The sequence below is a fragment of the Drosophila sulfurigaster genome, chromosome 2R (genome assembly GCF_023558435.1).
Source record: "Drosophila sulfurigaster albostrigata strain 15112-1811.04 chromosome 2R, ASM2355843v2, whole genome shotgun sequence".
In the NCBI taxonomy this organism is placed as follows: domain Eukaryota; kingdom Metazoa; phylum Arthropoda; class Insecta; order Diptera; family Drosophilidae; genus Drosophila; species Drosophila sulfurigaster.
The window spans coordinates 19,878,361-20,155,250 of record NC_084882.1 but is presented as its reverse complement, the minus strand read 5'-3'; the positions used below and the strand labels follow the sequence as shown (position 1 = coordinate 20,155,250).

At 38.6% G+C, this 276,890-nt stretch overlaps 44 protein-coding genes and 2 long non-coding RNA genes across 70 annotated transcripts; 22 read left to right on the top strand and 24 right to left on the bottom strand.

The window, feature by feature from the left end:
* Positions 1 to 1,350: 1,350 nt before the first annotated feature.
* Positions 1,351 to 2,719, top strand: LOC133836586 (uncharacterized). The gene is made up of 2 exons (XM_062267163.1): positions 1,351 to 2,433; positions 2,494 to 2,719. Exons 1-2 carry the CDS (start codon positions 1,392 to 1,394, stop codon positions 2,697 to 2,699), a joined length of 1,248 nt encoding a protein of 415 aa, XP_062123147.1. The 5' UTR covers positions 1,351 to 1,391; the 3' UTR covers positions 2,700 to 2,719.
* A 1,808-nt stretch (positions 2,720 to 4,527) lies between these two features.
* On the top strand, positions 4,528 to 5,950 carry LOC133836585 (uncharacterized). The gene is made up of 2 exons (XM_062267162.1): positions 4,528 to 5,621; positions 5,691 to 5,950. The coding sequence occupies exons 1-2, from the start codon at positions 4,541 to 4,543 to the stop codon at positions 5,894 to 5,896; spliced, it is 1,287 nt and encodes a 428-aa protein (XP_062123146.1). The 5' UTR covers positions 4,528 to 4,540; the 3' UTR covers positions 5,897 to 5,950.
* Positions 5,951 to 9,095: 3,145 nt separating this feature from the next.
* LOC133836587 (uncharacterized) lies at positions 9,096 to 9,872 on the bottom strand. 4 transcript variants are annotated; one of them, XM_062267165.1, is made up of 3 exons: positions 9,758 to 9,872; positions 9,251 to 9,699; positions 9,096 to 9,149 (listed from the first exon to the last, which is right to left on the bottom strand). In XM_062267165.1, the coding sequence occupies exons 2-3, from the start codon at positions 9,556 to 9,558 to the stop codon at positions 9,143 to 9,145; spliced, it is 315 nt and encodes a 104-aa protein (XP_062123149.1). In that variant the 5' UTR covers positions 9,559 to 9,699; positions 9,758 to 9,872; the 3' UTR covers positions 9,096 to 9,142. The 4 variants fall into 4 exon arrangements, with proteins under 4 accessions (XP_062123149.1, XP_062123150.1, XP_062123151.1 ...); XM_062267166.1 differs by having other exon boundaries at positions 9,251 to 9,645; positions 9,715 to 9,869; XM_062267167.1 differs by having other exon boundaries at positions 9,746 to 9,868.
* Positions 9,873 to 11,095: 1,223 nt separating this feature from the next.
* LOC133837767 (uncharacterized) lies at positions 11,096 to 12,628 on the top strand. Its single transcript, XM_062268627.1, is given in 3 exon segments — positions 11,096 to 11,220; positions 11,222 to 12,203; positions 12,273 to 12,628. Coding segments are annotated over 3 exon segments (1,290 nt in total). The 5' UTR covers positions 11,096 to 11,118; the 3' UTR covers positions 12,479 to 12,628.
* A 984-nt stretch (positions 12,629 to 13,612) lies between these two features.
* On the bottom strand, positions 13,613 to 15,163 carry LOC133837894 (uncharacterized). The gene is made up of 2 exons (XM_062268808.1): positions 13,996 to 15,163; positions 13,613 to 13,925 (listed from the first exon to the last, which is right to left on the bottom strand). Exons 1-2 carry the CDS (start codon positions 15,047 to 15,049, stop codon positions 13,729 to 13,731), a joined length of 1,251 nt encoding a protein of 416 aa, XP_062124792.1. The 5' UTR covers positions 15,050 to 15,163; the 3' UTR covers positions 13,613 to 13,728.
* Positions 15,164 to 17,169: 2,006 nt separating this feature from the next.
* LOC133836732 (serine-rich adhesin for platelets) lies at positions 17,170 to 23,678 on the top strand. Its single transcript, XM_062267322.1, is given in 11 exon segments — positions 17,170 to 17,322; positions 18,584 to 18,716; positions 18,790 to 18,953; positions 19,271 to 19,831; positions 19,943 to 20,214; positions 20,216 to 20,887; positions 20,946 to 21,150; positions 21,222 to 21,577; positions 21,880 to 21,899; positions 21,958 to 22,115; positions 22,175 to 23,678. Coding segments are annotated over 10 exon segments (3,660 nt in total). The 5' UTR covers positions 17,170 to 17,322; positions 18,584 to 18,589; the 3' UTR covers positions 23,300 to 23,678.
* Positions 23,679 to 24,383: 705 nt separating this feature from the next.
* On the bottom strand, positions 24,384 to 27,490 carry LOC133835494 (uncharacterized). Its single transcript, XM_062265449.1, is given in 4 exon segments — positions 24,384 to 24,438; positions 25,975 to 26,151; positions 26,215 to 26,840; positions 26,842 to 27,490. Coding segments are annotated over 4 exon segments (1,254 nt in total). The 5' UTR covers positions 27,273 to 27,490; the 3' UTR covers positions 24,384 to 24,418.
* A 233-nt stretch (positions 27,491 to 27,723) lies between these two features.
* On the bottom strand, positions 27,724 to 29,721 carry LOC133835493 (serine/threonine-protein kinase RIO2). The gene is made up of 4 exons (XM_062265448.1): positions 29,412 to 29,721; positions 28,975 to 29,353; positions 28,726 to 28,917; positions 27,724 to 28,670 (listed from the first exon to the last, which is right to left on the bottom strand). The coding sequence occupies exons 1-4, from the start codon at positions 29,617 to 29,619 to the stop codon at positions 27,812 to 27,814; spliced, it is 1,638 nt and encodes a 545-aa protein (XP_062121432.1). The 5' UTR covers positions 29,620 to 29,721; the 3' UTR covers positions 27,724 to 27,811.
* Positions 29,722 to 29,843: 122 nt separating this feature from the next.
* On the top strand, positions 29,844 to 40,226 carry LOC133835496 (phosphatidylinositol transfer protein beta isoform). 4 transcript variants are annotated; one of them, XM_062265453.1, is made up of 9 exons: positions 29,844 to 29,990; positions 30,404 to 30,456; positions 37,800 to 37,830; positions 37,919 to 38,030; positions 38,120 to 38,271; positions 39,091 to 39,171; positions 39,393 to 39,502; positions 39,598 to 39,777; positions 39,847 to 40,226. In XM_062265453.1, exons 2-9 carry the CDS (start codon positions 30,440 to 30,442, stop codon positions 39,983 to 39,985), a joined length of 822 nt encoding a protein of 273 aa, XP_062121437.1. In that variant the 5' UTR covers positions 29,844 to 29,990; positions 30,404 to 30,439; the 3' UTR covers positions 39,986 to 40,226. The 4 variants fall into 4 exon arrangements, with proteins under 4 accessions (XP_062121437.1, XP_062121436.1, XP_062121439.1 ...); XM_062265452.1 differs by having other exon boundaries at positions 29,853 to 30,033; XM_062265455.1 differs by lacking the exon at positions 39,091 to 39,171 and adding an exon at positions 38,748 to 38,825 and having other exon boundaries at positions 29,856 to 30,033.
* Positions 40,227 to 42,796: 2,570 nt separating this feature from the next.
* On the bottom strand, positions 42,797 to 46,796 carry LOC133835495 (cryptochrome-1). Its single transcript, XM_062265450.1, has 4 exons — positions 46,491 to 46,796; positions 44,978 to 45,321; positions 43,997 to 44,916; positions 42,797 to 43,119 (listed from the first exon to the last, which is right to left on the bottom strand). The coding sequence occupies exons 1-4, from the start codon at positions 46,630 to 46,632 to the stop codon at positions 42,906 to 42,908; spliced, it is 1,620 nt and encodes a 539-aa protein (XP_062121434.1). The 5' UTR covers positions 46,633 to 46,796; the 3' UTR covers positions 42,797 to 42,905.
* Positions 46,797 to 63,697: 16,901 nt separating this feature from the next.
* On the top strand, positions 63,698 to 64,150 carry LOC133838792 (larval/pupal cuticle protein H1C-like). The gene has a single exon (XM_062270019.1). The coding sequence runs from the start codon at positions 63,746 to 63,748 to the stop codon at positions 64,061 to 64,063; it is 318 nt and encodes a 105-aa protein (XP_062126003.1). The 5' UTR covers positions 63,698 to 63,745; the 3' UTR covers positions 64,064 to 64,150.
* Positions 64,151 to 67,025: 2,875 nt separating this feature from the next.
* Positions 67,026 to 91,786, bottom strand: LOC133836215 (45 kDa calcium-binding protein). The gene is given in 5 exon segments (XM_062266582.1): positions 67,026 to 67,499; positions 67,554 to 68,238; positions 75,671 to 76,122; positions 76,124 to 76,792; positions 91,632 to 91,786. Coding segments are annotated over 4 exon segments (1,311 nt in total). The 5' UTR covers positions 76,223 to 76,792; positions 91,632 to 91,786; the 3' UTR covers positions 67,026 to 67,424.
* A 903-nt stretch (positions 91,787 to 92,689) lies between these two features.
* On the top strand, positions 92,690 to 110,249 carry LOC133836212 (biotin--protein ligase). Of its 2 annotated transcripts, none has more exons than XM_062266572.1 (12): positions 92,690 to 93,189; positions 93,272 to 93,624; positions 100,192 to 100,348; positions 100,441 to 101,348; positions 101,408 to 101,559; positions 102,378 to 102,534; positions 102,593 to 102,796; positions 102,852 to 103,037; positions 103,561 to 103,710; positions 103,777 to 103,920; positions 109,215 to 109,546; positions 109,605 to 110,249. In XM_062266572.1, the coding sequence occupies exons 1-12, from the start codon at positions 93,048 to 93,050 to the stop codon at positions 109,780 to 109,782; spliced, it is 3,063 nt and encodes a 1,020-aa protein (XP_062122556.1). In that variant the 5' UTR covers positions 92,690 to 93,047; the 3' UTR covers positions 109,783 to 110,249. The 2 variants fall into 2 exon arrangements, with proteins under 2 accessions (XP_062122556.1, XP_062122557.1); XM_062266573.1 differs by having other exon boundaries at positions 102,396 to 102,534; positions 109,605 to 110,248.
* LOC133836219 (mitogen-activated protein kinase kinase kinase 7-like) lies at positions 94,200 to 95,390 on the bottom strand. Its single transcript, XM_062266586.1, has 5 exons — positions 95,240 to 95,390; positions 94,865 to 95,176; positions 94,632 to 94,808; positions 94,434 to 94,572; positions 94,200 to 94,378 (listed from the first exon to the last, which is right to left on the bottom strand). The coding sequence occupies exons 1-5, from the start codon at positions 95,276 to 95,278 to the stop codon at positions 94,215 to 94,217; spliced, it is 831 nt and encodes a 276-aa protein (XP_062122570.1). The 5' UTR covers positions 95,279 to 95,390; the 3' UTR covers positions 94,200 to 94,214.
* On the bottom strand, positions 96,651 to 97,915 carry LOC133836221 (mitogen-activated protein kinase kinase kinase 7-like). The gene is made up of 5 exons (XM_062266587.1): positions 97,681 to 97,915; positions 97,309 to 97,617; positions 97,074 to 97,250; positions 96,883 to 97,018; positions 96,651 to 96,829 (listed from the first exon to the last, which is right to left on the bottom strand). Exons 1-5 carry the CDS (start codon positions 97,717 to 97,719, stop codon positions 96,666 to 96,668), a joined length of 825 nt encoding a protein of 274 aa, XP_062122571.1. The 5' UTR covers positions 97,720 to 97,915; the 3' UTR covers positions 96,651 to 96,665.
* Positions 98,858 to 100,047, bottom strand: LOC133836218 (mitogen-activated protein kinase kinase kinase 7-like). Its single transcript, XM_062266585.1, has 5 exons — positions 99,946 to 100,047; positions 99,550 to 99,888; positions 99,288 to 99,464; positions 99,094 to 99,232; positions 98,858 to 99,040 (listed from the first exon to the last, which is right to left on the bottom strand). The coding sequence occupies exons 1-5, from the start codon at positions 99,994 to 99,996 to the stop codon at positions 98,895 to 98,897; spliced, it is 852 nt and encodes a 283-aa protein (XP_062122569.1). The 5' UTR covers positions 99,997 to 100,047; the 3' UTR covers positions 98,858 to 98,894.
* LOC133836211 (kinase suppressor of Ras 2) lies at positions 104,883 to 108,869 on the bottom strand. The gene has a single exon (XM_062266571.1). The coding sequence runs from the start codon at positions 108,540 to 108,542 to the stop codon at positions 105,339 to 105,341; it is 3,204 nt and encodes a 1,067-aa protein (XP_062122555.1). The 5' UTR covers positions 108,543 to 108,869; the 3' UTR covers positions 104,883 to 105,338.
* Positions 110,250 to 110,307: 58 nt separating the features above from the next.
* On the top strand, positions 110,308 to 114,246 carry LOC133836214 (SURP and G-patch domain-containing protein 1). Of its 7 annotated transcripts, none has more exons than XM_062266577.1 (7): positions 110,308 to 111,032; positions 111,104 to 111,768; positions 112,001 to 112,118; positions 112,653 to 113,146; positions 113,382 to 113,940; positions 113,999 to 114,128; positions 114,191 to 114,246. In XM_062266577.1, exons 1-7 carry the CDS (start codon positions 110,452 to 110,454, stop codon positions 114,215 to 114,217), a joined length of 2,574 nt encoding a protein of 857 aa, XP_062122561.1. In that variant the 5' UTR covers positions 110,308 to 110,451; the 3' UTR covers positions 114,218 to 114,246. The 7 variants fall into 7 exon arrangements, with proteins under 7 accessions (XP_062122561.1, XP_062122559.1, XP_062122560.1 ...); XM_062266575.1 differs by having other exon boundaries at positions 111,992 to 112,118; XM_062266576.1 differs by having other exon boundaries at positions 111,101 to 111,768.
* Positions 114,247 to 114,347: 101 nt separating this feature from the next.
* Positions 114,348 to 128,390, bottom strand: LOC133836210 (bumetanide-sensitive sodium-(potassium)-chloride cotransporter). Its single transcript, XM_062266570.1, has 10 exons — positions 127,372 to 128,390; positions 123,666 to 123,759; positions 117,569 to 117,956; positions 117,269 to 117,502; positions 116,157 to 117,208; positions 115,856 to 116,097; positions 115,362 to 115,804; positions 115,185 to 115,296; positions 114,849 to 115,122; positions 114,348 to 114,788 (listed from the first exon to the last, which is right to left on the bottom strand). The coding sequence occupies exons 1-10, from the start codon at positions 127,683 to 127,685 to the stop codon at positions 114,672 to 114,674; spliced, it is 3,270 nt and encodes a 1,089-aa protein (XP_062122554.1). The 5' UTR covers positions 127,686 to 128,390; the 3' UTR covers positions 114,348 to 114,671.
* A 7,325-nt stretch (positions 128,391 to 135,715) lies between these two features.
* On the bottom strand, positions 135,716 to 149,750 carry LOC133835552 (glutamate [NMDA] receptor subunit 1). Its single transcript, XM_062265541.1, has 15 exons — positions 149,650 to 149,750; positions 143,352 to 143,624; positions 143,147 to 143,269; positions 142,052 to 142,276; positions 141,771 to 141,973; positions 140,750 to 140,920; positions 140,572 to 140,672; positions 140,352 to 140,512; positions 140,074 to 140,290; positions 139,814 to 140,009; positions 139,510 to 139,722; positions 138,223 to 138,651; positions 137,636 to 137,808; positions 137,319 to 137,575; positions 135,716 to 137,255 (listed from the first exon to the last, which is right to left on the bottom strand). The coding sequence occupies exons 2-15, from the start codon at positions 143,517 to 143,519 to the stop codon at positions 136,938 to 136,940; spliced, it is 2,955 nt and encodes a 984-aa protein (XP_062121525.1). The 5' UTR covers positions 143,520 to 143,624; positions 149,650 to 149,750; the 3' UTR covers positions 135,716 to 136,937.
* Positions 143,863 to 167,494, top strand: LOC133835551 (inositol 1,4,5-trisphosphate receptor). Of its 7 annotated transcripts, XM_062265539.1 has the most exons (22): positions 143,863 to 144,054; positions 144,645 to 144,847; positions 155,390 to 155,748; positions 156,599 to 156,669; positions 156,733 to 156,848; positions 156,911 to 157,691; positions 157,755 to 158,968; positions 159,023 to 159,198; positions 159,257 to 159,412; positions 159,472 to 159,625; positions 159,689 to 159,833; positions 159,915 to 159,941; positions 160,003 to 160,667; positions 161,720 to 161,975; positions 162,039 to 162,262; positions 162,327 to 165,122; positions 165,187 to 165,379; positions 165,445 to 165,567; positions 165,893 to 166,065; positions 166,132 to 166,296; positions 166,354 to 166,761; positions 166,823 to 167,494. In XM_062265539.1, the coding sequence occupies exons 3-22, from the start codon at positions 155,648 to 155,650 to the stop codon at positions 167,387 to 167,389; spliced, it is 8,511 nt and encodes a 2,836-aa protein (XP_062121523.1). In that variant the 5' UTR covers positions 143,863 to 144,054; positions 144,645 to 144,847; positions 155,390 to 155,647; the 3' UTR covers positions 167,390 to 167,494. The 7 variants fall into 7 exon arrangements, with proteins under 7 accessions (XP_062121523.1, XP_062121517.1, XP_062121519.1 ...); XM_062265533.1 differs by having other exon boundaries at positions 161,720 to 162,262; XM_062265535.1 differs by having other exon boundaries at positions 143,863 to 144,089; positions 144,717 to 144,847; positions 161,720 to 162,262.
* Positions 167,495 to 169,184: 1,690 nt separating this feature from the next.
* Positions 169,185 to 178,481, bottom strand: LOC133838925 (uncharacterized). 3 transcript variants are annotated; one of them, XM_062270179.1, is made up of 13 exons: positions 178,346 to 178,481; positions 177,085 to 177,433; positions 176,808 to 177,015; positions 176,088 to 176,159; positions 174,982 to 175,303; positions 173,705 to 174,914; positions 173,282 to 173,641; positions 172,762 to 173,219; positions 172,603 to 172,701; positions 172,221 to 172,531; positions 171,882 to 172,164; positions 171,658 to 171,822; positions 169,185 to 171,598 (listed from the first exon to the last, which is right to left on the bottom strand). In XM_062270179.1, exons 2-13 carry the CDS (start codon positions 177,311 to 177,313, stop codon positions 171,392 to 171,394), a joined length of 3,924 nt encoding a protein of 1,307 aa, XP_062126163.1. In that variant the 5' UTR covers positions 177,314 to 177,433; positions 178,346 to 178,481; the 3' UTR covers positions 169,185 to 171,391. The 3 variants fall into 3 exon arrangements, with proteins under 3 accessions (XP_062126163.1, XP_062126166.1, XP_062126165.1); XM_062270182.1 differs by lacking the exon at positions 176,088 to 176,159; XM_062270181.1 differs by lacking the exon at positions 178,346 to 178,481 and having other exon boundaries at positions 177,085 to 177,446.
* A 209-nt stretch (positions 178,482 to 178,690) lies between these two features.
* On the bottom strand, positions 178,691 to 181,360 carry LOC133838926 (nuclear pore complex protein Nup93-1). The gene is made up of 4 exons (XM_062270183.1): positions 181,136 to 181,360; positions 180,897 to 181,080; positions 179,444 to 180,831; positions 178,691 to 179,381 (listed from the first exon to the last, which is right to left on the bottom strand). Exons 1-4 carry the CDS (start codon positions 181,291 to 181,293, stop codon positions 178,718 to 178,720), a joined length of 2,394 nt encoding a protein of 797 aa, XP_062126167.1. The 5' UTR covers positions 181,294 to 181,360; the 3' UTR covers positions 178,691 to 178,717.
* Positions 181,361 to 181,954: 594 nt separating this feature from the next.
* On the bottom strand, positions 181,955 to 183,641 carry LOC133838918 (GTP-binding protein Rheb homolog). The gene is made up of 5 exons (XM_062270174.1): positions 183,339 to 183,641; positions 183,042 to 183,113; positions 182,630 to 182,837; positions 182,442 to 182,571; positions 181,955 to 182,380 (listed from the first exon to the last, which is right to left on the bottom strand). The coding sequence occupies exons 1-5, from the start codon at positions 183,385 to 183,387 to the stop codon at positions 182,291 to 182,293; spliced, it is 549 nt and encodes a 182-aa protein (XP_062126158.1). The 5' UTR covers positions 183,388 to 183,641; the 3' UTR covers positions 181,955 to 182,290.
* Positions 183,642 to 184,011: 370 nt separating this feature from the next.
* On the top strand, positions 184,012 to 184,923 carry LOC133838915 (RNA-binding protein 42). Its single transcript, XM_062270171.1, has one exon. The coding sequence runs from the start codon at positions 184,012 to 184,014 to the stop codon at positions 184,921 to 184,923; it is 912 nt and encodes a 303-aa protein (XP_062126155.1).
* On the bottom strand, positions 184,613 to 188,333 carry LOC133838911 (phospholipid phosphatase 5). Of its 3 annotated transcripts, none has more exons than XM_062270166.1 (4): positions 188,226 to 188,333; positions 186,692 to 186,981; positions 186,204 to 186,622; positions 184,613 to 186,140 (listed from the first exon to the last, which is right to left on the bottom strand). In XM_062270166.1, exons 1-4 carry the CDS (start codon positions 188,265 to 188,267, stop codon positions 185,749 to 185,751), a joined length of 1,143 nt encoding a protein of 380 aa, XP_062126150.1. In that variant the 5' UTR covers positions 188,268 to 188,333; the 3' UTR covers positions 184,613 to 185,748. The 3 variants fall into 3 exon arrangements, with proteins under 3 accessions (XP_062126150.1, XP_062126149.1, XP_062126151.1); XM_062270165.1 differs by lacking the exon at positions 188,226 to 188,333 and adding an exon at positions 187,836 to 188,163; XM_062270167.1 differs by lacking the exon at positions 188,226 to 188,333 and adding an exon at positions 187,089 to 187,188.
* A 427-nt stretch (positions 188,334 to 188,760) lies between these two features.
* On the top strand, positions 188,761 to 189,940 carry LOC133838919 (uncharacterized). The gene has a single exon (XM_062270175.1). It carries the CDS (start codon positions 188,837 to 188,839, stop codon positions 189,317 to 189,319), a length of 483 nt encoding a protein of 160 aa, XP_062126159.1. The 5' UTR covers positions 188,761 to 188,836; the 3' UTR covers positions 189,320 to 189,940.
* LOC133838906 (phosphatidylinositol 4-kinase type 2-alpha) lies at positions 189,841 to 195,782 on the top strand. 2 transcript variants are annotated; one of them, XM_062270159.1, is made up of 7 exons: positions 189,841 to 190,327; positions 190,387 to 191,194; positions 193,423 to 193,541; positions 193,773 to 193,906; positions 193,970 to 195,001; positions 195,067 to 195,135; positions 195,201 to 195,782. In XM_062270159.1, the coding sequence occupies exons 1-7, from the start codon at positions 190,139 to 190,141 to the stop codon at positions 195,202 to 195,204; spliced, it is 2,355 nt and encodes a 784-aa protein (XP_062126143.1). In that variant the 5' UTR covers positions 189,841 to 190,138; the 3' UTR covers positions 195,205 to 195,782. The 2 variants fall into 2 exon arrangements, with proteins under 2 accessions (XP_062126143.1, XP_062126144.1); XM_062270160.1 differs by lacking the exons at positions 189,841 to 190,327; positions 190,387 to 191,194 and adding an exon at positions 192,321 to 192,857.
* LOC133838908 (DNA cross-link repair 1A protein) lies at positions 195,415 to 198,273 on the bottom strand. Its single transcript, XM_062270162.1, has 3 exons — positions 197,183 to 198,273; positions 196,671 to 197,124; positions 195,415 to 196,603 (listed from the first exon to the last, which is right to left on the bottom strand). Exons 1-3 carry the CDS (start codon positions 198,205 to 198,207, stop codon positions 196,109 to 196,111), a joined length of 1,974 nt encoding a protein of 657 aa, XP_062126146.1. The 5' UTR covers positions 198,208 to 198,273; the 3' UTR covers positions 195,415 to 196,108.
* A 155-nt stretch (positions 198,274 to 198,428) lies between these two features.
* LOC133838916 (protein-L-isoaspartate(D-aspartate) O-methyltransferase) lies at positions 198,429 to 199,677 on the bottom strand. Its single transcript, XM_062270172.1, has 4 exons — positions 199,427 to 199,677; positions 199,226 to 199,362; positions 198,759 to 199,163; positions 198,429 to 198,705 (listed from the first exon to the last, which is right to left on the bottom strand). Exons 1-4 carry the CDS (start codon positions 199,479 to 199,481, stop codon positions 198,622 to 198,624), a joined length of 681 nt encoding a protein of 226 aa, XP_062126156.1. The 5' UTR covers positions 199,482 to 199,677; the 3' UTR covers positions 198,429 to 198,621.
* A 202-nt stretch (positions 199,678 to 199,879) lies between these two features.
* On the top strand, positions 199,880 to 212,044 carry LOC133838909 (pneumococcal serine-rich repeat protein). Its single transcript, XM_062270163.1, has 4 exons — positions 199,880 to 200,441; positions 209,349 to 210,805; positions 210,870 to 211,133; positions 211,195 to 212,044. The coding sequence occupies exons 2-4, from the start codon at positions 209,354 to 209,356 to the stop codon at positions 211,321 to 211,323; spliced, it is 1,845 nt and encodes a 614-aa protein (XP_062126147.1). The 5' UTR covers positions 199,880 to 200,441; positions 209,349 to 209,353; the 3' UTR covers positions 211,324 to 212,044.
* Positions 212,045 to 212,064: 20 nt separating this feature from the next.
* On the top strand, positions 212,065 to 213,408 carry LOC133838914 (uncharacterized). The gene has a single exon (XM_062270170.1). It carries the CDS (start codon positions 212,392 to 212,394, stop codon positions 213,388 to 213,390), a length of 999 nt encoding a protein of 332 aa, XP_062126154.1. The 5' UTR covers positions 212,065 to 212,391; the 3' UTR covers positions 213,391 to 213,408.
* Positions 213,409 to 213,543: 135 nt separating this feature from the next.
* On the top strand, positions 213,544 to 216,078 carry LOC133838910 (stabilizer of axonemal microtubules 1). The gene is made up of 4 exons (XM_062270164.1): positions 213,544 to 213,742; positions 213,810 to 214,808; positions 214,859 to 215,321; positions 215,707 to 216,078. Exons 2-4 carry the CDS (start codon positions 213,846 to 213,848, stop codon positions 215,763 to 215,765), a joined length of 1,485 nt encoding a protein of 494 aa, XP_062126148.1. The 5' UTR covers positions 213,544 to 213,742; positions 213,810 to 213,845; the 3' UTR covers positions 215,766 to 216,078.
* On the bottom strand, positions 215,834 to 219,002 carry LOC133838905 (WD repeat-containing protein 3). Its single transcript, XM_062270158.1, has 2 exons — positions 218,757 to 219,002; positions 215,834 to 218,700 (listed from the first exon to the last, which is right to left on the bottom strand). Exons 1-2 carry the CDS (start codon positions 218,912 to 218,914, stop codon positions 216,081 to 216,083), a joined length of 2,778 nt encoding a protein of 925 aa, XP_062126142.1. The 5' UTR covers positions 218,915 to 219,002; the 3' UTR covers positions 215,834 to 216,080.
* An 81-nt stretch (positions 219,003 to 219,083) lies between these two features.
* Positions 219,084 to 220,066, top strand: LOC133838923 (uncharacterized). The gene is made up of 2 exons (XM_062270178.1): positions 219,084 to 219,237; positions 219,295 to 220,066. The coding sequence occupies exons 1-2, from the start codon at positions 219,219 to 219,221 to the stop codon at positions 219,579 to 219,581; spliced, it is 306 nt and encodes a 101-aa protein (XP_062126162.1). The 5' UTR covers positions 219,084 to 219,218; the 3' UTR covers positions 219,582 to 220,066.
* Positions 220,067 to 220,104: 38 nt separating this feature from the next.
* On the bottom strand, positions 220,105 to 229,443 carry LOC133838920 (eukaryotic translation initiation factor 1A, X-chromosomal). The gene is made up of 3 exons (XM_062270176.1): positions 229,289 to 229,443; positions 228,926 to 229,223; positions 220,105 to 220,937 (listed from the first exon to the last, which is right to left on the bottom strand). Exons 2-3 carry the CDS (start codon positions 229,127 to 229,129, stop codon positions 220,695 to 220,697), a joined length of 447 nt encoding a protein of 148 aa, XP_062126160.1. The 5' UTR covers positions 229,130 to 229,223; positions 229,289 to 229,443; the 3' UTR covers positions 220,105 to 220,694.
* On the top strand, positions 224,002 to 225,516 carry LOC133837537 (venom peptide isomerase heavy chain). Its single transcript, XM_062268333.1, has one exon. It carries the CDS (start codon positions 224,080 to 224,082, stop codon positions 225,349 to 225,351), a length of 1,272 nt encoding a protein of 423 aa, XP_062124317.1. The 5' UTR covers positions 224,002 to 224,079; the 3' UTR covers positions 225,352 to 225,516.
* Positions 229,444 to 229,624: 181 nt separating the features above from the next.
* LOC133838922 (peptidyl-prolyl cis-trans isomerase NIMA-interacting 4) lies at positions 229,625 to 230,215 on the top strand. The gene is made up of 2 exons (XM_062270177.1): positions 229,625 to 229,782; positions 229,837 to 230,215. Exons 1-2 carry the CDS (start codon positions 229,707 to 229,709, stop codon positions 230,151 to 230,153), a joined length of 393 nt encoding a protein of 130 aa, XP_062126161.1. The 5' UTR covers positions 229,625 to 229,706; the 3' UTR covers positions 230,154 to 230,215.
* LOC133838907 (probable glutamine--tRNA ligase) lies at positions 230,161 to 232,641 on the bottom strand. Its single transcript, XM_062270161.1, has one exon. The coding sequence runs from the start codon at positions 232,561 to 232,563 to the stop codon at positions 230,239 to 230,241; it is 2,325 nt and encodes a 774-aa protein (XP_062126145.1). The 5' UTR covers positions 232,564 to 232,641; the 3' UTR covers positions 230,161 to 230,238.
* Positions 232,642 to 232,899: 258 nt separating this feature from the next.
* On the bottom strand, positions 232,900 to 234,911 carry LOC133838917 (sodium/potassium-transporting ATPase subunit beta-like). The gene is made up of 2 exons (XM_062270173.1): positions 233,656 to 234,911; positions 232,900 to 233,561 (listed from the first exon to the last, which is right to left on the bottom strand). The coding sequence occupies exons 1-2, from the start codon at positions 233,681 to 233,683 to the stop codon at positions 232,987 to 232,989; spliced, it is 603 nt and encodes a 200-aa protein (XP_062126157.1). The 5' UTR covers positions 233,684 to 234,911; the 3' UTR covers positions 232,900 to 232,986.
* Positions 234,912 to 235,032: 121 nt separating this feature from the next.
* Positions 235,033 to 236,714, top strand: LOC133838913 (uncharacterized). Its single transcript, XM_062270168.1, is given in 4 exon segments — positions 235,033 to 235,255; positions 235,322 to 235,931; positions 235,933 to 236,055; positions 236,119 to 236,714. Coding segments are annotated over 4 exon segments (1,134 nt in total). The 5' UTR covers positions 235,033 to 235,097; the 3' UTR covers positions 236,362 to 236,714.
* Positions 236,715 to 236,739: 25 nt separating this feature from the next.
* On the bottom strand, positions 236,740 to 256,128 carry LOC133838904 (protein unc-79 homolog). The gene is given in 29 exon segments (XM_062270156.1): positions 236,740 to 237,672; positions 237,732 to 237,910; positions 237,968 to 238,680; positions 238,743 to 238,897; positions 238,952 to 239,130; positions 239,186 to 240,442; positions 240,996 to 241,088; positions 241,145 to 241,790; positions 241,849 to 242,116; positions 243,386 to 244,095; positions 244,097 to 244,286; positions 244,800 to 245,533; positions 245,587 to 245,735; positions 246,358 to 246,672; positions 248,197 to 248,259; positions 248,727 to 248,806; positions 249,908 to 249,964; positions 251,035 to 251,179; positions 251,232 to 251,333; positions 251,813 to 252,084; positions 252,143 to 252,805; positions 252,866 to 253,561; positions 254,125 to 254,310; positions 254,371 to 254,460; positions 254,519 to 254,689; positions 255,290 to 255,451; positions 255,516 to 255,635; positions 255,707 to 255,815; positions 256,020 to 256,128. Coding segments are annotated over 28 exon segments (9,276 nt in total). The 5' UTR covers positions 255,762 to 255,815; positions 256,020 to 256,128; the 3' UTR covers positions 236,740 to 236,846.
* Positions 242,116 to 243,387, top strand: LOC133838924 (uncharacterized). Its single transcript, XR_009894024.1, has 3 exons — positions 242,116 to 242,878; positions 242,970 to 243,204; positions 243,274 to 243,387. It is a non-coding gene; the product is annotated as an uncharacterized LOC133838924 (long non-coding RNA).
* Positions 256,129 to 257,611: 1,483 nt separating the features above from the next.
* Positions 257,612 to 258,731, bottom strand: LOC133837789 (uncharacterized). Its single transcript, XM_062268662.1, has 2 exons — positions 258,383 to 258,731; positions 257,612 to 258,331 (listed from the first exon to the last, which is right to left on the bottom strand). Exons 1-2 carry the CDS (start codon positions 258,636 to 258,638, stop codon positions 257,859 to 257,861), a joined length of 729 nt encoding a protein of 242 aa, XP_062124646.1. The 5' UTR covers positions 258,639 to 258,731; the 3' UTR covers positions 257,612 to 257,858.
* Positions 258,732 to 259,433: 702 nt separating this feature from the next.
* LOC133837732 (uncharacterized) lies at positions 259,434 to 267,112 on the top strand. Its single transcript, XR_009893856.1, has 2 exons — positions 259,434 to 259,555; positions 266,881 to 267,112. It is a non-coding gene; the product is annotated as an uncharacterized LOC133837732 (long non-coding RNA).
* A 4,157-nt stretch (positions 267,113 to 271,269) lies between these two features.
* Positions 271,270 to 275,081, top strand: LOC133838660 (uncharacterized). The gene is made up of 6 exons (XM_062269829.1): positions 271,270 to 272,237; positions 272,334 to 272,488; positions 273,086 to 273,194; positions 273,260 to 273,483; positions 273,544 to 273,661; positions 273,719 to 275,081. The coding sequence occupies exons 1-6, from the start codon at positions 271,400 to 271,402 to the stop codon at positions 273,967 to 273,969; spliced, it is 1,695 nt and encodes a 564-aa protein (XP_062125813.1). The 5' UTR covers positions 271,270 to 271,399; the 3' UTR covers positions 273,970 to 275,081.
* Positions 275,082 to 276,890: the final 1,809 nt, after the last annotated feature.

The window sequence follows — 276,890 nt, the reverse complement described above, 5'->3', positions numbered from 1 at the left end:
AATTTATGCCCGCATAACATATGTCTATAGAAATGCAGATTAACTGTTTCCACAGCTGTAAACATAAGAGAGCGTGTCTACAGATTATCACTTTTATTAGTTCTCCCGCTTTCAGCTCGTACAGTTGACGTGTCCGTTTTTTGCTACTGCCTAATTGGGGCGGTATACTATACAAACGTAGCTTTTAATAGATATCGCTTAGTGTTAGTAGTAAGACTGATAAAATAGTTTACACTAGCAAACACGAGATTGTATTTCCTTCACACTGTGGAAACTCTAATGTAAACGTCAACGTTTTCATTGCTAATTTTTTACATTCGCATGGTAACCAAAAGTGAGTTAACAATCCTTTGTCGTTTACTCGATTTTATTTATAATTGAAAGAATAATTTTTATTTACAGTTAGATTCTTTTAAATTTAAAAAATACTGTTTCATGATTTCTATTCTTTTCATGGTTTCTTTTATCTCAATTATTTCTCGATACTATAAAATTAATTGAACATTGGATCAATAGATGTAATCAGTAAATAAATATTTATTTTCAATATTTCTATAAAAATAATTTTTATGTTTTATTATTTTTAATATTGAATTATAACAATAATTAGTTTATAATTTTTGTTTTAAGAATAAATTATCAGTATAAGAATAAGTATAAAATTAAAAACAAATAGCCATAAATAAATTTAATTGTCTTAAAGTACTCATAAATAAAATAAAATTTATAAACATTCTGTAAATGTTGAAACAATTCTTAAAAGCGTCTGGGCAAACATCCTAATTTACTAGACTTGTACTTGTATTCTTATCGTCTTTAATCTTAGGAGAAAATGCGTCATTTGAATACAAAGTCGCAGCTTATAGTATGGATCAGCCGTAAGCGTGTGACAACTGTCAGTATATAATTTATATTGGTTGTACCGGAGCGTGATACACTTCTTAACAAAATTTGAACTTAATCTGTACTACCAAATGAACTGAGAAAAGAAAAAGAAATATCGCAAAAAAACATGTGTGTTGCATAGTTAATTGTACAGTGTGAAATCGACTCAAAGTCTGCTGTTCCCAGCTTTAAATCACGCTAGATGACAGCTGGACTTATTAACTTTTCCATGCGACAGTTATCAGCCATTTGTCTGGCACACGTCATTTCTCGCCTCCGGCGTGAGACCTGTTGCCACACGGCATTAAGCAGCAAGTAAATATCATATAGCGGATAAGGCAATTAGTAGTTAAAGTGCATATTATATATATGCGGGGGATTGTGGGAATCTGCGATGCATTATAGAGCAATGTTCACCTTCACCCAATGCGACGGCTAGTATAAAAGCCGTTGCAGCTCTTGAGATTGCATTAGAATCGTCAAACTTTCTAAAATAACGGTACAAGATGGCAGCAGCACCTGAATGGCTGACTCACGATTACATTGAGCATGCGCTAAGTTCATATTATAAAGATAGCAATTTGCGTATCGTGAAATTGGAAGTGAATCCCGCACTGGGACCCGGAGAGAATTATGGCGGTGTTTTGACCAGAGCTCGAGTGCAATTTACTCTCTCACAAGAACCTGAAGCAATTTTGAAGCAGAATCTAATTGTTAAAACCGCCATTGAAGATGACGAACTGACCAAGGAACTAATGGAACCCTACGATATATTTAATCGGGAAATGACGCTCTATGAGGAAGTCTTGCCCAAGCTCACAGAACTCCTCAAGGAAACCGATGCATTTGAACCACTTTTTCCCACTGCTGTATTTGTAGATCGCGAACGCTCAGCTATTATCTTTGAAGATCTATCGGTAGCTAAATATGTTATGGCGGACCGTGTAAAGCGTTTGGATAAAGAACACGTCCATCTGATACTGCGAAAGTTGGCGAAAATGCATGCCACTTCAGCGGTTTTCAATGAACGCAACGCTGGCCGCCTAGAAACTTATGATCGAGGATTCTTCAATCGCTACACAAATGCTTACAGCGGATACTTTGTCGGTGGTCTTTTGGCAGCCGCTCGATGGATGACCCAGGAACCAGAGTGTGCTCCATACGCCCAGAAGCTGTTTGAGTTGGCTCCGCACTATATGGACATTGGACGGGAATGTTTTGAACCTATAAGTGATTCTGTGAATGTTCTGGCACATGGCGATGTTTGGACCAATAATGTGATGGTCAAATATGATGCAGCAACTGGACGTCCAGAGGATATATTGCTAATTGATTTTCAGTATTCTTTTTGGGGTTCACCCACGATTGATTTGCATCACTTCTTCAACACATCGCTAAGAGAGCCATTGCGTCGGGAGGAACAGGGTGATCTCTTTAGTTTCTATCATAGAATATTCACAAATACCCTCAGGCAACTGAATTACAAAGCCCATCCAATTCCCAGCTTACATGAATTTCAAATGCAGGCCGAGCAGAAACGCTTCTTTGGTAAGTCATCCTTATAATCCTGATGGACATACATAGAATTCATTATTATTTGTTTTCTAGCCATGCACTCGGCAGTTGTTGTTCAACCCGTGATGATTAGCGAGGATTCCACAGATGCATGTTTCAATGCTCTAATGAATGATGATGAGCGCGGCATTCGCTTTAAGAATCGTCTCTACAAAAATCCCATAGTTCAACAGAATCTCAAAGCTCTGATGCCCATGTTTGACCGCAAAGGCTTATTAGAGGTTAATCAATGTTGCTAGTTAATAAACAATTATAAGAATCATATTTAATTAATTATTGAATTTCAATAAAATGTAATGAGCCAACAAATTTTTTGGTACAAATACAGATAAACTATTTACGTACCACGAACTTTCAAATAGTCTCTTTACTTTAGTATACTTTTAGGCAAAAACTACAAAAATGAAATCACAATTTTGAGCTTTATATACCCTAAAAAATTTGTAAAGAGATGGTTGGATTTAATCGACTTGATAAAAACCCTATGAAACTTTGCAAGGAGAAGGATATATTGAATCGACTTGATAAAAATTAAAATCAAAATGGTTAAATCTACATTTATTGTTTATACAAAATAAAAAGTTAATTGTAAGTATTACGTTTTATAAAAATATACACAATAGGCAATCAATATTATTTTTAAACTGTTAGAATAGTAAAAAAATATTTGAATCTTGCAAACCAAAATTATATCGTTTAAGTTGTGCTTCTCTGTGGTTTGATCCAAAGATCTAACCATACTTAATTTCAAAATTTTTAAATAATAAATAATAAATAATTAAACATGATCTTCTCTAAACAAAATTTGTTAATGTTTTTAAGCTTGTAGATAAATATAAAATTTTGAAATATAAATAAACATATTTTGACATATTTATATGTAGATAGAAATTTGTATTCTACCTGAAATAATGGTAAAAATGATTTCTTCTTTCAATTATGAAGCAATAAAAACGAAAAAGGAAGTAATTTTTAATAAATTTTGTAAATTTAATTACACTTCATATGACGCCACTGATAAGAACGCCGTAATCAACAACTTAGCCAGCTGTGTGTTTCTTTGTGTATCTGTTTGGATAGGAAATCTAAGTGGCGTAGTATTTTAGTGCTTTCTGCTCTTATCACCGTTGTGATAACTTACACAAGAAAACGAGTTTGAAATCATTTAAAAAGCGACACGTCATGCAATGATAAAGGATTGAGATTTTAAAGGCTTTTGCTCTCAACCAAAAGATCTTTCGCGTATAAAGCGTTAAGCCATAGAAATGGTAAATTATACACATTTATATCGCGCCACAAGCAGAAAACGTGACTTATCTATGAAGGAGATATTCAACATAACCTAGAAAAAAATTAAAACGTCATCATTCATTTGATAAGCTTGAAAGCGTGCAAAATTTGACGGTAGACTATCTGGTTGATAAGGTGGGAAATACTTACATATACTAAACTAACAAGTGAGACTAACTTTATAAAGACGGGACGTTATTTGTTTATGGTTTATGGTTTTATTATGCAAATAGCTTGACGAGTTTATTAGTTGTCAAGCAGATGAAACAAATGTAAATTTTATATGATTTATAAAGAGCACCCGTGATCTGCAATAAAAAAAAACTAGCATTTTATTTTAATCATAACTACTATCTCATATAGTTAGGAATAGTAGTTGTTTTTCTTCTACGATGACTGAGCAGAATACTTGATTATATAGTATATGCATATATGCAATGTGTAAAAAATAGAAAATGAAAATTCACAGACACTTTTATACTATACTTTTATGTGCGAGAGGATTTGCGAAAGTTTTACAGTTAGAAAGAAACTTGTAAATAAACAAAGTTTTTTTTCACAATTTCTAGACCTTTCTTTTTAGAAACGAAATACTTTAACCGAATATCTTATCTTGTAATGAGTAAATATAATTTGCGAATATTGTGACTAATATCGTTGAAGATTATTTCCAATCTAAAAGAACATATTCGTTACGTAGTTACGTATACGACTAGATGGACGAGGACCACTTGTCGTTCTTATAAAAAGCGACTGCTGTTTGGGTTGTTGATACAGAAACATCACAGACATGGGCGAATCACGTAACGGTAACGGCAACGGCAACGACGCTGACAATTACCATCCTGCTCCACAGTGGCTTACTGTTCCCTATGTTGAGAACATTCTGCGTCGCTACAAAAAGGACGACGATCTCAATATCACCGATCTAAGCATTAAGCCAGCGACGGCCAAGGGTGAAAATTATGCTAGTGTTATGACTAGAATCAAAGTGGATTATGTGTGCAGTGGTTCCAATGCATCAGAAAGTGAAAACTTCATTGTAAAGACTACATATGAGAATGATCCCTTCATTTCGGGCATATTTGCCAGCTATCAGGCGAGCACCACCGAGATGGTCATGTATGATAAGATTCTGCCGCAGTTGAGTGCACTGTTGGATGGAACAGATAAATCGGAAAAACTATTCGCAAAGACGATTTACGTGGATTACGAGCATTCGGCTATCATCTTTGAGGATCTAGCAATCTGTAAATATGCTATTGGGGATCGTCTAATTGGCTACGACTTGGAATTCACAAAGCTGGCGTTGAGGAAGCTGGCCAAGATGCATGCTGCTGCTGCCGTGTTCAACGAACGTCAACCAGGTTTGCTGACCAAACTTGATCATGGCATTTTCAATCGCCATTCGCGAGGATTCGCGCCGATGTTTGAAAACTTTTTTGTTGAGGCCGTTGCCTTTGCTGCTGAGTGTCCAGAGCTTGGAAATCTTTATGCCGACAAACTGAAGCGTCTGAAGAATTTGGTTATGGAATACACCGAACGTGTCTACGATCCTAAGGATGATGAATTCAATACCTTAACGCACGGCGATCTGTGGGTCAACAACATAATGTTGAGACCAAAAACCGAAAACAGGGATCTGGACATGTTGCTCATTGACTTTCAATACTCGGCCTGGGGTTCACCAGCCATAGATCTTCATTACTTCTTTTCCAGTTCACTGCAGCCAGAGCTGCATAAACACATAAATGCTTTGATTGAATACTATCATAGTGTTCTTGTCGATACGTTGTGGGCATTTGACTTCACTGGCTATATACCCACGCTTCGTCAGATGTGGTTGCAATTGGAAAAGGGCAAATTCATGGGTGAGTACTTTAATTGAAGGTTTAAAACTGTCCAAGTCAACAATAAACAATTTAAATCCTCGATTACAGCCGTTACTTCTACACTTACCTGCCAGGCAATAATGATCAACGATCAGACTGCCGACGCCGATTTTAATGCCTTGATGTTGGACAATGAAAGAAGTCGAAACTTTAGAAAAGTGGCCTACAACAACAAGAGACTTCGGGAGAACCTTAAGTATTGGCTGCCCATTTACAACCAGTGTGGTCTGCTGGATGTCCAAGAATGGGAATAGTACTAAATTCTATTATTCTACTAAGTGACCCGGAACTTTGTTTCGCCCTTATGACAATAAATAAGCAGATTGTATTTTTTTTGTATTATTTCATGCATTATTATTTCTGTATTTTAGTACATAGGTTGCTCTTCACCTAAGTACCTTATGATAGACGACATTTTTTGTTTTATTATCAGACGCAAAAAACAAACAACGCAGATGATCTTCCAACCCGTGAACATGCCACGTACTCGTATAATTGACCATGGGAAAAACATGAATGTTCTAGATTTAAACCACAAACTTTTAAGGATTGGCCTTGTGATTTGTTGATAGTCATGGCAAATGCAAGACGTATCGGAAATTTAATTCTTTTAAATTCAAACGGCATATCGGTTGGGATTATCGGGATCCTCGGAATAAGAACTTCCTCACCTTTAAATTTTCCTATCATTATCGTAGCGTAAATTACATTGTTCATCAATTTTCTAACCACCAAACGCGTACCGTTTTGGTTGGTTTAGATTTCGAAGCATGATTACTACGGAGCCAACCTTTAGGCGTAAATTGTGCGGTGGTAAGCCAGGCACATCCAAAGAGTTTAAAAATTCAATTGGATAGTTGGTGGCTTCATCTTCATTTGTGACGCAGTCAATAGATTTGAATGATGGTGAATCTGTCCTTGTATCTACAAAATAAAAACCAGACAGTATTAACTGGGTTATAAATACTTTTTTCGGTGGGAGAGTAGAGTTCAGAATTAACAAATATTTTTGAGTGGGATAAATAAATTCTCGAGTGGCAGATTCGATCGTCTTGCTCGCGGCATTGCTGACTGTAGATAAATGTATAAATACATAGTATCATACATAAATATATGGTACGTTACGCTCACAGCCTACTTACTGTTATTCATTACTATAAGTGTAGCCATTTCGGTGGAGTATAATTCGCGCTTTCGAACGGGATAAAAAGTATCCTATGTCCGTTTCCTGGCTCTAAACTACCTCCCTACCAATTTTCACTCAAATCTGTTCTGCCGTTCTTGATTTATAAGTGGTCTAACATAACACGACTTTCTTTTATATATATAGATTATATATTATATTATATACATATTATTTTAATCATGGGATTAGCAAAACATATTTATATACAATAACTAGATTAATCATTTATTTTGAATATAAAACATTGAAACAAGCCTAAATATAGTATTACAGCACAGCTTTTAGTTTCTAGAATCTATTCATATTATTATTATTGTACATGGTTAGAGTCTTACTGGTTCTTTTAATTCCTTTACGTCAATTTTTTTGTAAAATTTATAAAAGATAGTGAATAATAATAATGTTTTATATTTTTGGACTTCATAATAAAGAAAAAAATAAAATAAATGAAAAGATACCAGCTCTTGGCTGTAAACTGATTTCATAATAATGTGAAAGACTTTTTTTGAGTATAAAATAATCTTAATAAAAAAACAAGTAAGAAAGTTACAGTAGAGTGTACTCGAGATACCCGCTACCAATTTTTAATAAGGGCAAAATATTGCGGTATTATTTTCAAAATATACCGAAAATACTAAAAAATACTAAAAATATGTCAAATGGTATGTTTGGTATATCGATATAGTACACAATTCAAAATATACCATAGACGGCACAATGTGCCAGATTGTCGGCCAAAGCAACTAAGACCCCTAGTAAGTAGGCGTTTTTGCCCATACAAAAGTATTTCTTTAATAACTTCTACAATTTTTATCTGATCGCAACCAAATTTTCAGGAATCATAACTAGTAGTTATATATACCAAAATTCGGTTGTTATTCGATTTTTTTGATTTACGGGGGCGGAAGTGGGCGTGGCAAAAATTTGAAACAGTCTCTGAGATCTAGGTGTTCATACGGACAGACACACAGACGGACTGACGGACATGGCTATATCGTCTAAGCTGTTGACGCTGATCAAGAATATATATACTTTATAGGGCCGGAGATGCCTCGTTCTACCTGTTACATACATTTCCTGCCGGCACAAAGTTATAATACCCTTCTACCCTATGGGTAGCGGGTATAAATACAAGAAAGTAGAGAGTTCAATGTTGAAAAGCTCAAACTCAGAACAAATATTTAAATATAACACATTTTAAAAAAAAAAAATACATTTTGAGTGCAATCATAAAAAGTGAAAACCAAATTTGGTAGCTTTATTTCTTATAATCTCAGAGATCAAGATTGGTGCTAAAAAAAATTGTATGTATGTATGTATATACTTTATGGAAGCGTGTCTGAAACATATATGTATACTTCTACTCTATATATGAGGCACAAACTGGAATTAGGAGAGGTAAAAACCAAACTGAAAAATTTATAAGAAGAAAAGCGATAAGCTTTCCGTTTATGTACACATGAAAACTTAAATGTTATTATTTTTAACTTAACTAGTTAATTGTCTACCATCTGATAGCCAGGCTATATAAAAACTAAATCTCTGTGCAAAGATATTTCGTAATAGGTTTCTGAGTAAGTACAGAGTTCTTTAACCGATGGTAGTGATACTTAACATAGATAAAAAAAGTTTTGGCACCACCTGCATTTTGAGAAAACTTTAATATGAAAACAGTTTTCATTATACAATATAAACACTCGCAAAGTAACAACAAATTAAGAAAAATATGATGTTCTAAATTACTTTTATTAGCACTTTTTATTTAATTTTATATTTTATATCACTTGGCATTACAGTTTGGATAGATACATTTTCGTAAACTTTTATTTAAAGTTATTATAATGAATATGTCATCACTGAAAACATATTAGCTATAAACTGAATTACATTTCATCGAGCAAGCCGCTTTTGTAGAAAAAAGGCAACAGCTTCCTCACTTTCTGTCGCATGACATCAGTTTTATGGAGTGCAACTTGAACTTCATTTCCACTGTGCAACATTGCAGGCAAGAATCAAAATGATGAAAACATAGCTGCATACAAATTAAAATAGGAATATGTCAATTAAAATCCAAAACACCTCATCATCAGCTGATTATATGTCTCTGACAATAAAAGTATCTTGCTTGGAACTACAACTGGAAGTCAAATAAAGTTGGAATTGCACCCTTATAATTTAGCTTCTGGTTTTCCCTGTGCATTGTTCTTGAACATCATAGTCGTCGTCCAGAGATCACCGTGGCACAAAATCACAAAATCACCCCTTGAGTTTCTCAGCATAGCGATCATGCAACTCCTTATCATCCTCCAAGGATCTAATTAAACCTCTCACCATATTCTGCATCACTGGCTTATATCCTCTGGTGTGGTTATTAAAAAAGCAACGGTCGTACTTCTCCTTGGGTCACCCAACTCCTGCTTCACTTTTGCAGCCAACTTGGAAAGCACCTCCTGGTACATATCCATTTCTCGCACATAGATGCCGTAGGGAGTAGATGCGCAGCTGGATCCTTGTGGCTCGCTGATTTGCCAGATCCTTGTCCTTAAACTCTACATTAATGCGCGTCATCACGCTGGCGTAGTTCTTCCCGTTAGCAGTCCCTGGAGTCACCTGTAATTCCATCAGTTGCAGTTTGGCATCCTTAAAGTACACGCGCAGCTTCTGTTCGACGTAATCGTGAGTAAGCCAGACGGGCGCCACATGAAACTCGTTAACAATTGGCTCAGGCATTGTGTGGTTTCTAATCTTACGATTCACAGATTCACCTTAACGTATAGAATTCTAATTTACGTTTGCGCCGCATCCACATTTTATCATCTTATATACAGTTATGGGACTGTGATAAGACGAAAGATGGAACCACGTCTATGACTATATAAAACTTACGTCTTTTATTTGGATTTAGCGTCTCTATTACCCATATAGATACCCTCAAATAATCTGTCCGGAGGGGTCGCCAGCTTTCGACGTGAACGCATGTCTACATTTTTTTATTTTGAATTTGAAATCATTTAAAAAGCGACACTTCATGCAATGATAAAGGATTGAGATTGTAAAGTCTTTTGCTCTCAACCAAAAGATCTTTCAGGAATAAAGCGTTAAGCCATAGAAATGGTAAATTATACCATTATATATAAATTATACCATTATACCTCCATAAATATGGAGGAGATATTCAACATAACCTAGGATAAAGTTAAGACGTCATCATTCATTTGATAAGCTTGAAAGCGTGCAAAATTTGACGAGAGACTATCTGGTTGATAAGGTGGGAAATACTTATGCTAAACTAACAAGTGAGACTAACTTAACACACGAATAAATAAAGGCGGGACGTTAATTGTTTATGGTTTATGGTTTTATTATGCAAATAGCTTGACGAGTTTATTAGTTGTCAAGCAGATGAAACAAATGTAAATTTTATATGATTTATAAAGAGCACGCGTGATCTGCTACAAAAAAAACTAGCGTTTTATTTTAATCATAACTACTATCTCATATAGTTAGGGATAGTAGTTGTTTTTGTTCTCCGATGACTGAGCAGAATACTTAATTATATAGTATATGCATATGTGCAATGTATAAAAAAAGAAAATGAAAATTCTCAGACACTTTTATACTATACTTTTATGTGCGAGAGGATTTGCGAAAGTTTCACAGTTAGAAAGAAACTTGTAAATAGACAAATTCTTTTTCACAATTTCTAGACCTTTCTGTTTGAAAACGAAATACTTTAACAAAATATCAATAATTTAAATTTCATAGGTAACCATATCTTATCTTGTAATGAGTAAACATAGTCTGAGAATTGAAGATTATTTCCAATCTAAAAGAACATGGAAAACTAAAATGGTCGAATTATATATTTCACACTTGAACTTTACTATAACCAGACATCTTTTCATCTAACTACTATATAATAATTCATAAATTAACGTGTAAGTAATACAAAGTAACTAAAATAAGATAAATAACTAAAATATTCCGATACAATTATTTTAAATGAACAATCTCGTTAAGCTCTGAATATGCCGCTTTTTCATCTAGACCATTGAATAACTTTCTGTGCGACCCTCGCATAAAGCACGCTTCATAGGGATTAAACGAAATATGAGCGTTTTGTTCGGGAGACAAAGGTACGACAATTGTCTTAATCTAGCTATTTTACTGCGATAATAAAGCGAAATATTCGTTACGTAGTTACGTATACGACTAGATGGACGAGGATCACTTGTCGTTCTTATAAATAGCGACTGCTGTTTGGGTTGTTGATACAGAAACATCACAGACATGGGCGAATCACGTAACGGTAACGGCAACGGCAACGACGCTGACAATTACCATCCTGCTCCACAGTGGCTAACTGTTTCCTATGTGGAGAACATTCTGCGTCGCTACAAAAAAGGACGACGATCTCAATATCACCGATCTAAGCATTAAGCCAGCGACGGCCAAGGGTGAAAATTATGCCAGTGTTATGACTAGAATCAAAGTGGATTATGTGCGCAGTGGTTCCAATGCATCGGAAAGTGAAAACTTCATTGTAAAGACAACATATGAGAATGATCCCTTCATTTCGGGCATATTTGCCAGCTATCAGGCGAGCACCACCGAGATGGTCATGTATGATAAGATTCTGCCGCAGTTGAGTGCACTGTTGGATGGAACAGATAAATCGGAAAAACTATTTGCAAAGACGCTTTACGTGGATTACGAGCATTCGGCCATCATCTTTGAGGATTTAGCAATCTGTAAATATGCTATTGGGGATCGTCTAATTGGCTACGACTTGGAATTCACAAAGCTGGCTTTGAGGAAGCTGGCCAAGATGCATGCTGCTGCTGCCGTGTTCAACGATCGTCAACCAGGTTTGCTGACCAAACTCGATCATGGCATTTTCAATCGCCATTCGCGAGGATTCGCGCCGATGTTTGAAAACTTTTTTGGTGAGGCCGCAGCCTTTGCTGCTGAGTGTCCAGAGCTTGGCAATGTTTATGCCGATAAACTGAAGCGTCTGAAGAAATTGGTTATGGAATACACTGAACGTGTCTACGACCCTAAGGATGATGAATTCAATACCTTAACGCACGGCGATCTGTGGGTCAACAACATAATGTTGAGACCAAAAACCGAAAACAGGGATCTGGACATGTTGCTCATTGACTTCCAATTCTCGGCCTGGGGCTCACCAGCCATAGATCTTCATTACTTCTTTTCCACTTCACTGCAGCCAGAGCTGCGAATTAAACACACAAATGCTTTGATTGAATACTATCATAGTGTTCTAGTGGATACGTTGCGGGCATTTGACTTTACTGGCTATATACCCACGCTTCGTCAGATGTGGTTACAATTGGAAAAGGGCAAATTCATGGGTGAGTACTTTAATCCAAGCTTCGAAACTGTTTAAGTCAATAATTAATAATTAAACTCCTCTATTGCAGCCGTGACTTCTACACTTACCTGCCAGGCTATAATGATCAACGATCAGACTGCCGACGCCGATTTTAATGCCTTGATGTTGGACAATGAAAGAAGTCGCAACTTTAAGAAAGTGGCCTACAACAACAAGAAACTTCGTGAGAACCTTAAGCATTGGCTGCCTATTTTTAACCAGTGTGGTCTGCTCGATGTCCAAGAATGGGAATAGTACTTAGTTCTATTATTTTATTATAACCGCCATATCTACATATTATTTTTTTAATCCTGGGATTAGCAAAACATATTTGTATACAATAACTAGATTAATCATTTATTTTGCATATAAAACATTGAAACAAATCTAAATACCGAAAAACAATATGGATCAATTTATTATCGTATTAATCCGGGTGGATACAGCATAGCATATAGATTCTAGAATCTATTCCAAATATATTATATACTTAACTGACTTGAAACCGTAATATGTTAGTTATGAATAATAATAATCTTTTATATTCTTGGACTTTCGAAGGAATATAAATGAAAAGATACCAGATCTTGGCTGTAGACTGATTTCATAATAATGTGAAAGATTTTTCTTCACTTTTTGAGTATTAAATAATCTTAATAACAAAAAATACAAGAGAGTCGAGATTTCAATGTTGAAACTCATAACAAATGGTTAAAGTATAACGGATATATTTTTTAATTTTATTGGATCGTGGTAAAATTAAAAAAATATATATTTTTTTTTTTGCGTGCAATCATAAAAAGTAAGAGACAAATTTGGTAGCTCTAACGCTTATAATCTCAAAGATTTAGATTCCACTCGGCTGTTGATGCTAATAAAAAATGTACATATGTATATACTTTATGGAAGCGTGCCACGTGCTGTCTGTAACATTTATCATACATATGTATGTCCTCTTCGCAGAAAGTTATAAAATCCTTCTACACTATCTATAAGCCACAAACTGGAGTAAAAACCAAACTGACAAATGTATAAGAGGAAAAGCGATAAGCTTTCCGTTTATGTACACATAAAAAACATAAATATTATTATTTTTAACTTAATTTGTTAATTGCCTACCATCTGATAATAAAGCCAGGCTATATAAAAAGTAAATCTTTGTGCAAAGAGATTTCGTAATAGATTTCTGAGTAAGTACAAAGTTCATTAGCCTACTTAACATATGTAGATAAAAAAGATTCGGCGACAGCTGCATTTTGAGAAATCTTTAACTTGAAAACAGTTTTAATCATACAATATAAAATGTGTACAGTCGCAAAGTAACAACAAATTAAAAAAAACTATGTTGTTCTAAATTACTTTTATTAGCACTTTTTTATTTAATTTTATATTTTATATCACTTGGCATTATAGTTTGGATAGATACATTTTTGTAAACTTTTATTAAAAGTTATTATAATTAATATATCATCTTTAAACTGGGAACATATTAGCTATAAACTGAATTACATTTCATCGAGCAAACCCCTTTTGTCGAAAAAAGGCAACAGCTTCCTCACTTTCGGTCGCATGACGTCAGCTTTATGGAGTGCAACTCGAACTTCAGCATCCTTCTCTGCAAAAGATGACGCTCTTTGAATTGAGAACTCTTCATTTCCACTGTGCAACATTGCAGGCAAGAAGCAAAATGATGAAAAGATAGCTGCAAACAAACAATATGTCAATTAAAATCCGAAATACATCATTATCAGCTAATTATATGTGTGTCTCACAATAGAAGTATCTTGCTTGGAACTGCAACTGGAAGTCAAATAGAGTCGGAATTGCACCCTTATAATTGAGCTTATTCAAGGCCTCCACAAGTTTTCCATAATAAAACTGCACCATTTCGATGTGGCAAATACCATCTTGCAAGGATGTGCTAAATAAATACTGAAGGTCGATTGCCGGAGAGTTGTAAACACTAAACTGGAAATCAATGAAGATCACATTTTCTGGTTTTCCCTGTGCATTGTTCTTGAACATCATATTTGTTGTCCAGAGATCACCGTGGCACAAAGTCACAAAATCACCCTTCTTTGGTATCATTGTCCTTTCGCCATAGTCCATAATATGCTCGACGACTCCCTTGAGTTTCTCAGCATAGCGATCATGCAACTCCTTATCATCCTCCAAGGATCTAATTAAAGCTTTCACCATATTCTGCATCACTGGCTTATATCCTCTGGTGTGGTTATTAAAGAAGCAACGGTCATACTTCTCAGCAAAGATTCCCGGTTGCCTTTCATTAAGCACCGCGGACGCGGCATGGAATTCAGCAAGCTTCTCTAACACTAGCTGCATGTGCTCGCGATCCAATTGCTTGATGCGATCTGCCACAAAGTACTTTTCCAATGACATATCCTCAAATATGATTGAATCGCGGTCGCGATCCACATTCACTGTGGCTGCAAAGAGCTTCCTTGGGTCACCCAACTCCTGCTTCACGATTGCAGCCAACTTGGGAAGCACCTCCTGGTACATATCCATTTCTCGCACATAGATGCCGTAGGGACCGAGTAGATGTGCAGCTGGATCCTTGTCAGCAAATGTGGTCTTTACCAGAAATGTGGCTCGCTGAATTGCCTGATCCTTGTCCTTAAACTCTACATTGATGCGCGTCATCACGCTGGCGTAGTTCTCCCCATTAGCAGTGCCTGGAGTCACCTGTAATTCCGTCAGTTGCAGTTTGGCATCCTTAAAGTACACGCGCAGCTTCTGTTCGACGTAATCACGAGTAAGCCAGACGGGCGCCACATGAAACTCGTTAACAATTGGCTCAGGCATTGTGTGGTTTCTAATCTTACGATTCACAGATTCACCTTAACGTATAGAATTCTAATTTACGTTTGCGCCGCATCCACATTTTCTCATCTTATATACAGTTATGGGACTGTGATAAGACGACAGATGGAACCACGTCTATGACTATATAAAACTTACGTCTTTTATTTAGATTTAGCGTCTCTATTACCCATATACATAGATGTTTGTAGCATTCTGCCTCGTCATCGCCGCGCCTCAATTAATCTGTCCGGAGGGGTCGCCAGCTTTCGACGTGAACGTGCATGTCTAGATTTTTTTATTATGTATTCCAAACAAAGTCCCACATTGTTTGCGAAGCATATACAACGTGGATACAGATTACTGCATAACAGAACTCACATGCATCTTAAAATTCTAGAATAAACTTTTATATTCTATTATTCTAGTTATTTATAAAGCTTATAGTTTAGTCGGCAAAATTAATTTAACCAATTGAATGGGTTATTTGCATATATGATACATATAATACAGTTGTCAGGGCACATGTTTCAGTCTACGTAGGGTAGGTTATATCACTAGACAATTTATCAATATAAAAAAAAATAACCGAAAAAATTTAATAAATAGCTGTACTAATTCCTTAACATTTGTTGAAGTATTTGAGAATTCAAGACTATATCTTCTATTATTCGGCAAATAAAAATTTGGTTAGAGAAACATTTATTAAAATATATGTACATTGCAGTCGTACATGTAACATTTCGACTAGTATATTCAAAATCATTACATATGTAAGTAATACCGAAGTTAACAATGTAAAACACAAATTCCTGAGACCATAAATGTATTTCACCACACAATAAAGAAAATACTAAAAGAGTCACTAACAAAATAATAGCAAAAAAAAGAAAGAAAACGATAAGTTTTACGTTTAAGTAAACAACAGTTTTATTTATTCAAATATTATTAAATTTGTATTGTTTGCCTAGCCAATAACTTAATATCGGGCAATAAACCCCGCACATTTAGCTACTTAATCCTTGTGCAAATATATTTCGTAAGAATCTCTTGAATGAGTAAAAGATTCTATTGTTATTCTTCGTGTCTCGTTTGACGGTGTAAGATAGTCAGACCTGTATAGCTAACACACACTCGTAATTTATAAAGTATAGCGTATATTTTCTTAGATATCTTAAGTAAACTTCTCTGAGACTCAAGAGACTGATTTCATCAATTTGGTGCCATTCTATTTAAGAAGTCTTAAGAAGTTTTTTGGTGATGCCGCTGCGTTTGCTGCTGAGTGTCCAGAGCTTGGCAATGTTTATGCCGATAAAGCTTCATTACTTCTTTTCCTCTTCACTGCAGCCAGAGCTGCGAATTAAACACACAAATGCATTGCTTGAATACTATCATAGTGTTGGGAAGAGTACTAAGTTATATTTTTCTACTATAACCGTCATATGTACATCATAGTTTTTATACCTGCTATCCATAGGGTAGAAGGGTATTATAAATCTGAGCCTCCAGGAAATGTGTGTAACAGGCAGAAGGACGCATATCCGACCCTATAAAGTATATATATTCTTGATCAGAGTCAATAGTCGCGATGATATAGCCATGTCCGTCTGAATGAACACTTCGATCTGAGAGATAGAGATATCTTTTTTTTTCAGCACTTGTTATGTTTGCACTCTCTATATAGTCCCTGAGATCTAGGTGTTCATACGACATACAGACAGGCATATCTATATCGTCTCGCCTGTTGACGCTGAGCAAGACTATATACACACATATGTACTGTATGGGGTCGGAGATGCTACCTTCTGTGGATAGCGGGCATACAAATTCTCATATGCAATGCGATAAGAAAATCATACACTAAGCAGTCAAAAAATCATTGAACTATTTTAAAAACTTCTTAGAGAGTTTTAAGATAAATACTTTATTTTGACACCAAAGAGCAGACAAATTTAAACGTTTCACATTTTTGAAAGGTTGCGCTTTGATAAATTATCGATTGCAATAACAGCCGCTTAACAGTCCTAATGTTGAGAACAGCATAACATAAACAGATGACGTGCCATTTTGAGTATAACATTTACCACTGCTGCCATTATGTGTGGTATATTCAATAATTCAATACTACTCACTACTCCCGGTCACACTGGACGGTGAATTTTCATTATTAGATGCGCCGCAGGTGAACCGAGCGTGGTTTTCGCGTTTGTTTTAAAGTTACGCGTTTTCATTGTGAAAAGTGAATATTTGTGCGAATTTTGTTTGCTTTATTTACGGTTAGTGTACGCTAATGTAATTGTATAGTTAAGAAATAGGTTGTATGTCTACTGTGAATTGTTAGCTCGTGCAATTAAAATTGTGAAGACGCTGTAGCGTCAGTCGCATACACACGAAAAATTTGCATATGTGAATACGCACACACAGACACCACGCGTAATTTGCAAAAGCGCCGCCGACCATAATTCCTAGCCCATTATTTGTCCTACATAAATATAATCAAGCTGTAAATTATATTATAAAAAAACGTGTGCGCATACGAAAAATTACAAAAACTCTCGTTCAGTTGTTGAAATTTTGGTAGCTATAGAAAATTACCGGTAAGCCGGCTCACACAAACACAAACAAACAGAATGCAGACACATGTTTAAAGTGTGAATTGCACTGGCAACAACAATTTTTGGCGTAAAATTAACTCTCGACTTGAAATTATGTACATGTGAACGAAGTATGAACTCAAACAAAAACAAACGTTAACCTGTAAATAAATTGTTTTGTTGGTTTTTTTTTTGTTATTGATAATTTGTAGGACCATTTTAATTATAATGTTGTGCGTTCACAATTAAGAATCGACAAAGCTTTGATTTGATTCGCGGAAACTTTGCTGATTGCAATTTCACCACCTAAGCTTCACCTTGACTTCATCGAAAATCGGTGTTTGAGTGCTTGTTTCTTTATGATGTCCGGTAAAAAATAAATACCATTTGCATAGAAAAGAAGACGAAGAAGAACGAATAAAGTGGTACAACAGTGATGGCTGTTGTTTTTTTGTCGATAGTCAAAAGTTTGGTTCTCTTACCTACTGCTTCTTTCTACTTTATCGTAAGCATCAACGGCAATTCCGTTTTGCAAGGCTTTTAAGTCTTTTTGCGTGATATGTTCTCGCTGTTTGGTCTGCTGGGTAAAAACTTAAGCATCTGCGTGTGTATTATTTACATGCACTTTTGTTGCGGCTTCCCTCAACTGTTAAAATTAACTGAATCATTTTGTTTTAATTCTGTTGAATATTAAAATAGTTGTGTTATTGTTGTTAGACATATATTTGGCTAAATTAGTTATTTTTATCTAAACAAGCGACTTCTGGAAAAATCTCTCACTATTTTTGGTCTGGGTATTATTTGGTCAAACTAATTTCGCTGCCTCCGTTCTATGAAATAGATCAATAGATGTTAAAAAAAAAGAAGTTAAAAATTTTGAATTATAAGACAATCATTTTTAATAATTATTAAATGTTACAAAACATGTTTTTTTTTTCATCAGGTGAGCATGATGAGCTTGCCATGTGACTCAATTGACGCGGGCAGCGATAGCCAAATGTCCAGCAATGATTCAACTTCGTTTGAGGATAATCGTTTAAACTATACCAGTGAATCGGACTCTACAAAATCAGATGGTAAGTCCAAATGTTTATATTTATATTCGAATTAACAATTAAAATCAAGCCAATTCGCTTCCCCCCTCAATAGCTTCATGTGCTGCTCGAACTCGCGGCAGATCGAAACGGAAGCGCACCAAGTCAAAGATGCGTAGCAATTCAAAGGATATGGCACTCGCTGGATTCACTGGCAGCTATCCAAAGATGTTGATCACAAACAGCAACGAAAGCAACTCGGATGCCGATGATGATCCGGTAAGTTTTTGTCAAAGCGCCTCAGTTACTTTAACTACACTTAACACTCAAAACATCTTTAACACTTCTACTACTGCATTCCTGCCACAGCACTTATATTATTTAATAATACCATATAACATGCTTCACAAACATTTAATTGGATTAATCTGATTTTGATGACGCGGCTTGCTTGCGTGTGCCTGCTTCTTTATTTTTTTCTGCAAACATTTGCCATGTATTCTTCTGTATTTGTATTTCTATTCTGTGTCTCTCTCTCTCTCCCATGTTCTTTTTTCACGTACATTTATATATGTATATATATATTGTATGCGTAGCAGCTGCCCGCTGATCTAAAAGCCATCTGTGCCACAGGCCTCAGCGTATTTCCCAGAGAGGAACTGCAGTCGCAGCCGCCATCAGAGTCCGAGTCGCCACAAACTTTGGGGCGGCAACGACGATGGCGGCGTCGGAATTCGTCGTCGTCTTCTTCTTGCTCCGCTTCTAGTACGTCGTCGTCCAATTTAGTCAATAAAACGTTAGCGAACTCCACGAGCCCAGCAGCAGCAACGACGACGACGATGTCGACAATCGCAGCAGGAGCAGACACAACAGCAGCAACCACAACAACAATCACATGTACAAATACGTTAAATTCGACTATCGACTATCCTAAGCCAACCAACGACAACAACAGCGTCGATAACAAGGACGATCACAAGGACAATAGTAGTTTGTCAAACGTTGTCGATAGTCTAGCATCAGAAGAGCAACATCAAGAGCAACCAGCCACATCATTTGAACTGAAACCTCAACCAGAAACACCATCTCATCCTCCAGAGCCTGAACCAGAGCCACAATCTGAATCTTCAGAACCACAAACTGAATTGCCTAACAAGGTGGAAACTAGGGATTTAGTTAACCACTTATTACACCAACTAATCTATTTCTATGTTTTTTTCTTTCCCACTCCTCGGTCTCCCTATCTCTCTCTCTCTTGGCTTTGACAGAAGCGCAAGAAATATGACAACGATGCTGCTGGCGAAGTTTCTTTGCTGCATCCCCAGTTACCAACGCAGGAGGAAACCTCAAATGGCTCTTTGACAAATAACGATACTAGCTCGCGTAAACGAAGCTTCAACGGGCAAGTGAATGAGAATATGCGCATGCGCTCCAAATCGATGTACCACTCTAACAACGACATCGATATCGGGCTACGTAATGCACGCGCTCGCAGCGTTGGCACCGTAAACGAAGAGAATCTAGCTCCCCCTTCAGATTAAGGATAACAGCCGCTCGACTCCAACTGACGTTACAAACGATACTGGAAATTCGATCGTGCGTCGTCGTTCGATTGCGGCCAACAAGCTGCCGTCTACTGATAACTATTATAAGCTGCCCTTTAAATACGGTTGGAAGCGTGAGCTGGTGATGCGCAGCGGCAATAGTTCGCAGTCGGCGTCTCGTCAGCGTGCCGATGTCGTCTTCATATCACCAGCCGGCAAAAAGATGCGATCTCGCGATGACATTATACCGCTGCTGAGCGGCGAACTGACCATCGATCATTTCTGCTTCCAGCGCGCGCTGCAGAACGCTGGCGAGGAGTTTGAGACAATGCGCACCGCTCAGCCGGCGGTGGAGCATCGCAAATCGATGGCAGCTGCCAAGCAGTTGCGCGAGGAGCAGCAGCAGCAACTCAAGTCTCAGCCGAAGCAATCTCAGTCCCATCCGAAGACGCCAGCAGTAGTCAAGGAAGTGCCACAGACCCCTCCAGCCGAGCTGGTGTCTGGCAAGCGTATACCCAAGCCAAAGGCCCCCAAGGGCGCCAGTCCCCCGCCACAGGGCTGGACCCCGACTATGGCCGTCAAGGGCAATGCGCGCGTCTTGGCTGCTAGCAACAGCAACGATGGCGGTGGCACCGGCTCCCCAGGCAGCCACACTGCACGCAAGCGCAGGTAAGCATTTAATCAATTAATTTTGCTAATCAATTGCGAAACATTCTCCCTTCGTCAGCAGCAATCAACACACAAAGTCAAAGCAGTCAAAGGCTGCGGAATCAAAGACACAAATGTTCCATCAGCAGGGTGGCGTATTTCCGCCTAAGCAACTGGTTGACAACACCATGGTCTGTGCTGTTTGTATGTCGAGCATCAAGGATAAAAAGCAGGCCTTTGCAATGGGCGCATCGAATGGCAAGACCGACAAATACGTTTGCACGGTAAGCGCGACACATTTCTTACCAATTTTAAGCAACAAATTCTTAAGTATTATCTACACCCCACGATATAGAGTTGCATTAGGCCCGGATCGTCACTGGCACACGCCAACAAAAAGGAGATGGATAAGGAGAAAGAGAAGGAAAAGGAACCTATAGATGAGAATGTTAATGCCAACAACTTAGGCACAAATGATTCAAGCTATCAAAACTCATTCAGCTACAAAGAAGCGCTAATGGAGCTGAGTGGCAATAGCAGCAGCAGCTTGGCTGAAATTGCAGAGATTACAACACCTTGCGCATTGCCGCCGGAGCAGCTGTTCAACGAGTCGCCCGTAAAAGTCACACCGAAGCCACAGGAAATTGTTGTCATCAATGGTCGCAAGGCTGTCGCTGTTTATGGACCGCCTCAGCGTGCCCAGTTGCAAGTGTGAGTCCTGAGTGTCGAACTAAAGGGAAAAATCATCATCAACGCAATCCTGCTGCTGCTCTGATCAGTTCGGTTCAGTTTCAGTCTTTGTTTATTTACAATATATTCCTTAATTGTTGAAAAACAAGTGTCGGTTAGCGAAGATTTTACAAACTAGTTTAGTTGCTGATCTTCCAATAACACAAAGAAATAATTGTTGGACCCAATGAAATGCTAACAACTTGCGGATGTAATCAAAAGTTAAAACTTTAAAAGCAAAACGATGCTGTCAGCTTAGATAAGTTGAAGTTTCAATTGAACAGAAGACTGTTACTTACAAGTTGTATATAAAGTTATAAGTTTTTCATATTTTCAATTATTTTTATTTTTGATTGTTACAGCATTGCACGTGAATCAAACTTGGTCAACTTGGAAAAGTTTTATGGCACGCACTTTTCTAATGGAAAAAAATAATATTGAAAGCATTGTCCAATCCGTGTCTTTGGGGAACATTAACTGCCAGGTGCTGTTGGCTGTGATGAAGACACTGGACTTCCATGTAAGTTTGACGACCACACAAGAAGTAATGACAGTAGCCTAATTGAAATTTGCTTACAGGATCGCGTGCGCATGTCGAATGTGTGCAATACTTGGGCCATGATTGGTCGCGATCGCAACGTTTGGCGCACAGTCATGTTGCGCGACACTCATGTGACCAACTGGACGCTCTGCTTGCGTGACATGGTACGCTATCGCACCCGTGAACTGGATATGATGGGCGTCAAGATGGACAACCCCAAATTGCGCATGGAGGGCGATTTGCGTAGCTTGAAATCATTGCGTGTGCTTCGAACGGATGCCACAGACGCCGAGTTTATTCAGCTGATACTGAGGCGTTTGTCGCGTCTCGTCGAGCTGCGCGCTACTTGCACCAGCCGCAGCCTGAACTTGTCCCACGTTGACAAGATGTCGGAGCTGCGAGTGCTGCGCATTCGCATGACCGAGCCGAAGGCCAGCATCGTTTCCCTGGCGCCCATGCAGTCATTGAACAAATTGCGTGAGCTAAGCTTGCGCGGCGTCAACAACATGAGCCAACTGGACTTGCTCCATCTAAAGGGATTGCGGCAATTGGAGACCCTTTTACTGGGCTCCTGTCGTGGCATGAAAACGCGAACCTTTGGCGAAGAGGTGCTGCCTAACCTGAAGCGTCTGCGTCATTTGCGAGTCGAGAATAACGGAAATCGTTCGTTTATCATCAACGAGATTATGGGTGGCCTGGCCGCTGGTGGCACTGTGCAGCGTTTGGAGCTGATCAACGTTAATGTGGATAAAGACTTCAGTAGCCAGCTCACCAATTGCAAATCCGTTAAGGAGCTGCTCTTGATGCCCAATTTCATTCAGAATACCGCCTACATGGTGCACTACATCATGCAGGCCATTAATGATAACAGCGAGCAGCTGATGGTTTTCCGATTGGGTCTCAGCTTTGAGCTGCTCAGTGCGACTCGCGCCTTGGCCATGAATCCGGAGAAAGACTGCATCCCAGTGGTACTACCGATACCAGGCGTGCCGGTGAACGACAAGCTGAATAACTCGGCGGAGCCAATTGCCTATTTGCCGGTCGATCGCCTCGAATCGATACTGCACCACATGATGCCGCAGGCCTGGCTGACAGTTGCAAAGGTGCCGCAAAGCGAAATAACAAACCTTAAGTTCCTGTCGGCCCCAGTTAACGTACACTAGTTAGTTTGTAAATAACAGTAGTTTAGTAATAAGATTAAGATCATCATTTTCGTGTGAGCGAGAAACGAACCAATAGCGACCATGCGTGAATTGATCGCGACTCCTCCCACCTACGGTTATTCTTTGAGAGAATATAGACTGAATGAATCGTCTTTTAATTTCGTTATTACATCATCATATGAAACTACAAAAAAACCCCAGATCAACCATTTAAAGATACCGATAGCAGCCACCATATAAGAAACTTCTCAAGTTGCCACATGCTTAACACCATAACCATAAATTATGCTACACACACCTGAAAAAAAAACTACACAGCAAATATTTTTAGTTTTCTAATTACAAAGTTCTGTAACACTTATACATATATTTTAATTATATTTATAAAATATAAACATAATATTGCGTTTTCTTCGGACATTCCATGAACTCTTCTTATCAATTTTAATTTCTAAGCTGTCGAATCGCTTCTAGAGATCTTTGCAAAGGAGGCACACTTTATTCAGATTTAATGGATGTAGATTTTTGTCGATGACTTGAAGCTGCCGTGAAAGGCTGAAAAAGACAAACACCAGGCGAACAGAAATCAGCAGCAAACAAATATTCTTTTAATTAATTAAACAAATATTAATTTTAATTAGAGGCTCATATGTTATATTAATCAAAGCTACGTATTCAAATTTTATGATAGAATCCCGCTCGCGGTTCTCATTCACTGTGGCTGCAAACAGTCGCCCAACTACTACTTCTCTACATTTTCTCATCTTATTTACAGTTAGGGTGATAAGACGACAGATGGAACCACGTCTATGACTATATAAAACCTACGTCATTTATTTAGATTTAACGCCTCTATTACCCATATAGATGTTTGTTGCATTCTGCCTCGTCATCGTCGCGCACAATTAATCTGCCCGGAAGGGTCGAAAGCTTTACACGTGAACGTGCATGTCTAGATTTTTTTATTAGGTATTCCAAACAAGGTCTTTCATTCTTCAAATTGCTGACATTTTTTTTTCCAGCCTTAAGAATCCTTATCCTATAGATGCATTTGAACATCAGATTATATTTAAACTATCAATTTTTTTGAATTTTTCTTTATTTACAAATATTTTTAATCTAAATGTCATCTAATAAGCCTAAACGATCAAAAATTTGCAAAAACCTCTTAATTTTCTGTCTTGTTTTATGCAAGGAAACACGTACAGTATCATCTTATTTTAAAGGAGAAATGCCCCTTTGTATGGAGAGCTCTTCCTTTCCGAGGTGCATAATGCATGGGAGGAATCCAGGGCTGCAAAAATAGCTGCAAAGTAAAAAACATATATGTATGTATTAAAGATCTCAATTGAAAAAAGAACGAGCTTGGAACTGTAGCTGAGATTCGGTATGTGACCCTTGAAATTGAGATTCTTCAAAGCCTGAACAAGTGAGTTACAGTCACTAAACGGAAAGTCTATGAAGATTACATTGTCTGGTCTTCTTGATCATAATTGTGAAACATTATATTCGATGTCCAAGGCCAGAGCTACAATTTGTTTTTTTTTGTTATTCCTTCAAGCGTATCATGCGAAATTTCAAAATCAAAGCAAAGCAAAGCAACTACAACGCAGGCAAAGATTACAACATAATACAACTCGGAAGCATCTAAAAGCTCTAGAATATACCTTTAAATTTCATCATTATAGTAAATTATAAGACAAATAATTTAGATTACACTACTAATTTAACTAATTGAACTGGTTGTTTTAATAAATACTTTATCAAATGTGATCGAATATTTTTAGGGTTGCGAATTTTGGTTACTTCCCTATGCGATTAGAATTAAGATTAATTTATGTTTTATAGGCAAATTGTTATAACTATGTAAAAAATGATTGCTTTTTTATATATGTACTTTCAATTAAGTATGCAAAGTTCACTAGACCAGACCACCACGAAATATACAAACTTCAGTGAAAATAAAAAGAAAAAACCAACAAAATGATAGCAAGGAAAGCGATCAGTGTTACTTTTAAGTAGACAACAGATTTTTTTATTCGAATATTATTACATTTGTATTATTAGCATGGCCAGTAAGCTAATAGTATACGCACATTTAACGACTTAATACTTGTGTAAACATATTTCATAACCATTTCCTGAATAAACAACCATTCAATTTTATTTTTTTCAAGATAAAAGACTCTAACATATTGTTATATTTTATGTCTTGTTTCGGATGTGTAAGATCTACATATATTACCAACACACAGTCGGAAGCCATAAAGTATAGTGCATATTTTATTGTGTTTTATATCTCAAGTGCTTCTTTCAGACTCATGAGACTCTTATCTTATCGATGGATTTAAATATCGGTGTATCTAGGGGAAATACAGTAAATTGCGGACACCTTCATTTTATGCGACTCTTAATTTTGTGTAATTTTCCGTAAATATTTAACTGTTTTAGGCGGACACCCTGTTGAACGGACGCAGAAATGTTATTTAGCGAATGCTTGCAGCCCAAATCCGTGCAAATTTTGTCATTGCCACTACCCATAGTTTATAAAAATTTAATTTTGTTTTGTATATTTTTAAAGAACATTAACCTTATATTATTATTATTATTATATTATTATATTTCACAATATACTTTATTCATTTAAAAATAAATTTACATATCATCCAACAAACCCAAGCGATCAAAAATTGGCAAAAACCTCTTAATTTTCTGTCGCATGATTTCGGTTTTATAAAGAGAAATTCGCACCGCTTCAGCTTCTTTTGAGGGACAAACTGCTCTTCTTATGGAAAACTCGTCTTTTCCCATATGCAACATGCAAGGTTGAAAAGCAAAGGCTGCAAAAATACCTGCAAAAAGTAAACAATGTATTACAAAATTGGTTATCAATTGAAATAAGATCGGATACGTACCATAAAAAGAGCGAGCTTGGAACTGTAGCTGAAAGTCAAAAAGACTTGGTATGTGGCCCTTGAAGTTGAGATTCTTCAAAGCCTGAACAAGTTTTGTATAATAGAATTGAACCATTTCGGTATGGCAAAGATCGTCTTGGAAAGATGTGCAGAAAAAGTAATGTAAATCTATAGCCGGTGAGTTCCAGACACTAAACTGAAAATCTATTAATAACACATTGTCAGGTCTTCCTTGTGCGTTGTTATGGAACATCATATTCGCTGTCCAAAGATCACCATGGCACAAGGTCAAAAAATCGTCCTGCTTTGGTTCCATTAGTCTTTCGCAATATTCCATAATATGTTCAGCGACTCTTTTGAGCTTTTCTCCATAGCGTGGATACAGCTCCTCATCATCTCTAAGGGATAGTTTCAAAGCTTTTATCATATTCTCCATCATGGGCTGATATCCTCGGGTGTGTTTATTGAAGAAGCATCGTTCGTATTTATCCGCAAATATGCCGGGTTGCCTTTGGTTAAGCACCGTGGAAGCTGCGTGGAATAAGGCCAGTTTTTCCAATGCCAATTGAGCGTGCTCGCGATCCAATTGCTTTATACGATCAGCCACAAAAAAGTTTTCCAAAGGAGAGATCCTGAAATATGATCGAGTTACGCTCTCGATCCACATTCATTGTACCTGCAAACAACTGCTGGTAATGATCGCCGAGGCTCTGCTTCAGAATATCTGACATCTTGGGCAGCACTTCTTCATACATGTTCATTTCTCTGACATAAATGCCGTAGGGCTCCAGCAAATAAGCCGTCGGATCCATGTCAGCAAATGTAGTCTTCACCAGGTATGTATCCTTCGTGTTCTTCACAGTTTTGTCCATGTATTTCACATTTATGCGCGTCATCACACTTGAATAATTTTCTCCATTCGCTGTGGCTGGCTGAATCTGCAGCTCCTGCAGCTGTAGAGTCTTATCCTTGAGATGCAATCGCAGTTTCTGTTCGACATAATCATGTGTAAGCCAAACGGGCGCCACATGGAATTCGTTAACAACTTGCTTGGGCATTTTGTATTGTTTTATTGCCGGCTCTTGAACTTGATATCAACAGGTGTTGCTTACGAGTGTTCTTGTATATCCGGATGCGTTTGCTTTTATATTAAGATTTCCTTTGACGATAATCAGACTCTATTGGGCCACGTCTTTTATTTGCATAATGTTTATTGCCGTTGAGAAGCTTATAGAGATGATATTGTATTTGTAAGAATTGTGGTGCTTTGTGATTACCGCTCCCCAATAAATCTATCTCGAGGGGACTCTCTCTGTGCTTATAAGCTAGTTTGCTTTTAGTCCCGTGCTTGCGCAACGTGAACAACGTTTTAATCAAACTTGACTTGCAAATTTGAAAAAAATCTTCTGTTGAACTACATATAAGAAATTATATCAAGTAAGTATCTATTTCACCATTATTTTCAAGATTACGAAATCATTATTAGCAGTTGCAAGTAAAAGTCTGACCTTAGTAAATCATATATGTAAATATTTTAATAGATTTGTATCGATGATTATATACATAAGAGTTTATCGAAGCGACAAATCAAAATGAATTAAAAATCCCAGCCCGCGTATTCCTTGACCACATCTTTGTTCTCCTTACGATGACGATGCACAGCACTTGCTTCTCCCTTGGCAACACAGCGCTTGCGATGGTCGCGCCTCTCCCTTATATCCATGTTACGGCGTATGCGATCCGTGATCACTGAGGGAGCTATTGTGCTGGCTGTGGTGGAGTAGGAACGCTGACTACGCGCATCGTTAAGCATCTGTTCGACCATTTTGAGGCGATACATGCGAGAATTGGGATCGAGACCGGCCAGTTCAGGCATGTCATCTGTCTCCAAGTCATTGGAACTGATGGAATGCGCATCTTCAACTGCTTCTGTTGTTGTTTCCGCTAGAGTCGGCACTGCTTCTATGGGTTTCTCGATGACTTCTTCGATTGGGGCGATAGTTTCGATGTCTTTTGGTGCTGCAGCTAAGGTCTGATCAGAGACTTCGGGACCTACACTCAGATTACCCAAGTACTGTGTACACGATTCAATGTAACGCCTAATAGCATCATCCGATTTCTGTGTAACTTTCGTCTCACTGTACGAGACTTCATTCTCCAACTGTCTCCGATACTCGTCAATTTCGGCAGCAGCAGGCACCAAAGTTGGTGGTTCATCATCACCAGCTTGTTCCTCGTTTTCCTCCTCGTCCGGGTGTTCGTCGAGTTCAACCATGCCGTATTCCTGCAGCAGCTCTTGCTCCATTTCCTTGGTGAAACCATAGCCAGTGCAATGTACCTCAGCGTCCAGGTCATCCTCACGAACCAAGTCACTGAACTTGGGATAATCCTCGCTTTCGTACCCAAACTTGCGACGGAACATTTCACGAACACAGTTCACGTCACGCTCAAAGAAGCTATAAACGATTGAACCATATAACAAAAAATAAAGACTTTTTTATCTTCACTTACAATTTAGCATTCTCGTGAGAAGTGGACATCATCTGTGGGAAATCAATGAGAATAGGTTTGCCTTCGTCGGTGACCATCAAATTGAATTCATTGAAATCCCCGTGAATAACTCCTGAATTGCCTAGACGCACAATGAGATTCATGAGGTCATCATAAACCTGCGGGGCATCCAGCAGCTCATGTACTTGTGTCCTAAAAATACAACAAATTAATTTAAACGTGAATTGTTTTGCATTGCAATTCACTCACATTGGCCAGCCTTTGACTAGATCCATAAGCACACAGTGGCGATTGAAATCAATGGGCTTGGGCACGGGAAAGCCACGATCATACAGCGCCGACATGTAGGCAAACTCACGAGTCGCCGAGATGCGCGACAAATACAACCAGGATGCCTTATGTCTGCGTCCATGATAATCCCGTTTTGACTTTACATTGCGGAAGCAAGTGCGACCTAAACGATGCAATTTAAGGCAAATGGGCGTACCATCCTCGTCAGCAACCACATAGATGTTCGATTCCTTGCCAATGCCGATCTGGTTACCAAAAGAACTCACAGATCCACGCAGCGTCAAGGATTTTAGTGCAAGATAATCGTAGCCTGTGTTCGTCAAGCGATAACCGTCATCTACAAAATAGTTACTCAACATTAGCAAGAGAACTTAGGTCTTTCGAAGTAAACTTACATCTCTTGCCTCTCTCGTAGGATAAGAGTTTGTGCTTGCACAACTCCTTGAGCAACTTGTGGACTCCACCTGTCTTGAGGTTCGCAATGGCAGCGGCCAATGGACCGGGCACCAGTTCGTGATTCTTCATGCCCATTTCGATAGCTGTCAGCACACGAAAGTCCTCTCTGGTCAGGTAGCGCAACACCGTAACATTTAATTTTCCCATAATTATTGTTTATCTTTTTGTTAATCAAATGCGTACATTTATGTTTTGCGTGCTACACGTGCAAGTATTTCGATTAAACGTAACAATGGAATTTTATCGATTGTAGTTACAAAAAATGTTGTCGCTGCCAGTGTGACCGCTGGTAGTAAAGTAATGCAAAATACCAGAAATTCTATTGATAATTTCAAATGGTGTTTGCTCACAACACTATTGTTGTCTGTGTTCACCTTGATTTTGTATAGTTTGGTCACATTGCGTCTCGTCGTCGTGTACAAAAATCAATTACTATTACTGCTGAAACTGAATATATACGCAAAGCGTTTTCGCGAGTAAACAAAAACGGCAGTCAACTACAATTAGCAATAGAAGTTGTACGTGTACAAATTATAGTTGGCGCAAGAAGTATTTGTTTGTGTGAGTGTCTGTCATTTGAGAGCGGGTGTGTGTGTGCCATTGTGTGCGTAAGTGACTCGTGCTTTTTGCCGACATGCAACAAAACGAAAAAACTGCTTAAAAAAGTGGGCAGTTAACATCACACACAAAATTATATTCCATCAATAAAAGAAGTGTGGGAAAACCTATTGCTTTACCCACTTGTCAGTCATTGGAAAATCGTCGCATTTTCAGTGCATTCTCCTCCGTGATCGCGTGTGAGAAGGTTGCATTCAAGTGCAACACATTAAAATTCAAAAAAATCTAAACCAAAATTTCCCCTTTCTCCCTCTCTTATTCTCAATCTATCTCTTTTGGTGTGGTGCTGCCTGCCGCCTGACAAACAAAACAGTAAATCAACGTAGCAATACATTTGGAAGGAAACAAAATGCAGATCAAGGAATTGTAAGTATTTTTGTTTTATTAAATTGTCAATTTTATTTGTGTGTGTTGCCAACTGTGGTGCATAACGTGGACAAGCCGCTGATTGTGACAAATCGATTTTACGCTCATTTATTCTCAGACGCTGCGCTCTCGTGCTGCTCTCACTCACTCGCTTTCGCTCTCTTTCGTACTCGTTATCGTTTTGCTTTAAAGTCGCGTTGCCAACTGATTTGCAAATTGCTTCAATTTATTAACTTTCTTTTTTTCATATTCATATTATTATTATTGTCATGGTCGATGCAATAACTCTAGTTCTTATCAGCGCACAATAGAGGGCGCCTCATTCATTTAGCTCTCTTTTTGCGCTTTTGTTGTTGTTGATATGACTCCACAGATGACGTAACGCGAGTACCACCAAATCCTAATCTAATATATTCAAAGTTATTTACGTCTTTATTAAGGAAAAACACTTCCGGAATCCATAAATAAATTCAAGAAAGAAAGAATAAAAATAAACAACTTTCATTTGCATGCGTCGCCAAAAATCGTTGAAAGAGCGCCTCTGCCACGTTACCGATATTTGGTGTCTTTGTTGTTTGTGTTTCGCTGTTGGCTGAAAGGAGAGTGCAAAGTTTATGTTTTTTGTTGTTGGCATGACTCATCTGTCTGACAGCTGTCCTCTCTCTGCCTATTTTTTTTTCGCCTTTTGACACTCTCTTTGGCTCTCTTGCTGTCTCTCTCGCACTCTCCTGTCATTTCTGACTACACCGTTTTTTCATGCTAGTTTTGCGCGCCGGTTTTCCAGCTGCGTTATCAGCAGCTACATTTAATCAAACAAGTTGGCAATACATTTGATAACGGCAATCGTCGCGACTCACGACGAAGTGTGTTTTTACTACCTACTAGCAGTGCATGCATTCGTGCGTGCCTGCGAGTGTATGCGTGCTTTTTATACTGTCTCTTTCACACCTTATTGTTGCCTGCCAATTGAGCAATTCGCTTGCCAAGGGCTATTTCAGGCATTAACTTTTACGATTTTAATGCTCAATTACTTTGTTGACTTTGCTTATTATTAACTTGAGCTTGCGATCGAAAGGAATATTGCAATATTTCGAATTTTTCTTCATACACTTTGTTCCTACGGCAATATTTTGCATTTCTCTCATCCATTTCGATAAATGAGTTTATCGATAAAAATGTATATCACCTGTCTGATGTGTTGACGCATCAATTGGACATGATTTCATTTTGTCATTTGCATGTTGTTCACGTTAGCCGTGTCTCCGGCCATCTCCCTGTGCCTTGACATTTTCCATTTATGAGCGGAAATTGCCAAAAATAAACTGTTTAATTTTTAATTGATTTGACTTTGTGCGACAATTGAAGGACACATAGCACAGCTCTGATAAACAGAGCAGAAATACAGATGTGCAAAGAGAAGCACAGATAGCATCTTCTTCGGTACTCAATCAATTCGGCAATTGTCTGACAATATTGCGATGTCAGCTCGATATTTGTAATGTTCATCATTTCCATAAATATTTTCCATTAATTATAATTTGTATGCTTTCCGATTGATTGATAAATTATGCAGGAATTTAAAATAAATTATACATTGTATTAGCATTTATTATTTCAACTTCACTAAAAGCATTCTCAACTCAAATCTAGCTTATTTAGATTTTTCAATGTTTTAAATATATAAGACTGACAAATTGGAAAATCTGTACTCTTTCTTTCTAAAAAGGGTTGAATGGTTCACTTCAATTACTGGTTAATTATAATTTCGGTTAATTTCGAACTTCGAAGTTTCCAGCTTCGTTAATTATAGTTTTTAATAGATCCTTCTACAGTTGTTTTCAATATTTTCTAAGCAGAAGCTTTTACGGTAATAACTGCTAATAAATCAAAGTAAAACTGCCATAAATGGCTGTCGATACTTGCTTAATTTACGTGAGCTCTGAGCTCAATACAAAGAAATCCAATTAGAGTTAAGTTATCCAATGGCTGTAGCTGTAATTCAGTACGCTCAGCCAATGTTTACATAACACGAAATTATAGTGAAATGTCGAAAACGGTAGAAAACAAACAATTACTGCGAAAGAAAGGTAAATGAAATGAAATCGCAAGTGGAGAAAGAACCTAAACAAATTTAGAAAACCACAAAACGCGACCAACAATAAATAGCTGTCGTCAATGAAAAGCTGTGGTCATGAGTCAAGTGAGGGGTCGAAAAAGATGCGGGCAAGGAGGAGAATGCGGAGTAAGCGATATATTGTTTGCCATTTTGTTTTTTCTTCTTTTTTTTGTATTTGTTATCGCGCTGTGAATGAAAAACTGTCAACAGCCAACAGAAAAGTTGGAGCAAACAAATTTTAAACACACATCAGAAATTAATTACTGGCCAACGCAAGTGGCGAGCTGTCGCTTAAATTAAACAATAATATATTCATGATTGTTGTTGTTGCAATGTGTTGTGTTGTGTTTTCCGTTATTTGTTTTATGTCATTGCCAATGGGCATTGAAATGTTTATGCGTTCCGCAGTAGGCGCACTTTTTTGCTTCATTTAACAATAGCGTTGAAATTTTTATAATTTCCACACCAGCGAATCAACAGCAAGAAAAACAATCACCAGCATGATATGAATACATTTGCACTACTACAAAAAAATATATATATTCCATATCATGCATATGTTTGTTTGTAGTTTTAAATTGTATGTTGTATAAATAATTGCGGCTGAGCTAAACAAATATTTTGATTGCAATAGAGTTTTTCATGCAACCATTTGGCATTAGTTAATAGTTGACTATATTCTTTAAAGGGTTGGCATAGGCTGCGATAGTACATTGATTGGGGTCGTTAGTAAACATGATATGATAATTATATATATTATAGATATTCAATTGAATAAGTTGAAAGGTATAGCCATCTTTTTTTGTAAATTTTATTTGGTGGCATTTAGTAATAATAAACTTAGCTTACTTCGCTTTTATAGATTTTTGTGAATTCTATAGCTTAATAGTTTTACCTCTATCAAATTATTTGGTTACTATTTTGATGAACTTACAAGTTATTTTTTAGTCGCTTTGAACTGCTAAGTTTACGAGTTACTTTACGATATAGACAAATATGTTTAGTATTTAATTGCGTGAGGTCAACGTTGATTGCTTTAAGTACGCAAAAGATCAAACAAGTTTTGGGAAGCGATTAACAAAACCACATTGTAGCTAGGCAATGCACTTACTTAATGTGCTGATCTCGCTTTAATTGTTGTGACTATTATAGTACTTATATTAAGCTAGTGTCATTGCGCCACGTGAACAGCAACTTTTCAAATAGAACTTTGAACGATCGCTAAACTGATAGGAAATTGCACCTGTATCATTTAAGTCATCGAATCGGCTTCAAATTCAATCTAAGCAAACAAACAAGAGCGATCTAATACTACTTTTCATTGTGTTTGTTGGTCGCGTGAAAGTTGTTAAACTTTAATATGACTATCTGGTAGTATCTGTCTATGAATCGACTCCTTAGTTCCCCAATTTATATTCAATTTCCTAATCTTTTCGATGGCGCATTTGTTCATTTTCCTAATCAGATTTACAGACACCGATACATATTGTATAATGTGTGAGTCGTTGTTGCGATAAGATAAGAAAACTAACGGCATTTTTTTTTAGCAGCTTTGTTCAACGAGACACTTACAAATAGAGCTTGAAAAATATTTGTACAAAATATATACAGTAGAATGTTTTTTAGGTTTACTATTGCAACGAGAGAAGTCTGCGAAGATATCGAATTTAAGAAGAGGAAACATGACAACAACAATTTTGAACAATTTATCTAAGTAAAATGAATATAAAACAAAACAAATGATTCTAATGTAATGTAACAACTTAAAGCTGACATTTTTGCAACTATTTTTTTTCTATTCCATTATATGTTAGAACCTTAATGTAAGTTGAATGACAGTTTCTAATCTATTCCATAGACCGATAATTATCATATATGGCACCATATAGCCTATATAGATTATGTATCTGATAGTAAATAATATGGTTTGATGATGCCATAAAACAAGTCGAAAATATCAACTTCAATGGTGAAATTGTAACTATTTGCACATTGAAATTGCAGGGTATGAGGCAATCAATGCCAATAATGACTCTTTCCTGTTCATATCTTGTTTTGTGGGGTGGCCTTCACAAATACTATTTGGCCAATCTGTAGAGCTCATTCAAGTGGAATCCACGCCCACAATTCGACCACAGCAGAGGCAGCAGAAGAGCCTTGGCCAAGCTTGTCTCATCTGGCCAACACACACACACAAATACACACTTAACCGCATATTCACTTTCCATTTTCAATTATGACAACAAAGACAATGCCATTCCCCTTCTATGTGTGTGTGTGTGTGTGTTTGGATCTCTGTACTCAATGGATTGCCCTTGTGTCCCGGGAAGAGGAAGAGTGTGTGGACTTTTGCTCGGGTCGCTCATTAAGAGTACTTCAATATTTTGTTGTTTTATTTTCGTGACTCTTTTGACTTTTCCCCCCCGCCCCTGCCCTTTCACATTGCTCTTGCTGCCGTTTCCCCATGACAACTCAAGCACATCGTGGCAATTTTCAAAGTGCCTCCCACTTGTCTTGTTTCGTTTTCTAAGCCAACTTTCCGACCGTATCTGCACTTCAATACTTCCCCTCGCTTTTCTGCATAATTTTTGTTTTTATACTTTTCTATACTGTATTTTAGCTTGTTCTTCTTAGTCAGCGTTACGCGCTGTAGCAGACACATTTCGTTTGATCTGTCGCCATTTGATTTTTGACCTAGTTAGTTTGAACCCTGCTCCAAAAAAAAAAGTTATTTACTTATCTTATTTGCCGCAGTCATTTATCTCGACTGTGTTGTTGCTTTGTTTGTTCGCTTGCTTGCTCTATTTGTTAATGTTTGTGTAGCGAGAGAGGGGAACACACTTTGCGAGCAATTTACTTTATCAGAAACTTTTGTAATTTGAATTGATTCAACGGCAGCTGATTAAACTGGCAAGCAAAGCGGAAAATGCTCACTTTAAGTTTATATTTCAATTTATTTAAATAGGCACAAAAGTTTGCAAAGAAAACGAATTTAAGTAAAATAGCTTTTTGCTTTTAAGCATATTAAAATAAATTGTATCGTTTAAATTCATTTAAATTCCAACGCTTCCTTTGAGATAAACTTTCTGCTATTCAATTGTGTTTTCCTTTAAGGAATATCTTGCAAATTCAATTTTCAGCAGCATCAACACAGCGCAAATAAATTAAGCCCCTTGATAATCGACCCCAGCTGACGCATTTAATCTTCTAATCCATTCCAAACCATGCTCAAAGGTTGAGGATTAACTGTTTTGCACACCAAATTAAGTGTTAATAAGTCAATTTACTTGGCACACAGTTTTGTGAATAAATTGCCCAGTTGTTGCCACGCCCACTCACTACAAAGATGAGCAGACTAAGCAACTGTGCGTTGATGTTGCTGTGGCTGTTGCTGTTGCTTTCCGAGGTGTTAAGTTGGCTGAACTTTAACCTTTATTAAGTTGCAGTTGTCGAGTCAACTTTTTTGAGGCCGACAAATGGTCTGTGGCAGCAGAAGCAGAAGCAGAAGCAACAGCGGCAGAGACATGGATAGAGATGGCAACATAGGTTAAGTGAGTCGAAGTCCGTGAGTCCCTGAGTCCAATAAGACAGGGCCACGCCCACAAGGTTCCGTGTGGCATTAGGCAGGCAATTAGCAACACGTCATTAAACGTGTCAACAATGGCAAAAGGTTAATTGCCACTGAAAGTCGCCTCTAAAACGGCAGCAGCCACAGTCAGAGGTGCCACAGCCACATCCCCAGCTAACAGGCTGGAAAATCTCATTGTTCTTAATTCTCTCATATTGTTGCACGCTGCTCTCTGTTCTCTGTTCTCTGCGTGCCTCAGCTTGATAATGACAACAGCAACGACAAAAAAAATGTCAACGCGACGACAGCTCATATAACTTGGCTAAATGAGAAACTTAACTACCTCTGTTTTATGGGCCAAGTTTTGCACCTTGGGCAAGTTTACGGCTGCACCAAAATGCTTACGTCACGACCAAAAGGCGCCACCACTTTCTTGCCAATTTCTCATTTCCTCTCCAGACACGAAAAAAATACTGCAACGAGCAAAAAAGATGTCCGATACTTGTTTTACGCAGACCTTGAAAAATATTATTTGTATACCCGACGCCCATTAAGATATTATAACTTTGTTCCGATAGGAAACGTATTTAACAGGCAAAAAGACCCCATAAAATTCTTCGTCAGCGTCAACATGTTGTTTCAAAATTTTGCTACGAATCGAAAAACAAGCGTAATTTTTCAGCTCGAATTTTGGTATACACAATAATAACTAGTATTTATGTCTCCGGATAAAAATTGTATAAGTTATTTAATCGCAATCGGGTCTTAGCTTTTTTGGTATCTGATGTTCTGGTATATTTTGACCTCTATGGTATTTTTCGAATGTAGTACTTCATCAATATACCAAATACAACTTTCGGTATATTTTATTATTTTTGGGGTTTAACATATGAAATATTTTAAGAATAATACCGCACTGTTTTGCTTTTATTGAAAATGGGTAGCGGGTAATTCACAGACGAACACACTCGACTGCAGCTTTCTTGTTTTAGTTTTGAAAGCAGTTACGTTTGTTTAACATTTAACGTTTTGCATAACTCAAAAGTAAACCAAACTTGAATTTTTTGATTTTGACCTTAATAAAATGTGTGTATTTAGTTTCTCTGTAGTACAATACAATATTTATTGTTGCATATCTCTATAGTTCCTGAAATATTTTTGAGTATTTTAAATCTTGCAATATATAATTCATCAACTTTTGAGAGAGTATACAAACGTGGTTAGGCCTTTGCAAATGTTTTGTAATTTCGTATTTACAGTAGTTGACTTATTCAATTTGTGGTCCCTGGGCCATGCCACAAGAACCGCAACAAAGTGAAGCCAGTGCGAATAAGTTTCAAGGCCGTCGCAATTATGTTGTGCCAGGGACCAGAACCGTCTCTCCCTCTCTTTTGCCTTTGCAGTCTCTGCTGTGTACTGTGTGCTGTGTGAACTCACACACACATCCATAAACTCGCTTATTCGAACTTTAAAGTGTAGCATACTTTTAGGTTGTTTTTGGAAATGAATTTTTGCGCAGACCAACAAAAGTTTTGAAGCGCGCGCACGCAGTCTACATTTAATTAAAAATTGAAGCACATATTAAAATTAATTAATTAAAAATACCTTTTATATTTGTTTAACATGTATCCTCGTTTTTTTGTTTGTGTCTCATTTCAGCCGCGTGACTTTACCATTAACCGTGGATGAGGTAAGAGAGAGATTGCATACTTAATGCCTTTTATGCGTTTAATGATTATTTCAATGTTTTTTTTTTCATTCTTCTGCCCTGTTTACAGTATCAAGTAGCACAATTATTCTCAGTGGCAGAGGCGTCAAAGGAGAACACGGGAGGTGGCGAGGGCATTGAGGTATTAAAAAATGAACCCTTCGAAAATTATCCATTGTTGGGTAAGCAGCTATTTTTAAGCAAACGGCACTTTCCACTTTTATTTTGCTGTCTCATTGTTTTTCTCTGTTTTTCCCCATTTCATTCTCAGGCGGCAAATACAATTCCGGTCAGTATACATATAAGATCTACCATCTGCAATCAAAAGTTCCAGCGTACATAAGACTATTGGCGCCCAAGGGCTCATTGGAGATACATGAGGAGGCATGGAATGCTTATCCTTATTGTCGAACGATTATTACGGTAAATATATATACACTCATACATACGAGATATGCATATGCGGGGCAAAAAAGTTCCATTTGTGAACCAGCGAGGAAAACAACGTAAACATCTCTTGATATTATCTGTATAAAACTGAAGAGTCTTAACTGCACAAAAGGGTTAAAGGACTCGCAATCCGCTTACTGCAAATTGATTTCTTTTCAATCGATGTTGAGGGCCTTACACAGCGAATTCCCCCTTTGTGATGATGAAACGTGAGCATTCACAGAATGTATGAAACTGTTAAGTAAATGCAGTTGAAACATGATTGGGAAATTGTTAAAACTTCAATATAACCTTTGAAATTTGTACATTTTATTTGAGCAACAAGTATTTAAAATTTGGCACTCAACACAAGGCTTTTAATTTAAGAGATTAAATTGTAATTGAATAAGGGATACATTTAATCAAAAAATGTTTATTTAATCTTATGGACTTGATACACACTCTTTTAGAATCCCAAATTCATGAAAGAGGCATTCAAAATAATCATCGACACGTTGCACGTCGGAGATGCGGGAGACTCAGAAAATGTAAGTGAATTTTATAAACAGTATTTAACTAATTTGTGTTTTTCGTATTTCTCTATTTCTTCCATTACTTACACGATTATAAACAATAACGAAATCTGTTCAAAATCTAACCAACAAAAAAAAAAAATTAAATTGTCTCGTTCGTTCATTTATATTGCAAATTCGTTTTTGGTTGTGGAAATTTTAAATTGAACATTTGCAACATTTTTGGGTGCGTTTCCTTTTTGGGTATTTTTGTTCATAATTTTGACTGTATCACTGTTAGAATCCTGGCTATATGAATCAGAACTTTGTAATTTATTGTGATTCGCATCATTTTGCAAACGATCTTGGCGATTTGCCTAATGTGAGTTATTCGAAATTAATTATGATTTTTACACACTTTTGCGTACTTTATTCATTTATCAGATCGTTATATCGCTTATAGGTTGTGTGTAAACTATGCTAATCGAACCTTTAATTAGTTAATTTAGCTTTAATGTTGCTTTAATTGTGCTGCTTAACATCTGCCACACATAATATTGGTTTCTAAAATGGCGATTCTGTCTTCAATCCATCTACTTTCAGGTTCATGAACTGACGCCCGATAAGCTGAAAGTGCGCGAAGTTGTTCACATCGACATTGCCAATGATCCGATTCTGCCCGCTGACTATAAGCCCGAAGAGGATCCAACCACGTAAGTTAAGCATATACATATAATTTAAATTATTAAAATATTTTTTTGATTATATCATATATAACAAAAATGTAATGCTATCTTTCTCTTCACAGCTACCAATCGAAGAAAACTGGTCGTGGTCCTTTAGTGGGCGCTGATTGGCGAAAACGCGTTGATCCTGTGATGACCTGCTATAAGCTGGTCACGTGTGAGTTCAAATGGTTTGGTCTGCAGACAAGAGTAGAGAATTTCATACAAAAGTCCGAGCGACGTCTCTTCACAAACTTCCATCGGTGAGATAAATGTTATATAATTGTAGTCGGGCATACTTTTATTAAACTTGATATTTTCTTCTACTACAGCCAAGTTTTCTGTTCAACTGATCGCTGGTTCGGTCTAACAATGGAGGACATTCGCGCCATTGAGGAAAAGGTCAAGGATGAGCTTGACAAGGCGCGTCTGGTGGGCGAGGTGCGGGGCATGCGTGCGGATGGTGATTAAATTTAGTAGACAATTAACAAAGCCAGATATGTAAATGTAAAAAAAACACACAAGAAAAACAAAATGCAATGAAATGGTAAAAAGAGCATAAATAAATTTAAAAAGGAAAACTTAACTAAAATGCGATTGGAAAAAAGGAAACGAATACGATAAAATAATTGCCGACAAGAGAAGGAAGAACAACAAAAACACCAAGTGTATAACAACAACAAACAAAAAAAATAAAAAAAACAACAGCAAAGCTTAGATCTAGAGTAGCTCCCAAGCACATCAACACATCAACAGCAACAAGGCAAGATCAGCAGCATCAAGAACACCAATCAACATAACCAATCAACAACAGTGCCCTTTGGTTAAGTTTTATTTTGTACGGAAAATGTAATCAGGATATACACAACAACACACAATCCATTTAATCCCCTTACTACATTATTACAAACAAAAAGTCACACTTTAGCATTAATATTTAAAAGTTGTTGCCTCGAATTCAATTTGTATTATTGATATGATTTGTTTAAGTTGCAACTGTAAATGAAATAAACTTAATGACAGCAAATGTAAAAAGTTTAATAGCAACAATGCAACACAAAATGTTGCCTGACAAAACACACACACAAACGAGTCAAATGAAATGAATAAAAAGTGCATCGAAGCCAAGTAAAACCAATAAAAACAAAAGTCGATATCAACTTGTCTGATATACAACACACACACATATATATATAAAACCCACACCACCACCAAACAAAGCCACAAAACATGTAGTGGAACGATCTGCATATGTAAATCGTGCAACGAAGTTGTCAGATTTCTTGATATATTTACATTGGAAAGAGTTTGTGAGCGAGTCTTGCATTCGTTTAGCCATGCGGCGAAGTCGAGTTCGAGATGCGAATTCATGAATTATGTAGAACCGTAAGACTAAAGGGGGGTTGTTACTTTATTTCCGGTATTATGCCATGAAGCATATCAATTCTTCAAGCTGATAAACTCTTCCTCACCTCCCCTTAAACACTGCAACCTCTGCCCATTTGATTTGAAGGTGATCTCTTTGTCTTTGTAGAGTAGATGAGCAAACAAAAACATGAATATACAATATATACTGCCAGAATTGATAGCATTGACGAAATTTGATCAGAGCACACACATCTTATATACATAGATATATGGGCACCACCTCTAGTACCAAATCCGAATGTTTCAAACACTTGCCGCTATTTTCTGCTCAAAGTATTAACTTTATCTATCTATAAAACGTCCATTTTAAAGTAAAACCTAACGAACGGCTTTTAACAGACACAGACATAATACTTATGATATAATAATAATAATATAAACAATGAATATAAAGCACAGCATGGAATCCAGTATAAGGGAATAAATAGTAACTATATGAAATACGAAATACACTCACAAAAGTGAATTTAATTGAACCTCATAAGCTTAAAGCATGGATTTTCCATATGTAACTTCATGAACACACAGTTAGGACAAAAACGCACTGGCAGCAAGATAAAAATTTACATAATGCTGGGGAAAGTATTGCATATTTAATGGGGCGAATGCTTTTATTTTTATAGGCAAAATCTGAGCCGGGTTTTTTCGTTGTAGCCAAAACACGAACACTCACACTCGCACATCTACACACCTATACACAGCGTATACATATATGCATATGTAGAGGAGATATACACATGTAAGCCATGCATGGCCTCACTGTAGATACTTATGTATGTGTGTTTGTACATAATACATAGAAAAGAAAAGAATACAGAAAAAGAGAAAAATATAGGGAAAATCCTTGAATATATGTTACAAATACGTTATGAGATGATATTCAAATAGTTGTAAAAAGAGTATATTGTTATTTGCTGTGAGTTCCCGTTCAATTTCGTTGGTTGGTTGAATATTTTATTCAGCAATTGTACCGTAATACCATATATACTAAATAAGTATATAGGAAATTTACATACATATTTATATATATATATATATTACACTATGCAAATCGTTTTCCCCCGAACAAATGCGCTCTAAATGTTTATTCGAATTTATTCGTATTTCGAAATCTGTATATTCTGCGTATTCCTTGCAAAGAAAAATTCAATAATTATACTTCTCCACTTCTATATGTGTAGAAATTTTTCCTCATCCTTAAGGATTCTTTGTGAGGAACTTATTAGCTTCGGCCTTGTCGGGGATAACTTTTCTGTTTTCCTTACTAATTTGTAACAACTGTCGAGGGACTCAAGTTTCAACAATAAATCTTTATAGGTCCCATTAAACAAGCCCATAAGCTAATCCCATAATATTGGCCTTGGTATAACGAAATTTATTGCACTCATTCTACAAGTAAAATGCAAACAAAAAAGAAACCAAAGGATTATATTCGAAATACAATTTTAGGCATTAACATAAAATATACACAAGTCAAAGAACGGAAAACAAAACAAAACACGAACTAGAGAATTATAAATAAATGGAAAATAAACTTTCAAATTAAGAATGAATCTAATTAATTATATATAATTAAATTGAAAACTTTCAACTTAATTCGCGTTCAATTTTTCTCAAACAACAAAAAAAACCAAACACACAATGAATTCATTTTAATTAATGATGTTAATTTGATAATGTAATAAAAATGATAATAATAATTATATATAAATCACTTTAAAATAAGCCAACAACAAAACAAAAGAAAGTAATGTATGCATGGGTTATATAAGCTGTTAAAAACATTGAAAATACAAATTGTATTGTAGCAAATATTTTAATTAAAAAATTACAAATTAAAAACAGAATAAAGCATTATTAATGATACTTGAATAGTGATTACTTTTTATTATATCGATACTGAGGAAATTAAAACAGATACATATTAATATGAGAAACATTTTACAAAACAACAACACTCAGCTCAGTCGACCAACCAAAAAAACTGACGCACTTCCTCCTCATTCGAAGGACGACAATGTGGCTGTGGAGTTATCAGTGAATTGCGCAGCGAATTCATGGCAAGCGTATTCCGTTTGCCAGCCACTGCAAGATCAAGTATACGCTCCGGATAATGCACGCCGATGAGGCACTCGTAGCGCTCCTGTTGCTCGGCAGACATGCGCCAGGGCTCATGGCTGAAATAAGTTAAATGAAATGAAGGTAAGAGAGTATAAAAGAATATATTGTATATGAAATACTAAAGCTGTCAAAGTAATTTATTTAAATTTTTAATACTTAGATAAATCTACTTCAAATTAATGGAATTTTTATGGAATAGAAGTATTGATCATTTAAGTTATATTTAAATAAATAGAAGAGTGAGGCGACTTGCCAGGCAATTGGTTCATCTTAATGTGGAACTACATAAGTTCTAACTCAAGACTGTTCAAATTATTATGCAATGGAAATTAAATACGGATGCTCAAATAGGATAGCCTAGATTTCCTTTAAGAAAAAATCTTTTAAGCAATGGAAATTAAATGTGGTTGCACAAATTTATGTATAGCTTAAATAATAAACAGAAGAGAGCTACAGCTGCTCATGTTGTTTCATTAAAATAATTTTCTATAGAAAAGATAAACATATTAAATTGTGAACCGCATTTCTAAAATAACAGCTTTCTTCCATATAAAAAATGGTTTTGTGCTCTGATATTGTTTAATAGTACATCTATTTGATTTCAACAAGAGGATCTACCACTTCTTTCTGAATACAGCTATTCAAAGTTCTACAGTTACAAATGTTTGATTTAAAGTAATAGCAATTTTAAATTGGATACTTGAATCTCAAAAGGAGATTCTAATATTCAAAATAGTTGTGTATATTCTGCCATCACAAATGTGAACAGTTAAAAGTTATTAACATAATATAAAGTTTTGGTAGTTTTAAATTGAGTATTCGCAGCTTAAAAACATTCTCTAATAATTAAAATAATGCAGTCTTTTCTGCTATCGAAATCAAAGTTCTTCAGCTAAAAAATTCGTAATATTAAGTATACGCATTTGAACTCACATGAACTCCTTGGGCACATTCTGCAGCTCCGGAACATACTGCTTGATGTAGATGCCCTCGGGATCCAGGCGCTTGGCCAATGCAACCGGACAGGTGACCAGCGAGGAATCAAGCAAGCGTTCAAACGCCGAACTCGATACCCACATCCAATTGCCAGCACAAACAGACCAATCGGCATCCAGCAGATACTTGAGGAAATGCTGCACACCGTACTCCCAGTTTTGCCAAAGGCCGCCGCGTGTTAGGAATGTGGCAACAGTGTTGCGCAGTGTGTGATGCAGCCAACCCTCAGCAAGTAGTTGCCTCATGGCGCCATCGATGAGAGGAAATCCAGTTTGTCCCAGACGCCAACGCTGCAGCTGCTCATCGTTGGGCTTAGCCCATGGAATGTTCAGGCAAATCTCGTTGCCTTCCATGCGGTCGTAATTCGGATTATTCACCGACATCGTATAGAAATATTCACGCCAGATGAGCTGTCCGGTAATGTGAGCGCCGCCTGTCATTTGCACGCCGCGCACACAGGCACGAAGCTGCACATTCTTGAAGAGATCGTGCACACTCCAATAGAATCGGCGTACCGAGAGGCAGCCAAAACGCAGATGAGCGCTCATCGATCTGGGCGTATCCAGAATATTGGGCATTGCCTGATTGGGCAGATAAAAGCCACGTTCGAAGGCATGTTGTTCAATCTTCAGACGCTCGCCCAACAGTTCTAATGCTTGGCTTTCTCCGCCGATCCAATTGATCTTGGATAAGTAGCCCATATTGTCGCTGTATATGTTGAAATGCTCCGGCGTAGGCAGCTGCTCAAAACAACCCAAATCTCGGCGCAACTCTGGCGACAACTGCACAAAGCTCACACCTCCAAAATGCGGATCATGCACTGGCCGCGGCGGCAAACCAATAATTTGCACAGTGTGCTATAACAGAAATTTGTGTATAAGTAATTTGTAGTGTTGAACGATGCCAAGATTAGCTCACCAGGAACATTTGATAAGTCAGTGGTGCAATACCTCCATTCGTATCGATCACTGTGCGTGGATCCCACAGCGTGTGCGACACCTTCTCCACATACTCGATGCCCAACTCGTTGCATAGATTCTTGGTGGCATCATCGCGCTCATTCCAAATGGGTTCGCAATCCTGCTCCACGCAGATCTTGTGCAGACGCACCTGCTCATTGAGTCGCCGAAAGATCTCCACTGGATTTCCCTCAAAAATGAACAGACAGCCTCGTCCTTCAGTCTCCGATTGCAGCTGCTGGTCGATGTCCTGCAGCGAGTCCAGCAAAAATCGCATGCGATTGAAGCCCACGCTCTTGGTGCCTAAGAAAAATAAAGCAATTTGTTGAATTTCAATCATACAAGTGCAAATAAAACAAAACAGATCAAAAATTGATATTGAATCTCTGAGACTATAAGCGATAGAGCTACATATAATTTTTTTTCGACAGCATGTGTTATTTTTGCACGCAGATTTTTCAAATTTATCTAAAATTTTTTCACATCCACTTCCGCCCCCCGAAAATGGAAAAAAAGAATATCAAGCGTAATTCCGAAACTAGAGACGATTTTCGAGCATACTCGGCTGTATCTTTCTTGCTTGTTTTATAAATGAAATATGTTTTTGATTATGCATATGAAAAGAAAGTTAGAAATGCGGAATATCAAATATGAAAATGAATTGTTATCAAAATATAATACAAAATTTGCATATGGAATAAACTAACTTCTAGGCTTGAACATTCATTAAAAAAGATTTCATATTAATATTATTAAGTATTTAAATAAACTAATAAATTTTTCATTATACTAAATATAAAGTAATTATATACGGTATTGCTTTACAATTTTAAAACTCAGCTTTGTTTTGTGCACATGATTATTGATAATCGCAAATAATTACAAGTACAATATAACGAATAACAATTACCGTTGGAATTATCTTGGCGATCAAAGTGAACTCAAAACACCTTTTTTGCAAATACTGTACTTATAAATATTTATATATATTAAAAACGATTTACATGTGTGCCGGCAATGCACTGTACATAGATATTCATAAGTATCTATATATGTATCTTATCAGGCAGAGTCTCTCTGAGCAGCAAATTGCATTCGATTCAATCGCTTGTAAGCGAAGTCTCTCACAGTCTCGCTCTCTCGCTTGCTCTCACAAATTGGATTAGAACGCATTGCTGTATTGCACCTAGGTCTGAGAACGAATACGAATACGAATACAAACGAGTACTCACAGCACTCACTCATTATATTTGCAGTACCCGCTGCCGTTCGTCGCTGTCTGCCCCGCGAGTCATGCAAAACAGTGCATGAGAAGCGTAAAATGATATGGCCAACTAAATATTTGGTAACAAAAAGTCGCTGAATTGCGCTATTAGCTCACAGTTAGCCGATGATAAATGTAATCGAAGATGCGGGAGGAAAACATTAAACAGAAGATAAACATAGTTGTAAAGCATTATTAGTTTATTTACCAGCACTCTCGCCATCGAATATGAATATGGGTATTAATGCAACGCCATGATCTTTGTCCGCCAATGCGGATAATAAAGCTGGATTATCGTGGAGACGCAGTCCATGGCGAAACCACATCACATTTGCGCTACGCAAGGCCATTTTTTTTAATTCCAGATGATTTGTTTTGCTAAATTTATTTACGAGTTCAACAAATTGATCAATTGCTCGTATTATCAATTGCAGTAAAACTAGTTTCTTGTTTTTATTCCGAACACGCGACGCGCTCGCGTCAACGCTCAATTGCCGACTGCGACTGCGAATGTGACTGCGACTGCAGCTCACTTGGTACTTGGATTCGTTTCGGGGCTTTTATGCCTTTGACGTGTTCTCATCGCCCCGTCGAGTGCGTCAATACAAAGCTGAGCGCGTGTGCCCGTCTCTCTTCGAGTGTGTGTGTGTGTGTGTGTGTGTATATATGTGTGTGTGTGTGTGCGAGTGCCAATGGCAGCGGGAAACTCTTAACACACGGCTCGTTGCATTCTGAGCACTGCACTACGCTCAGCCAAACAGCGCGACGCTGAGCAGCGTTTCCCTGTTCGCCCCCGCTGCTGATAGTGAGTGCTACGACAAGCCGACAACCCCAGAAGGAGAACGGAGACTCGCGCAGCCACAAACTGTTGCTGCTTATTACGTCGCTTATATTTGTTTGCAGCGGGCATATTCACAACGTCATGCAGTTTGCAATGTCAGTAAAAATATATGAATTTAGTTTTTTGAATAATACAAAAGATTGTGAAAAGTAGTTGCACAATAAATTTAATGTTTTGGAGATTAAAATAGTCAAAATGGTTAATCTTCATTCATATTTAACGGAAGTACAGTGAAAGGTTAGGAAAGTTCTCATTAAAAATTGGAAGGTCATGTAGAAAGGTTCTTACTACTAATAATTCCTACTACTCCCATTGAATTACTATAAATACAAATTTTTATCATTTTACTAATACTGCTATAGAACATTATTTAGTTATGCTAGCTGTTAATATGGTAATGCAATATATATGCTTATTATTATACTATGTTGCAATATAGTAACATTCAATAAAACTCCTAAAAAAAAAAAAATAAATTTTGAAAATATTAATTTGTACTGTCATTTTAATTATTGTAATGAAATATTTTACTTTTCTACATTTTTCATAGCCTACTATTACCCTATTTAACTATTTCTACCATAATGAAGCTAATATTAATGATTCATTATACGTATACGTAATTCCCTGGTGGATAAACCCAAGCATAGCATACTTTTCAGCGCAGTCCAGTGCAATTTTGAGGTTATGTCTGAATATTTTTTGGTTTCTAAGCAAAGCATTATAAGTACTTTGAGTCTTAAGGCGACAATATAGGGAGAAGATGTTTCGAAATTTAATAATAATCAATATTTTTATTCTATTCAATTTATTTTGTTCTTGTATCATTCTTTCATTAGGAAATTAAATCAAAATAAATAATATCAAATAATGAATTTATTACTATTTTTACAATATGGGCTGTAAAACAAATTTTCACTAATGTTTGTTATAGTTAGTAAAAATATAGAAGATCTTCTAGCTACAATGGCACCTGCCTAAGTTTTTGTAGTGCAATGTAGAGTATTTATCAGGCGTTGTAGTTAACGTGGAATTGATTCTTATTCGTTTGGTAGTTCAACATGTGGTGGAATTGACAGTTCATTAGTATTGGCAATTGTAAACCTAATCTGTCAGGCGACTTTATACCCTCAAACAACACCCCCGCAAAATCCCCATACACACATCCACATACACACCCACGCATCCACACACACACACACATTGTCTATTGTATTTGAATGTTGGGATATGTGTATGTGTGTGTGTGAATCGACGCGTGTTTTCGCATGGAAAACTGCAGTTTTGCATGTTGCCCGGGCAACGGTGTGTGACGCAACGGTAGCGTGAGGGGTCAACATGGTGCAAGCATTTACCGTTAGTGGCAGAGTACAACGACGCACGTGAGACACGTGTCCACCTATACACAAACATAACAGCAACAACAACTACTACAACAACAACATCTACAACAGTAGCAAAGAGAAATGATTGCAAAAGCAAACAACACAACAAAAAAAACTTCACAATTTTCAATTGATGAAGAGCAAAAGGGAGAAAGAAGGGGAAATGGGAAGCAGATAAGAAGTGAAGGAAAAGCACAATACAGGAAGCAGACCGTTGCCAGAGAAATATTCTGACGACTTGCTCTGGCTTCAATAGAGCTAATTTCGAAGTGCAGATTGAAGCAATGTTGATGACAGCAATGACAGGAATGCTGAAAATTCTTCAACGAACATAATAATAACAAAGCTCTACAGGCTTATTACGCATAGTTAAAATGGATGAATCATTAAAAGAAATGTGGATAATACTTATGGAAGCGAATTGTTCAAAGGCGAGAGATGAGGTTGACGAGATAGTGAATTCTGTCTAAATAAAATAGAAAATTTAAAACTTAAATGTACAATATTATTAACCATTAAACTATTTGAATAGAAGGAAATTTTTAAATTGAAATTTAGCAATTCAATTAGAAAATTATAAATAAATCAATGTTTTAAAAAGTTTCTTTATTCGAGAAGTACTCAAACGCTGAACGTCTATACAACAAATTATAGCATTGTTTCTCTCGCTAATACTTCATTTTTGGGAAGGGTCTACACACTAAAATAATGATATTTATCATTACAAAACATAGATGTAATTTAATACGAAAATTAAGTTTGCACTTTCCGAATTTAGACTAAATTGAAAATTAAATTTTCTATGTAATGAATTAATAAATGTTTTAAACTATTTTATGTTCGTGAAGTATTCAATTGCTGCCTGATTGTTTGGCAAGCTGTAGCACTGTTGCAGCCCATTAAAAACTGCTTTTCAACCACTGTGCTGCCTTAACGGTCGCAACTCAGCTGAGCCGTGTCCCCGGTGTTCTTTCTGTTCCTTGGCTCTGCTAACAGTTGCTTCTTTCATTCTTTCGTTCAACACGTCACCAAGGACTTGACGGGCTTGGTTGCTTTGTGCAATCAACACACTCACACACCCACACACACCCACACACACACCCACACACACACACAACGACTGCCAGAGCAGGTGTGTTGCCTGGTTGCAGTTGTCGTTGGCTTGTGTGGAGGATGCCTCCTTGCTAAACATCATTCCCAGCGATGTTCCATGTTCGTGACACCAAGGCGAATTGTGAATTGTGCAGCTTGTTAAAGCAGATTGTATAAGAAAATTCTTTATATAAATTTTGCCCCCATCCTCTTCATCATTTTCATTTCTTTTGTGAATTGTTTATGCTCAGTTGTGTGCGCAATCTTGCATTAGATAACGCTACGAATATTACATGAAATATGAAAAAAGGGATTATACTCGTACTCATTGTAGATACGAACTCTTAATCGTTAGTGCCCAACTGTTAGCAATTTGCCAAACAATCCCTCACAGATTTGCCCGTGCATAAGCAACTGAGCAGACAATCAATCAAAATTCTTCCACAGCAGCCAATACAAAAATGGTTCACAAATCAACAAGAGGGATTTCTTCTATTGGCCCCAACTCTGAATTTTATATTGATTACAAATATTTCGATTACTTAGTTCTTTTCGCCACTAGATGATTGCCGAAATTAAGCATAGTATTCGCTTATTAATTTAGAAAATTTCGATCAACTAACACATATTAAAGCTCAACAATAAATAATAATTATATCATGAATATTTAATGTGGCAGTATTAAATTAAATGAAATAAATTGCGACTAGAATTTCGTGAACTGAATTTATTTATTTATTTAATAAGTTTATATTGCTATGTTATATGATTTAATTGTATGCAATTTTAATAACGAGATATGCGCTGTTTGTGTGTCTTTTTTAGATAATTTCATCAGAGTGTTGATGGTTGGTAATTGTTAGTGTTCCGTTTGCCATTAATATATTTTAAATTTTGCATTAAATGATGCTACGAACATATTAACGATATTCAACAAATTTGTTTTATTTCAAAGTTTGTTGGTGTAACTTTTTTTTTAATCATTAAACTTTCAATAAATATCGCAAGTAGCAATGATAGGTTTTTGTAAAATAAAAAATATGTATGTTTTTTGACTTTAATAAAAATATTCCGTTAGAATTTGAGCAGAAATATTTATGAGTACTTTCGAATGGCTTGAAATATAATTTCTAGACAGATATTTTTTTGGGAAATAATTGTTTTTAATGTAGAACATGTACATTTGCAATTTTCATCGAAATATTCGTTATTACTCAAAAACCAATAATATAGCTTTAAATATTAGATATATATTTGGATTATTAATTTATTTAGACATAAGAAATGTAAAGGCTTTTACTAAATTTTTTGCAATGACATAAAAACAATATTTATTTTATTTAAAAATAATATTTCGATTAATAATTTATTTTTGTACACTATATTAATTTATGAGCATTTTATGTGAGGTAAATATAATATTGAAAGAAAATAAATATGAGATATTGTGAACTAATATGTTTATTATATATTTTCAATTTTATCCATTGGAATTCATTGCCTATAATGACTATTGGTAATAATCAAATGGTTTGAGCCACGTCGCAAACAATTTTCTTTGTGCACTTTGAGCCTAGTTATTACTTATTTTAATGTACAATATTGCCATAGTTGCTCATCTTGCTCTCTGTTAGTTTCAGTTGTTAAAAGCTAGTCCGACTGTGGCCTTAGAACTATTATTTGTTTGCTTAATAGTTGCTTTGCCATGCAGCATAAGGCGATTATCAGCAAGGCAGCAAAAGCAATAACAAATTGGACCGAAAAAGAGATAGAGATAGAAGAGGCTCAAGCTCTGCAATCAAAATAAGCCAGTGAGCTGTAGCAAGTAGCAAGTGGCAAGTGGAAAGTAGCAAATCCTTTGACTTAATCGCCTTGAAGCTCATATACGTACAACCAAGTTTACTCGGAGCGCAATGCAATTGCTATTTGTTCAAGCAAGTCATGACATTTAAGCAACACACACACACACACACACACACATAAACATATTACACACAGATAGGCAAATATATGTATATGGTTATTATTCTTTTTAAATGTCTGCAATGTTTTTGTTTCCCTATTTTTCTGTTGAATCGACTCCGTTGGCATTGTTGACTTTACTAATACAACTTAAACAATCACATATCGTACATGTGCGTATGTATGTATGTATGTATGTATGGCTGTGTATATGTATATATTTATATCAATCATACGCACCGTTGAACATTTGTTGGATACTTGGAACAATATTTAATGTTATTGTGCTCTTGTTATAAGGGTTACACATACGCATAACACACTTATACCCTTGGCGTGGGCATAATAACTTTATTATGCAGCTGAAATCAATACTCGATCCCCGTTGACAGTGCTCGCTTAAATCAATTTTGTCAATTGGCTTCATTGGCATTCACTCGTTATAGCCATTAAGTGTAAAGGTTCGCAATCATCTGCACTTAATTGCACACTTCATACGCATTTTTACATGCAGCGACTGCATTTAATTATGAATTGAAATTGCATTTTGAAAATATACTTATGACATCATACACTCTCCATAGACTGGGATATTTTGGAATAATGATGGTGAATCAATAAAGAGGCTTCATTATTGCAATTAAATTTATGCACTACTAAAAATACACAATGACACATTTAGGAATAGAAATATATAAATCATATATACATATATTTTTAAAAACTATATCAGTTAAAGAATTATTATTGATTTTTAAAAGCATTTCGTATTATTTGTGTTTCCCACATGCTGCATATAAGTTTGATATTTCAATCAAAAAAAATAATTATTATTGTTATTATTGAGTTTAAAAGTATAACTAAAAAATGATTCCTATTTCTGGCTATGACATACAATTGCAATTGAAATGTTATTGAGATGTCAAAAATAATCCACATGACATACAATCAGAAATGGAATTTCAATTGAGTGATTGACAGACATAGAGCATAATCAATTTATGGGTTAAGTAGGGCAAACTAAATAATTAATTAGATTAATTGCATTATTTGCCGCAGATGCAGCATATTATTGCCACTTGATTTCTGCCCACTCTTAGAGTATTTAAATATAGTTTCAATTGCTTAAGAATGCCGCACTCACTTTTGCAAAATCCAAGTTATTCTTGTTGGGTTATTGTGTACTTTAAGGCAATTGCTGTGTCCATAAACAAACAGACACAGTGTGTGTGTGCATGTTTGTTCTTGTTGGCTTATGGCTGTCAGCAGCAGGCGCCACAGGAGCATACCTGCAGGCATATGGACAGCAACAGACACAGCAACAGACACAGACACAGACATAGACGACCTTAGTCCCTTTTTGGATGGTTGTGCTCTGTTCTTGATGGCACAGTGGGACATCAACCGCATGTTAAGCCAATCGAGTTAATTCGTAGTTCGTTTTCAAACTGTAAATATTGTTTCATGTCTGATTGATCGCACAGCGCATCCCCTCAACACCCTTTCAACCTCCGTCCACATGCGTGCCGACAAATTAATTCGCATAAATATTTATGTAAAGCAGCTGCTGAGCACGTCCTTTGAAGTCAACTGGGCCAAGCCCGAAACTACAACTCAGCCTCAGCCTCACTCTGAATCTGAGTCGAAGGCTGAGGCTGAGCCTCAACCTCAGCAGCAGCAACAGCAGTAGCATCAACAGCAACCTCAACACCGCCTGATGTGGCAGCCTGCTGTGCGTCGTCCACTGCCCAAGCGAACGTAATTCAATGAGGCCTGAAAGTAGGTCGCCAAAAGGTGATAAGGTGGTTGGGTTGCTATTCGAGGAGGCTTGGGGTTGGGCAGGTGAAACAACTGCGAACGTGGAATATTATTGAACTGAGTGGAGTACGAGTCGTAAGCCAATTAGACTGTGATTGAAAGGCAGCAGTAGGAAGTCAATGAGCTTGGGTCAATTATACGAAAGTACGAGTACGACGAAGAGCTGGCTAATTGCTGTGGGATTCTGTGGCAACCAAACTGCAATTGCAGATAATAAAGAGCGAAGGATTTAAAACTTTAACTTTAACTTTAACTGAAATTTATCAGTGCGAAAGCAATTGCGTAAACGTTTACGAAAGTCGTGCACAAAGCATAATCGAAAAGCAAACTGCTCGCAAGAGAGCAAACGCTCACTATACAAACAACCTAAGTACGCCAAAGTGTGAGTCGGGCACAACAGGCAACAAATATTTGTCCTCACCTAGCTGCGTTTGTGTTTGATAAACTCATGTCCTTGCACACACACACACACTCACACACATATACTCGAATACATGCGTTGTTGTAGGCGGCAACAGCAGCGATATTTCTTCAGTTATTCTGACTTATTAAAGGCGTGCCTCTGTGGTTTCTGCTGTTCTCGCAACATTTCTCCCCCTAAGCTTCATTTTGGTAATAGCTTTCAAGGATGCCACATACTTATAACAAGTACATTCAGTACTCAACCTAAAAGGATCTCTTGTGTGTACTGCAAAACCCAAAAAAAAAGACAATACAATTTATAAAAATAACATTTTGCTAGCATTTCTTTAAAATCAAATATTTGTATTTTCGAATTGTAAGGCTTAAAGACATGATCCTTTTTATTTATTTACAAAGGCAACTGCTTACTTCAGCCAAAGGATTCTGTATATTTTGGCCAGCTGCTTAAGCTCTTAGTGGCTTTAGATTGGGCATGGGAAAGTGCAACACCAAACAGCAGCCAAACTGCTCAGCTATAAAGTATGTATAAAGTTCACGACATAATGCCAACAACAAGGGACAGAAATGATGAAAGCTCTGCCAAAGCCAAGGCTTTACCTTTTTTTTATGGTTATAACAATAAGAGCACGCATGCCCTTTTAGAGGGTATTGTTCCGTTGTTGAGCTGAATTGAGTGGCTGAGAGTTCTATTTTACAGGCAACTTAGCTTTATAAAATGAATTAAACATTAAAGTTTAGCGTTCAAAGAAATTTGGAACAAAAAATAATATTAATTTAATTAACAACAAGTCTGAAATGAATGCAATCTAAGAGTATTTATCATTCGCCTAGACTGCTCGTAAATTCCTCTGCTATTTGCCTAAAGAATTAAGCCACATTGTGTAAAACATTTTATGACCCGTCAAGTAATTTGGACAAACATTTGGCTTTCATTTCAGATTTTTTCTGCTAAATTTGGATGTGTGTGTGTGGACTCTCTCTTTTTTTAGGTTGGTTGGCTGGCAAGTTAAGGACCTGCTTTGCAAAATGCCTGATATATGGATGCCATAAATCGTTGGCGCCAGTTATTATTAGTGCAAAGCTTTTTCTGGCCAGGTTTTTATTAGCATACGAAATGGAAAATGTCAGCATCAGAGAAACCCATATTGTCTGCTCTCTTTCTCTCTCTCTCTTTCTCTGGTTGCGTCTCAAATTAACCAGTTAACAACAAAATTAATCATATTCTATAATGAGATAAAGTTCCAAGGGAGATTTATGTGCCAGATGAGCGCATTGGGGACACGTTTAATGAATGCGCCATGCGAATGTGTCTGGCAGCTGGAACAAACAAAAATTAATCACTTTTCATGAATTGCTGTTGTTGTTGTTGTCAGTCTGTGAATAATATAATATATAGCATATAGCTTTCAGCTATGTACGCTGACAGTCAGGTACATATTTCCTTGATTAAAAACGCTTTCAGTCGGCGACATCCTCAGGCATCGTTTGTTCCCCGGGCATTCATAAAACTGAATTATGTGCCTAAAACTTTCTTTGCATTGTCATCGCCTGTGCACGAATAAGTTTCATTTTCATTTTCATTTCGATTTTCATCAAATTCAAGCTTCATTTCCGTTTCTTTTTACCAATGCAGTGCTGCAATGCTGAGCTCAAATAATTGTTTTGACCTGAACACAAACTCAACTAATTTTTCTTTTTCTTTCGCCAACAAATTTAACTTTTGTGCCATTCACAAAGTCCTTCCTATCGTAGTTTATGTTGCAGTTCGTGTTTTTTTTTTTTTTTTTTTGCAAAAGCACGTCTCTCCAAATGTCAGGTAAAATTTAGGGCACACAATGCCAAAAAGTGAAATCGATATTTGGAAAATGCTCGAGTTGGCTGGCAAAAAACAAAAATGTGGAAATAAAATAAGTTGATAGTCAAAAAATTGCCTCTCCTTTACTTCATTAAATATTCAGCACTGTTCCAAGTTCCGATTTCAAGCGAAAATTGACTTGAAATCTTTACTATATTTCATCTATTTAAGATGCAACCCAAGTGTAATATTTCATAAACTTTTCTTCGAACTTCGTACTCGTAAGTGCTCAGTCTCTGCTTCTGTGAACTAAATCATTTGGCAACCTTTTGGATCATAGATTGCGAACTTTAACAAAGCAGACGCATAATTTTGGGACCGTCATCAAAGAGTTGCTTAAATGGCCTACAATTTGATTATTTATCACTTCATAAAAATTCATTCAAAACTCCATATGAGAGACTGCGTTTTGAAGTCCCCATTTTGCAATCTAACAAAGTGCTGTATTATATGGATATAAAAATGTGCTTAAGCAACGTTGACAGCCCCGCATTGTGCAGCAATTGGTGGCAAGGCGCCAGGCATCCAAAGCGAGAAAGAGAGCGAGGAAAGAAGCGTTGCTGCAATCCCGGGCTTCGGGCGACTTAAAGACAACTTAATCTTTATGCTCAGATCAGGATTGAAAAATGGCTTGATGTGGTGTTAAAAAAGATTTGAACGCATTAAATGCTGTCGTTTATCTCGCAGCTCGTTATCAACACACACTCGTCTCGCCTGTATCCGCTGGCCTACACTTCAGTTGCCACTTTCTTTTTTTTGTAGGAGGAGGAGGAGGAGGAGACGGGCAAGTGTGTGTTGCATGAGTGTGGCTACAAAGGGCGCTGGTGTTGCCTGCGGTGCTGTTTGCTTAATACGCTTCAACTTCTTTGCCCATAAGCCAAAACGCAGACGCACCAACACACACACACACACATACTAATACGAGCACCCATATGGAGGCAACGTCGGCATGTCAAAGGCACGTGCAGTGCAGTATAAACAATTTCACACACACTCACACACAACCAATATAGAGGCAGAGCCGTGTGCTTTATGTGTGTGGACGCTGGACTAACCGGCGGCATTTCATTTTCCGTATACACACATTTCTTTGCCCAATGGTCCTGCTTCGTGTATACAAAATATATGTTTTTCTTTTTTTTTTGCTTTCTATAAAATCCGTCGCAAGGGGCACTACTAAAACACACACGCACACACTCATGCACAAACAATGGCACATAGAGCAAAGCACCACATCGCAGCATACGCGGCGTATACACATTCTCAAAAACTATCGATGGCGAATTTACGCGCTGTCGTTGCTGGCTTTGTTGTCGTTATTGTTGTAGTTGTTGTTGTTGTTGCTGCTGCTGCTGTGGTTGCTTTTGCTGTTGTCGCATTAGTTCTTGCATTCGCACCCAGGCTTATTGCATGTTTCGATACTCTCTAAATAAAAGGCAAAACAAAATGGCATATTTATTTTAAATAAGAAAATTGAAAAAAAAAGTAAACAATACAAATAAATATTAATAAATATATAATTAGAAATAAACAAATAATTAGAATTAATTTTTACACATTTGTAATTAGAAAATTTGCATAGGATATACTCAACGTTGCGTATACTTAATAGTTTTGCGTTCACACATTTTTTGCCCTTGCTTTGGGCGATCTATCGCATATTTCACTACATTTTCATTTTAGCGCGTTCTCAATACTCTCACATGGGACACACACACATACACAATGGCGCATTTCCTGCTTCCGCTTGTAGCAGAGTCGCCATGGCCCAACAACAACAGCGTCAACAACATTAACATGGGGTCAGGGGGCAGTTCGGGGAAATTTGCATAAATTTTTCGTACTTTTCGCACAGAAGGCAAATTGCATTTTCAGCACAACACGTACTCCATTCAACTTCCACACCTACACCAATACACACACACACACTCACATATTGTCGTAGTTTTTGCTACTCTTCATGTAAAGGTAGGCCGCATGTCCTTGCCTGCTGTTGCTCCTGCTCCTGCTCCTCCTGCTGCTGCTGCCAGTGTGTTGATGCTTTCGTGGCCGCCTCATACTCCAGCTGACAGTTTGAGCATGTGTGTGTGTGTGTATATTCTTGTGTGTGTTGGTTTAAGGCATGCAAATGTTACGAAAATTGCTTTTTTACTTTTCATGTATGTGAATGAGTTCGCACACACTCTCGCAAACACACACAGACACACACTGTTATTCACACACGCCGGTGAGTAAAGTTCGAGCTGCGACCTCCTGTAGCTCAAATCGAGAACGACAACGAGAACGAGAACGAGGACCTGGACAGACACACACAAAGTTAGTTAAGTGTTTGCCTTCAAGTTGTTACTACCAAATTACCTTTTATTGTCATTTGGGTGCAGGTTGCCACACAATGGCAACAAATGTGATAAAGGAATACAAAAAAAAAAGTATATAACATACAATAATAAAAATCATAAACTTTGGGGATTTGTGCAAAAAAATGAACAGCGAAATGTGCGAATTATTCATTTCAAATATCACAACAAGTTTTTGTGCACCAATTTCACATTGAAATTGTTTTGCAAGTTTTTCCTATTGTATTGTAAAAATTTGATGAAGCAAAAAAAGAATTGGCGATGCAAGCAATTTTCAACTTTTAATGGATTATCAATTAAACAATAATATTTCAATTTCTGGACTAGCTTAACTGTGTATTTTAATAAAAGGCGATGGCGAAAAATAAAATAAATCTCTTCGCAAAATAAACCAAATGAAAATACAAATTGTGGGTGTTATAAATTGTAGATTGGAAAATAAATAAATTAAAAAAATACAAAAATGTATTACAAGTGCAAATCGTATTAAAATGAATTTGTTATGATATATATTTAAAATGAAATTAAATTAATGTTTTTGTCAAAAAAACTGAAAAATTATTTATAAAAATGTATTTCAATTTGAAATTATGCTAACATGAATGTATTAAGACATATTCACAATAAAACTAGTTAAAGGTAACATACATGTAAACAAAAACAAAACAAAAAGCCTATTTAAAAAATTCGAAAATTTTTATATATTTATATAAAATAAATTTAATAAGCAAACTATGTAGTAGAATATAAAAATGTTAATGAATTTTAATTATAAATTTTAAATAAAATTTAACAAATATGTATTTATATTCAAAATTAAATAGATATTAGCATACCCATAAACATATATAAAATACTTGATGTGTTTCTAAAGCATAAATAAATAATTAGATAAATACGTAAACAATATAACTTGTTTCACTTAGTTGTCATTTTAAGTAAATTCTATTAATTGCATTTAATATTGTGATTTCATTCCCAGCTCAGCAATCACGAAACTTTTCAAATAATTCGAAACTGACCAAGCGAAAGCCGCAAACATTTCATTCTCAGCCATTGTGCCAAATTGTTGTCGACTATCTTATTCGGTTGGCCTCATGTCCTTGGCCCCCTTCCTCGCTCTTGTTAAATGATGTGTTGTTAGCCAATTTAACCGAAATCCTTTATGGTTATACATTGTTATACGACCGAAAGAATTTGGAAATGATTTATTTTGTATAACTTTAAATTTGAATTTAAATTTGAACACATTTAATTGCTTTCAGGCATGTCCTTTTTTTCCGTCTGGCACTGTAACGTCCTTAACTTCTGGCGGTTTACTTTTGAGTGTGTGTTTTGGTGTTTTTCTGGTTTTGTTTTTCTCTTATCCTACTGCTTCTCGACCTCCACCTCCGTTGACGACTTTCTATTTGGTTGTGCTGCTCTTGTTCTTGATCCTGCTGTGTCTGTGTGTGTGTGTTCTCAGTTATGCATGCAAAATGTTAAATGCAATGTCAGGCGCCGAAAACGTGCTCAAATCATATTCCGCATACCAAATAATAGAGTTCTCTAATGGCTGGATTTTAAAATGCATGAGTATCCACCCCCTCGACCACCCCCTCTTGATACCTCTGCCACCCACAAGCACAGTGCGAGTGAGTGAATGAATGTGTTGCTTCATGTGTTTGTTTTTGTTTATTTTTGCATACCCTGTAGCCAACAAAAAAAACAATTCTTGATTGCCAGCAACTACAATTGTTATTTGCACAAAGAAAAAGTGTTGAATTTGTTGTGTGTATATAACAAAATGTAATTACTTGAATTTTAAATTGTCACAAGCTAATGAGAGGACATCAAGGGGTATCTGTTAGCCTCATGACTTCTAACTAGACATTCTCGGTTGTTTTGTTTTCATTTTGTGAACTGTTGAAGTTTATTTTCCGAGATTTTAATATGTATGAGTTGAAGATGAAGCATTTATGGCAAAGACAAACTAACACACACTCACATACACACACAAACAGAAACAGACTAATACACACACGAACGAACAGAGTCACAGATAGCATTTGTCTATGTGTCTAGCATATTTATGCTGGCTTCTTTTTGGTCCTCTTCCTCTCCCTCCATCTCTCTCTCTTTCTCGCTCTGGTTTTCGTGGTTCCTTGGCCAGAGCTCTTCAATAATTTTCTAACTTACGGAGCGCCTCACTCCGTCCTTCATACCATTTGCCCAGCTCGGCAAAAATTCCGGTTTGACTAATGTAACTTACGTGTAGAACATTTTCTACTACTACCAGACTCTCTTTCATGTCCACGTTCCAAGCACCGACCTCCGACCCCCGACTTCGCCTGCCCTGAGTACTAATAATGCAAAACATTTGTATGGCAAAAATGTACGAAGAGTAGCGAGAGGCCAGGGACTTCATTTTATATCGCTCACATATTGAAGGTACTGTGCGCTCTTCTCCTTTTTTGCGGCTCGTTAAGTTCGCCTGATGCCATTTGTTTTATGTAACCAACTCAATTTATGAATACCCCAAAGAAATAAACCGAAATCGTTATAGAAATATCAAATAATGACAGACACAAAACGCTAATTCAAAAGAAGTACTCATATGGAAGAAGGACTCTTTGCTTTCTTGGGAATTACGTTTAGCCTTATGTTCAACTCTTGATGTAGTACGTTCGTTTTAATTTAATTAGCAACATCATACGGAACATCAAAAACATTAGCAATTCTTTTTTGAAAGTAAATCAGTATATCGTGCAACCTAACATATGCTATACAAATAAACACAATTGGGCTTGAATTTAAAATACTGCAAACGTAAATGTAAAATCTCTTGAGCATTGAGGCTTTTGGGCAGACTGACAGACAAACCGCAAAGGTCGCAATATAATTATTGCATTTGATATCACATTTCAGGTATAAAAATAAAGAGCATAGAAATACTTACAACAAAAAATTAGCATTTAAACTAATACTAATTAATGCTAGTTATACTTTTAAATTTGCGTAATAATAGCAAATATAATATCATATAATGCCAAATAATTTGTATTAATAATTACTAATAAAACAAATATAAATAGCCTTAAATTTCTATGAATTGGATTAAAAAATTTATATCTCAATAATATAAATATTAAAGCAATAATAAATAATTCCAATTGTACTTTTAATTCTTCAAAATCCCAAATAATATTCCTAATTGCTGGGCTTAATTTCACATTTTTAAAATTAAAATCATAAACATGTGGTATGTGAATTAACTTATAGAATTTATATAAACCGTAATAAAAATAATAATAATTATACTTTCAATGCTTCTAATATTCAACCTAATATTTGTAATCACTCAGATTAATTTAAGCCAAACCATTTCAATGAAAGTCATAAACAATAGCATATCTCAAATATATAAGAATTTTAGCAATACTAAACAGTCTTAATTGTACTTTTAATTAAGTACTTAATAGCTAACAATTTAAATGGCTCAGATTAATTTCAAAATTGTATCTGATGCCAAACCATTTAAATTAAACAAAAGGTATAAGCATTAAATGACAATGAATTGAGTTCTAGAAATGATATCTAAATAAATAATTAAAAATAAATAATAATAATGATAATAAATAATTGCAATTGTACTTTTAATTGTTCAAATGACAAACAAACATTTATTATTGCTGGAATTATTTTCGAAAATGCACTTAATATCAAACCTTTAAAATTATACTCATCAAAATATAGTAAATGAATTTAATTAAAGAATTTATGTCTAATAATATTTTCAATTCATCAATTCATGCTAGAATTTATGTCTTTTATATATAAGAATTTCAGCAATGCAGAAGGAGCACAAATATAATAGCTATCAATGTATGCACGGCATATTTGAACAGTGATTTGAGAGACACGGTCTATATGAAGCAACCGCAAGGGTTTGAAGACGACAACCAGGCTGGAAAGGTTTTATTGCTCAAGAAGGCGCTATATGGATTGAAGCAATCAGGAAGAGAATGGAACTCGATGCTAGATGGAGTTTTGCGTAAACTTAATAGCCTTTTCCATGCGACAATGAGCATAATTGCTGAGATTAATTTCTGAATTGTATCTAATGGCAAACCATTTAAATTGAATTAAAGGTATAAGCATTAAATGACAATCAATTGAGTTCTAGAAATTTATCTCATTTGTATAATATTTTCAATGAGAATAAATAATTTCAATTGTTAGAAGCGGGACATCAAGTGGCATGCGGTAATGACCAATGTCAGCAAGTTGATTTGAGGTCATATCAGTCAACAATTGGAGAGTTAATGTGGTTAGCTCTTACGACCAGACCTGATATTTTGCATTCAGTTGCAAAATTGGCTCAGCGGAATAAGGATCCGCATGTGGAGCATCTAACAGGAGTGAAGCATGTGTTGCGGTATTTAGCTTCAACGTCGGAGTTTCAGCTACACTACAGCAAGTGTGGAAATGCGTTTGAAGGCTATGTCGATTCGGATTGGGGCGGCGACCAGAGTGACCGGAAGTCATATACGGGCTATGTGTATTTTCTTGGAGGTGGTCCGATATCCTGGAAATCGGAGAAGCAACGGAGTGTAGCGCTTAGCAGCACAGAAGCTGAGTACATGGCGTTATCAACAGCATGCAAAGAGGCGATTGTTATGCGCAGACTTATAGTCGAAATTGGTTGCGGCGTAGAGGACACCCCAACAGTAGTTCACACTGACAATTTAAGTGCGCAACAACTGGCAAAGAATCCTGTGCATCACTCGAGGGCAAAACATATTGATATAAGATATCATTTTGCACGAGAAGTAGTAAGTGAGGGACAAATAGTTTTTGATATGGTCGCAGACATATTAACGAAGAAACATATGCATTTCATAAATTTGTTAAAATTGAAGTAATATTTGTAAATATGCTTACATTAGGAAATATTCATATGAATATCGATAAATAAAATAAGCAGTGCATTAACATTAACATCTGCACTGCACATAATTATGTTAACTAACATTTAATATACACAGTTGCGAATAATTTAAAACAGAACGACGTGTTTTATTTTGTAGACTTTCTTGCCGAACCAACTCGGTTCAACAGTTTCAACTCTGTAAATATTCCCGCTAATTTTTGTAGCTACCCAGATTTATTTTAGACATTCATCTAATGCCGAACCATTTAAATTGAATTGAATGATCAATGATATATTAGAATTTAAGCAATAATAAATTGTATAATAGTACTTTTAATTATGTGTAATAATAGCTAACAATTTATAATTGCTCTGATTAATTTCAGAACTTAATATAATGCCAGAACATTGGAATTAAAGTCATAAACAAATGGCATTTGCTTTCCAATTATATGAATTGCTCTTCGCAAAAGGCTAATTACGAACTGCTGATAACGTAATTAAAGTGGATAATGAGCAACTGTTTGCTGACAGGCACAAAACACCCAAAAGCACAATTAACACTAGAGTTGACAGCATCCGCATAGAGCAAGAGATACGCATATCGTACTGAATTCTACTGCGGAGCATTACAAAGCACAAATTGAATATTGTCATTGTGTTCTAATTTGACGCTTTTGCTCATGTATCGCATAGTTTAAGCCGCAAAACGGGTTCACGGCGATGCATTGGGACTGTCGGTTGGCTATAAAAAGCCACTGCTGATTGCCAACTAGCATCAGTCAACAAACAAAACCCAGCAAACCAACGAAACCAATATGAAATTCCTCATCTGTTTGGCGCTTTGCATTGCCGTCGCCCAAGCTGGCTTATTGGCTGCCCCCGTGGCCACCTATTCAGCCGTGGCTCCAGTTACCAGCTACTCGGCTGTGGCACCAGTTGCCACCTATTCGGCTGTGGCCCCTGTTTCCACCTACTCGGCTCTGTCTCCACTTAGATCCTACTCCACCTATACTGCTCCAGTCTACAGGTCGTATGCTGCCACCGTTGCCGCTGCTCCTGCCGCCGTCTACTCCGCACCGTTGACCACTGCGTATGCTGGCACAGCTGTTGTTAGTCCCTTCCTGAAGAAGTAGAGCACGATAATACATTGAAGATGTGACCATTGGAATAATTGCGAAATAAAATGAATATATGAACGTGCACAAACTAATTGCGGTCTTCTTCTTTCAGCAACAGGCTTCTGCCTGCACAATTTATAGGGTAATAGATAAGAGCATACGCAATAATTTGGGGGGGCAGTATCCAACATAAGGTAACAGTTGTATATGGGCTACTAAATTCTAAAAGTGGCCAAAGAGAGGACACAAGTTTATGTGTGAGCTTGTGGGAAATGTCGCTAGGGATCTATTAAATTAAGATGGTTCAAATGGTAAAGAGTTGTTTATAGCTGATCTGTCAACATAGCAAGTGATACTCCAAATTGTAGTTATATAAAAGAGGGAATATAACATTAAATTGGTGTTGGTTATTTTATTAAAAATCTTTAAGCGAAATAACATACCTATTAAATGAGTTATATATTAAAAATTGTGAGGAAAGAATTTTAGTTGGATAGTTTTTTTAGAACTGCAGCAATATTAAATAGTAGATACAATATTACATTTGTGACAAAGTAAATTAGTTATATTTAAAACATTCAAAGGAACGAATAAAATGTATTTTTACGTATTTTTAGAGATGTATAGCAAAATTGAATTGGGAATGTATTCAGAAGATAATTTTATTTATTGATAATATTTATTATTATTATTATTTTTTTATCATATTTTTGAGGTGTTTTCTTTGAGTTTAAATTGGAATTATAATTTTACACAGGCGACTAAATGAACTGGTTTCTGTAGTTATACCTCATAAAGCAAAATAAAATTTTTTTTATTTGTGCTTAAACCATCTCTTTAATAGCACTAGTTGGCGACCATCAATTGAGCGAAATAAAATCTATTCACAAATTTAAGCTACGAAGATATTTGGTGTTCAGTATAAGTTTGTTTCGTTTGCAAAAACTTTTATTTTAATGCTTATACTTGATTTTTATTATTATTTATACTTACACTTATTTCTCTATTACTTTTCACAACTTCTACAGGGTATATTGAGTTTCCTGCTGACTTTATTATCTTAGCAGTCGAAATGTTGCTGTTGTCGTCTCCGTTTCCGTTTCCGCTGAGCTAAACAAACAACTGGTCTACAGTTACACACGCAGATAAGCACACACACATAGACACGTGTAAACACACATGCACTTAATACAAGCTAATGTCGAACTCTCTGTTTGTCCGAGTGTTTGTGTTCTCTGGTGTGGTCATGTTCTGGTCATATCCTGTTCATGTTATTCCTTGCGTTTTACGTGCTCATTATCTGAAGCTTCCGAATAATTAGATTCAATTACGCATTCGTCTGTCTATTGCTATATTGCCGACTATTGTCGACATCCCTTTTGTTGAGTTCCCTCTTTTCCAACAAAAAGCCTATTTTCTACTTAACTGAGAGTTTATCCGGCTGGAAGATGCTCTCTAGCTGCTGAAATCGTTTATTCACACTTCTATCATTTCTTTAAAATCATTTTTGTCGGGTCCGCTCAACCGATGGAAATTCGATGAGGCGATTAAAGAAGTATTAACACCCATCAGTAAGTCAATTGCCTGTTAAATTCTCAAGGATATTCATCAAGCTTTGGCAGGCTCTCTCATAGTCCACCAGGCGTGGTTGCCATGAGCATTGAAGGCGACAGCGGAGGGAGCGGAGTGGGGACAGGTTTTCTTTGCCATTTCGTTGGCCATGCTCAAGTGCCACTTATTTATCATTTGTCTCCTCTTATTTATCTTTCTGCACAACAGCAAGAGGAGCAACAACAAATTGAACATGGGATTATGTTTAATGACGTCGATTTGTCTGCTGAGCGGAAAAACAGGACGGAATAAGAGGCTTAAAGACGTTGCCAAATTAATTTCTTAACATGGATAGCACAGCATCTAATGGATGTCATATAAGAAAAACAAGTACTTATGACATCCTTAAAACGTGCTTGAGTCCGCTCGACTAACAGATACCCAGGGGAGGGCGGTCTCAAGGCAAACGAAATCAGTGCCCAGGCGATAGACGATTGCTCTTATGCGCATAAATCAGTAAGGACATGACCAAATTAGAGCTAATTTTGGTAACATGGTTGGCTTAAGTATTTAATAGTGTTTGCAGTTCAGGTATTCTCAGAATATTATCGCATATTCAGCATTGTTATTGCAAACATGCCATAATGCAATCGTATATCAAATATCCCGTTGGATGTGCTTTTACTGTGCGTGTTTTAAGTAAATCTCATAAATAATAATAACTGAGTAATAAATCATACAGAAGAACTCCACACAGGAACAAAAAACCTGCTAAAATCAAGAATAACATCTTGAATCATAATTGTATGATGTAAAAATTGAACCAAAAATTTATTTCAGAATTTACCTTAATTTCTAAAATCAAAAACGAAATTCTATAAAAAATCCTAGATGGCAAATTCTTGAAATTCAAGATAATATTTTTGTTTCAAGAATGGAATAAACTCAAAGTTGAAGATTAAATTTTCAATTTAGATTCTGCCAAATTTTCTTTTTATAACAGCAAGAACATCAGAAACAAGGTAGAAATTTTAAAGGAAGGGAATTACAACATTCGCATTTCAAGATTTACAATTCATCGTATTAAAAAACAAGACAAAATATCTTGAATTCGAAAACTTTTCGAAAGAAGATTTTTCATTGATTGATATCATGATTGGAAAACTAAATCCTGTTTTAAGATTTCTGAATCTTAAATTCTTAATTCGGGATTATTTTTAAAGATTGAAAACTTCTTAAAGATGTGCAATCTACTTTTCAATATAAATTTTTTCACTATGTGCAATAATTAATAACCAACAAAAAGTCTTTCAATAGTCAGTAAATTACCAAACTGAAATGACTACCATAAATTAATCATGGCAATTTCAATTCAATTTTCCACTCCCACTAAAGAAAACAACATTTAATTACATAAAATTACGTATATTATTGTGTAATTTTTTTGTTATTTTGTATTTTGTATAATTTGGAGTATTCGGTTTCCAATTGCTTTGCATTCTTAAGTAAAACTGTTAATTAAGATCACACATTAAATGAATTGCCTCTTGCACTTAATGGTTACGTAGTACAAAGTTCTAACAAAATTATACCTAAATATTATATTATTATTATTGTTATCCATTAGTAATGTGTGTGTATTTTATTTTTGTTATTATTAAACATTACGTGCAACAACTTACAAATTAATATCACTATAAATGCACAAAGATTATATAGTTTTTTCTTTTTACTGATAGATGTGAGCTGGGATGGTTCTAGATTGAACTGGGAGGGACGGTTGCAGATGATGTGAAGTGTGTAAAATCGGGATTGATTATTCTAATTAGAACTCAGTGTGAAAACTATTCGCCGTGTCGATCATCTTGGACTGCAAAAATATTTCCGCATTGTCAGTCATCTGTAAAGATTCTATTAGATATATTCTTTTATTTTTATTTTAAAGTAAACTCACCTCTTTGAGTGTCAACAATTCGTCCTTGTTCTCATCACACAAGCTGAACAAAGTGGCCGCCTCTTGGAGGGCATATCGTGGTGTCTTGGGATTCACATAGTTTAACAGTTCACCACGATCGGCTTTGCCATCGTGATTCTTATCGATGATGCGCTTGAATTCCTCGCGCCGCTCGACTAATGTTTTCGAGATTAACGACTTGCGCAGCAGATCCTCATCATCATCCACATTCAGATCGGAGAACTCCTCTAGGGTCAGCTGATCATCCCCATCCTGATCGAATTGACGCAACAAATCATCCACCAACTCCAACAGATTGGCAACACTCGATTCGGGATGCCTAAAGCTCAGATACTCATCGATGGTCAGCGTAAAGAGATCGGTTCTCGCCGCCTCAGACCAACGTGCCTTATCCCTCATCATATCCTCGCGTGCCTTGCGATTGAGTGAGGTGTGCCTGATCTCATCGTGCTCATCGATGTCGGCCTCTGTCATGCCATGCTCGCGCAGAAAGAATCGATGATACTCATCCCAAGTGATCAGTCCATCAGCTGGAGCAATATCCACACGTCGAAACTCTCGAGCATTGTTCATGATGGCGATGTCTATATGTTCCACAATCCGGCGATTTATGTACTGGCCCAGCTCCTGGATGGTTAGACGACCATCATGATTTCGATCAGCACTGCAAATAAATAACGACATAGGCCTCAAATTAATAATTACCAAAGTTAAATCTTCTGTTTGCATAAGATCTAAGTTGTGCCTGCAGATTTTAATTTAAATATTTAAACTTTTAATTTCAAACTAAACTTCAACAAACCAAACTATGCATAGAGCAGCCGTCAACTAAGCTTATGATTTTCTTAAGTTTTCCATGTGCATATAATTAAAATACCCTACACAAAAATGTATTTAGAAATGGGGTCGCAGGTATCACATTTGTTTTAGTTTCTTTTAATTAAGCGGATGATTCACTTAGAAAAGTTAGTGTAGAAGAATCTTTTGAAATTGCCTTCTAAAAATGATTGGTCTTAAAAATGTGAAAGATTTGATAACTGCATATAAAAAATAAATATTTAAATAAATTATTTTCCTAATTAAGACAACAAAATGCATTATAGATTATTTATCTCCAAATTATGCATTTAAATATTTTCGATTAATTGAGAGAATTTCCTAAGCATTACAAGCATAAATCCAAGTCAAGAAATTGTACTTTTTTTAAGTGCAGCTCTGACTTGAATTGCAATAAAGAAATACAAATTCTTATCGAAGTTGATAATTCGATTTTTGTCGTGGAAAGAAGAAATATCTTAATCGTTACTCATAAAATATCCTTGTCAAGAAATGTTACTTGTCTTCATTTCATCAAACTAATTCTTACAAACATAAATTTCTTAGTGAAAAGAACAAATATCTGATTTCCCATATTTCCCAGCAAAGAAATTATAATTTTCCTTATTGCAGCAAAGCAAAAATTTGTTTTTATAGTAAAACGAATTGCTTTTCTCTTTTCTTGAGGTAAGCTCATAAGTTTATTAAAACATCGCTGGCATAAGGGGAATTCCATATTAGAAACTCAGAGATCTGGCGATAAAGGATACGAAACCGATTTAAAGGTTCGCAGTTGTCGCCAAAGCATTAAACGGCAATTAACTGACCGAAAAATGTTGTGATAATTGCGTGTGATGAAATTAATAGCCATCATTTGTGGCTTTTGCATTTAAATTTCATTTTAATAATGTGGCAAAGGCCGCTTTTCTCTCGCTATATTCCTGTGTGTCTGTGTGTGTGTGTGTGCAGTGGCAATACGAAGCCCATTTGGGGGCAATTAAATTGTATCTGGAATTGCCATGGCAACATCGCGACACCGACTATTGTTATAAATTTTAATTGTGCGTTTCTCTGGCGAAGCGCAGCTATCATCACACGCGGCACATTAACGTCCTGTTGGGGGCATTCCAATTAGGACAGTTCTGCTGTTGCTGTTGCTGTTGCTGTGGCTGTTGCTGTTCCTGTTGCTGATGGTGCCTCTCTCCTGCTATGGTACATAGTATAACCCTTACGCTGCTGCCACCCATGCTTTTGGTTTCTACATTGATTTAGCACTGCGCAAAAGTGCCACACTTCCGCTTCCGCTGGCTCACCCAGTTGCATGCCACAAACTAACGCGAAACTTGCGCACACAACACGCAACGCATCGCAACGCAACGTAACGCAACGCAGAGCAAAAACTTCATTCGCACTCACAAGTTTCTCTAGAATGGAAAAGTTGCGAATAAGAAAGACTAAACAAGTCTTGCCACTATGAAAACTAGCAGCGGAAACTATATCATTAGTTGTGAGATGACTTTTGATACGTGTGCAAAGTTTTGGTCGAGAAGCTGATTAATTAATATCACCGAGAAGACAATACACCGCAGGGTCCATAAGCCAAATGAACTAAAGCTACCGCAATATGCATTCTCTTTTCACCTACAAAACTTTCTTCTTTCACTTCAGCTGCTTTTTGCGATCTTTGCCGAAAATGATTAACAAAGTGAGTACGAAGATGAAAAACTATTCTTCACGCCTTCACACTCTGCCTTCCATTCAAATATGCATTATTTGCTTCTCCTTGCTTAATATGCTACAGTGACTCAAAAGGAAAATGTACTCTCCATATTTCTTATGTATATTGTCTCTAAGTGCTCAAATAAAGCTGCTTTAAAAAGCTGCTTATCTATTCTCTTTTCCACAGCTTATTTAAAAGTCACTTAACATAAGATGTTTGGCTTTAGTATCGGATTACGAAAAAGCTGCAGCAATAGAAGTCAAATTAACGAAGACATTTTCGATGTCATAAATCAAAAGCGAAACAAGTTGAAGTTCATTATATTCAAAATATTCTAAGTGATATTCTCAAATTATTAAACTTATTACCCGCAATTTTGCTACAATTTGCTATTCACATCGATATTCAAAATTAAGTTTCCAATTCAATTTGTTCAATCCATAAGTTACTTAGGATATTTTCAATTTTCATTATCATCATCACAGACTTTGCCTTGGCATCGAGGCAAGACTGTCATGTTGAGAGCTCTGCTTGCATTTGATTTTATTGCATTGCTAAAAGGATATCAAGGACTATTTGCATGCACAACTTTGACACAAATGGCAAGCAGTCGTCGTCGTCTAAGACAAACCCAAGCAAGGATTCCATTTCACAAAATCTTCTTCGATGTCTCATAAAAGAAAACCAAGCAACAAAAAAAAAAAATAACAGAATATCCACAACTAGCAATTCGGAAAGGAAAAACCACAAGGCTTATGCAAAATGCACTTTTGTCTAGTAACGAAACCCGTCGTGCTCAGAAGTCTGAGGTCTCTTTGCCCCACAACTCTGTCGTCCTTTGGCAAACAAATAAAGGGAAAAAAATGCAAAAATGTGCAAAACGCAGACGACAAATGAAGAACTTTTCAGCCAAAAACTGTGCGTAGAAGATGTGAGAGTGCGCAAAAAAAAATCTTCTACACTTTACTCCTTCATTTTCGTTTTTTGTCGTTGGCTTATTTGTTTTTATATTTTTTATTCTGGCGAGGATTTGTTCGCTTGGGGAAGCTTTGAGGTCAGCGAAACTCAAACTCCAACTGCGACATGGCGAGACCGCAAAATGGAAGTGGAGTTTAATGCCAAAAAAAGAAGGAAATTTCGGGGAAAACAAACAAAAGTTTTGCGGAAGGAATCCAAGTTGAAATCGCTTTAGTTGCCAGTTTATTTATTCAAGTTCTAATGCCTCAACTATATGCTAATGAAACCACTGTGCCCACGCACACACACACACACACACACACACACACACTCAAAGGGAAATACCACACACATTCAGCCACATATTCCCCCAGCTGCCATTTGTTGATTATTTCTTTGGTTTGCTTCACCTACCTTGCCCTCCCTCTTCTGGCTTCTGGCACTTTTAATAGCTGACACCTGTTTGGGGCAATCTTATAGCTGTCATCTTTCGGGCCCAGCCCAGCTCTGCCCACCTGCTGAGACTTTCTACCTCATATTATTCAACTGTCCTTAGCAACACCTCGACGCTTTTCCTGCCACTAAGTCACTCGCATTGTACTCCGAATGACTGTAGTAAGTTTATGCTCCCCCCAGGGCAACTAACAGTTAAACACTTAGTTTAACATTAAGTTCTTAAGTTTATGCGAATTCTGCTAGAAAAGTCACCTTGTATGGTTTTGAGCGAATAATTTAAATGAGCTTAAATTAGTGTCAAGACGAAATTTGTTAATTATATGTGTGATTCTAAAATTTGTATATAAAAAATCGCTACCTAAATTCATTTTGAATTACAGTTTTAAATTTAATTTATTAAATTGAAATTTGTTTCCTTTTAAAGCGAAAATAAATAAATTGTATTTGTTATTTCAGATATAAAAAATGTAACTACTTTACTTTTGCTAGTTTACATTTTCAATACTTCTAATAAATTAAAAAAATTTCTTATGAAACGATAAATATAGTTATTATATTTTTTATTTAAAGTACTTAAATTACAGAACATGCTCTCAGGAATGACTGACGCACATATAAAATATGCTTTTTATATTAGTGTTTAAATGAATGTTAAATATATGTCTTGTTTTAAATGTATAAAAAAAGTCTACTTTAATTTAGTTTCATACTCAATTAAAAATTTCAACATTTCATAGATCTTAAGCAAAATAATTAAATCGAATTCATATTCTTATTTAAACAAAAATTAATTCAATTTATAATAAATTTCATATTCGCTGTAAAATTAAACAGAAATTTATAAATCATATTTGTTGTACTAAATATAAAAGAAATAATTCGGACTCTTAAAACTGACTTAAGAGTAATTAAAAGAGGGATTATTCTATTAATCATTCAATTAAATTTTTGTTGCTTAAAATTAAATTCATTAAATTCAAACTCACATTTACTAAGCTTCAATTATCAACATCTATGAAATGAATTTAAAATGTAATTTAGATGAAAATGAAATAATTATAATTGTTATTTTAAATATACAACACACCACCACTTTAATTCAATTTCAAGCTAATAAACTGGTCGACTTAAATTAAATTAATTCCTCGGCTTTAAAAGTTTTACCCAATCTAGAGTGTTTATTCAATTAGAAAGTCCCCCGAAAATTTGCTAATTTCTTTGTCTACCAACCCAAGCACTTGAACTTCCTGCAACTTAATCAAATGCGGAACTATTTCAACATTTCAAAGCATAAACGTTTAGAATACTTCAGCAGATTTCTGACGCGCAAATCTTAAGCTTTAATATGAATTCCTTAGATATGTGCAAATGTTTGTAATAGTACAATTTGAGAGCGTCTTGAGTTTATGGCAAGAGGGTCCTTTGTGTTTATTTGCTTGAATACACATAATTACCCCCAAGTGTGCAGCTGTAATCGTTATAGAAAGCACTTGTGTCGTCCATAGCAATTACTTTCCGACTAGTTGTACTTTCAGTATTTGGTGTGTTGCCTCTCCAATTGCGTAATTAGCTGACAAGTGTTGGCTCTTGTCGAGTGCTGGTCAATATAGGTAAAACCCATAAAGTGCAAAAGCATTTGAACTTCCGATGCAATCGAGCAATATAAATGCCTTAAATTCCTTGCGCACACTAAAACAAACTTGAAACTTGTGAAATCTGGCAAGTGATTTGCAAATTTACGGCTAAGTTCGTCGCAGACAGCAATCAAAATCAGCATCCAAATCGAAATCAAAATCGAAAATAAACTTTGCCTCAGATGTGGAGCAATCTTCACTGCAATGCAATTTCACATACAATTTCTTTTTCTCATTTTGGGCAGAAAACTTTTGGCATTTTCCACTTATAAATGGCAGGCTGGGGACACGACCAAAAGTAAGAATTTATTCCACACAAAAATATATTCTATATAGTAGAAGTGAAGACTGGGAAGAGAAATTGTAATTTTAATGTGTAGAGCACAAAACTAATCAACTTTGATATATTAAATTTCGAACTTTAACATTGTAAATATGCATTGATGTTGAAAATGGGTTGCAATCTATATTTGTATTGTATTTTATTTGCAGAGTTTTATTGTAAAATTGCCATCGACACATATGCATTTATGTTGGCCTTATCTATTCAATAAATATTAAAATAGTTTTGAAACTGATTCAAGTGGGAATGTCCTTGATGGGAGGCAACACAGGATGCGCATAAGTAAACAACGTTATTTACATGGCGTTTACCTAATCAAAATTAATGATAGTTCAATACTAATTCGAGCACAAAATGGAAACATGAAAATTAAATGAATTTAAAGGCCTGCAACGTTATATGTGTGTATGTTGTGTATGTTGTGTGCATGCATTTTGGTTGTGTTAATATTTGATTGAGGATTAAATATAAAACACAAATCGCACAGATGGCAAAGCCTTTGGCGAACCCACAGCGCTTGACAGCTGTTAGGGGAATTTCCATGTTGTTATTTCGAATTTTCCTTTTGGTGCTTTCAAAATAAAAATGTCATATACAATTTTACGGCATTTTTGGCATTTACTTATCGGGCAATTAAATTTAATTGATATCCATAAAGCCGATTGAAATTTTAATTGACCAACATAACGTGAAATAACCAAATATAATTCTTGGCAAAAAGCATCAAAACAGTAAAACAAATAAATTTATTTTAGTCTCACCCTCAGCCTCAGCCTCAGCCTCATACGCAATGCCGCCCGCCTGTCGTACAATTTGACAGAATTGTCAAGCTGCTTGCAGCTTTTGCTTCGAGCTTTGATACCTGTCAATGCCAGGTTTATTTTTAGATAAACATATTAATAAATTGACTAAAGGTCAAGTTGCACAAAATGCCATTATTGAAATTTCCCCAAGCCTATGCACAATTTGCTGTCAGTCTCTTTTATGTTTGCTTGCGTGTGTGTGCGTATGTGTGTGTATGCATGTGTGTGTCAGATTTGTTCAATTTAATTTGAAACAATTTTATGGCTTTAAGCTGGCTTTAGACAATTTTTGGACGAAATGTATCTTGGCTAACTGGGGATTATTTGGTATTAAAAATAAAGTTGCTCTACATCTCTTTGAAATGCAAAGGCAATTTATTGAACAAATTAGCAAACAATATTTTAAAAGTATTTATTGAAATTAAAATTGTTTTGCATTTTATATTTTCATAGAAGATATTTTACGAAGAATTTTGGAATACCAAAAACAAACTCTGAAGGCTTCTCAAAATGAAACTTTTTTAACAATGACAATGTCACATATATTTTAATAATTGCCAATCAAAATTCATATAGAAAATGACAGTTACAATTATCTAAAATATAATTTTAAATGCATTTATTAATATTAAGTAGCATAATTATCCATCGTTAGACTGTTAAACCGAAGGCTCGCATTACTCATGCGACTATTGGCACATTACTCATACGCCTTGTTGCAGAAATCGTAGACGCTGCTAAGAACCGTCATAAATTTTCACGGGTCAGTTACAGCAGATACATGATAAATGTGCTGCGCAAGGATTTCAAGCGTAAATCTTTAGCTGAGATTTTAAAGTTTTGCTCTTAAGCAAAACTGATAACGGAAAACCATTTTTGGGGCTGTCAACACGTTTTCGCTTTAATCAATAATTATGATGGGCATTCGGCGTGTGCCGGGCCCGGTAATCCGATTAGCCGACGGCCAATGGGAAGCAAATCAAAATCAGTCGAAATAACAAATTGGATTCGTGAGGTCCCAAAAGCACCTTTGCGAACATCGATCAAATGTACAACAAGAAGAAGACAACTCAATGGCTGCCATAAATTTCACAATTTGTCGTACACACAATTATGCTACGCACTGTGTTTGGCTTCTATGCTGTAACTCTCGCTTCTTCTCCATCTATCTTTCACTTCTCCCCCCCCCACTGAAGAGAGCAGCGTGAACAATGGCCGCAGGCAGCAATGAGCAGGGAGCAAGGAGCAGGCAGCAACAATGAAGCTGGCGCCAAACTAGCGCCAAATTATCAAGCGTACACCCAGCTAGCGGAAGCTAGGGTGACCAGACCTGCCATAGAGCAGGCCATAACTCAGCCGCAACTTACCGTTTGAAAGCTTTAGCAAGTATTTGCTTCTCGTTCACATTGCTGGTCGTTATTATAACTGTTTCGGGCTGTGGTCGTTGCTGTGACTTGGGTTTGCTGCCGCCGCCTCCGTCTTTTCCTCCATCTCTGCTGCCACCCACCTCATTAGCAGACATCGGTTGCACTTTTTGCCTCTGCTCCGTCTGCTTCGTCTGAGCATTGCCCAAATCCAAATTGTTCAGCTTCAGCTTTTGCCGTTGCTGTTGCTTTTGCTGTGGTTGCTCCAGTTCCTGCTGGTCGCGACTATTGGGCGTAGACTTGGCCAGCACTGGGGCCTGGTCAACTGTGCTCAGCTCCTGTTGTTGCTCCCCTTGCTGCTGCTGTTGTTGCTGCTGTTGTTGTTGTTGTTGTTGCTGCTGCTGCTGCTGCTGCAGCTTGTGGCTGGTGCTGTGCAATATGAGGCCAATGAAAAAACATATAAAACAAAATGGCGCACAGTGTCGAGCAGCGCAGCCAGCGGAAGCTTTTGCTCAGCTTGTTAACGAAAGTCATTTTGTGGCCGGCAGCGAGCATTGGATTTGGTATTGGGCCCTCGCACACCCCTCCTTGCACCTCCTCCTTCGACTTCGTCGTCGTCGTCTTCTCTGTCTCCTCTCTGATACAACTCACGTTGCGTGTAATTTGAAGAAATTTCTGTTGCCAGCCGTTTCCGTTCGCTTATCCTGTACTTTGACTCTTTCTCTTTCTCTCACTCTCTCGCTCTCCTCACGTCTCACATCTGATTCGCAAGCGATTTGTTGTAGCTGTTGTTGTTCTTCTTGTTGTTGTAATTGTACATTAATTGACTTTTATGTCTGTATATGGGCGAGCCTGTGTCTGTGAATGTGTGTGCAGTCAACGTCGCTTTTTGCTTCCCTCAACGCTGCCACGCCCATACGCCCACAAATTTCAGTTGTTACGAACTGTTGCCTCCTTCAGCTCTCCCCGCCTCTATTTCGCCGGCTGTTGCAATTGCTTGTTAACCTCTAATACCAATTTGATGCTCTCGCTCTCTTCCATGCCGCACACTCCATTTCCTGGCATTTGCTTTTAACGCAATTTTACATGATTGTTACACGCGTTTCCATTATGCATTCCGGCCAACTGCAATGGGGAACAGAGAAAATTTAAGGTGATGATTTTCGTTTTTTTGAATTTCAAGATAACAATATTTTTCCAGAGAATCGAACTTTGTTCTACTTGATTAAACACAAAGCAAACATTTTGTTATATCTTACTTTGCGATAAATAAATAAATAAATAAAATAATTTTATAAAAATTGAGTAAATTTATTCTTTTTTGTAAATTTATAATATTTTGAAGAGTGTAGAAAGTCGCGTCTAAGCTAACCGCAACATTGTTTACACGACAACTAACATGTTACGTCAGTTAAAAATTGTTAAAGTTATTTAAGAAACAATTGTGTATGGTGAAAATGGCTGTTACAGTTAGATCATCGTTATAATAGTATATACTACATATTTATTTTAAATTTTTTTCAATGTTAATTTGGTACTTGGTAACTTGGAGCATACTTGACTGTAGCATTCTTACTTGGAACATAATTTTAGTGAAATTCAAATATTGAATTAAATGTCAATCTGTCGGTAATGAGGTAAAATAAATTAATAGTAAATAACGCAACTATGCATATCAAATGGATTTTAGATAGTTTTCATTTATGGAACGTTTATAAAATCGTTATAAATCAGTTTAATGGCATACAATGTTGGCTCCGTTTATCCTCTTACTATTATCAGGTGACATTATGCCAGCAATCTCACATTGTTTACTAATATTAAATGTGAGATATTGGATATTGGATATTATTTAATAAAACTGTAAAGTTTCACAACATCACGTTTTACTCTACTTGGTACCTAATTCGCTAAAGTTTATTTAACTCATGTTAACTGCAATTTAAATACAATTTCTCTAGCCTTAATTATCTTTTAATTATTACCGTTTAGTTCTACTCGAAACTAAAAACCCATTTCAAAACCAAAACACTGAAATGAATTACATTTTATCATTTTCGAAAGCATTTAACATCCGAACGAGTTATGAGCAGTTAATTGCATATAGTCGATATTGTTGATTGCGACTTGAAAACGAATTGTAAACGAATCAGTTTTATTACATTTTTGCTAGACTAACAATGTCGGTTCCATTCATACTTTTAGTATTATTCGGAGGCTTTCAATCAGGCATATCGCAACGTTTTACAAACGTTAAGTGTGAGGTATATGATCCATCTTATTGTGCTTACGAGAAATGTGATCTCAATTTACTTGGACGCGGAATTGTGGCTTTGAATATTCATGCGAAACTCCTAAAAGGACCTTTTAATAATGCTAAGGTTTCTATATTACCGTACAATATAATAAAATTTCATTAAATTATTTTTAAAATATAGGTAAATCTGAGTTTATTACGAAAATTCAATGGATTTCGACCGTTTATGTTTAACACAACTTTAGATTTTTGCAAATTTATGCGAGATAAACAGAAATTATCATTCATTAAAATCATTCACGATGGTATCGCCCCATCATCTAATCTAAATCACACCTGTCCTTATGCAGTAAGCCAAACATGTTATAATATGAATGCAATTGTAATTTAATAAATTTTAATTTCAGCATGACATTATTGTTCGAGATTTGGTATTTAAAGAAGAGTTTTTCAAATTCCTACCGCTACCATCTGGCGAATACCAACTTCAAATAATGCCAGCGACCGACAACCATTGGAAAACGAAAATATCTGTCAACATTTTGCTTGTGCGAGATTTAATAGCATCCTAAAACATCCAAAGACTATTTTTAACATTTGGGAAATTTTTTTGGTACATGGCAATGAGCTAAGTAATCTGAATTACGCATAATCCATAGTCTATATATTCAAGTAATTTTATATCATTATATCATCAATGATATTTGATAATACATTCTGTATGCACTGAAATCTTCACATCAAATAAATATATATCTGGGTAAATGGTGACTAATTAGATACGTTTAATATTTTTAAAATATTCTGCTGGCAATTTACCTAATCTATTGTACATTTTTACATGATAAACTTAGCGAATTTAAACATATATTTGAAATATGTATTTTTAAATTTTCGGCCAGTCGACTTTGAAGTGTTGTGTTGGCCAAACTATGGGCACAGTATTTGTATTTTTAATGCTATTGGCTGGATAAATGGCTATCTCTATCTCACGTTTTACAAACATAGAGTGTGAAGTATTGGACTCATCTTTTGTACATTTTAAGCAATGCAATCTTATGGTGCTAGGACGTGGAAATGTTGGATTAAATATGCATGCTGCAGTACAGAAATCTCCTGTAGATGTCTAACTAATCGTATAGTTCCATATATTTCCAGATCAATCTCATTTTATTTAAAAAATTCAGTGGTTTCCGTTTTTAGAAAGGAGAAATGTTCAATTGTCATTCATTGCTCGATTCATTGCTCGAAAATTCCAATATGAATCATTTATGTCCCTATCATGTAAAAAATGTTATTTAATTATTGATGAATTGCAGCATAATTTGATTGTGAATAATTGGATGTTCAAGGACAAATTTTTCAAGTTCTTGCCATTTCCCAATGGCGAGTATAAGTTTCGGTTTAAAGTGTCTTCGAATTATACTGGTAGGATGTTTAAGTCGCGTTGTATGTTTTCGTTGAACGTACCACGGTGCCCCGGTCTGGTTCTCGACATATATGTATTTCAACAAGAAGATGCTTAGAAATTTGATATTGCCTTAAAATTATTATTATATTAGTAAAAAGGTGAAGGAAAGTTAATGTAAGCAGTATGAATAATTGCTTTTTATTAGTAAAACAAAAAGGCTAGAAACAGCTAATAACTTTAATAAAGAGCTCTTTATAATTAGATTTGGAATCTAGGCCCTGGATCAATGTTTCCTTTCCTTATAATTGCATTGCAGTAAATTAAAGCTGATGCTGCACAAACTCATTAGTTTATTAAGGAACTTTCATCTTTAGTTATCCATTAGAGCTTTCAATTACTTTTGTGGCCCTTAACCTACTAATTGGTCCCCAACTGTTTGCTCATTGTAATGCCGCAAGGCTCATCCATTAAGAGACCAAAAGGCGAATTAAAAAAGAGCATAAATTCCTTGTCTTGCCTCTGCCTGTCTTTACTTTTACTTGCGAGATTTGTTTTGCGAAATGACGGGGCCAAGGGACAGTCATTAAACAGGGCCACAATAATGACTGGCATTACGACGAGCACTAAAAATCAGTCGTAAAACGGATGAGATGAGATGCGTTGTTAATTTCGAAGGCTATAAGGCATAAAAAGCCTAACACAAAAATTTAGTTACTCTTGGCTGAAAATTCACTGCTTACTGATGTTACATAAATAATGAACTTTCGCTAAAGAGGTACTTTATCGTAAATACTAAAAATCTATCTTGCTTATTGTCTGGCTCGAGCTCAACCTTAAAGAGTGGTTGCGTATTTATTATGTATTAAATACTGACAACAAGTTGAATATTGAGCAGCTGAATCTTTGAGCATCTTAAAGTGTATGCCACCAAAATTTGTGATAATATTCTCTTATTATACTCGCTACTCATAGGCGTCTGAGATTTTGAATCGGTTAGAAGTGTAAATACACGGGTTATCTAACAGGTAAAATGAGGATCCATATTCCAGCCGGCTTAATAGGTTCATTGTTTTTGTTCTTTTTTTCGGGAAGCCATAAAGTACATTCTTCATCAGTACCAATTAACAAAGTATATAGATATACGAAATACAGCTTTAGGTCAGAATTTTAGTATTTTTGCGACATATTAATTTTGTATATCCGGTTTTGACTCATTGTAATCGAGATTGATTAATTAGAGTTTTAATATGATTTATATTAATTAAAATCAATCAATATAAACATTAGCGATTTCATCGCAGACTTTTCGCGATATTGTAGTAGTACTGCACTTATGTGAATTGTTTTTCGGAGCACAATAAATACACGTCTGCATGCGACGACGGTTACCATAAATTATTATTATATTAGTAAAAATGTGAAGGAAAGTTTGTAAGCAGTATGAATAATTGCTTTTTATTAGTAAAACAAAAAGGCTAGAGACACCTAATAACTTTAATAAAAAGCTCTTTATATTTAGATTTGGAATCTAGGCCCTGGATCAATGAATCCTTTCCTCATAATTGCATTGCAGTAAATTAAAGCTGATGCTGCACAAACTCATTAGTTCTTAGAGCTTTCAATTACTTTTGTGGCCCTTAACCTACTAATTGGTCCCCAACTGTTTGCTCATTGTAATGCCGCAAGGCTCATCCATTAAGAGACCAAAAGGCGAATTAAAAAGAGCATAAATTCCTTGTCTTGCCTCTGCCTGTCTTTACTTTTACTTGCAAGATTTGTTTTGCGAAATGACGGGGCCAAGGGACAGTCATTAAACAGGGCCACAATAATGACTGGCATTACGACGAGCACTAAAATCAGTCGTAAAACTCGAAGGCTATAAGGCTTAGTTACTCTTGGGCAAAAATACTGATGCTACATAAATAATGAACTTTCGCTAAAGAGGTACTTTATCGTAAATACTAAAAAAATACCTATCTTGTGCGTATTTATTATGTATTAAATACTGACAACAAGTTGAATATTGAGCAGCTGAATCTTTGAGAATCTTAAAGTGCTATCAAAATTTGTGATAATATTATACTCGCTACTCATAGAGTAGAAGTGTAAATACTTATTTAACTTGTTTTTATGCCATACTTCAAAATTTGCAGCGCATCCTTTCGATGCTACAAATCTAAATAATGCTTTTGACAGCTAGAGCTCTGCTTCTTAGTACCTAACAAGAATGAGGCTGCCTTATTGTCAATATGTCAACAAAATTTCATTTGAATATTATAATAAACTCCACAAACTGCAGCTGCGACAGCGAGTTTTACAGCCAAGTTTATTCGACTGTGTCGATGAAATCATTTAAATGCATAATAAGCAGTGAATTCTAGGACAATATTTGCCAATCAATTGTTACAGCTTTCGCACTCGCAAGAGTAAGAATTCATTCACAGTTCAACTTATGCAATATTTACACTCGACCAAAACACGCAATGCATTCATTCACTTTCGATTTCATTAGCCTCTCCATCCACTTCAGCCGCCACTCGCCACTCGCCACTGGCAATCAACGTGTATTGACTCAGTTTTCAGTTGACTAACTGACTCAATATATGTTTTTTGATTGTGTTGCTTTACTATGTAGTATTTACAGTTATTGTGCTCAAAAATGTTGCTGTTGCTGTTGTGTTGTTGTCTCGCTCTTTTAGCGCCTTTGTTGCGCGCCGTTTACTTTTGTTTTCGTTTCGCCTCGGTTCGGTTCGTTTGTCGTTTCGTCTGTCGCTGTCGCTGTGGCTTGTTGTTGTTGTTGTTGTTGTTGTCTTTTATGGCTTTAAGCAAACCAGTTGAACATCTTTTTCAGTCATCTTTACTCTGTGCATGCATATGTATTTGTATGCTTGTGTGTTTTTACGAGTATGCTGAAAAGCTCTCACACTCCAAGATGGTCAAAAGCTCTCACTCTCCCAGCCAAAAGACTATGTCGCAGCTGTTTACTGTTTGCCATTTGTTGCTGTCTCGCTACTGTTTCTATTACGTGTATTTTTTTGTTTTCATCTTTTTTATGAACTGTTCATGTTGCTTTTGTTTTACTGTGTGAACTTTCGCTGCTTATTAGTTGCCAAGTGTTGTAATGAAACAGCTAACAGATGACAGGCAGGCAAATGAAAAAAACAAAAATAAAAATGCAGAAAAAGTTGGCAATAAATTTTTAATATCATTTATGTGCAGTTGAGAACGTTAAAGCCCTCAAAGTACGCAGCAGCACGAAGTATAAAAAGATTCTTAATGAATTTACTTCATATCGCAAAAATCTAATCCAATTAGCAAGTTTATAAGCCCGTCGCCCCCTCCGGGAACGAGCAAAGTGGATTTTCTGTCTGCTCGAGTTGCTGCTCATTAAAAGTGTCCCTGACAAAATGTTACACTGATTCATTTCGCGCAGCTCCCATCCCCGTTCCCCCTTCCGCCTACCCCCTAAATCGCCCTTCACACTTGCCACCCCACAGTTTGCTGTCCAGATAGTGTCAATTTCAATAAAAATTGATGATGAAGCAAAGTGCATGAAGCAAAAAATGCGTTAAACTTTATTGCACAACTTTGTAACGAGAACGGCAAGAAAGTGTGTGAGGAGGGGCAGAGGAGGAACTGAAGGGAAATGTGATGAGGAACGCCTGCAGCAACATCGATAAGCGCGCAGCTTGGCCAACTTTAAAGATTTGATTTGCAAAGCTCTCGTCGTTTGCGTCGTCGTCGTCATCGTCGTCTATGTATCTTTATGCGGCTGGACATGAATGGATAAAGTTACTATTACATAGTAGAATCCTGCTCTTCGGCTCTTTGGCAAATGGATGACTGGATGAATGGCTGCCATGGCGTTGATGATGAAATGAAATGTTTGCTTTCCTCTTGATAGATCTCCCACATTCTCACAACCCTTGCTCACACTCGAAGCCAGCCACTAAGCAAAGAGCAATCGAGAATAACGGCAAGATGCTCTTTTTTATTATTGTAGAAAACTTCAATCCCTATGTAAATCACTTCAAACAAAAACGAAAGCTCTTGTAGCTAATAAATGCTCAGCTGCACAAGCAGAGCTAGTTGAATGCAAAAGCGCATAAGTACTATGAGTATGTGAAGTGCCACAGTGCGTATGATTTTTCTAGGTGGAGTATTAAGTATACGCACGCACAGAACGAGCCAATGATTAACGCTTACAAAGCAAAAGCAAACAAGGGAATAATTTCATTACACATACAACAACATTTGTAGTGTCAAAAGTTAATGCAAAAATGAAGTAAGCTATGATTATGCGTTTTTCACAAATAAAATAACAAAGATAAAAATTATTTCGCTGTTCAATAATGCAACAAAAGGTTTGCGATATTTCAATGCTCATTTCGTTTATTAATTTTTTAATTACTGCACATTTTCAATTATGTAATTGGTTTGTACATTTTTGTATATAAATTATTTTAGAACTTATTACTTAAATAAATAATAAATATTAAACTTTTCGAAATGTGTTTTATAATAAACATTATTTTGGATAGAAATTTCCTTTTCTTTTGTGTCTTTTTTTTTAAATACTTTTCGCAATTTTCTCTTGCATTATTTATTACTTTAATTACCCAATGAACACATAAAAAAGATAAGGCAATAAAAGAGAAAATTGCTGAAAATTCAAAAGAAAAATTTGTATTTTGCGCCATGACAGGATAAAAACAATTTCATGTTTACGCCCAACTGCTTGATTATGACAGACAGATGAGAATAAGAGGGAATGTGCGAATGTGTAAGGAAGAGGCAGATGATGGACATACATTGCTGATAATTTTAATTAAACTTTTTTAATTGACTTGAAGGGTCTAAAAATGCCGGAAAACCCAAATATCAATTAAACATAATTTCCCTTTTCTGTTCCAAATTTGGATTCCCGACAGTTTGGTATGCCGAAGGATTGGCTGGAATTTAATATTCCAGGCAGAAATTCTCAATCAAATTCCATATTACTATTATGTCGGTTATGTTTTAAATTGAATTTTTCCCATAAACGAATTCCTGGCTTGATGCTCGAATAGTATGTGTGCGTATTCGATTATTTCTCCTTTTTTGCTCTACGAATTTGCCTTAATCGCTTTGCCTGTTTCATTCGACTTTTGAGCTGACCACTGGACCAACTCTATGGGAGGCCATGAGCCTGATGTGTGCAAACTGCACTCAATCAGTTCAGCTCAAAGCAAACAAGCTACAGCATGACCAGCAACAACAACAGCAATAACAACAGGGGCAATAACGGTATACCTCTCGCTCTCACTCTCACTCTCGCTCTCTTTATAAATAGAGCAAATGCTGAGAATGAGATGCAACCAAAAAATGCTGGCAAATAAGTTGATTTGTTTGTTGTTTGTGCATATAGAATGAAAATGCTGAAAAAGCGCAATGCAAATACCACGCTGATGATGAGTGAATGAAATAGAGAGAGATAGAGAGAGAGAGAGAGAGAGAGAATGCGAGTGAGTGATAGAGATAGAGACGTAATAGACTGAAGAATGCAGCAGGCAGTCAACAGTGCTGCCTAGAATCAACAGCGTAAGGGCATTTAAAAAAAAAACAACGCTTGTTTGTCTAACGGCGCTCACATGACGTATACGCAACGTGCAACATATCAGAAGCTACAGCACAATTACCATGCAAGCAGCAGCAGCAGCAGCAGGTGGCATGTGGCAGGCAGCATTGCAGCGAGGGTATGAGAATGACAAGCTCACACACAAACACACGCTGCCACACAGCCATGGCCAAGTTGTACGCATGCTGCGGATAGGACCACACGAGTTGGTCCTTAAAATAGAAGCATGGCAAATGCACAACAAAACTTTGCGTGCACTTCAAGTATACAAACACCTACACACACGCATTCACCTACACCCACGCACATTCGCGTGCATATAAACAAAGGATGGAGATCACTAGACGGCTGAACTATATTTAAATACCCTGTAAAACAGTGTGGATAAAAAAAGCTATAAAATATTAAGTATACGAACATCAATTTGCAATAATTTAGAGGGCAGCAAAATAAAAAAAATATTTCGACTATAACTTTAAACTAAAAATTCTAAGTAAATATTCTGATTAGTTTTTGTATTGTAAACAAAAGTTAAAGAATATTAAGTATACGTCTAAAAATTTGAAGAATCGTGAAATAAATTAGAAATACACAAAGTTGGACTTATTTATATTTTAATATTAATTTTATTTTGAACTTCTAACTTTTTTTAGTGTATTTATGTTACGATTTTAGAGAAAGTTATATACAATATAAAAAAAAACATTATTTTTTTAACATCTTTTTTCTTTCTTTTATTTTAAGTTAGAGCACTCGTAATTATATTGTAAGTTGTGCTATCAAATTCGAAAATATTAAAATTTGAATATTGAGGAGTTTTTTGACCTACGCTATACAGCTCTGGAGGACTACTAGCAATTCAAATGTTGAGATACTTTAGCGTTACCAATCAAAAACTTTGCGACAAATTGTTAATGCACCATTTTACGTATCTAATGCAAATATTCACAAAGATCATCCATAAAAGAAAATATAAATAAATTTAGTAAGAATACATCGATAGATTCCACAACACTCCCCGATAGATAAATCTAACCAACTGAAAAGATGTTATATATAAAAGCAGTACTCCTTGGAAAACTTCCAATTCTGTTAATTTAATATTAACTATACAATATACTTATTGTTTAAAAAGACAGATTTAAGTAGAAGGAAAGAGAAAATCAACACGAAAACGACAAAAAATGTCAAGTTAGATTTCATTTTTATTTTCATCCGCCAAACAACAATCTTCCCCCTCTGTTGCAAGTGTCGCAAAGGGTATTCAAACTTTGAAACCTCACGCAAATTAGAACCCTTCGCTACATCAACTAATGACACCCCCGAACAACAATGTGCATGGCCACCCTACACTTCACCACACGCCATGACCACCCCACACATCATACCCCTCTGTGCGGAGCTCAAGTGCTGGGTATTAATACACACCAGCTGAGGTGCCATGGAAATGCAGCTGAGTGCAAGCAATGCTGCAGGTTAGACATTTGCACTTGTCACCCCGCTTTATTGTAGTTGCTGTTGCCGTTGACGCCACCGCTGTTGCTGCTGCTGTTGCTGCTGCTGTTGCTGCTGCTGTTGCTGCTGCTGTTGCTGCTGCTGTTGCTGCTGTTGCTGCTGCTGTTGCCTGTCATGGCAACGTGGCAGCCCCTTCTGGTTGTAGTGCTGCCATTTTTTATATCATTTACACGTTGAATATTGTGTACGTTGTGCAGTCGACACATTTCACACTGGAGCTGCACGAGGGGGAAAAACTGCGAGTGAAAGAATAAAAAAGGGTAGCGAATGTGAGGCATGTTGATGGCAACGTTTAGGGGCAACTATTTGCACGTTGCACGACCACAAAATGAAAATGAACATAAAAATAAAAATAAAATTACTAGAAATTGAAATGTAAGCACTACGGTATTAATATTGATTCACCTTAGAGACTTTTCTTAGGGGAGAGTTTCAAATCTACAGCTTAAAATTCAACATGCAGTTTATCTGCAAGACTACAAAAATAGATTTACAGATTTAGCACCAAGAATATAATTTAATGTGCTCTTCAAAGTGAAACTGAGATGTGCGAGGAATCCATTCCCGGTTTTATTGATTACATATTAAATATTTACCATTTGATTTATTTATGGAATAAACACTCTACACAATTTCCTTCATATAGTAGTTTGCAGTCGAATTCTGACATTGATGTATTGCAGCAGCTAAAGTTGCAGCCCCCAAAATCTAACATCTTAACAGGCCCAAAGCAAGTTGTAGTCTCGACTTTCCCTACACACAAATCAATCATTCTGACACTTTAGCGAAATGTAATACAAATTTGAGGCGGAGTGAATTAAAAATTCAGCAATAATAGTTGGAAAATTTGATCGTTATTTCTGTAGGATTTAAATGCATAAATAAACAACAAAAATGTATTTATTTATATAGTGTATCATAGCTTAATTTTCTTTTTATTAAGCTGCCGTTTTATTATCTTGATGCCTGTTCATTGTCAATATAATAACAGGTAAACAAATTGCCATCTAAAAATATAAATAATGAAATTTTTCCATTAACATATATATGAATTATCGTGCCAAATGAACGTTGAACAATTGCGGCATATGCGGCGTATGCGCAACATGCTGGTCAAATGATTGTACAATTAGGCGTATGATTAATATTGATCGAAATGTTTTTGTGGCCAACATCAACTGGCAATTAGAAATGCATTTGCATCTACCCCTAAACATAAAACCTTTCATTCATGTTGCACGTTGCACGTTGCAATTATAATTTAACCCGCAGCAGCTGCTTTCCACTCTGCTCTTATCCTCTCCCCTTGCTAGGCTGCAACCATTGCAAACATATTGTACAACATGCCGCAGTTTACACTATGATTATGTTACTTGCCCAAATGTTGATTGCGATTGCACAAAAGACTAAAAAAATGCACATGATTGGTTAAAACTTCCCTCTCCCTCTCTCTCTCTCTCTCTATCTATCTCTCTCTCTCTCTCTCTGTCTGTTTTAGGCTTTCTTTGCCCCATCTCGTTCTCTGTCTCTCTCCGTCTCTCTCGATGTGCCTCTCGGTGGCAATCATGGCAATTGAATGCATGATTTAGAGCCCAGCAAAATGCCGAACATGAAACTCAATACGGAACTGCAACTAGAGCTGGCTTCGTGTCGTGTTTCTTTGACCAGACACAGAAGCCAAGGTATTGAGTTTTATAATCAAATATTGGCATTAGAAAAGTTAACATATTTCCAAATAAACTACAATTTTAAATTGAAGTTTTTTTAATTAAACAAAACAATTTTATTTGCCATTTAATTTATGTTTAAATGTCAGATTAGAAATTCCAAAAAAAATTTTTGTTTCTACCAATTTCAATTCAATTTCAATTTCGGTATGTTCTGTATAGTTATTTGGCATTTTTTAAGAATAACACTAAATTTTGTTGCTTTTATTGAAACAGTACTCTCAACTGTAGTTTACTTTCGTGGTATTATATAATTTAAATGACAATTTTCCAATTAAAAAAATTAATATCTTGAAATGAAACCTTCACAAAATATATAAACCAATTTAATTTGTTCTATAATTTACATTTAAATGGCAAATATGAAATTCGAGTTTTAAAGATTTCAATAAACAAATTTACTTCATTTAAAAAAGACTTTTAATAAACACAAATTAAATAAATTAAAAATTTAAATCAATACCAATATTAACCCAGTTTTATTTGTTATGCAATTCATGCGTTGTTTATGTTTAAATTACAAGTATTAAAGTGCAACTTGATTTTCGCTTTATAGGTCGACAGGTTGTTTGGTACAATTTAATTTTTTTTAATATATATGCGTCATACTTTTGTAAATTTTATGTTTTTCTATTTTGTAAATAAGTATTTTCGTATCTTAAAACAATTGGTTGCATATTGTGTACACCTGACACGCGTCCATCACCAGAACTGAAACTGAAACTGAAACAGAGACTTAAAAACTTAAACCTGATCACGATTGTCGTTTTGCCAGTTTTTGTTTATTCGCAACGGCATAAAAAGTGAAAGTGCACACTTGGGGCGAGCATACAATATAGTATGAGTGTGTGTGCTTGTTTATGCATGTATATGTCTGTTTGTGTGTGTGTGTGTGTGTGTGTGTGTGGACCGGCATTTAAACGTAACAGATACTTGAGCTCTGACAGACACACCATGGAAATGTCAGGCCGACTGTGGGGCAAGTCAAGCCTCGTGTTGTGCATGGAACAACATTGCCAGACCTTCATGAATGAATGACTGTAACTACAACAGCACACACATACACAAACGCACACACATATGTGTGTACACAGATGTGTGTGTTTTGTGTCTAACAATGGAGCATGCAGCAGTGCAACAAAATGCATGAATAAGCAACAACTCAATTTGAATAAAGCAACAGCAGCGACGCCTGCAGAAGTCAGCCGGGTATTTTATGAGGCATTTGTAGAACTTTTGGCAAAACATAACCCGACATACAATACACTCTTACAATTCTCTCTCTCTCTCTCTCTCTCTCACTCTCACTCGCACTGATTCATAAATAACTATAAATCTACGAATAAACAAATACGTGAGTGTTTCGAGTGTTTTTCCAAGCAGAAACAAATGATTCTACATAACAAAACAATACTGTATCCATTGCTCCCTAGAGCAACAATAAATAATCAAAACTGCATAGTGGCCTCGAGCGTGTTCGACTTTGAGACACCCTGTCAACGAATGAGCAAATTCAATGAACTAAAACACATTTTAGACATTTGAGACTTGAGGCAACATTTTCATTTCGAATTCCATTATTTTCAAAATAGAAATAAATAGTAAACCAGATAAACTGTTTTTTTTTTTTTGTCATTTTAAGTTACAGGGTATTTCAATCAAAATATTAAATCTTGTGTACTGCTTGACCACGTTATTTCATTGGCTCGCGGCTCAAGCTTCAATTTAAGTGCAAAGCATATTCAAAGTTCACAATATAAAGGAAAAAAAGAAAACAAAGCCATTTTTATTAATTTCTTATTATATTTACTTTACTCACAATAAACAAGAAATGTAATCTAAATTCGATTATGCTTCTGTTCGTCTAGTCTGAATTTATTATGTAATGCGTCTAGGCTTTTTTTGTAATATCGCGTACCCCCGAATCACAAATACGAACTGAAGTTGCCGTCATTTAATTATCGTCAACGTCATCGCGAATACAATGAATGAATACAATTGAATGCGTCATTGCGAGTAAAAGGACGATAAAGGGAGTGCTCGACTTAATCGTTGCCTATCTTTGGGGTAAACGAACTTTGTGCACTAAAAGCACGCAAACTAGAATCACTTTATTTTCAAAGTACATAATTAAAAGTTCTAAAAAGTTCTAATTTATTAGGTATGTATCTCTACTTTATTTTATTTCAACATTACTAAATTTTTTATTTTAAATATTATATATAAATAATAAAAATAATAATACACTAATATATCAAACTCGAACGCATCTTGAACAATATATCGGACGTATTTAATAAAATTGCTGACAATATTGTATCTTTTAATATAAGTTAAAAGTTAACACATATAATGGATTGTTCATTTTAAATAGTAAATTTTATTAGAAAGGTATTGAGGGTATTAAATTTTCGATGGGCCGAAAATTAATTTTCTTTTCAATTTTATTGCTTTTGTTATTAACTTATGAAATGGATTTTCGCGATGATTCGAGTATTTGCAGAACAAACAAATGCAAATGAAAGAGCGAAAGCACTTAGAGCAGAGCTTGGCTGAGAGATCGGGGGCAATATAATATAGCTCACATACAAACGTACATTTATTTATACATACATACATATATTTAGCCGTAAAAACTGGCTAGTTTAAAACAAACTAAATATTGGCAGACACAAAGGAAATTCACAGACTCACACACAGTATTAGTTGGTTGATTCGTCGAAAGGGTGGCGGGTCAGTGGGAGGGGGAATGGCGACTGGATTGCAACAGAAATGACAAACGTACTTTTGATAGACTTGTTGACGACAAGCTCTGGCACTTGGCAGCTGTCAGTTACAGCCAAAGAGGACGACGTCTGGCGTTTGTATTAGTGTGTGTGTGTGTGTGTGTGTGTGTGTGTGTGTAAGTGACTGGTAGTGTGTGCGTGTTGGCGCCTGCTTGTTAGCATGACTATGTGCGCATTAGTGTGAGAGTGTACGTGTCTCCGTGTGTGTGTGTAGTTCATGTGCGAGCAACGGACCAAGGCACGGACACAATTTCGTTACAATTTTTGTTGCGTATTTTTGGTGTGTGCTTTTTTGTTGTTGTGTGTGGAGCATTAATATATAATGGCGAAAATCAATACACATGATTTCTGGCCAATTGCCGCAAACATTTCATGCACAATAATCGTATATTTTGTGGTTCAATCTTGGTAATTGCAATTACATGTTTGTTGCAATTAATTTGTTATGTTTATTATGGCCCAATGCGCGCATTTTGTGGCCAACACAGAAAAACAACAACAACAACATTATTAACACCCATGCACACACACACAAATAAGAATGAATTACCACAGCAACGGCAACAACAACTACAACACAATATATTTACTAGCACAGTAAAAAGAATAACAGCAACAACAACATTGTTACTGTCTGCATATTGCACTCACTTTATTTTGGTTTGTTTTGCTTTTTTACGCGCGCGTTGAACGGGGAAAACGATGACGAAATTTTAACGTGTTTTTTGCTTCATTCACTTGCCCGACTCACAGCGCGACCGTCGACAACACGTCTTACATGCAGCTGCGACGTTGACGTACTAACTGCTCTGCGATTTGGCCACAGTGTTTTGGCCAATTCAAGCCGAAGTTGAGGCAAGCCGAAATGGGCCGAATGACGGCATTCAAAACGAGACATCAACCGTGCCTAATAAGTGTAAGAGAAAAAGAGAGAGGCAATATGAATTGCTAGTTGCTTAAGCTTAGCAAAACTTGTTTTCTATTGTTGCAAACGAATATTTCAATATATTCCCATGGCTGAGCTAATAACTGATTACAAATAAACACTACTACAGCTAAGCTACCAAAATGAAATCCCTAAGCTTAATCGTTTAATTGAAAACGTATTTACTCATCAAAGGCAACATTCAAAATTTATTAGATTTGAAAACGTGAGTGTACAGTTTAGCTTTTGAGAGCTGTAGATGCTCAAACTGAAACGATAGCATGACGATAGCTGCTAGTATTTTTTGGTATTTTTACCTTTAAGCTTAAAAAAGCACACAGCATAATTATTGTAATCTTCGGAAGATATTTCAATTATTTTTTTAATCGTAATCCAATAGCAAGATTTTGAAAATGTTATTTTATTATTTATATTGATAATGTGCTTTTAAGCACCCGCCATTATTATGATAACTTTCGCTGTGAATGACAATTTTTTTGATGGAGAACATACAAGTATCGAATATTTTTTGCAAATTACAAGTAGCAGTTGCTAGAAAATTTAAATATATTCGTTAATATAATACCCCAAAAATAATTTTAAAAACATCAAAATTTTTTAAAAGCTCGCCGGCTGAGTTTCCGTATGTTCTACAAGCAACAACAATGTTGTAAACAAAGTGGTGTGTAAGCTCTTGGCCAACGCTAACCTAACAGCTGTTTTTTATTACGTATCACTGTGAATGACTTGCATTCTTATCAAAACACCCTCTTCTACAGTTGATAAGCTTTTACACGGGGAGCAAAGCGAAGCGTCGCGTCGTCTCATCGAATGTGCGTGTAAAAGTAATCAACAATAAATGTCATGACATAGCGAAATGAGAAAAGTGTGTCAAACAGTTGTTGGTTGGTTGGCAAGGAAGCAAGCGCTCCAGCAGTGATAAATGCAAATTCAATTTTGCACAACACACAAAAATTACGACACGGCAAATTGATTTTATATAGTGCCCGAGAACTTGTCGTGCGTATTTTCAGTGTGCATATCTCGTCTCTCATGTGCGTGTGTGTGTAATGGCCACAACAACAATAATAGCAAATTAAAACTGCCGTGTTGCCGCTTATTGTTTCTTTTAAGTTGCAAATATGTTGACACTATATTACGTGAGCGCCACTTTGGTGCAGTCCTGGCGAATCCAAAGAGCATGCAACAAAATTGCAGAGCAGTTGGCGCAATCATCGAGCATTGCGTTCTACACGCTTCAAACTGGCAACGATGATGGGTTCGGTGAGTAGGAAGAACACACATACATACACATAAATGTACAATTTTATTGAAGCAACAAATAATACTTTGTGTATGTGTGCAGATCCAACATTTGCCAGCTCGGAACTATGCGGTAATCGTAATGCGGCCAAGGTCACGGATATATTGTGGTTGCATGGCAACCAACGCGGTTGCTGTCTGCGTCCCTTGCAAGCGGTGCAAATTACGCCATGGATTAGCTTCCCCAACGCGCCCAGTCTGCTGCCCTTTGCCCACGCCTCAGACACCGCAACGCCAACTACCACGCCTACAGATGCTCAACAGCAGCAACAGCCATTGCCCCGCATCACACTATCGCCCGATAAGTCGCAGCATTTGCATCTCCTCGTTGAATCGCAGATCGAAGTGCAGCGGGATGCCGGCAGTCTACAAACTACAAACACCAAAGCGGTTCGGGTAAGTCGATCAATGTTTTTTGGGTTTGCCAACTTTGGCGTGATTTCTGTAGAATTCGTGGAATGAAATAATTTGGGTTCAGTCGGGTCAACACAGGTTTTGTCTAAGTAGCGACTTATCAGCGCTTCCGCGTGTGTTTACCGGCTTATTTCGGCTTAAAGGGTATATAGATTCAGTGGCAATTAAAATTATTTGTGAGAAGCTTTTATTTTACTCTCGCTAATTCGACATCTTGCATTCTTTTCAAAAATACAATCCAGAAATTGATATTTACATAACAAAAAAAGTTTTTGTTCAATAACCATAGATAACAAAAAATTAATAGTGCGGAAAAAGATTTGCTAACTTTTTGCAACATGCTCTTTTTTCATAATAGTATTTACATATTTTAGCAAATGCTATCAATTGAAAAATAGGTTTTACTTTTATGTTTATCATTTGTAAAGATACATATATTATATTGATCAAATTATATCTAAAAATACCCATTGGGTTACAAATAATAATAATTATAAATGTATTTATTTTGAAATTGCGAATAATTCTACAATGTGTTGAATAAAAGATGGGTGCCACTATATAGACTCTGTTTATACACGATATAACATGTTTTTTTTGTGATTTTTTATAATACAAACCACTTTCTTCATAGTCAGACGTCTCTCAGGCTCATGTTGCCAGCACATTTTAAATATTGGTTTTAAGTTGTCCGTGTCCTCATGTTCCTCTATATCGCTGATCTTCGGACGTGCACCTGCGGGCATATACAATTAATACAGAAGTGCTATATATTTTTAAATTTTGATTACCTTTGCAAACCTTATTGAGTAGGGCCAGTTCATTTATGTTCTCATAATTGTAAAAGGGCTTCTTTCTTGCCAGTACTTCCCACAAAACTATACCAAAGCTAAAAACATCGCACTTTTCCGTATATTTCCCATTATTTTCCTAGAATAATACATACATATAAACGAAATAATAATTTTGATCATATATTAAAAACTTACGCAAACTTCAGGTGCCATATAACCACAAGTTCCAGTCAATTCTGTATTAATTGTTGTGATTTCTTTCACTGTGCCAAAGTCACATATTTTCAATGTACGATATTGGTTGAAAAGCAACAGGTTTTTTGTCTTAAGATCCCTATGGAATGTTTTTTCTTCATGCAAATACTCCATTCCCTATAAAGAGTACGAAACTAAGGTAATCGCTGGCATGAAGGTAAAAAAAAACTCACCTCGGCGCATTGAAGCATCCAATCTATCTTAAGGTCATTAGGAATGTGGTATTGAGTTTGATGCAAATACTTATACAGCGATCCACATTCTGCATACTCCAAAACTATGCATATTTTATTTTCAGGATCTTTAGAAAAGCCGTATAATTTGACAATATTTGTATGTTCCAAATCTTTCAGATTTTGGATTTCTCTTTGGACTTTCATTTCTTCTTCTTCTTCTGAAGGGATTCTTATTTTTTTCACAGCAATTTTTAACCCTTTAGAATTCCAAATTGCCTCGAACACATCACCAAAGGTACCACCATCAATCTATTGTGTAAAATCGAATAACATTAAGTGATTAATTTATTTGCAATGCCTATTTACTCTTACCATCTCCAAACAAGTTATATCAGCATAGCTTATCTCCATAATTGTGTTCAGTGTTTCCCTCTCTTATCTCTGTGCTATTTCGATTCTGCCACTTTTAATTTAGAATTTAATTTTTACGCTCTCTTTCTTTTATTGAACAATAGCCTTTTTCCACTGCACCCAGTTTTTTTTACGTTTCGAACCTACTTTTTTTCTTATGGGTTTTACATTGGCCAATGTGACTGTACACTTATGAGCTCTTAGAGAATGTAGAACATATGTATGTATCATAGAACAATCAGAGTGACCAACACGAGGGAAAAAGCTAGATCAGTGTGACTGCGCGTGCGACACTGTCAGCTGGTTTGAGCGGTCACACCTGCCATTCATCTGGCATCAACAATTTCTATTCCAAGTTGTTTCGATAATTTTACGTCCGACAATAAAAAGTTTGTCATTCACAATGAAATTTTAAAGTGATAATGGCGGGATTGCTAAAACGTAAAGTTTATTGTGTAGGGTTCACGTCTCTCTGAAACGTAAGCCGTTGTATAATGAAATATGTTTAATTGAAACAGATATAGATAATCAGTAATCAAATTACAAATTGTTCTTGTTCCTAATTTCCACTTTTAAAGAAAATTCGTAACTGATAAATATTTCTCGCTGACATGGTCGTCGTTAAAGTATGAATCCATAATATAACAAGTAAGAAAGCTACAGTCGAGTGTACTCGACTGTGAGATACCCGCTACCCATTTTAAATAAAAGCAATATATTTTGCGGTATTATTCTCAAAATATACCAAATATACTCCAAAAATACTAAAAATATACCAAATGGTATATGTGGTATATCGGTGTAGTACCGCATTCAAAATATTAGATACAGAAAACAATGGTGTTATAGGAAAATAATTTATTATACATTTATTAAAACTTATTTTTAATTTTAATTGAAATTAGTTTAACTACAAAATAATACTATTAAGAACTGTGGTGAAATAGATCCAAAAAAAAAATTAAGTAATCTTTGAACCGTACGAAATTCGCTTGTTGGTGAATGTTCGGCTAGTAGAGTTTTCACTGTAATCGTTAACTAGTTCCGCGTTTAACGGAAGTGTAAGCTATAAAGCACAAGGCATTGAATGAATTGCAGTTTGATAACAGCTTATCTTTAAAATGTTATTTAGCCATTTGAATTGATAAGCAATGCGAGTGTATACTATAGATGTTTAACTTTATTCATAGAGCACATACATATGTCTCAACACGATTTAATCGACACAAAATTAAATTAAAATGTTTGTTGGCGATACTGAAATTAATATATTAAAAATTATATCTACGCATTGGGTAGATAATAATTAACAATGTATTTATTTTGAAATTGCGAATAATTCTACAATGTGTTGAATAAAAGATGGGTGCCACTATATAGACTCTGTTTATACACGATATAACATGTTTTTTTTGTGATTGTTTATAAGATAAACCACTCTCTTCATAGTCAGACGTCTCTCAGGCTGAGGTTCCCAGCACATTTTAATTATTGGTTTTAAGTTGTCCGTGTCCTCATGTTCCTCTATATCGCTCATATCCGGACGTACACCTGCGGGAATATACAATTAATACAGAAGTGCTATGTTTTTAAATTTTGATTACCTTTAGAAACCATATTCATTAGGACCAGTCTAGGACGGCTCTCATAATGTTCAAAGGGTTTCTTTTGCGCCAGTACTTCCCAGAAAACAATACCAAAGCTATAAACATCGCACTTTTCCGTATATCTCCTCGATTCCTGGAATAATATATATCAACTAAGTAATAATTTTGATCATATATTGAAAACTTACGCCAACTTCAGGTGCCATATAACCAGCTGTTCCAATCGAGTCTGTATTAGTTGTTGTGATTTGTTTCACAGTGCCAAAGTCACATATTTTCAATCTACGATATTGGTCGAAAAGCAACAGGTTTTTTGTTTTAAGATCCCTATGGAATGTGTTTTTTCCATGCAAATAATCCATTCCCTATAAAGAGTACGAAACTAAAGTAATCGCTGGCATGAAGGTAAAAAAAAAAACTCACCTCGGCGCATTGAAGCATCCAATCTATCTTAAGGTCATTGGGAATGTGGTATTGAGTTTGATGCAAATACTTATACAGCGATCCACATTCTGCATACTCCAAAACTATACATATTTTATTTTCAGGATCTTTAGAAAAGCCGTATAATTTGACAATATTTGTATGTTCCAAAGCTTTCAGATTTTGGATTTCTCTTTGGACTTTCATTTCTTCTTCTTCTGAAGGGATTTTTATTTTTTTCACAGCAATTTTTAACCCTTTAGAATTCCAAATTGCCTTGAACACATCACCAAAGGCACCACCATCAATCTATTGTGTAAAATCGAATAACATTAAGTTATTAATTTATTTGCAATGCCTATTTACTCTTACCATCTCCAAACAAGTTATATCAGCATAGCTTATCTCCATAATTGTGTTCAGTGTTTCCCTCTCTTATCTCTGTGCTATTTCGATTATGTCACTTTTAATTTAGAATTTAATTTTTACGCTCTCTTTCTTTTATTGAACAATAGCCTTTTTCCACTGCACTCAGTTTTTTTACGTTTCGAACCGACTTTTTTTCTTATGGGTTTTTACATTGGCCAATGTGACTGTGCACTTATGAGCTCTTAGAGAATGTAGAACATTTATATCATAGAACATTCAGAGTGACCAACACGAGGGAAAAAGCTAAATCAGTGTGACTGCGCGTGTTACACTGTCAGCTGGTTTGAGTGGTCACACCTGCCATTCATCTGGCATCATCAATTTCTATTCCAAGTTGTTTCGATAATTTTACGTCCGACAATAAAAAGTTTGTCATTCACAATGAAATTTTAAAGTGATAATGGCGGGATTGCTAAAACGTAAAGTTTATTGTGTCGGGTTCACGTCTCTCTGAAACGTAAGCCGTTGTATAATGAAATATGTTTATTTTTAAAGAAAATTCTTAACGGATAGTTATTTCTCGCTGACATGGTCGTCGTTAAAGTATGAATCCATAATAGAACAAGAAGGAAAGCTACAGTCGAGTGTACTCGACTGTGAGATACCCGCTACCCATTTTAAATAAAAGCAATATATTTTGCGGTATTATTCTCAAAATATACCAAATATACTGCAAAAATACTAAAAATATACCAAATGGTATATGTGGTATATCGGTGTAGTACCGCATTCAAAATATTAGATACAGAAAACAATGGTGTTATAGGAAATTAATTTATTATACATTTATTAAAACTTATTTTTATTTTTAATTGAAATTAGTTTAACTACAAAATAATACTATTATAAGCAATAAGGACTGTGGTGAAATAGATCCAACAAAAAATTAAGTAATCTTTGAACCGTACGAAATTCGCTTGTTGGTGAATGTTCGGCTAGTAGAGTTTTCACTGTAATCGTTAAACTAGTTCCGCGTTTAACGGAAGTGTAAGCTATAAAGCACAAGGCATTGAATGAATTGCAGTTTGATAACAGCTTATCTTTAAAATGTTTTTTAGCCATTTGAATTGATAAGCAACGCGAGTGTCTTCTATAGATGTTTAGCTTTATTCATAGAGCACATACATATGTCTCAACACGATTTAATCAACACAAAATTAAATTAAAATGTTTGTTAAGCCATTGGCGATACTTCGCATAGATGGTCGCATATCGGCTTTAGTGTTCCAGCACAATTCAATTAATTTAATTAGGTAATTGAAATCTTTATTTAACTTCATATCTTGTATATTGGGACGTTTACCTAGAGCGATGAAAAAATAAGTAATACTGCACATAAGTATTTTTTTGTTTTACCTTGGAGAAGGTTTTTCTGAATGGATATTGGATCCTTAATTTCAGAATCATAGAACGGTTTTTTCCTAGACATTACTTCCCAGAAAACAATGCCATAGCTAAAAACATCACATATTTCGGTGTATTTTCTGCTTGCATCCTTTGAAAATAAATTATGTACTAAATCATAATCTTATCTAGAATAAAGCACTTACTGCAACTTCTGGAGCCATATAACCATAAGTACCAGTTCCGGTTGTATTATTGGTTCTGATTTGTTTCACTGTCCCGAAATCACATAGCTTTAATGTACAATAATTGTGGTAAAGCAACATGTTTTGCGGCTTGAGATCACGATGAAATGTTTTATTTTGATGCAAGTACTCCAAAGCCTGGAATGAACGTTATTCGAATTATTTCAGTACGAATTATACGAGTTATATCAGTAATACAAATTTAATAATATTAAGTATTTACCCTGGCACATTGGACCATCCAATTTAGCTTGTGAACAACAGTGACTTTTTTCTTTTTTGTAACATGTAAAAAATAGTGAAGTGATCCGCAGTCTGCATGCTCCAGAAGTAGACAAATTCTGTTGTTCCCATCCTTAGATACTCCATATAATTGTACAATATTCGTATGGTAGAACTTTTGTAGATTGCTAATTTCCCTGCGAAGATCATCTTTGCATTTCTTTTTCTCGGACTCTGATACTTGACTATTGTTTCGAATTATCTTCACCGCAATACATTTTTCCCGGCCTTGAGTTTGCCATTTCGCTTCGTAGACATCTCCATAGGAACCGCTACCAATCTGTGAATATATCATAATTGATGAATTATTTATATTTTTATTTTATATTTTTCTAACCAAATTGTTTAGTTGTATATCTTGGAAGTGCGCGGTTATTTCAACGGGCATTGTTTACAGTTGATCGAATGAAACAGACTAAAAGTTATCATCCACTATTACCTTTATGTAGTTGCATTTCTTATCAGAATTAGTAATGGCATTTCCGAATTTACAGACTGATAAGCCTCGAATGAGTGCATCGAAGTTAACCCTCTATGATCAAATTGATTTCCATTTAATCGAATATATTTTCTCTCTTTACAGCTTGAAGATTACGGTAAGCTAATAGCATGGAAAATTGACTCCCACCTGGCGGTGCTCATCGAAACGGATGTTGAGCATTTCACCAAACTATTGATAATGACATTTTTACAAAACAATTTATGCATAAATGATAACTTGCCACTGATGCGGATTGAGTGTAAGCCCGTAGCTGATTAGTTGTCTCAATTATGTTAAACTGGAACTAACATTGATTATTATTTTTTAAATGTTTTTGTTGCGGTGTTGTAGCTGTTCAGCGTGAAGGACAACCGCAACCAATTGAACTGCTGACCAATCATGTGAAGCGTCAATCGAGAACATCGATTGACATGAATGCCGAAAGCTGGCAGAAGCATTTGAAAGATCTGCGTGCACTTAGTGTGCTGGCTCATCAGGCCACCGAGTTTGAGCTGCAAAAGAATCGCACCGAAGGCAAGACGGGTTTGCCCAAGCAGGAGTTGACGCCACAACGTCAGGTTGAACCGCCACTTGTGAGTGGAACAACGCCAGTCAAAGCGGTGGCTGTGGTGGAGCCAACCACAAAGGCGACATCACCAGCCAAGGCGTTGACTACGCCGTTGAAGCAGCCTTCACCTGTCCAGAGTCCTTTGAATAAGCCTAGTGAACTGGAGAAGATTGCAGCCAGCAAGGTGACGCAACGCCAGCAACCCATCGATGTGCAGGATAGCCCAAAGGCAGCAGTTGAAATTAGATCATCCACGCCACCATCAAAGACATCAACACCGAGCAAAAGTTTTGTGGCCGTCAAACCCAATTCACCACCAACTACTCCGACAAGTGGAGTTGCTGCCACTGCCTCCCGAACACGTCCTGTGTTGCGTCGGAACAAGGATAGTCTAGGCGAAAGCAAGCCACTCAATGTGCTCGTCTATTCGGACAGTGCCAGTGCTCGAGAATCGGCGATTGCAACACTGCGTCAGCTGCTAGAGCGCGATGTGTACACGATTTATGCATTGACGCCACACCAGGCGGCACAGAAATATTGGATTGAGCAGACAGCTTTACTCGTAGTCTGCGGCTCTGTAGCTCCTGGCATTGGTCAGGTTTTGGTCGATTACTTTCTGCAAGGCGGTCGCGTGTTGAGTATCTGCTCGGACATTTTGCACTTCATCTTGCCCAACTATCGCACAGCAGAGGTGAGTTTGATTAGACATTGATCGTAATTGAGTAACTGCTGATTGTCGGCTAATTGCAGGTGCGAGAACACGAGTTGGTTCAGTTTTCCTACGACAAGTGGCAACGTGTCAAGATGATGCATCACATCTTTTGCTATCAACCCTCCCCGGTCAAGAAGAACTTCTCCACCGACAGCGAGGAGTCTGCGGGTCCAAGTCATTCGCGTAAACCGTAAGTTGTGCGTTTGTATTTCACAGACATTCTCCATAGATTTCGAAGTGATTCCCCGTTTTGGAATTGTTTTGAAATGAAAGTTAACATGCCCACCACAACATCCGAGTGTGATACAGCTAATTATCTAATCCACAACGACTTTATACTTGATCCTTCATTCATTCCAATGCATGTGATATTCGCCTAGGCAAGATGCGTTTTATTTTTGCTGCATACTTGCAGGCGCACCTAATCAATTCAATTCAAAGTTTCTACATTCAAATAGGTATAAAGAACAAACGAAAGAAGAAACCAGTTGTAAATACTCTTTTATGTAGTTCAATATTGTGTTTTTCGAATACTTTACCTAAGGTACTCTCAACCATTTTCTTACTAATTCCAATCTCTTTTGTGTTTCTCAAACGTTTCATGCTCAAATTGGCGTTTTTCTCAATTTGTTTTTGGTTTTTCTAATCGAATTCACAATCTGATATATCGTGTTTTTATGTGTGGTACTTCTTCACAAAAATACTCTTAACTACTTTTTATCGGTACAACGCACTCAATTCTCTTTTGAAATTTAAATGTAACTGTTTTAATTGATTTAAATCCGGCTTGCTTTATTATTATTATTATTCTGTTTATCCTCGTGTGCTGTCCACTGTGTTTATCTCTCGCTCTCTTCGCTGTCTGTGTGTATGTGCTTGTATGTGTGCGCCCTCTACTATTATTATCCTATTTGCCATTAACAAAAACTAACAAAAACCAAACCAAAACTAAAAAATAAAAAACCAAACAAAAAAACAAAACCAAAATACGAAACGAACGCCGCTTAGAGCTCTAGTATGTCCAAGGTCCATGGAACTAAAGGATCTCAGCGGTCAGACGCACAAGCTGGATGTCAAAGTGCTGGGCACTGAAGAGACCTGGAACACGCCCAGCCTGATGCTGGCCAACAGTCTGCATAGCGGCGGCAAAGCTGTCTTCTCCCAGGTAATTTCTTTAACATTCCCCAAATTAATTGCATTTAAAACTCTTAAATTTGATGCAGGTTCATCTGGAGACGAATCCCAGTGAGTTTGAGTTTGATGAAGTAAAATTCGCCATCCTCAAGCAGAACGAGAGCACACGTCTCGAGATCTTTACGGATCTATTGCGCAAGTATTTGGGCGTCCAGGTTCGAGGTGCTGAATCCGCAGATCCCACTGCTGCTGGAGTCATCTTTAAACAGGCTTATTTCTTGGGACGTCATGAGGTAAATATCCAAGAATATTTTACCCCATCAGTCCTAATCATTGTTTATAATGCAGTCAAAATTTGAGCTTTTGGAGAAACTGCGTCCACGTTGCAGCGGCACTGAAAACGTTATTGTCACGCCCAAGCTGACCATGAAGTTCTGTGGCAAGGATGATACGGCGCCAGCGGCAAATACCAACGTCTTGCCTATACTGATACATTCCTGTCCAGATGATTTCTCAACAGTGGACTATTTTGATGTAAGTGCTGGAATAGTATTTTTTTCATATTATTATTATTTAATAATTTTATTGAGAGAGATGACAAGAATTATATATCAGTTTACGAAAATGAATTGCTTAAACTTCTTCTTAACAAATTGAAAATGAAAATTAAGTTCAATATAACAAACTATTATATAACTCCACAAAAATTACAAATTTTAAATTTTTGAAATAATCAATAAATAAATTCGGTTTGTCAAATTGTATTAAAATTACAAGTTTACACAACAAAAATTTAGAAACTATTTTAAAAATTGAAAAAAAATGTTGTTTTACAAATTAAAAATAATTTAACCGAATATGAGTATTTTATATTTAAATAAAAATTTAAAAAATATTGTTATAAATAATTTCCATTTCCAAATGATAAAAATATAAATTTACATTTACTATAATTTCTATTAATTTTCGAAATATGTTTAATAATTTTGCATTAATATTTAAAAAAAACTAAAAATAATTATGATTCCGTTCCTGGATTGATGTTAACTTTCTGCAGAACCTGAAAACTGAGCACATTGGACGCCTGGTCATCTATGCGCCCGTTGTCAGCAGCTCGATGTATGTGATCAACGATCTAGAGTTGGTGCATGGCATCGCTGTGCTGCCACTGCAGCAGACTGCAGGCGTGGGTCGCAGCAACAATCAGGTAACTATCTTAAAGATCCGTTAAATGAGTTGTGTAATAATAAATTTGATTTTCTTTCGCATTTAGTGGCTTAGTCCTTTGGGTTGTGCCATGTTCTCCACACAACTGCACATTGCTACAGATTCGCCATTGGGGAGCCGACTGCCTTTGATACAACACATTATTGGAGCCGCTATTGTGAACACTCTACGAAGCCATCCACAATATAAGGTAAGTGCTAAACCTATCCCATTTTGTATCCAGAAAACTTTAAAGCACACTTGCAATAATGGCTCTACACATTTCTGTATCATAAGATCTTTTGTGGTCTACTTAACATTTAGGTGACTATCCTCAGTGTACCCAAAAAAAAATCAACAGAATATTTGTAATGATGTTTCTACACATTTATCATAAGATCTTTTGTAGTCTTCATAACACTCATAAATATTTCAACATTGATATACACAGTTTGTATACCAGTTGTAGTTTTGTAAAACACATTTTGAAATCCGGTGTGTTATTTAAAACAAATTATTTCATAAGAAGTTAATGCATTTTTCGTTGCGTATAAGAGTATTTTTATGTTTTAGTATTTCAAGTCATTGTATTTATGATATAGTAGTGGTTGCAGTAGATTGAAGTAGTGTCTGAATCGATAGTTGTTGAATGCGAAGCGATAGTAGTGTATATCGATAGTAAAAGGATTTGGAGTGATAGGAGAAACAGCAGTAGAAGGCTATGAATATGGAAAGCAAATTTCAATTTGCAGAAATTGCATTAATTTTGATGGCCAATAAAAAAGATTGCATGGAATAGCAGCTATGTTAAGTGATAGTTTTTATTTTGACAATTGTTCGTATAGTATATATATATATATTTTTTTTGTTTTGTTTATTTTTTGCATCAACTCGTTTGCTAATATATACTTATAATTTACAATACACAATTTAATATACACCTGTATACATATGCATATATGTATACGATATACTATATATATATTTGTTTATGTTTAGATATATAGAGCTTTGCTTACACATAATTAACAATTTTAAAATTGCTCACCTGATTTACGTTTACATTTAGATTTGCCACAGTGCTTGCTTTTCATTTATGTATGTTTCTCTATCTGTCTGTCCGTCTGTCTATGTAGTATATATTATGCATTTTCTCAAGTTTTCTTTTTGTTCTCTTTAAACATACATATTTCAACGGTGTCTTTTCATTATGCTTTGTGTTTAATTTAACATTTGATTTGCATACATATGTAATTTTAAAAATTAAAATTAAATATACATATTTCTTTTTTACAATGCATTTGTAAATTGCTAGAATTTTGGATATATTCGTATTATATTTACAGTAATCGCTTTGTTTTCGTTTTTGCACATTTGAACTTTGCTTTGAGAGTCGTCGAGTTGCGTACATGCTACATACATAGTGGGGGGTGAAATGGGGATGGGGGGTGAGCTTTGCTCTGCGTCGCTTTCTTACTTCACATTTGACATTTTGCACGCACACCGTTTACATGATGAGTTTTGCCTCTGTGTGTGTGTGTAAGTGCAGCTTACATTTACATAGAACATGGAATTGTGCTAATTAGAAACTGTGCCTGTGTGTTTTTGTTTATGTGAGTATGAGTGTGCTTAGAAGACAGACTCTGCAGAACGCGAGAGATTGACGGGATGCGATGGACTGCGCGCCAAACGTTTCTTTGGCAAATGCTCAAGCATTGAGAGTAGACGTGCAAAATCCGGTCGCTGCTCCTTGTCGTATGCCCAGCACAGCATCAGCAGATCCTTGACATCTCGCCCCGACTGCAGATTAGCCAGAGATTGCTTCATGCCGCGTCCCACCTGCCAAATCACCGATTCCGCTGGCTGATCCTTGAACGTGAACTCGCCGCAAATGAGCTCATACCAAACGGTGCCAAACGAGAAGACATCCGAATAGCAGGTGAATTCCAGGCACTCGCCACGCGGCTTGGACGGCTGCAGAGCGCGTATCAATTCTGGCGCCAGGTAGCACAACCAGTTCTGGGGCACACCCAATCCCATATCACAGTACAGCAGCTTTGTCGAGCTAAACAGTCCAAAATCCGTGATGATCACCTTGCCGTTCTCAATGAAGATGTTCTTCGTGCGCAAGTCCTTATGTATGATGTCACGCGCATGCAAATAGCCCATTCCCTGGGCGATCTGCTGGGCAATCAACAGGGTGCGATTCATGGCAAACTTCTCCCGTCGCTGATGAATGTACGTGTAAAGTGTGTTGCCCTTGCACAGCGACGTGACAATGGCCAGATGCGGCGGATTCATGCAGGCGCCCATGAAAAGTACCAGATTCTCGTGGCGAGTCTTCTTGAAATTAGTCACCTCATTGCGAAACGAGTCCAACATATGCTCATCCTGCAGATAGTCTTCATTGAGCAGCTTGACGGCCACATCGCCGTGCCAAAGCGCACGATGCACGGTACCAAAGCGCCCTTGGCCAATGCGTTCGAGTAAATGCAGATCCCCATAGGGTATGTCCCATTCCTTGAGCGATATCGAATTCTGTCGCCACTGCCCCGAATCGCCATCCTCGGTGGAATCCAGACGCACTGGCGTACGATCCGAATCAGTGCTAGCGCTTCCCGACAACGATACCGTCTTGTCGCTATCGTTGGACTTGTGGGTGTCGCTGTATTCGCTGGTGAAGGGAATTCGCTTGTCCACGCCCGCATTGCTTAGTTTGCGTGGAAAGAAGCTGCCGCTGTTGACCAAGCTGCCCGTGTAGGTGGCACTGCCGCTGCTGCTCACATTCGACACCTGCGAGACTGTGGAGTGTGTGGACACTTGGCTGCCGGTTAGTGAATGAATGTGTCCGTTGTTCGAGCTGCTGCTGTTGTTGCTGCAACTGTTGCTGTTACTGTTGTTATTGCTGTTGCCGTGACTGTGACTGTTGCTGCTGCTACTGTTGTTACCACTGTGGTTGCTGCTGTTGCTGTTCGCATTGTGAGCGCTGTTAGTATTGTTGTTGCCATTGGTCAGTGATTCGCTGGCAACAACAACACCCACCGCTGTCGTCTCATTGGAGATAAGCGTTTGTGAAGCATTGCTCGCATTGCTGTTGCACGCATTGCTGCTCGTGATGGTCACGTTGGGGAAGTTGAATTGACTATGCGGCTGCTGTTGTTGTTGTGGATGTTGCTGCTGTGTTGGCAGTGCTGGCAATGGCTTCGGATGGCAGCCAGTTGGCGTCGACACCAGCAACTGTTGATGCTGCTGCTGCTGTTGTTGCTGGAACAGTGCTGGACTGCTAGGTGTGGAGCTTGTGCAGCTGGAGCTGGGCGAGCTACTGTCGCCGTGCTGTTGCAACTGATGTTGCTGCAACTGTTGTGGCTTGCCCAGTGTGTTCTTCCTCAGCACCGGCGACGCCTTGCTATTGCCAGCCACACCCAGTTGCGTTGCATCCCAACGGCCGCCCACCTGCGTCTGCCGAAACTCGTGCACATATTCCGGTGGCAAGCCGCACGATGGCGGCACATGAGGGGCGCAGGATTTGTGGCAAATGTACTTGCAATCGATGCACCTGAGACCATGGCTCAGCATCTGTTTCTGGCACAACTTGCAGGTGGCCATGAAGCAAAACCATTTGCTGAAACGATGCTTGATCGTGTGTCCCATGCCCACGTGAGCAACACCCGGTGACGGTGGCACCAGCAACACATTGCTGCTACTGTTCACCGAGTCCACATAGATGTCCGTGGAGCTGGTCGAACTGTGGCTATCGGGACTGGGATCTGTGGGCAGGCGATTGCGTGGCGGACGTGGCGGTTGCTCTGCGCCGCTGCTGCTACCGCCCACGATGCTGCTGCTGTCCGAGGCGCTGCTTGTAGTGTGTTGCATCAGCAGCGTTTGATGTTTTTTCGCAGGCGGTGGCGTGCCCACAGTTGTTAACGCTGCTGTTGCACCAGCTGATGTGGCAGAGCTGCGTGTGCGCTGCGGAGTGCCACTTGCAGAGGCGGTGCCGGAGGCGTGGCTCGGCGTAAAGGGCGAGTTGGGTGGCGATGGCGTCAACGTTAAGGTCAACTGTGAACCAGTCAGTGGCTGCTGTTGCTGTTGTTGTTGCTGCTGCTGCGTCGTCACCTTGGTTGCCTTCAGATTGCTATGCGGATGCTGTCGATGATGCGCACGCGGCGATGATGTGCTCAGTGCCCCGCCCAGGCCAATGTTGCCAATGCTGCCGCGATGATGCATGTGATGCGTTGGCGCCGCATGCGGTCGATCCCAAGAGTCCCAATGCCATTGCTCCGGGTCCACGTTCCCACTTGGGGAACTCTCAATAGTCTCCATGCACTTGCGTAGATTGTGCAGCGCTTTGGTTAGACGACGCATCTCCTCGTCCAATTGATGACTGGGATTATTGGCGAGCAGCTGTTTCAGTTCTTCGTCGCTTAGCTGCAAGGTCTCCTCCAGCGTTGTCAGTCGACTTAAACACGACGCTAGCGACTCGGGACTCAAGCCCACAACACGCAACCATTGCCTCAACTCACTGCTGCCCGTCGCCTGATGATGGGGCAGCAAACCGTTGGCGGGTATACGTTCGTTGAGCCGTGTTTTGGTCAACAGCAGCTCGGAGAAGTAGCGCACCAGCTTGGACTCCAGGCAGCGTATCTCCTGTTGTGTGAGCGTGGCTGTTGTCGAACATTGCGTGCGCAATCCTTCCAGATGGTTGGCCGACAGCTCAATCATATCCTGTATGATGATAAGATTGCTTTCACTCGTCGTCGTTGTTGAATTGTTGTTGCTGCTGCTGCTGCTGACTGACGACGCAGTCAGCTGGGCGGCGGCGGCGCTGCTGCTCATTTTTGTTGTGTCGCCCGCCCGCGCGCCCCTTTTACAGCAGCATTAAGAAAAAAGAAAAACTGATTGATTTTTTCAGACGCGTTTTTATTATCAGCGTTTGTGATTTCCTCCTCCATCACATTCGACACCACACATTCTGTCGCACTTTTTGCTTTCAGCTTAAACACACATGCACACACACACAGTTGTAGTTTAAATGCGAATAGCTTGCAAGCTTCCGCTTTGCTAAACCGAAAAAAACGCGATAATTTTTATAGTTCTTCGTTTCGTTTGGTTTTCTATTTTTTTTGGGGGGCAGACAGAACGGGTGCTCGCTCGTTGTGTTGTTGCTGCACGCACGGAATTTCTCTACACCCAAGTAGTAGAGCTGCTAAACTATCGTCGGAGTTATCGATATGTATATGTCACAGCTATCGAGTGTACAAGCCCTCCAATTAATCACTTTGCCTTTTTATACTTAATTTATTACTAATTACAAACAATACGATAATTGTAATAATGTATTTGTTATTTTGTTTATTATAATTTCACAATTTAATACCTTTCCTTCATATCAATAATTAATCAGCTGATTGTTTGTCTGCCATCACATGCAATCAAATAGTGTGACCTTACCTATTTAACCATTAAGTAACGACTCAAAAATATACCAACATTACCGCTATTTTGCAGGTGCTGGATATAGCCTTAAAATGGCCAAATGATATTATTGCAAATGGCAATAACAAGATTGGCGGACTTGTCGTCAATACCACTTTATTGGGTTCGCTAGCAATAGTGAACATTGGCTGTGGCATTAATCTAAACAATTCAAAGCCAACGGTTTGCATAAACGATATGATAAGGGACTATAATGTGCGAATGCCTGAAGTGAAATTACCATTGCTTAAGTACGAACAGTTTATTGCCTTGGTCTTCAATGAAATTGAAAGACTTTTGGCTGATGTACAAAACGGCAATTTCAAATCGTTTTACGAACTGTACTATGAACTTTGGCTGCATAGGTAAATTTAATTGACTAAACCAAAACAGATTTACAATGTTTATTTCTTTCCTTTAAAGCGAACAGAGCATTAAGATATGCCTTCAAAATGATCAAGAAAAAGAAGCCACCGTTGTTGGAATTGACGATTATGGGTTCTTAAAAGTGAGACTAGCAAATGGAGCGATCGAGACTGTTCAACCTGACGGAAATAGTTTTGATATGATGCAAGGATTAATAGTACCTAAATTTACTTAGATAAATTTAAAGAAATCAATTCATATATTACGAACTAATTTATTCTCCTCTATTTTTATGTAAAACAAACATAATCGAATTAATAACAGTTTGTATTTTTAGGCGCATTTAGATACACTTATTATCAATTATCTAAATATACATGTAAAACGTAACCTATTTACAAAAATATTTCACTTTAAGTGAATGTTGTGCGAAAATTCAGAATTTAAAATTTCAATTTATTTCGATCATTTAACACACTGCCAATATTAAGTGTTTTTCTAAATGTTTAACTACTATATATGTGAAATGTATTTCGGAATAACATAATCCTATCCATTGTTTACAAAGTTTATTACACATATTTGGAGTATAAAAAACTTAAAAGCGTTCCCCAAATGAACAACCAAGTAACCAAATAGCTTCCCTTATAATTATGTGTTTACAAAAACGAAAAATTTAATAAAAATCATACAAGCCAAAGCGATTTTAGTATTTTGGTTGCCAGAGAACATTTTAGAATTATTTGGTATTTTGCGAGCAGCGGTCACACTGCTTTTTGCATAGAGTGGCCATTCTTGGAAACTTTTTATATGAAAACTTTTTACTTGCCGTGGGAACAAAACTATCTAAAGAGACAGACAGCAAGGTTTTATATAAGCACTCGGAGCAGAAAACAGCAAAGGTATGGCGCAACGTAATCATCGCATTGATCGCTTTGCGCAAATGAGCAAACAGGAGGAGATAATTGCCAAGAAGCGACAAGAGATACTCGAAAAACAGAGGACAGCGCAGCTGGCGAAAGCCGTCGCCGCTGCCCAATCTTTGGCAGCTCAAATGAAAACGATGGAAACGCTGCTACCAGTGACAACGCCTGCTGCTGCTACCGAACAGGATGAGCACGATGAGGAGCACGAAAAAGAGCCAGAAGAGGTGCTAACAACACCACAGTGCTCTGGGACTGCTGAGGAAGAAGCAGGCGATGCGCTGGAAACGGAGAATGGCGATCAAACGGGCGTTGGAGTTGGAAAGGGAAGAACAGGTGACGACTTAACGCCCAAGACATTAAACAGTTTTACCGGAAAGACGGGTAAAATCACATTTAGCCTTAAGCGGCAGCAGCTGCCACAACCCAATGTCGAGCAGCCTCCGCCCAAGGTGAAGAATACGTTTTGTAACGATGGTTCCTTTCTGGAGAACTTTAAAAAGATACTGGAAAAACACGAACAGCCCAAGCCAGCGCCACCCATTATAGTGGTGCCTACTAGGTAAGCGATATCCATATGTACGCCAGCCAACTGAAAAATCTCGACTCACATACATTTATTCCCTGCAGCAGCGAAGAAAACAATGCCATTGACTCGCCAAGTGGCGAGAACAACAGTCCACAGCAGCCAATTGAGCAGGTTGTCAGCACAATAGCAACGAGTGCAGCGGCTGCGGTCATCGCCACCTCCATGGCTGGCAGCATGACTGTCGCGAATACAGCACCCAATCCTCTGGCATTTAGTTTGCCTGGCCCACCGCCACCACCACCGCCGTTTGCGTTTAATCCTACACTACTGGCACAGGGACCACCACAAATGCCAATGCCGGCTTTCTTCCACGGTCATCATCATCATCCACATCACTTACTGCATCCGGCTGCAGTGCCACCGCCGCCGCCGCCTCCACCGCCACAGTTGCCTATTGCGTTGGCAAACTTAACGCCCATCTATATGCAATTGGGACCAACACAATTGCCGCCCGAGGCGGCGGCAATGCATCAATTGAATGCGATACCGCAACCAAGAGAATTCGATTTGAATGCAATACCAAAGCCACAGATTAATCTGGAGGCCATCCAAATACCGAATGTCACACCGAGCGAACAGTTGGGATTGCTGCCCGAGCTGGTAACGGTAAATCCACCGCCACCTCCACCGCCTCCCACGCAACCCGAGGAGCTGCCACAGCAGCAACAGTCGCAACAACAACAACCACAGCTGACAACACCGCCACAAGGTGTGTAATAATTTCACAATTAATGTTTTTCGTGTTCTGTTCTGTTTTTCCACAAATATTCCTCATCAAATCAAATCATTAAAACCCAAATCCTGTTTTTAAATCTCCCTTTCCTTAAAATCCTAACACCATTCACACAATATCCTAATAACTTTCATTCCTATTTATAAATTTATTATTATTATACAAATCGTTGTGCACGATTTTAAAGCAATTTATGTAGTTTTTTCAGAAACGTGCATACAATTGCCAACGTGCATAGAAAACCTAATCGCACTGGTCGCCGAAAATGGTGAAGATTACGAAGATAAAATACGTTTGCATAGAAGCGAATTGCATCCGGCCTTGTGGTAAATCAGCTGCACATTCTATCATGCGCAGGGCTATTTAATTTAGATTAAAACGAGTTCGTAAATTAGTTACAAATGGGGATGTTTTTCCAATTACAGCGAAATGAGGTTTGCTTTAGTTTTTTTTTTTACAACTTAATTGCAAGTGGGAGCATTACTTTTAATTTTAACTGCCAGACGAATAGAGTACTCAAATAGCTTTTATTCTAATTATCAACAAATTGATAATACCACACTGACAAACAACAACTATGGAGACTTTAATATCTAGAGAGTCCGATCTATCTTTGAGCATAGTTAAATGATACTCGAGACCTGACTCCTGCGCACATTGTACCCAAATCACACATCGTATGTAGGCCGTGAGTTGACGTCGCCTTTACCCAGACACTTGGAGGAGGATTAAAAGCCGAAGGATTCTTTAAAACAAAAACAAAAAATACCAGTTACTCATATAATGTCTTTGTATATTTTCTGCAATTGGGCACTTTTCATTGTGTTGTTTTACCTTTTTATTTTGAAATTTTAAAATAGGTTTCTTTATGATAAGAGCTGCGAACAGTATCGAAGCTATCGCACACAACTCCTCGATTATGGACGCCAGCGGGCAGAGCGACAACGCGAGCAGCAGCTAAACAAGGAGCAACAGCAGCAGCTATCACAACAGCAGCAGCAACCGCTGCCTCAACAGCAGCAACAACAGGAGGACAATAACAGCAATTCAGCAGCGGATAAATACGACCCGGAGTCGGCAATGAGTGCCGATTTCGATTCGGATGACGAGTATATGCGAGGTATGATGGATCGCAATCGTGACAATATTAAGCGACGCATCGAATGCCGCAATGAGCTGAGCGATGAAGAGCGACGGGAGCGCGAAGAGGAGGCTGCTGCCTTGGCCGCTGATGGTGAAGGCAATGAGCTGCTCGATCAGGACGACAGAGACGAGAGAGAGACGCAGCGACAGCGACGAAAGAGGGAGCGCAAAAGCCGCTGGGGCGAGAAGGAGCAGCTACCGAGTAGCTCAAGTGAGTAATGTGCCATGCTCGGAGGACAATTGATAAAAGTGGCAAATAAAGATTAGAAAAAAGAAAAAACCAAAAAAATACAAAACGAAAAGCATTCAATTTGCATTTGAATTAAGTTCCACTGAATGAATCTAATACTTTTGGTGCCACTTTAAGCAAATGTCATCATAGCATAGGGCAACTTGCAACTTAGTTCCTGGGTCAGCTACACAACCGTTCGTTCGTTCATCTCTAGGTACTCCCACTAGTTTTGGCAATCAGAACAAGCCCATACTGAGCAGCATAACACGTAGCGATCCGGCTCTACTGCAATATGCACGCCTTAATTATGGTTCCACTCAGCTGTCGGAGGATCAATGGAAGCAGTGCGAAGAGCACTTTAAGGTGAATTTGTTGTATCAGGACATGATGCGCAAGCGTCAGGAGATTGATCGCTTAGCTCGCGGTGGCAAATTCAAGTATGAATACGATTCGGATGAGGATGTTGATGGTGGTACTTGGGAGCACAAGTTGCGCACAGCTGAAATGGAGGCGACCCATTTGTGGGCGAATGCACTGACTAAACAGAGCGAGGGAAAGCACCATATTGGTGACTTTTTGCCGCCCGAAGAGCTGAAGAAATTCATGGAACAATACGAGGCGAAGAAGAGCAATAGACAACCAGATTTGAGCGATTACAAAGAGTACAAACTTAAGGAGGATAACATTGGCTTCCAAATGCTGCAAAAGCTGGGCTGGAAAGAGGGTCAAGGTCTGGGTCAAGACGGCGCTGGCATTGTCGATCCAGTCAATAAGTAATTACTACCAATAGGGAGCTTAAGAATTTGATCTAACTACTTGTGTATTTTGTAGAGCACCACAAAGAGATGGCAATCAGGGTCTGGGAGTCAGCAGCGCTGCTCAGCCAGAAGATTGCGACAATGAGTACGATGCGTATCGTAAGCGCATGATGTTGGCCTATCGCTTTCGTCCCAACCCATTGGTAAGCCAAGCAAAATAATATAAAAAAAGTAGAAATACCAAGTGAGGTTTCTCTAATTACAGAATAATCCACGACGCGCCTACTACTAGAGAATTATTATTTTATAACATGCATTATATCTATGCCACATTTGTATCCATCAAATAATAGACAAACATATTTATGTATATGTTGACTGCTGACTACAAACAAAGATTTGCTGAAGCTATTTCAACTGGATAGATGCCACACAAGTTGTAATTGTGTTGTTTATTATTACTCGATTATATTTAGACAATATGCGCATATATAACCAGTATAATTCGTTATCAACTTACAAACTAATTTGGGGGGAGTTTTGGGGGCTGCTATAACGTACGTTCTAGGGACTATCAAGTTTTGGGAGTTCCGTTCCGACGTGTGTGTTGCGTGTAGTTTATATAAAAGTACATAAGTATTTCTGTTTAATAGGTGGTGGTGGCGACGCACGGAACTTTGAAACGCCTAAACGCTAATAATACTAAATTGTACTCGAACTGGAAACGTTGCGTCGCATCGATTAGCTTAAGAGTAGAGTGTCAGCACAGGCGTCTGGTTGCCGCGTGCCAATGCCACAGGACATTTAATATCAGACGTCAGCATCTCCAACCAGGACATGTACAAAGGTGCGGATATTGCCTCCTAGAAAATATGACAGCATATTATGAACTGAATATGGAATAGATTTGAAGACCACCTTACCTTGCGTGGCATGGGCAACGACATGACCACCAGCGAGGCATTGGAGGAGTGCTTAACGACCAGCTCATGGATGCGCAGCTGTCGTTGCGTCTTCTCGGCCATGTTGTGCAGCTCTTCGTCGGTGATACCGAACTCGTTGCGGGCGCTGCGTCGGAAGGGTTCGATGAGTCGCTTGTGCTTCAGCATGGTGTCGTGACGCGGCTGATCCGAGACGCCCTTGAGCATGATAAGCTCTGAGTATTTGATGCGGAACTTGGTCAGCAGACTGGCCATGCTGTAAGCAAAGTAAATCGATTAATATTCTTCGTTTTAGTTTGTGATAAGTTGGTAATTTACCTCTTCTCTTCCTGCTCCTCATCCTTGCCATGGCACATGGTAAACACACGCAATCTGCAGTTTTGCCAATGCGAACGCATCGAAATGATATATGGCAAAAGAATTGTCAGACCTGTTCATAACAGAAATTGTATTATAAGCGTTGGATAGACTTAGCATGCTAAGTTCTTAACCCACCTCCGTCATCGTACAGCCAGAAGACATCGATGGTGCCCTTGGGCTGCTTGCGTGTGAATATTGTGACTGCTTCAAGCACATTTTTCGGCACCTCGGAGCCGCCTTTGGTATGATACGTGATGGCAGCGGCATCATTGTTGGACACCTTGTAGCTGCGGGAAGTGCGCTGCATGTTGGGCATCGGAGCGGGCTGTGGCATGGTGTACGACGAGTTGGGACTGGGACTATCCATGCTGGCCAGATTCAGGTTGGAATCAATGTGCAACAGTTCGGAAGCAGCATTCGCCGCAGGCATTAGTTCGTTGGTAAAGCCTTGGGCATTCGCTGTGTTCATGTGTCCCAGACTGCTGGGTGGAATGGTGACCTCGGGACTCAGCTCCGAGAAGTCCAGGCCATTGGGCAGACGCAGCAAGGCGACGCCCATGCGCTGAGAAAAGGCATTGCTGTAAAGAGGCGATTAGAATTGATCCCATATAAAAGATTGAATTACGTACTGCAATATGGAAAAGTAGCTCTCAACTTCCTCCTTGCGACAGCGATTCCAGTCTGGCTTGTAACCCACCAGCACGATGTTGGGTGACATTTTGCCAAAGCCTGTCGACTTGATCATCGCATTGATGCCATCCTCAATGCTAAAGCCATCAATGACATTGTAGAAGCCCTTAATCTTACGCGCATCCAAGTATTTTTGGCCATCCTTGATCAGATTGAGGCGATTCTTGTAGCCCACACGAACCTAAGTATCGGCTAAATAGTTAATATATTATAGTTGCAACGACAACTTCATTTGCTTACAGGTATTATGTTGCCCACAAACATCAGCGAATTGTTCTTCGTTAGCAGATAGCCAAAGTCAACGAGTGGTGGACGCGTCTTAGGATCACCTGAGAGGACAAGCACCTGTGGATGATAGTTTTTCACGTGATCCGAGACGTTCTGGAGTCGATGCACGGCCATGAGCGCAGCCTTATATTGCTGAGCCTGAGTTGTGGATCCCCAGTTTGCATCCGGTTTGCGATACATTACGACCAGGTAGAGGGCAAAGATGATGCCGAAAGTTATAATGGCGGCCACGTAGTTGATGAGGAACATTATTGCCACACACAAAGCAAAGCCAAACAGACTCAGCCAGGCATTGTAGTACTTAAACGTAGGTCTCCAGCCCAAAGGCTTGACAAAGGCCGCATGGAAGGTGCAGAAGTTGATGAGAGCATACGAGGCCAAATAGAATGTTGAGATGAGTGGCGCAATCAGATTGAGTTCACCGATCAGCAGGAAACCGGTGGAGATCAGGAAGGTCAGCACATAGCCGCGATAGGGTTCGCCATGTTTACCATACGGTTTGGAGAAGAAAATCAAACCCGGGTAGATCTGATCGATGCCCAGAGCCTGCACCAGACGCGGCACAGACAACAGATTCGTCAGCGCCGTGCTCAACGTGGCCGCAAAGCAACCGGCATAGATAAGTGGTCCCCAGAGCGACATCTCCTGCATCATCTCGTAGGAATTGAACAGACCCCAGGTACAATTATTGCTCTCAAAACAGGGCAGCTCCGAAGCCACCAAAGTGCCATTGATAAGATCCTGCGGATTACCAGAAGCATCGCGGACAGCGGCTCCGCCAGCGAAGAGCACGAACAGCGCATACGATGTCATCGAGATGAGCAGCGACCAGAAAGTACCCTTAGGAATGGCAGCGCCAGCATCCTTCAGATCGCCGCAAATATTTGCGCCCGCCTGAATACCTGTAACGCTGGGAAAGAAGATGGCAAACACGCTGAAGAAGTCGTGATCGACGCCTTCGGCATAGCGATAGTCCGACACAAAATTCTCCTTGAAGGTGTCCCCTGGGAATCAAGTGAAACAGTTAGCTACCGCAGTAAGTCTATTCAATGGGCTCTACTTACAGGAGAATCCAACGAAGCCCTTAGATATGAGTGTCTCATCACCTCGTGGTCCAATGGCGGCACCAATCAAAAAGTTGAATATGGCCAGCACAATGGTGACAATGAGAAAGTTCTGTGCCTTGGTCTCCCACTCCATGCCCACGCAGCAGATAAGGATCAGAACCAACAGCGTAACAGTGCCCACAATACGAATATCATTGATGCCGTTATCGAATATTTTCAACCCGTTACCCTCTGAATATGGTAAAAAGATATTGTTAGTACTTTCTCTCTCTTTCTTATTAAGGTTCTTGTACTCACTCAACAGCACATTGAGGGACTCGCAGAAACCAATGGTGTTCATGGAGGCCGAGACGGCATTGGCAAAGGCAAACACAACGCCAACAGAGGCGCCAAACTCGGGTCCCAGGGAGCGGGAGATGATGAAGTAGACGCCGCCGCCCTTCACCTCGCCATTGGTACTAATGGCCGACAGCGAGAGCGTCGTTATAACACAGACCACCGCCGAGATGGCGATTATAATTAACGACCACATGATGCCGGACTCGGCGACGACCCAGCTGAGACGCAGGAACAGCATGACACCCCAAATGTTGAGTAGACATGGTATAAGGACGCCCACAATCCAGCCAAGTTTAATTTGACCGCTGGTTGGTTCCGGTTCCGTGGCATCTGGTATGGTAATGCTCTAAAAAATCGAAAAAAAAAACTTTTAGGTAAGAATATAGAAACTTTGTCTATGAAAAAAAGAAATATATACATTTTTATTCAATATCTAACATTACTTAAAGTAAGAAAACAAAAATTTAAGGAACGCAAGCTGTAAATAATTGTGTATTTTTAACTTTTACATTAAATAACAGAGATAAACTCGTCAGTAAACTAAGTCATATGATTTATTATATTTAAATAAGGCATTTTTTTTATTCTCTGAACTAATATATATAATTAACGTTTCCGCAAGCTTCGCTTTAATTTTATAACCATACGAAAAGTCGCACATCATCGAAGCGTCTATTAAATGGAAGTCAATAGCTTTTTTTATAAATCTATTTATTGTAAGATATTATCATAGACATTAATATTGATTTATTTCAATTTAAGTCAACTGCCCTCATTTACATTGTAAGCTAATAATTCAAATAATTAGAATACTACAATATCTCGAGTCAAATTATATCATAATATTAATGGCTAAATAATTCAATTAGTTTTCACATTATTCACAAAGTAATTTGTGTGCCCCGAACGTAATTTGCACAAATTAACCGATGATTACAATTTTCGCACATTGCTTTATTGATTTTACGATCAATTTAGCACCTTGTGACTTCGTATTGATACATTTATCTTTTCAATTATCATTGAAGAGAACAAGATGTTAAAATAAATGACGAAGTAAGTCGAAAAGTGGAGGCTGGATAATCATACATGATTTTAATATTTGCGATGCAAGTAAATTGATTACTTCATAGGAGAATCCTTAATTATTTAAATGTACATGATATAAGAGTGAAGAAATATAAATAATTGGAATGATTTCTATATTTTTTAAATCAAAATGTATAAAATGGAGAATGACTACAAATTGAAAAGTTTTCTACGTTTTTGAAATCGAATTGCAATAAAAAAATTAAACGCTAAATGTACACGAAACAAGTAAACAATGCTTCAATTGATTGTCTGTGTTCATTTAATCCATTTACAATGGTGACAAATTAATAACTTTTGATGGCAATCGAAATATTTTTCCATTCGCAATTCACAGGTTGAGTTTTGTTATTGTTTGGCTACTTGTATTTATTTATTATTTGCCAGCTTTTTGGAGCTGTGTTCATCTATTTTATTGTTTGCTCACATAATTGAATGTTTTTAAAATGTGCGATGTCAGAGAGGCGGCAAAGAAGGAGTCACCGCCACAACATTGTGTGACATCGATAGACATTGTCCATGGCCCATAAGTGTAATATACACACACCCCATTCAACTCGTGTCGTTCTTCCCCAGACAGTTGCCTAGTTACTCAGCTTGGCTCTGTGCTCTGTGCTCTGCTAGCTGGTGCTGTGTTCTTGTGTTCTCCTGGCTGTGGGTGGTCAATGTTGATTGTTTACACATTTTTGGCGGCGCTCAGCGACTGTCAGACAGACAGACAGACGGACAGTCGGGCAGACGGACGCACGTACTCGAAACACACCCACGAGGAAAGAGTCTCGAACCGTCAGACAACACAAGCTGTTGGACATCCAAAGAGACAGATAGACAGACGAACAGACAGACAGACTCAGTTTTCTCTCTCTTTGCTTGTGTGTGGCTTGTGTTCGTCAGGGCAATTTAATTTAGTTTAGTTAAAGGCGCTTGCCGATGCGTGGAAAATTTCTTTAGCCACAAAAGCCACGCGCAACAAAATAGAAATCGGAATTGGAATTGAAATTGTGACTTGTATGATGAGATGGGGATTGAATTTGACAGCTACTTAACGATGCGACAGCTGATTGCGAAAATATATTTTTAGCAACACAATTATTATTATTACCATAATATTTGATATTTGAACTTTATCCAAAAATATAGTTTAGTCGAAGGGAAAACGAAATTCCGCGAATTCAAATTATTTGTATTGCTTTTAAATTAGGCAGGATTATTAGTTGAAAGCTGAGCCTTTAAGCAACCGGATCAGCACAAAAAAAAAGTGCTACTTGTATGAAAATGTCTGAAAATTGAGCTCAATCTTTAATTTTTTCTTGTGAGCTGATCAGTTCAGCTCTAAGCATCAGCGAATTATTACAACTAGCAATTGTGAAAACATTTTGGCAATTGCCCATTAAAGTCGTTGAAGAGCAATGCGAATAGGGGCGAAAACATTGTGTTTGTATTGTTAAACGATTCGAGAAATATGTGCTAAATAAACAGCAGTAAAATCGTATAAAGGAATCGATAAATGTTGTAAATATAGCAACGACTCTTTTGATATGAATTGCAAATTACAATTGTAATTACTACAATGCCCCCCAAGCAAGTGCAGCACACAAAGCACAAAGCGCAATTCAAATGCCAAATGGAAAATGGAAAATAGAAAAAAAAGAAGGGGAAAATAGAAAATGGAAAAATGCCGGTCGCTGCTGCGGCACGAGTCGTTAGAAAATACGCCACAGGCGCGCTGCTGATGATGTAAACACTCACAAAATGCGAATACAAAGAAAAATGCGCATACGCCGCGTGGTACACTAAAATCTTTGCTAAGCTTTTCAGCTGCGCGGAAAACATGTTCGATATACCTAGAAGGTATGCAAACATATGATTTATGCATATAGTATTATGGGATACTTAAACTGAACGAGGGCTGATTCAGCAGTAGACGAAAGTCGAGAGCATTTTTATCTGGCTTGTTGAGTGTGCTATGGATTAAATCGAACGTTGTCAAATTAAGCGCAATCAACTTGCTATTAAATTGCTGTCAAAAAAACAAGTGGTGAACCGAAAAACTGCCGAGAACTGGAGTGATAAAATGTTTGATTTTATACGTATTTTGTTATTGTATTTTCGTCTGCCACATTTTAATTTATTACCAGTTGAAAGTAAACAATTTTTCAAGTTGAATGCTTATCGCATTGACAAACTGTCAGCACATTTGACAGGTTCTCAACTCTCTCACACACACACACATAGAAGCACACATATGTGAGGGAATGAGCTTTAATAGAAATCCTTCGTTGAACTGCGAGCAGTGACATCGATCGATGACAACGACAGCGCCATCTGCCGGCTGCCGCTGTCAATTTTAATGATACGCGATGTGCATTTTTCACACTTGTAATGTTGTTGACTAACGCCATCTAGTTGTCGTTGTTATTGTTATTGCTGTTGCCATTGCCATTGTGCTCTGTGTGTGCTTGTTGCCGGGTGGCCAGTTAAAACAATGCCCATGCGGCGCAGCGCAACGCAGCGTTGCATGGCTGCAGCCATCTTGTTGACAATTAATTTGGCTTCAAGGCTGTCATTGGTGTCATCTTTCAAGACACATGTCGAACGAACCCTTCCTCCTCCTTCACACTTCGCTCTCTTTCTTGGTGGTCTGAAGTGCAAATCTACTTAAGACTTTGTATGCAAGCTGCCATAAAGAAATTCATAGTGTTTATATGAAAACTAATTCTTCATGCTAAGACTAACTGCACACGAATTTTTAAACATACACAATTATTTATTGTGCTATTGTGCTTAAACATGCATGAAATTTGGCATCTTGCTAAAACACGTTTTGTTAAATATTCACATATTTTAAGCTTCTTATGGAATTTCTAAACAAGCTGCTTGCTATTCACACTTTAGTATGTAAAAATATATTGAATATTTGTTTAGACTAATTAATATAATTGAGTAGTCTGGAAATTAGTGGCAAATATGCATATAATTGAAAAAAAAACAACTATCTCTGAGTTTTTTAAACAGAGAACATTTTTAAAATTATTTTAACTTTTAGCATTAAACATAAATTGAAATGTGCATTAAGTTTAAAGCTTAATACTACATAAATTCTTAAACATATTTTTCATCGTAAATTTAATTTACTTTTTGCCAAGGATTTTAGAAATAATTTAACCCAATAAAAATGTAAAATGTTGATTTTTCTTTTCATAAATTTCACTATTTCAAAGATCACTTTTGATAGCTAGCTTCAATTCTCATGAAATAAATATTTAATTTCTTCTATAGAAATTTATCATTGCCATTGATTTGCAAAATGAAAATGAAAATGAAAATGCGATTGTTTAGTTTCGAACATCTGTTATTTGAGCATATGTCAACGCTTTGAAGCGAACAACTTTTACTTTAGTTATCAGATGCAATATAATTGTGGGTTAAGCTTTTTGGTCTGCGATGGATGAACACTTAAAGCCGCCTCGTCAATTACATTTTATGCGACGCGTTTCATTGGTATTCCCCTAATGAGCCCTTGGCGATGTAATGCAATTTTTACGATATCTATCATACGCCGCGTAGTCCCATAACGCGTAACAGTAGCGCGCTAAGAGAGAAGCGAATTAATTAAACAATATTCGCGCAGAAGAGCAAAATGTGTTCGACCGCAAGTCGCAATAGACGCATAAAATTTACTGCTTTGGCGATAAGCATAAAAACCGTGGCTCTGACTAAGTATCTAGAGGTTTCTGCCGCTTCTCACTTGCCACTTGTCACTTGCCACGACTTCTTTCAGTAATTGAATGATAAGGCGCCGTGCGGATGAACAAAAGGTGCCACAGAACACGAAAAAACTTGGCAGATAATAATGCTAAAACCAAAGGCAACGTCATCATTTCGCGTCTTGTTTACACGCGCACAAATCTCTGCGAAGTACGAAGTACGAATAGAGGGAAATAATATTGCGTATACGTCATGGAAAACGCATTGAAAATGTGAAAATATTTCAAGTAAATAAATACAACAATCGTATTAATAAACTATGTACATACACTTAGACAACTTCCAAAGCAAAGTATGTACTCTTCTCTTCTCTTGTGTACATAAAGCAGCAAAAATAACAAAAACAACGATCCGAACTGATTTTGATTTCTTTTGCTGAAATTTTCGGTTTTTCTACTCTTTATCTTTTGCTGATTTGTAGGCGTCCCACAAATTTTACTGTTTATACCTCTAAGCACTTGAGATGTTTTCAAATATACACAAACAGATGCAGCAAAGTCCGCACAAGTTTTTGTTCGATCTAATAGGGAAAATATTCGGATTTCGTTATGAAAATCCAGAAAAGCGTCACTAATCATTGTGGTATATCACAATATTTACTCTCGTAAATGACAAGTTGAAAGCAACAAGCGACTTGTTCGATAAATAAAATTGGAAATGTAAATGGGAATGGGTAATTTAATTCGATGGGATTGAATGTGGAGCGTATAAAAATCTAGTTAATTAAAATATTATTAATGCTAGTTTTTGTACTCTTTTTGTTATCTTTTACTTGCCATTACTTTTTATATTCTATGGTATTCTTTTGTGAGAAACTCTTTCCTTTACCTTTCTTCTTTCTTTTGCTGAAATGAATGAATGAAATGATTCATTCATTGAGCATCAGGCTTATGGCTAATGTTGACCCTATTATACGATTATTAAAGTGACTAAAAGCACTCATCAAACTGGCACGAGGCTGACATAAAATGTTTTTTTGATTGATAAAGAATTCGTAATGAATATTCAAATTCCAATCCTCTCAATCTCCAAACAAATATTTATATTTTGCACACCGTCCTTACACAACACAATCGAATCACTTTTTCAGCCAACAAAATGCAATAATTGAGCTATGACATTTTGAAGTACTTTGCACATTTATCACTATCAACTTATACGAGTATTCACTATAATTCTCTCGATTCGCGAAACTTACCTGATCTGCTGCCTCGCCCTGAAGTTCTCCAATTGAGGGACGTTTCAGATTGCGCATAGAAATGCGATAGTTATCCAAACGCGGAAGCGTTTCCCTGCAATGATACAATTATGTTATAGCTGATTAATATTGTTCGATTTGGTGTGGAAAATTAGCATACTGATAAAAAGGCACTAGTACTATCATCGCATCAGGCAGCATGTCCGTAGCCTGCAGCATGCGAAGCACAAATATCCGCTCGAGAGGCGAAAACACAAGAAACACACTCGATACCAAAATTCCAAAAGAACGAAGAAAATAAATAATACTTATAACAAAAACACGCAGAGTGGTCAAGGTGGCCAAAGGGGAAACTGCTCACAATATGGAAACAGCACAAAAAACTTGATGAAAAATGGCCCAAGACTGTGCTACGTTATTAATACTCATTAAAAAATACGGCAAAAGGGTGTAATAGATCATAGAAACTGTTTGTAACACATCAAACTAGATTGTCACAGTTTCTAATGGATTAATGTACAAGAAACATTAGAATAGCAGTCAAAGTTTTACAGCTCATAGAAACAGTTTGTAATACATCAACCTATTTATCACAGTTGCAAAAAAGATTAATTTACAATAAACATTAGAATAGTTTTACAACTTTAATTACAGGGTATCTCCTAGTTGCACTCTCTATTCAAATAACACTCTTAGTTTGTTGTTATTGATCTGTTGCTGTCTGGTCTGCAAAAGGAAAATGAAACGTGCAGACTCTTTTAATTTTTATTATGTATATTTACTGATTCGAAATGAAAACAGAAACACAGAAACGGCAATTCCAAAATCCAATGCCAGAGATAATTTAAAAGCTTACGAATAAAATTGCCAAAAAAGAAATATCAATATGTGGCAAGGGAAATGAAAAGAGATGACTGCATCTTCTGGCGCCATTGAACCGGAAGCGCATCATCAAAATTAACTTAATGAACTGAGTGAAGGATGTTGACACTTAATTAAGATTTGACAAAGTTGAGACTGCTTTTTGTTGCATACTTTGCGGTAAAGAAATAAACAGATAATTTGGTTGTCCCAGTTGCAACTTAGATTGCTTTGTTTCCCTATTCAGCTGATCAACCCCAAAATAATAAATATGTTATATATAATAAACTCAATTGGTATCTGATGAAAATCTGATGGCGCGGCAATTAGCTGGGCTTCTAATGCCGTTGCAATTTACAGATGTGAGGCAAAAGTCATTTGTTGTTATTATTTTTGATTTTCCTTAATTCCCAATACACACAATAATTCATTCAGCCCGCAGACAGTTCTCGCAGACAACTGAGCTACGATCGTATAAACAATTCTTATTGCATGTTGTAAGAGTGTGTGTGTGTGTGTGTGTGTGTGTGTGTGTGTGTGTGTGTGTATATATTGATCTATTGGTTGTGCGGCGGTTTCGTTGAGATTTAGCTAGTATGATTTAGTTGGACAATTGGAGCCGCAGCATCTGAAGGAGAGAAGGGGGAAAAGATGGTGAGGAAGCGAGGGGGAACACACTCAAGTCACACTTGTTCGATCAATTGAACTCGTTTACGAGCATTGTCTCCCCGTTGTTGTTCTTCCTTTCGATGAGATGATATCACACACATTCACACATCTCTTGGCAGCCGGAGACAATGACTAATTTGTTGTTGGCACACAGAACTCATCAGAGCTCGTGAACTCATCAACTCCCCAAACCGATTCCAACTCGCAATCTGAATCCCCCGTTGAATCATAACAAAAACGCATCCAGTTGAGGGTTAGGTTGGGCTACAAATTGATTGCTTCTTTCCTAAATTCAATACATCGATTCAAGGTGCACGATGTTAAATGAGAAATTGATCGTCTTTGAAAACTAGTTTTCAGTTATCAGACGAAAGCTTTTCTATCAACTGTATATGGAATATAAAAGTTATAAACTTATTAAAGGGTATCTCCAAGTCGTGCACTGCCGCTTGTTACATTCGCACATATGTTTATTGATTTGCACTGGACGCTGATGTAACTTGTTTCGTTTGTTTGCCGTGCGCAAAGTTTTTGAAATCAAATGAACGTCTATATTTCATACAGCAAATTGAATGCTTACAGAACATTTTTTGGATGGCTTCTTGGCATGTTTTTAATTGAATTTAATTTGCAGTTGGCTTTATTGCTGGAAAAGTACGCTGCACGAAATGAGAAATAAGAAAGCAACTGTAATTTGTGCACTTCTTCTTCTCCCAATTGTACCCCTCTTTCTACCCCCCCTCTGTTCATTGATTAAACTGATCTTGGCCCATGGGTCGAGCGTGTGACTTCATGTTGTGTGTGTGTGTGTATGAGTGTGTGTGTGTGTGTCTCGTGCTTAAAGTATTTCTCAATGTCATAATTTCCTAAATTAATGAGCAACTAAAATTAATATACATAAATTAGATGATGCAATTGAAACCGATCTTTATAGATCGCCCAGGTTGATCACCTCCAGTCTGGATTTGGATAAATCTTTGATACGAGAGCAAACAGCTTACATTAAAAACTCATCAATAACAAGTTCAGCTTTTAAGCTATTCACATAACTCACACGTGACACTTAACGGCTTAATTGTTGTTGTGTACTTTTATGATCTATAATGCTAAAAAGTAAGTAAATATTTTATGAATGCATTTAACTGCAAACATTTTCCTTACAATGCAGTCTTCATTCAAATTGAAGTTTAAGCATCTGATAAACGTGATTGGAATAAATAATATAAAAGCCGAAATAACCTCATTTCAGCTTTACAAATATATAAACATTCACATTTTTATTTATTTTTGTTTTTGGCAACATTTTGTTATTGCCAAAAGGTCATTTGACAATTTACTCATTTTGAACAAAAACTCAAAATAAAAGCAAAAATTGCTTTCCATGTTTCGCTTTGTTTGAGTTGTTTTTTTTGAAGCTTCCTTTGCTCTCCGTTTGTGTTTTTGCAACAATATTATACAGAATTCAGGTTTTATAGGCACTTTAGCCAAACAATAAAATACTACTAGCAGTATTCAAAATATGTGCGAGCATTTTTGATTATGCAAATTGAAAGTTGTTTAAAATATCATTATCATTATCATGTGGGATATAACTGCGTACTTTGTAAACTGAATTTGTGAGCGGAGGGAAAATAATCACAAAACTAGTCTTGTTCACAATAATTAATAGTTCTGAGCAAAGCGTGATCATATAATTGGTGTAGAATGTGTTTTTTTTTTTTTTTTTTACAATTATTACAAAATTGATGTAAATTACATCTTTGAGTTTATAACAAAAATTAAATGCAGACAGTTTAAGTTCATTGAATAGATTGAATTTCATTTTTATTGAATGTCGCAGCAATATAATTACTACGCTTCTGGTAATCTTGGCCGATAATACTTAGAATGATTATAGAATTCAGGGGGCGAGATAATGAAATGAAACGGTTTTGATTGAAAGTTGGCATTGTTGGTTCGCTGTTGACAACAAAGCAATTCTATTAAATTGCACTCAAGTTGGATTTTAATGGAGTGCGGCAACATAAAACACACTGAAATATAACGAAACCGCAAGGCAGATTCTAATACTACGGATCGTAAAACAGCAATACACAAAAGGCCAAAGAGCGGAAAGTAATTACACTTGAGCAAATACTGTGAATAAATGTGAATGTAGTATTTGAATAACACCCACTTTGTTAGCTGAGCCAAGCTGAACTTGCGTTCGGCGTCGGATTTGCGCAGGAATTGTCCAAAGCCACGGAAGGATAAACGCGAAGTGCGACGATTCTCGCCGCCATCGCCAGCCTTGGGCTGCAGATGATTGTCGTGGGCATGACAGCTATCCGCAGCAATTGTCGCCGGTCCATTGGCAGCGTGTTCAACATTGTTGCTGTTGCTGTTGCAGTTGTTGCTGTTGCTGTTGTTGGCGGAAACAGGCTCGCCGTCGAAGGCGGCGTTCACGTTGGCGCTGCCATTAACCTTTGAGATTTGAAAACGATCTGCCATTGTGATGGTGAATCAACTTTATATCTGTTCTCCGAATAATTATATGTTTTTAACTTTTTTTTTTTATTTTTAAAACACTCGGGGATTTTTTTCTCTTTTTGTGAGTTGAGTTGATTTCAACAAAAACAATGAATTGTTATTCACACTGAGCACACTCGACGTAGGTCCAGCAGGACCTTAACCAATAGAAGACTCCAGTTGCGAGTTTGTCGTGCGGATAAACGGAGCCGTAATCGTTGCGTATACGACGTGTGAGCGCGACGAAGTTTCAACAACGTTTAACTGCCAAAACGAAATGCTGTCTGGCATATATATTTAACAAACACTCCGAAAAAACACACTGTGAATATTTCGCTGCTGATATCGTATTTAGCACATTGATTTTGTTGTTGTACTCTACTACTAACAAAATGCTGTACGCGCCGGTTACAACTTACAACTTAACGCGCTGGCTGTCGCACGTCGTTTGAGTGTTCTCGAGTTTTTGCCGCTTGATTATTATGGTATTTTTTCTTGTTTGATTATGGACACCATTCTGACTGTTTGCTGCTTCGGCTTTGGCTTGATTACCAATCAAAAATATACGAGCGTCGAGCGTAAGAATAAGCGCAATGCGCCTGTGTGCGAGTGCGAGTGCGAGGGAGAGTCCGAGCGCCAGTGAGTGTGGTGAGTTTTCAACAACAAGTGTTTGTTTGCGACTCGCTCACTCATACCACCAAACCAGCAGCAGCCAGCAAGAAAGCAAGCAGTTGCAGCACTGGTGAGCAACGCGCTCTCTATGGTGATTATGCAGGAACTACAGCAACAACAAGGGTAAACATTACAATGTATGGAATTTACATTACATTAACAGTGGTCTGCAGTGTTAACAGCGCCAGGACCTGTTGCTTGCTTTTGGTATATTTGTGATAATTTAGGCGCAAAATACAAAATACCAGATTAATTAGCATTGTCGGTTAACACTTGTCTAATTTCACACGCATCTCTGTTTAGTTCAAGTTTGTCAATGATTTCCTCTTTGCAGTGCCTAAGGCTGCTATTAGCTTGTTTCTTTTGTTTACTTAATTCATAACAATGCGACGGCGACACATTCGAATAACACAAACACTTGCTCACACTCTCACTCACATCACAACACATCTTTACTGCCCAGACCGAGACAGTAACAACTACAACAACAGCTACACAATCTGGCCAAAGAGCGTAGCGAAAAACCCCATTAATCGAATTAAAATCGGTTTTATCTGGTTTGATTGGCTGGCGGCTGGCAACCCGATGCCAGCTGAGCCAAAAGGCAGTTACAATTCATACACGAAAAGAGTTGCTGTTTCTTATTAAAGCATATGAAAGTAGCTCTCCTCCGTCTACGATCGCAAGCGAACCGACTTTGCCTCTTGTCGTGCCAAGAATGAAAGACGTTAACGTTAACGTTAACGATATGCCGCAGATCTAAGCTTCTCTACAGCTTCTGGCTGATATTGTTAACAGCCATCCATTTGCTCTTCAGTAGTTCTCTTTGCAATTTCTATTGATGCTCTTACTGCGACAATGGGAAAATGTATAAGGTGTCTGTTTTTCGCAACAAAGTTTCAAACAAGTTTTAGCCCTTTATTAATTTTGTTTGTTTCTTGTTTGATTTCGAATTACATTATTAGTTCATTCTACGGGTTGTTGAACCAAAACAGCCTTCACTTCCCCAAATATTTACGCATTTACAAATGTTGTCGAGATTCCCCAAAGCAAAAGAATGCTGTAAACGTTTGCAGATGTAATCGGAAAAGAGATTATCATACGGTATATATGATACTTAAATATTTTCACGCTTCCCCAATGTGGGTTGACTTCTAACCAGATTTTCTAAATATTGTTCTTGTATCTTATCTTGCTTTATGCCTGCAGGGCATGTGCCAGATACCTTATGTAATATATAATATGACTATACGATATTATTGACGATTATGGGGCTGTATAAGTTGAGTAATCCTAGAGATATCTTTCAATTATCTACAATCGCCTTCTCTACACATTGAGACAAAGACAAAGAGAAAGACAATAATTCTGAAATTCATTTTTATTTAGATCTTATTTTGAAAAATATTTCGGAGCGTCTTACTTCCGGTAAATTGGAAATTTTCAAAAATTTACTCCCACATCGTTCATCGTCATGGTTTTCAGCTTGAATTCACCTCAGAGCATGTCTATTACGTGTTCTCGATGCTGATGATGATGATTGTGGCTAAAACAGACGATAATAATCGTATTCTCGAATGTGTACAGAGATAATTTCGAATTGTGTGTGAATAAAAAAAAGTATTTGTTAATTATCTAAACAATTGTATCAGCAATGAGTTTAAACATTTTCGTTGCGCTTGCTTCGTCACTTTTGCCCATCATTATTATTATTGTTTTTGTCACCCGTTGTTAATCTGTATATTAGTTTGTTATGTTTGTATATTATTAGTGGAATGTGAAGCATTGTATAAGTGTTATAATTGCATTTTGCTATGCATTTACCTAACACTCCACGACCAAAGTCGTAAATTCTTTATTATACTTATTATTAATAAATTCATTTCGCATATATGATACGTAACTGGAAGTTTTATACTTTTACGATGTATTTTTCACACCCATTTGGCATTTGTATTTTCGACCAATTTCTCATGGCAATTATTAATAGTTTACACATTTGTTTATAATTTTCAAATTCGATTCGCCGCACATTTTGATACGATTTCAATTCTTATTTTTATGCATTCGACTTAAGGCACCATCAATATTGCTACTCAGAAATCGATTGTTGTCCGATCTATATATAGTTATATTTACATATGCATATATATTAGAGTCTATATATACCTATATAGTAGAAGTATATAAACTGGCAGCAGGGTTTACTTTAGCTGTCATATTTCAATTGTTTCCCTGCTGCTTGATTCCCATTAGTCTTTCGATTGCATCGGTTTGTGGTGGCAATTTTATATTTTCTAACTAGGAAGACTCGATTCCTAGAGGTAGTATGCTCTATCTTTGTTGAATTCGAAAGCCTGAAGACGCAATTATTTCTGTTTAAAGAAATAAACTTAATTTGTTTATAGGCTGGGGGCTCATAAAACCCAAATGGTTGGCCAATTAAAATGTTTTGCTTTGATATTCATTTTATTTTTCGCATACTCTTTAAAGACATTTATTACGACACCTAAAAATATGGCAAAACAATCTCAATTTAATGAATTTATTATTAAAATGTAGTTTAAATTAAGATCTTAATTTGTATATCAAAACTATTTAAAATTTGTGTTTTCGTAGAAGAGAGTATCGCACAGTCTAGCACAATTTTTAAACTGATTTGTTATTGTTTGTTTTAATGTGAAAATGTATGTATAGAAGTGCATTATTATTGCTTGGCTGTAATTAAGATTAGTTTTAATTTTAGACATATGTAATTTGCAAAGATATTACTCAGTTTCGAGGTGACTAAAGTTACGTAAAGCACTTCAAACTGGTGTCAGCTATCGACTTTCTAAGGTGTCTGCTGTTCTTGGGATAGGTTAAGCTACTATCACGAACAAAAGAACTGTTCGGCGATTAGCAAATATTGAAAAATATTGACATATAGTAAGCAGTGTTCCAAGGAAATGGCGTCAATCACAATCGAACCGCATCGAACCTGTTGCAAGCAGTTTGCTTGACATTCAAGGCGTTTACTGCACTTGTTAACACCTTTGTGGACAGTGTCCGAGTGTCCGAAATATATGGGGAATATATAGACCCACGTGGGCGCCGTATCTAGCTGGCCTAGGGACAAATTTGTCTAATTGGAAGAGACAACAGTTGTTGAAATAGACAAATTTATTGTTTTATAGCTACGAAAATAAAATGCTTAACAGTTGACAAGTCGTTTACATTGTATAACAGTTTGTAACTGCTAATTAATAGACTTATATACGAGTACGACGAGTATTTCAATATCTCCCAATAACATGATATAGTCGATAGATCTTGCATCATCGGGGGGGAAGCGGGGAGGAGAACTTGCTTCGATTTGGATTTGGGGGTCTCCAGGCGGGCATCGGCAAATGTCGGCACCTATCAATTAGCTGCGGCTTTGGGTTATTATAAAAGACAACAAATAAAACAACAATGGCACTTATCAAACGACAAGAAAAAAATGAAAATTATTTGACACTTGATTATTAATTGAATTAACTGCTTTATACCACTTTAAAAAAGGTTTTAATTTAACGCAAGCGATGCGACAATTCCGCAGAGATCGAGTAAGTATCTAGATACAATCGCTTTGCTGAGCCTTTGTCTCCTCTTCAATTGTTGCGTGTGACTCTCGAACTGATGTTTGGGTTACTTGACTCGACTTGAATGCGGATGCCTGACGTCAATTGGTTTGCATCTTCGGGTCTGGATCCCTTTTTTTGCCATTTGCCATTTGCCATTTGCTGCATTCCCATCGATCGATATGTTTATAGAGCCACTTATATCTAGCTAGCTTTGTGTTAAGTGATTAGATAAAGAACAGAACAGTTGAGTCTGTCAACGTTTGCCAAGATTTCAATTATACTCAGCATACTCTCCCCAATCTTACATGCTTCTCGCTTTATGGCATCGAAATCAAAAGTGCGGCATTCCATTGCCAATGGCACATGCCATTTTTCAACAGACAATTTCATTTTCTACGGAACGTAAATAATAAAAGATGCTAAATTCTTAGCAAGGCTGCAAACCGGTTTCAACTGCCCCACATCACATTTGGGAAGTTCATCTTGTTACCTTAAATAGATAGTTGCCGAAATGTGAGTGACCCTTAACCCGATTTGGGCATTTTTATTTAGTTTTCACTTGAGTTTTTTTCTAATTGTTTAGGCTATTTCTATTTACAATCCAACCATTTAAACTACTTGCTATCAAAGTTCATGCGGTGCCAAGTTTTAATTTATGACTGTCACATTTTTTTTTTATTAAACATTATTGACTTCCGATTTAGATAGTGGACCAAACTTTTCCGGTTCGCAAGAGGCATTCAAATGGCATCCATGTTAGGCTCATCATGCGATGAGTCAACGTCTTCCAAGTAATTCCACAGGCAACAGAAAACGTCATCGAATGCAAATATTAGAATTGTCATTCAATATATTTACTTTTTGTGCGCCTTGAATCTTTGCATGAGGCTAACTAGTTTTGTTCCTGCATCGCTTCATCTTCCACTTCTAGAGCATTTGTTATTGGGACATGGACTTGGCGCCTACATATGATATGATGGGGATTTTTCAGGCCGCCTGAGCTCAGCGCAGTTAATGCATTTTTTTTTAATTTGTATACTCTATACTGCAAATATTGCAAAGAGTGTTTACTTTTAATAGAGATTTGATTTATAAAACTTACTAAGAAATGGAAATTTAACTCTATTTATATTTGTTTTTAATATATTTCTTTATATTGAAATCTTAATGAAGTTTTCTACACGTTCAATCTTTCTAATTGCCATACGTAAGTATTGTAAATGAAGATTACATATTACAGGAAAATATAAGTGTAGTTTTTTTTTATTATTGTTTTAATTTGTATACTCCACACTATAAATATTAAATGGAGTGTTGGAATTATAAAACTTACTAAGGATATAATAAAAAAAAAAATTTATATAATTACTAATTTTTAATTTCCTTATTTGGTTTCTCAATAAGGTTTACCATTAGTATTCAATTCTATTTATATATTTATTGTTCATGAATTTAAATCTAACAAGAACAATTCTTAATATATTTAACTTTTTATGGTTAATAATCTTTAGTATAAATGCCATTATTACCACCTTCCTGGATAACTCTGCGTATGATTAATATTAGAATCCATTACTATGGCCGCAGGGTATTTGCAAGTCACGCGTTTGCAATTGCAGCGTCTTTACTTGTTTCGTTCGTTTTATTTCTCCTTTACCAAACGGCTTACGAAGCAGATGCTTCACCAGCATCGCCCCGTCATTAATCAGACCGATTCGAACCGCTTTGTTGCAGTTACAACTCGCTCAGCGTCGGCTGGTCTGGCTGTTGTCCAGTTGCTTCGATGGTGAGTTGCTTGGCTGGTTGTCTGCTTGGATGTAGCAACTACAAAGTTGCTGTTATTCATCTTGCTGTTGCTGTTGTTGTTTGATGGCCGGCGAGTGTGACAATTGATAAAAAATGCAAAAAAAACCCACAGCAGCAAATATGAATGTGTATAAAAAACTATTTAGAATGAAATATTTAATTACCCTAATTATATTAATTTAATATTTTTAGACAATGTCCACAGTATCTGTATCTGTCAGCAGTTTTACACGTGTCTCCACAACTTTATCAAATGCAATTAAATTGTTTTCCAAAGGGTTCGTCGATAGCTTGACTTTATTGTTTATTTATTTTTAGTCACTGCTATAGGCAATAACTGTGATGTAAGCGCAATAAATGTTTTACCCTTCAAAAGATTAGGAAGAGAGTCTTTTAATTAGATAAAAATAGACAAAACATTTTAAGTTAATTTATGAAATTGAAATTATCTTATTAGTGCAATAATTGAAGTAGGATTTTAAAATTAACTTACTATAATTGTAGATAAAATTTTCTTCTTTAATTTTAATTTATAATTTATATACTTTTAAAATTAATCGTTTTAAAGCTTTTATTATTATTGCTTTAAATTTAAGAAAATAATTCTTTCTTTGCTTTAAGATGATAAATATGAAATACAAATGTTTAGTATAATAAAATAATCAAAGTAATTGAGGCCTTCATGATGTTGACGTATATAGTATTCTCTTGCCTAATATGATATTTAATCGTAAGCTTGAAATAAAATAATTTAATCAATGCGAGTAAATCGAACAACTCTGGGAGCGGCTGTCGAATAAAGTACTTTAATATCATAAATCATATTATCAAACCAATTTATACGTTCTATATCCCTACAGCGTGTCCTTAAGTCGAGCATGCTCAACTTGCGCCTGCCTACTTGTTTCTTTGTTTGTTTATTGTTCTTATAATAGCAGCAAGAGATTTATGCACCTCACTTCACAAACAGTTTGTTGTAAGTGGTCACATCTCTTTGGCACTTTCTCGAGAACCTGTTTGCCGCTTCCTTGTGCGCTGGGATGCCCTAAAAAAGGGTCAGATTTTATGGGTTAACGGTGTTTAAAGTTTTGTTTTAATTAAATAAAAGGTTATGCTTATGAATGTGTGACAAGCAAAATGAGGAGAGAGAGAGAGAAAGAGCACTGAGTAGAGTTACGTGCAGATAAAGTGTTTATTTAATGCGACTCGTAAGAGTTCCATAGGGAGAGTCTTAAGTGGGAATATTGTCTGTGGCTTGCATAAGTCGATAGTCGATAAGGTGAACTAACTAAATCTGGTAAAGACTGGGTCACAGGCAAGGCCAAAGATAGGCAACAACTGATAAAAAGTTATACCTGTTGATTGATTATGATTTACGCGCAGTTCCCGAATGTGTATAGCTAAAACTATTGCTGATCGGAAACAGATTTGTAGAGCAATCGTAAAGATCGATTCAATATGGAAATGCAAACAGATTAATGAAGCCATCAATCATCATTATTGCCAAAATGAATATTCATTTAACCTGTCAATCATTCGTAAATGCTAAAAATAAAAATTGAGATACAACAGAAATCTCGCAGCCAATGGATAAATATTTATTTGTTGTTTTCGCACTGATTGAAAAAGGAAATGATATCAATGAAAATTGGAGGTGGAGGTGGAGGCATCGAGTGTTGATCTTGAATTTTGTATAGAAACTCATTCCCTCCCCGTTTAATTAAGCGCAAATGAAATCCAATGTGGATGTATTTTCTTCTAATAAATATTTATATTTATTTGGTTTGGCATAAATAGTTTACACATTCAAAACATTTAAAATTCTTATTTGCTTTCTTTTTGTTTGTTAATGAATGTTCCGTTGATCCACATTTATGCTGTTAACTTTCACACTTATAACTTATGAAGTAGACATTTGATGTACTTAACTTTTCTTGTTTTTGTTGTTTGTTGTTGTTGTTTAATGACTTTTAAAGTTTTTTCTTTTAGTTTAAGTTCTCGTTTCGTTTAAGCTGTAAATTTTTATTAATTTCTATATTTGTTTAAGTGTCTCGTTTAATTTTGGTTTGTTTATATTTGATTAATACAAATTCAGCCAGTTAATGAGAAGGTGTATTAACAATAACATCGACAGCTGTTTCGGACATAATAAACTCTCTTTAATCTTTGTAGTGTATAAATTGTAGAGTATTTCCTTCGTTCGTAGTTTAGCAGAAAATCGGAGCTTTTCGTTTGTGGCCCAAATATATAGCCAGAAAATCGTATTCGAGTTTTGATTTTGAAGTAGTAACAATGGGTGGGTTTTTGTGTGTATGATGATGGGCTACTTAAGATGAATCGATGATCGATACTATAACAACAACTTGGGATTAGAGTACAAGTAGACGCTGAAGCGGGGTATATAAAGTATAGTAGTACTTAGTTAGTTTTGGAATATACATAGCAGTAAGCAGACGAGAGACAGAGTTTAACAAATTCTTATCATCTTATGAGGAATCTACACAAACTTAACCACAATAAAATAAATGCTGCTTAGTAATAACAATACGATCGTTCATACTTATAATTAATTTCCTATATGTTTTTGTAAATATCTGTGGCATCTGTGTTTTTATATTTTGCTGGGACTTAATTGCACACTTGATTATGTTTGGTGAGAAAGAGAATTGACAAATAAAGATTAAGAGAATTTGATAAAGAGTATTTTTTGAACAAAATATAATTTTTTTCTTCGCAGGTTGATAACAATGATATTTAATTCTTACTATAGTCAAATAAAGCTTTACAAAAAAGAAAAATAAATTATTTCATAGATCATCTCAAATCTATAAATGATATGATAACGAGGGAATGATATGAATATTTAATAAAATTAAAGAGAGTTAGTATTTTAAAATACTATATTATGTGAAAGTTAAAATACGCTGCTTTAAAGTGGACTCCCAGTGCTTGATTAAAGTCCCAGCAAATTAGTGGCATGCAATGTTTAGGTATAAATTCTCAATTGGCTTTGTAAATCCTCAGGTATTGAGCATGGGACACATTGCGATGTATAATCGTTGGCGATAATTCATATTCATCGTAATCGTAATACTATCTTTGGTTTTCTTTTGTTTTGCTATTCGCCCAAAGGGCAGCTCAAAATGTTAACTTAAACGACCAAGTGCGACACATCGCTGGTATAACCGGGCGAGTAGCGCGGTGGCAATTGATTCTGTTGTGGTCGCGTCTTTCCCAGACCCAATTGAGGCGGTGCCAATCCGGATTTGGCCAGTTCATAGGGTCGCCGAATGCGCAGCACATCGGCAGCATCGCCGGGCCAAGCGCGTTCCGGTCCCAGACGTTGACCCAGGCGAGGATAGCGTCGCTTGTCCACCGCCAGGCTGATGGTGCCCGGTGCATGGGATGCCATCAGACCCACATTGTACTGACGCTGCATGGCCAGCGAGGCGCGTATCGTTTTGCGTTTCTAAAGAGGGATTACATTAGATTGGCCTGTCTAACATAATTCAGGAAGGAAGTGAAGAATTACCTCAATGGTGCCGCGCCATTTGTCGGCGGCATGGCGTGCTATGTCCAGTCGCTTTTGCTTCTTCACCTGGTGCTTCTTGTATATGACCTCGATGATGATGAGCCCCACGCCTCCAGCAATGCCCACGCCCACCAAGATGAACACGCCAGCCATGTTCTTCAGTCCCAGCGTATTGGGTGTCTTCTCAAACAGCTCGCAGTTCTGCTGCACGTGACCATGAAAGATCCACTGCTTGTCCAGTTTCTCCATGAAGCCACCTGGCATTGGTACAAAAATTTAGTTAGCTGAAGAAGTTATGAGTTCCATAGTGAACCTACTTTCATGAAACTCCAGTATGGCCAGCGTTACAGCATCTGTCCAAGGTGAACCCTTCTGCAATCCTATGCCATAGCCACTGCGTCCAAAGAGCTCGCCAGCAGTGACTAACTCACAGTCCTTGGAAGCCTCATACTCCAGACGCGACGAGTCCCAAATGAAAGCCATCAGCTTGCTGCAAAAGACAAAGCAATTTCATGAGCAGCTGAACGAGATTGAAAGTGCAAAGAAATACAACATATAAGGAGGAAAGTTGATAGAAAACATTTATAGTTGGAAATTGGGGGTCAATACGATTACGAATACAATTACGATTAACTACGATATAGCTACTAAATAGAGAGAGAGAAAGAGAGAAATAGAGAGCGAGAGATAAACAGAGATAGAGAGCTTGAATTGCGTGGAAAGTGAGATTTGTTGTTGTAGTTGATTGGAGTTCGAGTTCGAGTTGTTGTTGTTGTAGTTTGGAGTTGTTGTTGTTGTGGTTGGTGGTGCCAAAATCATGCGACTATTTTTTTTTGGTTTTGGGTTTTTTGTTCAGCTAGATGGAGGAGAGCGATTTCTGCAATTTCGCTGGCAAAACGTTTACCCCTTCTTCACATCCTGAATCGCCTGCTCGGCGGTCACATAGTTGTTGGACTCCATGGTGCGATACATGTTCGAGAGTTCCACCTGGCGACGAAAGTACATGTCCACCGATGACCCCTTGACGGTGGCACACGTCAGATTCTCCATGGTGTTGCGCAAGCGAGCATCGTTGATGCCGCTCAGCTTTGTTTTGGGACGCTCGAGCACGAGAAAGGCAGCCAGGTTGGCAGTGTAGGAGGCGACAATAATCATGGCAAAACCGGCCCAGACCATGCCCAGCACACGGGCCGAGAAGCTGCGCGGCGTTCCCTCACCAATGCCACTATTCAGCAGCACACCCCAGGCGAACCACACAGCAGAGCTGAGATTGAGGGCCTTCTCCTCGTTGCTGTCCGTGTGCGAGAGCTTGAAGCGTCCAAACGGTGAGAATCTACATAGGCGGTATTAGAGAGTCCATGTGAGTTAAACACAATATACAGTTTGTCATACAAATCTTCTACCATGGTCAAGTGATGTCGTGGGAATAGTAAACATACATAGAAAGTGAACAGTCGAGTGTGCTCGACTTGCGAGTACTCGCCACCCCATAATATTTGCGGGGCATTCACCGAAAATTTATATTGATTCTATTTCTTAATATATAATATCTTAGAAAAGATTTAAAGTTAATTAACATATAATCCATTTGTTTTATGTACTATCGAATCAATATGAAAGTCATATAAATCATCTTTAATTTATAAATTTGTATTTCATTTTGTAACTAGTTATTTAAAGAATATCAATTGAATACTTTTGATAATTAAATACTATTTGTTTAATTTTTTAAATAAAAATACACAAAATATGAAATTCTCATAATTGTTTGTATTTTTTTTAATTTGTTATGAAATTCATATGAAGCTCTCATAAATCGTTTAACATTTAGGTATTTTTGACATTAACAAATTGTCTAATCTGTAACTCCTTAGGAAGTTATAAGATTGGCGGATTCTTTAACAAACTCGATAAATGTAGTCGATAAAGTAGCAAGTATTATTTTCAAATAGATAGCACTATATCTAAAAGTTTTAGACGGACAAACAGACATGACTCTACCTTTAGAATACAGGGTGACAAGTGTAAAATTGCAACGAGAGGATGTTCGCTTTGCTCGCTGCGTTTTAACCGCCAAATGCAACGAGCATATTCATCAAATCATCCATTCCTCCCTTTAGGCAAGTATCACTGGGTTTGTGTGCGTGTGTGAGGTGGGGGAAGGGGGAAATAGGAATCAGTTATTACGCACCTGTCGAGCAGATAGAGGACGAGCGCCACAACATGAACCGACACCATTACCAAGATCCATAGCGTGTTACTAAATGGCTGCAAGAAAGACACAAGAGTACTCGATCGGGACGGTTTCTTCTCGAGTATTGTAATGCCTTGGTATTTGAATGGTTTCGAGAATTCAATGTACTCGGCACGCTCCGGATTAATGGTTAGTGGTGCAACGATCATGCTAAAAATAAAAGAGAAAAAAACAATCGTACGTTAAACATGTTGCTCAATTAGAAGCAACCACAATCACTGTCTAAGGCAACAGATCTTACTCGGCACGTTCATTGACCAGTTCGCCAATCAGTCCCGTCCACTCCTTGCGCAAGGCCAAAGCTCCAGTGCTGTTCCTCAGTATGTAATGCCCAAATTGGCCATCGGGCGATAAAGCTAGATCATAGGTAAAATTGATACGCTTCGACAGCTCAATGAGCAGATCAATGCAGTAGCCGCGACAGCAGAACTCATTAGCTAAAAACCAAAAAACAATTCTTAGTTCAATAATAATTCCCAATAGAAGATTTTAGTTATCTACTTGAGGCATCGCTGGCATTAAAGAGCGGACAGGGACGCTCGTCAGGCTCACAGCGGAACTCGTCATCGCCCATGCGTCGCACGTAGACAAAGGGCTTCTCCTCTATGGTGAGCACCTTGAGGTGAGTGGGTATCATGATGCCCTCCGGCTTGCGCTTCTGCTTGCCACCCCAGATGATCTCGCTGTCGTTGATCCGCATGCGCATTTTGCCCTTCAACTGGAGCAATAAAAAACAACTTAATGAAAAATGAAGATTTATAAAATTCCCTTTAACTTACACTATCGTAGCTGAACTTGCCAACAACGTGCTGCTGCTGACGCTCTCTGATGTTGATAACATCGTAGCCCGCATAGATGCGATCGCCATTGTCATCAAAGGCCACTTGACCCGTCTCTCCCGTTATGTTTCTAGACTTTAGGTACTGAAACAGACGCTTGCCTACCGAGAGGTTAAATTGTTGCATCGGTTTTTTTTGTTTCTCAATTTTAGTTGCTCACCTGATTCCCAATTGACCGCCGAATCGCCACAATCCTTGGGCGCCTCAGCTATAGTTTCGTTTGAAATCATTTCCTTAATTGCCGATGCCAACACATAAACGCTATCCTGCATGGCCAGCATCCATTTATGATTCATAATTAAAGCGCTTTGTCAGCCACTGTCCCAGCCACACTTAACTTACCCCTAATGTGTCCCTTGTCGCCGTGGGCGTGCTCCAGCTTCAGGCCAAGCACTCCGTCCGGCGTATTGTCCGCATGCAGCGCCTGCTCCGTCACAATCCACACATGTCCCTCGCCAGTCATATTATATTCGCCAGCATCGCGGAATATCACTTGCGCATCCTCAGTGCTGCGGGCAGAACATACAACAATGGCCTCTCGTTAATATATCATTCATGTTCGGGGACATGACACAATGGCCGTGTCATGTAATAAGCCTGCCAGCCAACAGAGCTTTACAAATGCATAAAAATCTGAACGGTTCTGGCAGTTTATTAAATCTATGAGAACTTCTACTTTATGTACTCATGCCTTTAAAACAACAAAAAAAGAGAAAACAAAAAAATGAAACTATATTTTTAATAAATATGAATTAATTGAATTGCAAAATATAAGTCCTATTTAACAATAGTAACTCAAGAAGAAATTCCTTAAAGCTCATAAGTTTTGTGTTGCATACTTCTAGGCGACGCCAAAAATAAAGAATTTTCCTGTTGAATAGTGTTTACTGAATATAACTCGATACTGTTTATAACTTGAAATATCAATGGCAGTTTTTTTATAAATAAAGTTTTAACTATCGCAAACCCAGCGGAAATCCCTTTCAGCAGTACATAAGTCTATTCAATTATTTTGTGTAGCAATTAAATAAATATTCCTGTCAGCTATGGCACTAAATTAAGAATGCTTAACTAAGTTGTAGCTTAAATTCCAATTAAACAAAAATGAATAACTAATAAGAAACATAATTTATCAACTCATACAAAAATACAGAATTAAAGCAGAAAGTCACTTTAAAGAGTTTCACATTTCTATTGATTATTTTATGCAGCATACTTTTAGGAAACGCCCAACAATAAATTATCAAAGCTAGGAGCTAGGAGGCCCTTAAAAGGGTCACCAAATGTCCCTTCCATATATTTTTGGTCGACGCCCTAACTAATTTTTGTGCTTCTCCATTTGCAGGGTCATTTACATACCTCGCATACATAAGATAGACCCTGGACTGTGCCGTCTTCATGTCTATTAAATGCTCCGTAAAACTCTCCAATTTTGGCTCGAATTCAACAATCAATTCAACGGTTGCTCGCACATCGACGTCATCATAGTAGGTCTGCGATGTGGTCTGGAAGCGACCCAAAATGGCGCGTCCATCCGTGTCGGAACTGTGAATGATGATTACCTGTCGATGGCAATGACAATGCCATATGTCAACAAATCATAATTCAGAACATTTTGGTCTGGTCCTCATTTCGCTTACCTTCGTGTACAGAAAGTGACTGAGCATTTCGAGCCAAACGTCCGCCTGATGATAGTACGGGGGAACAGTGCGGAGGAATGAGACGTGTATATTCTTGTCGGAGAAGGCCGCATCTCGGGAGGATATGCCAATGACGGGTATGGAATAGAAACCGCTTGTATAGCTCACAGCTGCTGGCGACAAATCGCCTGAGGTTTGCTCATGCGACACAACAACCGCGTAGACCTGAAAAACGACACAAAATCAATGGAAATGAGCAATGCGACAGGTGAGGGTAGAGAAAGGGGGGGGGAGCCAGGGGCAAATCGACAATCGGCAGACAAGCGGAAGTGTAAATCGAATTGGGCGTTGCCAGGATCTGTAATTGACTGCCAAAATATATGTACATCATTTGTTGCCAGAACCTGACGACAGACGACAAAAAGTCGACTCGACTCGACTTGGTTCGACTCCACTCGCCTCGCCACGATTCTCAACTGACACTGATTCGTTCTCCAGAGTATGTAATGAAAGGTTAAAAGCGTCCACATCTTGGGTGGCAAATGATAAATGACAATTGCGTCGGCATGGAAGCACAATTCCAAATTGATTCGAATGGTGCACACAGCTGAGTTATGTACTAGGCAATGTTTGATTAATGAACCCAGAGAGTATTATTGTTAAGTTACTTCATGAAGCATTTCTATTATGTTTGTTAACAATTTGCACGTAATAAAAAAAAAAAATTCACTTTAAGATGAACATTCGCATATAGCCTGCTCATTACATCAACAGCCTTACGTCATGTGGAAGCACACCAAATCAAGAATTCATAACCATGACTATATTAAATCGCTCATCGTTTACTTTGCTCGGATTTTTGCTGGACGACTCCGTCTCTCTGTGTGTGATATGCACGGCCGAATTACCGCTTGTCATCGACTCATTTCCGAATCATTTCCTTTTGAATTATTAAAATGAAGACCCAGCACGACTGGCATTCAACAGGGGGAAATGGCACCGTAATTGCATTTGCATTGGCGCCTGCCTGTCTGTCTGTCTTTCTGCCAACTACATGTAGTTGAGAAATTGTACTTTCTTGCTTTTAGTACTTACACGTTTTTCAATGAGCTTGTCGCAGACATTAAATACGGTCTTAATTGGGTTCTTATCCATCCGTATCGTCTTATCGTAATAGGTAACCTTGCGTGGCACATACTGCTGGTCGAAATTTAAATGCTGTAGGGAATGAGAATGAAGGAAGAGAAAGAGAGAAAGCACATTGGCAATTGGCAATCCATTTAGGGGATAATACGCTTACCGCTATTGTTGTGCGAAAATGCGCCTCGCTGTCGGAATTGCTCAATACACCGCCTATATTGTATGTCGAGGGATTATCTGAAGCTGTATGCCTTTGTGCTCCAATCGGCAGCACATTAACAATAGATGCCGCAGACAAAAGCAGGCGATAAACAAATGCAGCAGCCATATTGCTGCAGGGGGACTTTTTGTTATTTACAAACTTTGGGGAAATGTAAACTGTGCGCGTCAATCTCACAAGCTCCCTCTCAATTGATTAAGATCTGTACATTTTCTGCAATTAAAATATGTTATGTGTTTAGTGCTTTTCATTTAAAATGGAAATTATCTGTTAGTTCTTCTTAAATCCGCGCCAACCGCGGGTAGAGTTGCCAGTAATGATCGTGAGTATGCATAGCGTTGCCCCATCTATGGTGTTAAGCTACATATGTTAATTTTGACGCCAGTGCTGCCAGACTTTTGAAAACTTGACGATCATATGTTTTTGACACTTGTTGCTCACTCGCACTCAGTTCAGTCGTCGATGTTGTCGCGTGTCGCTTTGCCGCGGTTTTTCCTTATCGCGCAGCTCGCTACGCAAGCACAATTATAAAAACGTATCGCATTTGAAAATCACAATTTATTACTATTTAAGCTGTTAATTTGTGTTTTAAATTATTAAAAAAGTGCATGGCCCTATTGAAGGTTCAAGTGTTGATATTGGCGTAAGCGAAAACATGCATGGAATTATGTGAAAATTGTAAATGAAAATTTGTGCATTGTTGTGTGATTTGTTGTTTGCTTGCGTCGACGCTGACGTTGACGCTGACGCCGCAGTCATTGTCTTGTCTCAAGCTGCGGCCAACGGCCAACTTGGTGTCTCAAAAGTTGACTTTTGGCGTTGTTGTTGTGGTTGTTGTGTGCTGCGGGGGCGGGGGAGCAGTAATTGTCGGCTAACGTTTTGTATCCAACGTCTTCTGTGTTGCTTTTCACGGAATTATTGTCGCGTGTTTTTTGTGTTTTTTTTTGCGTTTTGCTCATTGACAGAAACAGAAACTGTGAAATAGCAACGACGACGTCGCCGTTGCTGCCGCAGTCGCTGCTCAAACATTGTTATTGTTATTATTGTATACGGTCACCGTTTTTGTTTCTGCTTCCCCTTTGCGCTTTTTGTGGTTAAGTGCGCGTACTCAAGGTGAAAAATATATTGAGTTCTTTCAAGTGCCTTTTCGAGTCGAGTGTGTGTGTGTGTGTCTCTATGAGTGTGCGCCCATAAAAATTAATTTGCAATAAAATTATTCGATTTACGAGCTAGTTGCCAGTGTGCTCCCTCCCCCCAAGTACATATATAAATATATGTATATTACTTATGTCTGTGATTGATCAGATGATTCAGTTACCAATATAAAAAATACGAAAGAAGAAAAATAAAATGTGAATATATCTGTGAAAAGAAATCTCAACGCTGCGCACAATTGCTTCGATTATAAAATACGACAAAACGCTGCTGCTGATATTGTAAGTACATAACGACAATTTACTCAATTTGCTATACATTCCACACATATGTATGTGTGTGTATGTCCCTATAAAAACCCGTTCCACCTGTTGGAGTGGCTCAACTGGGCTCATTACACACGCCCAGACAGTGTTGCATGTTTTATGGGCATTCAAAGGGCTCGCTGCACTTTTTAACCAGGTCACCGTAAAAGTCTTTGATAGCATAAAAGAGGCATTGTGGCTAATTGCTAAAAACAAGTTTGCTTTCACATTGAATAATTGAAGACAAATCACAGAAGCAACAACAACAGCACAACAGCAAAAAGATTCGACCTCTCGCTGCCTATTCAGAATCAATTACAAACACTCCCAACAACAACACAAACACCCTCTCACTCTCGCACACTCTCACTCTACAGCAGACAGACGCGTGCTTAATTAAGCGCCACATAGCAGACAGCCACCGAGAAAGAGAGCGAGAGCAAAGAGAGCTTTTCGTATTCATGTGAGGGGGTCGGCGCTGTCACAGAGCAACGTAAAACGAAGCGAAGCTTGTTGTTGCAGTTGTTGTATGGGGTGGGCAGATGGCGCCACATGCATGATGATGCGACAGCACGCGTTTGCATTCAACTTTTCTTCTCTGTTTTAATTTTTTTTTTTCGAGCTCGCGCGGCGCAAACATTTTTACGCGCATTGCAGAATTTTTAACGGCACCCACTTACATTCGCATGCACACACAAAGATTCGTAAATACTCTCACACAACACACACACACTCGCAGACAGAACCCAGAGCAAACTGCCGATGACGACTCAATTAAACTTTCAGCGAAAATCAATGACTGAGCCATCGAGAGCACTTTGAGTTATGCATGAAGCTCACACACGCACACACACATCCACTACTTGTAATATCTGATTTATGTGGTTATGTATGTGAAGACTATATGTAGACTATACATAGTTATGTGCATAATTTGCAGATCAATTGAGCGGCAACAAAAATGCCTTTTTTGCCTTTGACGAGATGCGGGTCTGCATTACTTCAATATGCCCAATCAACATAAAAAGTTAAACGACAATTTATCTTATAAATAAAAGATACAAATATTTTTAACCCAACGTGAACTGGAACTCGAACTGAAACTGTTACAACTCAATGCCCTTCAAAGTAATTAAAGATGAAATTTATTGTATATCTTGATTCAGATGAGATCTTTATCATAAATGCTGGGAATTCTTTAACAATTTACATAAAAATTCTGCAAATCAAAGCAAGTTTTCTAAGAAAAATATCAAAGTTTATAAAATCATTGTTTACATTTAGAAAAATGGGGAATAACTGCTGCAGCATGTAGAAGAAATTTAATTATTAGTTTGAAATGCAGAAATATGACTAAGGAGATATTTCAGGCAATAATTGTGGCAAAATTTTACGTAAAAATTTGGAATTTTGAAATCGTTGTTTACCTTAGAAAAATAGGAGATACAACGGAATGCCGTAGATTATATTTAATTATAAAATGAATATTCGGAACCATGACGATGAAGAGTAATAATTGTGGTAAATTTTCTATATTTGGTATTTATCTAATAAACCATTGTTTACTTTCGGAATAACGAGAAATAAATGCCATAGAATCTAGATCGAATTAAAAATTGATAATTAATATGGTTAAATAAATAAATGTATCAATAAATAATTGAAGAAGAATTTGGCGTAAAAGATAAATAGCGTGAATAAAATCAATTATTAAATTAATAAGCGGAACTTTCGGATTTCGGTTTCGAAATCATTAAAATATTGCCTACATTCGGAAAAATGAAAAATAAATGCTGTGTAATGCCGTCGATTAAATTTAATTCCTATAAGTAATATGTTAGACTATGAAAGAGATATTTTGATAGTTTACGTCATAATTCGAGGCCTTGAAAGTCTTCTATAGAGGTGCATTGTAAACCCATTTTTGGTGTCTATGGAATAAATGCATTTTCTCCATGTATGTTATTTGCATTATTTCGCTATTGATGGACTATAAATAGTTGATTAGCCATACGCAACTGCAGTATGGGGAATCAGCCATCACCGCTGCTCTGACTCATACGACAAGTATATCCCCCCACATATATAATACATATGTTTGTATTACCAGACATTGGCGCTAATTTGTTGCGCTCTTTTGCTCATTCCAAAACTCTGAGGACCTGTGTTGTCGTTTATGTGTTGCTTTTGTTGTGATGTTTTCACATGGCGAACGTGCCATGGCTTACATTTTGTTTAATTGGTATTTTGTTGTTATTGTTGTTATGTCTGTTGTTGTTATCGTTATTGTTGTTGTTGTTGTTGTTGTTATTGTTGATATTAGTGCCATGTGTGGGTTGTGTTTTTTTTTGAACCTGATTGAAACTGGCAAGCCGCGGACAGCGGTGGCTTTTATGTAATTCAAACTGACATGCAGATACACACTAACGTACATATATAGAGCTATATAAAAGCATATTTATGCATAGAAAAACGTGTGCATACGTATTTACATCATACAGGGTGACAGCCAGGAAAAAAAGGGTTCATAACTTTTTGCTTTACAACTCATAGTAATAACTTTTGCTATAGAAAAAGAACATTAAAGTAAATTCTAGAATCTATTTGTTTTATTATTTCCCTTTGTTCTTAACAATATTATGAATTTAAATGAAATATTACAGATTGTATAAATTGTTAAAAACAATGCATTTATCTATGAGGGTTTTATTGAATCTTCAAGCTATAAATAAAGTTTGTTGGGAATACAAACATTTTAAGCACGAACTGCAATTAACTCTGTATTTTTGTTACACCAAACCAAAGTTATTAAAAATGATAAAATTAATTGCATTAATTATTCAGAACATTTTCTCTATAGTCAGTGAACAATCAACATTATCTGTTAACTGAATGACCCTGTATTTTTTTCCATTGATTTCATGATGCATTGTTATCAATTTAAATTTGCGGCTGGCGTTTATTTTTGTTCGCAAAACTTTAATAACTGTTGACATTGTGGATTTGATTGTGAAATTGTGATTCAATTGACATCGAGTACTAAATAGGAAAATATCCGCCAACAGGTGCACAGGGCAAATCATTTGACTTGCATGTGGCTTCTGAATTTATCATCTCTAACTCATCGCTGACATACTCATCGCATTTCGCCCGATGGCGGATGCAATCAAATTGGCAGGATTTCCTTGAGCTCATGCTCAACACAAACCGGATGTGCTGCACAAATTTTCGTCCTTTCACAAAATACTCACATACTGCTCTAATTGAATTTACCAAAAATAAACGTCAATTGTTTTATGACGCTCAGGGGCGGCTGGTTACAAGAGAAGGATCAACTGGGGTAATATAGTCTCGATTTTAAAGAGGGGGAACAGTTTCGACAAAAGTGTCGCACAACACAAAAGCTTCAATCAATGCCTAAAAAACTTTAGAAATTCGCCTCTTTGCTCCTGTTGCTTTAACCTTTATATCCCCCATTTTCATTGTGCGTTCGTCTTAGTTCGAAAGCTGCCTAAGCCAATAAAGTAGCGGCGAAGGACAACGACAACGGCATCGACGACAAGGAGCAACCGGAGGACCATTTGCTAAAGCGTTTGCGTTTCAGCTGACTTTGTCAAGCCAAGAATGGCCTGGGCGTGTGTGCAAGTGTGTGTGAGAGTGTGCAGAAAGTTAGTCTACATATACTTATGTTTATATTGCTGATCTGTGGGCATTACGAACTTTCGAAAGACTCAAGAACACAATGACAGCCTAAAGGATGTACATTATGCCAGGACCCTTATGCCGGTCAGTTCGTGTGCACCAGAGTATTTCAAATTCAACAATAGCATCGTCTTTTCTTTTTGCTAAATTTTTCACACACGAATTGCTAAACATATGTTCCCTTTTTCCGCTGCGCATCATTGAATTGAGTGGATCCTTAAGCTGTTTATTGGCAACCCAGACGACCAATGACCAAGTGATGCAAAATTTATTTAAATAAAAAAGCCACTCAAGTAATCCTTACTTTAATAAAATGTGTATAAAAAAGGGATGCTCGCTGTTGTGTCATAATTATGAACATATTTGCAACGGAAACCGAGAGGATGTACCTGTGACAGGATGCCTGTCAGCAGCCACGCCTTTAAAAAAAGAAAAAGAAAATATCCTGGCGCATCGCATCGACAGCTAATATTCGCTGTTGCTGTATTTACTTTTCACATGAATCAATGCTTAGCAGCATTCGTCCTATATTTGTGGTTCAGTTCTTTTGTGCTGCGACTCGGACATGACTTTAATCAAATTATATTGGCTTTATACCAACTATGTAGTGTGTGTGTGTATGTGTATATTTCAATGTATTTGTAGGCACAGAGAGTCGGGTCGCCTTAAGTTATGCAAACACTTTTGTATGTGTGCCACTCCTACGGGATGCTTTGCTTTCTCTATTCCTTTTGCTGTCGCGCACATACACACACAGAGACTCACGAACACACACACACACTCACAGTTGCTGGCACATAGAACTTTTATGCTTCTTGCTTGAATTTCTTCTTTCTTTTTTTTTGGCCAAAGACTTTGGCAAACTTTCACTGTTTAATTTCGTCTTGAGCCACATAAATTTTAATTTCGCTTGTTCTATTTTCGCTTTTCTTATTTGTTTTATTAGAAGTTTTGCTAAACCAGAAGCTTTTCATTTTATCAACAACAATCGTTTTACACACACACACGCAGGGCGGCCAATGATGATACTGGCAGCCTCCACTCCGCGAATTGTTCAACCAATAGCTCATACGCACCGTCGCCACGCAATGAACACTCAATGGCAATCTGTGCCTCACTGTCGCTCGCTCTTCGCCCTTTGAGTTGGACTACTTCGGTCACAACTTTGCGCCTTGCGCGACGCTTTGCTACTGAAGAATATCCCTTTGGCGACGTGAACTTTCTGCCTGTGCTTACGAAGCTTTCGCGTTGCCAAAAAGCAGCTTTCACAGTGGCAGCAGCTTTGCAAGCTCAACGAAAGCTGCGCTACGCCTGCGCCCTGCACATGTAAACAAATAGTTTGCCTTTTGTTTTGCACGCCGTTCGCTTTGTTGTTTTCGTTCGTTGCTCAGCTGATTTTTTTCCAGCTCACTCACGTGCGTTCATTAGCGTCGCAGTCGCCGACAACGTCGCTGCCGCTGTCACCGTCGCTGCCGACTTCAACGTCGATTGGCCACTTGTAGCGCTTTTGTTGTGTGCGCTTTTATGCTGTTGTTGTGATTTGCGGTCGACGCACGCATTTGATTTTATCAGTAAGTTTCATACTTGCTTGTTAGTATGAGTGTGACTAACTGTTAAGTGCTTTTAATTCCACTTCAGATTGATTCGTTTTTAATTTGCATTTTTTGTGTACTTTGTCTAATTGGATTAGTGGCTTCGACACGGCCGATAATAAAGCTCTTCTGCTTCTGCTTCTGCTTCTACTCTGAGCATACATACAATTTATGCGCCTAGGTCAATCAATGTCGCAAGGTTGTTAACAATAAAAATGAGCTTAAATTAAAAGAAAAGGAAAACATTTTCTGTATTTGCACTAAAGCAATTTGCATTTTTCTGAGAATGCAAATATTACTTAGTCGCGCTCAAAGTTCAGACCTTGAGCTAAAGCAGCTCTTTTGTTGTATTTATTACTTAAGCACTCTGTTGAGTTTCTAGCACTACAACTGCTCATCTTTTGTTAGAGGAAGACACTCGTAAATAAGCAACAGGCTTACAGGCATTTGATTTGCGGCGGAATAGAGAAAAGTTGTTGATGCACAGGTCTAAAGTTAATCGTGACCCTGACCCGGAAAATGCAATTGCATTCTCAATGAGCATGCAAAGTCATCGGCTTTGACGAAACTTGCCTCAAATCAAATCAAATTTGCACACGCGCCAGCAGCGTTCTCATCACTCAAGCGAAAGAAAGCGTAAGTCGAGAGAAAGAGCGGAAGTGGGAGAGGAAGGCAAAACTAATGCACAACTAAGAAAGCTAATTTGCAGCGTTGATGCGTAAAGCCATGATACAATTATACAAGGTAGTCTCGTCGGAAAAAGCTTTCAGTCGTCGACGAGAGTTGTCTGCGGAGAAAATGCAATTAACCTTGTGGAAAACGACATTTTGCAATGTATGCCGTAACACGGATAGAATTAAAACATTTCGAGCATGCAGAATTCTCATATATTATTAATATTGTTCGCTTTACATTTTAGAAATATGTCAAAAGACATTAATATTAGCTTCAAAATATGTAAATATTAATATCAAGGGTTAATGCGCATTTGTCGTCTCAAACTCGCACTCAAAGTCGGACAGCTTTTTCCGACAACCTTGTATAATTGTATCATGCGTAAAGCAAAGTGTGAGACGAACATGGCAAAAAAAAATACACATGAATGAAAGCAAAAGTTGTTGTGTGTGCGAAAAAGCACTCAGAAAGCTACACCCTCAACCATGATACAATAATACAAGGTAGTCTCGTCGGAAAAAGCTGTCCGACTTTAAACATAACAATGAGTGCGAGTGAAAGAGTCTCAGCACAGCAGTGTGAGCGAGACGACAATGAAATGCGCATTAACCCTTATACGATGATATTAATATTTACATATTTTGAAGCTAATATTAATGTCTTTTTGACATATTTCTAAAATGTAAATTGTTTACGAACAATATTAATAATATATATGAGAATTCTCTAATTCTCGAAATGTTTTAATTCTATCCGTGTCTACGGCATACATTGCAAAATGTCGTTTTCCACAAGGGTTAATTGCAGAAAAAAATTCGTCCGCAGACAACCTCTTGCGTCGAAAAACGAATGCGTACTGACGAAAGCTTTTCCGACGAGACTGTGATTGTATCATGCCCTCAACCATGATACAATAATACAAGGTAGTCTCGTCGGAAAAAGCACAACCTCTATAATCATACAAATGAGTACGAGTGAAAGAGTCTCAGCACAGCAGTGTAAGCGAGACGACAATGAAATGCGCATTAACCCTTAGACGATGATATCAATATTTACATATTTTGAAGCTGATATTAATGTCTCCTTGACATATTTTTAAAATATAAATTGGTAATGAACAATATTAATAATATATATGAGAATTCTCTAATTCTCTAAATGTTTTAATTCTATCCGTGTCTACGGCATACATTGCAAAATGTCATTTTGCACAAGGGTTAATTGCAGAAAAAAATTCGTCCGCAGACAACCTCTTGCGTCAAAAAACGAATGCGTACTGACGAAAGCTTTTGCCGACGAGACTACCTTCTATAATTGTATCATGCCCTCAACATAGAGGGAGAGCAAGAATTACAACAACAACATCAACCGGAACCCAGTGACTTACATTTGAGCAAAGCTTTTTTGTGCGTTCGCCTGAGCTTTTGACAGCGAGCCACTCGACACTTGAGCTTTTCCAGCATTCTCATTTGAGCGCTGGCCTTTTGTGGGTCGCCGTCGGCATTCTCTCGGAACGTTGAAAACGTTTTCGCCTCCTCTCGTCGCCGCGAAGCATCCGAATCCGAATAAGAAAAAATTTAAATAGCTCTAGCTACTACCAGAAAAAAAATCATCAATTATTTATGAGCTTTGCTTATTTATTCTAATCCACGTAAAATCCATTGCGAAAAATAAACGACAACAACAACTAAAAAAAAAAATAACAAAACATATATGCATAAGAAAATAGCGAAAAATAAATACGACGATTTTTTCAGTGCCGCGATTTTGTTTACATCTGAAAAAATTTGGTGAAGATATTTGTAAGTGTTGTGGTTATTCTTCTTCTTCTAACAAAAGCATGAAAATGTACACCTGGCGAATAAAGTCAAGTGAACGCTGTGTGTGTATTTGTGTGTGTGTTAGCATCCGTAAGCTAAAAAAAAAAATTGTAGGCAAATGTCTGCTGCTCGTCATGTGTATTCATCGCTCCTTCACACACACACATGCACAGGCGCCTATGTGTGGGTGTGTGTAGATATTTGATTGAATTGCTTGTTAATTAAAGTTTATGCAATATTAAATAAATTCTATTTAATTGTCCAACAGCTGTGAACGATGCCACAAAAAACAATGAGGCATAGATAGAGAGAGAAAGAGGGAGAATGAGTGAGAGAATTACTGTAGAGTGAAAGAGAAAAAGTAGAATATTTGTGTATAATTTATTATGATAAGAAATTAATGCACACATTTCATGGCTGTGAACTGATTTAATCGTAGTCGGCGCCGTACAAAAAAAAAGCATGTGAAAATTGTACGGGAATGTGAATTGAATCAGTGAACAAATGCCGAAGTGAATGAATGAATGATTGATGTGTGATTGCCGCTGCAGCTGGCACATTGACACGATTTAAACACACATTTTGCACAAATACAATTCGCTTTTCCCCGTTTCCGTTTGTCCAACAACCCAACAACCCAACAGCCCAACAATGTGCTCAGGTTAGTATCCTGCCAAACACACAGAAACTCTTGCCCCATGGGGCACTGCCACTCACATTTTACGAGTGACTGGCAGGGAAAACTTTTGTTTGCCTTCGGTGCCTGGTCTCTACTTTCACGTTCTGGGAATTCATTGAATGCCTTTCGCTTGGGCCGTGCCCCAAAGGAAGGATGTGTGCACATAAATATGAAATTTTAATTTCCCCTTTTGAAGCCCAAGCATCCGAAATTGATGGAAAGCTTTTGGCCTAGAGATTTATGCTAATTAGCGAGCAGCCTTCTTCCTGGAATTTTGTCATATTACAAAAGTTGTCGAGCTGTCAAATAAATCTATTGCCAATTATGTGTATACGCAAGTTAAGCTCTACCAACTCATTATTATGCAAGTGTCGTGCTTGCCACACACATGTGTGTATACAACAACAACAATAACAAACAGCATAATATCAAATGGATATTCCTAATATTTCTCCATCCATAAAGCACCACATTTTGGGCAGTGGCCACAATAAATCGTACAAATCAGTCGGTGACTGACCCAAAACAAAATAATCACCTATTAAATAGTTAATATATCAACAAATAGAATCCGGAAATTTCATGTATTTTATTGATTTCATATACCCTAGAAAGAGTGATGCAAGTTTTGAAAGGGGAATAATAATATTGATTCATAGAGTCTCTAAAAACTAGCTAAATATTTTATTATCTAATAGCTTATACGATTTTTAAAATTTGACTATATTATTTAAGCACTTAAGTTAATTGCACACTCTCACGAGTATTTATAAATCCCTTTTTAAAGTTATATAACATGTATTAATAATAGGGTATCTTCCAATTCATCACTCTCAATCGTAAGTTTCCCCTTGTTTGTTATACTTGAGGCAATGTTTATTTTTCTGTTGGATCTTGTAATTAACGTGTTACTTCCAAATACCTGATATTTATTTATGGGAACTCTTGAACGTCAGAGCAACGATAGATGAATAGAAACCAATTGATTTCATAATGCTTTGAAAAAATATCACTCTTTAAATCAAAGAAGCATTCCAATGCTGTTAAAATCAATGCGGTATGACAGCATTAAGTCTGTGAAACAATAAAAGCCATTACTATTTGCTTCTTTCATATTCCTATCCTTCGTTTCAGTCGTAATGCTGCCATTAACTGAGAACAATAGTGACAAATCATAAAAATGAAAAGCATGTCGTGCAGATACAACTGAAAATCGTTAAAATAAACGACAAGTTTACATATTCGAAATACGAAACTGTACATTACAACTGTCATCAACCCCAGCAAAGCCACCCACATAAAGAGTGTCCTTATAGTTCGGGAGCACAAGATACATATTGTATGAGCATAGGATACATGGGAAAGTGCTTGAGTTGACAGTCAAGGAAGTCAAGTTGAAGTTGAGATACGCTTTTAGCTCGATTTCACCGGACTTCCTTGAAAGTTTCTGAAGATAAACGATAAACATGAAAACTGTTAGATAAGTTGGCATTGCTTTAACGCGAAGTTGGCAGCGCTGCTTTTCAGTTTTTTGCCGTCTTTAAGCTAATAAATTAAATGATTAAATTCGTGCGAAATTAGTTTAAAACATTAAATTAAAGTGTCTGCTAATTATAGCAGATCATTTCGAAAACTGTTTATAATTTATTTAATTCACAAATATATTTTTTTTGCTTATCAATTGAATGATTAATGCGCGCTACGAGTGTTCCAAAATAGATATGACTATATTAAGGGTATTTCTCTATATGTATAGAGACCATATTGGGATCGAAACCACAACAGAAATTTATTTTTGTTCTTTGCGATTTATGCATAATTCAGATATCGACACACCCCTCAACTATGGAACGGCACGTTGCTCATACGCACTGTGGGTCAACGGCAGTAAAGCTACTGATAAGGCTACGATAACTTTGCAGACTAATTATAGTCCGGTTATGTAATATAATTAGAGCGAGCACATGTGATTTGTAATGTCTGCATTATGTTGTTATTATTATAATTAATATTGTTATTATTCTTTTCTCTTTTCGTTTCACTCGCGCAGGATACGCAACACAGCAGAAGCAAAAGGACGAAGACGAAGGAGCACAACGAGGACAACGACAAATCTGTGCAATTAACTCGTATAACCGGCCGCAAGCAAAACAATAGCAAACAACAGAAAGGAATCAGAGGGGGCTAAACCCCACCCCTAGAGAGAGAGCGAGAGAGAGACATACACACATCACGCACTAGCGACTAGCATACGCTATTAGCACGTGTCTCCACACCCCTCCCCCCTCTCTCCGCGCCGCGCTTCATCATGGGCGACAATATAATTGGCTCGGCGAGCTTCCTTCACTTGGGCGACATTGTTTCGCTTTATGCGGAGGGCAGCGTGTGCGGTTTCTTGAGCACACTCGGGTGAGTACCATTCGTCGCACACACTTGTAGTCGACTCACTTGCACTCGCACTCACACTCACATTCACCACTCATTCAGTACAAGTACTCATACTCGTACTTGCACTCTATGACATTTCAATTGACAGACTCCCGAGTGCTCTGCCAACTGTTGCACACTGCCTTAAGGCAACGACGGCTTACCTTTTAGTATTCTTGATGGTCTTAATAGAGCAATTGAAGGGCCACTCATATGTGCCTCAAGAGTACTTTGTAATTGATGCAGGGTTGATAGAAAATTGCATTAGGTATCTTGTTTTGATATTTATAACTTATGTTTAAGTATTTCGAGAGACCTTACGTTGGAAAATGTCCTTGAAGTACATACTATATTTTTATTTTCCTAATTTAAATTAATTCATAACACACCTCACTTCATAAAGAATTTCTATTATACTTTACATTTCAATTATTTATTTAATGGGGGACACATTTAAGAAATAGCTTTATAAAACATAGAGACAATTCCTTGCAAATAAAGTAATATATATATTTTATTCCCCAACTTTTCCTTTAAATTTGAGCAATGCCAATATGTACTCAACCCAAGGATTATATGTGGTTCCGCTCCGTGTTGATTGCTGGTAGTTCAATAAATACAAAAAACCACTTAATTTCTTTCAAATAGCTTTCTTCTCACTCTATTGTAAATAATCTCACAATAGCCAAAAGTTCTTAAGATATTTTCGTAACTTTTTTCTCACTCTATTTAAATCTGCCAAACTTTAGCCTAGATAAACATACACTTAGCAAGAAGAAGTTTTAATTCTTTTCATATATAATAAACTGACTCGTATTTTGCTCTCCCATAGCTTGGTGGATGACCGAACGGTTGTGTGTCCCGAGGCGGGAGATTTAAGTTGTCCACCCAAAAAGTTTCGAGGTAAATACTGCAATTTTAACTTGATTTAAGCGCACTTCATTTAACTTGGTTTTTACTTTACAGATTGCCTTATCAAAATATGTCCCATGAATCGGTATTCGGCACAGAAGCAATTCTGGAAGGCAGCCAAGCAATCAGCCAGCTCCAATACAGATCCCAATCTGCTAAAGCGTTTGCATGTAAGTTTGAATGGTGGTTATTAAGCTATTATATTTTAGCTAAATACTTTAATCTATTTCAGCACGCAGCGGAGATTGAGAAGAAACAGAATGAGACCGAAAACAAGAAGCTACTCGGCACCTTTATACAATATGGACGCGCTGTGGTGCAGTTGCTCCACTTGAAGTCCAACAAGTATCTGACAGTGAACAAGCGTCTGCCATCGTTGCTGGAGAAGAATGCAATGCGTGTTTATCTAGATGCCAATGGCAATGAAGGTTCTTGGTTCTACATCAAACCCTTCTACAAGCTGCGCTCCATTGGCGACTATGTGGTGGTGGGCGATAAAGTGATTTTGAGTCCGGTGAATGCGGATCAACAGAATCTGCACGTGGCTGCCAATTACGAGCTGCCCGATAATCCCGGCTGTAAAGAGGTTAACGTACTCAACTCATCGACATCGTGGAAAATCTCGCTGTTCATGGAGCACAAGGAGAATCAGGAGCACATACTCAAGGGCGGCGATGTGGTGCGACTCTTTCACGCCGAGCAGGAGAAGTTCCTTACGATGGACGAGTACAAGAAGCAATACCATGTCTTTCTGCGAACCACAGGACGCACCAGCGCCACGGCGGCAACGAGCAGCAAAGCGCTCTGGGAGATCGAGGTGGTGCAGCACGATTCATGTCGTGGCGGTGCCGGCGACTGGAACTCATTGTACCGCTTTAAGCACTTGGCCACAGGTCATTATCTGGCTGCTGAATCTGAGTTGGATGTAGCTGCTGGTGTGCTGCCAATGAATGTGCACGAATCGCTGTTGCAGGACTCGGGACTCAGCTGCACCATGAACTCCACTATGAATGGTAGGTCAGACGTTAGACATCGCATTGTGCTTATAATTTATGTATATGTTTCTACTTTAATAGACAAACCGAAGGGCAAACAGTATCGCCTTGTGTCGGTGCCATATTCCGCGGACATTGCCTCCGTCTTTGTGCTGGATGCCACCACAATGGCGCGCCCGGACAGTCTTGTGCCACAATCGAGCTATGTGCGTCTGCAACACATCTGCTCTAACACCTGGGTTCATGCCACATCCATACCCATTGATGCAGATGACGATAAACCAGTCATGTCAAAGGTCTGCTGCTCACCCATAAAGGAGGATAAAGAAGCCTTCGCCTTGATACCTGTATCCCCAGTGGAAGTGCGTGATCTAGACTTTGCCAACGATGCGTGCAAAGTGCTGGCCACGGTCACTAGCAAACTGGACAATGGCAGCATCTCGATCAATGAGAGACGTGCATTAATCTCACTGCTGCAGGACATTGTCTACTTCATTGCGGGCATGGAGAACGAGCAGAACAAGACCAAAGCGTTGGAGTTTACCATTAAGAATCCGATACGCGATCGGCAGAAGCTGCTCCGCGAGCAATACATTCTGAAGCAGCTGTTCAAGATACTCCAGGGACCATTCCAGGAGCACACGGCAGGTGATGGACCATTTCTGCGACTGGACGAACTCAGCGATCCAAAGAACAGTCCCTACAAGAACATCTTCCGGCTGTGCTATCGCATACTGCGTCTCTCGCAGCAGGACTATCGCAAGAATCAGGAGTACATAGCCAAACACTTTGGCCTGATGCAGAAGCAGATCGGCTACGATATACTTGCCGAGGACACCATCACGGCGCTGCTGCACAACAATCGCAAGCTGCTGGAGAAGCACATTACGGCCGCTGAGATCGAGACATTTGTGGGTCTGGTGCGCAAGAACATGCACAACTGGGACTCGCGTTTCCTCGACTACCTCTCCGATCTGTGCGTCTCGAATCGCAAAGCGATTGCCGTCACCCAGGAGCTGATCTGTAAGAGCGTACTCAGCGACAAGAATGTGGACATTTTGATCGATACACAAGTGAAAGCGCTGCGTGGTGGCGCCGCTGTACGTTGCTACAAAGGCGCCTCGGAGGATGTTTGCTTGGCCACACTCACTGAGGTTGCTGGCGACGATGAGGATCGCTCCGATGTACAGTCCACTTCGACCACCACCACCTGGGACAGTGCGAGCTTGAATGATGAGGATGCCATTTCGCCAGGCGAGAAATACGAAATACATTTGCAGTGGAAGGGTCAACCGGTAAGCAAGTCAGCTTATCAACTTTGAATTTCATTATTTTCATTCCTTGTATAGTCTTCGCGTTCGATGGCGGATCTAGCCAACTGCGTAGCCGATGGCTGTGAACAGGAAGCGGCCATATTAAACTATTATCGCCATCAACTGAATCTGTTCTCCAACATGTGCCTCAATCGTCAGTATCTGGCGCTGAACAGACTGTCGCCCCAACTAGACATTGATTTGATACTAAAGTGAGTACCATATTGCTTCCTTCAAAGTATTTATTAATCCTTCTTCATTCTGTTTCAGATGCATGTCAGATGAAACTATGCCATATGAGCTACGGGCCTCCTTCTGCAGGCTGATGTTGCACATGCATGTCGATCGTGATCCGCAGGAACCTGTGACGCCTGTGAAATATGCGCGACTTTGGAGTGAAATACCCTCCAAGATGTCCATAATGGAGTGAGTAATGTGCTTTATCCTATCTAAGTTAACAATCTAAACTTATGACTCTCGCTTAGCTACGATGGCAAGAATCAGCAGCCGGATCAGAATAAGCAGGCATGTCGTGCCAAGTTCAACACAACTATTGCTTTTGTGGAGAACTATCTGTGCAATGTGGCCACCAAGGCGTGGCTCTTTACGGATCAGGAACAGAACAAACTGACCTTCGAGGTGAGCCTTAAAAGAATTTCTACTAAAGCATTTTTTATCGAAAATTTTTGTATCCTTCTACAGGTCGTTAAACTAGCCCGAGACTTGATCTACTTTGGCTTCTACAGTTTCAGCGATCTGCTGCGTTTGACCAAGACACTGCTCTCCATTCTAGACTGCGTTTCGGAGACAACAACTGGTGGCGCCTTTGTAAACACGGATATTGATTGTGAGTAGTTTATTTTGGGATCTAATAAATCCCTTTAGATTAGTTAGCTAAGTAAGTTTTCTGCATCTCCCAAATGACAAGCTGTCGATGAGGAGACCAATAACGATGGTAAGCTTCGTTGATGGTTGTTTAATCTGTTTTTAAGCTAACCCGTGCTTTCGTCTTACAGCTGAGGGCGGCGTGCTGCGCTCCATTGGTGACATGAGCACAGTGATGACCTCGTTGGCGCTTGGATCAGTTGGCCAAGCGATTGCTGCTCCCTCAATAGCGCTGCAGCAACGCAAGTCTGTCTCGCAGCTGATGAAAGAATATCCGCTGGTCATGGACACTAAGCTCAAGATTATAGAAATTCTTCAATTCATTCTGGACGTGCGTCTCGACTATAGAATCAGTTGCCTGCTGTCGATATTCAAGCGTGAATTCGATGAGTCTGAAGTGGTTGCTCAGGGTCAACCTACCACCACACCTGTCAACGAGGATCCTTCACAGCAGCAACCACAATCAACACCACCTGCCAGTGCTGGCACCACAGATTCGGAGCAGATTGCCGACGCCGAGGCAGCTATGGCTGCAGCCGCAGCGGCTGCTTCAGCGGCAGCAGCGCGTCAGAAGAACATCGATCTGGAATCGATTGGAGTGCAGGCGGAGGGCATCTTCGATTGCGAACGCAGCGATGCCGCCAATTTGGATTTGGATGGACAAGGTGGACGCACTTTTCTACGTGTGCTGCTGCACCTGATCATGCATGATTATGCGCCTTTGGTTTCGGGAGCACTGCATCTGCTCTTCAGGCACTTTAGTCAGCGGCAGGAGGTGTTGCAAGCCTTTCGCCAGGTAAGCTAATCAAGTAAAGGCTACCGTAGGTGATACTGAATGATGCGAAGTCAAACAAGGCGGCAACATTTCGATGCACATTCTGTTGAAATTGAGAAAGAAGCAAGAGACGAATTGAACATTTTTCCGCTTGCAGCCTTGTTATACGCTTGCAGAGTGTATCAGAATGTTAAATTTCATAAGTATATATTTTAATAATATTATAAAAGCCAGCTCAATGATTGAAATCTTACAAACTTACCTGAATGTAATTTATTGATACATATTAATATAGTCTAGTCCATTAGTTTTAAATGAAATATGAAAAAAGGTTTATTAATAACTAAGAAAGACAACTTCAAATCTAGAGATTATTTTATAGAACTTGTATGTTCATTTGGTAATACTTTAAATACTATAACCAATTGACCTTAAATTGTATTCACGTATCTAGAATGTTTGCATGTCAGCAAGTCGGTCTGCGTCATTAAAAACTTAATCTCAAAGCAAACCTAATACAGTTTATATTATGAACCTATAAACTTTACAACTACAATTTAATTTAGATATCACGGCCTTATCAAAGTTGTTGAAAGTATCTCTGCAAGCGTATTCAAATTTCGGAGTGCCGATTATTATTTGTAGCTAGTTACATATTAGATAATCTAATCTGATTACTTGGGCATTTGCATTATCGTTATTGCTCTCTAATTTCTCTCTTTCTCTCTCAATATATATTCTTCATCTCTCTTGTGTTTGCATGCAACGCGCTCTCGATCTCGTTTTGCGCTCTCGATCTCAACTAATAATCGTTACACGTAACATTTCTCATATGCAACACACACTTGTAATACACGCACTATTAACACACACTAACTCACTAACCAAAACTAACTAACTAACAACTCAACATCTCAATCAATCAACTAACCAATTAACACTAAAGTGGACGTATACCGCATATCGTACTGAAAGATATTTTGATTTTGTATGTATTATTTTTGCAACATTTATAATGAATTTTGCACAACAAGATGTGATATAAACTAAGCAAACCTTTTACAACTTTACAGGTGCAACTGCTTGTCTCTGACAGCGATGTGGAGTCCTACAAGCAAATCAAATCAGACTTGGACATCTTGCGACAGAGTGTGGAGAAGTCAGAGTTGTGGGTCTACAAGGCCAAGGCGACAGATGAGCTGGGCACCGATGCTGTGGGAGGTGCGGATAGTCTGGAGTATGATGCCACATTGTCGCCAGAGCAGCGCAGCGAGTATCAGAAGGTCAAGGAGATCCTTATACGCATGAACAAGTTCTGCGTAACAGCAGGTGGGAACAGAAATCCAACGATCTGCTTGAACAATCTTAAGATACGAACTGTTCCTCTTGCAGGTCCCATTGTGAAGCCACGCAAGCATGAGCAGCGACTGCTGCGCAATGTGGGAGTCCACACCGTGGTCCTAGATCTGCTGCAGAATCCCTACGACGAAAAGGACGATGTGCTGATGAAGGAGCTCATGTGTCTGGCTCACGAATTTCTGCAGAACTTTTGCCTTGGCAATCAGCAGAATCAAGTGCTGCTTCACAATCATCTCGACTTGTTCCTTAATCCAGGCGTAAGTTAATGAAGCGACACAATTAAATCAGTAAATAATTCTGCTACTTTCCATTCCCTTTTAGATACTCGAGGCGAAGACCGTGTGCGCAATATTTAAGGATAACCTGGCGTTGTGCAACGAGGTGACCGACAAGGTTGTTCAGCACTTTGTGCACTGCATCGAGATCCATGGCCGGCATGTGGCCTACTTGCAGTTCCTGCAGACAATCGTCAAGGCAGAGAATCAATTCATACGCAAGTGCCAGGATATGGTGATGCAGGAGCTCATCAATGCCGGAGAAGATGTGCTGGTGTTCTACAACGACAAGACATCGTTCCATCACTTTGTGCAGATGATGCAACAGCAGCTACAGCGACGCACACAACTGCCCGACGACAGTCCGCTCAAGTATCATGTGGAGCTGGTCAAGCTGCTCGCCTGCTGCACCATGGGCAAGAATGTCTACACGGAGATCAAGTGCAACAATCTAATATCTCTGGATGACATTGTAACGGTCATTTGTCATCCTCTATGCATGCCAGAAGTAAAAGAGGCTTATGTGGATTTCCTCAATCATTGCTACATTGATACCGAAGTGGAAATGAAGGAGATTTATGCATCCGGTCACATGTGGAGTCTCTTTGAAAAGAGTTTCCTCGTCGATCTCAATCAATTGATTTCGAACACTACGGCCACAGCGAACAAGACGCTGCTGGCTTATGTGCTCAATGGTGTTACCAACTTACTAAGCAGCTTCTTCTCCAGCCCCTTCTCCGATCAGAGCACGATCATTCAGTCGCGGCAAGTGATCTTTGTGCAGCTTCTGCAGGCAGCCTATCGTCTCACCCAATGCAAATGGTTGTCGCTGGCCGATCGCTTCAATGTGGAGAACTGCATACGCACATTGACCGAGTCGGCGAAGATGCGCAGCATTGTGTTGCCACTGGAGCTGGAGCAACAGGTGGCCAACATGTCGAGCAAGACGGCGATGCTGACGCGTCAAACAACCAAGTGGTTGCTGGCCTCCAAGCAACCCAAATACGAGACGCAACAATCCGCCAATCTGATGCGCTGGGATCGCTCGATTATTGAGGGTTTGCAGGACATTGTCTCGCTGCTAGAGGATCAACTAAAACCGGTCGTTGAAGCGGAACTCTCCCTGCTTGTCGATATACTCTATCGCTCTGAGCTGCTCTTTCCCGCTGGTACCGAGGCGAGGAAACGTTGTGAAAGCGGCGGCTTTATACGCAAACTGATCAAGCACACAGAGAAGCTGCTCGAGGAGAAGGAGGAGCGCATGTGTGTCAAAGTACTGCGTACGCTGCGCGAAATGATGGCCATCGATGTCAACTATGGCGAAAAAGGTGACGCATTACGCCAGACGTTGCTACTACGCTATTTCCAGACCAAGAGTGCACCTAAGCTAGAGGAAGAGCACTCTCAGCTCCCGGCAGCGGCTGCAATTGCTGCTGCGGCTGCCGCTGCAGCTGCCTCCGATCCGGCCAAGCAGCTGCACCTGGTCACCCATGGACCGGGTGCCAAGTATTTGGCGCGTGCCGGCAAAACGTTGCACGAAATGCAGAATCATTTGGATCGCGAGGGTGCGTCCGATTTAGTCGTCGAACTGGTCATTAAATCGGTACATTCGCCAAACATCTTTGTGGAAGCTGTTGAACTGGGAATCGCGCTGCTTGAGGGCGGCAATCCCATTATACAGAAGGGCATGTTCCAGAAGTTTCTCAGCGATGATCTAAATCAGGCCTTCTTCAAGGTGTTCTTTGAGAAGATGAAGGATGCCCAACAGGAGATCAAATCAACGGTCTCCGTCAACACCACAGACATTGCGGCAAAGGCGCATGAGCACAAGCAGGACGCCAATATGGAGCTGGACAAGATCTCGCGCAAGCATGGCATCAAGAGTAATGGTGTCGTCATAACGGATGAACTGAAACGGGAGCTGCATAATGCAGGTTTGGCCACGGCGCGAGCCTATGGCAATGCTCGGAATATACATTCGGGCGAGGAGAGTTCAGCGATCAGTGTGAATAGTCCACTTGAGGATATACTTGCTGAGAAACTAGAGAAGCATCGCGACACCAAGGAGCAACGTAATCAGCTGTCCAACAAGGTGCTTGTGATGCAACCCATTCTACGTTTTCTCCAACTGCTTTGCGAGAATCACAATCCTGATCTACAGAATCTGCTGCGCAATCAAAACAACAAAACCAACAACAATCTTGTTTCTGAGACGCTGATGTTCCTTGACTGCATCTGTGGCTCCACCACAGGCGGCCTTGGATTACTTGGACTCTACATCAACGAGCACAATGTGGCGCTCATCAATCAGACGCTGGAGACGCTCACCGAGTACTGTCAGGGACCGTGCCATGAGAACCAGAACTGCATTGCCACACACGAATCGAACGGTTTGGACATTATTACGGCCTTGATATTGAACAACATTAATCCGCTGGGAGAGAATCGCATGGATCTGGTGTTGGAGCTCAAAAATAACGCTTCGAAGCTGCTGCTGGCCATCATGGAGAGTCGCGGCGACAGCGAGAATGCCGAGCGCATTCTCTACAACATGAACCCAAAGCAGCTGGTCGAAGTCGCTTGCAAAGCTTATCACCAGGAGGAGTTAATCGATGAGCAGGACGATGCGGATGAGCCCAGTGCAGCCACAGATGACGATGATGCAACGGTCAGCCCACGCGAGGTCGGACACAACATTTATATACTCTGCCATCAGCTGGCACAGCACAACAAGGAATTGGCAGCACTCTTGAAGGCCTCCGAGGATCCTCAGTCGGCCAGTTTTGATGCCAAGACAAGTCAGGCTCTGATGTATTACGCCACTCACACAGCTCAAATTGAAGTACGTTCTTCACTCACAACTTTACTATGAATTATAGAAATTAAATATATTTTGTATTCTTTAGATCGTTCGCAATGACCGCACTCTGGAGCAAATTGTATTTCCCATACCCGAAATATGCGAATATCTAACCACAGACACGAAAATTAAAATACTTAACACGGCCGAACGTGATGATCAGGGATCCAAGGTGGCAGACTTCTTTGACAAGGCCGAGGAGATGTTCAACGAGATGAAGTGGCAAAAGAAACTGCGAAGTATGTACTAAATCATTTGTTATGATTGATTAGTATCTACAACAGTTAAAATTCCTCATTTACAGGTCAGCAGTTGCTCTTCTGGATTAGCAGCTATATGTCATTGTGGAGTAACATACTCTTCAATTGCGTGGTCGTCATCAACATGATTGTGGCTTTCTTCTATCCCTTTGACAACACTGTGCCAGGTAAACCTACAAATTCTCATCCAATTAGATGTGTTTTTATAAGTGAATTATGTACTCCATTTAGGTAAATGTTTTTGTTTCTTTTATAAACAAACATATTTTATATATTTCTTTTCTACCGCGAAAAGTATTTGGTTTGTCAAAGGATCATTATTTATCAATATTTCTCCAAAATTTCTGTCTGCATCAAAAGATTTTATTCAAACTTACTATCTAAAAGTAAATTTTGTTTGTGGTATTCTACACTTTCTATTTTTAGCCCAGAATCTACTACATATATCCATTTAATATTAGTCTCTTAATATTTTTTTTAATTCATTTTCAGAACTCAGCTCGCACATTTCTCTGCTATTTTGGGCCATATTGATATTCTCGCTGGTAATTGTGATAACGCTGCCCCGCGAATCGGGGATACGCACATTCATTGGCTCTGTAATACTCCGATTTATATTTATGCTGGGTCCAGAATCGACACTCTGCCTATTGGGCGTTGTCACGGTGAGTAATACTCTAAATCAAATCGATTTTAAATGTAATCTAATTTATCTCAATATATCTTTGCAGGTGACTCTGAAGAGCGTTCATATTGTGAGCATAATGGGTAACAAAGGCACGCTAGAGAAACGCTTCCTTAAGATCATCACTGATGTTCAGCTGCTCTATCACTGCATTTATATAGCATTTTGCTTCTGTGGATTGATCTTCCATCCGTTCTTCTACTCGCTGCTGGTATGTGGCATCTATATATACGAAAGAAATCCAATTAATCCATAATGTGTATTTCAGCTCTTTGATGTCGTCTATCGTGAGGAAACTCTGGTTAACGTTATTCGCTCTGTAACTCGTAACGGTCGCTCCATCGTTTTGACTGCGGTTTTGGCATTAATATTGGTTTATCTATTCTCCATCATTGGCTATATGTTCTTCAAAGATGATTTCCTCGTCTCAGTTGACTTTGAGGAGGAAACTACAACGCCTGTCACTATCTCGATGCCTGCGTCCTTAGAAGAGACATGCGCCAAGCCAGATGAGCTAGGTGGCTGCAATGGAAACCCCTCACAACAGGTGGCTACCAATGGCGATGCCAAGGAACGTTCCTGTGACTCGCTAGTTATGTGCATTGTGACAACTTTGAACCAAGGATTGCGCAATGGAGGTGGCATTGGCGATATACTCAGAGCACCATCCAGCAAGGTAAAGAAGCTATTGTACTTCACTAAAATTATAGTTTTTAATGAGTATTTTTGACTTGCAGGAGGGTCTCTTCGTAGCACGCGTAATCTATGATCTGCTGTTCTTCTTTATTGTCATCATTATCGTGTTGAATTTAATCTTTGGTGTGATTATCGATACCTTTGCCGATCTGAGGTCGGAGAAGCAGCAAAAGGAAGCGATATTGAAGACAACTTGCTTCATTTGTTCCTTGAATCGCTCCGCGTTCGATAACAAAACGGTCAGCTTTGAGGAGCATATCAAAAGCGAACACAATATGTGGCATTACTTGTACTTCATTGTACTGGTCAAGGTTAAGGATCCCACAGAGTTTACTGGACCCGAAAGTTACGTATACGCCATGGTGAAGGCCGGCATATTGGAATGGTTTCCACGATTAAGGGCCATGTCACTGGCCGCTGTCGATGCCGATGGCGAACAGATCGAACTGCGCAGCATGCAGGCCCAGTTGCTGGAGACACAGCTGCTGATCAAGAACCTTTCGACACAGCTGCACGAGCTCAAGGATCACATGACGGAACAACGCAAACAGAAACAGCGATTGGGACTGCTCAACACGACGGCCAGAGAGCCAGAAATTAGATATTGAGAAAATATGGGTTAACGCAAGACTTAGCATAGCACAGAAATCAAATGAAATCAAGTCGATTGAATTTAAAACATTCCCTTGTGTAGATCATGCACTACATAGAAGTTAACTTAAAAAGTATTCGGCACTACTTTCCATTCGTAATTTGTTCCAATCTCAGTCAGTAGTTGGTCACTCGGGAAGCCCCATTATAAAATGTTATAATTCCGTTTGTTTTTAGAAGAAAACTCGGAGATCTTTTACTACTCCGGACCATATACTATTTGTATCCAATCTGTATTACTTATAATCGAATGCCAGTAAAACATTTTCTCAAGACAGTTTATTAGACTCGACCATTTCTAAGTAAAAAATCAAAAATGAAAAAACCATGTACTTTAACTAAGAAAAGTACCTTCATATATAACTAGTACACTCACTCAGAGAACTTAGGGCTGTTAAAATGTTATTTAGTGGATTTCTTGATCCGCATTTCCACAAGTTGTTCTCCTATCCCCAACTATTTCTATAACCTTTTTATACCCACTTTATATACACTGTTTCAATGGCAATGTGTCGCAAAGCGACTTGGAAAATTTACTTAATTGTTAATTTGAGCTGTTTTTTAAGTTACTTATTCATTATTTTGTTAATAATATATAAACATACAAACGTAATTTGTAAATTACAATAATCATCATCAAATCTACAGTTGCAATCAAGAAATCAAACAGAAAATCAGTTATTGTGATTATACGTTCCCTTATATATTCACCGTTTCGAATTGTTTATTACCTTGTACTCGATGCGAGTTTTGTTGGTTAATTTTATTATAAGCTAACAATTAATTAATATTCCTAAGAATCTGTTTAATAATTAAGCTATTTTAATAAAAAGAAATTCATAATCTACAAACTCTATCATCGGAAACAAATTCTCATGCTAAAAAGGAAGATTATCCGGTTATCCAAAGTTTTAAGGATATTTTTATGTTGAATGATATCATCTACATCATCATAACACGATCAACTCTTATAGGATCTCGTAAGAATATATCTTTTGGTATCCAGGATAACCAGATTTTTTGGTATTCAAGGATTTGATAAATTTCTCTACAAATAAAAAATTATCAAATTTTGATCAAGGGTAGACGTAAAAAATTGCTCTACAATTAAAATATTCAATCGATTCTCGGTCATTTGAAGGAAGATCGTGATGTCTTTTTGCCCAATCATATAACAAAACATATTGACATATAACACAGGACTAACTTCGTGCAAGGTAACAAGGATCTTTTTAATAAACAGAAAATAGCGCACAACTAGGGAATTTTTGATTCATTTTCTTGAGTGTAAATCGTTAGAGTTGATTTTGTGATCTTGGGAAGCCATGTTCTAAACACTTAAGCGAGGATATAGCCGCCGAAGTACTAATTTTCAGAATGCTTAAATTATTTTTGTGTGCCCTTAAAAGTATGCAGTACACTTTTAAGAACGCGTCTCTTGTTGATGCCGTCGCCAGCTGTTGAAATAAGCAGGTAAAACACCAGGCGAACATAAGTCAGCAGCAAGCTGAAGTGGTCGTTGAATAGTAGAAAGCTGTTACTGATGCCAATCATAGCAGCATATACGAATTTTAAAATAATGCTTATATTAAAATAAAAACACTATGTATATTTATTTTTTATCCAACATTTGTTTTATTACATATTAATTAAACTACGATTCATTTTCATAAAATTGTTCAATGCGCTCTTGAGATTATCGTTTCTGGTTTCAATCTGTATGGTTTTTGTTTAAGTTGTATAACTACATAATTATGCTTGTATGTATGTATATTTGTATGCATATATATGTATGAATATATGTAAAAATTTCATTCAATTTGTTCATGTTTTGCTTAAAATCATAATTAGGGCTAGTTTGCTTAAATGCTCAATTGAAACCGATCGAAGCAAGTGCTCAGATTAGTCTCAACTGAACAGTTAGCAGATTGCATTATTTTTGTAGTATATAATTATTAAAAAAAAGGTATAGAAAAATCAAACACTGGAAGCTGCTGAAGTTATAAAATGAGGTTAGTGAGCAGTGCATAGTGTGTGTAAATAATTATAGATAATGTTATAAAATAATACTAAAAGTTGTGTGGCAGTTAAAATAACAATATTGAAAAAGATTGGATATAGAATACTTTGGAGGGCATATGTATAGGTAAGAATGGGCGGGGGAAGAAAGATTTGTAATACGGATAACAGCTAATTAATTGGAAAGCGGCAGATACTTTTGAAAAATTGTTAACAATCATAATTTGTATATTTTAATCTCACTAGATTTATAAATGTGAAAAGTTACATTTTAATGGTATAATTTACTGCCTTTGTTTAATGCTGTTGTTTTTTTGGTTTTTGTTGTACAATATGTTATTTTATTTGTTTATACTATTTATTTATGTTCAATTGTGTATATGTTTGCGTTTTTCGTTTGGAAGAGAAAGAGAAGGAATCGAAGTAGTATTAAAAACATAGTACTTAATACACGTACTGTCTGTTACAATGTGTAAGTATATAAATTAGTTGTTATACCATATTTAATATTAATTAACAATATTTCATTAACTTCTCATAGTACAATTCGTGGCATCTAGTATAATTAAAATTTATCGTTACTTATGTTTTGTTAAAATTAGGTCCTTGTATTTCTTAGGTACAAAGAAAATCTCATGGCCATTGCACAGTGGTGCCAGAATTTAATTTTCCATCGGTCAAAATTTGTATTTCTTTTGGAATATTCAACAAAACTGATTCGGGGAAATGGTGATAATAACTAATAGTCTTCTATTGTTTACAGTTGTTGCTATACTTGTACTTTGATATCAATTCAATCAGTTAATTTTCATTAAATCAAATATATAATTGCAATTGATCAGTTATCTGTCTGAGCATCGATCCAAGGGAGCACTAACATTTTGAGATTCCTAATTGAAAATACAATTTCAATACAATACTTTGTATATAGGAACACAATACTTTTGAACCTTCTGCTTTATAATGAAGATGATATTTGTAAATCGGTCAGTGTTAATGATCTCATGCAATATCTATCTACTCTATAAAAAAAGGATTTGAAATTCTTATCATTGAAACTATCCACGTGGATTTATAAGTCTCACTATTGGTTAACTCAATTTAATGATCAAATCTATCATTGAAACCATTAATTCATTTGTAAATGAAGCTAAATTTTGAAATGTGTTTTCAGACAGACAAAATTAAAGCGATTGAAATGCCGACGGAATTTGCTGTTGGAACACAGCGCAGTATTAGTTGATTTGTTATTGTACAAATCGGAACAAAAGCTAAAAACTACAACTGATCTTAAATGTTTCCTTTGCTTGCTTGTTAAAGCTGTTCGAGCGTGAAGCTATAGCTTGTAGTATTCCTAATTGTTAGTTGCATAAGAAGAATTCGAGTTAAATTTCTGCATAAAATTTGCTTGCGACTAGAAATAAGTTCTTGTTGTTTTTTTTTGTTTAGAGTTTGTTTGTGTGTGAGTGAGTGTGAATGTGTATCAGTGTATGTGAATAAGTTTTTGTATACTATCAACTCAATTATATATGTATACCATATACGCATATGTGTATGTAAATATATATATATGTAGATATATGTATATGAATAAATTTGTTCCATACTACACTTTAACTAGCGATGCCTGCTTAAGCCATTCGAATACCCTCCACACAAACAATTCGGGGAGTGCCCAACATATAGCCCATTATCAATCGAACGAGTTTTAGTCAAATAAAGCTATTAATTCGCAAAATGCCATTTTGGTTATGCGTGTCATATACAAAAGCCTAACTGCAGATAATGCGAATAATTTGAATGTTGTTTGAAGTAAAATGCAGGCGAGCTAAGGCGTCGAAGCGGCGCTCACACGCATTCATACATACTCGTATTTGTACCTAAATGTATACATATATATCTATGTATATATAAAGTTGTAGATGCTGATGGCAAGCAATTTAGACAGTGGTGCCGTAGGCATTGTTGAAAACAGCACGCGAACTATCCGTATCCAGCGATATATCCTCGGGACTAGCCAAGTCAACGCGCACATTTGAGTTGGTGCGTCGACGTGCCGTTTGTGCCGCGCCCCAATTGCTCAGCGTCCAATGGAAACCAGAGGCGCTGGGCGCAGGCTCTGCATCAACTTTCACCTGCGTGCAAACCTGTTTGGAATACGCTACCATTAATTTCTAATTACGTTAAAATTTATCGAATTATTTACCTCTCGATTGCCACAGGGTAAAGTCTCGGTGCCGTTGCCAATTGCCGAGCCAGACACTGAACCAGAGCCAGACTCTCGAGTGCTGCCAATGCTGCTGCTGGTGGCGAGAGAATCATTGCTCGACTCCATCACCGCTCCATGGTAACGCGCCACTGAATGTACAGCCTGTGAGTGCAAGTACATGAATTAATTCGAATTTAATTAAGCTCATTGCGTATACGCACCATTGCATCGCCGCCTTGACAGTCCTCGATGGACTTAAGTATCTCCCAGACTAGCTCCGAGTCCAAGGGTATGGGTTGCTCCGTATCGCGATTGTAAATAGCAATTGCAATGTGCACAGGATGCGGAACAGGCAGCGGTATGAGTAGCTTTTCGGTAACGCTACGCTCACTGCTCTTTTGCTTCCATGGACGCCAAGGCTTGGGGGCATCCTGTGCCGCTTTTGGCACATGTTGTGCACGATGTGCACGCACACGCGGCGTCGTTAAACCCACCGACATATCGCTGCATAAAATAAGATATTTAACAATTCTAATTTACAATCTACTACATTTCCTTACCGCTTCTCAGGCTTACGGAAAGTTAACGTGATGCGTGATCGCGGATTGAAAGCAGTCACTTCAAGAAATGGTAAATGCACCTGGACATTGCCACGTGGCGCATACACATTGCCCAGCAAGTCGAGGCCCTTCGAACCGATCACATCGTTGGCATTCTTAACCATCTCCGTATAACGTATTAGATCAAGCGAGGCATGTGGTTCTAGTTTAAAATGCGTATCGTTTTCAGTCAATGGCGTTAGAAAATCTAAACTAAATATCTCTGTGTAAATGAGACCAGCGAGTCCCGGCCAATCATTGACCGAGAGACCCTATAAACAATAAAAAAAAGACATTAATTAAACATAATTCATTATTACTTTCAATTCTAGACTTTATTTACCTTGTTATCCCAAAATTCTTCTTCGCTTATCGACAATCTACCGATGACATGAGACGGATAGTATTTCTCGAGTAAATGGGCGGCCAGTTGTATAGCAATCTACGGCAATCGAAATGTTAATTAAGAGCACTTTATACATTAGATTATAAGTTTCTTTACCTTCAATTCTTTGGTATTCAGCTTAATGCGCGACTTGACCTGTGTGGTTAATGTCGTTTGCAGCTCTCTACGTCGTTTCTCCAGCTTCTCGTGTAGTGTGCTCATTAAATCCTGTGCCTCCCGGTCAAGCGCCAAATATGGACCCGTCTTCGACAGCTGAGCGGAGAAGGGTCCAAAACAGGCTTCGACAAACTGCAGGAAATCTTGCTGCGGTTGCAGCACGACACGTTCGGTGGCATGTTGATACGCCTGCAGCTCATCCAGTTCCATTTTAGCCTCTAGTGCTGCCAAAGCCTGTTCGGGGCGTATGATGAAGTAATAATCCAGTGCCAAACCGGGTCCAGCAATCCGTTTCACAGCAATGCTATCCGAAGCTGGCACACGACCGCATTTCTTGATGAACAAATGAAACGTGAGCGAATCCCAAAGCAAACGGAACGTGTATCGCACAACGCCAACTAACAAAGTAATGACAATAATTATTAACTGTCCATTAAGATCCGAACAATGGTTTAAGTACCTATTAATACAAGGCCTGCTGCAAGCGGACAAAGCAGCGTGGCTACCAAAATTGCTGCCAGTGGCTGCAGCAGGCCCTGTACAAGGAAGTTCCAGACGAGCGCCTCTAGCAGAATGCAATATCGATTTCGCGTATTATCCGGGGCATCCAAATCATACACCAGTATCATGTAGATGTGAAGCAGGAGCACAAACACGGGTATCCAAAGCGGTGCACACAATGCCAGACCAATGCTAAGGCAACTGGTTGCCAGGCAAATCAGTGGGAATGCAAACAGAATGACAATAGTGCCCAGGAATCCTTTGACAAAATAGTTCCAAGTGCGATTCAAATTGCGAGTCAAACCCTTGCCAATGAAGCCTACCAATAATATATGGAAATATTATTATTGAAATGGCAATCTCAAATTATTCAATGTCTCACCTGTATCCGGTTCCGTTTCGAAATGCGTTCGTGACTTTGATATGTGTCGCCAGAGCTCGATGAGACGCGAGGCCAAGGTCTGCGTGATGCTGGTTTTGCGGGGAAAGAGTGTCCCATTGATTTGCGATAGTTCCAGATCCGGCATGAAGGGTTTGATGCAGAAGAGTGCACGCAATCCCAGCGGACTGCACCACGGTACCAAAATGCCAAGCAGAAACATCATGTTCCAAGTCCAACACCAAGTGCGCTGCAACAGATTCAATAGCCTCCAGAAGGGCCAACGAGTACTGGTCGTGCGTAGCATTTCCTTCTCCACCAGAAATACAGGCTGGCTGGGATCCGAGCGTGGGGTAACAATTGATGTAGCTTGCTGACTTATCACGGTGGGAATCACATCGGATTGCCCTTGGAAATTGCGTCGAATGATCCACGCCTGCGGCGACCAAATACGACATGCCCACTGGAAGCTACGCGTAGGTGTCTTGGCATTCTTGAGCTCCTTTAGCAGCACAGGCTCTCGTTCCTTCATGAAAGCCAAATCGCGTGACAAAAAGTAGGCGGTCTGATGCAAATTGTGCTGGCTGCACATCTTCAACGCCTCCTCATGCGCCGACCAGGCGCATTTGTAAAGCTTGTGCTGCTCGGCATTGCGCAGCTTCGAACGCAGCCAGGGCGCAACACGAGACAACACAGAGTGATCGTTGGACAGGCACTTCTGGTGATCCTCACGTGTGCGCTTAATATCCTGTTGCACCTTGTCCACCGCCTTGTACATGATGACCACCGATTGCGCCTGCTCCACCAGCAATTGGGGCACACCATTGCCCAACTCTGCCAACTTGGCATTCGACATAATCGAGCTGTAGACACGCTGCAAATATTCCTTCATGACCGCCTCGTTGACTTCCTCCTCGATCTCCTTATCGTTCAGCTTCTTGGCCCGCAGTTCGGCAATGAGGCGCTCGCGGAAATGCAAAAACCAACCACGTGTCTCGCGCTCCAATATGCCAACCAAAATGGGCAACGCTTTCCGCATGATATCGCGGCAGAACAAGCGTAGATCAATCTCCTGGCCCTTGGGTGTGAGGAATAGATATGGCACCGGTTGTGTCACCTCGCAGCTGTTGAAATCAAACTTTTCCATGGTGGCACGACGCAGCATCTTGCGCACATAGGAACACAAGCCATCCAGACAATCCTCGAATTCGGGCTGCAAGAAGGCAAAGACAATTATCAGAAAGGAGTACGAAAAAGTAAGTAAAAAGTAAAGCGCTTACCCGACACACTAGCTCGGCAATTAGAAAACGGCAGCGTTCCTCTTTGATCTTATAGTCCAGATTGTGAGCCAACAACGCTGGCACACCAATAAACATGTCCGCCAACCGGATGAGAGCATCGAGCAGTGCATGCGCTGCATGCACCACAGAAAAGAAATGCGAGAAGATGCGAGCACGGGCCGTGACGACGACAAAGCGTGCTGCCAACGCCAGATCGCTGAGAAAGGAGTCGTGGGCTCGCAGTGTTCCCTTCTGCAACAGCTGCGACAGACGCCATTTGTGCACTTGGCCGGTAAAGTGCAAGCTCGGCACATCGAATTCACTGTGTGTAAATAATAGACAAGTACAAAATGTTAGTGATTATTTCAATAGGGAAATGAGGAAAGCGAATGCGTGAGGCAACAGATAAGACACATACAATATGATAAATACACACATAACTTAATGACAAATTGAATTGGCATGCTCAAGCGTGGTCCAGATTCTCTGTGTAATGTTTCCAGATGGTGTGATATGATGTGAATGTGTTTTTTTTTGGAATTTTGTTTGTGCGTTAGTTGAGTATCAATTGGTGTGTGAAATGCGTTGTGTTAATGAAATGAAATGAGATTAGTAGTAACTATCCTAAGTCTGAACTAAAAATGAATTTCAAATGTAAACCAAATAAAATTTCACGCTTTATCGCGCAAAAAGTGACTCTATGAAGGGAAGACCCACGATTAAAATAATTATGGTTCAAAGGTTGGGGGAGTTTGCTAAGACATTTCAAAATTTCGCTCATTCATTTTGCATGCATTTGTTTTGTTGTCGATTTTCGATTTTGTCGATTTTTGCATGCATCAATTTTGACGTAGCTAAAAATTTATGAGTAGTACACACATTAAAGAAATACACAAAACAACTTAATGTAGCACACGCATAATTTATGCATGTTGGGTTTTGAAAATGAAAATATATAGTCTATATATTTATATATAGTATGTACATTATGGCGTAGGTAACACTGACTAATTAATGTTTTTTAATTGCAAATGGCAAACACGCAAAACATTTATATCGGTTTTGTTTTTTAGTTGTTCGTTGCTTATTTGTTGTTGTTTATTTACCCATTTTTACGTATTGTTTCCAATTGTTCCAAAGTTAATTTCTTCGGCTTTCCATATTTATCCTTTTGCAAGCTTTACAGAAATATTTCACATACAAACACATTTTGGTTTACGTTAATTGCAACTTTAAACACACAGACACACACACAGACATTTGCGCATTTAATGTTTGTTAGAAGTTAGTTGTGTGTTTTTTTTTGTGATCAGAAGTGTTGCATGCAAATTAAGTTTAAAATTGTATAGTAGATGTTTCTGCCGCCCCCAATAAAGACTTGAAAAAGACATGCTAGAGTTTTGTGTTTTGTTTTTGTTGCGATTAGCTTTTGTGGCTTTGTGGTGCGTGCGCAATGTGACAAATGATTTGTTTGCTGCCTATTTATTTTTGCTTTCTTTGGCGAAGCGTTTTAGACAAATTGCAATAGCAGCAGCAGCAGCAGCAGCATTTATGACGGCATTTATGTTACGTATACGCATGCAAAGCAGCATATTTAACGCGTATTGCGTATACGAAGCGAAATTTGCTTAATGATTAAACAAAATATGTGTAACGCCCTCTGCATGCTTCATTGTTTTATGTTTCTTTCTATTTTAGCTGCATATTTGCTGCTTGACTGCGCCATCATCATCATTATCTTGATCATCATCACACTATTATTATTAGCAGCTCTTCAGTTTCATTTTCGGTTTCGATTTGTTGTTGCATGCGACCCCAAAACTCACCCAGTTTCGCGTAAACTTTTCAATTGTGCATTTGTGAGGCGACGCGGCTCGCCGCTGCCATCGGAGGCAACCGCATCCAGTTCATCAAAGGGCGGCGCTATAAATAGGTCACTCTGATTAATGGGTCGCTTCTTGCGACCGCTGACGCTATTTGTCGCATTCTGCGTCGTCACAATTAGGCTGCCACTGGCCAATGGCTGTGGTAGCACTAGAGAAATGTAATAGATAATGGAATGTTTATAATATAGTCGCTGAATTTCCATAGTAAGCAATTTACCAATGGGAAAACTTTTCCAGTGATAGAGAAACTGCTCGGCTACGCATTTAATTTGGTCCACCAGTTGCTCCACTTCGGGTGGTGCACCAACCAAATTGATGTTAAACTCGACGGGTTCACGATCCGGCGCAGCAAGCGTCTGAGGTCGCAGCAACTGATGGTTGCCGTTGCCATTGCCGCTACTTGCAGCGCTGTTCGCAGCGGCTGCATTTGGCGGTTGCAGTGACATAGTGTGGTTGTTTTCCTTGCTAGCAGCTGTTTAGTCCATTGCCAGACTGTGCGTGTTGTTGCTGTTGTTGTTGTTGGTGTTATTGCCTTTTGCTCAATCGTTTCAAACGAAAATCAAAAGCTGCAAAGAAAATCAAAAAAATATGTATGGAATCTGCTAAATCCACAAAAACAGCAATTGAAATCATTAATTGAAAATATCTCGCATGTGTATTTGTTTTTATTGCGATCGCTCACAATATAATTTCATGAAAAAATTCCAGCGATGCAAAGATCGAGAGCACTCATCATGTAAACAATTAGTTTACTTACGAGGCCAGACACATTTTCGTTTCACGTTTGCTTTTTTGCGCAGGCAATTCAAGTACTATAGGCTTAACATTTTAATCATTAACTAGCTTTGCTGGCGAATGCAAACACACACAACCTTTCACAACTCTCTCAACATTAACGCAATTTCGTGCTTCGTTAACTCTGACGAGACGGATTCTCGGACACAGTCTCCTCTGCTTCAACAAAAAATACAACAAAAAAAAGTTTCGCCTGGCAATTGTGCGTTCCACGCCCAACACAACACAGACAAACAAACCGCCGCATCACCACCCCCGACCCAACCATCAAAGCCCATCCATCACAACACAAACACAAACAGCACTTGTGCTTCTTATTGTTTAATTGCGGCACACGCACGCGAATCCATACGCAACACATACACGCGCGCACACACACACACGCAAACTACCACTCGAAGTTGTCGTCGTCGGTTTTGTGTTACGCTGTCTTCTTTTTTGTGTTTTTTTACCTCGTTTTAAATATCAAGTTGCGATTAAAGTTAGTTTTTTAGCATGTGCAGCCCACACCTGCTACTCTTCTGAGCCAAAAGCGGCGACAGACAAAACCCGTACACACACACAGACTACACATACAAAACTGCGCTTCATTAAAATTTATATACGCAGCACAAAAGCAACATGAATCTGTTGTATGTAAAATTTATAATTGCATATTGAAGGCACACATATAGGACACTTACAACTGCTGTTTTTTATACCATCGAAAACATATTGCTGATTAGAAAAAGTACGCGTTTTCTACAAAAAAATTTATTGCCATCTCGAGCAGAAGCGTAATGTGACCGAACTAGATTTTGGTACATAATATCATTTATACAGTGCTCTCAAGCGACGCAGGCGTCAGCTGGTTCCACGCCAAGTGCAGCTGACGTGTATAGATGTTTTACAACACTACTTTTACACAATAAGCGGCAATTTAAAATGTAAAGCCTTTGAAATACATTAACAGCAAAAACTTATTTTAATTAATTAACGGAAATAATGATATTAAATACCCGTTAAATCAATGTAAACAGTTGAAAAAGTTTAATTCTGCATTTTTATTGCTGTTCTCAATGCATCAACAGCTCGAGCTGCAACAGCCGCTGGTTTGTGGGACAATAGGGCATCGTAGCTGCCATGTTTGCAATGGCTTTGGCACGTTCACGCAACTGTTGTGTTTGCTCGTAATGCATTATGCTAACTGGTTCTGTGCCCGATCTCATCTGCTTGTACTTCATATGGATAATGTCCATTGCGGCCACCATGACATCAGGTATTACCTTGATGACCTCACCACTTAAACGACGAACGTTCACCAGACATTCATCCACCTCCTGAACGTTATTCGGTATAAGTCTTGTGTGATCGAGCTGCTCTAGCGCCACCAAATGCTTGCCTTCATTGTAGTTATCGAAAAACTTAAGCAGATCCCGCAGCAACGAAAAGCTTATAAGGATCTTGGGTTCAATCTCCGTGTTCCGTGCACTAAGCAGTTTGCTGTAACGCTCAGTCTCCAAGCTGAGCCGGGCACGCAATGTGCCTTCTACGGCCGGCTGCTGCACCACTTGAGCCAATAGAATGGAAATATGTTTCAGTGCCAGGTTTAGTTTACCAGCCATATCATACAAGCGCACTGCCATCTCAAAGCTGCCACGGGCAACCAGCTCATCAGCTACCAAGCCAGCTATCGTTTGTGTATCAAACTCCGGACAGCTAAATTGTCGAAATAAACCGCTGTGGAAACATTTATTGTTAAGGTACTATTTACTTTAATGAAGGAAAATAATTAAACTTACCCACTGAGTTCTTGATCGGCTACAATGCCCGTCTTGCGTTGTCCGAATATCAGGTCAAAGATGCTGGTGTCCAATACTCCGCTGTCCACGACCAGATCACAGACGCACGTCAAAAACATGTTACGCCCCTTGGCATCATGCAAATTTCGCAGCGTATAATAATAGTGCAGCGCCTCGGCGGTGTCTGTGCTCTCAAAACGCTGCACATAGAGGCGAATGAGACGCGCCAGATTCAGACGACGCATAGGCGTCGGATCCGCAATGTCAATGGTGAGCAGAGGCTGAGCTACGCTGCGCACGCCACCCAAAATGCCCAGCTCATTGAGGGCAATGGCCATGTGCACGGCGTGCACACGATTGGCATCGGTGCGGGAAAGAAATTCAATAGCAGCCTCAAACTGACCGGTAAGCGCCAACGCCTGGAAGTATAGGTGTGGTTGCTGGCTTGCATTGAAATACTTTTCGCCATAGTTTTCAATAAACGAGGTTTGCAAGTGGCTATAGCCAGCTGCATCTCCAGGACGCAGCATAGCCAATTTAATCCAGAGAAAGTCATCAATGGTCTTGGCAACCTCGCCATGCACTTCATTCGTATCGCAGCCAAGCAAAATGCAGTAGACGGCCTTCTTATAGGCATCCGTAGTGTTGCGTATTTTGTTGGCATACTGCAGCTTCAGTTGACTCTCGATTTTCGAGTTCACGACACCCGCTTGACGATCCGCAATGAGCTGGGCAAACTCATCACAACTCGGTCCAGCCTCACGCAGAAATTCCACAGCAGTATCGACGGCGCCGCAACGTAAGCTATAATAGATGAGTGGCCACAATGGTTTGCCACCGGCTGTGTCCACTAAACCAATGATCTGCTGTCCGTTAAACCGTTGGCTCACATAGTTGCGCACCAGTTGATAGCTATCGGCACTGGCCACCATGACCGAACTGATGTAGAGTCTGTAGCGACGCTCCAGATACGTTTTAGCATGCTGCACAAACTCTGGACGCTGCTGGCGGCTTTTAATAGGATCACAAGGTGTAGTGGGTACTTCACCCACTTGTGTCACACACGCGAGCAACATCCACATCTCGGCCAGACGTGCATCGCCAAACTGGCTAGCTAGTTGGGCGAATCTCTGCACCAAATTGGGCCGTGGGCGACCTCTCAAGACTAGTCCATTGTATTGGCACAATTCCTGGGCGTACTTCAAGCTCAGTTTATCCAGACAGGAAGGAGGAGAGCTGTCGGGGTTTAGGATTATCTGTTCGGGCAGCCGCTGCAGATCTATGAAATTCTGTGAGGGCGCAATTAGGGCATCCAGCAAACGGGTTTTCTCTTCGTTCCAGTTGCTTATTAAGTTGCCCCATTTTTGCTTATTCACAGAGTCGCTAATCTGCGAAAGCACAAAATTATATGGAATTTTAATAATTCATATATGAGTGAAATTAACTTATGTACATTCTTGTTGGTATCCTCGATGACAGAGAGAATCGCATTTTCTCGTTCATTCTTCAAAAATGTGGAGACATCTGTGTCGGCATTGGCAGCTTCCACTGGTTCAAATGTTTTTCCCGTTTGAAGCGCCTCGAGTTTTTGGTTTAGTTTAGGCAAATCAATGCCCTTGGATCCCAGCAGTATTTGCCTAAATTATACAAGTTCTAAAATGTCGGTAAAATAAGAATGTCATTTCTTCATACGCTTGTATTTCTTTGGCGCCCGTTTGGGTGACTCGACTGTGCAATTGTTCTGTGGCTTGCAACACCTGCTGCAGCGTTCTCTCCACACCTGGCAATTCACATTCCGCGCTTCCTTTTGCTAGATTTTGTGCACGTTGCAGCAATGTATTTAAATCCATTTCGACAAACAAACAATTACTGCCTCAACGCACAAATAAAAACGCGGACTGACTGTAAACAATGTACAGTGCTTAACAACGCATTTTTCTGACATGTTTTACTTTCCAGCACTGCGACTGTAAATATGCTTAGTGGTAAACAGCGACGTTGTCACCTTCCCACTTTTACAACACTGCAATGTTGGCGCTGAGTTTAACACAAAAAAAAAAAAAAAAAAAACTCCACTGATGAAGTCATACATAATAATAACTTACAATATTTATAATTAACTTGATTAGGCAAAAAAAAAAAATTACCATTTAATTTTGTAATTTGATACTTTGATTCAGCGGAAATATCGCTCTTTTTATTTATTGGAAAATCATATAAAATAAAGGTTTTCAGGATGTTTATTTAAGTAGGTCAGATCAATTTTCTTTTACTCCGATTAGTTTTCAAATGCTCTACTTGACAAAAATACTGTTGTATTTTAATCATTTTTTACAATACTCGTCGAAACCCCTTTCCATAAATTGAAGTCCAACAATTTTTAATACTTTACTTTATTACATGGAAATAAAAATGAATATTAAGAAATAATAATTATAATGGCTAATTAATCAGCACGTATGGAAAAATTAATAGCTAACTCAATTAAAAAAGAAAACAATACGAAAGATATTGGATTAATAGTACAAATTATATTTAAATTGAAACTAAAGACATTGTAAGTTTTGCATATAAATTTTGTAACTGTTATTGTTATTGTGAAAAAGTGTACTAACTTAAACCTGCTTTGTTTTCTAAACGGTTACCACAATCGCTGCTGAGCATTAATTTGTGGCACCTCAATATTTGTTGTTAGTTTTTGTGTGATTGTGTTTTTGTTTTTATTTGCCGTATTAACTTAGTAACTACTAGTTTGTATATGTTTTCATGCTTCTCAGACAAAAATTCTTTACATAAGAATAGATAATGAACCGATTTCATATTGCCATTGCCATTTTCGCTTTACACTTATGATACAATACAACTGCTCTTCTCTGGTGGATTGCCATTCTCGTTCTCAATTAGCATCAGTAATTGATGAAAAATGTCGCCCACAGACTATAAAAGATAAAACGATATGGAAAAATTCGAAAGTATAAATTGTATGCTTTAAACTCACTTCATTTTGTTTAGCAGATGTTTCGAGAAATGCTGCTCGCCAGGATTCAGCCAGTTTCTTGCCCTCCTCTGTGGAAACTGTGCGCTCTTGATGCAAATCTTTCTTATTTCCAACTAAGACAACAGGTACGCTGCAACAACGATTAATTTTTAGGCAGATTTAAGGGAAAGGGTTAAAGTGGTTCATACTATTTCTTGCCCATCACATCCAACAGCTTTTCGTAGATAATTTTGATAACTTCAAAAGACTTTTGACTAGTTATGGAATATACCAACACATAGCCATGGAAATCCATGCTATATTGTACCGGAAATATGCTATACTCGTCCTGTCCAGCTGTATCGACCAGTTTAACGCCATAATCCTGCGAGTTGACTCGCGTAACCTTGGTGAATGCTGTAATAAATTATGTAAAAATTGTGTTAAGCTCGTGCTAATGTCGAATTGCGTTCTTTGTGCATGAATAAAGCGCATGAACAGTTGACTATCGTCCTTCATAAAAATGACTAATTTTAAATGATGTGAAAATGCTGTTTATATTTTCCAAGAAACAGCTGTTAAGTTTATGAGTACATACATATGTTCATATTTGTTACTTACTATTTTCAATTGTTGGATCATAAGAGTCCACGAATTGGCCTTCAACAAACTGTATACTGAGCGATGATTTACCTATTGGAGACGCAATTATTTGTTATGATGTACAAAATTGTTTGCTGCGTCGTTCTTGTTGTCGTTGTTGTATCTGTGTTGTCAAAATACTACGCAATTACAGCACAAGCAACAACAACAAGGCTACACGCACCCACGAACTTTAAATACTTCAACAGCAGCTGTAGCATTAACAACGTTAGTCAGACTAAAGTTGTAGCTGGAGAAGATTAGCATTGTACTTACCGACTGAACGGTAACCCATCATAGCTATATTGCGTTCTTTTGGTGGCATTATTATGTACGCCAATTAATTATTTCAACTTTGTACAATTGTTGTTGTTGCTTTCAACAATGTGAGTGTGTTTGTATGAGCTGCGATTCACCTGTGCCTCTTTTTGAGCTATGTGATTCGCTTCGAAAATACTTGCTGCTATCACAGTCAAATTGGTTAAAACGCAATGCAATTTTTTTTTATTGTTTAATTAAATTATGTATTATTTCTTGCACTAAGCTGTTGTAGCGACAACTAGAATTATCGGTATTATGAAAAATATCGAAGTTCACATCAGCTCGATACACTAACAGAGTTGCAATAGAAACTTTTCTTGTCCGGCACATGTACTAAATTTATACCGTATTTAGACCAGTTCGTATGGCACTAACATTTTAATTATATATATTTACATATATTAAGATAACACAAATTAAATAAAATTTGCAAAATAAATCTATGTTTTTATATTATTTGTAGCCAAGTTTGACGGAAAAGAGATTTAGGGTATCTTTTGATATGCAATTTATGGTCACTCTGGAACACTACAAACATCTGTTGTCTGGGAAGCATTTGCCGTGAAAATTGAATAATTGATTTTAATTTTTAGAATTTTGACTTATTTATAACGAAACGGCCTTCGCAATGGGCACCAAGCGTCGTAACATCGAGGACGAACTGTCGCGCTTCGAAGCCGAGATCTCCAAACCGCCCGCTCGCAATCTTTTCGTTCCCAATCAAGTGCGTCCAATAATCGCGGCAAATACGTATACAAACGTACAGCAGAGGCTGCAACAGCATCAGCCGCGTTTAACGGTGCCCCCTCCACCGATACCGCCGCCACCCACGTTCATGTCCACCTTCGTACCCACGGGCAGCAACACAACATCCACATCGCCAGCCAAGACCATGGCCCCCACTCCCGTTGTTCTGAGCAGCGCGCCCAAGTTGTATCAGTGTCGTCAGTCGGTGCATGTGCCCACAGTAGCTACGGCGCCAGCTATTGATATCAACATCAATTCCATTCAGTTTGATGTTACACAGAAACTCAAGAAGCTCAAGGCGGAAAAATCAGGACCCAATCCCATTGCCGAGGAGGCAATCAAGGCAGCGCGTGCCTCATCCGCATTGCAATCATTTCAAACCACAGAGCGAAAGAAGAAGGATCGCAAAACGGTCCGAATTGCAGGCGGCACTGTGTGGGAGGATTCATCATTGGCCGACTGGCCGGATGACGATTTTCGCATTTTCTGCGGTGATCTCGGCAACGATGTCAACGACGAAGTCCTTACGCGTACATTCAACAAGTTCCCATCGTTCCAGCGTGCCCGTGTTGTGCGCGATAAACGAACTGGGAAGAGCAAGGGATTCGGATTCGTCAGCTTTCGTGAACCAGCGGATTTTATACGCGCCATGAAAGAAATGGACGGGCGTTATGTGGGCAGTCGACCCATAAAGTTGCGCAAGAGCACCTGGAGGCAGCGCAGCTTGGATGTCGTAAAGAAAAAGGAGCGAGAGAAGCAGGTGCTCCTGCAGGCCTTTAACTCCATGGGTTAAAGGGATGCATTTGAATCACTTGGTCAAAAATTTAGGCTAGATTTCGGTCACAGTTTTTGAGGATGTAGCAAATTTGTATTTACAATGTTCGGATGTTGCTGCTGCAGAATAAGCATAAATAAAGATAAACTCGTTAAAATTTACATTTTAGCCAAATAAAAGAAGAAAATTAAATGATAAATTGTTTAATTTATTGGAATATTTTGTACAATAACGAAATGATTGTTTAAGTTACAAGATGTCTGAACTCAGCTTCTTTGATATTAATTGAACTATAGCATCGTCATAACTATTACAAATTGTTCGTTCGATTTAGCGGAGTATTTTTTACATAAACGAAATAGTAGCTTAAGCTAAGATTTCTGAACTTAAGTTCTTTTAGCTTCATCATAACTATTGTAAATTGTTCGTTTGATGTTTCAGAATATTTTGTTGAACAACGAAATTAAATGGTTTCAGTTGCGAGATATATATTGTCAATGTTTATTTGTTCCCAGACAATGTTTAGTTTAATTGTACGATAGCATCATCAACAACATTATTATCATCTTGTTTCGGCGACTAGCAAAGAAAGCTTTCGAATTGAACTAAAGTACATATAATACCCTTATTTGAATTAGTGTGTCCCAGCTTACACTATGCTACAAACTACTAGATACACCTATATATCTATTTAAGCCAAGCTGCACTGGTATCCTGCACAGTGGTGTGCTTTAAAGCCAACATTAAAATGTTAGGTGATTACCTTTTAGGAATTGGTAATGTAAACCTCTTTCTATAACAATACTTAGAAGAGTAAAGCTAATTATGTGATAATATATTTGCTTAGTACCACTTGGACTGTTCCTTGCTGTTGCCCAGCAGCGGCCTTCTCAGCACATCGCCACCATCCCCTGTATCCTCCAACTCCTCACTTGCCTCACGGCGCTTGATTCTCGACCAACGAGAAAATGGTTTGCCCGCCTCTGTCGAGAAGATAGAGGGATAATACTGTCTGTAGCTGTAGTAGCCACAGACGAGACCAATTAGTGCACCAACTGTCACATCCTGCCAGTGATGATGATAGTCACAGGTGCGACTGACAGCCACCAAGGTCGCCACAATGAGGGGCACAATGGCAACGCAAAGACGCCACGTTTGTCCGCGTCCACGAGCGTCGAAGGCATGCAGCTTAGCACCCACATAGTAGGTAACGAATCCAAAGCTAGCAAAGGCAACTGTAAGAATACCAGTAAATATTAGAGACTGCCTTCATTTTTGGATTAGCTTGGTGTACTTACATGACGAGTGACCACTGGGAAAACTCTTGCGCCCCTCGTTGATTTCACTAGCGATGCCCGTGCAATTAAAATCGAGCAGCGACGAGCCCATCGTGTTTGCCGTTTCATTTAACAGCATGATGCCATCGGGAAAGCAGCGATAAAAGTAATCTGGCCGTGGGCGACCCACGGTAATCTTCAAGAGACTCGTTGGAATGCCATTCAAGCAGACGGCCAATGTCCAGGCCCAGCTGGCAGCACGGAAATCTCTTCGATTCTTGGTGAACGCATAGAAAATCAAGGTGAGCAACAGGGGAACAGTTATCACCAGTATCAAAAGATCACCGCCTCTAACGATATCGGGCCGACGTGGATTCTTGTAGAGCCACAGCTCTTCTGAGTGTATTTCCCGTTTGAATGCGGGCGTCGTTTCCAATTTGCTGCAACGTGGATGGAAAACGTGAGTCATTTTTTTATGTGGCTTTAAAACAGATGCCAATTGTACTCACAAGAAGACGACAACAATCACAATGCGTATGACAACATCAACTATGTCGATGAATCTCTTCTTGCTCGCTGGCACCTGTTCCTCGCGTTCTTCAATTGGAGCCTCGTCGTTTGGCTTAAACTCATTGCGCCACATGTTGTTAGCACTGCGAATGTCCAAATCCTCTGTTGAACTTTCACCAAGACTACTACGGTGCAAGACAGACTTGCTTGGAGTCGTTGACATTTTATTGTTCACCTGGGAATTGCTGTCAGTTGACTCACTGAGTTCTATGTTAGTTTTTCGTGTTGTCTGAATAATTGATAAGAGATAACAATTAGCGCCAAGTCACTTAAATTCGTATGAGCGTTGAATATGTGTGGGATTTCTGTGCTTTGATAAGATAAACAAACTCATACATATCTATGTATGTGCTTATATTTAGCAGCTATAATTCTTTCTTGGCAGAAATGATGTGGCGTCAATACATCTCACTTCGTAATAAAAAATCTTAACCTGGCTAAATGACAGTGTTGCCAACTCAGCTGTAAAGGGTGGGAAACAAGTTTTCTGGCCTTTTTTAAATGTAGCTTTTTTTTACTTTTTCTCAGTATTGCAAAACATTTATCTATAAAGTATGAATGAATATTTTCTCAAATATATTTATGATATTACATCATAAACACAAAAGTGATTTGCAATAATAGTAAAATGATGTTGTTTAGAAAACTATGAACATTGTATACAAAAATTGTATGAATTCTTTGAATATGCTAGTTTATCTATCTAATATTTTTAATTTTTTATAGAATGTTTGTATAATAATATAAACTGTATTTTTTAATATGTCCAATTTTTTAAGTCTACATTTAAACCAATTTCGCTATAAATTTTGTATAAAATGTTATATGCACCTTTTATCTTTGCATTTGGTTATGTATTTAGCTTTATTGTTTTTCTAATGTCATCAAGGGTTGACAGCACTGAGAATTACACAGATACGCACACACGTACACACAAGCACATGCAGAAACACATGTAATAGCTTCGTGATATTTGGTTTGAGCGTATGTCACCTCTGCTAATTATACTGGTCACTTGTGTTTAACTTGCAAAGTAGCGACACACCAATATTAGTACATATACATATCAATAGATGGCAGCACCTGTGCTTCAATGGACCAAGACGATTTGTCACCATGAACACCGTCATCGAGTTTGTTGTTGTTTCCGCATTTTCGGCTACGCAAATCCGTGTCCTCCGTATTTTCGCTACTTCGCATTTTATCGAAAGCACTGTTCAAATAAAACTTCAACTTTGGAACTATTGTTTGCACGACAATACTGTAAAGTATTACGACTTTCCACTATGTAATCTGTGATTGTCGTTAAATAGTTGAACTGCGCACAGATTTAACTGACACTTTTAGTAATATTTTGTAAACTAACTACTACTTGCTAATTGCTGCCCGTTTTTTATAACTTTCTCTAATCCGGCGGTCGCGTTGCTATAACACTACTTGAGATCTTATCATCCCACACCGAAGCATACATACCCTAGCTGAACTCTCCATATTAACATATATTGATTTATACATAATCACATATAATAGATTAAATCTTGATTTAAAGTGTGCCACAATGCTTGAGACTTTTTTCCACAATGAATTTATTTTTGCGATATTGGACAAAAATTACAATCATTGTGACACAGCAGAAAGACTCTATCGAAAGGGTAATAAAACAACAGCTGCATCTGCAGATGGAAATTTCAGTTAACAGCAGGGCTGAGCATTAGTTCACTTTCTGAGTTAGTTCATTGCTCTAAACATTTATCCATGGCGGCACTTTTGAAATGTTATTCTTTCATCAATTTTATATGGGGGGGAAAAACGACATTTCGGTAAATAATTGATAAAGATTATTGCATTATTGAATTAATTATTATTCTTTTCAATAAATTTTTTTGAAAACTCTAGATATGCAAAGTTACTATATTTCACAACAAGGTCGACGTGTGACCGTATTTCATTAGGTAACATATGTACGAACTGTTAATCTTGATAAAGTTGCACAAGAGCAGGGCTGTTATTGATCATATGATTGGTTCTGTCTTCATAACAAAAAGTTGTAAATTCATTCACTTACCTTCAAAACAAGTGTAAAAATGACTGCTGATAATTGTAAAAGTGACAAAAATGCCACTGGGCAATTGCTGGACTCCCTATACTTGGACATGTTTCATTTAATCGAAGCGCACACTCAATGCCGCCTGGATATCGAACGAACAAACGCCAGTGGTGCCATTCTCTTGGCTCGGACCAAGTTTCAGCAAGGCGGACAATCGCTATCGTCAGCCCAAATTCCAACTGAGAACAGTGCGGAATTCAATGCCCTTTGTCGAGTTGTCGACAAAGCAGATGATGATAAAACGGATGAGGTCAGCATTGAGAGACATTCTGTCGACAAGGAGAACGGTTACGTGGAGCCTTTGCACTGGTTTAGCGTCTTGCCGCCAATGAGCTTGCGGACTGCGGTGGAGCGATTCAAGAAATCCATAGAAGTGGTTGCCGAAAGTACAAATCTGCAACGGGAGCTTGCTAAAGTCTTGAATGGCATTGACAGGTTACGACGATCCCTTGCACTATAAAGAAATCGCATTGTAGCTTAACTAGATATTTAAATAAGAATAAAGTTAAAAAAATGAGATCAAGTTTTATCTAAAATCAATAAACTAAAAAAAATGTAAACATTGCATTTGAGTGGTGACAGAGGGACCGCAGTTGAAAAAATGACTCAGACATAAATATACCAACAATGACTTTAAATTGAGTATGTGTCATAAAAAAAAAAAAGACCGTATTGTTTTTCAATTAATAGTTATTATTGTTGTTAAGCACCAATACTGAGCTGATTAAAATCCCGTAGGTTAAAAATATAAATAATAAAAAATTTATTGGCAGCACTGGTTCACAATAATATACTGATCACGGGCATAAATGGTCACTCTGCTAAACGGTTCAAAAAAAACGATTTCAAACCTCAAGTAATCGATTGTAGAATTTTGTCAAGAACAATTGCCATTATGAACGAGTGGACAGTGCCGTCAGCTGATTTGTGGGTGAGTGGACAGTCTGGTGGCTCATCATTTTCGTATCTGGCAGGAAAGAATCGATATATATATAATCTTTAGCGAGAGCAACCAAATCAATAATTTGCTAATGCGCAGAATAAGCAACCAAAAAACAACAAAAACAGTCATTGTACCAAATTGAAGATTAAATTGTAGAACATGCAAATTCAGAATAATAGAGGCGTTGAGCCCAACAGCAGATAACAGTGTTCGTCACATAAAAAAGTCACACAACGCGCGCCTTTGTTGTTTGTGTTCTTGCTGCTGCATTCCCCAATTCATCGTTTTGAAGCTACCCCACCCCATCCCACAAAAAGAAATTAAGAACATATAGTCATGAATAACGCCCAGTCGAAGAGTGAAGCGCCTCTGCTGCAGCTGGAGGATGAAGTGGATCTCATCGGTGATTTTCTCAAGCAGCAGTCAACAACAACGACAACAACAGCAGGCAGCAATCAGCTGGCGCCGCTGCTGAATGGCTTCGAAGCCAACAATGGTCTCAATCAGTTGACGACGCAAGTGGAGGTGAGTCTGTTAATGATTAAAGATCAGAAAATTGTAATGAAAAATGTTACCCCATGCAGATAAATACAATTGGCAAGGCGGCCAATGGCAAGCGACGTTCGAGGCGTAAACCTAAGAGAGATAGAGATCAAATACTGTTATCAGTGGACGATGATGATGATGATGTTGCTGTTGATGATGATGATGCTGCGTCTGCTGATAACATTGTGAGCAATGATGTGGCTCACAATGATGGCGCCGCTGGTGGGGGCGACGAAGTCGAAAATGTAGATCTCTTTGTCACCAACAACAACAACAACAGCAAAAAGAAGCAACCGCAACATCAACTCTTATTGCTGCACGATGGTGACGACGGCGACGACGACGACGATGCAGATGGCGACGATGAAGAAGAGTGCGTTGTGTTGCTGAACAACAAAAGCAGAAACCCGCCTGCACTACGCAATGGCAATGCCAAAGCTAAAAGCAAACAGCACTCTGAGGAGAGCAGCGATAGTTTAAGCGGCAGATCAAGCACAACGACACCGCAAAAACAACAGCAGTCAGCGGCAGCAGCAGCGTTGATGATTAGTCAGATTGCAACACCAACGCGACGTGGAACGACAGCGGCAAACGCTGCTACATCAGCGTCCACATCACCGCTAAAAGCAACGACAACAACACGTTTGCCACACGACGCAGAGGTCGACGATATTTGTTTGGTGCCAGAAATCGATTTCGAGGGCATGTCGACGGACGCGGGCAGCGATAATCGCGAATCGCAGCCTCTGCTCGGCGGTGGCAGCCACGGCAGTCGCATCACTGATCTACTTGGCGCATTGGGACGTGGACACGATCATCTTGACCTCATGTCAAACACCTTTGGCGGTGAGTCAAACTGGCAAAACAAACTAGCAAAAAGAAGTCTTACAACTCATGTGGGGCTTCCTTCATTGTGTCGCTCATTGCTACTCAAGCAAGCTACTTGTGAAATTGAATTGCTTTTTATCTTTATCTCGAGTAGGAAACATTGCCAAGGGATTTCCAGCTTTATATTTTATTCCGTCTTGTTGATTCACCCTGTATGGCACATGTGGGTTTGGTTGTAATCTCTATTTTCTAGTTTTTTAGTTTTTATGGATAATTAGGTAGCCAGAGCAATGAGTGTATCGATTTTACATTACATTAAATTATATATTCAAGATAATTGTATCAAAACATTGCTATAAGTACACATTTCGGATAATACTATCCGTAGTAAAATTGTTATTTATAGTTAAAATGCTATTTACTATTTCAATTGCCCATTCAAAATACTTGCTTAGAATGAATTCATTCGTAAAATGAATGAATAATGTAACATTTTGTTTAATTGTGCAATTTTTGAGTCGTCTGATATGTTTTACATGAACAATTTTCAGTTAAAAGTTCAGATAATTATTAAAACGGTTTATTTTAAAATAAAAATAAACCCTCAAATAGTTATTGAACTTTGCAGATAATTGCAGCATTCCTTGCGTATTCAAAAACTGTTTTGAATGGTAAAAATAGAATTATTTATTTATTGTTAAAGTGTAATAGTTTCAGAACTAAACAAAAGTATAAATAGCGTTGGTTGCCTGACCTTCGACTATATATGGCTGCAAATGTATGACGTAGTTAAAAGATAAATATGCTGGTTATGAATTTAATTGGCGAGTGTATAAACAAGTCGACTTCTATTTTGTTCATAGTCCAACAAGTACTCTCGCTCTCTCTCGCTTGCTATTCAACTCTGTTGTGCTTTTTTTTATTAAGTTGAATTTCTGACTAATTCTTATTTAATTCAATTCAATCTGCACACAAAGCTGACTGACCGACTCAACGTGCGCTGATCCAATCTGAAACACGTATACGTAATATTTGTGCATATTATTATGTGATATAGTATACGCGAAAATTATAGCCAACAAGGCAAAAAAAAAAAAAAAAATTGCGCGACGTTTGACGAATAATTGTTGTGATCGCATTTGAGTTTCCCTTCAGTAAATAATTGAAATAAGATTTCTTCACAAAAGTTTGATAAACAAAATTGAACAAGTTACAAATTAATTGCATGTATTAGTAAAAATGGGTAATGCGCAGCATATCTTTGTCGATGAATGGACATAGACAACAATAACATTAACTGGATACGTAAAGCGATATGCAGCAATGTCGACTCATCGCGACCAACACACAGAGACCGATCCAAAGCCAGTCCCACCTCCAAAACCAAAGCCAAAAGCTGAGCACATTGAACTAAAAGAGTCAACTAACAACAACAACAGCAACAGTGAAAATACGACTCAAGAGGATGATTCAGATGTATCGAGCTATGTGGCATATGAATGTCATTGCTGCAAGCAAAAATGTCACGACGCCGAGAAGGATTATCTGCCATCGCATTCCGATGAGGATGAAATACCTGTTGTCTACTCCTCGCAGCCCACAACACATGACTCGATTGCCACCGAAGTGAAAATCCAACAGCCCAAATGCCAATGTGCCAATTGTCCGCTGAAGAATATGTGTAAGTTAGGCAGTCAGCCAGCCAGCCAGCCAGCCATGTGGCAAGCGAGGCATGTGTGGCACCTTATCGAAATGCTTTAGATATGCAAATACTTTTAACTGGGCCAACAATTTTAATTGAACGCTGGCTGCTTATCGCAAGCTGTTTGCGTTACTTTTTTCCATTGTCATTCCAATGCCGAATTCGGTGGGCTCCAGTCGCGACAATTTCGTTCAGCACGTGTTCAGCATTTGCCAGGATCTGGGCGAGTTTAACGAAAACTTTGAGTTCATAGGTAGAGAAAGGGAGAGAAATTCTCTAAAGCAATCAATAGGCCACAGTCTGTTGGCTATTTATAGCAACAGCTGTGTCACGACATGGCCTGAGACACATTACAGACCCAAGTCATTGTTATTAATTATTCACACATCACATTTCGTTTATAATTGAATCACAATTTGCAGTCTGCTTTTAGGCGCTGTCAAGGGCAATGCGCATTTTCATATTGCGCACAAATTTCATTAGTAATTTCCGCATTACCTAATACAATAATCATTAACAATTATATAATTGATTTTTCTTGCAGACGATCCTCTGTTCTCGGAGATTGTGGCACAGGCGGAATATGCTATCGAACAGGGCATTCTGCCGGAAAGAATTTATCAAGGCAGCAGCGGTTCCTACTTTGTTAAAGATGCATTAAACGTGAGTACAACTTCAAGTCTTACATTTGAAAATTATGCGCCACGCATAGATGTCAGCTGCAGAGTTTAAAGCTGGCAATCTCCAAACAGCGCATAGAACAAAATACGCGACTAAACGGGGAAGTGTTGCAGCAAAGTTGCGACTCGCAAGACTTTTGGTTTAGCTCGATACAATTTACAGTTTACAAATTACAAAGTCTGTCCACTAAAATATGATTTTATCACATTACAGCAACGCTGTCTGGCCGTGTTTAAGCCCAAGGATGAGGAGCCCTATGGCAGACTGAATCCCAAGTGGACCAAATGGATGCACAAGCTGTGCTGTCCCTGTTGCTTTGGTCGCGCCTGCTTGATACCCAATCAAGGGTAAGTAGATTAAGAATTCACACTGAAATATTGTATATACTTAAATCTCCTTCAATTAAACAGCTACTTGTCGGAGTCTGGAGCCAGTTTGGTGGATCGCAAGCTCAATCTGAATGTGGTGCCCAAGACGCGAGTGGTGCGTTTGGTGGCCGAGAGTTTCAACTATGCGCGCATCGATCGGCAGAAGGCCAAGCTCAAGAAACGCATCAAGGAGCATTATCCATCGGCGCACTTTAATCGCATGAGTCTGCCGCTCAAGACTGGTTCCTTTCAGCTGTTTGTCGAGGGCTACAAGGATGCCGACTATTGGTTGCGTCGCTTCGAGCACGAACAATTGTCGCCAGCTCTAGCGAAATCGTTTCAGTTGCAGTTCGAACGTTTGGTGGTGCTGGACTACATCATACGCAACACGGACAGGGGCAACGACAACTGGCTGATCAAGTATGTAGCACCCAAGCTGGTGGGTGAAGTGGGCGGCACTGGAGGTCGCAAAATGTCACGTTCGCATCCCGTTGTGGGACAGCCAATAATCGATTTGAACGAGCAGTCGGCGCCAGTGACGCTGGAGGCTGAATTGCAACGTGCAACGGCTGGTGGCGGGGAGCCATCGCCCACTTCGATGGGCATAAATGAGCCATCGAATGTGAGCAACAGCTGTGTGAGCACCGACGATGAAGATATACCTAATACGAGTTCCAAGAAGACAGCGCATATGCCTGAGGAGCCCACATGGAATCTGGTCGAGGCGCCGCAAATAAAAATTGCTGCCATTGACAATGGCTTGGCATTCCCATTTAAGCATCCCGATTCTTGGCGTGCATATCCTTATCATTGGGCCTGGTTGCCACAGGCAAAGGTACCGTTCAGCGATGACATCAAGGATCAGGTGTTGCCACAGCTATCGGACATGAATTTCGTGGAGGAGATCTGCACGGAACTGTTGTATTTGTTTCAGCAGGATCGTGGTTTCGATAAGCGATTGTTTGAGCGACAAATGTCCGTGATGCGTGGTCAGATTCTGAATCTAACACAAGCGCTGCGTGATGGAAAATCACCTGTGCAGTTGGTCCAAATGCCTGCGGTCGTTGTTGAACGGTAAGTAGATGTTGTAACACTCCAAATACTGCTCGATAGTAATGTTACATTATTTCTCCTTCTAGCTCCAGCGGCAGTCGCTTTTTTTCCTTTACGCAGCGCTTCCAAAACAAGAGTCCATTCTTCTCTTGGTGGTAGGTCAAGAACACCATTTAAATTTCATAGGTTTGATAAACTAATTCGCCTTATCTATTTGCAGTTAATTGATCGCTCCACTTGGGCACTCTCGTATTACCCGCCAGGTATATACATATATTGATGATGTGGTCGGGACCCTCAAGATAAATTGTCGCCTACCTGTTGTGCTTTGTTGTTATCGACTACTTACTATAATTATCGCCAAACGATTTTTAGTTGTAATCCTCCCACAGCGAAAAGAATTTTGTTAAATTTGTTTGTTTTCGGCAAAAAAGTCACTTGCTATTTATTTAAATTACATTCACATCTCATGATCACAGTTAACTGGCTGATTGTCAGGTTATATTGTTTCGTGTGGTCAACTGTTTAAAAAAAAAAAAGATGAATGAGCAACAAAAATCAATAGATTATCTTCATTCCATAATTCGAAGCTCATACGCTTTTTTTTTGTCTACACTATTTTAATTTATACCTAAAACATATCACCAAGAATTGTTTAAAAGTAACCTCATATTTATTGTTTAAGCCAATGGAGCTTAGTGAAGAATTTCTCCTTATTCATTGTGAATATCATTAATAAAAAAAAAAACTATACCAGTTAACACTCCTCAAAAGTCAACCCAACTCCTTTTGGGATAATTACGTTAAGCGAGTGTAACTATGTCAACTAGAGGAAACAAAAAATATACATAAATATATGGATTAGATTCGAAATTAGATATAAATAAATAATTATATATATATATGTATATTCGATTAAATGTGCAGAAATACAAACGATAATAAAAACATCAAACATGCCTTGTATAACATTTGGTTTATTCAATATGTGAAAAATATAGCAATGGCTTCAAGAGCAGACTAAACATACATATTTGTATTCGAATGGTTCTTTCAATTATCAATATTAAAAAGATAAGTATACAAAAAACATACAATTTAATTCTAAAACATGGACGACATTTAAGCTCAATCCTCGCGATGAGTTGCCAGATAATTTTTAATTAAGTCTATAGCATCCTGAATTATGACTTCGTTCGATGGCGCAGGGCTTGTTCCCTGTTTATTTTGATTAGCGTTCATTGGACTAACTGCCATACTAGCACGCTTAGCCATTTTGGACTGCAGCAAACGCAGTCGGGATTGAAAGTATGACGAAATAGACGGTTGATAGGAAATGCTAATCATGCGGCCGCATCCCTCATACTGGTACCATTTTGTGGGCACATTGCCCGTCACACTGAGATCGCGTCCCGTTGGAACTGTGCTGATTACTTGCTTTGGTTTGAGGAAGCGAACGAAACGCTCTAATTCTTTATAGCTTGAGTGCTCTGAGTATTCAATGCCGATCACACTGATACGCTTGCCATACGACGGCTTCGAATTTTTTTCCCACCCGCTGGGCCGAATGCCCAAGAGCATATCATACTGTCCCTCGTATTGCTTAAAGTACTGATCCAGTTGCTGTCGAATACAAGAGTGAAAATATAAGAAAACTGGAAATGTATTAGTGTCGCGAAATTCCACTTACTGGATAGCTTATCTTGCCCATACTGATGACATGCAAGTTAGCTTCAAAGGGATCATCGCAGAGTAACTCCTGCAATTCTGGCCAATTGAGACAATCGATTGCCTTGCGACGATGAGGTTCAGTCCAAATGCGCAGCGAGAACTCCTTGGCCAATGCCAGCCACAACTTCTCCTTGCCAATCACATATGAGCCGCAAACATGCAAAATGCGTTTCCTGGCATGTTTTTCGTGAAATTCACTAACCAAGTGACACAGACGTGTAATGCTCTCTGACTGATGGCAAAAGTCATAGCTTTCAGCCAGATATGTGGTGTCCAAATAAAGCAGATCAATGTCAGGTTGATTCCAAAAGATGGGCAGTGACTCCATCTCAAAGCTGGCACGAAAATCCCCAGTATGCAAGATACACTTTCCAGTGCTAAGCTTAAAGAGCAGCATAATTGCTCCGGGACAACTGTAAGGTATTAGATTAACCGACTGCGATCGGATTAGATATTTCTTATCGGACTTACTGATTGGCTTCCAAGGCGGTGATTTCAATGCCATCGACTGTAATGGTCTCATCAACATCGATCTCATGCAAATACTGCTCAGCAATGGGTATAAAAGTGCGCACTAAGCGCGCCGTAATTGGACTCATGTAAAGGGGATGGGCGAACTTCTTGGTGAGGCCCACATAGTGATCGGCATGGTAATGACTGAGGAAATAATGCGTTGCACCTGGAATGTCGCCAAACTGAAAGCCATCTACCACAAAGTTGGTGCCTTCAACAAGTTTATAGGGCGGGAGGCGTCGGCGTGAACGTCTTAGGGGCATATTCTCCTTGCCGGAAGCATCATTTGTTGACTCTTCATTTGGGAGATTACGACATGGTATAACAACCATAGAGCTGCTGGCTTCTGTTTGCTGTGGGTCCAAGTCAGCAAGCACTCCAGTGTTTTCATTAATGGGCGAGGTTTCGGGAGCTCTGCAAGATGGGCTTTGTTTTATGATAATCTCTTCCTCATCCGAGCAGAGATCAATGATATCACATGGTGTTGCTTTGCACTTTGCTTTGGCATTGCGCTGTGGTTGTGTCCGCTTGCGACAGGGTTTCGTTTGCGGCTTGTATTCCACATCTGAACCCGTTCCCGCTGTCGTTACAGTTGTCTCTGTTGCCAATTCTGATTCATTGTCAAACAAGCGTTTGCATCCTGTTGGCTTGCGACCCTGTTTCGACTTTTTGTTCATTTTCTCGACTTTATAACTCTTGGCGCAGCTCTTGAAGAAGTTGTCGATGCGCAATTGACCCGGCAACGGTTCCTTTTTGGCGCCGCGTTTAACTGTTGTTTTATTTTTATTTTCAGCTGCATTCTCCTCTAATTTTTCAATGTGCTTCTTCTTTGTTGTTGTTGCAGCTCTTCTGTTTGCCGCCTTTTTTGCATTTTCCGGTGTTTTGTCAGTAGCCGAATTTATAAGTGTTTCATCAGCACTGCTTATGTGTTGCAATTCATTTAAACTTTTAATGCGCAGCTTGCCAACATTTGCCTTCGCCATTGTTTTCCTGCCTATCCTGTTGGACCTGTTGCAGCTCACAACTTCTGGCTCTGATTGTAATTAAATCGATAACACTTAACGACAGCAACCCTGAAAATCGGTCATAGCCGAATTGACAATAAAGCAATCGATAACGTTTGACGCGGTCTATTTCAAAATATTTGTATGATCAATATAACGAAGACTTAATAATTCTGTTATTGTAAATTAAGCAAATTAGCTTGTCTATGCCATTGTTTCTTTATTTTTGTTAATAAAATATAACTTAATTAAATGGGTATCAAGAAGCAATTCAAATTCATGTCTAAGGTAGACCAATTAGAACCAATACAATTAATGATAATATATCCATAATCGGTAGAGGATAAAACCTAATAGGAGAACAGGAACCAGCACCATTCCCAAGTAATGCAGTCAAGATCGCAGGTCGGTCAAGGGGACATACATGACACCCATCAGACGCGTCATCTGCACTTTGCCATTTTCATCCTTGTCGTACTGCAAATCAAATTGTTTAATTCAATTCATAGCATGTAAAGTTAGCTTCTTACTTGCTGCATATACTGTGAGCCACCTTCGGGGCCAACAGGAACAATGAGACGTCCTCCATTGGCCAGCTGGTTGATTAATTCGGTGGGCGTTTCGGGAGCAGCAGCTCCCACATGTATGGCATCGTACGGCGCTAAGGCTGCGTGTCCCTTGCGACCATCTCCCTCAATAATGAGCATACGATCTGAGTCCAGCATGCTTGCATCATCCGAGTTGAGATTGCTCTTGCTTAAAGCGACCAAAGAATGCTGATGCTCAATGCCCACGATTCGAGTGTTAGCATTTTCGCCTTTTGCATTTATATAGCGATAGAAGCAAGCAGTTAAATAACCCGAACCTGAACCCACATCCAGTACATGAGAACCAGGCTTCAGATGATCACGTAAATATTCCAAAGCAAAAGCATGCTGTGTAAAAAGGGAATTTAGTTTTATTAATCTGAAAATTTTTTTCTTAAATTTCATGTTACCATATGAGGAGCACTGATAGTAACGCCCCCGCCAATTGGTTGCGGTGCATCCATATACGGATTACGAGGACAGTAGTGCTTACGATCTGTGGCAATCATTGCATTTGCCACAGCTTCAGACGCAATGACGCCGTAATCTATGCAAAATGCATATAATATAAGAAATAAAAATTTGAAAAGACGCACTTGTTGGTCTCTTACCTCGTAGCTGACGTATTAAATCCGCATTATTAGCACCCACGGAACGCCAGGCCATGCTGTATGAACGCAATAATAGGCCCAGCCTTAAGATATTAGCGATAGTTAAGTTTTTCAGTTTTGGGTTTTCTTTTGTTTGGTTTTTATGCTTTCCGTTGGTTATGTTGTTGCCTACAACAATTGAGGAACAGCTGTTGCGCAGTGCTGGTAAATGTTCCCTATTTAAAAGTGAATTTTTTAAAACGAATTTTGTTGCACAGCACACCTAGACATTTAAATGTAAATTTTCTTAATATATTATTTTAAGCTACTTGTTAATTTAATAGCTACATAATATCTATATTATTCCATATTAACGTTATCTTTTGAGAAGCGGCACAACTCTGGTTGCAAAAATACCACAAAGTAAGTAGTTAGGGTATTGGTATATTTGGGTAGTCAACTTGTGGGCACACTGCTGGCAGCTGTCGAGCGGAAAACGCAGCAAACAAAAGTCGCGGCGCAGTTACAAAAAGAAATCGAGATTAATTTGTACAAAGCGTACAAATACTAATGCAAATAAAAAAAAAGCATCAACAAATTGCGATAAATAAAGTTAGTTAAGTGTGAGTGTGCTGCTTGCTGTTGTGAAGTGAAGAATATACATATAATTATCCAGCCAGCTAGCCATCCATCGATTTGCGTAGCTAGCAAAATAGCACTGCAATTTGCAGCTGCCTTTTTTCGTGTTGTTTTATTGTTGTCTCTGCCAGTGTATGTGTGTGACGCACGCACACTAACATCTAGTGGCTAGTTTGAAGAGCGCGCGCGGCAAAAACGTTTTCGCTATTGTGTAGCGTGAGTGTGTGTGTGAGTGAGTATTAGTCATTTTGGCCTGGCCTGTTGGTCGTTGGTCTTGTGTCTTGGGTCCGGTCTTGGCTTTTGTTTGTTAACCCGTAACACATTTGGAGCGCATCAGCAGCAGAAATAAAACAACAACAAAACAGCATCGTCGTCGTTACGGCCAAATCAGCAAAAGGTTAGTTACCCGCCTTATCATTAACTTTAATTGCCAATTCATTCGCGAGAGGTTTGTTCTAATGCTAATAAAAAACGTAAAAAAGTATAAACCATTGAATGACGAATGTTTCTCTCCCTCTGCTCGTTTTTTACTTGATTAAACTGCTCAGCAAGGTCGACTTATTGTTGCACACATATTTACTATACAAATAGTATATTTATTTATATACACACAAACATATTTATCGTACGCTTTGTAAGCATGTAAGACGCGTTCAACTATTGTACAATAAAAAAAAAATGTTACATTGCATAATGTTGTTGTGTGCTGCGTTATTTGTTGTTTGATTTGTGGCTTAGTTGAAATATGAATAGGAACAAATACAACTGCAAATATATGATTGAGTGTGTGAGCGTGTTGTTGTTGTCCACTTTGACAGGACTTGAGTTGAGTTGACTTGACACTACTTCCCTCTGAGCATTTCCACTCTGTCAAGCATTTCGTTTTCATTCTGAAGCAGCAGCAGGTGTTGCATGTTCTGCTTCCGTCTGTTACATTCACTTTCCAACTCACTGAGTTTGCCACAAGATGCAGCAGGCTGCCGCTTTTGACAGCTGGCAGAAGTTATCGATAAGTTCTTGAAAGGGTTTCTCTTCTTGCTTTTTGTGTAATTATTATGTCGCCTTCCATTTTGTGATAGCGTCGCGTTGTACAAAACAGGAAACGACAAGTGTATAACACATGCACAACTACAAACACATTTACAAGCAAACACTCTCTCACATATGAGCAAATTTATCGCATAGCCATTTGCTGCACGTTTTGCTTTCTCTTATTTTTGCTGTTGCTAGAATAAATAGATAGCCACAAAAAGCTATCTGCTACAACATTATCAATCATATGTTAATTATAGAGATTCCCTATGATAATAGCGCATTTATTGATAAACTAAAAGTTTATTTCAACAGCATTTTATCAGCTTAATTAAATATATTGACAAGTGTGATTGCATGCATTCATGCGTTAAGCTTTCTGTTCAACTTTGACCTAGATTGCGACTTGCAACGCATGAATGCGAACGTAAAATTCCGAATCCAACGAATATGATGAATGCTCAACTCTCTCGCTCTCTCTCTGCACCCGCGATGATTTGTTACAAGCAAACGTGCAGTTTAAGCAAATACATTTATCTTTTTTCATTCTCAACCACCTGACGTTATTCAAAAACAAAAACAAAAAAAAGCGAAGACGCCAACTGGCATACAAAACAAAAGGAGCAATGCAAACTATTATACAGAATGCTGTTATATACAATAAGTAGAATAAAACTAACTATTATACGTATTCCATTTGCAGCGCATTTAATGGCTTTAATCTATGAATGATTTCATACTCCTTTGAATATGTGAATTTTAAGTTGTGTATTTTATGTTTCATTTATAACCAGTTCTGATGCTCATTTTATTTTCTGCTTTCTGCTGAACTTCTTCTGATGGGAGGCGCGTTTAAGTCAGACTGATTATTCCATTTGCTTTTCACACACACCTTCGCATAACAATCGCATGCTATTTAAATGGATTTTCATTTTCACATTCGCATTCACATTCGTATTCGTAATTTTAACTCGTGTTTTTGTATTTTGCCAGATCTCTAAATACCGCATGTGTCTGTGTGCGTGTTTGCTATGACAGACAACAAAAGATTGTGACGTTTGTGCACGTTTTAAACTTTTCAATTTTTCGTTTTTTCTCGTTTGTTGTTTCTTTTTGTGTGGTTGTGCAAATATGTCAAACATTTGCGCAAACTACACAAATTTGCGTAAATTGTTATGTGTCGCATATCAAACTGTGTTCACAACAACAACTGTATTGATATGCGACTATGAAGCAGACACCTTGACCTTAGAAGGCGCCTCAAAAGAAGTTTGCTTTCATTTTAAGGATAGTGAGCGAATGTGCCTTCATAAGAAGTTTAATACATCTTCTATGTATAAGATTCTTTGTCCTGACTAATTTATTTAGTGTCTGATTAAACTAGCAGCTGTCAGCCCAAATGGTAAATGCGCAAATAAATCTACTAAACCATATTAAATCACTAATTAAAAATTGTATGACAACAATCTACTTACAAGCAGTAGATTTGGCTAGAACTGTAGATTGTTCAATTTAAAACCTAATTTAAAATAAAGTCAGATTTTCAGCGCTAACGTATGTACTAAGAATTGCTCAAGATTCTGGTAATTTGGCTGATTCATTTCAAAGTTACAAACCATACAATAAAATATTATTATAATGTATGATATGAGCTAATACGAAATACGTATTTTTGAATATGACGATAATTGCTGGTTTCTTTGGTTAGGGAAATATTCATATAAATTAATATTGAATTATATTTATCGTTTTGCTGTGTAAAGCACTTAAATTTCCTTAGTAAGGCAATAGTAAAAACGAGTACTTATTAGTCAATCAGTCTCTGTTTTCCTCTTTCACTTTCCGTCGTTCTAAAGAGCTTCCCAGTCATCATAATTATGAGATCTTTTCCAAAGACCTCAACCTCAACGTCAAACAAAGCACATTCACTGTGCGGCCCAAAAGCCTCCCACCCCCTTCCATTTTGGAACTGAGTCAACGCTTTTTATGTAAATTGAATGAACTTTTTGCTGTGTTTTTAATAACTTAAATAGCATTAAGTAATGTGCGTGTTCTCTTGGGCACGTTCCCTCACAGACTGCTTCCTACTTATAATATATGTTCATATAATTTGGCAAGTTCAACGTCAGAGCTGAAATTGAGGCGTTCCTGTATGTGAAAAGATATAGCATATAGTATATATATCTTTGTGTAAGGGTGTGTCTGACTGTAAGTTCATTAAATTCTTTATTTGCCGCAATAAATTCAATTTAGGTTCGAGACGTTTTTTTGATGGCGCTTCGAATGGCGTTTCAATTACGTATTGCTTTACTATATATAACGTATTCCTCACATATCGGCATATTTGTAATACTTAACGTGTGCAGCATTTATCAAACTAAGCATGACAATGAAATATGCATAGAAGTCATAGATAAAAAGTGGCGAATGATTTTAGAAATTACTTTAAACTTCAAAAGAGAAAATAAATAGTGCAGACGATCAGTTGAGTCCATAAACTTGATTGCAAAAATGCAGAATTTATGGTATGAAATATAAATCTAAAAAATCATAAAACTGCCTTTGCAATGTATATTATCTACCTAAAAATGAAAGTGGCATAGATTGTAGATTAGATTAGATTGGGTAGCCAAATAAAAACATTGCTGCAAGGGTATTGATCTAGTAAGTAAGCAATTTGTTTTCTTGTTTATTTGATTATTTTTCTAGCATTTTAACAATTGAAAATAAAAGCTCAAGGTCATTGAATGTGGTTGTTGTTGCTGGTGTTCGATATTGTTGATTTTGTTTTGGGTTTGCCAATTGACGAAATGTCGAGCAATCAACAATTGCTGCCCAGTGCCAAAAGCAGCAAACTGTCTCAGCGAATACAATACGAACAATAATAATAATATAAAATAGAGCATAGAAAATTGTCTCTTTGAAACGTCGTTTATAGTTAATCAATTATTTACTTAAGAGTCCATTTGTGATAATGTTCATGAACTCTATTATGAGTGTGCACTGAATGTGTATGTGTGTGTGTGTGTGTGTGTGTCTTGACAATGCTTGACGAAGTGATCGACCGACCTACACGTATTTGCTCTCACTTTGCTATCATTTCTGAGATGCTTTCACACACACACACACACACACGCATACACCACGACAATAGCAAGTCTGAAAGAGAAAAAAGCACTTTCTTTTGTTCAGCTGAGTTCTGCTTTGCCTTTCTTACAAGAGCTTTGAGAGCGCGCGTGGTTCAAGTTTTATGAGTACTTTAAGTAAAAGTTGTCGCCGGTTCATGATTAACCTGAGCACATATCTGTATCTGTATGTGTGCCTCGTCAAGTTGAAAGCGCCATTGACCCACGCAAAATTTGCGAAGCTACTACTATTCAAAATCATAAAATTAACAAGTTCATGGTGACACTCAACTTTGGCATACCCTTGCTGGAAGTGCAGGGTATAATAAAAAGCATAAAAACTTGCATGTGAGTGCAACAAAACTGCTTCCTAGTCAAATCATTTCACTTTGCGGGGCGGTTTCAGCTTTAACCGGTTGTCGCCGGCAACAATTTAACGAAAACCCAACTATACACAAAGATATATCTCTATGTATTATACCCTGTACATTACTGTGCACATGTGTGGGACAATGGCATTATAACAAACCTAGGCGTGACCTTAGCAGTGCATTAAGCTTTTACAACACTTTGCATACACACACACATACATACAAATACTTATGTAGGTATGTGTGAGCTTAGTTTGGACAAGGGCGACAATTCTACGGCCGTTAGTTTGGGTTTTACAAGGCTTAACATGTCATCCGAGTTGTTACTAATTAGTTAAGTCTATTATTCGCTTTTAATTGGCAAAACCTGTTTCGAAATTATAAAAAGAATAATATAATTTTTGTAAACACTAGAAATTTGTGAACTTGAAATAATTTATAAATTTTTGGCAAAATTCATACTTTTAATTTAACATCATTTCGGTAAGATGACATCATGTTTAAGCACATTAAAAATGAAACTTGCTACTAACTAGCTAATGTGACGTATTAAGCGGAAGCTATTTATCAAACTGGCATAGAAATTAGATAGTTAGCTTATATAAAAAGCTTTCTACTGTACTAGTATACGATATATATATTTCAACATTTTAATTTAGAGGAAACTGTAGGAAATATAAACTCGGATTTATCAGCAGCGGAAGGGAATGCTTGCGTAGGCATAGTTCACATATTTTATAAAAGGTCTTTGGAAAAGTACAAGCTCTCTGATCCGTCTACAACAAAAATGTAAGCGTCTTATCGCAATAATGTTTGAGTTGGCGAAACACTTTAAATGCAATTTCTGACTAGATTAACTCAAAAATACTTTTGCATATGAATGGAATATTAACCCTTTCGGGAAAAACTTTGCCTAGAAGCAAAATTGTCGATGTTATATTGATTGATTTTTAGTTTTAACGCAATATCAATAATATATTGAATAATATTAACATTCTCATAAACATTTCTTTCTTACCTTGTCGTAATTTAAATCTGGAAAGGTTAAATGTGATATTATTCTTTTTTAATCAATTTTTTGCATCTATGTATTTGCAGAATGAAATGTCGTAAAATCTTCTTAGTTAGAGCTAACGTTCATCAATATAACGTGGAACTGACACGTTTGCACTAAAAATAGTTCTTTAGCTGCAGCTCTCTTCGCTTTCCCCCTCTTCTTTAATCACTTAATGCCTGTTAATTGATTGGAGGCACAATTTGAGCTGCTCTGCAATTGACGTAAAAGCTTTCATTGTTGTTGGATTAGACATGGCAAAAACGAATACGATAATTGCATCTCTTGTGAGCTGATATATTTCGATATGTCGATTATATATGCAAACCCATTGGAAGGATACATCCAGTGGAGGCTCGTGTGTTAAATGGTACACATTGATTTAATTAGCAGGAAAGGCCCCAAAATTCAAATGCACTTGCCACAAGTTGAGCTCACGTATGTAGCTAGGGGTAAAAGACACACAAATACAGATGAGCGTATATATGTTTGTACCTACATATATATTCATGTACGTGTTCGTATACCCTTCAGAGGTGACTTTAATTAGATTGATTCTGTTAGTTCTGTAAGTGCTCATTGATGTTTTTGTCGAGCAAAACGTGCCACGTTTACAATAAACAAGCTAATGAATTGGGTGATGTTCTGACACCTTTTGAAAAGGGTATATATGAAACAAATATCGATGCGATATTAATCTTAAATTATACTAAATTAATTTACCGAAAAATGATATAATATACCGAATGTTATGTTTGGTACATCTATAAAGTATTACCTTCAAAATGTACCAAAAATGTTATCGAACAATAAATGCTGCTCAAAAATTGTATCTCTAACTCATTTAGTCTCGATTCATATTGACTCAGCTGTTGACTTTGATATTTACGTGGAATCTCTTAGTCTTCGTAGTCACTAGTTTTAGATTGGGTTCGTGCTTGAAGTCTATTTGCCATTTGATTGTGATGTAAATAGCATATGAACGGTATTCATCTAGACTTTTTAGATCCACAGCAAAATTTACATGGATTTCGCATTCAATATTTGTGGCTCTTTTGTTTACACTTGGAAATGAAAGTTTATGAAATTTCTGAAGAGAATTAAGAAACAAAATATACTGCTAACAGCTGCTTCTGTTGAGAGTTGCGCATACAAATTGCAAAAATTGTTGCATGAAGTTTGTGAACGATTATGAACAATAGATACTTTGTTCTCTGAGAGATTGTTATCTAAAGAGCATGCGAATTGATATTTATGCGGAGTAAAATCACATTTAGTCAAGCTGAACTGATTATTCAAATATATTTACGACGTTTTTAGTTCACACTTGATTATATCTGTCTCAATCTCAAGCTTTCTAAACTCTTTTGTATGTGATTTATTTTTATTTATATATTTTTAATATCTTAAACTCATTTTAAGTCAACAAGAGTGAAGTTAAAAAAATAAAAATAAAAAACAAAATCAAGCTTATTCAACAACTGGCTGCTGATTTTCTTTATATCTCAAAGTCGTTTGCCTGCATGTTCTGTCGGGTTTTTCCCATTCCGTGTCTAACTTTAATGCAAACAATGTTGCGCCATGTGTCAAGATACATACATATATGCATATTATCCAGGCGCAGTTCAGTATTTGCTCATGTGGCATGTATAATCGTGGCATGTGCAACAGTCAGCAAACAGCAAACAAAAGTGGCACACATTCATTCCACCGCCCAGCTACTTAGAATGCTTGACTCAGTTATCGAATAGCTGCCAGACTAATAAATACAAAATGCTCTCTATCTATATGCATACTACACTCGTAAATAAGTCCCATATACTATGTAATTAGCTATAGACTGGGCGGACTATTGTTTTTGCCATTATTTTCTGGGGAATTCGTCGTTTTGCGATGACGCAGCTGGAGGTCATTAGACAGCAGCATCATCATTAGCATCATATTTATTATCAGCAACATCAGTAGCATTTGGCAAACGAAATACGTACTTAAAAAAATGAATGAATTCTAGTAACAGAATTTATTTGCTGCGTAAAAGAAATGTATGCGAATATTTGTTTTTGATAAGCACACTTTCAGAGCATATGCGACTCTCAAGCTCTCGCTGGCGCCTGAATACGATTTATAATATTATTGTTGTTAATGCAATCAGTCGTTCTGGGATGTGCCGACCACCGAATTGTTGTTCTTTTTTTTTTAGCGTAATCGCCAACTGAACTCTTTATTTTTTTTCGCGGAATTGCATTCCTCCCACATTTTAATTTTGGTTCTCTGATCAAAGTTGAATTTGTTGCCCATTGTTAAAGTCTTTTTGTGGGCGTCCTACTCGCTTTATATTGATGACGTAAATGACTGGCACCAAATTGTATTTTAATAATTTATTTATTTATTTGTTGTTTTCCTTTCTGTTCAATTTTTGTGCTTTTTTTTTTTTTTTTTTTTTACTATTCTCTTGTGGCTTGTTGATCGATTTGCTTTTTACGTTTTAAACATTTCCCCATTGATGATGATGGATGGCTTCGGCAATTAGAAGTGTTTATTTAATATTAATCAGCTGTCGAGTTTAGTTGCAGCTCAACAACAGTCGATTGCAATTTAACAATAAAAGTGTTACGTGATTTAACAAATTAGTGTCATTGCAGACAGTTGCCCAAGTTGTTTCAATTGTAAGAGTTACGTTTTTATTTTTGCCAATCTATAAAGTGATTTTATTCAGGTTACGCTATAAAGTGTTTTGTTATTTTTCGTGATCCATTAAAATTGCTCTAGAAATAAACAATATGCGCATTCTGTCTGGAAATAACTTTTGTGCTTATTTTCTTTTGTGAAAATTGCACAATTTTAATAATGTGCTATAATTGAATGATTAAACAGTCAAGTGGAAAAAAAACACTCGAAATTAATTTGAATGTTTACGCTTAAAATTAAATAAAATGGTTGAATTGATTTAGAGCAAATATTTAAAATCGTAAAATATTAAAGCAATATTAAGATATAAATAAGTTATATGGATTTGATGATGCAAATACAAGCAAATATTTATAATAATTATTATATATAGGCTAATTGAACTTGAACAACATTTATTTATTTGTTTCTTAGTACTTTTTTTTTATAAAGAGATTTAGTGTAAAGTGTTTTTTTTCTGTTTGAACTGTAGCAAGTTCGGAAAAATTTATATTATTTCTAGTCGATAATAATATTCCTCTTTGAATTGTTCAACAGGGATGCAAGCTGGAAATTAATGCTGAAGTGAAGATGTGAATAATTTACTTATATTATTCTCAGTCTTAAATTATTAAGAACTGTTCAATATTCATCTTAGAAAATACATTTATTTCTATACTGAATGGAGGCAATTAAAGCAGATGTATTTCCAAAAGCTTTCAACCGTTTTAAGTGCAAACTAATTGAGACAAATGCTGTGTGTGAAGAGAAGTGTTTTTTTGTGGTGTCTGTTGACAATTCAGCAACACACACAGAAACCTAAGTTAATAAAATTTTGAGTAGGAATATTCCGGCTTTACATGTCGTATTTTTTGGGGAGAGATGTCAGAATTCTAGGGAAACGACGCTCCACACATCACTTAGAATCATTTCTTATCGTTGCTTATCATCATTCACACCGCAAACGATAAGCGTTATCTCTTAAGGCGCATCTCTTGAGCAGTGTTAACGACAAATTACTCGCAGTGCGTTGATGTATTCGCTTTCAATTGCAGGCACAATGACCATACCATCGAGACCAGCGCCAGCGCCGCCAGGATCGCGAGGCCAAAGCGCAGCGGCGGGTGCGAATGCGAGTCTGGAGCAACTGCGACTGCAACTGCAGCAGCAACATCTGCAGCAGCAGCAGGCAGCCAACGGCGGGTTGCAGAAGTTGACCATCAAGTTGCCACCGCCACCAAAGGGACCAATGCAACAACAGCATCAGCAAAAGTGGAACAACAACAACAACTTCTTTGATGTGGATAGCAGCAGCACAACAACGGGATCAAGCATAACGAGAAAGTTTCCCCAGGCACGCTACACTCCAGCGACCAATTGGAATGACTCACCATTCGATAGCGCTGCTGGGAATGGCAACAGCTTTAAGAAGATGCCGCCGCCGCGACCGCCACCGCCAAAAGTGCAGGTCAATGGTCGCAAAATGACGACGACGTCGACGGCGAGTGGTGCTGTTGGCGGTGGCAGTGGCGGGGGAGCTGGTGGCATCATTAGCAACATATTCAATCGCAAAAAGTCGACGACGGCAACGGCATCGGCTGCTGCTTCCAAGGCCGCAGCGCAGAGTCGCGTCTACGGCCTGAGCAGCGGTCATGCCGGGGCAGCCACGTCCTCGACTGCAGCAACGGCTACGTCAACGTCGAGTGCCAATCTTTACGATTGGAATGCGGCGTGGAATACGGCGAGCACAACAACCACGTCGATGACAACAACGAATGTGACCAAGAACAGCTATCGAAGTGAGGCAGATGCACAGCTCATCAGCTTTGATTCGCCGCCATCATCGCCCACATTCACACAGAAGTCGAACAGCGATTGCGTCAGCGTGGATAGCTTCAGCTCGGACAGCAATTTCAGTTCACCCAACAATGGCAGCGTATCGCAGCCGGAGAGCGGCTTTGAGGATGATTACACACGGTCACGACCGGCCACACAGAGCCCCCTGGTGGATCCATGGGAAGCGGTGGACAACAACATCTATGGTGGTGGCGTTGATAGCTTTGGTGCGGCGCCAGTGCGTCAAATGCAGACGACACAGTATCAGCAGCAGCAGCAATCAATGCGCAGCTCGGATAATCCGCTGTGCAATGGTCGCAGTCTGTTGCCGCCCACACAATCGCTGAGCATGCCCACCATCATCAAGCCGAAGATCTCGGCCAAGCCCAAGGCACCAAAGCCGCCGCCGTTCATTGGCCATCCACCGATGTCTGCCTATGGCAACAGCACGCCACCATCGCCACCCATGCCCAAGGGTGCTCCACCGCCGCTGTCAGCAGCAGCTGCTTCTGCGGCTCCGGCTGGTCACATTTCGCTGCTGGACGTGATCTCGGGCAAAGTGGATGCGTTGGCGTTGAGCAACGGCAGCTCGGGTTATGTGGAGGAGGCTCAACTGGCATATTGCGTAGCGCTCTACGACTTTGACGGCGTCGAGGAAGGCGATCTGAGCTTTAGAGTAAATAGAAAATATATACTATGAAATAGTTGCAACTTTATTAACACAGTTTTCCACTTTGCAGGAGAATGAAAAAATCTATCTGCTGGAGCAGCCCACCGAGGAGTGGTTCCGAGGACGTACGCGTGCTGGCTGCGAAGGTCTGTTTCCGGTTAATTATGTGGAAGTCAAGGTGCCATTGGGCGGTGTTGCGGAAAGTGCAGCTCAGTCCCATCAACATCAACAACAGCAACAGCCACCGCTACAGCAACAACAACAACAGCACGCGACGACGGTGCGTTGTTTGTATAATTTCCCTGGCGAGGTGGAGGGAGACTTGGCTTTAAGAGTAAGTACTTGGAAGTACTTTAATCATCAAACCTCGATATTAATGCATTTGTGCTTTGCAGGAGAACGAACTGGTCAATGTGCTTTATCGTATTAACGAGGATTGGCTTTATGGTGAGGTGAATGGACGACAGGGTCAATTCCCGGCCAATTTCCTAGAGTATCAGCCCGAAAATCTGCCTACGCTGTGAGGGCAATCAATGATATAAAAATAAGGAGAAAAACAATACATATTAACGATAATATCAAAAAGCAGTTGGAGCAGAAGCAGGAATAGAAAACAGCAAGAACTATATTTAAATAGCTATTATACAAGGAATTCTATGTCGATAAGGGCGAAGCAGCATAATGTTGTTGGAACTGAACCATATTGTATTTCCACCAACACAAACCGAAAGAAACACACACAAAACACAAAGCGATTAACTAATTATACATACACAAAAACATGATATTTCTGTTAAGATTAATTAGCGACTTTAGAAATTATTTTAACAAATCCATTTTAATGGAATCGAATCAAAATGCTGAATTGGCTTTGAAGAAAAAAAAAAACAAAATAAAAAGAATTGTTTGATTTCCATTTGATTGTTAATGTTATTTATTAGTTTATAGCTTTGCGCGCGTTTTGATAAATGTTTATGTAAATGCTTTTTTTTTGTGGATTTAGTTCCCTTTTTAGTTTATAGTCAACTAGTTAGGCAAACCGTTTAAACCATTTCCAATATTGCTGCATAATCTGATTAACTTATATGAACGATGTGTGTGCTATCCGAAAGACGGAACGAAAGAAATTAGCTCTTAAGCTATAGAACCTAGTTAGATATTCAGGCAACTAAGTATACACATATGTATGTCAAACTATACGATGAACTGAAATAAATGTAAACCAATTATCAAAATACACAATACTCAATTGGTAGCCAAGCGCTGCTGCTGTGGCACATCGTTGTGTGTGTGTGCCACGGTGGCAGGCAGAGGCAGACACTGATGCTGATGCTGTGTGTTGCCTAAGACCGACCATACGTGACCTTTAATTGGCCACATCCTGCTCGAGGTGCTACTGCTTTCGACTGAATATGGCGGATCTAGAGAGGACAACTCGATAAAACCCGCAAGGCCCTGGTGTCAATCGCAACCGTGCCAATGGGCCCGCATGGCAGCTGCGTGAATTTTGCTGTCTTCGAACGGTGACCTCCGGATACCTGGCGACCTCCGGTTGCAATTTTACAAATCGCCTTGCCGTGATACTGGGGGCTATGTCACGGTCGACCTACCCGACCCCTACACTCGTGGGAATCAAAACTAGAATGAACAAAAACCGAAAACAACCAAAACAACAACAACAACAATATAACAATGACCAGCCAGTGGAACGAATTCGTCTCTGCGGTGCGGCCAAGAAGCGTTTCCATCATTTCGTGCGTACCGGGATGAATCCAGATGAGGCTAGACTGCGGGCTTTACAACCAATGAAGTTTGGCAAGAAACCTAAACAACAGGCTCAGCAGCCGATTCGCAGGCCACCTCAGCAACAGGATAACTACGATGAGCCGCCAGGCAGCTGGCAAGAATCAATTCAGCCGCTCATGTCCATCTCGTTGCCGACGCCTCCTTCACCAGCGCCAAGCGAACGATTGCCAGTGCAAGCGCGTCTTGGAGCACCAGTATTACGAGGACCTGCTGCAAAGCCTGTTGTGCAGCAGCCGGTACAAGAGGAGACACAATGCCTCAATTTGGCCATACTACCGGGCGATTATCCCAGCGAACTGTGGAGTGTGCCGCAGCTGGAGGCGGTGCAGCAAAGTATTATCGATCTCATACAGCGACAGGATGCGGACACCGTGAAACCACAATTCTCTGGCTGCTATTTTCGCCAAGGTTGGCTGTCGGTCAGCTGCCACGACATCGACACCGTCAACTGGCTGCGTGCCATGGACACGCGACTGCGTCCCTGGGAAGGCGCCTCGTTGCAGGTGATACCCGAGACTGAAGTGCCCTTCAAGCGGGTCTTTGCGGGCATCTTTCCAGCACTGGCGACGAGTTCGGTGAAGTATTCGCTGCGCCTGATTGATGAGCAGAATGAGGGACTGGCTGTCGACGATTGGCACATGCTTTATCGTGCACAGTCGGGACCTCTCATGAAACTTATTATATCGATCGATTCGCAGTCTGCCGAGATGCTCAGGCAACGTGGCTACTACCTCAACTACGGATTTAGCAGTGTTCGATTTCAACCAATGGAAATGTCTAAATAAAGTATTATTGAAAGTAAATGCCTAATATTTTATTGTATAGAGTGGGTGGTGAGATCTGTTAATGTTGAACATTGAACACAGTTGCCTGTGGAGCAAAGTTCAAACGAGACTCGACATTTTTTATGTCTTCCGTAGCCGGGAGCCTCAGTATAATCTGTAAATACTTCATCGTTGTATGTCAAAGCAAAATTTTATATTTTTTTCTTTTTTCGGATGTGTTAACGATACAGCAATTATTCTGTACTCGGGGCAAACAAAATTATTTCCTTTAACAAGTGGCAATTCCTTAAGGATCTTGGTATTACACGCTCGTCAAAAGAAGCGTGCCACAAAGCACGCTTTCTTAAACCAGGTGGGTGGTGAAGACCTTACAGACTCTCTTTGTAAAGTTTGTCATAATATAAAAGGATCGTTTGCAGATTTAATTGTTTGATTTTCGGTTCGGCCTGCGGACAATGTCTGGCGACTGCAATGCATGCCCCACATCCTGTGATCCTTGCCAGGCGCCCGTGGACTATCCACCCTGTCCACCCGGCGCCTCGTGTCCGCCCTGCGATTGTGGCGACTACTCCGGCTGTTGCTATCAGCAGCCAGCACGCACGCTGCCCATAATCCCACAGTCGCATCTAATGCGCTCCAATGCACCCATGGACACGAACACTATCTACAGACGCTCCTATTACGGCAACTGTGGCCCCGGTCTGGCCGCCGTCTCGGTGCGCCCCTGTAATCATATTAGCGCCAATACTGCTCCCATGGAGAAGTGCACTGTTCAGAAGTTAAGCTACATGCCGCCGTGTCCCTCGCAACGCACGATGCCCATTTTGCCGGCGGAGAGTGGGCTGCGCTTTGAGGGTCCCATTTATGCGATGACTTCTCAGAAACACGACTATGTGCCCAAGGGCAATGTGAAGCGTGCTCCTTGCCTGCCGCATGTGGCGATTTGCACCTCGACAGCGCCCATGGAACGATGCACCATTCAGAAGTTGAGCTACATGCCGGTGGATGTTTGCGCGAATCCGCCGCCCAAGCTAATGCCACAGAATTCGCATTATTGCAAACCCGTCGGACCCATGGAACGTTGCTCGGTGCAGAAGCTGTCGTATATGCCGGTCTGCATTCCACCCAAGGAGCCAACACCCTGGGCTGACAAAATACGCTGTGTGCCGCCCAACTATCAGAACATTTGCACCACGTACAACTTGAGCTATATGCCCAATTGCAATGCCGGACGCACTGCACCCATGCTGCCCATGAACAGTCTGAAGTTTCTGGGCAACGATGCTGGCGCCTCCAGCACCATTTATAAGCTGAGCTACATGCCCGTGGATGCGTCGCGCACCAAACCGATGCCCATCATGCCACGCGACACATTCCGTCGTGCCACGGAGCCTCTCGAGCGTTGCACCGTGCAGAAGGTGAAGACTATATTCCTCTTCAAACTCTCGCTAATTTACTAGTCCCGCAGCTCTCGTATCAACCCAGTTGCACGGAACGCACACCGCCCATACGTCCCATGGAGAATGGACTGCGTTTCGATGGACCCATGTATGCCATGACCACACAGAAGCACGATTTTGTGCCCAAGCCACATGTGCGTCGTGCTCCCATTATGCCGCTCACGGCTTTCTGTCGTCCCAGCACCGCCATGGAGCGTTGTACCGTCAACAAGCTGAGCTATATGCCAGTGGATGTAACGTGCTTCCCACGACCCGATCCGGTCAAGCCGCGCCAGGGCTTCTGTCGCAACAGCGGGCCCATGGAGAACTGCACCACCTACAAGCTGAGCTATCTGCCCAACTGCGTGCAGCCCAAGGAGCCGCTACCCTGGGCCCGTGCTACCACCTACTGCCGACCCAGCGGCGCTATGGAGAAGTGCTCTATACAGAAGCTCAGCTACGGGCCACCTGGTGCTTTTCAGCGTTGCGGCGGTGAGTATAGTGAAAGGAGTATTGCGAGGGTTATTTTTATTTGTAGTTAGCCTGGACGACGATAGAAAAACTATTACATTACATTTTATAACTAACGGACTAAGGCTTCTTTAAAGAAATTTGGATATGCTAACAAATAAGGCGATATTACCTTGTCCACCTGACCGCTTATATGAACGTTCTTACAATTAGAGCTAGATATACAAACCATCTTTCTTTCTTTTCTTTCCATTTTCCATTAAGTTTTTTAAAATTTAGATATTGACATTTGCTTTCTTGAGGTAATAATAGAGCTTACAAATTTGGAGTTAAATCTTGCCAATCTTTTCTCTCTAGCCCAAATCACGACTACTACTAATGCTAACCATCATTGCATCTCTCACAGGTCCTTGTGGCAATGCACCCGCCGATGCTGGCAGCTATCCAAAGGCTGGCATTTGTTGAATCGGAAATACTTTTTCATTGCTCCCTATGTCTCACGTCAGACGTCACTGTCGTCCACTTTTGTCCAGTTTTTGTTGTGTGTTTTATGTTTTCCAAATTATCGACCACAGACAACACGCTACTCTTCACACACCCCGCTCCTCCCCACTCCCCCTCCCCATCAGATACACTCACCATTTCACTCAATTCTTTTATCTCTGTTGATTACACCCGCTTCCTGGCTAAAATTGCAAGTGATGCTCGTTTGTGTTACAATAATGCATCTTATTATTGTAGATTATCTTGATAAAATTAAAGTCCTACATTAAACACATCTTAAACCATTTGTATCTGGATGCGCCGCTTAACCGCCTGGCGTCGCTTCTTCTCGTTCTTTCGCCTGATCTGTGTCGCCTCCCGGAACAGTTGGACGCCTTCTCGTTGCTCCACCTCGGACTGCAACAGCGACAGCGCATGCAGATTGTAGCCCAGGACATCGCGTAGTTGCTGCACATCACGCTTAAGCAGATCGAGCAGCTTGATCAACAGCGGCTTCATCGCTTTGCTCGCTGCGATGGGTTTCATGTGCACCTTGAAAAGGAATACGGTAACGCGACATAGCAGTTCCAGTTCGTCGGGTCGTTGATTGATCAAAGCGGGCAGACGTTCGAGCAGTTCACAGACGATAGAAAAGGGAAGCAACAGCAGCGCTTCCTCCATGTCGGAGGTGCGTATGCGCACAAGTGTAGCGACCAGGAAATCATTGGGATTTTTCACTTGCAGCGCCAACATCAAAGGATGCGGCTCGGCCTTCTCTTCGGCTTCCAGCTCGAATTGTTTCGAGATCTCCAGGCATTCCATAATCGACTCTGCTGCCTGCTCAGAGCCAACAGTTTTGCGAGAGGGCAATTTCAGGCCAGGCAGCAGTGCCACAGTGTTGTCTTCGCCGGTGGCTAGTTGCTCGTTCTCCTGTTGCTCGCGTTCCTCTTCTTGCACATCCTTGAGTACAATCGTCTCGTCGGTGCGCTCATACATGCGCAACGTGCGATCAGAGCCACAACTGACCAGATACCGACCATTAGGGGAGACAGCCAGACTGTGTGCCTCACCAATGTGACCGGGAAGAGTGAGAATCTTCTCAAAAGAGTCGCCATCCCATTGCTTCACTTTGCCATCCTTGCCGCAGCTGAAGAACATGTGTGTCTTGGGTATGAATTGTAGTGACATTACCGAGTCGTCATGCGCAAAGATCGAACGATGACAATCACCAAAGTTGAGGCCCCAAATCTTAATATTACGATCCGCGGAACCGGTAGCAATCAATTGCGAGTCATAGGAGATATCCATGCAGAGCACTGGCAACTTGTGGCCGTAAAGGGATAGATAGAATTTGAAGGTGTCCAGGAAAAAGACCTTAACAGTGGAATCCAACAAACCCACGGCCAGATACTTCATGTCCGGACTGACGGACACACAGAGCACCGTCTCCTCCAGCTTCAGGGTATTCTTGTGCAGCAGCGACAGCACTTTGGTTTGGGCAGCTCCTTCGCCTGCATCGATGAGTTCGAAGCTCCAGATCTTCAGTGTAGTATCTCCACTACCCGTCACACAACCTTTCTGATCCGGCAGCAGTGCAATGCTCCAGAGTTCGCTCTCATGAGCGGGGATGCTCTCAATAATATCCGCAGCGCCGACATCCACAATCAGCAGTGCGCCACTCTTCATGCCCAGCAGCACATATCGATCGCCAGGCACAAAGCGTGAGCATAGAATGTAATCCGTGGACACTGTGCGCATACATTGCATAGCATCGCGATCCCAGAGCTTAAAGGAATCACCAGCACCTGAGCCAATGGCCAGCGAATCGTTACTGAAGCACACGGAACGCACCTCCGATTGATGTCCAAGTCGTGTGAGGGAGCGCAACACTTTGACGCTGGTGTCTGCTGCCTTGCGGGACTTCAAGGATGCCTCCAGCGAGTAAAGACAGAGACTATTGTTAGACAAGCTGACCAAAACTCGCAATTCTTTATTCTCGCCCAGCAGCACATCAATGGATTTGATCTTTTGCTTTGTCTTTATACTTTCTAGGCGTTTGATTTCGTCGCTCAGCGACAGCTCTTTGGACAGCTGCTCATCGTCTTGTTCGTTGGCTTCAGCAGACTCGGCCTTCTTGCGAGCCTTTTTCAGCCGCTTGGCTAGACGACTCTTGGCCTCTTCAGGTGTGCAAATGTAAAAGCTCTCGATGAGATCATTGGTGCCATGACAGCTAATCACACGCTCATTGGGATCGGCAACCAGATTGACAGTACGTCCCTTACCCGCTCGTTGAATGGTGCCACAGTTGCTGACACTCAACGGACTAATTGTATCCTCATCATCGATAGCCAAACCTTCTACAGCGGACTCCAGTGTCTGACCATCGTTGGTGTCTCGTTTGCGTAGTCGATAGACATTCATGCCGCTCTCTCCAGCTCCTGCAACCATCAGATCATTGATAAAAGCCAAAGCCCAGATCTCCGTGCGATTGTCGACAATGGTTTTGAAGCAGAACTGTGTTTCCAGATTCCAAAATTTGATTTGTGTATCTTTTGAGCAGCTGACCACTACATCCTGATCCACCAATCGCTGCAGAAAGTGTGCATCTGTTACGGCAGCATTATGACCACTGAGGCGCTGCCGTCCAGCCTGCTCTACCACATCCACAACGACTAGTTCAGTGTCCAGACCTCCGCTAACCAAGCGCATACCATGTGCATCATACCGCAGTATGCTGACAGCATTCTTGTGCAGCGCCAACGAGCAGATAGCATCGTAATACGTGCGCGAGCTGAGATCGAAGATCTGAACCACGCCGTCCGCATAGCCAACGGCAATGTGCAGATGATCGGGTGAGACACGCAAGGCGGTAACTTCATGTTTCTCGCGACGCAGCGTCAGCTTACGATCGCCCATTCTATGAAAAAATATAATTTATAATTTAAACACTATTAAATTAAAATCGGTCCTCACCGCAAGTCCCAGATAATCACATTCTCAGCTGCCGGAGCCGCAACGTAACGTCCCTCGCTTTTATCGACAACGGCGAAATTCACATTGCTACGACCAGATGCGATGATATTGAAACTGTCTATCACACGATACGCTAAATATTGTTTAGTTAAACCCATTTTAAACCATTTAAATGTACATCAACTAAAAACAAACACTCAATGTGCGCGCGTTGCACGTGTTGCCAATGTTATTAAAAAAGTGACTAAAATTGGACAAAAATACCACTTATCGATAAGATGGGCTCACTCGCTGTACAACACTTGCGCGCTAGTGTTTAGCAATACTCAACAGTGAAATCGATATTTTGGCCGTTATGCACATGCGCCTGTTTCACACCCTGGTGCTCCTGCCAAACCCGTTAGCATACCTAAATAATAACATATTAGAAGCATAATCAGCCAGGAATTATTGCCTAAAACAATGACCACACAAACAGGCGGTAAGCTTCTTAAATATTTGTTGCATTCGAAGGTATCCAAATCGGTTATATTTTTAGGGGCTTCGGACTTGGACACGGAATCTGTGGAGGTTTTGCGGGAACGCTTGAGTACCATGAAGCGTTTGATGGCAGAGCGTACGGCACAGCAACAGAATAATCCAGCCTCAACCGAGGAAATCTTTTCCACAAAACGCCATCGCTCTGCTGGCATTATTGATGGCAATTTTCTGAGCATCGCATTTGGAGGAGCATTGCTTGTTATTGTAACGGTTTCAGTTTATGCATTCTACAATCTATATCATGCCATCCTAAAGAAGTTTCCCTCCCGTCACGAAGAGTTGTAATTTGCTATTTCTGTGCATTTAATAAATACGTGTTTGTGTCTGCCAAAGAAAATGAAACTCGTTCGTTTTTATTTGCTGTTTTGCATTCGGTTAAATTAACTATTTATTGAAATTTGTTGTTCTTTCTTAATTACAATAATCATTACTTTTTCATATGCATTTATTTATCTTCGTATAAAAACTGAATGCAAAGGGACAGCAAAGTGGAATATTATGACTTTAGGTAAAAAGAACCAAACAAAAATCAATAATAAAAATTAAAAAGGAACACTGAAAGATTCTGCTGATCTGGCAGGGAGAACACAAAAATTGATGGAGGAAATCAAATTGAGAACATCTACGAATAACACATCGATATATCATATTTTGTTGTCGAGATGATTACTTTTGATTTTGCTTACTCGCTAGCTACAATTCAAAATGTTACCCTATATGTATGTAGAACCATTTGTATTTAATTCATTATCCTTTAGTTGATCCGTTTTGGTTTGTTTAAAAAAGTAACTACATAATATCGTTTCGCTTTTTTTTCTTTTCTTTTTTTGTGTTTTTAATTCAAATAATATATTGTTTGTGTCTCGTAATGATGCTTTGTTTTCAATTTTCAATATTTTGTTTTTGCTTTTTCATTTTCGTTTTATAACAAGATCTACTTGGTGTTGTTGACTTCATTTCATAATTGAACATTGATGGATGAAAAGCGAACTATTGAAATTTGGCATCCGAATAATAAAAGAAAGTTTTGAAATTTGTCGAAGAATAACGCTAAATTTGTTAAAGATTTATTGCTGAATTCAATAATGGATTTGTCACTTCCTTTTCTCGCTTGCAGTTGTTACTAATGCCGCACAGGATGTATTGCTCTCTAGTCTCTTTCCTCGAAGCTTGTCCGTGTGAATTTGTGAGTGTTTAAGGAAGGTGTGAGTGTTGATGTTTATTTATTTGTTTATTTTTTTTTTGTGGTGAAGGGAGATTGGTTTTTGTTTTGTTGTCGGCTTTTTACAAATTTGTTTAATTCCCTACTTCTTCGGCTGATGCTTCTGTTGTTGCTGTTATTGTTGTTGTTGTTGTTGCTGCTATCGCCCCCGATGTTGCTTCTCTATTTTTTGTTAATCAGATATTGTCAACGGAATCAGCATCATCCTCTGAACTGATCTCATCGCCGAACTCAATATCTTCATCGAAGCCATCCTCGACGAATGTGACTGTCTCATTGATGCGCACCGATTCAGGGAATTCACCGTACGTCTTCAGATTTCTGGCCTCATCGGGTGTGTACTTCAATATAACATCAGCCTTTGAGTCCTGATAGTCACGCAAACCCACCAATATGATGTCGCCCTGATTGATCCACACCTGCAATGAAAAGAAGAGGGAGAAAAGCATTTAACAAGCTGTTTAGCATTTTATCAGACACTTCACAAAACATGTTCCAATTTCATTAGCAAACATACAACTGTTGAACACGTATCTCATTGGGAAACTCGCGTGACTCAACAACTTGTAATATTTAGATAGCAGATCTTAAAATAAATGGGCGCCAGAGAGTTCTGAGTATTTCACAATGAAGCGCAACCATTTGCTTCATTTTTCATGTGTTTGCTAAATAAAAATATTTCCGAATTCGAAGTAATAGAATAAAAGTAAATAACCTGCATGTTTCTAGCACAACATTCATAATCTGCTAATCACGTGAGTGTCTTTTTTTCATGTTGCAGATACTCGCATCATTATCAGCAAATTATCAATTGAAAACACATTTATAACAAGTGCGTAGATTTGTTGTGTTCTGAAAGGCTTGTCAAGACTGACTGAGAACTAATTTGGCTGACAACACGGAACAATCTTTTTTAATAATCTTATGAATGAACATGACGTCAAGATTAGCAAGGAAGTCGCACTTAAGCTGGTTAGGAGATAAAATGATAAATATTAAAAATAGTTAAACAAAAAGATTCTTTGGCAGTTCTCTGGCGAAAATTAGAACTAGGTAAAGGTTAGTTTTGGATTGACTGCATATTTAGAGCTAAGATTGATTGGATGGATTTTTGTCTGCATTACGATAAAATATAAAAATTCGTTCATTTTTGCAATTATCTTAAAACAGAATAATTAATCCAAAATCATTAATAGCTCTAATGCTAATCAAGATCAATCATTATAAAAATTAAACGAATGTTTTGATACGTGTTTTTTACTTTTTCGCCCATATTCACACTTATTTTTTGATAAGTATTTACATGGTATACTTTTTTTTTTTTTTATTAATTTGTACTAAAATATTATTGCACCTAATAAATCCATATTTATCGGACTTCCGTTAAATTCTTTTACTCACTTCCAATAAATACCAGCACATTTATAATCCTTTCTATTTTCGTACATTATGAGCAGGTGGCACGCTTATTATTTACGAAATTCAATATCGAGAGGAAGAAATCTTCTTTAAAACTTATATACAAGTATTATCAGAATTGAATAAAATTTGCTGATTTCAGCACTATGTATTATAAAAATGACTAATTTTTATATAGTTTATGGGTAATAATGAACATGAACTTTTTATATCAAATCAGAAACCATGACATCGATTTTTATATTTATTAGTTGTAAGGAAAACTAATTTTGAATGTGCAGGTTTATTCTTTTATAGTAGCTTAATTCTAAGTGATTAATTTATGGTATTCACTTTACGAACTTAGGAGATAATCATTATCTTAGCCTTTGATTAATAAATATGCATTTTTTCAGCTAAAAAGGAATGCTGGTGGTCGTTAAGATCGCATTAAGCCACTTGAAGTTATCAAATTCCTTTTATTTTTTTGAGAAGCTTATCTACATCTACTAATTATTTACTACTGCATTTAAAAGTACTTTAAAAACGATCAAACGTTAAAGATATGACTAGCATAGCATTTTAGTTTGCTGGGTTTTCAGCAATCCATTGACGTCAACGGAAGAGTTAAATACGTGCAAATATTTGGACTTAGTTTTAATACACAATTATTCACGAATTCAACTCGGACAATTACTCAACGTTTGAGGTAACTGACCTACAGCATTCTGGACTTGCGGAGTGAATTCCCATTGATAAAATTCATTTCCTCAGTTTGAACTTCCTGGCCTGGTCGTAGTATTTTTTATTAGAGCAGTGAGTGCAATAAATACCTGGTAGCATAGTAAGTGCATTAAATATGACACATACATATTCATATAGCCAAGTGATCCCAAATAGAGTGATAACAAGAAAAACTGATAACGAATTCGCCTGAAAAGTATCATTAAGCGAGCGAATAATTCAAGAATTACGTTATACCATCAAAATAACCACACACATAGGACTGTGATTGAACTTTGGAGTATTAATCATAAAAGGAGCAACAGACAACAGCCAGCTATAAGACGAAGCGTGTGAGTGATGGCGTGCGGCACTGGCTTAGCCCTATCAAATAATTAGGAAATGGACATGTTTGGGCATGAGTATAGTTGTATATCAGAGTATCAGAGCGCAGCGCTACGATATGGCTGGCAGGTAATATAGATACACGCTTCGTGACTAAAGCGCTGCAAATTTGGCATATTACCCAAGGGCGGGAGAGCGCTACAGATAGATAACGAGACCAGAGCCAGGCATGGCACGGGTCTGGGAAGCACCCGATGAGCGCCAATAATATGGAACGGTTTGTTAACTAATTGCTGATTGTGTTATTGCCCCCCTCCGCACCAAAGGCCGGGGCAGGTGAGGGACGCTGCATTGATTACCTCGAGTGGGGCTCACTTCGTCATCATTCTGGTATTCTGGTATTTCAAACAGCAGGTGTCACTGTGCCAATATGAAAGCAATACTATATATAGACAGGGGCAACCTAATATCGCTTCATCTGATTGAAATAGCGAGCCTATATAGTCATCAATGGATAAAAAAACCCAAGATTGTAATGGCTAGTTGACAACTTTTAAATACACTTTCTTAATGTCATTGACTATCTGTCTTGAGGTATTAAAATAAAAATGCAACAAAGTAATTGCCACCAATTTGTTATAGATTGAAGACAAGCTAATACTGCACTGATTCGAATGATTCATTGTGAACATATAGAAATTATAATTTAAACATTATGATTTGGCTTATTTGAATCTGTATTACATTGCAAATATTCCTTGCATAACAACAGACCTTTCAAACATCTGTAGGGCATTTCACAAGGCAACAAAAAAGAGTTTAATAAAAGTAGACGCAAATTTTCTTATCAAATTGATAACAGCAAGTCTCTCGCATTCTCAATCACTCTCTTTCAAGTTCGCTGTTAGATAAAAGCGTAATCAGCCAATGACAGCGCTTGAAGTCAGTTTGAATTTCTTTCGCTCTCTTTTGGCATTTTCGCACACTCTTTGCTATAAATACGGCCCCGACTCGAGAGGCAACTGCAAATTTTAAAGTACCTCCAAACAGAGAAGCAACAATTACGGCAAATCAGCTCGGCTGAAAGTGAATTCCATGCTAAAGCTAAAGGGAATACAAGTGAAGTGTTATCGACACACCAAAGCAAAAAAGTTAAAAAGAGTGTGTGTGCTTGATATTGCCAACCACACACGATCCACAACCAAGCAACACAAAACAACAACCTCAACGCAAATACAAAACAAAAACAAAAAAAACAAAAACTATAAAAAGCAATTTTCGTTAGTTCGCGACGTGAAAACCGTCAAAATTACGCTCAGCAGCAATTTAATAACGTGCGGGGCTTGCAATCAGAGCGAGGACATAATCATGCTCATATCCTACAGATGTATCTACTCAGTGCTACTCACAACAATAGCCAGCATAATGGTTGTGCTCAGCTCAGCTGCCCACAACAGCGGCCAGCTGCCCATCCGCAAATGCAGCGGAGGCAGCAGCTTGGCTGCTCGCACCATGGCCATGGATTTGTCCAGCTATGGACTGTTGGAGAACCGCATTAGCACACTCGAGTCGCCACAACAGACGCACTGGAGCAAAAAGTTTCTGGCCAAGCGTGAGGCGCAAGCACATTCGGCTCCATACGTGGTCAGCATTCAGATGAGGACACCGGATCAGGGTCTGGTGCACTATTGTGCCGGCACTGTGATCAACGAGCACTGGATACTCACAGCCGCTCACTGCCTCAGCTCACCGCAGGCGGTGGCCAATTCGGTAATCGTTGCCGGCAGCCATGACATCCACAATCGTCGTGGCGAGGCGGCCAGCGTTCAGATGCGCAACATCGATTACTATGTGCGCCACGAATTGTACTTGGGCGGAGTGAATCCCTACGACATTGCGCTCATCTACACCAAGAAGCCGCTCGAGTTCAATGAGTATGTGCAGGCGGCAGCGTTGCCCGAACAGGATGCCCAACCCGAGGGCTATGGCACGCTCTACGGCTGGGGCAATGTCTCGATGACAGCTGTGCCCGACTATCCGCACAAGCTGCAGGAGGCGAATATGCCCATTTTGGATATGACGCTCTGTGAGCAGATTCTCGCACGTTCCGGCCTCCAGTTGCACGAGACGAATCTCTGCACTGGGCCACTCACTGGAGGAGTCAGCATCTGCACCGCTGACTCGGGAGGACCCCTGATGCAGGAGTGCTGCGAACCGCATCTGGATCAAAGCAACATTGTCATCGGCATCGTGTCCTGGGGACGCATGCCATGTGGCCAGAAGAACGCGCCCTCTGTGTTTGTGCGCGTCTCGGCGTTCACCGATTGGATCAATCAGATCATCACCACTGCCACACAATTCATGTAAAGAAGAAAACAACTCTAGGACGGATACAGTTCCTGATCGCAGCTCGAATTAAGCAAAAATCGAAAAAAAAACAACAAAATTAAATGATAACCTCAAAGAAAAACAAAACCAAAAATAACTTATTAAAGCTAATCTCAGTAGAATTAAGTAATAAACTTATATAAAGCAAATGTTACTGCCTTAATAATCCTAGTAATATAAGTTTCAAGACGCAAAAAATGTGTTCCTAATAAAAAAAAAGATATATATTTTTACACTTCCCGAGTATCATTTCTGACAGTCCAAAAAAAACTGTGTTTATTGTGAAATTGACTTTACGTTTCCAGGGTGGCGTTCATAGATAAGTTAACGGGGCTCGGCACTCGTCGTTTTCTTTTTTTGAGTCGTGCATTAGTCACGCAGATGTCGGCAGATTAGCAAAATGAGCATGGGCCTTGACTCAACATTCGCCTAGACTCTGACACGCTAGCGTGTTCCAAGGGAAATCTACCAGAGATTAAGTCTGGAGATTACAACTGCACTCAGCCTCGTCGTCGTCGTCGTATCCATGCCGCCTGCCTAATGATTGACAGCATGTTTGCGAATGGCTCAAAGTATGTTTTCCCAGATCTTGGTGGACTTTGGAATCATCAGCATAACAGCTGACACGGTTAATCGCTTCCAGGAAATTAAATTTTCAAATCGATCATAAGGTTTTGGGACTTGAGTCAACCACCAGCGGGTATTTACCTCCCCTATGAATTACAACTGTTGTCTAACTTTAAGGCAATAATTGATTATACAAAATTTATAGCTATTCTCCTAACAATGCATAATAAACTAGCAAGCGTTATTTGAAATTATCTTCTTTGCTTTTTAACCGATTAGCAGGATTTATATAGAACATGGTAATATAAATGGCAACAAACGAAATAGGGTAAGCAAGAAAAGATCTATATAAAACATTGGATCTTGGATACAAACGAAATACATATTGGAAAAAATCTTTATAGCCCGAAGTATTTGAACTATGCAAAAAGTTAGGCCATTTATTAGATATTTTACTGCATTAAGATCGAGTTGATTAGAAAACAGAATTAACTGCACAAAATACTGTAATTTTAGAAATGATCGAACTGATCTTATATCGAAATATAGTAAAAATAAATACAATTCGACTATTAACCAATAGACATTTCCTACGGGTTTAGTATATGCAATTCTAAGTTTAGCACACGCCTCCAACTTTAGTAGCTATCAAAATATTGACTCAACTTTACCCCCCGCTGTTTTAAGAGAATATCAACAGGTTTGATAGTAGCAGACTATCATTATTATAGGGAATAAAGCACTTGAGACGTTACAGATCCCCAGCAAACCACTCGAAAGATTAAATATGAACTGCTTAGTAGCAGCAGCACTCTGCAGGTTTAATCTAAGGTATGCACATTACATTACGGTTAAAATATATGGTGAAATTTTGGCACTAGTCTGGGGAAATGGCGCCTTGCCATAACAATTAAAACCTTAAGTCATTGTGAGGCAACAAAAATGACCTTACTGATAAGGCCACAAAACCTAATTTAAAGTCCATTTACATAAGCCTGGCTAACAGCGATGTTGTTTTATAACCCTATTGCGACGTACTTTATGTACATTTATTAAATGTCTTTGCCATTTGCTTTCCTCATATCTAATCAATGGATTCCATTGCGCTGCAGCGATTGTGATTATAATCATGATGCCCAATTTACTTTGACCAATCAACACGTGCTAATTTGTCAGCGATATGTCCACATTTGGTAATATACATTCATACAAACATATATGTACTATACTATATAGAAGTGTGCCATTTTATGACAAGCTGTGCTATTGCAAATGCGTTTTAAATTGATTTTCACAAGGCTTATTTAAGTTTACATCTGTCGTTGCTATCTGGTAATTAGATTTCTTGTTTCTTTTGTGTTATGCGAATTCCGATATGAAATTGGACATTATTTGGTTACGTAGTCAAATATTGTAAATTAATCAAACGTCTAGGTTTCTTCTTTGCTATCAATGACGCAGTTTACAGCTCTACGTAGTTCAATTTGTGACGTCGTTGTTGTGACAGACATCTAAGATACTTCCTTAAGGGTAAGTACCACGAAGTTTGGTCTATCTAGAGACAAAAATGGGTAATTTATTAAGAAATACGTGGGGGTATAAATATTAGGATATTCTTAAGTTTACCATTTAGTATTGACGTCGTAGATTTCATAGACATTAAAGGGAAAGTACCATGAAATCGAGTCTAGTTTATAGACAGTTTAAAATGCGTAATTTATTAGAAAATATCTACATATTCTACAGTTTACTATATAGTATAAAGGTAGATTTGATAGCCAATAAAATAGATAACTAAGATGGTTTTCTATACATATAAATATAGGATATACATATATGTAGCATACATATTAAAATTATCCATAGTAATTTGTATTTTAAAATGTTTTTTCAATAGGCGATGCGTGCAATCACATAACAAGAGAACTGACAATTAATGTTAATTTTAAAATTCGATCAACAAATAAAAGTAAGGTATAAAAAATATAAGTTCTAAAGAAACTAATTATGAAATGTAGTCAGTTTAGTATGAAATACATAAAGTATAAATACTAAAATTATCCACATGATGATTAGACAAATAGTGAAGATATCTTCTCTAAAGGTAAATACCACGAAATTTATCAAATGCAAAAATGGGTCACATATGTATTTATCAACGCTTAGTGACTGGGACATTTTCCTAAATAGATTACTCGGTTGTCAATTTCGATAATTATTGCAGACGAATTAATGAAATTCAAGCGTGATTAGGTATCTATCTACACATACGTATTATTATTTATTAAGGAGACTGTTTTCTTCCATTCCTAATTGTCTCTTTAGGCAAAGTAATGATTGTAATGCCTTGCTGTTCAAGTAAAATATGTATTATATTTAATATTAGAGATCTGGCATTTGAATTTAGTAGGCAGCAAAATGAAATGGACAAAGAAGACTGAAAAAACATTGGACGTGACATTTAAAGAGATTCGACGTGTAAACCCAAAGAGAAGAGAACAGGTAGCGCTTCGTAAATCTTAGTATACGACAGTGAAAGTATGTATAAAGTTAGGTACAGACGCGTACATAGAAATGGATGTACATAAGAATTCCGAGAAATGATTCGCCATTGTTTGCAATTTTTGAAGGCCATTGGCCCAGAGACAGTGTAAAATGCAAAAGAGAAATGCTCTCTCCGAATTTACAAATGCAAGGCAGCAGTATGCAGCTGTTAAATTGTCAATACTAAAATATTAATAATTTTGTACACTTTGTTTATAGCGAAAATGTTGATAATTTGTTTTCCCCAAGGGCGGCAAACAAAGCAAAGCGCATTGCAATTTACGATTCGATATGCACGCGTATTCGCACACAAACAAATACACACACACACACTACCACACAAATAATAGCGCACCGTGTCACTGATACTCACGCACGCACAGACACACACATAGAAAGGCTAACACATACACCCACATCACATACACTCACACGCACTTACCTTCTTACGAAGTTTCCCCCGAATATGACACAGACGTTTGACGCCATCAAAGCACATTGCCTCCAAGCGACCATTGCCCAGCATTTTGGTCACCTGTGCGTACTCCTGTTGATCCTCTTTGAAGATCAGTTCACGCTTTTCGAATTCATTTTCGTTCTTTCCACGACGACGATTTTTGCCACCTTTTCCCTTATTCTTAGGCATTTTGCTTCGTTGTTGCTAGTGTTACTTTGTCTGCTGTGTTACGCTTTAGTCTTGACGTTACCCAAGATGATTTAATGATCAATCACTAACTGCACTGTATGGAAAGAGATTGGTACGTTTTTACTTTATTTACACTTGATTTACAATGACAAAACTTACAATTTTGCCAAGGAAATGTGACAAATTTTGCCTCGCTAAAGTGAAAAGGAGCGGGGAGGCGAGTTGTTGGCAGCGTGACCACAAACTGAATACCAAAATATGTCATTTTCTACAGACAAATATACCAAAAATACAATTTTCTTTGATAATTGATTGATTTTAATCTATTACACATAACAAAACTAATCAAATTACACCGAAACGGTATAAAAGTATAAATGTAATACTAATTGCATTATTTTTATTATTTATAATAAATTATAATATACCGTATTCTCTACAAAATCACTCACATAGAGTTGCTTATGTTTTATCGATATTTTTTTGTTATTTTACAATACTGTCAAGTGGCAGCACACATGTGCTGAGCATCGCAGTGGCAACCTTGGTAATTGTAGTTGTTGTTTACAAATAGAGCATGCCACCCAAAAAGGATGCAAAAGGCGGAAAGGATGCCGCAAAAGGTGGAAAAAAGCCAGCGGCGGAGGATAAAAGTATAATATGCATGCACATTAGCTTAAAGCCAACTAACACTGTGTAATTCACAGGTGCTGGCAAGGAGAAGAAGGGCGGCAACTCTGTGAAAGTGCGGCACATTCTCTGCGAGAAGCAAGGCAAGATTATGGAAGCCATGGAGAAGCTTAAGGCAGGTCAAAAGTTTCCCGAAGTGGCGACCGCTTACAGCGAGGATAAGGCACGCCAAGGCGGCGACTTGGGCTGGCAGATACGCGGCGCCATGGTCGGACCCTTCCAGGATGCAGCCTTCGCTTTGCCCATTTCGACTGTCAACAATCCCGTTTACACCGATCCACCGATTAAGACGAAATTTGGTTACCACATTATTATGGTTGAGGGAAAGAAATGAGCAAAAGTGATTTTACAAATCGTATTTATTGTGGTCTCTCAATATATGTTATAAAAATATCATGTGAGCTTGATTTTATCATTTTTCACTTCTTGCCTGCATCTTCCTTAAGTCCAACAGTGCGATTGAACACTATGTGGCTTCCATTTGTATCTGGATCCACCGAAAAGAAGCCAATGCGTTCAAACTGAAACTTATCGTACACTTTAACGCCTTTCAAGGAGCGATCTGCATAGGCACAAAGGACGGACATTGAGTCGGCGCTGATGTCGCTGAGGAAGCCGCCGGGCACCTCGTTGGGATCCTCCGGATTCTTGTGTTTGAACAGCTGCTCATAGAGACGCACCTCTAGCTGAATGGGCTGCGACACCCACTGCACAAACGCCTTGGGCTTCTCAGCCTCCTCCGCCGATTTGCTGCTACAAATAAGTTCTACGATGTCTCCAGTGACTGGATCACGGACTACTTGCTCAACGCTTATGACCAGACCAGCGTGACGCAGGCCAACCGATTGCTGCGGGGAGAGACGACGATAGCCCTTCTCCGGCTCCTCTTTGAAATCGCTACGTTCAATGTAGAGCACACGATCTAGCGTAATCTTGTGCGTACCCAGCTCTGGATTCTGTGGGAAGTTGGGTACTTCAAGCTCAACGGCTGCCTTATGCGGATAGTTGCTGATGGTCACCTTCAGCGGTTCCAGCACAATGAGACGACGTGGTGCACTGACATTCAAAACATCCCGAACAGCGGCCTCCAACATAGCGGGATCAACAGAGATCTGGGCGCCTGTGACGCCCATCTGAGCGCAGAAATTGTTGATGGCTTCGGCAGGGAAACCACGACGACGCAACGCCGTTAGCGTGAACAGACGTGGATCATCCCAGTCATGGACAATGTGCTCAGTAATGAGCTTGGCGATCTTGCGTTTGGACACCAGCGCATAGTTCATATTGAGACGTCCGTATTCCCACTGCACGGGGCAGTAAATGTTAAGAGCATTGCAGAGCCAATAGTAGGAGGAGCGACGCGACTGGAACTCCTTTGTGCACAACGAATGCGTGATCTGTTCGATGGAGTCGCAGAGGCAATGCGTGTAATCGTAAGTGGGATAAATGCACCACGCTGCACCAGTGCGATGATGCGCTATGAACTTGATGCGATACGCCACCGGATCCACTTTGCCCTCCTCCAGCGTCAGCTTGAGACGCAGCGTTGCCGCGCCCTCATCAATCTTACCGCGTCGCATATCCTCGAACAGAATGAGCGATTCCTCAATGGGACGTTCGCGCCAAGGACTTGGTGGCGGATTGAAACCCTTGAGCTCGTCGGCCTTCTGGTGGCACACATAGGCAAGGTTCTTCTTAATCAGGACAACAGCCCAATCGTAGAGTTGCTGAAAGTTATCTGAGGAGTAGGTGATCTTGCAGGGTTTGTAGCCCAACCACTCGACCATTTCACGTATAGCAATGAAGAACTTCTCCTCCTCCTTCTCGGGATTCGTGTCGTCATAGCGCAGATAGCAAGCACCATCATGTGCCGCCGCATAGCCAAAGTTAATGTTGATCGCCTTCGCATGGCCAATGTGCAGTATGCCATTGGGTTCGGGTGGGAAACGTGTCTGCACGCGGCCACCTGTGGCCTTCAAATGATCGCGCAAAAGTTGTTCCGTGTGCTCGGTGACTACATAGCCATCGGTCTTGTAGTTTTCGCCCGGCGCATGGAAATGCACCTTGGTCTTCATCAGCTCGGCAATCGTATTGGCGCCATCTGTTTCAGTAGCTGCGACTGTCTTGACTTCGGCCTTTGCATTGGCCTTTGGCTGCTTGTCCGTCTGCTTGGGCAGTGGCTTCAAATCTCCCTCGGTTTTGGGACCGAGTAGATCAAAGATTTCCACATCAATGGCCGACTTCAAGGACTTGGCATCCGCCCATTTCAATTCGTTGCGCACTTCCTGCATTATCTTAAATGAATTAAAGTGATAGCGTTGCTCCAGCAGTATCTCTTTATAGCTGCCCTTGATCTTTTGCTGCACAATGCGCTCAATCTCCTCTGGTGTGACGACGACTCCAACGCCGCATTCGCGTTCCAATTCAGCCACATCAACAGTGGTGTTCTTCTTCTGTCCCAACTTGAGTAAGTATTCCAAAGCGGCATCCACACGTTGAGTATTGTCCAGCTTGCGTTCCACTATATACTTCACCAGTAGCGGCAGTTGTCCGGCAATTTGTGGCTTCAGTTTGCTAGCCATGTGGTAGAGCAACATGCCAGCGCCATCGGGTAGCGGCAATTTGGTTTCGGCAAGCGCCAGTTGCAGATTCTTGGTCACATTTGCATTCTTGAGTGTCTCCTTGGCCTTCTGCTCGCTCATGCCGAGCTGCTGGAACTGGACAATCAAATCCTCGCCTGCCATTTTCTCGTTGACGCGTTGTCTGCTGACGAAATTCTGCTCTTAGGGCAAATCCCTACCTCTCATTCACTCACCCATGCAGTGTGACCGAAGCACAATTTTTTAAATTTATCGATCTGCAAAATGTACTAAATCTGCATATAAAAATGTATTGAAAATTATATTAATACACTTTTTTCATTAAGATATTAATTAATTTGCAAGTGAATTCTTATTCAAGCTGAACAACTTTTCTGTTTTTGAGTAATAACTTGATTCTACTGCGATCTTTTCAAAAAATCATATCTACATAGAAAACTCATTTATGTGAATATCTAAAATTGTAAACTACATATGTAATTAATCCTGTGAAGGGAGAATAATTTTATTTTTCCTTATGCTGAATATAATTTTGTAAATAATCTAAACCCAAACTTTGTAATAGAGCTACGCCTTTCCACGCACCTTAATCGAGAATCTTGTATGACCAGTACCCCGATATTCCATATCAATGCGAATATTTTTAGCCCATACTTTGCAGATGATGGTTATATCTTCGTTTGTAGGCATTTCGCTTAATTGTAAGGCGACCACACGATTTAAACCTTTCATATCGGTGCTTGTATCAAAATATGGATAGGGTATATAGTTGATTGATGGCGAGTTTTCCTCATCAGTCGCATCGCATGTTAACCAAATTTTTGCAAAACCACCATATTGGGCCATTAAATCTGCTATTTCACTGGGACTATCTTTGGGTAGCTCCGATTCTGATTCATAAGTTTCTGGCTCGAATCCATACACTTTGTTCAATTTAACGAACACACAAGGTTCTTTCGTATAATAACCCCATGTTTTGTCCCTGTTGCACGCATCGAAAACATTTTTACTCCGTCCACTTGCTTCGACTTTATTAAAAAATCGATCTATATTGTCGGCTATGGGATCGATTTCCGTTTCGTCATGTGGGTGAAAATCTATTGTACTCATTCCTGTGGGCACTATTGAAACACCAGGCGCACCTTTGAGCCACAAGGGACGATCAGGTTTGTACAAGAAATGAACGAATATTAGAATCCAGAATACAACAATCAGAGCTAGAAGCAAATATAATACAAGGTAAAATCCAATAATTCTGCACCATCCCCAAGCTGTACGTCCAAAAAGTCTATTGTGGTCTAGGTCCAAGACTTTTTTTACTCCAGGGCATGTCTCTCTTGCGACGTATGATCTCCTCGTTCCGAAATCTCTTGCGGATTCTGTAGTCTCCAGCGGGTATTATATGGTCTTCTGGCATATTTTACTTGATTCAGGAAAATATATAATATGTAGATATGCACAAATAGGACTGAAATATATTTTTGATAATGTTTGCGTTTAGTTTCAATTTCTATATACATATGTATGTGCTATGTTTACTTTGATTTATAATGAATAATCGTCCTCCACTTTCTCTTCAATTTTCAGTGCTTCCACATGTAGTACAAATACAGTCGTTGCGAATCTTAGAGGAATATTTTTCGCCCACACTTGGCATTTTACATAAACATCCTGATTAACTGGAAGATTATGAAATTGAACGCCAATAACTCGACGGTATGCTGGATCCTCTTTCGTAACTTCATCGGTTAAATTCTCAGAGATTGAGCGTATAAACGAATTGCTCTTTAAAAATAATCCATCCGAATCGTAATAGCGATAGGGAACATATTCGATATCCGCTATAGTTTGGTTATCCATGAAATTACAGGCTACCCAAATGCGATTTGTGCGATGTTCCTCTGACAATTCCAGAATGTAATCATATAGATCGTTGGGCACCTGTTTGGGAAGTGTTATTGAATCGTCATAGGTAACAGCTACGAAATTAAGAGCAAAATTGAGTTTTAGTAAAATGCATGGAAGTCCAGAATCGTATCCCCAATAATTATCCAAATTGCACGATCTCAAATGACGCATTCCTTCTGTGCCATATTTTGCAACAAATTTGTCGAGTTGCTCAACATATGGACTTAATTCCTTTATTTGATTCTCCTTGTAACGTATTAATTTCACATTTCCCACAAAATGTCCTGGTACGGAGGATAGTCCTGTTCCCTTTGGCAGACGTGGATGGTTAGCAGGTATGAGAAGCCTTACAAGAAATATAAAATAACCAATTGAAAAAGCAGCTAAGAATATGTAAAATGCAAAATAATAAGAAAGTAATTTAAGTAAACGCCATTTATGTTTTTTTCTTTTGATTCCTGAACTGGTGACGATTCCATTCCATTTGACGTTCTTCCATATGCCGAAATCGCTTATTAAGCTCATATGGGCCTTTAGGCTTAACTAATACGTTCGGCATGGTTACAATTAATTACTTATTTATTAGTTCATGCTGTAATATTTGTTTTTTTTTGACTCAAATTGACAGTCAACTGTGATTTAAATATTTGAAAATTTATCCGATAATAACTTGCGGTTGGTATTTTTCTATCGACATCGATAACTGTAAACTTCCAAGAATGGTAACCCTAACGCATGTCGCGGCAAATAAACAGTGAGTTTACAACCAAATGTCAAATAAGATGAGTGCACCAACTGCTCATCCACCGTTGAACAGAATTCCTGGCACTGCACAAGTTAAGGAACATCATGCCAAAGATCTCAAGACGCTGCGCTATCCGGAACTGCTCGAAATCAAGGATAGGCAAGCCAAATTGTTAGCATCCAAGTAAGTTTGCATGGGAATTGTTTTGAAAGAGAAACGCTTATTGAATGTTGTTTGGCTGTTCCATAGAAAACGTTTACAACTGTTGCCGGACAAGGGGAAGCGCATACAGGAGGCCTTCGATAAGTTGCTGGCCGAGATTAAACGTCGGGACGATGTAGACGCCGCTGCCGAGCTCCTTGGCGAACTGAACATTGCGTCCAAGGGCAAGACGACTCTTAATAATCTTGAGTGGCAAGGTCGTAGTCAAGCGGACGACAGTTCGCATGTGGACGATGTGCTAGACAGTGACGACGAGCAGGAAATGGATCCGTTGCGTGTCATTGCCCAAGGTACAATGCACGAGCGACAAGTGAAAGTTCTGCCGCCGCCCGCCACTTTGATTACCGCCGATGATTTGGCCGACATTGCATCATTTGGACCAGCGCCTGCATCACCGGATTCAGCTTTAGCAGATCAGAGCGTGTCCAGCAGTGCCAGTGAAACTGTCCCAGCTCAAATAATTGAAATTGATGTGTCCAAGTTGGCTAAACGTTCCCCTGACGCAACACTGGAGCAACACGCTCTGTATCTCATTGAAAAGACTGAGGTGCAGGCAACGACAGGCGAACGCGAGAAGTTTAGACCTTTTCGAACCACAGTTTCCAATGTGCATGATCCGGCCAAGGAACGCATACGCAAAAAAGGGTAAATATTGGGAGGTGACGGCAGCAACGCCACCGCTCATCCAACACAAAGAGATTCAGCTAGTGCCACTCACAGAATCAGCTAATCTGCAAGTTGACTTCATGCAGAAAGTCAAGGTATGGAGGTCAGATATAAACTGTGGTCAGCTATAATCTTAATCTTGTCTCATTTCTTGGTAGGAATTGCGTATTAAGCAGGCGGAGGAACGTCTGGCCAACCGACAACTCACCGCTAAAGTGACAAGCATGCGTCTGCCTGAGGACTCCATACTCAAAACTAAACCCTCCTTTCAACAGTATCGCAATCCTCAGGTGGATTATCTAATCGAGGGCAGGCAGCGCTCGAGCGAGGAGAATGAAGTGCATGATCCAACAATAACCGAGACTGCAAGCGCTGGTATTCATTACACAGTCTACGAATGAGGATTTGAAAGGATTGTTAAGGAGGCTTAGAAGTATAGGGTACACTAGTTGAACTAGAAGTTTTGCGACATTATAATTAATTAAACATAATATATTTTGTGAAAGACTTGTGGAATCTAATCTATTGTTGTCAGTCGATTGGCCAGAAGTTCTTGATATATCAAATTGTAAGCAGTCCTTGAATTTTAAGTTATTAAATCCAATCTATTTTACTAACCAATACTGCTGTTAAGTAGTTTATCTAAAAAAATTTTCAATCGATCTGCCAAAATAATTATTTATAATCCCTGATTTGTAATTTGTTAGTTAATTGAATCCCTGTCCAACCAAATGCAAAGGAATTTCTTAAATAATTAATTCAAGTGTGAAACATTCCAATTAACATTATAAATTGTCTATATTTTCGTAACGCAGATTACAACATCGATAACATGTAGATTCTATGTGGTTTTGGCTCTAAGGCAAATATGCTGCTAATCTGTAATTTAAATGGAGTAAAACTGTGTGGCTGTTGAGGCTTGCAACTCGATTTGTCCCATCTTGAATTGCAGACGCTGCAACCACTTGAGCAGCGCCTCCGATTTGTTGGTCTGCAATTCCTCATAATCCGGCGCATAGTCGCGCACATTCTGCAGCCGAACATGTAACGTATCCGAGAGCTGTGTCTGCGACGAGAGCACAGTGCTCCACATGGGCAATAATTTGCCAAGCACCGTCGAATTGGTCTCCTTCAGCGCTTCGAGCAGGCTGAGGAAGTGCAAATTAACCATCTCGGACAGTTTTGAATTGGCACTTTGCGTTTGGAAATCAACACTGGACTGTGCATGCATATCCTTGTTCGCCGGTTTGGCATGTGAGACCAACTGGAGTATACAAGGCGTCACCTTGGTCCAGAACTCAAAGAGCACACCCAACGTGCTGCCCTCGGCATTGCTGTTGGTGTTGTGCGCCATCTGCTCCAGATAGACGGTCCATAGTTGGCACAGCGTAAAGGCATGGAATAACGACGACATGTGCAGCACAGATGTCTTGGATTGCTCGGCAAAGCCAGCGAATATGACCTGAATGTGATCGGCAATGTGACAAGAAGCTTCCTGCGGCACTGGTTGGGAATAAGTGACGCCCTGATGCTGATAATGCACAGTTGCTGCCGGCGGTTGTCCTTGGCCAGGTGCAACATTTGGTGGCACTGGAGGTGGCAACGTTTGTGTCTCCTGGCGACGCTGCATCAATGCCATGTGGGTGAGGGAGCCAAGTAGCAGCCAGGAAAGCAGACGCATGTGACCCACGCACTCGGTAAACTCCTTGGGACTGCAAGCAGACAATTATTAATTAGAGATAGGCATCATTTCATTGTGCTTCAAGCCTACCCCTGTTGCAACGAGGAGGGGGCATTGTTGAGCCATGGAAGATAGCGAGCGACAGCTTTGTTGTCCCGCGAGTTGCCACGCGACATTTCCAAAGCCAGATACTGTGCCACAGCTCCTTTCAGCACGCCACCCAAGGTATCTTCGCCCAATCCATTGCTCGACTGTCCATTCTTGAAATTCTGCAAAGATGTAGCTTACTTTCCAATGGACAATGATCGAGACTCTTGCCTACTCACCTTGATTTTGCTCAGCGTATGGAAATCGGCAAGAAAATCAATGACATCGTTGATATATGTACGCAAGCAATCCGCTGCATTGGTGGTCAGTACGGGCGCTGCATCTGGTAGACCAGGCAGAGCTCCAGGTGAAAGAGTACCGCCTGCATCGAGCAGCACAAAGCCGATGATCATAAGCAGATTATGATCGGGTATATTAGACTTGAACTTCAAAGCCTGCACAAACTCAAAGATCATCTGACGGCATAGCAAATTCTTGTCGCGATCCTTGTTAAAGGAGCGTGTATTCAACGTGCACAAATCGTAAAGGGTTTGATACTCCAGGTTCGTGTGCTGTACACAATAGGCCATGATCTTGGAGTAGGGATCCAGCAGTGTTTTAGGCACGCAATTCAATCGCAATGTGGCCGCAATGAGATCGAGCATATACTCGGCATTGCTTAGGCTGGGCATGATTACGATGACCTGGCGCAGTAGCGATTCCATGGCTTGCATTGCTTGTGACCAGACAGCGAGTCCAACTCCCGCCTCGGCGGGCACGCACTGCAGATACTCGGCCATGTTGCGGAAGATTACGGGCAGCTGATCGATGGGCAAAGCCTTCTTGGAGGTCAACGACTCGCAGACCATGTAGATGGGACTGGTGGCATTTAGATCCTGGAAGTCCTGCAGCGCCTTGGCAATGCTGCGGAAGTGATTGTGCCGTATCTTGACTGCAAGAGAAGTCAATAATTGAGGGACTTATCTTTGACTGAAGTTGGCCTACTGTACTTACTTTTCATTTGAGTTTGGAAGACCTGCAAGAAGATGCCATTGGGCGCTAGCTGATGCAGTACACAGCGTATGAATTGGAGAGCTACAGCCTGGGCACTGCTGGCTAGTGGCAGACCATTTTCACCCTGCCAGGCATGAGTTCCGCTCAAGCAGATGCTGTAAGAAGTCAAGAGTCAGCAGCAGTTGGAGCAATTTTCTAGTTGAACCTACCGCGATGAGATGGTGAGCACCTCGGGCAAAAAGGGAGCTGCCATGGCGGGTTCACGATGTATGAAGGTGCCTAGAATGACAATCAAGATGCCAATCTCCTCATCCGTGTACTCTTCGATGACAGCGCCACAATCCGAGCAGCGTTCCACGATGGTATAGTCGCCGACACGTCGTGAGCTCTGCAGAAGAAAGAAAGAATTAAACTTAGGTCAATTTTGAGGACGTTTTATTTACTCCACGTGGTGCATGATTGGCTGCGTGTGTGGTGTGACCATTGGGCATATCGGTGGCCTCATCGCCATCCTCATCGTGCTCCTCCGCTGGCTGGAAAGGCGGCGGTGGCCAGGAGCCAGCATAGCGAGAGCGTATATCTGGTATGGCATTGGTGTCCACATTGAAGGGCGCAAGTTTCTGGCGTGGACGCTTAATGCTGTTCGATGTGGCTGAAGGTCCTGCGGCATTTGTTGGACGGTCCCCTGAAGTCTGCTTCAGATCCTGGGTGACATTCTTCAGTATGGAAGTGTGCAAATCAGGCTGAGCTTGTCCCTGCGAAGACGCTTGCGTCTGTGCATCCGTTGAAGCGGCTGCAGCAGCTGCATTGGGATTAGGTGGCGATTCTAGGGCAACCTGCTTGATCAGGCGACGTGGCGAATTGTTGCGACTACTGGCTGTCACATCGTCCTTGGTGCTCTCCGACACATCCAGACTGTCCTGCTTCAGGTGACTGATGTCCGGTAGATTGAGTCCATCGCGCACACGCTCCACTAATGTGGCCACTGTGTCCTGTGTGCCAATGGGAAGCAGACGCTCTGGCGTTGGTATCTCGAGAGCAGCAATGCTCTTGGGCGGTGGCAACAGACCAGCATCGACTTCATCCCTAGGATTGGGCATGACGCTCATCTTGGAGAGCGGCGAATCGGGTGAACCATAAGTTTTATCTGTGCGTCGCAGCGATTTGGTCTGCGACTTCTTTTCGCGACGAGCTTCGTCAGCCGAGGAGCTCGATGTGCCCGCGCTGCACTCCACAATCGTCTTGTGGCGTCCAATGGGTTTGGTTGTTACCGCTGGAGCAGCTGTGCCGCCATTAGTCGAGCGACTGCCGCTGCCGCTGCTCGAGCCGGGTTTGCTGGACACGCTAGCAGCAGCTGTGGTGGCTGCGGGCATATCCTGAAGTGCACCCAACGCTTTGAGATGATTCGTGGCAATCGCGGCAAACATTTTCGATGTAGAGGCGGCGGCATTCTCCAGCGACTTGTTGCGCACGGTCACCGCACGATGAACGTCCACGGGAGGACTCACGATGGCTGTCTCTGTAGTCTCCGGTCCGACCAGCGGTGTGACAATCATGCGAACACCCTCTTGAAGGCTGTGACGTGTGTGCGTTGTCACCACGGTGGTGCTTACGGATTCGCTGGTGCTGCCCTTGATCTTGGTCGTATACGTATCTCCGGTTTTGGTAGTGATCATTGACTTTAGCGACTTGCTGGACTTCTGTGAATAAAAAAGGTAAGAAAAGGATTAATTTTAATAGTTCCTTTTACGAGGAACGAAACGAATTTAAAATTTAAACAAGTATCTACTATAATACAAGATATTGCGTTAGAATTAATATTTATTTTCTTTGATAAATTTAAAATTTCGAAAATAATTAGATAATCGCTTTTGATTTTATATTGAATATTTGCATATTTTCTAAATATACATTTTCCATATATAAATATGCATAAAATTCCTTTTCTCATAAATGAATATAACCTTTAATTAGAACTAAAAGTAATATTACAAAATATTCCCAAAAAAAAAGCTTATTATTCTAATTTTTTAATACATGTCAAAGTTGTGCTTTAGCTTTTGGCTAAATTGAAGTGCATTTCATAATAATAATAATTATTAAATTTCCGGTCATCCTAATGAAAATCAGTCTTCGCATACCAAAACTGGATATCAAACAAAAACGGGGATGTCGCTGCGTATACGTAATATAATATATACGTTATATTAAGTATACGCAGCGTCATCCCCGTATAAGCATGATGAAACTTACCTCCTCGGTGTATTCCACGGTGCGTCGATTGCGGAGCTCCATCTTAGCAGTGGGCAGAATGTCCTCAAAATGAATGGTGTCATCGAAGGAGCCCTGCAAAGTAAACACAGTTGTTAGAAAGTCAAATGATTTAAGAACTCTTTCCCTACCGGAGCACTGCTGCCGTGAAGAGTGCTGTCCGAGAGATCGCTCTCGGGTATGGCCACCAATTCGGATTCGGTTTCATCGGCATCCAAACTGGAATCGTTGTATTTGCGGAACGCGTGCTGCAGCTTAGGTGTGAAGGCCACGTTTTGACCCTTGCTCTTGGAGGCAGCGCTGGTGCCTTCGGATGGAAACATGGGACTGGCCGGTGGGCTGGCCTCCTTATCATCGGGATCTGTGCCAAGCGAAGGTTGGCTAACATCGCGCGACCTAGCTGCACCACCCACACCCTGAATGTCCAGTATGGTAGTTGTGGGAATGCGTCGACACTGATGGAAATGTCCACGCAGACTGTTCATAATCATGCGTATGGCCGAGATGACATAACCGCTCAACGGTGGCTGGGTGTAGGAATACTTGTAGAGTACAACGAGAAGCGTGAAGAGCCAATTGCGCCGCGGATACTGCTCCAGATGCCACAGAGAATAGTTGAAGACAATATTCTGATAGGATTCACCCGAGGTGTGGGTGGGATTGGGAGCATACAGAATGATCTGCATGACCGAGGGCAAGATGAGACCTCCAATCAAATGATTCTGATCCAGAACTTGTGGCAGATTGGCCAAGAAAGCATTGAAGACAGCAGAAACACTGTAAAGAGTGGAAAATTTCAATAGCTGCAAAAACATTTTGGTCTGATTTATTTTACCGCAATGAATCGGGCGTGGTGTGGAAGGTCTTGTCGATCTGATTGTGTCCCAAGAGCAAGAACAAATGCTTCAACACAATATTCTGGGTCCTGGTCACGGGTTTATCCTCCGATGGGAATGCCTGATCTGTGCGTGACATGAACTGCATCAACATAAAGACTAGCAAATGAATTGTCTCTCGATCCGATTCCTCCAGTTCTGTAATGCGACTTAGTAGTCCGATAAGATTATCATCGTTAAGTCCGCCCAGCGAATGGATGTGTCCATCTAAAGAGGATATAGTACACATTATTAGACTCTACCGACGTGATTTATGTTTGCTTATATGCCAAAGGGAAAAACACCGATTCATGATTTTCTTTTTTTTTTTGGATTTTGAGTTTTGTTTTTCTTACAGCCACATGCCAATTGCACAAATAGATTGAAATTGATTGATACAGATATAGTATATATAATTGGATGTATATATACTGCTTGTGTGTATATTTTGTATGTACGAAAATTTTGTATATACACAGGGTGTTGTTTTGTAAAGTTTTCGAGAATTTAGAGTTGTTTTTGTTGTGGGTCAAGAAAGAGTAGGAGAGTACAGAGAGAGAGAGACATTTATATTATACGATGATACGTTCACAATAGATGTTCAGAGAGCATACATACCAGTTCGGAAGGGTACACGTAAAATGATTTTGATTTTGTGTGTGTGGAAAGCAATAATGTTACATTTATCAACATCGATCGGCTAAATTCAAAAATCACATTTAACATTTATACAAACATTTCAAAGAGAACAGAAAATGTATGTACTAAACAAAGAATAGATATGTTAAAGGATGTCCTAACTGTTATCAGAAATTCATAAACTTTCTGACTATTGAAACTTTTGAGTAGGCTTTTAGTTTAAGAGGCACTTACACCAAATACGATACGCATATCGGTTAAGATTAGTCGCATGAAACGGTTATAGACCGGTTAAGAAATTGGTTTTAAAAGCTGAATTGAAAAGTTGAAGAAGTCATGCAGTGCCCATAAGTAAGTAATTATAAAAATTTATAAACTCGAATCATTTTTAGTAAAGTTAAAAAAATAGTTGTACATAATTAAAAAATCATTTATATTATAGATATTTTCAGAATTAAAATTTAAACGTGCGCAAGGGAAAAACAAATTGAATTATATTTAACATTGAAAAAAGATTTTGATCTGAGAGTTTCGTAGCTGAAGAAAAGCTGAAAGCTGAAAAATCGAAGGCTTAATCTTCACCAAGACCTTGTGGATATTTAATTGAGAATTGTGCTTTAAGAAGCTTCCAAATTCTGGAATGTATTTTGAAAAATTAGTGATAAGTATATTTTCAAGTAATTAAACGAGCTGTGATAATTTAAATATTGCAAAATGATAAAAGGAACATTATTAAACATTTACAGCTGTTGGAGAAGGGTTGGACAACAGAGAGCAAGGAACAGATAACACAAATAAATCAAATGAATTCAACATCAATAGATATTGGTTGTCGGACACACATGCTCTACAACCTACCTGGATTGGCCGTGGTGCTGCCCGTGGTGCCAGCAGCGGCGGCGGCGGCATTGGCACCCGAATGCGGAGCGACATCACAAGTGCAATGCATGGGAAAGGCCAGTGCCGAGGGACTGGGACTGGGTGCAGTCACCATTGGCTGTGGCGGCAACAGATTTGGTGCCGAGGGATGCTTTTGGAAATGGGAATGTAGGGAGGTGGCAAAGGTGTGGCCCGATGTCGAGGATGCTGTTGTTGGCATGCCAGCAGCACTTGTTGTACTAGTTGCATTGGTAGTCACTGTCGCTGTGGTTGTTGATGCTACTGCTGTTGCGACTGTTGCTGGTTGCATGGAACTCGAAGTGATCGTTGTGGAAGTTGTGGCGTTAGTCGTAGGCTGAAAGGGCTGCTGGGCAGCCTGGGAGCGCAGCAAGGTCTCGGCCTCCTGCAGCGTGGGCATTGGACTGTGATGACTAGGCGGTACGCAATGCACTAAATACTGGTGACTTTGACTATGAGCCGAGGCAAACGTCGCTACTTGTGCACTACTACCAGCTGTGTGTGAATGCGGATGTGTGTGAGTGTAAGTGTGTGTGTGGGGATGGTGTGTCGCGTGTGTATACGGATGTGGATGATGTGGATGTGAATGCGGATGGTGATGTGGATGTGGATGGTGGTGATAGGTAAACGCAGTGTTGTGTGGCGGGGCATGGTGTATGGGACAGGGGGGGCGGTGGCAGGGCGGCTTTCGAGCGTGTATGCAATGGATTACTAGTTGTGGCGACACTATGACTAGCTGTGCTGGCATTTTGATTGCCACTACTACTCCCTAGGAACTGACCCAATCCAAAGCGCGAGGTCTTCCGCTTCAATATGGGTGCCGACACTTGGCGACTGTAGATCTTCTCTTTCTCCGGCACGGCTGTAAATCACAAAAATAAATACATTTTCAATTGATTAATATACAAAGAAAGATTATGTACTAAAATCTTGAATAAATTTCTTGAATTTGAGAACTTTTTTATCTTTAACCCTCTAAGCCCCAAGAGTGCCTTGAGGCACTCATTTACATTGCGTTATTGTGGAAAGTGGCATTAGAGGGTTAAACAAGTACAGTCGAGATACATGCTTTCCATTTTCGATGAAAGCAAAACAGTGCTCTATTATCGCTTAAATATAGCGAAAATATACTGATATTTACTTCAACTATTTATTTAGTACTGCATTCAAAGCAATGAAGACCAAACAACTTTAGTCTATTTTTTAACCATATACAAATTATTTCTTAATTAAATGATCGCAACCAAGCTTTCAGATATCGTTTGATATAAGAATTTTGAATTTATCTTAAATTGACGTGATCTCAGCAAAATTCAAAATCTTTTTCCCTTGATTTTAAGACTGTTTCCTATGTTACATTGAATGTTGTACTCACCGAACTTGGAATCCTGGCGTGGTGCCATGCTGGCTGGCGCGGACATGGTCCGTTTATAGGGCCATTTGGTGCCAAAGGAGGCGCTCAATGTTTTGGCCATGCTACCACTGGTGTCCGACTGACTGAGCGCCTCGCGGGCTTTCAGTATTTTGGCCGAGAGCGCTTCGCTGCCATTGTCGGAGTTGCGGAGATCGCGCAAATATGAAATATCGCCACATTTCTCTAGATTGATTTGTGCCTCGACGAAGAGCGTATCGAAGCGATTCAGGAAGAACTCCCAGCCGAGCATTTTGCGATCGGAGAGAGAGTTGTGCAGCTGATAGACAGATTGCAGGACCACGGGTCGATCGACAATGAAGAGATCGAATTGCGATTCCAAGCAGAAGAGCAGTGACCGTATTGCCGTATCATGTATGGTTCCGATATAGAGAGTCGCCCGCTGCGCCACATACACATTGATGTCATCCATGCTGGCAATCAGATGACAGAAGGCGGTCGCCAATGCCGTTTGCAGTCCCACCTCAGAGCGCAGCGGTGTCGAATCCATAAAACGTGTAATCACGGTTACTCGTTCCACTGCCGTGAAGCGTACCCGCCAATCCACATCGTGGAAGGCCTCCTGCACCACGCGCCAGAACACATCGGAGCCCAACGGCAGCGTGATGCAGTGCAGCAACAGCGGCACACACACCTGACAGATGTGCGAGTGCTCCGCATTGCACAGCTCCCACAAACTAAAGAGCAATACAAATATTTATATTCGCATTTGAATAAAATTGCTACTCACTTTTTGATCAACAAATTCTCTTGGCACCAGATGAAGAAGCCCCTTTGTTCTCTTGCTGCCTTTGCCAAAGCATCGCCATGCAACGCCATCGTCTTGAGGCACTGCAACACATAGTAGAGTATCTCCGGTTTCTTGATAGTGGGTATTTCCTATAGAAAAGAAGAAAATAATTCAATGTAATTTAAAAATATCACATATATAGAGGCGAAAATAGGGTACAAATCATAATAAATATACTTTGCAATTAGACAAAAGATTCATCACGTTTATTTCTTGGATATATGAAAATAAAATTTCTTATTTAAAATTATTTATTAATGAATCGCAGACTAAATATATTTCATATTTAATAAACCTTTGTCCTTACAAACATTTGCATTAATTTAACCTTCTATGTTCATATCATTGCATTCTACCTTAATTTTATAATCTTTAATATAGTTGGCGTTAAATATATAATGTTGAAACGAAACACATACTTAAAAACAAGAATATAAAATATAATCTTGACTCCTAATATTATTAAAGCAAAAAATATGTTTTGTTAAAGCAAATTTAAAGAAGAAAATCTATATAATTTTGTTTATTTTCTTTCTTTTTTTTATTTTAGTAATAATGAACAAAAATAAAATATAAATAGAATTTTGTCACGTTTTTTTTTCAAATAATAATTTTATTAGGGGCAATTTAAATTGATATTATTTAAGTAGATCCTTGTAATAATAAAATGCACAATAATAAAAAACATTTTCAAATATTACTCATACGTACCGTTAGCAGTTGGTGAATGTACTGCAGTGGTTGTGGCAACTGATCGAGCGTAAATTTAAACTTGCCCACCGAAGTGTGCCAAAAATCATCGCTATCCTCCTCCTCCTCGTCTTCGTCCGATCCGCTGCCATTCTCCCCGCCATTGCTGCCATTGGCGCCATTCTCGCCCATCACCGAGGCCTTGGTTACGCTAACATTGGCACTGCCAACATCTGCATCGGAGAGCGTGATGGAGCGGGCGATGGCTCGATCTGTGGGCAATATGGAGGCCAGATCGAGTTGCTCTGAAACTGTTTCAACCGTTGCCGTCATGATCTGCATTAGATAGCAAAGGGGATTTACATTGCGGCGAAGCATCGTTTACACAATCTATGGCGGACAATTTGCAACATGTTTACGGCATATTTACACGTTATTTTACATTAGGTGTACACGGCTGAGATTACATTCTTCACACATTTAGTACACATGGAGACAAATGCAATCAATTTGCACGCTTCAACTTACACATCCATTATCATTATATCATTTTGTATTTTTTGGTTTTGTATTATATAATAATGTACATAAATAATTGACATAAAAACATGTAAGAATTGCATAAAATTGTTAAGGTACGAGTATTTGTGCATTAACGGTATTATTGTACAATTGTTATTGATATCTTCTTTTTTTTTGTTGGTGGACTTTTTAAATAATTGTGACGGTGCTTGGTACACGGAACATGCTCATCAACAATGATCACAAATCAAATGGGGGAAGGTAATTAAAAACGTTGATTTACGTGTTTAAAGAGTATTGAATAAATTAAGGTAATATTTACATATGTATGATGGAGAAATGTGGAGAGTAATATTCAAATAAAATGTACACGTAAGATAAGTATTAAATATTGTTATTAATTTTCAATTACGATCTTTCCGTTTGCATGTACGAGTACTTCGCAATTTATATTCACACACATACAAGATACTTTGAGACACGGGAGTGAAAGGAAAACTTGAAATTTAAAAGAACAAAATTTAATTAATCTAGAAATTTGAAGCTAACACTTGAAATTTGATTCACCAGCCTAGAATTGTATAACCTAGAAATTCAACTACAAAACATCTATTTATTGAATTCACGACGTTTTCTAGTTGATCTGCTAAAAAACCTTAAACAAGTTGAAAATATACTAATTTAAAATAATTTACAATAGAAGCTAGAATTAGTATAAACTTGCAGATGGGTTCTTAATAATATTTATAAAAATTTTATGAAGAGCTTAGAGTTAATAATTATACTAATAAAAAAAACTAGCAATCGGAAATCTAATATATAATATATATATTTCTTTTGTTTTGAGCTTAGCATAAATTAAAATTCGCTCAATAAATCTATCTGCAAGAGTATTAAATCTTCGGCATTCCGAATAAGACTATTCTATTTGAAAATTTGACACTTGAATTAACAAAACGCTATTTTCTCTATTTGTTGAAAAGCTGCTAAACATCACACTAAATGTTCAGTTTTGACTTATAATTATTAGAATGAAAAAGAATATAAAATGAATGTAGGACGAATTTTAGTAAGCAAAATAAAAATATGAGAAAACACGCTGTACAATTTATATACATTTAACACGAAGAGTACAATATATAAAAAAATTAGATTAATAATTGAAACAAAATGGACAAATTGAAATAGTCGAATACGATTATCGAATTATATGATGGTTTCGTTTGCTTAATCAGCCAAATAATAAAACAACTAATATTAAAAAGAAACTGTTTGTAGCACGTTGTATTTTGGTTTTTGTTTTTTGGTTTGGTTTTTGTTAATGAATGCACAAAGTACCTCGTCTGTGGCGTGAACTTTTCTCAATTCATTATTATCAACTGAATGCCCATTTTCGTTATTCTATAAAAAATATATGAAAAAATGAAAAATTTTGTAGAATTTTTGAACGTTGCTTTTGGATTTTGATTGGTTTGCGTTTGCATTTTTTTTTTTTGCTTATCGAAATCATAAATTGGAAATTTGAAATTCGAATATGAAATGAACCGAAGTCAACTGAATTTTCATTTGAAATCTGTATTGTTATGTTGCTGTAATAAATTATTTGGATATTTATAAAAAATGTATATCGATATATATATTGGTATAGTTGTATATATGGGGTGTGTTTCATTATTCAAGATACCTACTTAAACGCATAATATATTTGGTTTATTTGTTATTATTATTTTGATATTGAATATTGGTCTTGAGTGTGTGTGTGTGTGTGTGTGTGTTTGTGTGTATTCAAGTGTTCGTAACCAAAGAAGTTAATATATATAATAGAGAATTCTAATGTTTTTACAAATATTTAAAATCGAAATACATACGGAACAGACGTGGGGCATATGGACGAGCACTCCGCCCACGGAGTGCGGTTCAGGTTGCGGTACGGCCACAGGGACAGGACCTTTATAGAGAGAAAAGTAAGTATGAGTATCAGGGTTATCAACAGTTAAGATTAGTAATTGCTTGAATCTGGCAAACAGATTTTGGTTATTGAACTTTTGCTAGAAATGAAATCGAAATCGTTTAAGTGGACAAGATAACGCATTGCATTCAACTAATGGGGCATGCAACCAAGTTCATACACATAAGTATAAATCCTAGAAAGGTCATTCAAATGGCATTGATCATGGAGTTTTCCAAAAATTCACTGAAAAATGTGACATGCAGGTATAGAATTTTCAACAAATGTTCTATTTCCAATTGAGGGGCTCAGTCTGTGAGTGTGTTCAGTTCAAATTCAGTTCAGATTTAAGTACATTTGAAGTAAAGTAAATTAGCCTAATATATTTTATTATTTCAATTATGTAAGATTAGATTATATAATATTTCCACCAAATAAAATATTTTCTTTGAATTTCTCGAGATTTGGGAACAAACTGAGGACGCTCACAGACAAGTATGGAAAAAAGAATGCGATTTCCTATAGAAAATATTCGTTTCGTAAAAATTATAGATCAACGAAAATGTATATAGTATTCAAGGCACGCTGGCTACTGGAGTACGAGTAGTTGTTGTTGCTGTTGTGTTTTTGTGGAGAACGCATTTGTGTGAAGAGTTGCGAGAATACCGAACCGAAAGATAATATTCAACTAAATGGATCAAATGGGGCAGTTATCACTACAAGTACGTTCATCTATAATGTATGTAAGTATATTAAAGCTGTTATATGCTAAATCATATGTATTCTAGAAAGCTAAACAGAGATATAGAAGAGTTAGAGGTAGAGTGTCGAGAGTCTGTTTCTGTTTTTGTTTTTGTTTTAGTTGGTGGTGTTGCTGAGGTGGATGATAGTTTGTGGATGTCTTTTCTTGTGATTAAAGTATTGAAAGTTGAATTTGAAATTTGTAACGAAATGCTTTTCGAACTGATTAACAAAATGTTAAGAATGTAATGTGAATTTTTTTATTGATTATTTTAAGTTGTGAGTAATTTTGTAGAATTTGTTTTTGTTTTTGGTTTTTTTTTCTTTAACGAATGAAAAATTTGCTTTTGGGTGCATCACCTGCCATTATAATAATTTTTCCATCGTCTGAAAAGAATTGATCTAGCTTAAAGATATCTGATAATGATTGATAGATAGTATATATATAAGTATTTTTTAGTATTTTTGATGATAGTAGTTGGCGTTCGTTTGTTATTGTTAATTGTTAATTGTTATTTGTTGAATTGTATATAAGAATAGCAAGAGTTGGTTGGGTTATTAATTCATCGGGTCGATAGATCCGATAGACAGTGTGTGACAGTGATAGACAGACAGTTGGTACGCGCGAGAAAAGTGCGTGTGCGAGCGAGACAGCGAGCGAGCGAGCGAGTTAGTTAGTTATACAGTAGACGCGTTGAATATGTTAGAGATAGAGAGAGAGAAAGATATACAGATACAGATACAGATATATATATATATATTTATGTAGAGACAGAGAGAGAGAGAGATAGAAATAGTTAAATAGCAAGAGATAGACATATAAATTAAAGCCAAATTAGTTTAAATGGAAAATGTTTAAATGCGATTACTTTTGGAATTTATGCGTTTCACACGCAGTTTTAATCTCATCAATTTATTGTTGTTCTTGTTGATATGTTTCAAGTGTGGCTGGAGTTTTAGTCTCGATCTTGTTTAAACTGGGTTAAGTAATTGTTTCGGGTTGCGGTTGCGTTTGGAGGGGGGGTCTTCTGGGTCTAGTTTTCAGGTTTTCAGGGACTGTTTATATATGCAAATTGTTTACAGAGCATAGCAGGTGCAGTTTAAAGGTAACTAGGAACAATGTTCGTTTGTTTTTTTGTTTTTTGTTTTTGGTATGCGCTTTAAACGTGGCTTTAAGTCTAAGTTAATTGAATGTATACAAGGGACGCCCCCTTCGAAGGGCGTCATACCATTCATTGGCCCTCAATATATACTATATTTATAGTTTGGCCAATGATGCTACTTTAGCTACAAAAGTTGGGTGACTTTCACTGCATTACTTTTACGGTGGTTAGTTACAAGTATTTCGTATTTTTATTTATAACGGGTGGGTTGAGGGGGAGCTTTAACTTTGACGACTTTTTCGATAGATATTTAACATCCGAATTCGAATATTTTATCAAATTAAACTAAGCAGGTGGGAAAATCAAGGAAATATTCCGTCTTACCTGCAAAGCCTCCAAGTGGACCCAAGGGAATGGGCAATGGTGCCATTGACAAGGAAACGTCGCGTTCTCGGGTCTTCTCCTTATCCGATTCCGGCGGCGACTTGCGTGACGATTTCTCCTCCTCGATGATGTCCTCAATAGGCACCTAAGATCAATGTGAGCATATCACTCTTATATATAAACACAGTTTAACTTACATCTGGTGGTCTAACAGGATTCAGGGGTGCCATGAACTCAACCAGCTTGGTGGACAACTGATGCCACATCGTGGATGCCTCGCAGTATGCACATTCTGCCACCTGAAAGAGAAAGAAATGTGAAGGCTTTACTCAGCAATTACTCTAATGAGTATAATTAAGTTTTTGAGTCTGAGTATTGACATTAGTTTTCATTCTTAAAATGTATTTGTAACAAAAATTTCAATATATTTTATTCTTGTTTTATTTTTCAAAAATTCAGTCATAAAAATGTTGTTATTCTTTTCATACAGTACTTCAATCCAAATAAAATTTGAATGCCATCACTAAAAACGTGTTACAGTATATAAAAATGCTAATTAGTAATCGCAACAAAATATGAAATAAAAATTAGAAAATGTGTTTAATTACTTATTTATTTTTTTTAATTTAAGCTTTTCCCATTTTTAGTATTTAAAAACAAGTTTATTTAAAAACTGCATAGACTAGAATTGTTTTAGAATTTGCTTATAAAATTTTTTTCTCGGTTTCATAATTTTTTTTTATAAAGAAAATGTTTTTCCCTGTTTAGATTAACTCACCTTAAGAGCACAGACATGGCTGCTGAGACCAACACGAGCAGCAGTTACCATGCATTTGATGAGACGTGAGACATTCTCGCAGACACTGGTATGAATGCCCATGTGCTGCTCTACATCCTGGAGCTCCATTTGCTTGAGCAGAATATCCAGCATGAGAATGCAACAGGTTAGATTATGCTCGGCATCAGTGGAAAATTCCGTGTGACGATTTGTAGGTGCCTCATCATCTGAAATTGCTGAAGTATTTCCAGAGTCATCTTCGACAACAGGTGCTGGAAGAGAGAATATTCATTTAATGGATTACTTTGGCCGATTACTTTGATTACTTACAAATGGAGCTCCGTCTGGGTGGATTTGCCATCTCCGCCTTGCTCTCCTTGCACGGCGTCTTGGGTATTTTGGCCTGCTGCTGTTGCACCTGCGGATCCTTCTCCTTCTCGCGCATCAATTCATGCTGTATGCCGTACTTCATGATGCGCACTCCGTCGCCAAACATGGCAAAGAGTTGGACCAGCGGTATGAGTATCTCCAGCTTGGTGAGTATCTGCAGCCAGTGCAGCGCCTGCTGTTGTACCTTGGCCGTTGTCTTCTCGAAGCGAATGGCCACAAAATTGTACATGGTCTTGGCATCGAATCCCAGAGGCGACATTTCGGGATCGAGTATTTTGCTCAGCACAATCTTCAGTTCATTCAGCTCCTTTTCGGCCACATCATTCGTGATGGCCTCCATCCAATGTGGCATCACGTAGTCCCAGATTTCCGAGGTGATCACTTCATAGGGCACCAGACAGATCAGACGCTGCAGTCCCTCCTTGAGGTGGCTGGTGCGGGAGGCGAGCGTCTCCCAGTGTCCACCAACGCGTGCGTATTCCGGAGGATGCGGTAGCAAGCAGGAGATGAAGACGTTATAGTGAATACGACAGATCTCCTTGAGCCAGTTACACACATGATCCACCTTTAGCTTCTCTATGGTGCTTTCAATCTGACCAGCAGCTGTAGTTGAGGATGAGATTTGCACGAATTAGGAGTCAAAAAATAACTATATCTACTCACCGTCATAAGAGTAGGCTGTAACATGGAACCAGTGAAAGAGCATGCTCAGAATTCTGCCCAGCACCTCGACAGGTGTGTCCGCTGTCGGAGTGCAGCGACCGACGAGTAGCCAAATGCCATAGCGGCCCAGCATCTGTCGCTCCTCGAGTGAAATGTTGTCGGGTGTGAGAGCGTGGCCATTCTTCTTGGCATCCGAGGAGGACTCCTTGCCGGGCTCAAAGTTGAGTGGCTTCGCCTCGCGCAGCAAACTGACCACAGACTCGACCATGTGCATCTGCATCTCTGGATCCATTTGCCAGGCTGGCTGCAAGCTGCGATGCACCACATGATCTCCACCGCGTCGAGAGTTGTGACGATTGCTGTGACACTGGCCACAATAGCGTATGGGATGATTGCCATTGTAGCTGGCGCATTCGGTGGAGAAACAAATGGAGAAGGCTGACTTCTCATTCGAGCGACAGTTTTTGTTCTCGCACACCATCGACACCTGCTGCATGGGATGAAGAATGTCACCAAACTCGAGATTCGCATGCTCGCGATGTATCTCATTGGCGCACTCGATGCACAGATAGAGTGGAGGAGGACAGTCGGGGGCGTAAGTGATGCTGATGCTATGATCGTAGCACACTTTGGCTGCCTCAGCATTGCCGGCATTGGGGCAATGCTCACGCTGGCAGGTGAAGGGCACCAGGTCGTCTACAATGAGCAAACATATTTATTAGTACACAAGGGAATTCTATACTAATAATGTTAATAAGTTTAATAATTATAATATTAATCATGATTTTAACAAATTTAATAAAATTGGATTTAAGACTTTAAAACGTTCCGAGACTGAGTGAAAAAAATTCTTAGTTACAAGTTCAAACTTTTTAAAAAGCCAATTGGTCATAATATAATAGGCAAGAAATACCCTCGTATAAAATAATATAATAATCATAAATAATAATGAGTTCCTATATTAATCTTCTATTAATTTTAAGATTTAACTAAGACAGATAATGAAACTACGCAATTTAAATTAAAGAATTATATCTAATTATTTTTGCTCTTAACATTAAAAATTAATGCTTTACACAAAAGAATTGGAATTACGCAGAATTTAAAATTACCATCTAACAAAATAGCATATCATACTTCATAGGTATAAGAACATTTTGATTTGAAATCAAATTAAGTCAAAGTAACTCTTTAAACAATGTTTCAATCTTCAGTTTAAAGTCCAGAAAATAATGATTCTTCACTTATTTAATACTTACTCGTTAATTTTGAGAGCAGCACCTTGCGATCAAAGAGATTGGCATCGAAGGCGGGCCAATAGTAGAAGAGCAGCTTGGCAGCCGAGGAGCGAGAGACAGCTGTGCCATAGGCGACCACACAGAGAATGTCCTTGACCACGTTGTGCTTCAGCGTCATCAGACACTCTAAAAGCTGACAGTGATGGGCTGGAAATACATATTACTTTAGCTATATATATTATATTATATATATATTAAGATCGTTACCTGGGTTTTTAGAGTACTGCAGAACCATCATGATGACTGAGGAGACTGACTGGCAAGCTTGGCATTCCTGCTCATCGGCGCTGCGACGTGCTAGTAAATGTTAATCGAAATTAGCACAGTTTGTATAACAGATATGCACAATACGTACTTATAGTAAAGGGTAAGATATAGTAGCACAGCGCATTGACAATATCCTGATGCAAGGCTGGCGGTAGTACAGATATAGTAGAGCTGACTAGATAGGGTAGATTATCAATAAGATCCTTGTCAAGAAAGGGTAGAATGCAGCTAAGACATTGTAGTAGAGCTTTGCCGAAGACTGAAATAAAGGGTGAATTCAGTATTATTGTTTTTATAATTATTAATACTAGTTATTACGGTTGTAATATGATGATTTTAATAGGAAAAAATGATTAATTTTCATTTTAAGAATAAAAAAGCCAGGCTTAGTTTTTATTATAATATTTAAATATTTACATATACTGAAAGTAAACAATAGAATTATGAAATAAATTTCGATAAAAAAATTATTACTATGCAAATAAAATTTGATTTATATAATAAAAATCAAGAATAGAAGTTAAAGCTGGCTTTTATAATTTTTGGGAAATAATACAAATCAAAATTTCAACTTTAGTAATAATAATAGTCCTAATAATAATTATTATTATTATCACATTTCAGTTTTATTATAATATCCAAAATAAAATGTAAATTATATTTTTATAAGAAAAACTAAGAATACAAATTAAAGTTGATTTTTTACAATAAAAATCGAAATAAAACAATCTTTACTAAACTTCTTTATACTGATACCATTAAATTTATATATAATATGTTGCACGTAGTAATACGTGATAATTTATTTAATAATTTATTAATATTTCTCCGTATTGATTATAGCAATTTTATTACTTACCGATTTGTCCATACTGGATGCAAGGTGCCACATCAATGAGCATAGTAAGTGCATTATAGAGATTGCCATATTCGAGATTTGGATAGGCAGACATGCGAGTTGGGTCTTCGAGAGGATCGCGTATAAGTTCGTGCGGAGAGGTGCGCACATCTTTAAGGACAGCTGTTCAAAATTGGCAATCATTATGAACCGAATTAAGCTAGTGCGAATTTCATTTTAAACTTACTTAATAGAGTTTGAGAAAAGTATTTGATATTGTTAGCAATATCGACGCCAGAGGGCGCAGGTAAGACGTTGTGCAATAAGCGTACATGGTATTCATGAAGGGCTCTCAGTTTTGCCTGAACTGTAAAGTAGAGGAAAAAAACGCAACGATTTTGAGACTCCGAGAGTCGGAGACTTCTGTGGCATACTTACAGGCGGCAGCGCGAGTGCCCATGTTGATGAGTTGCACCTTAAAGCTGCCAGTCATTATATCAGACAAATCCTTCGCATTGCCGAAACTGCTGCCGAGGGACTTCGCATTCTATTAATAAATTGATTTATACAATTTACAAAATGCTATCTATCAATTGTGCAGTTTTCAACATTACGTAATCGGTGGCAGCCAACAGAGTTGATGCTGCCACAGTAAAATGTTGAAAACTACACGAAATTTCAGAGATAAATAGAAAACTTCATATGCCTGTTAATAAATTGGAATTAGTTGTTGTGTTTTTCATAAATTTACCTCGAAATTTGTTAGTTTTTTCAATAAATTTGCAATTTTTTACAATTTTTACTGCGCACCTTGACCACAAAGAAAAATCTCTATAACTAAACTGTGCCCCGGATTGTGGTGTGTATCTGTGCAAGAATATCTATAGCTGGAAAATCTGTTGGATGCGCCCGGCGACCCTGTTGCTTTTTGCTTTGACATTCAGTTATTGAAGTAGCATTTTAAGAGTTTTTTAGACTCAGCAACACATTTAATTATTTGAATTTTATTTCTGTACCAATATTTATTAATTAGATTTAGTTTGTATCTATTTCTTTTGATTGTGTAGCGGTATTTGTATTCACATCATACGGCGAGGGCGAGTGCGTACTGACCCACTTTTCTCACTGCTGATTAACACTCACCCCGCATTCGGGCCAAAAAAGCAAAAACCAGCTGCAACTGGGACATGCGCATAATCCATGTTTACATTCGCATTTTCGCAGCTCGCGAGTTTTTCCTTTCGTGCTTTCCCTTGACGCCCACACAACCGTTCAACAAGTGTTTGTTTTGGTCGGCGCAAAAGGTAAATATTTACAAAGTCAGTCCTTTGCTTATCAGTTTGTTGCCGTGTCGATTCTGCGCAGTTGGCACGTAATGTTTGTAAATAATTTCCAGCTGTTTCCCATCAGAAGGCTACAGGTTTGCTTTTTTGGAGACTTGGAAATTGTCAACATACCGTGTGATGGATGTGCTGTGATGAAAGTAGTAATTTTAAGCATAATATGTATTGCATTGCAAATTAAATAAAAGGGAATCCAGAACTCTAAATTTTAAATTGAATGAATTTTACTCTAATTTTCAAACATATTTGTATAACTACATATATAATAATTTATTATATAATAATAAATAATTCATTAAATATATTTTTTGGGAATTGTGTAAAATACTTGATACCTCAAAAATGGAATGTTCCTTACATTGTTTTAATTTAATATGTTAAATTGATCTGTTTTCTTTTTCTTATTTTTCCTTAAATACATTTACTTATAAAATGTATTTTCATATTATTCTAAAGTGTTCAAATCAAACTTATTATTCCAAATAAGCTATTCATGAAATTTCGTAAAATCTAATCTGAATTTGTATTTTATTAAAATATAATTGTAGCGCAGGTTTAAATTATATAACAAGTTTTTTTTTGTACTATTGGTTAATTTTTAGAATAGCTATTAATTTAATAATGTTTGTTAATTGAGCTCATTTCTGTGAGGAGATTCTTAGTGGTAGGTAAATGCACATTTTTACAGAGTTTGTATTGTCTTGAATTTTAAATGAAAACGTTACAAAAATATACAATTTTTATTCAGTCGAATTCGTTTGAAAATGGCATTTCATTTTAGGGCTTCAGTGGAAAGTGAAAACTTTAAGGGTTGTCACCGTTGTCAGTTGTCTGGCTTAGACAGCACCTCTTAACCTGGCCAAAAACAATGGGGAGAAATACAAGCCGATTCGCACTTTAACACGAGATTTAACTGAACTCTTTGAACTGTGCTAAAAGCAAATCGGAATCAGTTTACCAACTATTAAGGGATTGAGTATGCAGTAAAATATAATCAATATACGCTTGATAAATGCTTTATTAAGCACTCACAATTTGATGCAAAGCTTAACTGCTGCAGCTGATGAAACTAGTGTGAAAGTGTGACGTCATTGTGTGTGTGCTTATGTGTGTGTGAGAGAGAGAAGAGAGTCTTCCGATAAAGTGTAATCAATAATTGGGCAGAAGGTTGGCAAGCGCTTTGTCAAAATCAAATAACATTCAACTAATTTCTATTTTTTGCTCGCATAGTTGGCAAAATTTTCAACCTAATTTTCAATGGCTTCCTCCAGCGTCGGATCGGCAATCTCATCGGAGATTGGAAGCACTTGCACCTCCTCCAAAATCTGGGGTATGCAGTGACTCGCCGTCTTCAGTTCGGTCAACTTTATTGGCACCATTGTTTCGAGCTCCTGTTTCGATGTTGCCGGCGTCACTGTGTAAGCATCTTCCGCCTTAATGGGATCAGTTTGCTGCTCCTGCTGCACCAACTTCTGCTGCTGTTGCTGCTGCATTTCTTTAGGTTCGATTGTCGGTTGCTCTCCAGCAGCATCAGCATCTGCACCCTGTCGATTTGCTGCCTTCTGGCGATGAAACAGCAGCTTCCAATAGCTTGAGATCGATGTCTTCAATGTGGGCTTGGCATTCGGAGCTGGCGCTATCCTCTCGCTGCCTTCCTCAACAACTGGAGGATTTGAACCCGATGCGGGCTCAGTCGTTGCTTCTGTAGCTGGCAAGTCGCCTGAATTAACTGTGAGATGGAGAGTCGAAAGTGTATCCTCATAATAATCACCTGTTTTGTTGGCGCCCTTCAATCGTGTCAACAAGCGGCTAATTGTGCGCGGCTTGGCCGGATCTTTGATCCCCTCCTGATCCTCCACCACCACTTCGCAGGCATCGGCATTGATGTCCTGACTGGAAGCGGACTTTTTGCCCATCTTGAAGAAGCGCTTCAGCGAATTGCTTTTGTTGCCAGTCACATTCTGTTGCTCTGTGGGCGGTGGAATATTCTCTGGTTCGGCGAGCGGTACATCTTGAAGGTTGGACATTGTGCAACCACTTGAATTTTACGAAATTTTTTTTCTGTTTACTTACTGCTCATTGACGTTACGAAATAAAAATGAGCCTAGCTAAATTGTTTTGCCGTCTGCCAGAAATTACACTAAACTCGAAACTCATATGCGACCTTAAAGCCAAAGCCTACTCAAGTTCCAGTTTGCATTTGCAGTTCCTGCTGCTGGCATTTGAAAATTTATATGTCTGGACAATCGACCCGGCCAACATGTGTTAACAACGACAACATCAAAACTGGTTTCAATTGATACGATTTTCAGTTGTTTCTGCTTTGCTTTGGTTTTTTGTGCAGGACACAATGCCGATACCAATATCAATTCATTCAATACCACTCGTTATACAGTTTTATCCATTGTTCTAGATGTTCCCCGTCCCTTTCCCCTTCTGCACTACAGTCACCGTTTTGCCGAGGAATGAATGGTCAGTGCCACCAACAAAGTCTGTTTCGTGCTGCCTCTTTCAAAATCAATTGAAGAAGTGGCGATTCCTGCTGTCGACACTGCCTCTGGACTTGGCCTCTTTGCCTCTACCTTCTCTACCTCGGTTTCTGCCTTGTATCGATTGTTATTAGCCTTGTTGTACAAGTATTGTATGCACATTAATTTATGTAGTTACGAGCATATTCCCAGCACTAGCAGCAGCACTGAGCAGAACAATGGGAACTCGCTTATCAATTACTTGCTCCTATCAAAAAAGAGTGTTGAAATCTCAACAGCTTTTGAATTGCTCTCGTTGAAAAGGTATTTAAAGCATGTGAAACATTTATTGTCTGTTCAGCATTTTCAGAGCTGTATAATTAATTTTATGTCATATTCATTTTTAACGATGGAGAGTGTAATTTATTTGCTTTAATTAGAATGTGTTGGAATTGAAAATAGAAGAATATGATTTGGTAAGTAACACATCTATTTACTTTAACAATTTATGGATATATTTGGAAAACATTTCTTATTTACTTGATACTTTACTTTATGTTGTTCTTTAAGAATGTGAATTTAACTAAAAGCAAAATAAATAGCCTAAAATATCCAAAATATTGTAAGAGACAAAAATATATCCTAATTTATTTTGTAACTTTTTCTATATTTACATTTGTCTAAATATCGTAGAAACAGAAAAACCTTCCAAATATCATAGAATAAATAGTTAATTTAACTTAAACCATGGTTTCATGGCTTTAATATATTATAATATAATATTATAATATTTAGGAGTCCGCGTAAGATATGATCAATATAGTTCCTAATCTAATATAAATCTCTGTTATCTTAATGGCTGTAATATTAATTTAGCTTTAATGAAATAATTATCAGCCCAGGCGCAATTTACAAATAAGTTCTTAAATATTGAAGATGATTGCAAATATTACATTTTTAACTTTAACTCGCATTTGGTGCAGTATTGAAATTGAATTTAAAGTTGAGAGTCAAATGGGAATGGTCATAAACCATATACAGCAAAAACGACATCAATAAATCATCAGGCAACAGCAACAGCAACAGAAAGAGCAACAGAAGGATTAATTCAATCCCTTGCCGAGGGAGCAGCTGCTGGCAACTTAACGAGTTTTTCTCCCACTCCAATGAAAGTGTGAAAATGTCAGCGACAATATGGATTCGAGTTTGAATCGGAGATGGAGTTTCAGTTGGAGTTGAAGTTGGAGTTGCATGTGGCAGGATCTAACGGAATGGTGTGCAGTGGAGTAGCAATATAATGCCAAACGGAAATTGTTGTTTGCGGCATGGCGGCAAATTCATTGCCAACACATTTGTAAATACCAAATGCTCCATAACAACAAGAAGCAGCAGCAGCCACAGCAACAGCCACAGCAACGACAACAATAACATCAACACCCCCTGGGCTTACGCAACAACAAAGGGCAGCAGCAGCAGCAACAGCAGCAGAAAACAATGGCAGCAGAAGCTGCAGCAGCAACAGACCGCAAAATGTGTTGCATGCCCCCTGGCGCTGGCAAAGTTGAGCCGAAGTCGAAGCTGGAGATGCAGATGGCGATGGAGACGGAGATGGAGATGAAGAGCACAGACAATCCTCACAGACAAAGGCAGCAAGTGCATTCATTCATTGGCAATAACAATCAAACTGCTGCTGGCACTTGGCTGCTGTTGCTGTGGCTGTTGCCACTGTGGCAACCACTCTCTCTCTCTCTCTCTGCTCCTCTTGTTGCACATTTGCAATGCCATTCAACTTGTTTGTGTCGCCGACAACAACAACAATAATAATAAGCCATAACCATGTAATGTCGCTGTTGTTATAATATCTGACTGCCTTCGTTTGATCTAATTGCAGTACCTACTACATAGTTATTGAAATAGGTATCTAGAGGGAAGGAAGTGGAGTGCTTGTGACATGTGGGAAAGGTAAACTTTAACCAGCCCCGACTTTGATAGGGGCCATAAATTCTACAAGCACCAGATACAATTTCAACTAGTTCGATTTGGCACTACTTATCCGATAATTTACAATATTTGTCTGTTTACTTTTTACCACAGCGATAAAGAGTTCAATCGCTTTGGTTTATTGGCCTCAACCGAGCAGAACAAACTGCAGTTTGACTCAATTTAAAATAAATATTTCATTTATTACGATTATCATTTTACCTTCGATGTGTGTGTGTGTGTTTAAAGCGCATTGATAATGCGCTCGTTTATTTTATTTTATTATTTCACACTTTCACTTTTCGACTGATTAACAAGCTTGTCATGTGAAAAGAGATCATGCGTGTTATAAAGTGTAACGATTCAATGACCTGACGAATCTTGTAAACCTCAATAACTAGAAATTTCTACATTGTACTGATGATTACGTGTTTATATATTATATTTTTCGTTAGCAATTAGGTAGGTTTTAATTTATCAAAGTAAACTATAAGATATTGGAGTGTTGATATTTCACCAAGATATTTTCATAGCTTAACTAACTATTGCATTGCCGAAACTGTCACAAAACTTTTATATAAAAACATACAAAGTCAGTACCAATGTGGTATCATCTATAACTAGTTCCCTCACTACCCACTTTTCTACATGCTGCTTATTTGTGTTTCCCTGGTATTTCACTGCTGAGTTGACTTCTTTTTAGCCGTTTTAGCAGATAGTCAGCAGCAATAACAATAATATCTCGAAGCAACACTTGAAATACTAGGTAAGCACGATATAATAGATGGATATACGCTAATCTATGAAAATATTCCAGTAAGTAATATTTACTTAGACTATCTCCGCCAACATTATTTATATTTTCACCTGAAAACATAACTGACTTCACTCTATACAGATTCCTTTTAATTGTTTGTTAAAAAATAAACTATAACATTTGAAAATGGAATATAGCAGAGTGCTTGAACTGAATATCATATAAAAGCAATGACAAATTAATCTTTCTTTTCGATTTTGCAGCTTCTGAAAATTAACAGAGGTAAAAAGCAACTGAGGATTAAAATCAAAAATTCTTTCCAATGTACGTTCAAAAATATAAGTGTTTCAACGTTGATCTATGAAAATATCTGTGCAAACATGCCGTCAGTAATATTTTTACATCGAAATTCATATTTACACCCGGTTCAAGGAACTCTACAACTTAGGGATTCCTTTCAAATGTTTGTTAACAATTAAATAATAATATTTGAACGTGCAATATAGTAGAGTGTTTCTAAGTTAAAGCGAATATTCGACTGAATATCGTCCGAAAAAAAAGACAATTAAGTTCACGATTTTGAAAGGATTTCAATACTTTAACTGTAAGTTAACAGAGGTAAGAAACATTTTTTGTATATTAACACGCTACTGTCAACTGCTGATTAAAATCAAAAATTCATTCAAATGTACAGTCAAAAATATCAGCATTTCTTTTGCAGGAAATCGAAACTGTCGTCGATGCAAGTTAATCAATAACTACAGTCAGCAATAAATTTAAACCGTTGGAGGCGCCACCGAAGCTGTTGATACGGATATCTGATGGCTGATGACATCAAAAGAAGCTGAGCGCCAGCGGTAAACAGAATGTCAACAGTTTAATAAATAAAATCAGTCAGCACCACCACAGGCTGCAAGCTGCCAACTGGGATGGAGACAGCAGTAGGCAATGTGGCAAGTAACCAGCCAGTCAGTCAGTCAGTCAGTTAGTCAGTTAGTGAGGCAGGCGCGCGATTGCAATTAAAAGAAAAAGCCACAAAACACGAAGCGCGAGATCAGACAAAACTGAGAATTGAAGTCAGTCACTTGATCACATCGAGAGGGTGTGTGTATGTGTTTGTTGCTCTGCTCCAAGGTTGTGCACAACACACATGTGTGGTGGCAAGTCTCTCGGATGCAGACTGTTGGCGTCATCGACTCGCACACGTCGCAGGAGCAGATTGTCACTGGAGCTGAATCAGAATCAGCATCAGCATCAAAATGAGAATCAGCGCTGACGTTTGTGATATTTGAGTTGGCATGGTAAAAATATGATCGATTTATTATGCGACGACGTGCCAGCAACCAACGACAGCAACACGGCCAAGTTGCTGCCTGGGCCAGAACTTCCTTCTGGGCCCAGAAGGAGAGAATATGCGCGACATTGATTTTCGCCAAGTAATGAGGCAACTCATTAATCATTTTTTAGTGGAGTCGCTGCAAAAATGCATTGGCTGGGGGATTATGTTGCTGCCGTCGCAGCAGCAGCAACAGCCAGAACAGCAACAACAACAAGAACTGACGGAATGCTGGCAACATGTTGCGCTTGCTGCTGACTGGCGGAGACAGCTGCAGCACAAGCATAAGCAACGCAACCAAGCAGCAGCAGCAGCAACACAGTCAAGTGCCTCTTCCCCCACTCTCCTCCACAGTTTGTGTTCTTTGCGCACACTGCTTGATTTTGTTAACCTTTTGACCATTTGAAGTTATTTTTGTATGCTTTACTGCCAATTTGGTGGTCATTGGCCATTCACTTGACTTGCGCCTGTTGCTTGTTCGACTGTCGGCTGTCCATGTCCGTTGTCTGTTGCTTGCCAGGTTGCCTGTTGCACGTTGCCCGTTGCCAGTTGCTTGTGTTGCTGCGGTTGCTCTTTTGGCACACAACGCACCATGTCTGACAGTTTGGCCGATTGCCTGGCCCCAACTTCTCTCTCTGTCTGTCTCCATCTCCGTCTCTGTCTCTGTATCTGCCTTTGACTCTGAGGCTGTCGTGCGTCGACGTTGCGGTCGCGGTCATCTTCTGACTTGTGGCACACACATGTGTCATATACCAGCAGCGGCATGCCTGAGTTCTCAATACCCTACAGGGTGTGTGTGCAGTAAATTCAGCAATTCTTTAAGTTAACATTTAGTGGGTTTTCTCTTTAGCAATTTTATGCTCAACTAGAGTTTTTCTTTGTCCATTTTATGCTCCAAAGTTAGTCGAGTTTTGCTGAAGACTATTTATGACTATTTGCGTATAAATACTTTCCCCATTTACGAGTATCTTTTTTGGGATTTGCCTGTGAGATATTTCGTCGCATTTGACTTGTGTACACTGTACAGGTTGGCCAACAGGTAATGGTGTTACCTGCACTTGTCTCGCACAGCTTGGCCAGCTTGTAAGCTGTTGTTGTTGTTGCTGTTGTTCTTGGCATGTTGTTGTCTGAGGGGCCATTAGCCTTCGCTGTGAGACACACACACACAAACACACATACTTCTTACGCAGAGTTTGTACATTTTTCAAAAATCGCAATTCTAACAAAATTTCTTCATTTGTTGGCTGAACTTGTTGCTTGTTTGCCAGTTGTTGGCAATTATTTATAGTTTCTGATGTATTCAATTTATTATGCAGATGTAGAAAGTTGCTAAATGCTTGATGTATGCCTCTAACATATTGAATGTAATAATTTTTGCATAATTTAGCTAACGAGTTGCCGGAAATACATTTACTGCAAGTATTTTCCCCAGGCAGTGTATTTGCATTTGGACTCTTCCTCCAGAATTGGCAATGATCTATGAAGACTCGAAACATATTTTACTTATTTTGCATGTGTAATTAGAGTTTAAATTTAGCTTAGCTTTAAATTATAAACATGCTGTAGTTCAATTGATTTTCAATGACCAAATTTGTAAACAATAATTGCATTTTTTTGGTAGCTGAAATCTTCTCACGATAAAACAAATGAGATGCCAACTTCTTGATTTATGCACAATTTGTCTACTCAAATCCTAGATCTACTCTAAGTAGTAGTGCTCTATCGATATCCGTTTAAAGTTCATCACACTTCAATGGATAATTAATTACAGCAACTGCAGAAAAAACAACAAAAAGCCACATAGATCGTTGCTGGCAGTAATTAAAAATAAATAACTAACTGAGACAACTTAATTTTGAAGGTTGTTTTGGCCAACTCTGTAGACAATCCGGCGATCAACATGCAACAAAGTTTAAAGGCCAGCAGCAGGCAAAAAACAAGCTAAGAGAGGAAAAATAGCAGCAAAAAGATTTTCTAATTTATTAATATGTTTAAAATGGGTTGCCAATACAAAAAACAAAAACCAACAACATCGACAAAAAATTGTTAGGCAGAAATCTATTAAGCAAACAAGCGCCGCTGACAGGTAACATAGATCGCCAGGCGAGCTGAGGCTATTAGAAAGCGATTAGATAGCGATACAGATACCAGATATACACCAGATACACAGATATACATACAGATGCGGATACTACTTGTACTTGCAGCGGCATATACATATGTAACCCACGAGCTAAGACAATGTCTGGACAGGACAGGACAGGACAGGCCAAAACAATGGCAGCTAAACATGGCAAGTTAACAGTTTAATTTTGCAGCGCCACAGAGACAAACCGAAAACAACAACAACAACAAAAATGCCGCTACATGCAACATTTAACTCTGCGATCCGTACGTTATGCGGATGTTTTGCTCTGCATCCGAAAGATACGTAACTTTTTTTTTTTGGGGCAGAATTTGAGAAAAACCGCTCGTAATCTCAGGACGAAACAAAAGCAACGGCAACAGCAACAGCAGCACAAAAAAAAGACGCAACTGCAGTTATCGCTCATTATGGATCTTGATCAATGTTGGGTTTGAGGTACACTATGGCCACAGTAGCCGCAAGCCACGCACAGGAGTCAGAGTGCAGAACAAAGCCAGCAAGTGTTGCCACAAATGTGTTGTGCCAAAAAAAGCCAAATGCCAATGGCCGCAGACAACGAACGTTGGCTGAAAACCGAATACCAAAAACCAAGCTAAGCTTCCGCCTGACATCCTTTTTGGGCCAAACTTTTGTGGCAACAAAGGCCGGCACACAATTAGCCAATTGGAGCCATTAATAGGCTACAACGCACTTTCAGGAGCGCTGCAATAAATAACTTTGAATCGGGTTAGTTGATTATGCTAAATAGCTATTGATGCAGAGTTGTAGCTGCTTTGATTTAAACTAACTACTAACAGTTTTATTTTGAATTTCAGGAATTTAAGATAAAAATACAAAAATTATAATTTATATAAGAATAAATAACAAATGCATTCAAATAATATATGAAAATTAAAATTTTTTGATTTTAATATTTGAAGCTATATTTAATAATTATAAATATTTTACAAGTGAATGTAAATTAATATTATAAGAAAAGGGTAGCTGCCAATTTGATCTTTTCTAATTAAAGAAATGAATTAAAGTAACAAAAAAAAAACAAATTTTTTATACAACATCTTCAAAGACTAGAACATAATATATTATTACATATTTTGAACATTATAAATTAAATTATTATATGCAATTATATAAAAATTCCATTACATTTATAGCAGCGTATTAATTGGCGAGCTCGCCTTGTTAACAATTGTATTAAAATAATAAAACGTTAACAGAAATAAAAATAAAATACAATATTAATAGAGCTTGGCTTGAAGATACTCTTTACTAAATTATTCAGATATCATTTTGTAGATATAAAACCGTAATTTAGAATGAAATTTAAATTAATTTTCTGTTACATATCAAAATTTACATACTTTTATATATTGTTGAGTACTTAATGAAGTTTAAAAATGTTATCAGCAATGTTAGCAGCAATTTGATTCCTTTTTCAGTTTATTTTTACGCAACAACTTTTAAATTTTATATATGCACATATCTATGAAATAAAATTAATGCGAAGTGATCTAAATATGTCGAATATTTCGTAATTTCTCTAAAAATTCTCAATTCACTCTCTGTAAATATTTCTTTATAGAGTATCAAAGGCGTCACATTTGCGGTTAAGACGGCAACTAAGACCACAAGTGAAACAAAACGAATTGCAGTCAAAGGGGGAAAAAGCATAACCGCAAATGGCTTTCTGTAATTTTTGGACTTTTTGTGAACTTAAACGTATCGATAGTTATTATGAGCAATACACTTTTCGGTAAACGTTTCGATTCTGTTATTGTTTCATTTTGTTTCGGAGCAAATGGCATTGAAATTAATGATTTGCTTTTTATTTATTTTTTACTTATGTACTTCGATGTGGTCCAAAAGCTAAGCAGGCCGAGATGTTGAATGTTTTATGATTTTGGCATTGAAAATGCAATGAAATCAGCGAAGATTAGTTGTGCATTAACCATATCGATAGCCATGAACTGACCCTCTTAGCTATCAGTTGGCCACTTGGCAAATTAAACACCTCCTAAAGCCACAAAATATGCGTGTGCACATCTACAAAGCAGTTTTCTATGTCAAGCGCATACGTTTTCCCAGCCGATTTGGTGGTATTATAGATAAATCGGCAATCGATGCATACGCACAACTTGCGAGCTGTCAAATGGAACAATAATAATTTCTAAACGGAAAAAAAACTGGCTGTCTGCTCATAAGCCAAAATGCAAAAACTTGCCATCAACTTGGCCAAATAGCCAAAATGCAAAGGAAAATATTTTCGAATCTACCGTTAGTGGGTTATAACCCATCAATTATATTGTAATGATGTCTGCTGCCGAAGCTGCTGCTGTTGCTGTTGCTGCTTTGCATCTTCAGAAATCATGGCTAGAACAACAACAACAACAACAACAGCAGCAAGGGGCCAACCAGGAGGCAACATGCTCATTATCAACGTCATCATTGGCGTGGCTTTTGGAGCTGAAGTCGCATTAGAGAATGCCAGCTCATTCAATAAATGGACAGCAGTCCAAAAGGAAAAAACTACTACTCGAGCGAGTACTTATTGCTGATGCTCGATGCTGATGTTCATCGCTGTTGCCGTTTAACGCAGCTTCTCTTTGGCACTCGCCTTGCAGCTGCTCGTCCTCCACACACAGAATTTGCATTCGCATTCGCATTCGAGTGTCCACTAAATGTCAATTAAGTGGGTTTTTACCACGGTTTGATTTGCCGGTTGCCAAGTGCCCAGCATCCAGTTTTGCTGATCACTTCCACACACACACACACACACACACACACTAGCTTCTTTTAGCTACCTTCTAGCCACACCAGCAACCACTCCTCCCACATCCACTCTGAACATCTCCTGCGCTCCAACTGCGATTCCCACTTAGACCATACAAATACATAACATAATAGCAATAACAATAATGTGCACACAATGCTGCTGTCTGAAGTGGACGCCCTGGCCCCAGGCTGCTGCAGTTCTCTTCATTTCTGATCATCGTTGTCTTCTTCATCATTATCATCGTCGTCGTCGTCGTTGTCGTCATCTATGGAGCAGCCATATATGTGCTGTGAGAGCCTCTCCCAGTTGATGGCATTGGAGCATTGGCGGCTCCCCTTTGTCATTTCGCGTGACGCATGCGTAACGTTCGATTTGATTCAATTAATGGCTGGGAATTGTCTGTACGTGGCTGGCCATAAGGCGACGACAGACATCAGTGCAGACATGAAGGCAGCAATTGCTTCGCAACAGCAACCAGCAGCTGAGCTTTGAATACTGTTCGAGTGTTGTGTAAATATCGGCAAGAGCCTATGAGATAATATGGGAAACTATTGCAAAAAGCGATTTGTATTTGTCAAGTGCGAGCACTTCTAATAAATACAATGTATTTTTAGAAATTATTGAAATTCAATTTTTAAATATATTTTGAAGGTGTTATATATTAATTGCAATTAATTGAATTTTTTCAATAAAAAAATTTAATATTCACACCATAAGCTGTATTAGTTCTGTTATTAAGATCGGAAAAATATTATTACAAAATTAAAATAAATACTTTAATGATAAATATTTTATAATAGTAAAAAAAAATTATTCACTTCTATTCATATAAAATCATTTTTTTTCCAATCATTAATTTCGATATTCACACCATAGCATGATTTATGTTCTTAGGATTGAACAGCTATTATAATGTACATGTAAATATATAATATTTTAATAGTTTGTTTCATAAGTTTACAAAATTTTGTATTAATTAATATTGGTAAAATAAATATTCGATATAAAATATTAAATTTATCTGATATTCAAATTAAAGCATTTTTTAATTATAAGTTTCAATATTCATAGCTTAGCCAGAATATTATATTATTAAGATTGGGCAACTATTATTGAAAAATCTATCACTTGATTGAACCATTTATTTTTCAATTATCAATTTGAATATTTATAGAACGGTGACAAAAATTTTTTGTGCTTAAGATAGGATAACCATTCGTATGCAATAATAATAATCACCTTTAGAAAGCCATTTCTAAGATTTCGATCATATTGAGAATGTTCACAATCAGCATCTAATTTGTTATTTGCTAATTTTATGACGCACTAAATTGTGTTGCAACTGTGACTATAACTTTCTAAAAGCAGAGTTTCAAATAGCAATAAATACTTACGAGCATATGCAAATGCAAATGCCAACCCGTTTTCCTTATGTACTCGTACTATTCACCACAGTTTAGACTTGAGTGCTCCTCAGAGCAATTGAATAACTTACAGATAGACAGAGATCGTCTCGCCTCTTGGCAAATACTATGCGAAGCAAAGTATGCGAGCATTCGAGTATTCGCAACCCCATCGATGTCAGTTGCGTTAAAGACAATTACTTTCAAATAAATTACGGCTAAATGCAAAACGATGACTCGTTATTCGATTGCAACATTGATTCATAAGTCGACATTTGTGATTCCACATCAATTAAAACTTTCATAATTAATAGTGCCTAATGAGAGTATTGCCGTCAATCGGCTGAGACTATTATTGAGTATGCAAATGAGTAACATCTGGTAATAAATATCAATATCTAATGTTTTGAGTTGGCGCAACTGAAATTGAAATCATTTTAATTGCAAAGACGATCGAAGAGCCTCTTAAGTAAGACAGTGAAATGAAAATAACGAAAACAAAAAACAAATAAATAAAAAATCATTTAGCAGCTTTTTATGCACATGAGCGAGTGCAAGTGCATCATCATTGTGATCATTACGAGCATGATTATGATCATTATCAGCACATGCATCATGCACAACAAGGTTAAAATTGTTAATTGTTGGCAGCACCAACAGCCAGCCAACGAACGAACGAACGACAACTGCAATTGGTATTGGGTATTATTATTATTATGCACTACTGACAGCAACAACAACAACAGCAGCCGCAGCAGCAGCCACAAACAACAACAGCAACAGCGTCAATTGGCAGCTGGAAACAGCTTAACAACTTGGCTAAAATTATAAATAATTGCACACTTGACAAACAAAATTCCAATACGAGATGCAGCTCATATTTCGTAGCGACAATGCGGGCGTTTTTCTTTTAAAGATTATCATTATCAACAACTTGAATGGATGGATCATCATGCTGGTTTAACTAATCGTGATCAATCACGCTCATGCACGGGGCAAAGTCTGCATTGTTGATTTGCATACAATAGATCATCTAAAGCTAACAAACTGCTCGTAGAGTTTAACAGAAATATTTCAGATCTATTTGCCGATAAGAAATGTTTCAAAATATGTACAAATAAGTATTATGAATACGTTACAAAATGTAAAGGTGTGTTTAGCAATTGTAAATGATAAGTAAAAGAAAAATAATAAAGACACAAAAGCTTCTCTAAGAAAAATGTCAGATTATGTATTAATAAAACAAAGATATAAAAATATAGAACAGTTAAAGAATTTTGATATGCAAATACCAAGGTATCTGGAGAGCAATAAAAAGTATCTATGAGATACAAAAGTAGTAAAGAGAAGAACGGCATCTTTTTACAACTGTCTTGAACTTTGTTCTAGAAAATGCGGTTGACTTTAAAGCAACATTTTCGGCCATGTCGCAAGCTGCGCTGAGCGACTTCTATTTGAGTTTGTGTCGACTCATTTTCTCAGCATTTCTATTTGCTATTCCATTTCCCAGAGCAGCCAAAAGTTAAACACTGAAGGTGAACAATTTTTTGAGGTAATTTGCAAAAATATTTCACATAGTTGGCAACTGTTTCGCAGAGCAGCAACAAGAGTTGTCATAGCCATAAGAGGAGAGGCAGCCACAGCTGCCACAACGTGGGCCACATGTGGCCAAGATCACAATAGCGTGACTTTGTTGTTTGATTGTCGTGAAACGTAAGAAAATACTGCAAAAGTGAAGGTTGCCCAGTGCCGAGTAATCGGGAAAATGCCGGGGAACAACTACAAACAATTAATGCTCTAATAAAGCCAAAGAAGAAAAGCATCGCAAACGCAAAACTGTTGTTGTGGCAGTTGTGGCTGCGACAGATGCAGCGTTGCAGCTTGCGGCATGCCACAGGCAGTCGCTGACTGAAGTTCCGTTAATAATGTTGTTAAAACGCGATGCGTTGATAAGCGCTCTCGTTTTGACGCTCTATTATGTGGGCGTGGCTGTGGCCCACCACGATCAACGTGATTTTGTGACGATGGGCGTCAAGAAGAGTCGACGTGGCAACACCAGATCATCATCAGCGCCACAGCGATTCGGCGGCATGGCCATCGATGGCATTGGCTTCCACTATACGCTACGCTATCAGCCGGGCTTCCACCTGCAGAAATTCGCACAGCAAATGGAGCCGGAGATGACAATGGCACCACCAGCACCACAAGAAATGCCTGCCACAGAGATGCCTGCAATGCCCACAGAGCCAGCACCACCAGCGCCGACCACCATGCCACCGGATGAAGAGCCAGAGCCAACAATACCCATGCGTCCGACAACAGAGCCACTGCCCGATCCACCACAGACAATGCCACCAACTGATATGATGCCCACTCCCGCTCCCTCTGATATGATGCCAATGCCAATGCCAACACCTCGGCCTTCGATGCGACCTTCAGTGCCGCCCACACCGTCGACAACACGCAGCTCCATCATGCAGCCGCAAACTTTTCCCGGCAAACTGGCGCTGAAGCTGAAGCAGCTCATCTTTGGCTCACCAGTCGAAGCGAATCTCATACTGAAGCAGCCAAGCGCACCCAAAGCCAAGGGCAAGGGTTTCCTAAGTCTCTTCGAGGTGATCAAGTTCCCCAACACCAAGTGCAGTGTCTCCATGGGCGACATACGCACCATGGAAGGTGTTTGCTATCACGAGTTCGAGTGCAAAAGTTTGGGTGGCATTCCCACCGAGAGTTGTGCCGATGGTGTCGGTGCCTGTTGCATCTGTGAGTTGCCAATCTAATACGTTTTCGATCAGCAACATAAAGTGATCGTCAAGTGGTTTTTTTTTAATGCTCGCGCTTATCTGCTTTCGCTTTCAGTTGTTAACGGTTGCGGCGATGTTACCAGCCAACAGACCGTATACTTCGAGAGTCCCAACTATCCGCAAGCGGTGCGCGAAATGATGATCTGTGTGCTGATCGTTAATGTGCGAAAAGGTGTGCAGCAGCTGCGACTCGATTTCCAAATGTTTGAGGTACTTTGATACATTTATTTGGGTGTGTCTGTGTTATTGAAATCATCTGAGATCGTTCGATTTACTTGATTTTTATATCCAGTTAACTTATCTATGAGAAAATTAACTTAACTAAAATGAATACAACGATCTGTTATGTTCTGAAAAGATACATACATTTTAACTAAAATCAGAAATCTAAAGTTTCCATAATATCAGCCAATAAAATATATCCAACATTTCATTTTTGCATACGATTAATAATGCATATGATTTCACAATTTATTTAGAGCAAGTTTACTAACAAATTGTACTCCGATATTTATATTTTGAAAGTTCTATGAATTTTAACAATTAAATTTTGTTAATTCTTTAATTAGAAATTTTTGTTTTGTATTTTCAAATACATATGTTGATTTTTTATTTTGAGAGTTTTAGTATGATAAAATTTTTAAGGAGTTTTTTTTATTTATAAAATAGTTGATTTAAATTGTCTATTTGTCATTTTTGTAATTTGAAATTTCGTTTTTAAAATATGCATTTTTTTTAGTTTGTTGGTTATAGTATAGTATTATTTATTTATTTTATAACTCATCTATATTGTTTACTTTTCTTTAGCTTAGTCGCCCCACCAATGGCGATTGCATAGATGATCAATTTATTATATCAGGCCACAATACTAATTTTAATATACCTATTCTCTGTGGCATCAACACTGGTCAACACAGTGAGTACTCATAACAATTCTTTGATCTGCTGATATTACATTTATTCTCCATGGTTACCCCAAAGTTTACGTACACGTCGGAGACTCTAATGAGGGCAAAGTGTATTTCTCGGTATTTGTCAAGGTCTCTGGCGGTGGTCGCTCCTTCAATATCAAGATAACTCAGGTTGATGATGATCTGGCGCCAGATAATTGCCTGCAATATTATAGCGATGGTGAAGGGATTATCAAGTCCTTTAACTACGATGCGGATGGCAGCATTGTAAGCAATCGGGAGGCCACTTATTTGGTATTTTAATCAAAGTTTTCATTATTAATATGTACTAAATGATTATTGATTGTTTTATAGAACAATATGAACTATGCCATATGCTTGGCACGATCCAAAAATGTGTGTAGCATCAGTTATAATACAGAGCAATTGGGTGGCGATCAGCCTGACTTTCAGATCGTCAACAAGGATGAATGTAGGTATGAATAGTTAATCGATATTCATAGTCTGATTTCTATTTTTTTGCTTGCAGCTGAGAATGATCTGGTTTCCGATGGTCAGGCTGGCGCTGGCATCTTCAATTGCCCGGACGATTTCATAGCCATCAATTCGGTGCGGTTGTGCGGAGAGAGGTTCAACGATGGCACCGAGAACGAGGATTTCAACATGCATGCTACAGTGAGGGATATTGCCGCCGGACCCATTGTGTTGCCCTTTCGCAGCGATGCCGAATATGTGGGTCGCGGTTTTCGGCTCGTCTACAGGCAGGAATTGTGTGTCTAAGATGGATACGCTAACGTAACGTTTATTATCGTTATCGTTACGGTTACAGCTATGGCTACGGTTGGATTTACTGTTAGTGTTACTGTTAGCAGATCATAGACTGTGTGTATGATGACGATGTTGTTTGCATTAAAGTGTTTTTTTTTGTTGAATATGTTACGCTTCAGTCCAAATCTTGAATCCACTTGAGGCGCCTTTCGTTTGCGTTGCTATGGGAAAACTTGACATGCATGCGACCATTTCCGTTCCCTTAGCCATTCCCAGTTGCCAGTTGCCAAGTTCCCAGGTTGGCTGTGTTAATGTGTTTTATGTATTTCAAACGATTTAGTTTTGGCCACGCCCCCCCTGAGCATACAGCGCACAGCCGACTGGGCGGTCTGCAAGTTCGTAGTTCACAGTGTATCGCGTTGGTGTCGGTTGACAGGTTTATTTACAACAGATTTTCAGATTTTCCGATTTTCAGATTTCCCTGCTTGCTTCCTCCTCCTCCTCCTTGACAACTATGACGAAATCTATAACTTGCCGCATCGTCGCGACTTCGTTGCAAGTTGTCAGTTTGCCAGTTGCAAGTTGCTGTTGCAGTCGTTGCTAGGGCTGCTGTTGTTGTTGTTGCTGTATGCGCTATCGTGGTGTTGGTTTCTATGCTTAAATTTGTAATAAATTTGATTTTTTCCTTTCGATTGCGAATTTTCATTGTTGCTTTTGGCTGTCGTCGTCGTCGTCGTCGTCGAAGTCGTCGTATGATAAAGTCACAATTAACCCACGCCTTTTTCGTAGCGGTACTCTTACATATATTTGCATATCATTTTGATTGTTTGGATCGCTGTCTGAGCCGCTGACATGGTGATGACTAAAAGTGTGCACCACCAACACCACAGCAATGGCAACAGCAACAGCAACAGCAACAACATAGACCACATTGGCAACATCGACAAGAAACCAGCAATCATAAAATAGACAACAACAAATATTGCATGCAAACGTTTTGAAGTTTGTCATCAAATGGCGTCTGATGGTTGTCACCGTGGGACAAAGTTGCCAAAAGTAGAAGGGGGAAGAAAGAGAAAATAGTTGGCATTCATTCACAAAAAAGAAATTTATTTCTAAAGAGAGAAGAAACTTGCTTAATTTAACTTTTATTAGATTAAGAATTAACCAAATTAAATAAATATTATTAGTTTTTGGAATATTTATTTCAGGAACTATGTGATATGTTATGTTTAACATCGCAACTGCATACGATTAATAAATTTGTTAATATGTCTAACCGATTGCTGTATTAATTTTCTAAAAGTATGTTGTTTATAGACTATTATTATTATAGGAATATTAATATTAATTTCATGATGAAAATATATATAAATAGTACACATATTAGTGAATAAGGCATCGCCCTTTATGATAACCTTTCATCAAATTAAAGACCACTGTGCCAGAGAGCAAAGCAACGCTAGCATAAATAAATAAAACCGTAAAGTTGAAAAGTATAAAATAAAAACCCCTTCAGGGCGTAACGTGCACTACATTAGAAATTGAAAATCCACCGACACCAGCGACGATGACGACGTCGTTGCTTTTTGGAGCTGTCCAAAAAAAAACTTAAAAAAAGGGAAAAACATGAGAATCTTTATGCCATGCCATGTCTGTTGGCCAAAAAGCTGAAAAGCGCCGCTTGATGGAAATTACACAAAACTACAGAAAAAGAAGCAAAGAAAGAAAAATCAAAGCTGCTGAAAGTAGGAAGAAGAAGGGAGCAGAAGGGAAGGTTTACTGCAGAGCGTGCATGGCAACGCCTTTTGTCACAGTTGCGACTCCTCCGTCCTCAGTCCTCCTCCGTCCTCAGTCCTCGGTCCTCTATCTATCCTCGACTGTCTTGGTTGGGGGTGTGCGATTGTGAGATCTGTGGTAACAGTTTCGAGCATTTGCATAAGTTAATCAATTCGCAATGAGGCAAAAGGTGAAAACTGTGCAATTGACTGTTACCGAGGCTTATCAACAGAGACCGATCGCAATCGCAATCGCATTCGCATTGTTAACTGTCGGCAATCAAGTCAAATGAATGCCAGTCGAATGGCAATCGCTTCATGTCTTTTAATTGTACCCCAGGAAAACCACAACAACAACAACGGCAGAAAAATGTCCACAACAATCGCTGCTGGCGGTCAGTTTGAAATGAGGCGGCATACCAGAGATCACAATCGCTAAACAGCAACAGTTTAAGAATACAAATGCCAATAAATTTTTGACAAGACAAATGCTAACTTTATTAAACGCTGGCTCTCCGTGGACCACCGCATGGAATTTAATTGCCAAAGTTATTGATTTAAAATGCAGACAGTAACTTGTTTTTGTTTTTTTGGGCTTAATAAAGCGATCAACTTGACTTGGGTGATCTCCTCTCGATGGCTTTATCTTTTTATACCCGATACCCATTGGGTAAAAGGGTGTTATAACATGCAAAAATGTGATTTCTCTGGAAAGTTCTGATCAAAAAAAGTTAAGGAGTTATTCAAGAAATCATTTAATTTGCCAAAAAAAACAGCTAGTGCTGTCGGATTTCAATTGCTTTGGTTAACAATGCGGTATATTATGAACTTTATGGTATATTTTTAATGTAGTACTTTATCGATATACCAAATATGCATTTTGGTATATTTTACTATTTTCTCGTATATTAATTTGGGATATGAATTTGGGATTTTGAAGTATATTTAAGTCAAGTATACGCGACTTTTGCCTTTTCCTTACTGTTTTATTTTTGTTAATCTACTGTTGCCATTTTCATACCTGTTGCATTTTTCTCCACTGTGCGTTCTTCAGCTCTTCTGCAATTAATTTATTTGACTGCTTTGGCAGTTGATCATGTTGCGATGCAGCCACAACAAGTTGGCGAACATTTAAACGGCAGGGGGTCCAAAAGG

What these genes read in the sequence shown, in the direction of transcription:
- LOC133838916 (XM_062270172.1), bottom strand. Translation starts at nt 199,481, where the DNA reads ATGGCCTGGCGTTCCGTGGGTGCTAATAATGCGGATTTAATACGTCAG. An exon ending in TTTAATACGTCAGCTACGAG is followed by an intron (nt 199,363 to 199,426) that starts GTAAGAGACCAA and finishes CATTTTGCATAG; the next exon opens with ATTACGGCGTCATTGCGTCT. An exon ending in GCTCACAGTATATGCAGCAA is followed by an intron (nt 198,706 to 198,758) that starts GTAAGAAGCTAA and finishes TTTGATTTGCAG; the next exon opens with TACGACAAGGATGAAAATGG.
- LOC133836221 (XM_062266587.1), bottom strand. Translation starts at nt 97,719, where the DNA reads ATGGAGATAAGCTATGCTGATATAACTTGTTTGGAGATG. An exon ending in ATATAACTTGTTTGGAGATG is followed by an intron (nt 97,618 to 97,680) that starts GTAAGAGTAAAT and finishes TTTACACAATAG; the next exon opens with ATTGATGGTGGTGCCTTTGG. An exon ending in ATATGGCACCTGAAGTTGGC is followed by an intron (nt 97,019 to 97,073) that starts GTAAGTTTTCAA and finishes ATATTATTCCAG; the next exon opens with GAATCGAGGAGATATACGGA.
- LOC133836211 (XM_062266571.1), bottom strand. Translation starts at nt 108,542, where the DNA reads ATGAGCAGCAGCGCCGCCGCCGCCCAGCTGACTGCGTCGTCAGTCAGC.
- LOC133837894 (XM_062268808.1), bottom strand. Translation starts at nt 15,049, where the DNA reads ATGCCTGAGCCAATTGTTAACGAGTTTCATGTGGCGCCCGTCTGGCTT. An exon ending in CCAAGCAAGATACTTCTATT is followed by an intron (nt 13,926 to 13,995) that starts GTGAGACACACA and finishes GTTTGTTTGCAG; the next exon opens with CTATCTTTTCATCATTTTGC.
- LOC133838915 (XM_062270171.1), top strand. Translation starts at nt 184,012, where the DNA reads ATGGGCACCAAGCGTCGTAACATCGAGGACGAACTGTCGCGCTTCGAA.
- LOC133837789 (XM_062268662.1), bottom strand. Translation starts at nt 258,638, where the DNA reads ATGTCCAACCTTCAAGATGTACCGCTCGCCGAACCAGAGAATATTCCA. An exon ending in GAAGGGCGCCAACAAAACAG is followed by an intron (nt 258,332 to 258,382) that starts GTGATTATTATG and finishes CAGTTAATTCAG; the next exon opens with GCGACTTGCCAGCTACAGAA.
- LOC133837537 (XM_062268333.1), top strand. Translation starts at nt 224,080, where the DNA reads ATGCTAAAGCTAAAGGGAATACAAGTGAAGTGTTATCGACACACCAAA.
- LOC133838920 (XM_062270176.1), bottom strand. Translation starts at nt 229,129, where the DNA reads ATGCCTAAGAATAAGGGAAAAGGTGGCAAAAATCGTCGTCGTGGAAAG. An exon ending in GGGGGAAACTTCGTAAGAAG is followed by an intron (nt 220,938 to 228,925) that starts GTAAGTGCGTGT and finishes TTTTCATTGCAG; the next exon opens with GTGTGGATCAATCAGGGCGA.
- LOC133838909 (XM_062270163.1), top strand. Translation starts at nt 209,354, where the DNA reads ATGACCATACCATCGAGACCAGCGCCAGCGCCGCCAGGATCGCGAGGC. An exon ending in AAGGCGATCTGAGCTTTAGA is followed by an intron (nt 210,806 to 210,869) that starts GTAAATAGAAAA and finishes TCCACTTTGCAG; the next exon opens with GAGAATGAAAAAATCTATCT. An exon ending in AGGGAGACTTGGCTTTAAGA is followed by an intron (nt 211,134 to 211,194) that starts GTAAGTACTTGG and finishes TGTGCTTTGCAG; the next exon opens with GAGAACGAACTGGTCAATGT.
- LOC133835493 (XM_062265448.1), bottom strand. Translation starts at nt 29,619, where the DNA reads ATGGGAAAATTAAATGTTACGGTGTTGCGCTACCTGACCAGAGAGGAC. An exon ending in CTAGTCAAAGGCTGGCCAAT is followed by an intron (nt 28,918 to 28,974) that starts GTGAGTGAATTG and finishes TTGTATTTTTAG; the next exon opens with GACACAAGTACATGAGCTGC. An exon ending in TCTCACGAGAATGCTAAATT is followed by an intron (nt 28,671 to 28,725) that starts GTAAGTGAAGAT and finishes AATCGTTTATAG; the next exon opens with CTTCTTTGAGCGTGACGTGA.
- LOC133838660 (XM_062269829.1), top strand. Translation starts at nt 271,400, where the DNA reads ATGTTGTTAAAACGCGATGCGTTGATAAGCGCTCTCGTTTTGACGCTC. An exon ending in CATCAACACTGGTCAACACA is followed by an intron (nt 273,195 to 273,259) that starts GTGAGTACTCAT and finishes GTTACCCCAAAG; the next exon opens with TTTACGTACACGTCGGAGAC. An exon ending in ATCGGGAGGCCACTTATTTG is followed by an intron (nt 273,484 to 273,543) that starts GTATTTTAATCA and finishes ATTGTTTTATAG; the next exon opens with AACAATATGAACTATGCCAT.
- LOC133838907 (XM_062270161.1), bottom strand. Translation starts at nt 232,563, where the DNA reads ATGGCAGGCGAGGATTTGATTGTCCAGTTCCAGCAGCTCGGCATGAGC.
- LOC133836585 (XM_062267162.1), top strand. Translation starts at nt 4,541, where the DNA reads ATGGGCGAATCACGTAACGGTAACGGCAACGGCAACGACGCTGACAAT. An exon ending in GGAAAAGGGCAAATTCATGG is followed by an intron (nt 5,622 to 5,690) that starts GTGAGTACTTTA and finishes CCTCGATTACAG; the next exon opens with CCGTTACTTCTACACTTACC.
- LOC133838918 (XM_062270174.1), bottom strand. Translation starts at nt 183,387, where the DNA reads ATGCCACCAAAAGAACGCAATATAGCTATGATGGGTTACCGTTCAGTC. An exon ending in GATGTGATGGGCAAGAAATA is followed by an intron (nt 182,572 to 182,629) that starts GTATGAACCACT and finishes TCGTTGTTGCAG; the next exon opens with CGTACCTGTTGTCTTAGTTG. An exon ending in CATCTGCTAAACAAAATGAA is followed by an intron (nt 182,381 to 182,441) that starts GTGAGTTTAAAG and finishes TATCTTTTATAG; the next exon opens with TCTGTGGGCGACATTTTTCA.
- LOC133838926 (XM_062270183.1), bottom strand. Translation starts at nt 181,293, where the DNA reads ATGGATTTAAATACATTGCTGCAACGTGCACAAAATCTAGCAAAAGGA. An exon ending in GGCGCCAAAGAAATACAAGC is followed by an intron (nt 181,081 to 181,135) that starts GTATGAAGAAAT and finishes TGTATAATTTAG; the next exon opens with GCAAATACTGCTGGGATCCA. An exon ending in TCGAGGATACCAACAAGAAT is followed by an intron (nt 180,832 to 180,896) that starts GTACATAAGTTA and finishes GTGCTTTCGCAG; the next exon opens with ATTAGCGACTCTGTGAATAA.
- LOC133836587 (XM_062267165.1), bottom strand. Translation starts at nt 9,558, where the DNA reads ATGCCTGAGCCAATTGTTAACGAGTTTCATGTGGCGCCCGTCTGGCTT.
- LOC133838906 (XM_062270159.1), top strand. Translation starts at nt 190,139, where the DNA reads ATGAATAACGCCCAGTCGAAGAGTGAAGCGCCTCTGCTGCAGCTGGAG. An exon ending in CATGTCAAACACCTTTGGCG is followed by an intron (nt 191,195 to 193,422) that starts GTGAGTCAAACT and finishes TTTTTCTTGCAG; the next exon opens with ACGATCCTCTGTTCTCGGAG. An exon ending in TGCTTGATACCCAATCAAGG is followed by an intron (nt 193,907 to 193,969) that starts GTAAGTAGATTA and finishes TCAATTAAACAG; the next exon opens with CTACTTGTCGGAGTCTGGAG.
- LOC133836218 (XM_062266585.1), bottom strand. Translation starts at nt 99,996, where the DNA reads ATGCCCGTTGAAATAACCGCGCACTTCCAAGATATACAACTAAACAAT. An exon ending in ATATACAACTAAACAATTTG is followed by an intron (nt 99,889 to 99,945) that starts GTTAGAAAAATA and finishes ATATATTCACAG; the next exon opens with ATTGGTAGCGGTTCCTATGG. An exon ending in ATATGGCTCCAGAAGTTGCA is followed by an intron (nt 99,233 to 99,287) that starts GTAAGTGCTTTA and finishes TTATTTTCAAAG; the next exon opens with GATGCAAGCAGAAAATACAC.
- LOC133835496 (XM_062265453.1), top strand. An exon ending in TACCATTAACCGTGGATGAG is followed by an intron (nt 37,831 to 37,918) that starts GTAAGAGAGAGA and finishes CCCTGTTTACAG; the next exon opens with TATCAAGTAGCACAATTATT. An exon ending in CTCTTCACAAACTTCCATCG is followed by an intron (nt 39,778 to 39,846) that starts GTGAGATAAATG and finishes CTTCTACTACAG; the next exon opens with CCAAGTTTTCTGTTCAACTG.
- LOC133836214 (XM_062266574.1), top strand. Translation starts at nt 110,452, where the DNA reads ATGGCGCAACGTAATCATCGCATTGATCGCTTTGCGCAAATGAGCAAA. An exon ending in GCTGACAACACCGCCACAAG is followed by an intron (nt 111,769 to 111,991) that starts GTGTGTAATAAT and finishes CAATTTATGTAG; the next exon opens with TTTTTTCAGAAACGTGCATA. An exon ending in GAATTGCATCCGGCCTTGTG is followed by an intron (nt 112,119 to 112,652) that starts GTAAATCAGCTG and finishes ATTTTAAAATAG; the next exon opens with GTTTCTTTATGATAAGAGCT.
- LOC133836219 (XM_062266586.1), bottom strand. Translation starts at nt 95,278, where the DNA reads ATGGAGATAAGCTATGCTGATATAACTTGTTTGGAGATG. An exon ending in ATATAACTTGTTTGGAGATG is followed by an intron (nt 95,177 to 95,239) that starts GTAAGAGTAAAT and finishes TTTACACAATAG; the next exon opens with ATTGATGGTGGTACCTTTGG. An exon ending in ACTCAATAAGGTTTGCAAAG is followed by an intron (nt 94,379 to 94,433) that starts GTAATCAAAATT and finishes ATATGCCCGCAG; the next exon opens with GTGCACGTCCGAAGATCAGC.
- LOC133835552 (XM_062265541.1), bottom strand. Translation starts at nt 143,519, where the DNA reads ATGGCTGCTGCATTTGTTTATCGCCTGCTTTTGTCTGCGGCATCTATT. An exon ending in ATTTTCGCACAACAATAGCG is followed by an intron (nt 143,270 to 143,351) that starts GTAAGCGTATTA and finishes CATTCCCTACAG; the next exon opens with CATTTAAATTTCGACCAGCA. An exon ending in GTCACTTTCTGTACACGAAG is followed by an intron (nt 141,974 to 142,051) that starts GTAAGCGAAATG and finishes TGCCATCGACAG; the next exon opens with GTAATCATCATTCACAGTTC.
- LOC133838917 (XM_062270173.1), bottom strand. Translation starts at nt 233,683, where the DNA reads ATGGTGCAGAATTATTGGATTTTACCTT. An exon ending in GAATTATTGGATTTTACCTT is followed by an intron (nt 233,562 to 233,655) that starts GTATTATATTTG and finishes TGTGGCTCAAAG; the next exon opens with GTGCGCCTGGTGTTTCAATA.
- LOC133838792 (XM_062270019.1), top strand. Translation starts at nt 63,746, where the DNA reads ATGAAATTCCTCATCTGTTTGGCGCTTTGCATTGCCGTCGCCCAAGCT.
- LOC133838919 (XM_062270175.1), top strand. Translation starts at nt 188,837, where the DNA reads ATGACTGCTGATAATTGTAAAAGTGACAAAAATGCCACTGGGCAATTG.
- LOC133838910 (XM_062270164.1), top strand. Translation starts at nt 213,846, where the DNA reads ATGTCTGGCGACTGCAATGCATGCCCCACATCCTGTGATCCTTGCCAG. An exon ending in AGCGTTGCACCGTGCAGAAG is followed by an intron (nt 214,809 to 214,858) that starts GTGAAGACTATA and finishes CTAGTCCCGCAG; the next exon opens with CTCTCGTATCAACCCAGTTG. An exon ending in TGCTTTTCAGCGTTGCGGCG is followed by an intron (nt 215,322 to 215,706) that starts GTGAGTATAGTG and finishes CATCTCTCACAG; the next exon opens with GTCCTTGTGGCAATGCACCC.
- LOC133838911 (XM_062270165.1), bottom strand. Translation starts at nt 187,952, where the DNA reads ATGCGAAGTAGCGAAAATACGGAGGACACGGATTTGCGTAGCCGAAAA. An exon ending in CTTGGTCCATTGAAGCACAG is followed by an intron (nt 186,982 to 187,835) that starts GTGCTGCCATCT and finishes TCAATTATTCAG; the next exon opens with ACAACACGAAAAACTAACAT. An exon ending in GTGATTGTTGTCGTCTTCTT is followed by an intron (nt 186,623 to 186,691) that starts GTGAGTACAATT and finishes TCCACGTTGCAG; the next exon opens with CAAATTGGAAACGACGCCCG.
- LOC133835551 (XM_062265533.1), top strand. Translation starts at nt 155,648, where the DNA reads ATGGGCGACAATATAATTGGCTCGGCGAGCTTCCTTCACTTGGGCGAC. An exon ending in TGCAGTGGAAGGGTCAACCG is followed by an intron (nt 158,969 to 159,022) that starts GTAAGCAAGTCA and finishes TTCCTTGTATAG; the next exon opens with TCTTCGCGTTCGATGGCGGA. An exon ending in CTCACACAGCTCAAATTGAA is followed by an intron (nt 165,123 to 165,186) that starts GTACGTTCTTCA and finishes TGTATTCTTTAG; the next exon opens with ATCGTTCGCAATGACCGCAC.
- LOC133835495 (XM_062265450.1), bottom strand. Translation starts at nt 46,632, where the DNA reads ATGGCCTTGCGTAGCGCAAATGTGATGTGGTTTCGCCATGGACTGCGT. An exon ending in TGACTTATCAAATGTTCCTG is followed by an intron (nt 44,917 to 44,977) that starts GTGAGCTAATCT and finishes TTTCTGTTATAG; the next exon opens with CACACTGTGCAAATTATTGG. An exon ending in AATGTGCCCAAGGAGTTCAT is followed by an intron (nt 43,120 to 43,996) that starts GTGAGTTCAAAT and finishes AACTTATTTCAG; the next exon opens with CCATGAGCCCTGGCGCATGT.
- LOC133838905 (XM_062270158.1), bottom strand. Translation starts at nt 218,914, where the DNA reads ATGGGTTTAACTAAACAATATTTAGCGTATCGTGTGATAGACAGTTTC. An exon ending in GTGATTATCTGGGACTTGCG is followed by an intron (nt 218,701 to 218,756) that starts GTGAGGACCGAT and finishes ATTTTTTCATAG; the next exon opens with AATGGGCGATCGTAAGCTGA.
- LOC133836210 (XM_062266570.1), bottom strand. Translation starts at nt 127,685, where the DNA reads ATGGCAGATCGTTTTCAAATCTCAAAGGTTAATGGCAGCGCCAACGTG. An exon ending in GTCCCTCAATGTGCTGTTGA is followed by an intron (nt 117,503 to 117,568) that starts GTGAGTACAAGA and finishes TACCATATTCAG; the next exon opens with AGGGTAACGGGTTGAAAATA. An exon ending in GGGCTTCGTTGGATTCTCCT is followed by an intron (nt 117,209 to 117,268) that starts GTAAGTAGAGCC and finishes CTTGATTCCCAG; the next exon opens with GGGACACCTTCAAGGAGAAT.
- LOC133838908 (XM_062270162.1), bottom strand. Translation starts at nt 198,207, where the DNA reads ATGGCGAAGGCAAATGTTGGCAAGCTGCGCATTAAAAGTTTAAATGAA. An exon ending in ACCGCCTTGGAAGCCAATCA is followed by an intron (nt 197,125 to 197,182) that starts GTAAGTCCGATA and finishes AATACCTTACAG; the next exon opens with TTGTCCCGGAGCAATTATGC. An exon ending in TGGGCAAGATAAGCTATCCA is followed by an intron (nt 196,604 to 196,670) that starts GTAAGTGGAATT and finishes TGTATTCGACAG; the next exon opens with CAACTGGATCAGTACTTTAA.
- LOC133838922 (XM_062270177.1), top strand. Translation starts at nt 229,707, where the DNA reads ATGCCACCCAAAAAGGATGCAAAAGGCGGAAAGGATGCCGCAAAAGGT. An exon ending in GCCAGCGGCGGAGGATAAAA is followed by an intron (nt 229,783 to 229,836) that starts GTATAATATGCA and finishes TGTAATTCACAG; the next exon opens with GTGCTGGCAAGGAGAAGAAG.
- LOC133838914 (XM_062270170.1), top strand. Translation starts at nt 212,392, where the DNA reads ATGTCACGGTCGACCTACCCGACCCCTACACTCGTGGGAATCAAAACT.
- LOC133836586 (XM_062267163.1), top strand. Translation starts at nt 1,392, where the DNA reads ATGGCAGCAGCACCTGAATGGCTGACTCACGATTACATTGAGCATGCG. An exon ending in CGAGCAGAAACGCTTCTTTG is followed by an intron (nt 2,434 to 2,493) that starts GTAAGTCATCCT and finishes TTTGTTTTCTAG; the next exon opens with CCATGCACTCGGCAGTTGTT.
- LOC133838925 (XM_062270179.1), bottom strand. Translation starts at nt 177,313, where the DNA reads ATGTCACTGCAACCGCCAAATGCAGCCGCTGCGAACAGCGCTGCAAGT. An exon ending in GAAACAATACGTAAAAATGG is followed by an intron (nt 175,304 to 176,087) that starts GTAAATAAACAA and finishes ATTTACACACAG; the next exon opens with TGAATTCGATGTGCCGAGCT. An exon ending in TTGCCGAGCTAGTGTGTCGG is followed by an intron (nt 174,915 to 174,981) that starts GTAAGCGCTTTA and finishes GCCTTCTTGCAG; the next exon opens with CCCGAATTCGAGGATTGTCT.
- LOC133836212 (XM_062266572.1), top strand. Translation starts at nt 93,048, where the DNA reads ATGTTGACACTATATTACGTGAGCGCCACTTTGGTGCAGTCCTGGCGA. An exon ending in TGGCAACGATGATGGGTTCG is followed by an intron (nt 93,190 to 93,271) that starts GTGAGTAGGAAG and finishes GTATGTGTGCAG; the next exon opens with ATCCAACATTTGCCAGCTCG. An exon ending in CAAACACCAAAGCGGTTCGG is followed by an intron (nt 93,625 to 100,191) that starts GTAAGTCGATCA and finishes CTCTCTTTACAG; the next exon opens with CTTGAAGATTACGGTAAGCT.